Genomic DNA, 242500 nt, shown 5'->3' with positions numbered 1-242500 from the left:
GCACTCCAGCCTGGGCGACAGAGCGAGACTCCGTCCCCCTAAAAAAGAAAAATATCTACCTTTTGAATCAGAATCTCACATTTAGGAATTTTTTCGGAAATAAATGATTTTTGAATAAACGATTCGCTGTCAGGAACTGAAATACAACACTGGTGGAGGAGAACGGTTTGATTATTTGACAGATCTTGCGGAACATTACAAGAAGAATCCTATGGTGGAAACATTGGGTACAGTACTACAACTCAAGCAGCCCCTTAACATGACTTGTATAAATGCTGCTGAAATAGAAAGCAGAGTTCGAGAACTAAGCAAATTAGCTGAGACCACAGATAAAGTCAAACAAGGCTTTTGGAAAGAATTTCAGACACTGCAACAACAGGAGTGCAAACTTCTTTACAGCTGAAAAGAGGGTTAAAGGTAAGAAAACAAAAACAAAAATAGATATTAAAAACATCCTGCCCTTTGATCATACCCAGGTTGTTGTTCTTGACGGTGATCCCAATGAGCCTGTTTCAGATTACATCAATGCAAATATCATCATGCCTGAATTTGAAACCAAGTGCAACAATTCGAAGCCCAAAAAGAGTTACACTGCCACACAAGGCTGCCTGCAAAACACAGTGACTGACTTTTGGTGGATGGTGTTCCAAGAAAACTCCAGAGTGATTGTCATGACAATGAAAGAAGTGGAGAGAGGAAAGAGTAAACGTGTCAAATACTGGCCTGATGAGTATGCTCTAAAAGAATATGGCGTCATTCCTGTTAGGAACATCAAAGAAAGCACCACTCATGACTATATGCTAAGAGAACTTAAACTTTCAAAAGTTGGACAAGGGAATATGGAGAGAACAGTCTGGCAATACCACTTTCGGACCTGGCCGGATCACGGAGTGCTCAGCAACCCCGGGGGCATGCTGGACCTCCTGGAGAAGGTGCACCATAAGCAGGAGAGCATCATGGATGCAGGGCCGGTCGTGGTGCACTGCAGTGCTGGAATTGGCCGGACAGGGACTTTCATTGTGATCGATAGTCTTATCGACATCATCAGAGATGAAGGTGTTGACTGCAACATTGATGTTCCCCAAACCATCCAGATGGTGTGGTCCAAGAGGTCAGGGATGGTCCAGACAGAAGCACGGTACCGATTTATCTATATGGCAGTCCAGCGTTATATTGAAACACTACAGCGCAGGATTGAACAAAAGCAGAAAAGCAAGAGGAAAGGGAACGAATATACAAATATTAAGTATTCTCTAGCAGACCAGACGAGTGGAGACCAGAACCCCCTCCTGCCTTGTACTCCAATGCCACCCTGTGCAGAAATGAGAAAAGACAGGGCTAGAATCTATGAAAACGTGGGCCTGATGCAACAGCAGAAAAGTTTCAGATGAGAAAACCTACCAAAACTTCAGCACAGAAATAGATGTGGACTTTCACCCTCTCCCTAGAAAGATCAAGAACAGACAGAAAAAAGTTGATGTGAAGACAGAATTTGGATTTGGAAGGCTTGCATTGTGGTTGACTACTTTTTGATAAGCAAAATTTGAAACCATTTAAAGACCACTGTATTTTAACTCAACAATACCTGCTTCCCAATTACTCATTTCCTCAGATAAGAAGAAATCATCTCCACAATGTAGACAACATTGTATTTTATAGAATTTCATTTTAAAGTGAGGAAGCAGTTAAATTGTGCACTATATTTTGCAGGTTATGGGGATTCAAATTCTAGTTATAGGCTTTTTTTTCTTTTTATAACCTTAACCAGTTTAATTTTTTTTCCTCATTGTGGGGGATGATAAGAAGAAGAAAAGATTTGGGAAAATTAAGTATCAACATCCTAGAAAAGTGAGAACAATCTCATTTACCATCATGTATCCAGTAGTTGATAATTCATTTTGATGGCTTCTCTTTTTGGCCAAATGAGAATTAGGCCAGTGCCTGAGATTGTCAGAAGCTGACTGTTCTACCTTTGCATTGGCATTAAATAGTCATAGAAAAAGAATCACAGATATTTATGAATTAAGAGGTGTAGCTTTTTTTTTCCCCAGCCGATAGTTTAGCTGTTGACTGAGAAGGTTGTGGTAGGAAAACGTTTGCCATATTTTCTTTGCATTTGAGTAATTGTCTTGTACTTAGAAAAAAGGCATCTATGAATGACCAGTGTTTTTGGTTGTCAAATGTTGCCAACAAGCTTACCCCAAAACTTTATTGGCTTAAAAAATGCCCCACCCCCAACTGTTCTTCAGGCTGAGCTGGGCTCAGTGGGCTGTTCTTCTACCAACCGGCAGGTGGCCACTCATGTGGTCAGCAGGTCGGTGGAGAGACTGGGGTGGCTGGGCTTCTCTCTCTGCCTGCACTCCTGCATCTGTCCTTCTCTGTGTAATCTCTCTAAGTGGCCTTGCTGGCAGGGTAGCTAGACCTCTCACATGCAGCTCAGAGTTCCCAAGAGCTTGAAAGAAGTGGCCAGGCCTTCTGAAGGCTTAAGTCCAGAATTGTCGCAGCATCCTTTCTACTGCCCTCTATTGATGATGATGATGATGATGATGATGATGATGATGATGATTTTTTCTAATCAGAAGAGAGCTGGAGTATTACCTCTACTTACTAAACAAGTTATAAGCCCAGCCCAGATTCAAGAAAAGGGTGTGAAGTGGAGGTGCAGTTAATGGGGGGGCCACTAGTCTAACAGACGGTCACAACCCCTGCCATGGAAAACCAAGGATATTAGCAAAAGTAGAAGTTGCTAGTGACCTTGGGAAGCTGAAGCTGTTTACAGTAGCTGGGACAAGTTGAAAGTCAGACTAAGAAATAAAGAGAGGGCCTTCAAGAAGCTTCCTGAATGATTTCTGCCAGCCCTGAGCCTATTTTTAGAACCAGCATTTGGGGAAACTGATCTTGTGAGGATGGATATGTTTAGGGACACAGGGCTTTTGAAAGCAGCACCACCTGACTGGGGCACCCCCAGACTTGGGAAATGTGACTCTTTTAATGCCACTGGCTTTTAGTCAGGCCACGGTGAGAAGGAACAGCCCTAACAGGCCTCCAGTTGGGTTGAATGAACTCATTTTTGTTTTAGCCAACCGGTAAGATTTGCTAATGTTCTACCTTAAGAGCCTTCTCCAAAGACATCCCTCTTTGTCTCATGTGTTGAAACATCATTCAGTGTGGATATTTCAATGAAAATATCATTGGTTGACTTTTGTAATGGTAACAGTAATAAAATCTTTGCCGTGAAGTTAGGGTCTCTTTGGATTCTTCTGACTTTGGCTGCTGAAAGGAAGGCCGAGATCCAACCCTGACAGTATTTCCTTTCTGAGGTCTCTCAGTCCCTTGAGACCCTGAGGTAGTTTGGCTGCCATTCTCACAGAAAAAATGTATATTAGACCCCACCCCCACCCCCAATATTCATTGAACATTGAATTGCTTCAGAACACAGGTTGACCTGAAGGTATTGCCTTATTAGGGAAGTGTCATGACTGCTGTCTTCTAGTCAAATTTGTAAAGAAAAAGATTCCAGTTCAGTATTTGTAGCAAGAAGCTTGAATCCTGTTCTTTTTATTGCATTGTGACATTGACTCATTCTCCATTTTGCTTTGGTTTTGTCTTGACTTGACTTTGCGGGTAAAGTCTTTCACCAGCACACAAGAGTTTGATTGTACAAATATATCTCCTGCATTAACATCTCTGCCTGTTGCTTAAGATCAATTGTTTTTATACTCAGAATGGAAATACCTGATCTTGGCTAGCTTTGTTTGTTACATTGATTTCATTTAGATTTCCCTCCACAAGGTCAGCAAACTATCACGTTCTTGTGTAAACTCAGGCCAAGGCCAGAGTTATCATAGTCCCTAGGCTGCTAAGGCTTATCGTGTGTTTGGTAAAAGGTGATTGCAGGTTCTCAGATGAGGTTACTTTAAATGGGATAGAATCAGGCAGAGTGACTGGGATGATGGAGAAAGCTCAAGCTGCAGGTTTTAAAAAAAGTTGTAGAAATGAATAGTTCCAAAGACGTGGTTTCTGAGGAAGTCAGAGAACCGAGGGCCAGAGCAGTCCTTAATGGGTGAATCAGGTTATTTGGAAAGTCGGTGTGACAGACACATGGATGCCATCTACTTCTAGGTTGCTAGTAGGTATTAAATACGCACAATATTCCACAGCTCACTGAGAATTTTAAAATTATAAGCAAAGGATTTTATATTTTGGGGTGAAAGAGTTATCTGGCACGTGGTATTGGGGTTTTTAAAAAAAGCTACATTTCACAGTGTTAATAACTTTTTTAAAAAAATAACTAAAAGGCACTTCATGTCTAGTGTGTGGCCTTTCTGAAACTTATGGTCATCTCTCCCACTGAAATCAAGGTCTTTTCAAATGTGGCTAAATGGGGATAAGAAAACATGGGTAGGACTTTCTTGGTGTGTGTGCATTCTTTAAAGAGCCCAGTTGCTTCAGGGAAACAGCTAAGAAAATGGTCAAGATTATTTTTAGAGGTTATTTTATTGGGGATTTTAAGAACTAATGACATCTTGAGTTATTTTTAGTTCAGGGGGATGTGGAAAGGCTTGCAATTATGAAGTGTTTTGTTGTAACCTAGTATCCATAAGGGAAACTTAAGACTGTAGACATAAAAAGACTGCAGCTTTTGGTTTCTGTATGTGGTTGGGGGAATCAAGTTTTACATTTGGCAAGCACATGGCCTCCCTGATGTCACGATGCCTTGGTTAGGATCTGTATTTACTCTCAATTTTGTTGAAATCTTTTTTCCTTCTTCCTCTTGAAAAGTTCCAAAATACAGTTTATTGGATCATTCATCACTAAAAATGTGTTCCTTTTTCACTACAGGCAGTTCACACAAGGCAAAAACTATTAAACAGTTGGTTTTAGTGTGTCGTATAACTTTGCTGTATATTAAACTAATTTTGACAGGTTTTCATCCTAAGCCTCAAATCGTGTAATTAATAATTTGCCTGTTTATTTATGACCTAATTGTGATTCTTTTATTAATAAAAGCTAATGGGAAAAGGATCCCTGATTAATAAATAAATAAATAATAAATAAATAAACCACACATACGTAAGAGAGTGTGTGTGTGTGTGTGTGTATATATGTATATACTATACATCGTTACATTGTTAATAGTGGCAAAAAACGGAAACAGGTATTTACCAGTAGGGCTATGGCTAAATAAATTGTGACACAACCAAATTATGGAATATTATTCAGCTGGTAGAAATGACTGCTCAGCTCATTTTTTGAGGCCCCGATACCAAAACCAGACAGAAACATCAGAAGAAAAGAAAACTACAGACTGGTATTTCTTAGGAATATAGATAAAAAAATCTTCAACAACATGTTAGCAATCCAAGTCCAGCAGTGTATTGAAAAGATTATACATCATGACCAACCAGAATTTATTCCAGGAATGCAAAATTGATTTAACGTCTGAAAATCAATCCATGTAACACATGAAATTAACCCATTTATGCCTGAAGTTGCAATTTTTTTAATTTTTGCAATCAGACCTTGGCAATGACCTTAAGCAGTAGGATATAAATAACTCCCACATGCTTAGGGTTCCAATAATGGAACACCAGGCATCAGTAGGCTAATAGAATTAAGGACAAAAGTATGATCATCTCAATAAACACAGAAGAAAGAATTGACAAAATCCAACACTGCTTCATGACAAAAGCACTCAACAACTAGACTAGAAGAGTATTTGTGAAACTTGATAAAGGCCACCTACAAAAATCCCCACGGCTAACATAGTATTCAATGATGAAAGGCTGAATGCTTTCCCCCAAGATCAGGAACAAAATAAAGATGTCCATTCTTGTCACTTCTATTCAACATTGTGCTGGAGGTTCTAGCCAGGGCAGTTAGGCAAGAAAAAGAAGTATCAGCATCCAAATTGAAAAAGGAAGGTGTAAAACTATCTCTATTTGCAGATGACATAATCCTGAATATAGGAAATCTTAGGGAATGCACGCGCACACACACAATACCAGAACTAACGAATAAGTTTAGCAAAATTGCAGGTTGCAAGATCAACATACAAAATCAATTGTGTTTCTGGCCAGGCACAGTGCCTCACGCCTGCAATCCCAGCACTTTGGGAGGCTGAGGTGGGCGGATCACTTGAGGTCAGGAGTTCGAGACCAGCCTGGCCAACATGGCAGAACCCTGTCTCTACTAAAAATACAAAAATTAGCCAGGCGTGGTGGTACACACCTGTAGTCCCAACTACTGAGGCAGGAGAATCTCTTGAACCTGAGAGGTGGAGGTTGCAGTGAGCCGAGATTGTGCCACTGCACTCTACCTTGGGCGACAGAGTGAATAAGACTCTGTCTCAAAGAAAAAAAAAAAATTCAATTGTGTTTCTATACACTAGCAACAAACAATCTGAAAACAAAATTATAAAAAACGATGTATTTATAATAGCATCAAAAATAATAAAATACTTAGGAATAAATTTAACAAAACAAATGCAAAACTTATATCTGAAAACTTCAAAACATTGTTGAAAGAAATTAAAGAAGACTTAGATAAACGGAAAAAAATTTCATGTTCATGAATTGGAAGACAAATATTGTTAAGATGGCAATATTCAATACAATCCCTAGCAAAACAACAGCTAGCTCCTTTGCCAAAACTGACAAGTTGATTTAATAATTCATATGTAAATGGGAGGGACACAGAATAATCAAAATAATTTTGAAAGAGAATAAAGTCAGAGAATGTCTTAGTCTGTTTTGTGCTGCTATAACAGGGTAGCACATGCTGGGTATTCTGTGAACAGAAATTTATTGGTTCACTGTTCTGGAGGCTAGGAAGCCCAAGATCAAGGAGCCAGCATCTGACAAGGGCCTTCTTGCTGCATCATCCCATGGCAGAAGGGCAAAGAGAGGGCAAGAGGGGCAAAAAGATGGGACAGAAAAAGAGTGCAAAAGCGAGCAAGAGAGAAAGAGTGCATGTGAGCAGGAGAGCAAGAGGGGCAGAGCCCTCTTAGCCTAATCACCTACCATTAGGCCCTACCTCCCAACAATGCTGGGTTGGGGATTAAGTTTCTAATACATGCTCTTTCAGGGACACATTCAAACCATAGTGGAGGACACAGACCTCCTAATTTTAAAACTTACCACATTTATCAAGGCAGTGTGGTGCTGGCATAAGGTAAACAGATAAATCACAGAATAGAATTGAGAGTCCAGACACAAACCCTCACATTTATGGTCAATTGATTGTCAACAAGGGTGCCAAGACAGTCCAATGGGGAAAGGAAAATCTTTTCAACAAATGGTGCTGAGCCAACTGGATAACTTCATGCAAAAGAATAAAGTTGGACCCTTTCCTCATGTCCTACACAAAAAATAACTCAAAATGGATCAAAGGCCTAAACGTAAGAGTTAAAACTATAAAACTCTTGGAAGAAAGTATAGGAGTAAATCTGGTGGCCTTAGGTTAGGCAAAGTCTTCTTAGATATGACACCAAAGACATTAGCAACAAAAGAAAAAATGTAGCTAATTTGGACTTCATCAAAATAAAAAACTTCTGTACTTTAAAGGATATCATTACAAAAGTGAAAAGACAACCAGAATAATAGGCTGTCATACATACATACATACATACTTACTTATTTATTTATTTATTTATTTATTTATTTATTTATTTATTTTGAGTCAGCGTCTCACTCTGTCACCCAGGCTGGAGTGCAGTGACCCAATCTCAGCTCACTGCAACCTCCGCCTCCTGGGTTCAAGTGATTCTCCTGCCTCAGCCTCCTGAGTAGCTGGGACTACAGGCGCCCGCCACCATGCCCGGCTAATTTTTTTGTATTTTTAGTAGAGACGGGGTTTCACCGTGTGAGCCAGGATGGTCTCGATCTCCTGACCTCGTGATCCGCCTACCTCGGCCTCCTAAAGTGCTGGGATTACAGGCGTGAGCCACCTCGCCTGGCCAGGTTGTCATGTATTTAATAAGAGACTTGTATGAAGAACCATCACAACTCAATAGTCAAAAGATAACTCAATTAAAAATGGGCAAAAAATCTGAGTAAACTTTTCTTCAAAGAAGATATATGAATGGCCAGTAAGCACATGAAAAGGTGTTCAGTATCATAGCCCTCAGGAAAATGCAAATCAAAACCACAATGAGATACCACTTCACTCATTAGTATGGCTATAATTTAAAAAAGACTTAATGGACAATCACAATTGTTGGCAACTATATGGAGAAATAGAAATTCTCATACACTGCTGATGTTAATTTAAAATGGAGCCTCCAGGACAGTGAGCCAATAAATTTCTATTCACAGAATACCCAGTCTGTGCTATTCTGTTATAGCAGCACAAAACGGACTAAGACATTCTCTGACTTTGGCAATTCTTCAAAAGGTTAAATATAGGGTTCTTGAATGACCCAAAAATTTCACTACTATATATATAACCAAAAGAAATGAAAATGTATATCCACATGAAAACATGTACATGAATGTTCACAGCAGCATTATTTCTAATAGTCAAATGACGGAAACAACTCACGTGTCTACCAACAGATGAATGGATAAACAAAACGTGGTACATTCTTTCAATAGACTCTACTATTTGGCAAGAAAGCAATTAAGTACTGATGCATGCTACAATGTGCATGAATAAGTTAAAGAATCCAGAAACAAAAGATCATATATCATACAATTCTATTTATATGAAATATTAAGAATGGGAAAATCCATGGATACAAAAATTAGTTTAGTGGTTGTCCCTTGCAACCTTAATCTACTTTGGGGGGAAGCGGGAAATAATGGGTATAGCATAACAGGACTGATAATAGGTATAGAATTTCTTTTTGAGGCAATGAAAATGTTCTAAAATTGATAGGGGTCATAATTGCCCAGTTGTGTACATATACTAAATATCATTGAATATACCATTAAATGGTATATTGTATGGTATATGAATTATATCTTAATAAAGCTGTGATTTTTAAAAAATAAATGAGTTAAATTTCTATGTATTGACTTGGAGGGATGTCCATGGTATACTTTTAAGTCAGAAAAGAGAGTTCTATAGTAATATACATACCGTAATCCCACTTTTTGTTTTAAAATGTGAATATATATATGTACATGAACAAATTTTCAAAGGATGCATACCAGACTGTTTGTTCACACTGGAAGTAGGAAGGAAGGGGGTGGCAGCAAGGGGAGATTATTAACTTTTTATTAGACATATTTGGATTTTTTTCACTTTTTTTTTTGAGACAGAGTCTTACTCTGTCACCCGAGTCATCTTGGCTTGCTGCAAACTCCGCTTCCTGGGTTCAAGTGAATCTCATGCCTCAGCCTCCTGGGTAGCTGGGATTACAGGCACGTGCCACCACGCCCAGCTTATTTTTGTAGTTTTTGGTAAAGAAGGGGTTTCACCATATTGGTCAGGCTGGTCTCGAACTCCTGACCTCAAGTGATCCACCTGCCTCGGCCTTCCAAAGTGCTGAGATTACAGGTGTAAGCCACCGCACCTGGCCTTTTCACTATTTTTTTTAGAAAAAAACTTTAGGAAGTTGATTAATTTATAAAAGTTTTGGTATACTTGTTGAAAATAAATGCCTTTGGCCGGGCGCGGTGGCTCAAGCCTGTAATCCCAGCACTTTGGGAGGCCAAGATGGGTGGATCACGAGGTCAGGAGATTGAGACCATCCTGGCTAACACGGTGAAACCCCGTCTCTACTAAAAAAAAATACAAAAAACTAGCCGGGCGAGGTGGTGGCGGGCGCCTGTAGTCCCAGCTATTCGGGAGGCTGAGGCAGGAGAATGGCGTAAACCCGGGAGGCGGAGCTTGCAGTGAGCTGAGATCCGGCCACTGCACTCCAGCCCGGGCGACAGAGCAAGACTCCGTCTCAAAAAAAAAAAAAAAAGAAAAGAAATGCCTTTGACCAAAGATATTTAAAACCCAAGAAAGGATCCACCAGCATTCATGTAAGATTGTAACAACCGGATTTCTCCCTGTGAGTGACATTCATACAAGGTAACTCTGTTGCTTCCTACAGTTGCAAACACTAATGGATCTCCTTTTTTACCGTGCCAGTTAAACTGAACTCCAAACAATGGTTGGTTATGATGTTCCTCGAGATTGTTTATACATTTGAAAGAATATTTGCATTTCTTTGACTTCCATTTTCCCTTTCCCCAGCTTTTCCTTTCAGTTGCCTTTGGTGTGTTTGTAGGTGGATCAGGGCATTCAGTGTTTGTTAACACTTTCTATACTGACGGCGTCATCATTCTCATCTCCAAAGAGGTCCAGGTTGCTGTTCCGTCACTGCTTAGCTTCTCAGTTTCACTTTTTAATTGGGCATGTAGGATATGTATTTTTTAAAAGTGAAATAAAGAAAGAAAATCAAATCATTGAAAAAGAGAGTGGGGACAGAAAGAAAGGGAGATTGGAGCAGGGGAGAGAGTGGAGGCTGAGGGAAGGAAGTAGGGCAATTAAGCATACTAAAGGTGACCAGGACTTGCCCTAAAAGAGTAGAAATAAAAAGCAGACAGACTCCCAGGATGCTGTAAAAGTACGATTAAGAAATAGGACTTAATTCCTGAGTGAAGATGAGATGGTTTGAAGAGAAAAGGAGTTGTTGCTAACTTCCAGATTTCAGGCTGGTCTATGAATAAGGAGGCTTCCTAGAGTGTGGTTTTGAATTGGAGGTACTGGCTGGCTGATCACATAAAGACACAGGATGGATGAGTGGTTTGCAAAGAGATACCATTAGACAGAGGGAGAGACCAGTGGTAGAAGAGACAGGACCACACGTAGGATGCTGAGGACCACGTCTGCACAAGAGGAGCTTCTTGTGAAGGAATATGTGAGAAGCAGAGAGGAAGAAGGATATCCAGGAGATTGCAATGACATCCCAGGAACAAAAGGATGGGTGAGTTTTGAGGAGGACAACAAGGAGTCTGCAGCAGTTAGCTGAACTTGTGACCAAAGGGTCATTCACTGTAAAGCTACAAGGAGCATTTTTGACAGAGGAGGTGTGGAATTGAAAGACTAGTGGGGGCTGAAAGTAAAGCAAGGACTGAAAGTAAAGGGGAGGTAGCAAGTGAAAACTATACTTTTGAGAATGTTCTCATCGAAGGGAATGGAAGTGATGAAATTGGAGCTTGATTAAAAAGGCAGAATCTACGGAAGGTGTTTTTAGGATGGAGGAAATACCCATATGTTTGTAGGCTAAGTGGAATGACCACTTGAGAGGGAGGGATCAGGTACCAAAAGAGAGAGTATTAGGAGAGGACAGAATGAAGAATAACAGCTGATAGAGTTTGGCTTGGGAATAAACGCTTCTTCTTCATTCTTCTAAGAGGGTGGAGAGAGAAAAAGAGATGAAAAAAAGACACTTTTTGGTGGAGAGAAGTTGAGAATATTTTCCAAGAGCCCCCAATCAGGGATGATATTTAAAATATGTAACAACCAGTGCAGAAAAGACACCAGCCTGTCAGACACTGGCTGCCCACCTCAGCAGATCCAGGAGGCCTCCTTCTCCATTTGCTGTTAACTCTTTAGTTGCCGGATCATAGCAAGGTCTCAGGGTAAAGACTGGGCAGTTGAGCGGCAGACAGCAGAGTGGGACAATAAAACAATCAGGCTGAAGCAAGAGCACTTGCTTAGAACTTTAAAAAACTGAATAAGAATTACTAAAAGTCCTCAAAAAAGGATATCATACTGCAAAATAATTAGTAATCAGCTCTCTAATTTAGGAGGTTTTTTTAAATCAATAGAGAATGGATGACTTCCATAAGCTTAATGCATGTTGGCAAAAAGTCCAAAGAGGGGACTGATTAAAATCAAAATTGCTTGCTCTTTTGGCTTATTCTCTTGTAGCAGACAAGAATCTCCTAGCTAAAATAGGGAAAATGGAGTAAGATAGGGAAAATTTCAGAACACAGGATCTGGTTTTCATTTGCAGCTCTCCCTCTGAACACCAGTCGCAGATGGCTTTGCAACTCTGTTTCTCACCGAAGGAGGATGGCAGGAGTGATACAGGAATTCAGAGAATAAAGGAAAATGCTCCGGAATTCCCAGATCACAATTGCCAAGCGCATAATATGGAAACTGCCACCAAGGTAACATGTCACCTCCAAAGGAAGGCATCACTGTGCTTGTCAGTACCTCATTTTGGAAATACTTCTTCCTTATCATTCCAAACCACTGCAGCGATCTCACGCCAGATATGCTGGTCTGACGGCTGCTCACCTGTGGAACAGTCTGAAAACTTTGTCCTTGATCTGTGGTGTGCTGTAGCCTTTCCAAATAGAATTTTCTTACGGAAAGAGGCCTTGACAATCATCTTATCCAGGCCCTTTAGAGATGAGGAAACTACAGCAGATGCTTATTTAATAGAAGGTTAAGTAACATTTAGATTCCTGACTCTTTTAATCCAGTATCCTTATTTCTAACTTAGTTGTTGGAAAGCTTAAACTATAATTTATATACATACAAAGGGAATTTCTTGACACATATGACATGCTAATAATTCAGGTAAGATGCCAGAATGAGACATCCTCAGAGGTTTTAAGATATAATATGGAGTGCATTGTATTTGAATGAATAGCTGATATGCTGACCCAGCTGGGCTCATGGGTACAGTCAGAATGCAGCTGTATTCTCTTCCATTACATCTGCTCTATGGGGCCTGTTTTCCTGTCCTTCAGATGACTGAATACACAGGCCCTGTGACATTTTAGGCTACTCCCAAATAATTAAAAGACCTCTGATTACTTTTAGCCAAAAATATACTCTCATTTCAGTAATTAATATGCATAGTACAGGTCGAGCCTGGTGGCTCATGCCTGTAATCCCAACACTTTGGGAGGTCAAAGTGTGCGGATCACTTGAAGTCAGGAGTTTGAGACCAGCCTGGCCAACATGGTGAAACCTCATCTCTACCAAAAATATTAAAAATTAACTGGGCATGATGGCACACACCTGTGATCCCAGCGATTTGGGAGGCTGAGGTGGGAGGATCACTTGAACCGGGAGGCAGAGGTTGTGGTCAACAGAGATTGTGCCACTGCACTCCAGCCTGGGTGATAGAGTGAGACTCCGTCTCAAAACAAGGGAAAAAAAGGTTGTTAGAAGAGATAAGATACAGGCATACCTTGGAGATATTATAGGTTCGATTCCAAACTACTGTAATAAGGAGAATATTTCAATAAAGCAAGTGTCTCCCTCTCTCTCACACACGCACAAATATATATGCACAGTACAATTTTAGCCAGAAATTCATTTTTAGGTATGTACCCAAAGGAATATAAATCATTCTACCATAAAAACACATGGACCTGTATGTTCATTGCAGCACTATTCACAATAGCAAAGTCAGGGAATCAACCTAAATGCCCATCAACAGTAGACTGGGATGGGCATGGCGGCTCAAGCCTATAATCCCAGCATTTTGGGAGGCCGAGGCAAGCGGATCACTTGAGCTCAGGAGTTTGAGACCAGCCTGGCCAACGTGGCGAAACCCTGTCTCTACTAACAGCATAAAAAATTAGCTGGGCATGGTGGTGCACGCCTATAATCCCAGCAACACAACAGGCTGAGGCAGTGCTTGAACCCAGGAGGCGGAGGTAGTGGTGAGCCAAGATTGTGCCACTGCACTCCAGCCTGGGTGACAGAGTGAAACTGTCTCAAAAAAAAAAAAAAAAAAAAAAAAAAAAAAAAAGAAAAGAAAAGAAAAAGAAAAAAAATAGACTGGATAAAGAAAATACGGTACATATACACCATGGAATATTATGCAGCCATAAAAAAGAATAAGATCATGTCCTTTGCAGCAACATAGGTGGAGCTGGAGGCCATAATCCTAAACAAATTAACGCAAGAACAGAAAACCAGACACTGCATATTCTCACTTAGAAGTGTAAGCTAAACAATGAATACACATAGACAGAAAGAAGTGAACAACAGACATGGAGCCTACTTGAGTGTGGCAGGTGCGAGGAGGGACAGGATTGAAAAACTCCCTATTGATACTATGCTTTTACCTGGGTGACAAAATAATCTGTACATCAAACCCCTGTGACACACCGTTTACCTATATAACAAACCTGCATGTGTACCCCTGAACCTAGAAGTGTTTTTAAAAATGTGTGGTACAGTAAAATAATCTTAAAAATTCCACACTTCAGTGGGAAAAGGTGAGTAATGGTAGGCTTCCTGTGTTCTCCTTCCAGCCTAGTGCTTCCACCTCTTTCTACTCTCACTGGCTACCCGGTTCCTCCAGAATGGAAGAGGGGAAGAAAGAGCTGAGGAGTCGGAAAGGTGTTGGATGGCTCTGGCTACCATGGCTACCTCTGGCCATGGCAGATGTTTCCAGCTGACGCTTTCTCTTATGAGCCCTGTGGTGGGTTTGTTGGACATCACTTACCACAGCCACCCTGCTGGGGAGCTTCTTACCACCCATTCATCCCCTTGGCATGAGCAGGTTCATTTTGCCTTTGCTTCGTTGCTTTAGAGTTTTACCCTGGACCCTGAACATTTGGAGGCAAACCTCTGGCCTCTTGCTGCAGAGACCCCTGCCTTTCCAAGCAATCCTCTTGGGTACAATCAAGGCCAATCCTGCCCTGTGTCACTCTCTTAGACTTGTCTTCTGTGAGAGTAAATTACTTCCCTGACCACAGTCTCTACCTGATATTCAGGCCACTTTTGCTAACTGTGGTCCTTTAGGTTTCTCAGGCATGAGCCAGGCACCAGTCCGTGGTACTCCCCAAACTGCAGGGGACATCCACGGAGCTCTCCAAGAGGTCTTCCTGAAGTCTTTCTCACCAGACTTAAGGTGAGAGAAAAACCCCGTTCCCCTCCCTGTGGTAAGTGCAGAGAAAGGACCTCTTAGAATGCCTATGACAGGGTAAACGAGGAATTCAGGAACACTCCTTTGGAAATCCTACATAGTAGTCCAGAACTTTGTTTGGAATGTGAGTGTGGTTGACAACTATTATCTGAGCCCTCTCTCAAAATGGGACTAAAATAAAGGCTTCCATTTAACATCCTGTGACCAGATGTATTCTCACGATCATTCCAATTGCTCTTACAAGGTTTTGTGTAATAGACAGTTTTGATAACAATAAAATGCCATTCCAATGATGGAGTCTCACTCTGTCCCCAGGTTGGAGTACAGTGGTGTGATCTCGGCCCACTGCAACCTCCCACTCCCTGGTTCAAGCGATTCTCCTGCCTCAGCCTCCTGAGTAGCTGGGATTACAGTCATGCACCATCACACCCAGCTAATTTTTTGTATTTTTAGTGGAGACAGGGTTTCACCATGTTGGCTAGGATGGTCTCGATCTTCTGACCTCGTGATCCGCCTGCCTCAGCCTCCCAAAGTGCTGGGATTACAGGCGTGAGCCACCGCGCCCTGCTGACTTTATTGTTTATCAGAGACTACTTGGATTACCAGTTGTTGGATAAGGTTTGACAATAACTTTGTTATACAGAGATTTTTATTATAATGAGAGTCATTGCAATTGGACCAGCAGCAGGGATTTACAGAATCCCTGGGAGCGTTATTTATGAGCTGTGCTTCTCAATTCTGTTTTTTCAAATGAATTAGGGAAGTGATTTGAATCATAAAACAACAAAAACAAATTGACTGCCCAAGAGAAAGAAAATGAGCAAGAATATAAAATTTCTTTGTAATTCTAAATGTTGTGTAGTGGTTTCAATTAGATGATAAATTCATTTATATCAGGAAAAACTACTCCCCTCCCCCCAACTCAGATAGATGGATGTTTGTGTTGTTCACCACAGTTAGGACATCAACCTTGTAGAACAACACGGTGTCGAAATCAGGATGCCTCATTGTGGTTCTGTAGAATGTTGATGTCTCTGAGTGTGAATCTCCATTTGACACAAAATTTTACAAAGTTTGTGGATGGCAACTCTTTCTGGGGCTTACACTCTATTTCTTTAATGCCCCAGTCTCTAACTCTGTGCTTGGCTCTTTCCTCACAGCCTGAATCATTTTGGAACATATCAACAGATTATTTAAAGGTACAAAATGAACATTTGTATGTATTTTTTAAAAAGACAGCCAGTTGTGATCAAACTCCTTACCATCGGTAGGACACACACGAGAGTTCTGAGATCAGAGGAAGAGAGTTCACATATGAGAAGGCAGAACCAAGCTCAGTGGTGTAGGGGTTCTTGGGAACAGGGGGAGTGCTGCAGGTGTTAGACAGAGAAACTAAATCCTTCACCACCAATAGCTATTCCAGAGACGGTCTTTGAATTGGAGGCGGAAGTGGACAGAACCTTTATTCAATGTCACATTTTACAATGGATCAATGTGACAACCTCCCAAGTGATGCCAAGGAACAGCACATCCTCCGAGAGCTAGCTTCCTATAAAAAGGAGTAAGAAGAGGATGTAGGAAGATCCTCACAAATATGTGCTTACCTCATCAACACAACAATTCCTAACTCTCACTCCCCAAATACTCAGGACCAAGCTGCCTTGGGGCCTTTACTGGTCTTTGTGAGGTAGAAGCAAGTGCTGGCTGGAAGCCTTCAGAGATTCATTTAAAATTCATCCCCCCAAAAAAATACTCAAAAGAAAAAAGAGACAACCAGTTCTGGAAAAGTATTTCAGTCTTACACCCATATGTGATTTAAAATATCCAAGGTCATATTGAGTACATGGTGGACAACAAATTTTAACAGATGGAATACCAAGAAAAAGGCACAGAGAAACCCGTGTTTTGCTTGTACTCTCGAAGCTTCACTTGAACTCTCATGACATTCACAGAATCTGCTTATAGCAACCAACTCTCCTTCATGGCCAGCATTTTAACATACAATTTCAGCTGGTAATATCACTGTCAGGAATGTAATTCATTCCTGACTTTTTGGGTTTATTTGGAGATGAAGGCGGCGGTGATTTAGTGGTGCTGAGGAATGGCACTGAGCCTGCAATCCTCACAAACTCAAGTTGGTTTTTTTTTTAGGAAACACAGGCCTGGCTCTAAATGAAAATGAAAATGTTGAAATAAATTAAACCTGGTGCAAAGGCTCTCAATCCTTCCACAAAAAAATGGGGGAGCGGAAAGTAAGGGCATTTTACAAATTGGGAGCCCTATTCCCAAGAAAGGCAGTGACATGGCATGGCCATGTCAGAATCACCTACAGTTCTTTGTCAGAATACCTATGTTCTGGTTTCCCCCACCATCACCTCCAATCAGGTTTTGACTCTGGGTCTGAGGTGAACCCAGGCATCTCTATTTTTTCTAAAGCCTCCACTGGTGATTCTGATGTAAAAACAGAATACCGCTTCTGTGTTTGAGGGACAGCTAATAATATTTGGCTGGATCTAGTTCCAAAAGAATGAATTGGAAGGTCTAGCTAGAGGACTCTTTCCATTATTGCAGAGAGAAATGAATGGCATGGGGACAGGGAGTAGACGTATTATCAGAGGTGGGGTTCATGGATGGGCCTCAAGCAATTCTTAACTTTGGGGGAGTCAGACCACTTTGAGGGTCTGATTCATGTGTAGTTACTCTCCTCAGAAAAATACTCATAAGCTAATCCCCAAAAAATAATAAATTCATTTATATCAGGAAAAACCATCCCCCACCCTCCAACTCAAATAGATGGATGTTTGTGCTGTTCACACAAACTGTTCCCACAAAATTGAGCATATACTTTCAAGAGAGTCTAGACTCTCTTGAAGTTTTTGCTTTTGCTGTTTTAATTGAATGGGTAACTGTCTCACTCATTAAAATAAGGAAAACAAGAGAAGGCAAGATCCCTGGTCTCAGGAAGCTTACAGTCTAGTAGCCAGGAGAAAACAAGAAATCAATATACAGAAAAAACAACAACAACAAAAATCAATATACACATAGTAGACGATAATCACAAGAATTGTGGGAAAGGGAGAGTTCTGGAACCGAACATTAATTGCAGAATTTGAACATGCCGAATTGGAGAAGATTCTTAGAAACACCTGGTTGGGCCTGGCGCGGTGGCTCACTCCTGTAATCCCAGCACTTTGGGAGGCTGAGGCGGGCGGAGCACTTGAGGCCAGGAGTTTTGAGACCAGCCTGGCCAACGTGGCGAAACCCCGCCTCTACTGAAAATACAAAAATTAATTGGGCATGGTGGCGGTCGCCTGTAATCCCAACTACTCAGGAGGCTGAGGCGACAGAATCGCTTGAACCCGAGAGGCAGAGGTTACAGTGAGCCGACATTGCGCCTCTACTCCAGCCTGGGCGACAGAGCAAGACTCCGTCAAAAAAAAAAAAAAAAAAAAAAAAGGAAAAAGAAAAAAGGGAATGCCTACTTGGAGAGACAGCAGTTTAAACGACACAAGTGTGGTACGGAAGCCCCCAGAAGAACGGAGGGCAGACTGACAAAGGCGGGTTGATAAAGGAGAGCCCCCTGTGGGAGGGGCCTGTGTTTGGAACCTAGGCTCATGATGAGCCTGAGATAAAAGTGGCATTGATCCATGCTGCTGCAAGAGGTCACTGACATGGTGCCATGGGGTCCCATGGTAGGTTGGGGGTCTGGGGTGGGGGAAGCTGTCAAAACGCTGATGAACATAGTTTATGACGGACTCAGACGAGACCCGGGGAGGAAAGCTGCAAGCTGGCGCTGGGAGGGCGGCCTTGGTGTCTGCTGTTCATTGCCAGGGTCAGAAGTTGGCTCTGTGTTTGTTCAACAGGATGGTAAAACAAAAACAAAACAAACAAACAAAAAAACGCGGGACAGCGCTGAGTGGAGGAGAACTACATTCAGCCAATGGGCATGAAAACGAATTTTAGCTGCTTTGTGCAAAAACCCTAGGTGTGCGGACGAAAGGGAGCCAGGCAGAAGGTTACAACAGGTCAGGAATAAATAACCACCAGGCGGAGGATCCCAGATTCCGTCCTTCCTTTTGTTGGATGAGGAGTGCCAGGCAAACGCGTCCACAAAGGCTTCGGAAGGAAGCGGCTCGCCTGTCCACACCCGGCTCCTGCCCCGGGTGACTATTAGGGGCCCCGGGGGGTGGCATAAGCCCGAGACCCAGGGGATCAACTCTCCCCGAAGGCCTAGCAGCGGGGACCCCAGAATAAGTCGGGGGCGGGCCCCGGCGCGGCAGGAGGGGGCCGGGCGGGCGGGCGAGCAGATCCCACCCCTTCCTGAAGGAAGCGCCCTCCCCGCCGCGACTGCTGCCGCCGCCGCCACCGCCACCGCCACCGCCGCAGGTCACAGCCCCTCGAGGCGATAGCGGCCCCGCCGCACCAGAGCAGGTAGGCGCGGCGCCCCCTCCCCTGCCCGGGCCCGTCGCGCAGCCGGGGGCGTCCGGCCCGGCCCCGCGCGCAGCCCGCAGGCGGAGACCGGGGACGGCGGGGGCTGCAGCGCGGCTGGGGCGGCTGGGTCCGCCCGGCTGCGGGGCCCTGCTCGGCTGCGGCCCCCTCCCATAGCGTCCTGGGCGCGGGGCCTCGCGCTCGAGCCCTCCGCGGGCGCACGCTTCCCGGCGAGTCCCGGAGTCTGTGTCGGCTCTGCCCCGCGCGCTGCGAACGCCCGAGCCGGCGCGCCTTGGTCCCAGCAGCCGCAGTGCCGCCAGCCCGCTCGCCCGCTCGCCAGCTGCGTCCCCGGCCCCGGCCCCGGCCCCGTCCTTTGACAGGTGTCCCCACCCCATCATCTCGTTATTGGGTGGACTCGGGTGAGAAGCGACCCCAAGTTTGACCTCCCGGTCCCTGCACTTTGCCGTTAGCCAGGTCAGGCTGGCTCGGAAAGCAGGGGATCCGGGAAGGAGGCACTAACTTGCTTTGCCCTGTGTACCGCCCTCCACTCTAAATGCACAGTCTTCTTTCCTTTCCTGGGTGCACACTTGGGAAGAAATGGGAGTTTTGATTTTTCGGCGGGAGGCCGTGGTAGGTGGGTTACCTAGGCTCTTTGGTAATCCGCTGCAATGAAAAGTGATTAGCTTTGGGTTCTGGAGAGAGTCCTTGAGTGGTTTTCCCCTCCTTAAATGAATCAAATGGAGAATGAGAGGGTTTTCCCATTTTAAATTCATACTCCTTTTCTCTCTACTAATTCCTTTCCTCCACCCCTACCCCTGCAGCACTTTATGATGTCCCAAACATTTCACTGATCCTTTTGGTCAGATTTAATCCGGCCACACCGCCTTTCACGGTCGGGCCAGGATTGTGACTGCATGTGGGAACATAGCTCAGGTAGAATGGAAGTGCATCTTCCCGAGTGAACCCATTCCGATGTCCTACATGCGAGGTCCTATTGGGGAACCAGATATACTAATGCCATGTTGAAAAATAAAACCAAACAGTTATTGGATCTAAAACAATAACAAAGCCTAAATGGCAAGATCAGTTTCTGCTTCTTTCTCTGCTTGAACCAAAGACATTTTAATAGTGCAGGGCTTTAACTCCATTCTGGGCAGCAGTTCATCGAAAGGATAGTTGAGTGTGGATGTATAAACTCCATCGTAGCAGTCATTAAACTGGCCTGCTTAAAGTTTTCTATCAAGGAAGAATTGTTGTAGGCTCATATATGTGACCTATCAAAGAATTTTAGTCTCAGCTCTCATGTATCAAATCCCAAACTTTTTCTTGTATGTGTTCTAGAGACTCCATATTTCCAGGATTAACTATAGTTGTCATCTATTAATGAGCTAGAAATGTGAGTTTAGTCTTCAAGGCATAAGCATAGGAATTTTAATGGTGCGTTCTTTATACATTATTTAATAAATGTTGCAAGTCCCCCAAGTTGGAAGCTTACAAACTGGACATGGTAAATAAAAGGGTAAAGAAGTTTTGCTAACAATAATGACTAGTTGATAGATGTTATGACATTCGCAAATATATTAACGTATTTGAAAAACACTTTAATGCATGTTTATTATAATCTGCCATTAGCTGAATGCAATCTGTTTGGATTATTTAAATCGGCATTTAAGTCTTCAGAGCAATTGCTTAATTCATGCATTTCTCACAAATGCCTTTTCCCTGTTGCTTTGTGGGGGGATAATTTGCTCTATGGAGTAATTTTTTTTTTTTTTTTTGCATGAACACAATAATGCGTTATATTTAGCCTTTGTTGTAGATCTACCACAATCATGTTCACAATGACCTTGCAGGGGTTTTTGTGCTCACCTTACCTGCTTTGCAGTTGTCAAGAGGGAAGGCCCTTTGCTTTACACTCTTGTCTATCTTCCTGCGTTGTCTCCCTTGTGACCCACACCTCTTTAGTACAGTGGGTCAGATTAGCAAGGCAGCCTGGAGTCATGAGAGAGGAAAAACTAGCTGGCCCCTGCAATCTCAGCCATTTGGTTTCACTGTAATCTGGCCATTTGGGATCAGTTCAGTAACCAATTAAGCAAAACAAACACTGACAAGATAATGTATTACTTCTCAGTCATCCGCTTTCACAGAAGAATCGGTAGCACTCAGAATCAGCAATACAGTGTGATTAGGTTCTGGTTAGGGTCAAATGATACGTATGCTGAAGTTCCCAAAACATTGTACAAAGTCCAAGTGTTATTGAATCTGGATCTAAGTTCATGAAAAGAGTAGGACTAGACACAGGTGTGTAATAAGTGTGTCCCTACTTTTTTGTTTGTTTTTGAGACAGAGTCTCACTCTCTCACCCAGGCTGGAGTGCGGTGGCACAATCTCAGCTCACTGCAACTTCTGCCTCCCGGGTTCAAGCGATTCTCCTGCCTCAGTCTCCCAAGTAGCTGGGATTACAGGCGTCCACCACCATGCCTGACTTTTTTTGTTTGTTTGTTTTTCTTTTTTTTTTTGTATTTTTAGTAGAGATGGAGTTTCACCATGTTGGTCAGGCTGGTCTTGAATTCCCGACCTCAATGGAACCACCCACCCTGGCCCCCCAAAGTGCTGGGAATACAGCCATGAGCCACCGTGCCCAGCCCCTGTCACACACGTCCCTGTGAAGAGAGTCCACCAACAGGCTTTGTGTGAGCAACAAGGCTGTTTATTTCACCTGGGTGCAGACGGGCTGAGTCCGAAAAAGGAGTCAGCAAAGGGTGGTGGGATTGTCATTAGTTCTTACAGGTTTTGGGATAGGTGGTGGAGTTAGGAGCAATGTTTTGTGGGCAGGGGGTGTATCTCACAAAGTACATTCTCAAGGGTGGGGAGAATTACAAAGAACCTTCTTAAGAGTGGGGGAGTGCAAAGAACCTTCTTAAGGGTGGGGGAGATTGCAAAGTACATTGATCAGTTAGGGTGGGGCAAAAATAAATCACAATGGTGGAATGTCATCAGTTAAGGCTATTTTCACTTCTTTTGTGGATCTTCAGTTGCTTCAGGCCATCTGGATGTATACGTGCAGGTCACAGGGGATAAGATGGCTTAGCTTGGACTCAGAGGCCTGACAGCCCTTACTTATTTTAACTATAAATTTTTACTCCTGGAGCTGATGGTGCCATGTATCCTTATATTTTTTCATAGTTGTTTAACTATTTTCGAACTTATTCATAAATTATTGGAACTTTAAGTTATTGTTATCACCAAATATCATTTCCTGGTATGTTTAAAAAAATTTTTTTTCCCGGTGTGTTTAGATTTTGAAAGACAACTTGTGGCAATGGAAAATCAATCATCATGCAAAGAGATTTTAGATCAGCTATTTGGAATATTTTGAGATAATTGTGAAATCTTTGGCAGTAGCCTTCAAATTCAGCCCCAAACTGTTCTGAGTCAAACCAGCTCTGGTAGGTAGGCTTGAAGCTCTTTCACCAAGTGAGAAATGAATATTTTCCTTTTTGGCATCTATAAACAGCCTGTTCCAGATCAGTGCTGTCCAAAAGAACTTTCTGCACTGATGGATGTGTTCTATAATCTGTCCAGTATGATAGCCATGAGCCACATGTGGCTATTGAACACCTGAAACGTGGGCTAGTGTAATTGAGGAACTGAATTTTAAATTTTATTTAGCCTTAATTAATTTAAATAGCCACATGGGGCTAGTGGCTACCATATTGGACAGTATAGTTCTAAATTTTCTCCCCACATTTCCTAGAGAGATAGCACTTAAGGGCAATTATCTTTTAATTAGAAAAAAAAAGTGGCAGTTAGCATTGATAATACTAGAATTGAGATTTGACTGCATAATCCTATTGCTATGAAAAACCACTTGTGAGGCCACGTGCAGTGTCTCATGCTTGTAATCCCAGCACTTCGGGAGGCTGAGGCGGGTGGATCATGAGGTCAGGAGTTCGAGACCAGCCTGTCCAATACAGTGAAACCCGTCTCTACCAAAGATACAAAAAAAATTAGCTGGGCATGATGGCAGGCACCTGTAATCCAAGCTACTTGGGAGGGTGAGACAGGAGAATGCTTGGACCCGGGAGGCGGAGGTTGCAGTGAGCCAAGATCATGCCACTGCACTCCAGCCTGGGTGACAGAGCTAGACTCCATATCAAAAAAAAAAAAAGAAGAGGAGGAAGAAGAAAAGAAAAACCACTTGCACTTGCTCTGAAGAAGATATTTTGTGGTGAAGTTCAACTCTACTCTAAAAACAGTTTCTCTTTTTAATTTCTATATGTCTGCTAGCCCCAATAATAAGCATCACCCAGAGTTGTTTAGATGCTTGGCCCCTCATGTTAATGTTCATGAACTGGAGCTTATTTGCTCTTTTGCACATTATAGATCATGTATTCTTAGAGTCAGTTTTTTTACGTTTCAATTTTTCAAGGGAGAGGAGGTTCAGGGAAAGGTAGGAAGTAGGTAGTGATGCACATCTCTCGCGTTCTTCCCTTGATTACAATCACAGAGACCCTGTGAAAAGTCTGACAAATGGGTACTCCTGGCTCCAGGAGCAGCTGAAGTCTCTGCCTCTGTTGGGCCCTTCTTGTCTGGTTTCTTTCTCTTGGGTTTCAAACCCAGATCCTCTTGCTCAAGTCCAGCCTGTGGAGATTACCAAATCCACTTAAGGTATAACCTACCATTATTTTTAGTAAAACCATAAAAATGGGATTTGATTTAGCATCAACCATGTTGTTGCCATTTTTAAACTAATTTGCTCTGATTAAAGCCATTATTTTGATCATGGAGAGGGACATGTTGTTAATTAGACTGTTTTACAAGACGCTGCCTCTCATGTTTCTTGGGTGAGTGATGCCCCTCACCCAGCATAGGTATCTAGGGTACTTCTCTCCAGGCCAGAGCTCAGGGTCCTGGGGGTTCCCCTCCTCTGGAAGGGACTCTCCCTCAATCAACTATTTAAACATTTATTGACTGTGTTTGTGTCAACTAAAGTATAGATTGAAATAACCCCCAAATTTTCCCTGTCTTGAAGGTATTAACACCCCGTGATAACATTTCCCAGATTAGTGTCCATCCCATAGGGTGATGGGGATGCTTGAATAAATGCTCCATGTATTCTTATTTATTTATTTTTTTTGGAGATTTACAATGCACAATAGCATGGTAAAGCCTCTGAGATGAGATACATATACTTATTTAACTTTTTATTGTTAGTGTTTTCTGTTCTTTTCTTTTCTCTTTTAGTAGAGACAGAGTCAGGCCAGGTGCGGTGGCTCACGCCTATAATCCCAGCACTTTGGGAGGCCGAGGCGGGTGGATCACAAGGTCAGGAGATCGAGACCATCCTGGTGAACATGGTGAAACCCCGTCTCTACTAAAAATACAAAAAAATTAGCCATGCGTGGCGGTGGGCACCTGTAGTCCCAGCTACTCGGGAGACTGAGGCAGGAGAATGGTATGAACCCAGGGGGTGGAGCTTGCAGTGAGCAGAGATTGCGCCACTGCACTCCAGCCTGGGTGACAGAGTGAGACTCTGTCTCAAAAAAAAACAAATAGAGACAGAGTCTCACTCTGTCACCCAGGCTACAGTGCTGTGATATGATCATATCTCACTGCATTCTTGAACTCCTGGCCTCAAGGGATCCTCCCACCTCAGTCCCCCAACAGCCCCCCAAGTAGCTGGGACTACAGGCGTGTGCCACCATGCCTGGCTGTTAGTGTTTTCAAAACAATTTTTCTTACAACACTTACTGTAGTATTTTTCAAATTACGTTTCTTGGGTCATAAAATCAATTGAACAGGTTAGGATCAGCATTTTTCTTGATGAAATAAAATGTGTAATAGAAGTGGTCACTGTGCATCCTTCTTAGTGAGGGTTACTAGTGTTTGATGAAACTTTGGCTCCTCCATGTATAACAAGTACCAGTCCACAAGGCAGTGGAGAGTAAGTGGTTAAGAGCACTAGAGAGGCCAGGCACGTTGGCTCACGCCTTAATCCCAACACATTGGGAGGCTGAGGCAGGTGGATCACTTGAGGTCAGGAGTTCAAGACCAGCCTGGCCAACATGGCAAAATCCCATCTCTACTAAAAATACAATATTTGCCAGGCGTGGTGATGTGTGCCTGTTATCCCTCCTCCAAGGAAAAAAAAAAACAAAAAACACTAGAAAAACAGGGCCCTGAACCCTTAGGTTCAAATCCTAACTCTGCGTCACTCAGTCCATATGTAATAAGCAGCATATATGCATATTTATTATTTGTATTATTATTACATAAGTGTATATGTGTATACTGGTTCATGATGTAAAATATTGCCTATGAAACTAGGCTTGGGATCCACTTCAGGAAACACTGACCTAAGACAAAAATAATAGCTAACAGTGAGTAACATTATTGCGTGCTTACCAAGTCCTCCATGCTGAATGCTTTGCGTCTGTTATCTTGTCTCTCACAACAGTCCTTTGATGTAGGTATTGCCATTATCCTGCAGTACCTACATCCCAGTAAGTAGTGAAGGCAAAATAGGAACCCCGGCAGTCTGGTGACGGCCCAAGCGTTCAACCACCTCACCTCCCATCTTACCATGTGATAGTGATACATAGATGGACATCTACAAAACTGTGAGGTTCAAAAATTGTAGAGCATTGTACAAGTACAGAAACAAGCTGATGCCAGTTATTTTCTGTATAAGAGGAGGCCTGATGGGTGACAGGGGAGTCACTTGCACATTTAGGCAGGAAGAGACCTCACTGCTGCCTGCCTGTGGTCTCTGAAGGTTAATATCCTTGAAAAAGCAGCCGTATGCCCAAAGAAATGTGCTTGTCCCAGAGACCGACTACAGATTGTGTCTCCAGAGCTGTCTTCCTTCCCTCCTAACCACTTCCTAACTTCTGCACACATTTGTTTGTACAAATAGGACAAATGGTCTAAATAGATACGTCCATCTTATAAATCTACTACTATTTACTATATCCTAAGTTGTCTTTTCAAAATCACCTCCTGCCCACAAGTGCCTCGTGACATAGTTTTCATAAAATAAATAGAAAACAATGTTGTTTTAAGAATTTCACATGACAAGAGAAGTCTTGAAAGTGAGGCTGGAAATATTTTTTCTCCAGTGCAATCTAGAAAGTAAAACTGATTTCATTTTGGAAGTAGATTTCGGTTTTCCTTAAAGGTCAAACTTAATGTAATTGGATCACTTGAAGTCCATAAACTTTGTCAGGTAGACTAGAAGAGGCAACAGCTTGCCATCATGCTTACTTTCCTTTAAAAAGCACAGAAGCTGTGTCTAACATGTGAAAAATTCTAAAGCTATTCAGATTTTGTTCAAGGCTGTAGAATCGTCCATCTCTGAGGACAGTGATCCAGACTCTATCTGTGGAATACAAAGGAGCAAGATGAACTGCCTTTGAGAAAACATTGAGAGTTGGGGAATACTTTTAGACAAGTGTAGACAAAGCTTAAGAAGTAACTGTGCTTAACTATGGCAGTATAGGAAATTAGCCCATTGTTTAAATGATGTTGTTTAACTCTGAAGCAATTATAATGAATTATAATGACAATCAACTGAATATAAACATAAAAATCTCCAAAAATAGCATAGCTTTACTATTCATCAAACATTTCATTTATTAACAAAGTAGATTTCTTACTCTTTTTTTACACTTATGATGACTTGACTGCCAAAGAAATATTTAAATGGCAATAAGTGGAAGTTTTAAAGCATAAATTAAAACTGTATGTAGCTAAAATTAACATTATGTATTTTTTACACTGTGCTGGTTGATAAAATAGTCTTTCAAGTTATTTTCATTCTGTTGATTCATGAGTGAATAGTGTTAATTAAGAAATGTTGATACCATTGTAATGCAATCCAAATAGAAATAGTATTTTTTTTTACTGAACTTGGAGTATTTGCAAGTTAAAATTAGAATTCTGTAATATAATCATCCTGGAATTTCTAATGGAAATATATCTCCTGGAATTTCTCCTGGAATTTCTAAACTCTAGTTTGCACTAAAACTTAAAGTATATTTATATAGAAACACTGATAACTAAAATATACCTATATGTAATAGCAGGAATATTAACTTGTGGGTGACATTTTTTTCTGCCTTTGTGGTAGTATGTTCCCACATACCATAGACTTCAAATGTATGGCATTTTGAAACATTTTCCAGTCTTGTCATTGACAGCACAGTGTTCACAGAAACCATATTTATCTCCTGTATTTTTAGCAGCTAATAGAATTGTTCTTGAGAAAGCTGATTATCTTTTCTATGACATTTTGATTGGTGTTTCCCCATTTTAATTTCAGCTTACATGTGGCATAAAATTGATTTATATGAAAAGGAGTGGCTTGCCATTTTATAACAAAATTTTCATTGTATATGTGTATGCACATAAAAATAAAGACGAAAATTCTCCATTAACTGATTCGCAGAACGATATAGTTATGATCAAATAGTGGCACATCGTGATCTTTTAAGATCAAGCCACTGACCCAAATCACTTACAGAGCCATAAATGTAGCAATTCAGAAATGTTACTTTTTATTAGCTATCGGACAATATTTGTGAATTCCCTAGCCACAGACTCTGGCTCAAAGTAACTTTTTTTTTTCACTCTTCTTTCTTGTTGATAACACAGGTTCTAACTTATTTTATCACATGGGAAATTAAAGAGGATTGTTCTGGATGATAACTTCTCCCCTGTTCAGTGTCTCAGAGTTAGAAAATGCCTTTGGAAGGCACGCAATTTATTTCTTAGAGTCTTGGCTTGACCACAGCCATCACGGAAGGATGAGACTCCATTCCACTTTGGCCTATGAATGTTTTATATTAGTTCTCGACATAATGTTTGCCCAGGCCAACTTAACATGACTGATGTTTTACCTTAAGGCTTACTTTAGTTTCATCTGGCTTCTATTTTGCTTGCTTGTTGCATATTTACCTTGCCTTTCCAAATAAATCATTATCTCTTTGTGTTTAGAAATTTTATTAAGTAAATGTTTTTGTCTTAGGGCATTTGATGGTTTTTCGATAGGAGTCAGCTATTTTGTAAATAAAGTCCAATTGGAACACAGCCATACCCATTGTTTACATGTTACCTGTGATTGCCACTACATGGACACTGAAGAGTTGAGTAACTGGAACAGAGATCATGTGACCCATAAAGGTGACAATACACTGGCTAGCCTGTTATTGACTGAATTTTTAATTTTGATTTATTCAAATTTTAATAGCCTCTGTGGCTACTGGACAGCAGTTTCAGATGGAACACAAAGGTGTGCTTTCCTCCAGGCCAGTTAACTATGTGATTTGGCTTCTTGTGCTGCCCTAAGATGCAGCACGCTTCCACTGGGTTCTTCAGACAGACCATTGACCTTTGCCCATGGCCGGCTTGAGCAGACCCTGGAGTGAAGAAGTTCTTGATGAGGTGCTACCTTGGACAGCACCACAAACCCGGAAGAGATGGCAAGCGAGGCAGGGGGCAGAGGTTCTCAACCATGGCTGCACAGTAAAATCATCTGAAGAACTCTACAATTCCAGCTGCGCCCCAAATCTATTAAATCAGAATCTCTGGGTGGGTCAGGGAGCTCAGACACCAAACTTTTTTTTTTTAAAGCTTCCCAAGTGGTTTCATTGTGCTCTACTGGCTGGGCAACATCACAGGTGAGCAAGGTAGCCCGTGTACGTCAGAATTCCACCATGTTATCACAGGCATGCGTATGGGCAGATGGGCAGGGAAATGGACACATGAAGGCCAGTGGACCCCTAGCTTAGCTTAACAGGAAGGCTGTGGTGGGGACTGAGCTGTTTTCCCACCTGGTTTCTCTAGCACCAGGGCCTATTTGCTCAGTAGGGCCAAAGTGTAGATTTGTGTGTGACAGGGGTGAGCTTCAAAGAAGGAAAAATGTAGGATCTTCCAACTCACACATCCAGTGCTTTCCACTTACATATTCAAAAACATTTATAGAACATGTTTTAATCCATTTTTGTGTTGCTATAAAGGAATACCCGAGGCTGGGTAATTTATAAAGAAAAGAGGTTTATTTGGCTCCTAGTTCTGCAGGCTGTACGAGAAGCATGGCGCCGGTATCTGGTTCTGGTGCGGGCTTCAGGCTGTTTCCACTCATGGTGGAAGGTGTGGGGGAGCCAGTGTGTGCAGAAATCACATACCGAGAAAGGAGGCAACCAGAGAGAAGGGAAGGAGGGGCCAGGCTCTTTTTAACAGCCAGCTTTCTTGGGAACTCATAGAATGAAAACTTACTACTGTGAGGATGCTACCAAGACATTTATGAAGGATCAGCCCCCATTACCTAAACCCCTCCCATTAGTCCCCACCACTAACATTGGGTATCAAATTTCAACATGAGGTTTGGAGGGATCAAATATCCAAACTATACCAGAGTGCCTACTGCAAGTTTAAGATATGCCACACTTATTCAGTCTAGTGGGGTGACCGCCATGTAAACATTTACCATACAGTGGAGTAAGCATGCTAATTGAGAGGCATCCTAGGGTACCATGAGAACACGAGGGGCAGCCGCCCTGGATAGATAAAGGGAGAGACATCATGTCGTGCTTTCCAGAGGTGGTGACACCCAAGCTGAGTCTTTTAGGATCAAAAAGAGTAGTCACGTGAAAAGGGGAAAATAAAAAGCAGATGCACACTGGGATGAGGCCATGACTGACTTTTCTGTCCCTCTAAGTCTGAACACTATAAGATAGCTCCTTCCTAAGGAAGACTCTCCCTGCTATTTTAGCAAACCTCATGAGTGTCCTTATTTTAACTGGCCTTTACGATTTACTCATTCATTCATTCATTCAAATATGATTTACTGAAGCATTGATATGTGTAGACATAATCTAGGTATTGGTGGTAGAGCGCTGAACAAAATGGACATTTCTGTCCTCGGGGAGCTTCATATTATAGTGGAGAAGACAGACCGTAGAAAAATAAATAGTATAGTGTATGCTGTATGTGCTATGGAGAAAATAAATCATGGTAAAGAATTTAGGGTTGCTGGAGAATGTACTCTAAGTCTCATTGCTGAATGAGGCAACCCCCTTCCATCCTTTCTCATCCCAACTCTTCATTCAACTCCCAGTCACTCCTGTTTATTTCTTAAAGAACTGACGATCTGGCTCCATGTCTTCCTGTACCTCCCTTTCTCCCCCAACTCTTGCAGTAACCTATGGCAATGACATCATCCTAGAGGGTCTGACCAATGAATTCAGCCTCAAACTCCATTGGACCTTCTTAACGTCTTCACCCCCACTAAACCATACCTACTCACTCTCAACCCTCCACCCAAACTCTTGTCTGGCTGCTATTTTTTTCACCTCAGAAATCTTAACCCCACTATCCCATTCTCTGAACATAACTGTGCATCCTTCCAGCTCTTTCATACCCTACTTCCTCAATCTCTTTTTTCATTGAGACGTCTAGTCTCTTGACTTCCCTCAGCTGCCCAAACTCTTTCTTATATATTCATCTGTATCTCTGTTTTCACAGGCTATAAAGAACTGCCAACAGTGGGTAATTTATCAAGGAAAGAGATTTCTTTGACTCATAGTTCTGCATGGCTGGGGCCTCAGTAAACTTAAAATCATGGCAGAAGGGGAAGCAGGCACGTCCACATGGCGGCAGGTGAGAGAGCGAGAGAGTTTATGAGAGAGAGCATGTGAAGGTGGAACTGTTAAACACATATAAAACCATCAGATATTGTAAGAACTCACTCACTACCATGAGAACAGCATGGGGGAACTGCGCTCTTGATCTAATCACCTCCCACCAGGCCCCTCCCCCAACACATGGGGATTATGGGGATTACAATTCTAGATGAGATTTGGGTGGGGACACAGAGCTAAACCATATCAGCCTCCTTTCCTCAGAGGATATGATATCCATTTTTCTTTGTGTTGAAGAGCAGTGCATCACCTGAACCTCTAATACCATCTCCTCTCACCTCCTTTGGGTCCGGGGCTTTTGCTCTATTATTATATTCCTCTCTTCTGTGGTCCTGTACCTCTCTCTGCTCTTTGCTAGCTCCTTCCCATCAGACAAGCATTTGCAAGTTTCTTCCATTCTAAAAAATAATTCTCCTGGGTTAAATAAATTAAGGTAGATCTCTACAATAGAATACTATACAGTCATCTGAAATATTGACGGAGTTGTATGTATCTCCAATAAAGAGACGATTACAAAAAGAAGTGAAAAAGTTTAAAGAGCTTTGTTAAGTGATTTCCTTTTTAAATTTTATTTACTTACATGTTTAATCCTTACTTGTAGTAAAATCCACATAACAGAATTGACCACCTTCACTATTTTTAAGTGTACAGTTCAGTAGTCCTAAGTATATTAACATTGCTATACATCCAATCTCCAAAACTTCTTTCGTCTTATAGAACTGAAACTCTATACCCATTAAACAACTCCCCATATCCTTCTACCCCTAGCCTCTGGCAACCATTGTTCTACTTTTCTCTATGAATTTAATTTCTCTAGATACCTCATGTAAGTGGAATCATAAGGTATAGTATTTGTCTTTTTGTGGCTGGCTTATTTCACCTAGCATAATGTCCTCATGATTCATCCATGTTGTAGTATGTGTCATAATTTCTTTCATTTTTTTAAGGCTGAATAATATTCCATAGTATATATACCACATTTTAAATCATTTTATTTTTGAAGAAAAATATTTTTGTTAGTATATGTAAATGTATATATTCATATGAATATATTACATGCAAACATGCACACATATATATTTGTGCAAAGGATTGCACATCAAATGTAACAGTGGTTATCTCTAAATTGGGGATTTTTTTTTAGTACTTCCCATCTTCTTCTTTATCACCATCTCTACCTTGTGAAGTATTTCCAATGAACACATTTTCCTGTAGTGAAAGCCAAATGAGACTACCCCTCCATGGGTCTTCATTGGCTGCAACGCCATTACCCCCGGGATGGGTCACTTGCCCACCTCTCTAGCTCACCTGTCACCACTCTCTGCCTTACTCATGATTCCCTGAGCGTGACAAACTCTGTTTCCTGCACACACAAGTGGTTGGGTGCCTTGTAGCCCTGCCCATGCCCTGGTATCTGCATGCAGTACTTCCTTACCAGCTTAAAGCCTTCACATCCCTGAAGATCCAGCCCAGGGCCATTGCCTCCTCGCTTGCCCACCACCTGCCCCAGTGCTGGGTTAGTTTCCTCTCTTTGGAGCTCCCTGGTTTCCTGTACCAATTTCCAGCTGCTGCACTTGTTTCCTAATTAATTATCTATGAGTTGCATGGGAGTGGGACTGTGTCTTCGTATTCACACCATCTAGCGCAGAGCCCAGCCAACAAGCTCAGCAATTTGGGGAGCCACTTTTGGTTGAGAGGGACTGAATTGCAGCATGCTCAGAAAGGCAGCTGGGAAAGGAGACGGAAGACTTGCTCTGGGGCCCTTCATTCCACAACACCCTGCTGCCCCTTGCATGAACAATGTAAATATTTTAAAATGTATTACATTTTATTAAAAATAAATGAGATGTTATTGAAAATAAATTTGATATTTAAATGATTGAAAAACTACGTTTTAATTTTTTAAGTAATTTCAGCTGTTTAGGAGGTACATGTCCAAGTTTGTTACCTAAATATATTGCATGATACTGAAGTTTGGGATACAATTGTTCTCATCATCCAGTTAGTAAGCATAGTACCCAATAGTTAGTTTTTCAGTCCTTGCTATCCTCCCTCCCCTCTCTGGCAGTCCTCATGTTTATGTCCATGAGTACCCATTGTTTAGCTCCCACTTATGAGAATATACGGTATTTGTTTTTCTGTTTCTTCATTAATTCACTGAGGATAATGGCCTCCAGCTGCATCCATGTTGTTGCAAAGGACATGATTTCATTCTTTTTTATGACTGTATAGTATTCCATGGGGTATATGTACCACATTTTCTTTAACCAGTTCCCCACTGATGGGTACCTAGGTTGATTCCATGTCTTTGCTATTGTGAATAGTCCTGTGATGAACATGAGTGCATGTGTCTTTTTGGTAGAAAGATGTATTTTCTTTTGGCTATATATCCAATAAGAGGACTGCTGGGTTGAATGGCAGTTCTGTTTCAAGTTCTTTGAGAAATCTCCAAACTGCTTTCCACTGTGACTGGACTAATTTATATTCCCACCAACAGTTCCTAAGCATTCCCTTTTTTCTGCAGCCTTGCCAACATTTGTTGTTTTTGGACATTTTGGTAATAGCCATTCTGACTGGTGGGAGATGGTATCACATCGTGGTTTTGATTTGCATTTCTCTGATAATTAAACCTTTTTTTTTTAATTTATTTTTTGAGACAGAGTCTCGCTGCAACGCCCAGGCTGGAGTGAAATGGCACAATCTCAGCTCCCTGTAACCTCTGCCTCCCTGGTTCAAGCTATTCTCTTGCCCCAGTCTCCCAAGTAGCTGGGACTACAGGCACGTGCCACCATGTCCAGCTGATTTTAGTATTTTTAGTAGAGATGGGGTTTCACCATATTGGCCAGACTGGTCTTGAACTCCTGACCTCAAGTGATCCACCCACCTTGGCCTCCCAAAGTGCTGGTATTACAGGCATGAGCCACTGCACACAACTGATTAAACCTTTTTTCTTTTTTTCATGTTTGTTGGCTGCTTGTATGTCTTTTCTTGAGAAGTGTCTGTTCCTGTCGTTTGCTCATTTTTTATTTGGGTTATTGTTTTTTGCTTGCTTGTTTCTTATAAATTCTGGATATTAGACCTTAGTTGCATGCATAGTTTACCAACATTTTCTTCTTCCATTCTGTAGGTTGTCTGTTTACTTTGTTGATAGTTCCTTTGCTGTGCAGAAACTCTTTAGCTTAATTAGGTCCCACTTGTCAATTTTTGTTTTTGTTGCAATTGCTTTTGAGAACTAAGTCATAAATTCTTTTCCAAGGTGTTCCTGAATGGTGTTTCCTAGGTTTTCTTCTAGGATTCTTATAGTTCGAAATCTTACATTTAAATATTTAATCCATCTTGGTTAATTTTTGTATATGGTAAAAGGTAGAAGTCCATTTTTATTTTATTTTATTTATTTATTTATTTTTGAGATGGAGTCTCACTCTGTTGCCCAGGCTGGAGCGCAGTGATGCAATCTTGGCTCACTGCAACCTCCACCTCCCGGGTTCACACTTGGGAGGCTTCCAAGTAGCTGGGACAACAGGCACCCACCAGCACGCCTGGCTAATTTTTTGTATTTTTAGTATAGACGAGATTTCATTGTGTTAGCCAGGATGATCTCGATCTCCTGACCTCATAATCTGCCCGCCTCAGCCTCCCAAAGTGCTGCGATTACAGACTTGAGCCACTGCACCCGGCCCCAGTTTTATAGTTTTATTTTTCTGCATATGGCTAGCCAGCTATCCCAACACCATTTACTGAGTAGGGAGTCCTTTCCCCATTGCTTATTTTTTGTCAATTTTGTCAAAGATCAGATAGCTGCTGGTGTGTGGCATTAATTCTGGGTTTATTCTGTTCCACTAGTCTGTCTGTTTTTTTACCAGTATTATGCTGTTTTGGTTACTGTAATCTTATAGTATAGTCCGAAGTTGGGTAATGTGATACCTCTGGTTTTGTTCTTTATGCTTAGGATTGCTTTGACTATTCCAGCTCTTGTTTGGCTCCATGTGAATTTTAGAATAGGTTTTTTCTAGTTCTGTGGGAAATGACATTGGTAGTTTAATAGGAATAGTGTTGAATTTGTAGATTGTTTTAGGAAGAACGGCCATTTTAATAATATTGATTCTTCCAATCTGTGAGCATAGAATGTTTCCATTCGGTTGTGTCATTTGTAATTTCTTTCAGCATTATTTTGTAGTTCTCCTTGCAGAGATCTTTCACCTCCTTGGTTAGATATATTCCTAGATTTTTTTGTTTTGTTTTGTTTTTTTGCAGCTGTTGCAAATGGGATTGTGTTCTTGATTTGGCTCTTACCTTTTTTTTTCTTTTTTTCTTTTTTTGAGACAGAGTCTTGCTCTGTCATCCAGGCTGGAGTGCAATGGCACAATCTCAGCTCACTGCAACCTCCGCCTCGTGGGTTCAAGCAATTCCCATGCCTCAACCCCCCAAGTAGCTGGGAGGTGTGTACCACCATGCCCAGCTAATTTTTGTACTTTTAGTAGAGATAGGGTTTTGCCATGTTGGCCAGGCCATTCTCAAACTCCTGGCCTCAAGTGATCTGCCAGCCTCAGCCTCCCAATGTACTGGGATTACAGGCATTAGCCACGGTACCTGGCCAAGTTTATAGGATTTTCTAAGTATAGATTCATACCATCCACAAAGAGAGATAGTTTGACTTTTTCTTTTCCTATTTATTATTTTCTTTCCCTTGCCTGATTACTGTGGCAAAGATTTCCGGTACTGTGTCAAATGGGAGTGGTGAGAGTGGGCATCCTTGTCTTGCTCCAGTTCTCAAGGGGAACGCTTCCAGGTTTTGCCCATTCAGTATAATGTTGGCTGTAGGTTTATCCTAGATGGCTCTTATTATTTTGAGGTATGTTCCTTCAATGCCTAGCTTCTTGATTTTTATCATGAAAGAATGTTGGATTGTATTGAAAGCTTTTTCCACATCTGTTGAGATGATCATATGGTTTTTGTTTTTAATTCTGTTTATGTTGTGAATCACATTTACTGATTTGCATATGTTGAACCAGCCTTGCATTCCAAAAGTGAAGCCTACGCGATCATGGGGAGTTAACTTTTTGATGTGCTGCTGGATTCGATTTGCTGGTATTTTGTTGAGGACTTTTGTGTCTATGGTCATCAGGGATATTGGCCTGTAGTTTTCTTTTTTTGTTGCATCTTTACCAGATTTTGTTATCAAGGTGATGCTGGCTTCATAGAATGAGTGAGGGAGGAGTCCCTCCTCCTTGATTTTTTGACTAGTTCCAATAGAATTGGTACCAGCTCTTTCTTGTACATCTGGTAGAATTTGGCTGTGAATACATCTGGTCTGGGGCTTTTTTGATCGGTAGATTTTTTTTTTAATTACTGCTTCAATTTCAGAACTTGATATTGGTCTCTCCAGAGCTTCACTTCCTGATTCAATCTTGGAAGCCTGAAAAAAAACACTACATTTCAATCTTTTTTTTTTTTTTTTGAGGCATAGTCTTACTCTGTCACCCAGACTGGAATACAGTGGTACAAACATGGCTCACTGCAGCCTCGACCTGCCTTGCTCAAGCCATCATCCCACCTCAGTCTCCCAAGTAGCTGGGACCACAAGTGTTCACCTCCACACTTGGCTAATTTTTGTATATTTTTGTAGAGTTGAGGTTTTGCCATGTTGCCCAGGCTGGTCTCAAACCCTTGGGCTCAAGGAATCCACCTGCCTGGGCCTCCCAAAGTGCTGGGATTACAGGCATAAGCCACTGTGCTCGGCCCTACATTTCAATCTTAATGATACTGGTCAATTCTGGTGCTTATGCTGGGTCGGGTGGGCAGGGCCTTCTATTGTGTTGGGCCCATCAGGTGTGTTCAATAAATATCTGTTAACTTCCTTAATAACCCTGCTAGTTCCCTATGATCAAACTTCTCTTCCTTAAATTCATCCACTTTGACAGGCTGGGACAAGAAGTATTTAAGGGCAAAGGAGGCCTCTATTATCATCCTCCAAGTCATGCGATAGTGACTAGCTGCTCACACTTACATGTATGTTTGACCTCGAACAGGACCTTTATGGGAAATAAAAAGAAATCAAAAGATCTGCTACTGACATGGCACCTACGGTGTTTAAGCACCTTAGTAAGTGAAAACTTAATGAATATTTGCTGCCCTTGATGTTGCCAGCTACGTCTGGTGAGGGGCAATTAATATCCAATCGTTCATAATAGTGGTTCACACTGACAAACTCAGAAAGGCCATCAAAATTTGATAAAACAAATCTTGCAAGATGGTGTAGTTAGGTAGTTTGAGAACATTTTCTGATGTATCAAAGGAAGATCTGTAGGCCTCCCTTAAGGGGCATTGAAGGGATAGAAGGAAAAATAGAAAACAGTTTTAATTACTGTAGAAGTGAACTGACTGGAGTGGTCTTCAGCTTCTCAGCCCATAAGGGTTTCTCTTGATTTTCCTTGAAAGAAGTGGCCCTATGTGAATGATTTACCTAGAGCATCTGAAATAATTTTAGGAAAAATATTGATTGATGACAGGACATTTCATGTTTGAAATGATACATTTTTTAGCTCTTGAATGAGTATGTGGTATATTGGCATAGGTAACCTGTACTCTTTGCACCAGAGTCACAGCCTCTTCATTCAACGTTGTCTTCATCCAAGATCAGGCCCTTTTTGTAGAAATCTGGCTAGTTAGTTCTGTTTTTTATATTGTTGTTTTCTTTCATTTTTGTCTAGTAGGCCAGAAAAAGAAGTAACAACGTTACTTGGAATAAGCATTAGACTTGCAGATGTAATATCAGCATTCAAGGCCTGGCCTAATCACCTGCTATATTGGCTGTGTGTTTGGACAAGTTATTTATTTAAGCTTAGATTTCCATTTTTCAGCAGTAAAATGTGGATATACTTGTCTTTCTGGCTCTCTAAACTGTATGTGGTTGAAAGTAGGGATCATGGCTCATCCACCATTGGAAACTCAATATATGGGATAGATCCTTGCAAGTAAGAACTCTGTAAATATTTGTTGAACAAGTAAGATTGATCTTAACTACTTTACAGGTTGTTTTGAAGAGGAAGTAGAATGAGAAGCAGCAGAGTGTAGTGTTAAGAGCACAGGTCCTGGAGTTAGACCCCCTGGGCCCAATTCTGGTTCCAGCATTGCCAGCATTGTGATGTTGGACAGGTTATTACTTTTGTGCATCTGTAAAAGTGGATCCTAGTACCTACCTCCTAGGGTTGTTGTATTAGTTGTGCCTGGCACATGGTAAGTGATATATATATATATCAGTCATTAATATAGTGCATGAAACGTTTTGCAAAGTGCTATTCACATAAAGGTAATATTTATTCCATGTGGTCTTGCCACTATTGGACACACCGTGAAGTACTTTCAGTACTGTGTCTTTCCCAGTCTTAACTAGTGGTAATTCCTTTCAGTTTCCCATTTTCTTCAGTCCAGCTAGTGTGTCTTTCACCTGGATCCATTTAATGACACTGATGATCACCTCGATGCAAAGTATGAGGTTCCAAGAAGGACTGAGCTTGAACTGACCTGCCTGGAACTTCTACCTACTCTCTTCTCCCACCACTTGCTATTTAGAAATAAGTCTGATAACGCCATGCATTACAAATTTTTAAGACAATGTTAAATAACCATGGTTTGATGTGTGAAAACCCTGCAGTAGTTTCCACATTGGTTTCCCTACCTCCTGTCTTTTGGCCACTGGAGCCTCGTGCGTAGGTCCTGCTTACCTTATCTTCCCTAAACTTCACTTTCACAAGGTTTCCCTGCATCCGGGAGCCCTCTTGAGTGACTACTTGTTTACAGGACCAAATCCAAGCTACAGGGATTGGCATTCAGGGCCACGTATAATCTGAACCCATTTTATTTGACCACATTTTTCTTCCAGTTCCTCGCTTATGTAGACTTTTACTGCCCACTGATGTGAACCATGTCCTGTCTTCTTCTGTTTTCATGGTTCCCACATTGAAATGCCCTCCCTGGCCCATTCTATTTATTTACATTTGTCCACAGCTTTAAGGCCCACTTATTCCATAAACCTTACCTTTTCCTAAACATTGACTGGCTTCCTCCTATATTTTTGCATTTGGTTATATTTAAGAGCTTTATTAGATGCCATTTTGTATTAATATCTTCTTGTTAAAGACTCAGACCAGGTTGATAATATTAAAATTATTATAAGCTTTCCAGTTAGGCATTTAGGAAAACTGTCCTTGTTTTGTATGTGTAAGTAAAAAAATAAATGAATAACATTTTTCTCTTGGCAGCTGTATTTCCACCTCACTGCGTGTTAAGTATAGCCCTAGAGTCCAGACCATATGCAGTAAAACAAAATAATATTATAGAGCAAGGCAGGGCTGTTACTATTATAGGAACCATAAGTATATATTTCTTGACTTTTTATGGGACCCATAAGTATATATTTCTTGACTTTTTAGAATACATGAGACTTGGGCTGTTTTAATATATCAACATTTCATCACTATTAAACCATGGATAGACTATTGAATTAAGAGCCAGAACCCCACCGTCATTTAAGTACATAGTGGGAATTCAGTATTTAAATACATAGTGGGAATTCAGTAAATGTGTACAGATTGAGTTGTGGCTTGTTTTGGACTCCTCCCTGATTTAGTCCGATTTGTACATTTCAAGTCATTTCTTTGTACTAATTTAGAATATCATCTAATACTGAGGTTTTATTAAATTTAAGAAATAATGAAATAAAATGTTGTTGCTAGAGTACAAACATATACATCCATCATTATAATCAACATCCTTTTCCTTTTCTTTCCCCCTCTCTGTTCCTTCTTTTTCTTCAGTTTTTTCACATCGATGGTTATTTGAAATGAAGACAGCAATGAGCTAGGAGCTGTATAGATGTGTAGATGAATGAAACATTGCCTCCTCTCTCTAAGAAATTACAGCTGAGCATAGCAGACATACATGTAAACAACTATGATCTACCCATATTATAAGACTGAATCAAATCAGGGTTAAATATTTACATAAGAAAACTTTGGGGAAATACAGAGAAAGGAATAGAAAGTTAGAAAGTATATAACTTATAATAAATCATCCTTACTAAGCTTCTAGTATGTGCCAAACCCTGCACTAGATAATAATTATGTGACTGCATTCCCATAGCAAATATTTGAGGTAGGTACATTAATCTGCTTTTCAAAAATAAATAAATTGGAATGCACTGTGATTAAATAAATTGCTTAAATTCAAACAGCTAGTAGAGACAGAGCTGGGATTCAAATCAACCTGTCTTAGAAGAATAAGTTCACAAGATCTATTGTACATCATGGTGACTAGAGCTAATGACAATATATCGTATACTTGAGCATTGCTAAGAGAGTAGATTTTAAGTGTTCTCACCACAGAAAAATAAGTATGTGAGATAATGCATATATTAATTAGTTTGATTTATCCATTCCACAGTGCATACATATATCAAAACATCATGTTGTACACCATAAATATACGTAACTTTTATTTGTCAATTAAAAAACAGCACACAACAATAAATCAACCTGTCTTTATGTCAGGATAAAAATATAGTAATTATGTAAATAAAAATGTTTCAATGGGTGCTTCTTTTAAATAACCACAGAGCTTTGCCTTTCCCTAGAAGGCAAAGCTTCTAGGTTTGCATTTCCCTAGAAGGACTTAGCCAGGATAAAAAGGAATAAGATGCAAAATATTAATATAAATAATAATAATGCTTAGAGGGAAAAAAGCAAAACCTTTTTAAGAAAACACCCTTCAGTTCTGAAGCTTCCCAGGTAGTGAAACACTAATTAAAAGAATAGGTAATAGCCAGGCGTGGTTGTTCACACTGTATTCCTAGCACGTTAGGAGGCCGAGGTGTGGGGAGGATTGCTTGAACTCAGGAGTTTGAGACCAATCTGGGCCACATAGTGAGACCCCATCTCAACAAAAACATCAATAAATTAGCCAGGCATGGTGGCATGCACCTCTAGTTCCAGCTACTCAGGAGACTGAAATGGGAGGATTACTTGAGCCCAGAAGGTTAAGGCTGCAGTGAGCCATGATCACACCACCACACTTCAGCCTGGGCAACAGAGCAAGACCTTGTCTCACAAAAAAAAAAAAAAAAAAGTAGAAACATTGAATGACTATGACTTATTTGGGCTTAGAGACCAATTTTATGTGCAGGTGTTTGCCTCAACAATTCCTTCTTCCAGATGAACATTAGAAACATTGTCAAATTCCAAATTAATCTCCTTAAGTTTTTCTATTGGATTCTCTGATATCTCTAAATTTGGCAAGAGAGTTTTCTTCACAGTATTCTATTAATAATTTACCATCCGGCCGGGCGCGGTGGCTTAAGCCTGTAATCCCAGCACTTTGGGAGGCCGAGACGGGCGGATCACAAGGTCAGGAGATCGAGACCATCCTGGCTAACCCGGTGAAACCCCGTCTCTACTAAAAAATACAAAAAATTAGCCGGGCGAGGTGGCCGGCGCCTGTAGTCCCAGCTACTCGGGAGGCTGAGGCAGGAGAATGGCGTGAACCCGGGAGGCGGAGCTTGCAGTGAGCTGAGATCCGGCCGCTGTACTCCAGCCTGGGCGACAGAGCGAGACTCCGTCTCAAAAAAAAAAAAAAAAAAAAAAACAAAACAAAAAAAATAATAATAATAATAATTACCTTCCAGGAACATTTATTCAAGTTTTTGTGTCTCTTAGTAGTTTTGTGGGGTTTGTTCATGTACATTTCTTATAGGTAGTCCTCAATATTTTATGGGTTTTGTTGATACTGTAAATCTGTTTCCATTTTTTTCTGTATATTTAAAAGTTGTTTGAATTTTTATCCTTTATCCAATTCATTATATGAACAGTCATTAATTCCAATAATATTTTAATCAATTCTCTGGTCTTGCTCTTGCAGATAATAATTCTATGTTATTGTAATTAGACCCCTTATTTTTGTTTCTCATCTTACTGAATTGGTAAAAATTGCCAGAATAGTGTTAATGATCACAGTAATAGTATTCATTCATCCTAATTTTGTTTAATAGGAAAGCTCCCCTTTCACCCCAAAGAATGATACTGGATGATAGTTTGAAAAAGAGAGATACTCGGCCGGCTGCAGTGGCTCACGCCTGTAATCCCAGCACTTTGGGAGGCTGAGGCGGGTGGATCACGAGGTCAGGAGATTGAGACCAGCCTGGCTAACACGGTGAAACCCCATCTCTACTAAAAATACAAAAAAAAAATTAGCCGGGCATGGTGGCAGGCGCCTATAGTCCCAGCTACCCAGGAGGCTGAGGCAGGAGAATGGCGTGAACCCAGGAGGCAGAGCTTGCAGTGAGCCGAGATCGCGCCACTGCACTCCAGCCTGGGCGACAGATCGAGACTCCGTCTCAAAAAAGGAAAAAAAAGAAAAAGAGAGATACTCATTATAGAATCTTTCTATTTCTCGTTTTCTTAGCTATTTTGTAAGGAATGATCACTGAATTTTATCAAATGTCTTTTGTGTTTGTTTGTTTGAGACAGGGTCTAGCTCTGTTCCCCAGGCTGGAGTGCAGTGGCGTGATCTCAGCCCACTGCAGCTTTGACCTCCCAGGCTCAAGTGATCCTCCCACCTTAGCCTTCTGAATAGCTAGGACTACAGGTGTGCAACACCACACCTGGCTAATTTTTGTATAATATTTTTTGTAAGGTTGAGGTTTCACCATGTTGCCCAGGGTGGTCTCAAATTCCTGAGCTCAAGTAATCTGCCCATCTCAGCCTCCCAAAGTGCTGGGATTGCAGGCGTGAGCCACTGCACCTGGCCCCTCAAATGTCTTTTTAACATCCTTTGAGTTGATTCTAAGGCTTTGACTCATTAATATATTATATGTTGATAATAACAACTATAAATTTTCTGGGATAAACTCTCCTGGGTCATGGTTTGTTTTTCTTCTAGTATATTGTTGACATATGCTATTTTCTATTTCAGATTTTTTTTTTTACCCATCTTATTTATCAGGGCAATAAGAATATATCATATGTAATTACATTTGAGGATCATATTGTACATCCACTTTTATATCCTGAATTTTCTGCACATATAAGCATTTTCCTATGGCATTAGAAATTCTTCAAAAACATATTTGAATGGCTGCGAATTAATTATAGGTACATTATAACTTACTCCTTCCTCTGCTTTTCATTGCTTCAAGTTTTTTTCTAACTTTCTGCTGTTATAAAATAATGCATAGGCCAGGTGCGGTGGCTCATGCCTGTAATCCCAGTGCTTTGGGAGGCTGAGGTGGGTGGATCATTTGACGTCAGGAGTTTGAGATCAGCCTGGCCAACATGGTGAAACCCTGCCTCTATTAAAAACACAAAAATTAGCCAGGTGTGGTGGTGGGTGCCTGTAGTGCCAGCTACTCAGGAGGCTGAAGCAGGAGAATCGCTTGAACATGGGAGGCAGAGGTTTCAGTGAGCCAAGATTATGCTACTGCACACCAACCTGGGTGACAGAGTGAGACTCTGTCTCAAATAAAATAAAATAAAATAAAAATAATGCAGAGATGAACATCTTTATATATAAACCTTTGTTCACATCTTGGATTGTTTCCTTAGTGTATTAGTTTCCAAGGGCTGCCACAACAAATTACCACAGACTTTGTGGCTTAAAACAACAGAAATTTACTCTCTCACAGTCCTGGAGGCCAGAAATCCAAAACCAAGTTGTCAGCAGCGCCTTGCTCCTATTGAAGGTTCTAGGGGAGGATCCTTCCTTGCCTCTTCCAGCTTCTGATGGCTCCTGGCTTTCCCTGGCAGCATTATTCCAATCTCTGCCTCTGTCTTCATGTGTGCTCCTTCCCTGTGTGTGTCTGTTTCCTCTCCTCTTTTGTATAAGGACATCAGTCATTGGACTTAGGTCCCACCCTAAATCCAGGAAGCTCGCTTCTGAAGATCCTTAACTAATTGCACCTGCAAAGCCTCTATTTCCAAAGAAGGTGACGCTTGGGGATTAGGCTTGGACACATCTTGTGGAGGGACATGATTCAGTCCAGTACACTTACTGTGAATTTGTGTGAGCAGAAATATGAAGTCAAGGATGGGAGCATTTTTAAGCTGCCTGATACTTATTACCCAGTTGTTTTCCAAAGTGTGTAAAAGCACCTGCTCATTTATCATCAATGGTATGGAGAATACCCATTTGTCTACCTCTTTACCTGCATTAAGTATTACCATTTAAAAAAAATATCTTTTCTTCTTGGTTAGAGTTAAAAATGGAAATTCATTATTTTAAAATGTCTTTAATAATTGGTGAAGTTGAACAAAATTTTTGTGTACTATGAACATTTGTAGTTCTTCTGTAAAATCTTTGTTTACATCTCTTGCCCATTTTTCTTTTGATGCATTAGTGCTCTTCTTATGGATACTACCATTATATATGAAGAATATTAGCCAGTTGTTTGTCATATTGCTTATAAGTATTTTTCTGGTTTGTCATTTACCTTTTAATTTTGCAGAATTTTAGCCTTCTGTGGTCAAACATATCAATATTTCATTGTTTTTTTAATGGGGTCTTGCTATGTTGCTCAGGCTGGTCTCCAGCTCCTGGGCTTAAGCGATCCTCCCACCTCTGCCTCCTGAGGAGCTGGGACTACAGGCATGCATCATCATGCTTAGCTATTCTTTCTTTATTTTTTAACCTAGAAAATGCTTCCCTATCCAGACATTAGCTAAATATTTGCCTAAGTTTTCTAGCCATGTTATAGTTTTACACTTTGACTCTTTATTTCACCTATAATGTGAAATAATAATTTCACATAAGGTGAAATAATTTCACCTGTAATGTGTGTGATATGAGTATCTAAATAGGTGGGTCATTTTTTCCCCCGTTTAAAAATTGATTTTCCCAGTACATTTATTAAATAATTCTTTTTTTTTTTTTTTTTTAAGACGGAGTCTCGCTCTGTTGCCAGGCTGGAGTGCGGTGGCGCTATTTCAGCTCACTGCAACCTCTGCCTACCAGGTTCAAGCGATTCTCCTGCCTCAGCCTCCTGAGTAGCTGGGATTATAGACGCATGCCACCACACCCAGCTAATTTTTGTATTTTTAGTAGAGATGGGGTTTCACCATGTTGGCCAGATGGTCTCGATCTCTTGACCTCGTGATCTGCCTGCCTCGGCCTCCCAAAATGCTGGGATTACAGGCGTGAGCCACCACGCCCAGCCTAAATAATTCCTACATTCCTCACTGATTCCTTTAAAGCAGTTGTTTTCAACCAGAGGTGATTTTTGCCCCTCCCCACAACACTCCCAACCCTGCCTGGAACATTTGACAATGTCAGGAGATATTTTTGGTTGTTGCAGCAGGGATGGGGGTGCTACAAACATCTAATGCGTAGGGGCAGGTATGGTGCTAAACACCTTAGGGTAAACAAGTCAGCCCCCACAACGAGGGATTACTCAGCTAAAAATGTTAATAGCTCCTCTTCTGAGAAACCCTATTTTAAAGATTAACTTACACTAGCAACCTTCCCCATATTAGATATTCTTTAATACTCAAACCACTGCTGCTACCCAGTCTAGAACCTACTACAAAGAGTTGCTCATGTGAGAAACAACTCAATCGCAAGTCAATGCCTACCTTTCCTTGAGTGTTCCCTTTTTTCTTCCAACTTAAAGCCCCTTTTAGATGTTTTATTACATATTTATACATATGGGCCACATATCCTGACTGCGAATTGCACAGTTTCTCCTTGTCACTGTACCTCTGAGGTGTACCTGTGGCCTCCCCACCTGAATTGCTTCTATACCATTGCTACAGTTTGAATCTCCCCTCCAAATCTCATGCCAAAACTTAATTGCCATTGTGATTGTTTTGAAAGGTAGGACCTTTAAGAATGATTAGGTCATGAGAGCTTCACCCTAATAAATGGATTAATGCTGTTATTGAGAGAGTGGGTTAGTTGTCATGGGAGTTCAGCCCTGTTTTTTTCCGTCTTGTGCTTGCCCTTCCCCATTTGACGCCTTCTGCTGTATTCCGTCCCAGCAAGAAAGCCCTCACAAGATGCAGCCCCTTGATCATGGACTTCTCAGCCTCCAGGACTATGAGCCAAATCAACTCCTATTCTTTATAAATTACCCAGTTTGTGGTATGCTGTTATAGCAACAGAAAATGGACTAAAACAACCATGTAGCATCAGATTCAAACTGAGTGAAAAAGATGCAGCAGTTCTCTGGTGAATGCAAGAATTGACACAGAAACAATTTTACTTCTGTAACTTAATGTAGGAGTCTGTCTTGGTGCTGTTTATTCAGTTCTGTTGATTTGTTTGCTGGTTTTTTTACAAAACCACATTATCTTTATTACTAAAGTTTATGATATACTTTCTTTAAATGCTTTGTGTTTAAGTGTATTATACACTTTAACATATGTTAGGCCAGCCCCCTTCATGGCTCTCATTCTAGATGAAGTTGGAATGTTCGTGGAATTTTATGAAACCTACATAAAGCTGTGGTTTCTAAATTTTAATGTGTATTACAATCACTTGGGGAGCATGTTACGAAGACAAGTTTCTTGAAAGCTTACCCTCCCTCTGCTCCGATTCTGTAAGCTGGGCATCTGTAAACCAGAAATCTGCATTCTAATCAGCATCTGAGGTGATTTTTGAGGCAGTAATCCTTGGACCCCATTTAGAGATACACTGCTGTAAAGTAATCTGCACCAGAATTGGTAACTTTTTACTATCTCTCCATTTATTTGGGATGTCTTTTTATCTTTTAGCAAAGTTTTCCCTTTATAGGTTACATCTTGCACATTGTACAGGCTTTTTTCTATTATATCTTGTAATTATTTTTGCAAGTACACAGAAAAACTGTTGATTTTTAGATGTTTATGTTGTATTCAGCCACTTTGCTAAGCTCTATTGTTAAATGTAATAGTTTTTCAGTTAAATCTTTTGCAGGGGTGAGGTGAGGGGCTTGGTTGGTAAATAAGCCTATCACGTGGAAACAAATTATTTTTGCCTCCTCCTTTACAGAATTATACCTAGTATTTCTAGCTGTTCACATTCTCCAAGCTTCCAGAACATTGCAAGATAAACGCTAATAGAATCCACCCATAATTTGTTCCCAATTTTAAAGGGAATGCCTCTATTATGGTTTCATAGTTAAGAATGGTGCTATTTTAGATAGGACTTTAAAAAAATTACATCAAGGAAGTAGCCTTCTAGACCCAATCTTCTTAAAGCTGCTTTTAAAAAAAGAGTATGTATATACTCTTACTCAATGCCTTTTTAGTATATGTGACATTTTCCGTTTTTTTTTTTTGTTTTGTTTTGTTTTTTTTGAGATGGAGTCTCGCCCTGTCGCTCAGGCTGGAGTGCAGTGGCACAATCTCAGCTCACTGCAACCTCTGCCTCCTGGGTTCAAGTGATTCTCCTGCCTCAGCCTCCTGAGTAGCTGGGACTATAGGCACGCGCCACCACGCCCAGTCAATTTTTGTATTTTTAGTAGAAATGAGATTTCACTATGTTGGCCAGGATGGTCTCCATCTCCTGACCTCGTGATCTGCCTGCCTTGGCCTCCCAAAGTGCTGGGATTACAGGTGTGAGCCACCGTACCCGGCCTGACATTTTTCTTTCTTTAAAAAATGCATGTATTAATAAAATTCCTAACCCATCCTCATCCTTATGAAATAACTTATAGTAAGTTGTGGCGGCTTACTCTTGTTGTATATTCTTTTTTTTTTTTTTTTTTTTGAGACGGAGTCTCGCTCTGCCGCCCAGGCTGGAGGGCAGTGGCGCTATCTCGGCTCACTGCAAGCTCCGCCTCCCAGGTTCACGCCATTCTCCTGCCTCAGCCTCCCGAGTAGCTGGGAGTACAGGCGCCCGCCACCTCGCCTGGCTAATTTTTTGTATTTTTTTGTGAGACGGGGTTTCACCGTGTCAACCAGAATGGTCTCGATCCCCTGACCTCGTGATCCACCCGCCTCAGCCTCCCAAAGTGCTGGGATTACGTGCGTGAGCCACCGCGCCTGGCCTACTCTTTTTATATATTCTAAGTTTTATTTTCTAGAATAGCAATTTCTCACCAACTGTGAGAGGTTTTGTTCTAAAATGTAGCTTGCCTGGCAGAACTCCAGTTACCAAAACCAAGATTTCAAAGGGGATTAGGGATAAAGCACCAACTTTGGTTTTGAATATGCAGCTAAATTCAGTAATGTGAAAGTTCTAGATGGTAACCTCTTCTAAAACAAACCAAATTTGTTAGTATTGAAACCTGGGCTGATAGGTAACTTTTTTCCTGATTTACACTCTTTCATTGTGCAGAAAACATTTCTGTGGCTTTATATTTTATTGAGAGGCTGATGCTTTGGACTTAGTCTTCCTTATTTGTTTCTACAAATCTAACTAACTACTCTTTGAACTATGGTCATTTAAAAAATTATCAAAGTACTTACTGGCATGTTTGGGAAAGCTGCCTGACAATCCATATATTGGAAAGATGGAGTTAAAAGAGATCTTTCTGAAGTACCAATTGATAAAACTGCTTACAAGATCTAAGGACAGTCATAATTGATGTCTTTTTTGTCTGTTTAAGACATAAACGGTGGATATGTAAAAAAATTGATAAGTAATTGTAAAACTGCATCAGCTCAAAACTGTGAGAGTTGATATATTTTACTCAGAAATAAAATTGGCCTGTAGTTTTCTTTTGTTGGAGATATGCTTATCAGTTTTTTGGCATTGGAAATAGTCTATAAAAAAGTTTGAGTAGCTTTCCATAATTTTCCATATTCGAGCATAATTGATTTAGCATTAAAATTAGCTTTTCCCTAAAAGTTTGCAACTGTTAAAGGATAGCTGTCAGAAAAAGATAAATTCATGGCTCTCATACAAATATATAAATGAACGCATTACTTTATGGTGTACGTTAATCAGTGAGGGAATCAGGCAGATGTTATAACCAGTTCAAAAGAGAATTCAGAAAGTGGACACATCTATGGACCACCAACATTGATTCATAAACAAATATTGAAATAAATTGCAAATGGAAGCAAAAGTGGTTGTTTTGTGGGAAGGTGGGAGAAAGAAGAGTCAATTAAATGTTTACTTGACAGAACAGAATTTGCATGTCTATAGACAAGAATTATTTTGCATTGCTGTTACCTGTAACTTAAAGTTCTATGTATATACAATTATAGATGTATGTATATACAGACATATATACACACACATACCCCTATCAGTAGATATATATATTATAGATACTTTATAACACTACTTTGCATATCTTCCTTTTTAAGACACTTGATGTGTCAATTTTCTGTGGTGGAGATAGTGGTTTTAGAAGCAGCTCTAGGATTTCTTCATGTTAATTTTGCTGTCTTAAAAAGCTCATTGATTATTGCTTTTACTTTGTTATTGTCACCCTTGTGGTTTCCTTATGTGTTTCTTTCTAAATTCATAAAGAGGGTGCATCTTTTTCTTTCCTTTCCCTCCTTTCTTTCTCTACTATAATGAAAATATCTAAGACCACGAATTTATCCCTGAATATAACCTGGGCTGCATCTTCCTACATATTTGACAAATCTAGAAATATTTGCATATCAATTTTTATTCTCACCAGCATTGTCCTTTTAATTAAAAGTTTGCTAACTTGATAAGCAAACATGTTATCTTGTCTTCTTCCTACTGTCTTTTCAGTTCTCCACTGGCTTCCTTTTATCAGCCTGTACAAATGCTCAGTACTAATGTGCTGTTTTACTGTAGCTCCCTCAAAAAAAAAAAAAAAAAAAAATTCTTTCTTTGATCCTGACTGATCTTTGAACTATTGCTCCATCTGTTTGTTTACAGCCAAAGTTCCTCCCATCCCTTTCTCAACTTAATTATAACCTGGTTTCTGACCCAGTGCCCTACTAAAACCTTTCATGCCAATGTCACCAGTGACCTCTGAATCCAGCAGACTCCTCTCAGTGCTAGTCCCGATTGAACTCTAAGGACATTTGACATTGTTGACCACCTCTTTGTCTTGCACCTTTCTTTCCTTGGCTTTCATGACAACATTCTTTCCTCATTTTCTTCTATTTCCATGACTTTTTTTTTTTTTTTTTTTTTTTTTTGAGACAGAGTCTCGGCTCACTGCAACCTCCACCTCCCGGGTTTAAGCAATTCTCCTGCCTCAGCCTCCCACATAGCTGGGATTGCAGATGCACGTCACCACACCCAGCTAATTTTTTGTATTTTAATAGAGATGGGGTTTCACCATATTGGCCAGGCTGGTCTCGAACTCCTGACCTCAGGTGATCCACCATGCCTGCCCCTTCCATGACCATTTTTTCAGCCTCCAGTCCTCCATTGCCCCCTAAACATGAGTGTTCTTGGCTCCATCATTTCTTCTCATTCTACATAGTTCACCTGGGTTATTGCAACAGTGACCTTTACTTGAATCAGCACCTCTGTGCAGCTGACTTCAAAACCTCTGTCTTTAACCTCTTCTGAACTACAGGTTCTATTTCTATCCTTGTACTTCTCTCCTAAATGTCTCGAAGGCATCTCAGTGCAGCTCAACCAGACTCGGGTTTCCTCGGGCATCTTATTTTTCTTCTTGTTATTCCCATCTTAGTTACTAGAGCTTTACTCTTTACTAAGTCTCCATCTCTGCTTCTTTTTATTTTGCTTTATCTGCCCTGCCTTGGCTCCATTAGCCATTGATATGGTTTGGATCTGTGTCCCCACCCAAATCTCATGTCAAAATGTATCCCCAGTGTTGGAGGTGAGGCCTGGTGGGAGGTGATTGGATGATGGGCGTTGTTTCTAATGGTTTAGCACCATCTCCCTAGTGCTGTCTCATGATAGAGTTATCATGAGATCTGGTTATTTAAAAGTGTGCGTTACCTCCCCCTTCACTCTCTCTTGCTCCGGCCGTGTAAGATGTGCTTGCTTCCCCTTCGCCTTCCACCATGATGGTAAGTTTCCCGAGGCCTCCCCAGAAGCTACTATGCTTCCTGTACAGCCTGCAGAACTGTGAGCCAATAAAACCTCTTTTCTGTATAAATTACCCAGCCTCTGGTATTTCTTTATAGCAGTGTGAGAATGGATTCGTACAGCCATCTACCTTTTATGCCATTGTGTATTGGCTGCCGAGCACTGCTGGAGAAAAATTCTGTGGAGACAAACTTAGAAACTCCAGGCAAATTTAGGCCTTCAGTGTGGAATAGGATTTTTTTTTTTTTTTTTTTTTTTTTTTTGAGATGGAGTCTCACTCTGTCGCCCAGGCTGGAGTGCAGTGGTGTGATCTCGGCTCACTGCAAGCTCTGCCTCCCAGGTTCATGCCATTCTCCTGCCTCAGCCTCCCGAGTAGCTAGGACTACAGGTGCCCGCCACCACATCTGGCTATTTTTTTTGTATTTTTAGTAGAGACGGGTTTCACCATGTTAGCCAGGCTAGTCTCAATCTCCTGACTCCGTGATCTGCCCACCTCGGTCTCCCAAAGTGCTGGGATTACAGACGTGAGCCACCGCTCCTGACCCCTGTACAGGATGTTTTTTATAAGTCTGTTCACCCTCCTCACACCTCAGTGATTACTCCAAACTCGTATCTCTTCACTCCCCTGTATCTCTCACTACCTGCTGTCTCCCTTGCTTCCTCCATCCCTCCTTTGCCCTCCCTCTGACTCCTCCTCTCTCTCAAGAGAGAGAGTTATCTTTGCGTTTTACTTTCATGGAGGAAATGGAGATTATCAGGCATGATCCAAGCCTTTCACTTTCCTGTGTCTCAGCCCTCCCCTCCTGGGCTGAGAGCCACTCTTCTGAATTCTCCTGCAGCACATGGAGCCCTGCGCATTCCCTCCCTCTCTCCATACTTTCAACCTCTACTTCTTTCCTATTGACCATAAAATATGCTCAAATCTCTATTTTTTGAAAAGCAGATTTCTCTCTTAATTTTTAGGTAGGTCTCCCTTTACTCATGCCTGCACATCTTTCCTTTCTTTCACAGCCAAGCTTCTCTTGAAAGTAACCCACTTTCACTTTCTCTACTTCCCCACCTCCCTTTCATGTTAAATCATTGCAGTGGGACGTCTGTCTCCACAGTCCTGCTGAAACTGCTCTGATAAAGGCCATCAGTGATCTACTCACTAGCCAATCCCTTGGCCTCCCTTCAGCCCTCACCTGTGGCATTTGAGACATTTGACCTCCATAACAAAACTCTCATAGGTGGGCATGGTGGCTCATACCTATAATCCCAGCACTTGGGGAGGGCAAGGCAGGAAAATTGCTAGAGCCCAGGAATTTGAGACAGCCTGGGCAACATAGTGAGACCCCATCTCTAGAAAATGTCAAAAAAATTAGCCAAGCATAGTGGCATGTGCCTGTGGTCCCAGCTACGTGGGAGGCTGAGATTGTAGGATCTCTTGAGCCCAGGAAGTTGAGGCTGGAGTGAGCTGTGATTGTGCCACTGCACTCCAGCCTGGCCAACTGAGCAAGACTCTGTGTCAAAAAAAAAAAAGAAGGAAGGAAGGAAGGGTGGGAGAGAGGTGGGGAGGGAGACAAAAAACAACTCTCTCTTGTGCTTCTGCTGTCTCTCTGATCGTTCCCACTCCCCTTCCTTGGCAGCATCGCCTTTGTCCTCCCACTGCTGGTGCTTCTCTGTCTTTGGCTCTCCTGTGCTCTGTGCTCCTCTCCCCTGCCCTCCTCCTGGCTCCTCTCTCCCTTCACACACTCTCTGCGTGTGCTGACTGCCCTCTGCTTTCATGCTTCCTCTATTACCACTCTGTGTAGACTCCCAAATCAACACGTCCAGCCTGACCACTTACCTGAACTCGAGACCCCGGTTATCGCCTGCCTTCTGTACATTTCCACTTTTGTGCCCCAAAGACACCATAAAACTTGATCCATCCAAGATGGTAGGTAAAGAGGACAAGGACACTTTGGGAGGCCAAGACGGGCAGGTCACGAGATCAGGAGTTCGAGACCAGCCTGGCTAATATGGTGAAACCTCGTCTCTACTAAAAATACAAAAATTAACCAGGCTTGGTGGCACATGCCTGTGGTCCCAGCTACTCAGGAGGCTGAGGTAGGAGAATCACCTGAACCCAGGAGGCAGAGGTTGCGGTGAGCTAAGATCACACCACTGCACTCCAGCCTGGGTGATAGAGTGAGACAATGTCTTAAAAAAAAAAAAAAAAGGACAAGGAAAAGTAACTAGAAATAGTAAGAGAGAAAGAAGAATGAGAGAGGGGGCTGTGGGCAGGGGAAATACATTTCCAATGAATTTGTATGGCTGTCTCCATTTGCCCCTGCTCTGTTTGGAACACGTGCCATCTTCATCCCCACGTTTCTTTACTAGAGCTGTGGTTCTCAAAGTGTGGTCCCCAGGCCAGGAGCACATCAGCATCATCTGGGAGCTTTGTAGTATTACAAATTCTCAGGTCCCACCTGGGGCCTACTGAGCCAGAACTTCAGAGGTGGGGCCCAGCAATTTCTGTTGAAACAGCCCATGCAGGTGATTTTGATGCCTGCTAAAGTTTGAGAGCCGCTGCACTGGTGAATGGCTCATTCTTCATGGCCCAGCATCAGTGCTGCTTCACCTGCAGAGCCTTCCCTGGTCCTGTCAGTTAGAACTGACGTTCTCCTCCATGTTCCTGTAGTACTTTATTCATACCAATTATATAGCACTTATTCTATTATAGTTAGCTCTTTAAGAGTCCTCCTCCCCTATAGATTATGAGGTCTAAGGTTAATATTAATCTTTGTATTTCTAGCACCAGGCCTGGTGCCTGTGAAAAGTGAACATATATTACATTATCACAAATTACTTTTGTTTTTCCTGCTCCTATGGCCTCTTTTCACTCTCTCCTTGCCTTTTCTTCCTTTCTTCTTTCCTTGAACCTGACTTCTGGATACAAATAAATTAGCAGAATGAGACCTTACCATGCAAAGGCAATGTTTTCATTGGATTCAAGCTTTCAACCCCTTTATATCTATCTGTGTCAGGGTTCAAAGAGAAGCCAAACCATGATGGATACACACATAGTTTACAGAGATTTGAGCTTACTTAATTGTAGAGCTGGTTAAACTGTGTGAAGCTGTTTTCTTCACTTCTGCTGCTGGAGCTAGAAGTCCACTGGGCAGAGTTGGGAAGGGAAAGATGGATGGGAAGGAGGCATGGCGGGAGAGCACAGGGAAGCCACCTGCCACAAGCTCAGCTAGAACTCATGAGCATCAACCCAGACCCACAAGGACACTGGAACCCGGTCAGCCCTCATCAACCTTGATGGTGTGAGTGTCCTGCAGAAAGAGGGTACCTTTCGTCATGGAGCTAAACACAGTCCTGACCCAGCAGAGAAGCCCAAGAAGCATCTAGAGGAAGGGGGAGCAGTGGCAGGCCCAGCAGATGCCCCATACCAAGTGGGGGAGCCGCAGAAAACAAGTTCGTGTTTGAGCCGCAAAGGCACCTGGCCTGATCCTCAGAGCATAAGAACAGAATGGCACTGAACATCTAAAATTATTCCACAATAAAATGGGAGCATTTTTTAAAAATGGCTGCTGCTTCACTTTCACCTCCAAATTACGTGTGAAAATGTCTCTTGTGCTCATTCTAACCAGAAACACACAGGTCAGGTGAGCCAAGGTGACACAGTACAAAGCCACCACAATATCTCATGACTGAAGCTGAAATACCTGAGGTTTACTCTCTGAAGTAAAATAGGAGATATGGGCAATTATTTGCAAAAAAAAAAAAAAGACCCAGTATGGTCTAGGTGATGAGGGAAACCTTTCCTAGATTGGCTGACAGTGGAATCAGTTCTGGAAAGATGGGTAAGAATTACATGGGGAAGACATCCCGGGAGACAAAATCATGATTCTTAACCAAAGACCCTCGGTCATCAGTGAAAGGCATAATTATGCTCAGTATGTAGTCTTTACTGAGGTAGGATAGACTTTAGAAAGACTATCAGTAAGGATCGAAAGCAAGACTGTCGAGTCTTAATTAATTAGAAGACCATCTAAGCATCATAATTAATTGAGAAGTTTTTGTAAGTGGTGAGTGTCATAAGGGATAATAAAGTTTAGTTGTAGTGATAGTAGCTGAGGAGCTTGGATTCAACTGCTTACTAGCCGTGTCGCCCTGAGCAAGATATTAAACCTCTGTAGGCCTTTATACATTTGCATACAATTATACATTTGTAAGTTGGCAGTAAAAATAGTCTCTACCTTACAGAGTTGCTGTAAGGGATTAATAAGAGAGTCCATGTAAAGCACTTGGCAGAATGTTAGGCACAGGGCATATGAACTGCTGCCAATATCCTGTCATCATCATTGTCATCATCATTATTATTGTCATTATTATTATTTCCCAAGGAAATACTTGTTTAGGCAGGGTGATTCCAAAGACCAAATGATATGTTTGACCATTCAAAGTACCTGGCCAATTGAGCAGATAGGATCTAGCGCTGATTGCCAGAAGAAATGTGTTCTACTTGTTCTTATTGCTTACTTGGATTCAAATATAGTTGTCCTCATCTCCTCATCCACAACCCCAAAATGTTTTTCTGTACTTTCCTATCAAAATTTTTTATCTTGGGCAGGCACAGTGGCTCACACCTGTGATCCCAGCACTTTGGGAGGCCACGGTGAGAGAATTGCTTGAGCCCAGGAGTTCGAGACCAGCCTGGGCTAAATGGTAAAACCCCATCTCTACTAAAAATACAAAAATTGGCCAGGTGTGGTGGAGTACACCTGTAGTCCCAGCTACTATGGAGGCTGAGGTGGGAGGATTACATGAGCCCAGGAGGTGGAGGCTGCTGTGAGCCATGATCATGCCACCGCAGTCCAGCCTGCATGACAGAGCAAAACACTGCCTGAAAAGCAAAAAACAAAACAAAAGAAAAGGTTCTTTTTCTTTTGCCTAAGAAATGGGCTTTGCAGCCTTTTTCCACTACCTGCTTTTATCAGGCCTTGGGCAAGGACAGTTTTACAACCCAGGGAGCAAACCACAGCCACCCTGCCGATCCAGGAGGCTGTGTGCATGTGATCATATGGTCTCCCTGTGGCAGAATTTAGGGACTTGTCTTGTGGGGGCTTGGAAAAACGGACTAATGTCCATCCACAGTCGTGGGTGTCATTTTGTAACCATATTCAGAAGCTGTGAAGCATTTTTCTGTCAGAGAGAAAGGGCTGGATATCTTTTCATCTTTGTTAAACAATGAAAAACAAAGAATGGAATGTTATCTTTTAATTAAAGAGCTATTCTACCCCCCTTTCTTTATCCTGATTATCAAGTTTTCATAAATCTTTATCTCCTGTAAATCTTCAGTCTCATCCCTCCCACCTCCCATCGTTAATTAGACTTTCTGGTTTGTAGCCACTTGAAGTGGAGAAAAATCACTGAACTAGACTTTGGAAAGAATACAGTTCTGGTTTTATTACTCGATTTCAGCATTGATCGGATCCTCAGAATGTACTTTCATTTACATGTCTACCTTTTAAAACAAAATCTACAGATCCTATCAATGCAACAATTTCTTTTCTCCTTTACCAAGCCCCAACTGACTTTATTCCAAACACAGAAATTCACTAGCAGAGTACATTTTAAAGTTTCTATTCATTGAAAGGTGCGTACTGCCGGTCCTGTCTCAGCTGGGTTTGCAAGAATGAAATGCCTCAAGCATTCTTTCTGTTGTTGCCTCCTACTTGAATTCATTGATTTCGCAACGTGTGATTCAGTATACAATGTTCTCTCTCTGAGAACATTGCGATAGGTTCCTCCTCCCCCAGTACTACAGCCATGCTGTAATCCTCCTCATCAGTAAAAATCCTTCTCATTTGGTTTGTAATCACACCACGTTTCTGTGGCTTTGTTTGAGCGGTCCCTCACCCAGAATGTCTATCTAGCTTTATCTACTTGGTGAATTCCTTCCAGACCATCTCAATGTCACCTCCTCTAATTCATCTGTCCCAGTTTCCTCTGGTGGGATTATGCTTGCCTTACTCTGGGCTTTGTAGAACTGGTTTGCATTATCAAAGTTGCTACATTTGCATTCATGATTATGTAATTGTGTCTGTCTTCTCCTCTAGATGCTTTCAGGTCAGAGTCTGCCTTTTTCATAATTGTACCTTCCCACTGTAGCAGGACGAGCCACAGACAAAACTCCTCAGACAACGAGTTAACGAAGGACGGGGTTTATTCAGCTGGGGGCATAGACAAGACTCCTGTCTCAAGAGCCGAGCTCCCGGAGTGGGCAATTCCTGTCCCTTTTAAGAGCTCACAACTCTAAGGGGGTGCGCGTGAGAGGGTTGTGATCGATTGAGCAAGCAGGGGGTATGTGACTGAGGGCTTCATGCACCGGTAATTAGGTTGGAACAAAACAGGACAGGGATTTTCACAGTGCTTTTCTATACAATGTCTGTAATCTATAGATAACATAACCAATTAGGTCAGGGCTCGATCTTTAACTACCAGGCCCAGGGTGTGGCACCAGGCTGTCTGCCTGTGGATTTCATTTCTCCCTTTTAGTTTTTACTTTTTCTTTCTTTGGAGGCAGAAATTGGGCATAAGACAATGTGAGGGGTGGTCTCCTCCCTTACCACTACCCAACACAATACCTGACCCAGGGAAGGCAATGGGTAAATACTTGTCAAGTGAATGAAAATCTCCTTCTTCAGTGGTTATATAAATAAGAAGGAAAGACATAATAAAGACAATTACTTGAGTAATTTTCTGCCGAGACTAAAGAAAGCTGCAAGTAATTTGTTTGTGATTTAAAAGAATTGGGTTGTCATTCACAGCTAAATAATGAAGCGTGGGGGTCCCAAGACACATGTCTCTCTTTTTAGAAACGTCTACCTAAATGTACAATGAATGTTTTTGGAAAAAGAAAAAACAGATTTTGTTTTCAACACAAAAATCAAAAACTAAAATACTTCTGAAATAAACTTAGATTCTGTAACCTAATTTTGAATTACGGTCATGTTTTAGTTGTTGTGTTTTTTTGTTTTGTTTTGTTTTTTGCGTGATCTCGGCTCACAGAAAGCGCCACCTCCTGGGTTCACGCCATTCTCCTACCTTAGCCTCCTGAGTAGCTGGAACCACAGGCATTCACCACCACGCCCAGCTAACCTTTTTTTTTTTTTTTTTTTTTTTTTTTTTTTTTTGTATTTTTAGTAGAGACAGGGTTTCACCGTGTTTGCCAGGATGGTCTCAATCTCCTGACCTCGTGATCTGCCCGCCTCAGCCTCCCGAAGTTGTTGTGTTTTAATAAAATAAGTTATTTGAGGCCGGGTGTGGTGGCTCACGCCTGTAATCCCAACACTTTGGGAGACCGGGGTGGGCAGAGCAGCCTGGCTAACATAATGAAACCCCCATCTCCACTAAAAGTACAAAAATTAGCCAGGTGTGGTAGCAGGAGCCTGTAATCCCAACTACTCAGTAGACTCTGGCAGGAGAATCGCTAGAACCCAGGAGGTGAAGGTTGCAGTGAGCTGAGATCATGCCACTGTGTTCCAGCCTGAGTTATTTTTTAAAAAAAAAAGGTTATTTGTGTTGTAGGAGTTATTAAGAAATTATTTTAGGCAAATAGAGAGGAAAAGGGGTCTCTGGGAAGTTTTCATTTTTTAAAGCATTTCCGTAGAAGTTTCTTGTAAGGCCCCGGCTCTTAGAGCCAGGCTGGCAACCTTCGATATACAAATTCTGGCCATTAGAAACTGGATCCACCCAAAATGGCGATTCCTGCAGCCTTCTGGCCCTTGCCTTACATGTTCCTGGCAACATGGCCGCTCCCACATATCCCCACGTGTGTAGAGCATCATGGCCAATGTGTTTGCATATTAAAAGGCTAGGGTGAGAGGGCCAGCTTTTTTGCAGGGCTATGTAAATGACATGCCTAGTCAAACCAATCCCCTGAGCCCTATGCAAATCAAACACAGCCTCCTCCAGCCTCTGTATATATACCTGACTGGTATCCGTGACAGGTGTGGACCTTCTTTTTTGGTTTTGGAGCACCGACCCCCATCCTTCTGGCTCTGTACTGGGGAGCCTCTTCCTTCTGCCTTTCTCTTTTCGTTCTTGCCTATTAAACTCCTTAAAACCACTCCAAGTGTGTCCGTGTCGTTTTATCTAAACTGGCATGAGGACCAAGAACCCTGGTGTTCCTCCACTCATCAAAGCCGTATCATTTGGACCCTACCCTCTGACAAAGATTCTTCGTGTGACTAAACTTTAGTCAGGGTTCCTGAACCTTCTACTGGGCCACCTGTGAATGCCTTGTAAAATCCAGTTTTAGCAAAAAAATCCCAGCCTTCAATACCTGATCATTCTCCATGTCAGGTTTCTATTCTCCACCATCCCCTAGGTGCCATCTGATCACCCTGGTGTCTTCGGCAAGAATCCCGTTAGGTTGGTTTAGCCAGAATCCCCTCTTACCCCTGATATTTCCTCTTAGTAATTTTCTGTCCACTGTCCCCCGCCCCCCCACCCAGCTTCTTGGCTATAGATTCCCACTTGCCCGTGCTGTATTTGGAGTTGAGCTCAGTCTCTCTTCCTAACTGCAAATCTCATTGCAGATGTCCCTGTACCTGTCTCCATGGTCCTGAAGAAAGTCAGCCTTACTGTGCTTTAACAAGTCTTATTAAATGTTTTTTTCTGTAATATCTGTCTTTCCTTTCATTCTTTTATCATTATGCAGAACCTAAAGACCATACACCATGCTATCTGATGCCTCGCAGGGAAGTATACATTTTTATTTCATGCATTAAGCTGCTGAACTTCCTTTGTACCCAAATAAACCTACAAGCATCTCTTTTCCTTTGTAATTTTAGCATTTAACTCAGCAGGAAATAAAATTGCCAGGGCTACTGCTGGCTAACTGATTGCCAGAATGTGTTCTGCGGCGTCTTATTGGAGCTTACTCCCATCTTGTCAAAGCCATTTCAAAAGTGTCCAGTGTTTTCGTCTCTCCACATTGTTTCACTTTCGTTGCTTGTGGATTTTGGTGAGATAACCAGGATTGGCCACACTCAGTCTTACCATTTCAGACCAGAGGACTCCCAAGGCAGAGAGCTGTGGTTAGAATATGGGGGTGGTAGTTCTTCCTGTAGCCTCCTAACCTGTTTCTACTTCCCATGTTTTTATGGTTTTAGAGAATACCATAAACAAAGAGCAAACAAAGAGCAATTTTTTTTTTTTTTTAAATAAAGGTCTCGCTCTGTTGTCCAGGCCTGGAGTACAGTGGTGCAATCATGGCTCACTGCAGCCTCGACCTTCCAGGCTCAAGCAATCCTCCCACCTCAGCCTCCCAAAATGCTGGTATTACAGGCGTGAGCCACTGCACCCAGCCCAAAGAGCAAATTTAATCCTCCAAGCATCACCTTCACCTTATCACCAACAAGTCAGTGCTGCCCATTGCCCAAGCATGGCCCCCTTCAGTCCCCCTCCTGAGCATTCTGTCCTGGCCCCACACAGTCTGACTGGAGATGCCTCACTAACCTCACCTCCCATGTACATCTCCTCAACCAGTTACCTGTGTGTCATCCCCTCTGCATCACCGAGTCTTCTCCACAAACATTTTGCATTTCCCGTTCACCAAGATACTCTTGCTGATAGCCTTCCATTCCCTTTCAGTATCTTACAATTCTGTTTATCACGCAAGGCCCAGCTTGAATGCTACCCTCTCCGTGGACCCTGTTCTAATCCCATGGGCAGAATTAATCACTCGTACTGTGTAGACGTAAGAATTCATCTTCTATGTGTGTATGGCAATTTTCAGGCTGTCCCACATGCTATAGTTACTTGTTTACATTTCTGTTCCCTTAGCCAAGGCTTCTGCTTTTGTTTTGCTTTTTTCAATCTTGTATTTCCCATTTTGTAGCACAGTGCCTTTCATTTATTCTTCACCAGATACTTATTGAGCACTGCTATGGGTGAGATCTTGTTTTAGAGACTGGGGAAAAACAAAGAGCAAAAGGTAAAAATCCCTACCCTCGTGGAGCTTGCAATTAGTGAAAGAAGAAAGTCTAGGATTAAAATAGATAAAATGTAATATTAGGTGCTATGGAGAAAAATATAGCAGGGTGACACAGGGAATTCTAGGGGTGAGGGGATTTTCAATGGGATGCTCAGGGAAGGCCTCGCCAAGAAGGTACCATTTTGGCCAAGACTTGTGGTGAGGGAGCAGCCATGTGCCTTTCTGGCGAGACAAGGGACAGTACACCATATGTGTGGCCTGTACAGGGAGGTGTCTGATGTGTTCGAGTAATGCAAGGAGACCGGAATGGCTGGAGCCAGGAGTGAGTAGTGGGTAAAGTCAGAGAGGAAGGGACAGGTGCTCTGATGTAGGGGCTTAGCCAGTTTTTGTGTGTGTTTTGTTTGTTTATTTTTAGAGACAGGGCCTCACTTTGTCACCCAGGCTGGAGTGCAGTGGTATGATCATAGTGCTTATTGTATCCTCAGTTTCCTGGACTCAAGGCTCTGCCTTCTGAGTAGCTAGGACTACAGGCACCTGCCACTACACCTGGGTAATTTTTAAATTTTTTCATACAAACGGAGTCTCGCTATGTTGCCTAGGCTGGTGTTGAACTCTTACCTCAAACAATCCACCCACCTCTGTGCTGGTATGACAGGTGTGAACCACTGCGCCCAGCCTTAGCAGGGTATTGAGCTAAAGGATGACATGATCTGATCAGTGCTGTCATAGTATCTCCCTGGCTGCTGTAGCAAGGAGTGGTTCAGTTTAAACTCTTATTTTGGCTCAGGATTTTGGACGCATTGAATGTGGGTTGTGGGAGAAATTGAGGTGTCTAAGATTATCTCAAGGCTTTTGGCCTGAGAAAGAGGAAGGATGGAGCCACCATTCATGGAGCAAGGCAGACTGCGGACAAAGCAGGTTTGGGGAGCAAGATCGGGAGGACACCTGTGGGTGCTGACATAGAAAGGTATCCACATTGAGGTGTCCACATTGCATGGTTAAGTAAAAAATTTCACACTTGCACATATGTGGGGGAGAACCTGGGAGGATGTATATTGAACCATTAACAGTTAACTGTTTCGGGCATGGCACTACTGGGTGTTTTTACTTTCCAATTATGAATTGCATGTCTATATAATTCACCAGTCCAGATAATATAAAGGTAACAAAAATGCCTAAGACCAGTCTGCCCAGGTCCACTGGCCAAGCCCTCAGAGTGACAGGTTTCTTTCATCATTCACTAGAAGGCACACAAACTGCAGACCACCTCACAATGACAAATTTATAAGACTTTTCTAAACCAGAATAGAAATTTACAGTAGACCCCTTTATCAGCAGTTTCACTTTCCACAGTTTCAGTTACTCATAGTCAACTGAGGTCCAAAAATATGAAGATATTTTGAAATAGATGGGGAGGAGTACATTCACATAGCTTTTATTACAGCATATTATTATAGTTGTTCTATTTTATTATTGTTGTTACTCTCTTACTCTGCCTAATTTATAAATTAAACTTTATCATATGCATGTATGTATAGAAAAAACATCGTGGCCAGACTCGGTGGCTCATGCCTGTAATCCCAGCACTTTGGGAGGCTGAGGCGGGTGGATCACTTGAGGTCAGGAGTTCAAGACCAGCCTGGCCAACATGGTAAAACCCCATCTCTACTAAAATTACAAAAATTAGCTGGGCATAGTGGTGCGTGCCTGTAATCCCAGCTACTTGGGGAGGCTGAGGCAGGAGAATAGCTTGATCCTGGGAAGCAGGGGTTGCAGTGAGCCAATTTTTGGCCACTGCACTGTATCCAGGGCAACAGAGTGAGACCCCATCTCGAAAGGAAAAGAAAAGAAAAGAAAAGAAAGAAAAAACATCGTATATGTAGAGTTTGTTACTATCCAAGATTTCAGGCATTTCTTGGGGGTCATGGCATGTGTGTGTCCCTTGTGGATAAGGGGCTACTACAGCATTCACTATGGGGCTAAAGCAACAGTAGTCATTTGCTTAGGAAAATCCTTTCTGGTGAGTAACTCTGTTCAGAAAACCATATTGTAGGCCAAAAGGTGATGTGATAAATATAGATTTACAACAAAAGAAGTGAGGCCATTTCTGTCGAGCAGGTTTGGCAGATTGCTGTTCTTTACCGTCAGGTTGTTTCTTTCCAGAAGACTAACACTCGTCCTCTGAATCAAAGCAGCTTTCTCCCCCATACGGCACTGTTCAGACACACTGAGAATGCTAATGGTTCAACTTCTTCAGTCAATGAATCTGCCCTTAATTCATCCCAGGCGACAAACAATTCAAGATATTGGGGGGAGTATAACTGATTTGAGAATCCAAGTAATATGCTTTAAATAGTTTTCTAAGGAAGAGAACAGATTATCTAATAACTGATGAGCTACTTCTAAAAGAAGAATATTCTCTCAGTCCATTCTTTGTACTCTACCAAGTACTGTAGAGCTGCTTTAAAGGTAAATTAGTCAGGTTCCATTGCTGGGAAGGAAGTGGTGCAGGCAGGTGGCAAGTCCGGAAAGGTACAGCAGTGCCCATTGTCTAGAAACTGGGCAGCCAAACCCCAGTAGGGAGGAGCCTGCTGGTCTAGGAATGGTAAAGGGAACAAAAGGAGAAACCCCTTGTATGTCACAAAGGATGATTCCCGCAACCTCCGCCCTGCCCTACCCTCCCACCTAGGAGAGGAAAATGGTGTCAACATATGATCCGCTTCATAGGGAAGTAGAGGCGGCTGAAGAAGGCAGCTGGCATAAAAAGCTGTAAAGGGACAGCCAGGAGAGGACTGCCCTGTAGAGGTAACCCAGGACCAAAGCCCAGTGCATCCTGGGTCTGGTAAGCAACACTGGAGCCTTTGGAGAGCCGCTGAGGGGCACGGTGGCCAGGGGCCAGGGCATGGAGCAGCTCATGCCGGTCACTACTTTCTTTTTGTTTTTTGAGATGGAGTCTCACTCTGTCATCCAGGCAGGAATGCAGTTGCGTGATCTCGGTCCACTGCAAGCTCCACCTCTTGGGTTCAAGCAATTCTCCTGCCTCAGTCTCCCCAGGAGCTGGGATTACAGGTGCCCACCAATACACCTGCCTAAGTTTTGTAGTTTTAGTAGAGACGGAGTTTCACCATGTTGGCCAGGTTGGTCTCCAACTCCTGACCTCAGATGATTCACCCGCCTCGGCCTCCCAAAGTGCTGGGATTATGGACATGAGCTACCACGCCCAGCCCGGTCACTACTTTCTGAGAATATTTGCTAGTCTCTGTAAGGAGAGTTGGGAAACATGTCAGTCCTCTTAGCAGTGCACTTGCAAGTTGTTGTTAGAATATGTTATTGCTCTACGTGCTTCATTTTCTTGGTTGCTTCATTTTCTTGGTTAACTATGGAGCCACTTTTGCTGATGACTGTATAGTCAGAGTTTTCCAGAGAAACAGAACCAATAGGATATATGGAGATATTTAAGAGGAGATTTATTATGAGAATTGGCTTAGGCAATTATGGAGGCCAGAAGTCCTATGATGTGCCATCTGCAAGCTGGAGACCCCATAAAGCTGGTGTTACAATCCAGTCCAAGTCTGAAGGCCTGAGAGCAAGGGGAGCTGATGATGTAACTCTCAGTCCAATGCTGAAGGCCTCAGAGCCTAGGAGATGTGCAGGTATGTGTCTGGTGTCCCAAGGCAGAGACTGGAGTTCTGATGTCCAAGGGCAGTAGAAGATGGGTGTTCTGGCGCAAGAAAAGAGAGAATTCATCCCTCCTCTGCCTGTTTGTTCTATTGGGGCCCTCAATGGATTGGGTGATGCCTTCCCACATTGATAAGGGTGAGTTTTCTTTACTCAGTCTACTGATTCAAATGCTGATTTTTTCCAGAAACGTCCTGACAAGCACACTCAGAAATAATGTTTTACCAGATACCTGGGCATTCTTTAGCCCAATCAAGCTGACACCTAAAATTAACCATCACAATGATCTTCCTGATTTTGCTCCTGTTTCTGAGGACACACTCTTATTCATATCCTGTAACCTTTTAAGTGCTCAAAATAAACATGAAATGTTATCATTGGTGGGAAATGAGAGAGGATTTGAGGAAGATAGGGAAGGTTGATCATTTACAAGGTCTGTTCCAGGTTGGTTTTTGTACAGGGTACTGTATGAAGTGAGAAACTGCATTGAGTCACCTTTCACGAGGTGTGTGGAGCACCAACAGGCTTTGGAAGGACAGGCATCAGGCAGTTAACTGCATTTTACAAGTCCCTGGTCTCACTGTTTTTCATTCTGGTGATGTAGTGGTCCTAAACATTCTGGGGAGTTCGGGTTCTGAGTTGTTGATTAGTTCTTCTGGCCATAGGAAGAATGCAGGATGATGTACAACCTTCCCCATCATCGGTGTGAACTCCAACAAGAAACCTATGATCTGGTATATTTCACGTGTGTTTTGTCCTTCCAAAGAAGTCATCGGCGTAAAGTAATTTCTAAGAGACTATTTGAAGGATTTGTTCCTTCTACTTCACCAAGAGGACATTAAAAGCATATTCTACATGCTCTGTCAGGTTTCTCACTGAGTTCCTAAGCAGTCATCTTTCAGCTGGACTAGATCTGCAGTTTTACCTTCTTTTCCTGGACCACAAGTGGGAAGGGCATCAGTGGTACTGAGACAACCATTTATAACAATAATAGCTTCCAATTATTGAATGCTTGCCATGTGCTTATCAAATAGTCTCATGTATGTTCACTCCCTTAATCTTCACTGCGGCCCTAGGAAATAGGTACTTTTATGATCCCCATTTTATAGATGCAAAAATTGAGGCTTAAAGAAGTTTAAGCAGTTTGTGCAGCATCACCCAGCTACTAAGTGGCAGAGCCTGGATTTGAAACCAGAGATTCTGGATCCAGACTGTGTGCTCATGGTTCCTGCTCTGTTCTGAATTCCCATTAGAATGGAGCATGGAAGAATTATCATTTTGACTATCACCCTGGTATAACACATCCACTGAGCAGCTGCCAGTTTGTTTGAGGAGGAGGTCCGAGTTTAGTGTTTGGGGCTTGATGGTCAGATGCATTCACCTGGCATTTCTCAGCTTTGTGTTCTACCATTAGCCACATAAGATTCAACCTGAATTTGCCTCTCAGGTTCCCATCTCTTGAGCTTTCTGGGCCTGTCTGTCCTCTGGGGATCTGGGTGGTGCATTTCTTGTTGTGCTCTGGTTTGCTTCGTGTTTGGTTGTTTCTCTTCACTGAACCAGGCCTGAGGTGTTGATGTCAGAGCCTAGCAAGGAGAGCCAGCATTGTGAAGGCTCACTGTTTGTTTTGGCACTTGGAGCTGTGACTGTGGGCCAGAAAGAGGGTTGCTGTGATGCTATTTCAAAGCTGTAGACCAGGGGCTTCCAGGCACAAGGATCTCATTTTCAGTTAGCTTGTGGTCAGGCTGCCCTACAGATTTGGTTTTTTGGTTTGTTTGTTTTTGCCTTAGGGATAGGAAGGCACATGAAATCACTGCATATGGCTGAAGGACTAGAAGAGATTTTTTTTTTTTTTTTTTTTTTTTTTGAGACAGAGTCTCGCTCTGTTTCCCAGGCTGGAGTGCAGTGGCACGATCTCAGCTCACTGCATCCTCCGCCTCCTGGGTTCAAGCGATTCTCCTGCCTCAGCCTCCCAAGTAGCTGGGATTACAGGTGCCTGCCACCACACCCAGCTACTTTTTTGTATTTTTAATAGAGACAGGGTTTCACCATGTTAGCCAGGCTGGTCTCCATCTCCTGACCTCGTGATCTGCCCACCTCGGCCTCCCAAAGTACTGGGATTACACGCGTGAGCCACTGCACCCGGCCAAGAGATTTCTTTAGAACTGCTGAGTCAGTCATATTGGGAGTAATCACCTCACTGTCATCTATAAAATGAAATTAGTCATGTTACCTATACATTCCTATACTTCTCAGGGGACTGTGCTGAGTAAAATACAGTGAAATATTTAAGGAAAATGTATGTGTGCATATTTATAAAACCTTTCTAAAAATTGTATATGTCAAAGATGGGCTACTGCTAAGTGAGGAACCCATTCCCTGGCCTTACTTCCTCCCTGTGCTGAGGGGAACCACCCAGTCACTTGGAACTCTTGGGAATCAGTGGATTCACCAGAGTAGGGTTCTGTTAAGTTAGTGTCACCTCAGAATCAATGTAACTCTCAAGTAGCTGATGAACAGAGTGACTTTGTCCTTTTTATAGAGAATAGGATGAAACATCAGGTAAGGTGTTTGGGCTTCAATTAACAGAGTATCTGAATATATTAGCTAGAGTGAAAGATTCAGCTGCTATAACAACAATAAGGCAACAATAATGTGGCTTAAAAATGAATTTTTTTTTTCACATAACAGTCCATGGTGGCTATTTCATATCACTGAGGGGAGAAGGGGCTCATGATAGCCAGGCTATCTGCAGCATAGCTCCTGTCTTTTGGTCATCATGTCCCAGTTCATAGGAAATGAGTACGTGCCAGGCAGGCTGACATTCCATTGGCAAGAATTAATTCAGTGGCTACTTCACAGTGCAGAGGAAAATGGGGAGAGTCATGTAGCCAGGCAGCCATGTGCCTAGCTATTCTTCTGACACAGTGGAAGAAGAGAAGAATGGGTGTTCATAGTCAGCTGGCCCTCTTTGCTGGAATCAGTGCCTCTGACCACCAAGAATCAGTGAACGCCCCAATTTCTACACATAGAACACACTTGCTTCATCCCAAGGGAGACAAACCAAAGCCCCATCCAGTGAATGCACTGCCTGAAAGTCCATGGTCACTGGGTAACATATGAATCATTTCCATTACATTCCAGCATGGTTCCTGATGGTCTTGCAACCTGGGAACTAAAAAGCAAGTTATCGGCCAGGCACGGTGGCTCAAGCCTGTAATCCCAGCACTTTGGGAGGCCGAGACAGGCGGATCACGAGGTCAGGAGATCGAGACCATCCTGGCTAACACAGTGAAACCCCGTCTCTACTAAAAAATACAAAAAACTACCCGGGCACGGTGGCTCACGCCTGTAGTCCCAGCACTTTGGGAGGCCGAGACGGGCGGATCACGAGGTCAGGAGATCGAGACCATCCTGGCTAACACAGTGAAACCCCGTCTCTACTAAAAAATACAAAAAACTACCCAGGTGAGGAGGCGGGCGCCTGTAGTCCCAGCTACTCCGGAGGCTGAGGCAGGAGAATGGCGTAAACCGGGGAGGCGGAGCTTGCAGTGAGCCGAGATCTGGCCACTGCACTCCAGCCTGGGCGACAGAGCAAGACTCCGTCTCAAAATAAATAAATAAATAAATAAATAAATAAAATAAAAAGCAAGTTATCTCCCCACTTCTGAACTCATACTCACACTCAATAAACCACGGTAGAACAGGGAGCAGAGAAAACACAATTAAAACTCCCACGGGAAAAAGAGGAGGAGGAAATGCACACAGCAGCCCCTGGTCCATAGCAGGGCTGGGATCCTGCGGCAGGCAATGGGAAGGCCCCTGCCCCGGCGGAAGAGGAGCTGCCCTGACTAGATTCTGGTACTGCTCTTCAGGAGAGCCCTTGCTCATGCTCTTGGTGTCCCTTGGCCTTGCCCTTGGGGAAGGGGCTTCTCTGTGTTCAGTTTCCTCCTTCACCAAATCTAAAGTGGGTGCTGGGGTTATCCCCTCCTTGGTGGCTGTTCAGCTTTTGCAGCCCACTGTCTGCTGGTGCCAATTTGGAAGTTTGAGAGTGCAACAGTCGTTTTACTGGCTTGGCTATGGTCCCTTTGCTAATGCAGTTCAGGTACTCAGAACTTACAGCCAGTTCACATGCCAGCCTTCTCTCCCAACCTTCTTTCCAAGACTTGGGCTATCTGCCTGCTTTCTTTCTTTGCTTCCTTGCCCTCCATGTTTTCCTCTTACAATGTAGCGGCAGCTATATGGAGCGCTCTGAGATAGCAGACTTGGGAGGGAAGGCAGAACCCTTATTTTCATCTCCAATCTCTTGCTGTTTGAGGTATAGAAGTTATTGGCTTTTCCAACCCTTCAAGACACCAAATTTCTAAACTCTTCCTCTTCTTTTGTATCTCTCTTTGCAAATCAGTCTGGGTAGAGGCTCAATAGAATTGTACCCTGCTTTCCAAGTTAGGTCAGGTGACAGGTTTTTTTTTTTTTTAAGGTCAACAGATTTTGTTGGTACACACCAGATTTTAGTCACACATTTTCCTTATGACTGTCTTTTTTTTAAACTGTGGTAAATTATCATGACATTAAATTTATGATGTTTAAGCGTGCAGTTCAGTGCAAAACTGAAACTCCATACCCATTAAACAATAACTCCTCATTCCCACTTTTCCCCCATCCCCTGACAGCCAACATTCCACTTTTGCTTCTGTGAATTTCACTGCTAATTCTGTGAATTTCACTACTTTTGTGTCTGGCTTATTTCACTTGGCACAATGACTTCAAAGTTAATCCATAATTCAGCATGTATCGGAATTTCCTTCCTTTGTAAGTCTGAATAATATTCCATTGTATGTCTAGACCACATTTTATTCACCCCTTCATCAGTTGATGAACACTTGTTTTCCACCTTTTAGCTATTGTGAATAATGGTGCTATAAACATGGGTATGCAAATATCTGTTCAAGTCCCTGCTTCCAATTTGTATGGTTATATACACAGAAGTAAAATTTATGGATCACATGGTCATTCCATTTTTAATTTTTTGAGGAACTGCCATACCATTTTCCAGCAGCTGTAACATTTTGCATTCCCAGCCACAATGCACAAGGGTTCTAATCTCTCCACATCCTTGCCAACACTTGTTACTTTTTTTTCCTTTCTTTTTTTTAATTATTCTTTAAGTTCTGGGGTACATGTGCAGAACGTTCAGGTTTGTTACATAGGTATACACGTGTCATGGTGGTTTGCTGCACCCATCAACCCGTCATCTACATTAGGTATTTCTCCTAATGCTTCCTCCTAGCCCCCCCACCCCCTGAAAGGCCCCAGTGTGTGATGTTCCCCTCGAGGTGTCCATGTGTTCTCATTGTTCAAATCCCACTTATAAGTGAGAACATGTGGTGTTTGGTTTTCTGTTCCTGTGTTAGTTTGCAGAGAATGACGGTTTCCAGCTTCATCCATGTCCCTGCAAAGGACATGAACTCATCCTTTTTTATAGCTGCATAGTATTCCATGGTGTATATGTGCCACATTTTCATTATCCAGTCTATCATTGATGGGCATTTGGGTTGGTTCCAAGATTTTGCTATTGTGTATAGAGCTACAACAAACATATGTGTGCATTTGTCTTTCTAGTAGAATGATTTATAATCCTTTGGGTATATACCCAGTAATAGGATTGCTGGGTCAAATGTTATTTCTGGTTCTAGATCCTTGAGGAATCATCACACTGTCTTCCGCAATGGTTGAACTAATTTACACTCCCACCAGCAGTGTAAAAGCATTCCTATTTCTCCACATCTTCTCCAGCATCTGTTGTTTCCTGACTTTTTAATAATTGCCGTTGTAACTGGCATGAGATGGTATCTCATTGTGGCTTTGATTTGCATGTCTTTAATGACCAGTGATACTGAGCTTTTTTCATGTTTGTTGGCTCCATAAATGTCTTCTTTTGAAAAGTGTCTGTTCATGTCCTTCGCCCACTTTTTGATGGGGTTGTTTGCTTTTTTCTTGTAGATTTGTTTAAGTTCCTTGTAGATTCTGGATATTAGCCCTTTGTCAGGTGGAAAGATTGCAAAACTTTTCTCCCATTGTATAGGTTGCTTATTCACTCTGATGATAGTTTCTTTTGCTGTGCAGAAACTCTTTAGTTTAATTAGATTCTATTTGTCAGTTTTGGCTTTGGCTGCCATTGCTTTTGGTGTTTTAGTCATGGAGTCTTTGCCCATGCCTATGTCCTGAATGGTATTGCCTAGGTTTTCTTCTAGGGTTTTTATGGTTTTAGGTCTTACATTTAAGTCTTTAATCCATCTTGAGTTAATTTTTGTATAAGGTGTAAGGAAGGGGTACAGTTTCAGTTTTTTGCATATTGCTAGCCAGTTTTTCTAACACAGCTAATTAAATAATAATTTAATTTTTTAATAATAAAATTAAATAGGGAATCCTTTCCCCATTTCTTGCTTTTGTCAGGTTTGTCAAAGATCAGATGCTTGTAGATATGTGGCATTATTTCTGAGACCTCTGTTCTGTTCCATTGGTCTGTATATCTGTTTTGGTACTAGTACCATGCTGTTTTGGTTACTGTAGCCTTGTAGCATAGTTTGAAGTCACATCCGTGTGATACCTCCTGCTTTGTTCTTTTTGCTTAGGATTGTCTTGGCTATACGGGCTCTTTTTGGGTTCCATATGAAATTTAAACTAGTTTTTTCTAATTCTGTGAAGAAAGTCAATGGTAGCTTGATGGGGATAGCATTGAATCTGTAAATTACTTTGGGCAGTATGGCCATTTTCATGATATTGATTCTTCCTATCCATGAGCATGGAATGGTTTTCCATTTGTTTGTGTCCTCTCTTATTTCCTTGAGCAGTGGGTTGTAGTTCTCCTTGAAGAGGTCCTTCACATCCCTTGTAAGTTGTATTCCTAGGTATTTTATTCTCTTTGTAGTAATTGTGAATGGGAGTTCACTCATTATTTGGCTCTCTGTTTGTCTATTATTGGTGTATAGGAAAGCTTGTGATTTTTGCACATTTATTTTGTGTCCTGAGACTTTGCTGAAGTTGCTTATCAGCTTAAGGAGATTTTGGGCTAAGACGATTGTATATTTTCTAAATGTACAATCATGTCATCTGCAAACAGAGACAATTTGACTTCCTCTCTTCCTATTTGAATACCCTTTATTTCTTTCTCTTGCCTGATTGCCCTGGCAAGAACTTCTAATACTATGTTAAATAGGAGTGGTGAGAGCGGGCATCCTTGTCTTGTGCAGGTTTTCAAAGGGAATGCTTCCAGCTTTTGCCCATTCAGTATGATATTGACTGTGGGTCTGTCATAAAAAACTCTTATTATTTTGAGATACGTTTCATCAATACCTAGTTTATTGAGAGTTTTTTGCATGGGCCGGGCGCGGTGGCTCACGCCTGTAATCTCAGCACTTTGGGAGGCCGAGGCGGGCGAATCACAAGGTCAGGAGATTGAGACTATCCTGGCTAACACGGTGAAACCCCATCTCTACTAAAAACACAAAAAATTAGCCAGGTGTGGTGGCGGGCACCTGTAGTCCCAGCTACTCGGGAGGCTGAGGCAGGAGAATGGTGTGAACCCAGGAGGCGGAGCTTGCAGTGAGCCGAGATTGCGCCACTGCACTCCAGCCTGGGTAACAGAGCGAGATTCCGTCTCAAAAAAAAAAAAGAAAAGAAAAGAAATAAAGAAAAGAGTTTTTTGCATGAAGAGGTGTTGAATTTTACTGAAGCCTTTTTCTGCATCTATTGAGAAAATCATGTGGTTTTTGCCATTGGTCCTGTTTATGTGATGGATTAATGCTTGTTGATTTGTGTAAGTTGAACCAGCCTTGCATCCTAGGGATGAAGCTCACTTGATCATGGTGGATAAGCTTTTTGATGTGCTGCTGGATTTGGTTTCCCAGTATTTTATTGAGGATTTTTGCATCAATGTTCATCAGGGATATTGGCCTGAAATTTTCTTTTTTTTGTTGTGTCTCTGCCAGGTTTTGGTATCAGGATGATGCTGGCCTCATCAAATGAGTTAGGAAGGAGTCCATCTTTTTATATTGTTTGGAATAGTTTCAGAAGGAAGGGTACCAGCTCCTCTTTGTACCTCTGGTAGAATTCGGCTGTGAATCTCTCTGGTCCTGGGCTTTTTTTAGTTGGTAGGCTATTAATTACTCCCTCAATTTTAGAACTTGTTATCGGTCTATTTAGGGATTTGACTTCTTCCTGATGTAGTCTTGGGAGGGTGCATGTGTTCAGGAATTTATCCGTTTCTTCTAGGTTTTCTAGTTTGTGTAGAGGTATTTATAGTATTCTCTGATGGTAGTTTCCATTTCTGTGGGATCAGTGGTGATATCCCCTTTATCATTTTTTATTGTGTCTATTTGATTCTTCTCTCTTTTCTTCTTTATTAGTCTGGCTAGCGGTCTATCTATTTTGTTAATTTTTTCAAAATGCCAGCTCTTGGATTCATTGATTTTTTTGAAGGGTTTTTCGTATCTCTGTCTCCTTCAGTTCTGCTCTGATCTTAGTTATTTCTTGTCTTCTGCTAACTTTTGAATTTGTTTGCTCTTGCTTCTCTAGTTCTTTTAACTGTGAGGTTACGGTGTTGATTTTAGATCTCTCCTGCTTTCTCCTGTGGGAATTTAGTGCTATAAATTTCCCTCTAAACACTGCTTTAGCTGTGTCCCAAAGATTCTGGTACGTTGTGTCTTTGTTCTCATTGGTTTCAAAGAACTTACTGATTTCTGCCTTAATTTCGTTATTTGCCCAGTTGTCATTCAGGAGCAGGTTGTTCAGTTTCTGTGTAGTTGTGCAGTTTTTAGTGAGTTTCTTTTTTTTTTTTTTTTGAGACGGAGTCTCTGTCGCCCAAGCTGGAGTGCAGTGGTGTGATCTTGGCTCACTGCAAGCTCCGCCTCCCAGGTTCATGCCATTCTCCTGCCTCAGCCTCCTGAGCAGCTGGGACCACAGGTGCACGCCACCACGCCCGGCTAATTTTTTGTATTTTTAGGAGAGATGGGGTTTCACCGTGTCAGCCAGGATGGTCTCGATCTCCTGACCTCGTGATCTGCCCACCTCGACCTCCCAAAGTGCTGGGATTACAGGCATGAACCACCACGCCCAGCCTTTAGTGAGTTTCTTAATCCTGAATTCTAATGTGATTGCACTGTGGTCTGAGAGACTGTTTGTTATGATTTCTATTCTTTACATTTGCTGAGGAGTGTTTTTTATGTGGTCAATTTTAGAATAAATTTGATGTGGTGCTGAGAAGAATGTATATTCTGTTGATTTGGGATGGTGAGTTCTGTAGATGTCTATTAGGTCTGCTTGGTCCAGAGCTGAGTTCAAGTCTTGAATATCCTTGTTAATTTTCTGTCTTGTTGAACTGTCTAATATTGACAGTGGGGTGTTAAAGTCTCCCACTGTTATTGTGTGGGAGTCTCTCTTTGTAGGTCTCTAAGAACTTGCTTTATGAATATGGGTGCTCCTGTATTGGGTGCATATATATTTAGGATAGTTAGCTCTTCTTGTTGCATTGATCCCTTTACCATTATGTAATGCCCTTCTTTGTCTTTTTTGATCTTTGTAGGTTTAAAGTCTGTTTATCTGAGACTGGGATTGCAACCCCTGCTTTTTTTTTGCTGTCTGTTTGCTTGGTAGATCTTCGTCCATCCCTTTATTTTGAGCCTATGTGTGTCTTTGCATGTGAGATCAGTCGCCTGAATACAGCACACTGATGGGTCTTGGCTCTTTATCCAGTTTGCCAGTCTGTGTCTTTTAATTGGGGCATTTGGACCATTTACACTTACGGTTAATATTGCTATGTGTGAATTTGATACTGTCATGATGCGAGCTGGTTATTTTGACCATTAGTTGATGCAGTTTCTTCATAGTGTTGATGGTGTTCACAATTTGATATGTTTTTGCAGTGGCTGGTACTGGTTGTTCCTTCCCGTGTTTAGTGCTTCCTTCAGGAGCACTTGTAAGGCAGGCCTGATGGTGACAAAATCTCTCAGCATTTGCTTGTCTGTAAAGGATTTTATTTCTACTTCACTTATGAAGCTTAGTTTGGCTGGATATGAAATTCTGGGTTGTAAATTCTTTTCTTTAAGAATGTTGAATGTTGGCCCCCACTCTCTTCTGGCTTGTAGGGTTTCTGCAGAGAGATCTGCTGTTAGTCTGATGGGCTTCCCTTTGTGGATAACCCAACCTTTCTCTATGGCTGCCCTTAATATTTTTTCCTTCATTTCAACCTTGGTGAATCTGACAATTATGTATCTTGGGGTTGCTCCTCTTGAGGAGTATCTTTGTGGTGTTCTCTGTATTTCTTGAGTTTGAATGTCGGCCTGTCTTGCTAGGTTGGGGAAGTTCTCCTGGATAATATCCTGAAGAGTGTTTTCCAACTTGGTTCCATTCTCCCTGTCACTTTTAGTTACACCAATCAAGGTTTGATCTTTTCACATAGTCCCATATTTCTTGGAGGCTTTGTTTGTTCGTTTTCATTCTTTTTTCTCTAATCTTGTCTTCATACTTTATTTCATTAAGTTGATCTTCAGTCTCTGATATCCTTTCTTCCACATGATTGATTCAGCTATTGATACTTGTGTATGCTTCATGAAGTTCTCGTACTGTGTTTTTCAGCTCCATCAGGTCATTTATGTTCTTCTCTAAACTGGTTATTCTAGTTAGCAGTTCCTCTAACCTTTTTTCAAGGTCCTTAGCTTCCTTGTGTTGGGTTAGAACATGTTCCTTTAGCTCAGAGGAGTTTATTTTTACCCACCTTCTGAAGCCTACTTATGTCAATTCATCAGACTTATTCTCCATCCAGTTTTGTTCCCTTGCTAGCGAGGAGTTGTGATCCCTTGGAGGAAAAGAGACGTTCTGATTTTTGGAATTTTCAGCCTTTTTGCACTGGTTTTTCCTCATCTTTGTGGATTTATCTATCTTTGGCCTTTGGTGTTGGTGACCTCCAGATAGGGTTTTTGTGTGGACGTCCTTTTTGTTGATGTTGTTGCTATTCCTTTTTGTTTGTTAGTTTTCCTTCTAACAGTCGGGGCCCTCTGCTGTAGGTCTGTTGGAGTTTGCTGGAGGTTCACTCCAGACCCTGTTTGCCTGGGTATTACCAGTGGAGGCTGCAGAACAGCAAAGATTGCTGCCTGTTCCTTCCTCTGGAAGCTTTGTCCCAGAGGGGCACCCACCAGATGTCAACCAGAGCTCTCCTGTATGAGGTGTCTGTCGACCCCTGCCGGGAAGTGTCTCCCCATCAGGAGGCACGGGGGTCAAGGACCCACTTAAGGAGGCAGTTGATCCCTTAGCAGAGCTTGAGCACTGTGCCGGGAGATCTGCTTCTCTCTTCAGAGCTGGCAGGCAGGAACATTTAAGTCTGCTGAAGCTGCACCCACAGCTGCCCTTTCCTCAAGGTGCCCTTCCCAGGGAGATGGGAGTTTTATCCATAAGCCCCTGACTGGGGCTGCTGCCTTTCTTTCAGAGATGCCCTGCCCAGAGAGCACTTTTTGTTTTTTGATAATAGCTATCCTAATGGGTGAGGTGGTACTTCATCTTTTTTGAAATGGCTTTTTAAACTTCTAAAAATTTTGGTGAAATATATATAACAAAAACTGCCATTGTGACCATTGCTAAGTGTATAATTCAGTGGCATTAATTATATTCACAGTGTTGTACAACCATCACCACTGTGTCTCTAAAACTTTTTAATTACCCCATTGATGAAAATATTAAGTGAATTTTAGACATTATGACATTTGGCTGCTAAATACTTCAGTATACTCCTCTAGAAAATGGACATTTTCCTGTATAATACAATCCTGTTATCATATGAGGCTTCAGTTATTTTCCATTGGAGAGAACTTACAGGGCCACACTTGTTGCAAAGGAGGCTGCGAAGTATAATGTAGGTGAGCAGCCGCTTACCAAATTATAATGGAAGGAGAGAGAGTGGATTTTGGTGCTCTACCACCCTAAAGTAATAAAGCAATAATGACTTTTTTTTACTAGTTTGGAGGTAGGTGATATTGAGCATTTGGTAGTGTCTTAATGATGTTATCAAGGACTCAGTTCTTCCTACCGTCTAATCTGCCATTCTTCATGTGTTGACTTTGGGTCTTCATGTTTTTTTGTCTCGTGGTTTCATTATGGCTGCCATAGCACTAGGTGCCATGTTTTCACTATAGCATCCCAAGTGGGAGAGAAGTAGGGTGGACAGAAAAGAAACAATCCACTATCAGGGATGCAAACCCTTCCCATTTGCTACTCAGTAGACTTTCTCTTGCATCTCATGGGCCAGGTTAAAAGGAGTCTGGAAAGGTACTTGTTAAAGGAAAATGAGATCACTGTGACTGGCTTAACAACTCATGACCTTGGGCTGAGCACATTTCTGTCCCTAATAAAATTAGACTTCTATTAGCTAAGAAAAAGAGGAGAAATGACTGTTGGGTTGGCAGTTACATCTGCCACATGTGGGCAATATTTTTATTATTATTAAAGATATAAACGGACTCTGAAGAGGATCTTGGCATAGAAACTCTAAGACAGTATTATTGAATTAAAGTGCTGGTAGAAGGGAATTCCTTCTGGGATTATTCTGTCAATAGTGTAGGGACAGGCCAGGTTCAGTGGCTCATGCCTGTAATCCTAACACTTTGGGAGTCCGAGGCAGGTGGATCGCTTGAGCCCAGAAATTCAAGACCAGCCTGGCCAATATGACGAGACCCTGTCTCTACAAAAATTAACTGGGCATAGTGGCACATGCCTGTTGTCCCAGCTACTTAGGAAGCTGAAGTGGGAGGATCACCTGAGCCTGGGGAGATTGAGGCTGCAGGGAGCCATGATCATGCCACTGCACTCCAGCCTGAGTGACAGAGAGAGACCCTATCTCAAAAAAAAAAAAAAAAAAATAGTGTTGGGACAATGTGCTCCATTGATTTCTGAGAAAAAGAATCCTTAGGTCACTGGCATGAAAGGATCCCTATAGTCATCTGTCAGTTGAATGAAGGTGATTGCTTTTAGAAATCAAGACAGCATTGGAGAAAAACTAGTTGCCATTGGTTCTACTTAGGAATCATCATATTCTTTTGGGAATGATAATGTTTAATAGAAATCCTTTACTATGTGTTGTTTCTTGCCAGCACTTATGAAAAATGTTGTGGGAACAGGGGGATTGACCTCATTAATTGAATAATATTGTTTATATCTGTGGATGGAGGGAAGTCATATACTCTTAAGGTGACACCAGGTCACCTGACTATTATGCCTTCCCAAACTTAGGATTCAGTGAAAACAAAATTTTAATTGTTAGCAGAACAAGTGTGACATTCGTTGGTTGTATTGCATATCTCCCCAGGCTGATTTATATCCGAGAGCCTGCAAACATTTTAGGGGAAAAACAAAAGAAACAGTCCTCATCATTACCCCTTATAATTACAAATGAATGATAAGATAATACAAGCCCTTCACACTTGCCCATGACACAAAAGAGAAATAAGATTTACAGGATGCTCTTGGTTCATGGACACTGTGACAGTCGTGGTCATGATGGGCAACTCATTCATCATTTCTGCTTCATTCCAGTTGGCCCTGAGAGCAGAATGAAAAATTACTGTAGCAGGGAGCTCATTTCCTGATAAATTACAAGACAAAAAAAGAGAACCAAAGACCCCCAACAGCACTTTCAGCATCATACAGTTAACATTTATTGAAATGCTGGCTAACATTTATTGTATGCCAGCCACAGTTCTGAGTGCTTTAAACATATTTTAGATCCTCATAAAAACCCTATAAGGTAGATACCATTATTATTTCCACTTTGCTGGTGAAGAAACTGAGGCACAGAGAAGACTTAACCAAGGACACAAAACTAGTAAGAGGCAGAGCTGGATTCCAAGCCCTGGTAGCCTGGCTCCAGAGTCTGTGAACTATAGCTGCCTCTCTCCATTTCCCCAGGCAGGACAAAGTCCTTCTGTTTATAATAAGCAAGTCCTTTCCAGCCCTTGGAAATATAAACTACAATGACACTTCACAGTCATTGTTGTAACTGGTTCTCACTAATCAAGTTGTTTTTTTGTTTTTTGGTTTTTGTTGTTGAGAAAGAGTCTTGCTTTGTCCCCCAGACTGGAGTGCAGTGGTGCGATCTCGGCTCACTGCAACCTCCGCCTCCCGGGTTCAAGTGATTCTTCTGCCTCAGCCTCCCAAGTAGCTGGGACTACAGGCGTGCGCCACCACGCCGGGCTAATTTTTTTGTATTGTTAGTAGAGATGGGGTTTCACCATGTTAGCTAGGATGGTCTTGGCCTCCTGACCCCATGATCCGCTGGCCTTGGCCTCCCAAAGTGTTGGGTTTACAAGCATGAGCCACTGCGCCCGGCCCTAATAAAGTTTTTAAAGCTGTAAATGAAGATTGGGCTTTACTTTTCCATTTGTAGCTTCCATTTCCATTTGCGGCTTGAAAAAATAGAAAGTTTGTCTTCAAGGATTAGCATGGGTGACAGTATGCTATGTTCTTTCACTCCGTAGCTTCAGTAGCTAATAATGTACAAACTATCTGTTTTGAATTTGATGATAAAAGTATGAATAATCATGTGACTTTGACTTTTTATTTATTTATTTGTTTATTTTTTTAGAAAGAGTCTCACTCTGTCACCCAGGCTGGAGTGCAGTAGAGCAGTCTCAGCTCACTGCAACCTCTGCCTCCTAGGCTCAAGCGATTCTCTTGCCTTAGCCTCCTGCATAGTTGGGACTACAGGTACATGCCACCACACCCCGCTAATTTTTGTATTTTTACTAGAGATGGGTTTCACCATGTTGGCCAGGCTGGTCTCAAATTCCTGACCTCAGATGATTTGCCCACCTCAGCCTCCCAAAGCACTGGGATTTCAGGCATGAGCCACCCCACCTGGCCATGACTTTGACTTTATAAACACCCCCTTTTCAAACCAACGAAAGGAGTTAGAGTCTTAAATAATAAATTAATATGGGCTTATAGTAACACTCTGTTCAATTCCACAAAATCGTACACTTTCAAGTGGCCAGGTGTTCTCTCGGATATTTGCAGCTTGAAGACTTCCAGAGCAACAAAAATGTCAACAGTGGGAGCCTCTGAAAATGACCTCATGCTACAGGTCATTTTCTCTCAGAGGAACAAAGAGAACTGCAGGGATGTCAGGTCACAAAGCGAGCATAGAAGGTGGGGATTTTCATCATCTGACTCATAGTGTTCAGGAGCCCCACTGTGCAGTCTCACTCACACCACAGACTGAGTAAAAGAGAGTGAAGATAACTCAGACTTAGGGAATGACATTTATTGTAAGAAAAGAACATGCGACAGAAATATACAGAGTTTGCAGTATTGGCTCTCTAGGAAGATTTGGCCATCTGGATGACAGCTTTGCAAATCATTTGGATAAATGATACCATTCGGAGGAGAGTCTTCCAAAGCAAATCTAAATGCCAGAACCCTTTCAAGAAAGTTTATGCAATTCTGGCTTTTTTCCTCCGCTTTTTAGAAGCTCATGAGGTGACGTTATCCTAGATATAATTAACCATTTAGGACATAGGAAGAATTATCTTTAATTTTTTTACTGTGAAGTATTATTGAAAGATTAATATAAATAGAGTAAATATTATGTAGAATATAAAAGAAGTATGGGCCAGGCGCGTTGACTTACGCCTGTAATCCCAGCACTTTGGGAGGCCGAGGCAGGCAGATCACGAGGTCAAGAGATCGAGACCATCTGGCCAACATGGTGAAACCCCATCTCTACTAAAAATACAAAAATTAGCCGGGTGTGGTGGCGGGTGCCTGTAATCCCAGCTACTCAGGGGGCTGAGGTGGGAGAACCACTTGAACCCAGGAGACAGAGGTTGCAGTGAGCCGAGATTGAACCCCTGCATTCCAGCCTGGGCAACAGAGTGAGACCCCATCTCAAAAAAAAAAAAAAGTATAATTCAGAATGTAAAGATACAACAAACCAGGTGTGGTAGTGCATGCCTGTAGTCCCAGCTACTAGGGAGGCTGAAGTGGGAGGATCTCTTGAGCCCAAGAGTTTGAGTTCAGCCTGGACAACATAGTGAGATGCCATCTCTTTAAAAAAGAAAAAAAAAATGCTGGCCAGGTGCGGTGGCTCACACCTGTAATCCCAGCACTTTGGGAGGCTGAGGTGGGCAGATCACGAAGTCAGGAGTTCAAGACCAGCTTGATCAATATGGTGAAGCCCTTGTCTCTACTAAAAATACAAAAATTAGCAGGGGCGTGGTGACGGGGTGCCTGTGGTCCCAGCTACTCAGGAGGCTGAAGCAGGAGAAGCGCTTGAACCTGGGAGGTGGAGGTTGCAGTGAGCCAAGATTGTGCCACCACGCTCCAGCTTGGGCAACAGAGTGAGACTCCTTCTCAAAAAAATAAAATAAAATAAAGAAAATTTTAAAAAATAAAAATAAAAAGGAATGCAAAGATAAAACTATTTTAGGAGTATGGAATATTCCATTCTTCTCCCCCTCTGTCCTTTAAGAGGCGAGGGGAAAATGTACTCTTCTAGATGGAAGGAAACTGGTTGATTTAGCTCAGGGAAAGAGTGGAACTTATTCTTGCTAGGAAATATAAGTAAAGTTTGGGTGACACTTTCTAATGTGACTAGAAGCAATGGATCCGTTTATTTTCATGGTGTCTGGAAGGATGCAAGAAAGAGATCCATCTCCTACTTTTAACTTTAATTCTCAGGCAGCAGTAAGGCAAAGTTAACAGAGTTAAGTTGGCCATGGGCAGTGGCTCACATGGGTGGATCACTTGAGTTCAGGAGTTCCAGACTAGCTTGGGCAACATAGTGAAACCTTGTCTCTACAAAAAATACAAAAAATTAGCCAGGTGTGGTGGCGTGCAACTGTAGTCCCAGCTACTTGGGGGCTGAGGTGGGAGGATCGCTTGAGCCCAGGAGGTTGAGGCAGCAGTGAGCTGTGATCGCGTCACTGCACCCCATCCAACCTGGGTGACAAAGCGAGATCGTGTCTCAAAAAAAATAAAAAGAGAGAGAGAGAGAGTTAATTTAATAGATTGTTTATCCTTTGCATAAAGGTACTTTCAGTCAAGTATCTGAACTTGTCAAGCCAAGGCAGCTCAGAGAGCTGTGAAACTAAACCAAATTAAACATTCATCTCCAGGAACCTCCTGGAATCCTTCCCCAGTACCTGGAGCAGAGCGCACATCAGAGTCATTTCTCTATTGCAAATTCTTTAGTCACAACATTAGCTGACAAGTGCAGGTAAATGAGAATCAGTGGCTAAATGGGACATCCCAGTACCTCGGGCCAGGAAATTAGTATATAAAGGTATTGTAGCTTGATGCCATGGTCTTAGAATTATCTTGTTAACCCTCTTCACTCTACCTCCCTGCTTGAAAGTTTCAATTTCCCACACAGACATTCCTAAAAGGGGAGCCAGCATGCGTATTTGTCCATTTGACAGTTGTGCCTCTCATTGTACATTAATAAGTTGTCATTCTGATTTATTCACCAATCTGTTGTAACGATAGTTAACATTTTCTCTGGGGCTGATAATTTTGAGTACATTGGATCATTCTGTTTTTGCAAAGGTGTAAAATACCAGACTTGGCTTAACCTCCAAGGTACTGCCACTCTGTCCTTGTTGTCCTTCTCCCTCTCTTTGCATTCAATAGTGTTCATTTAGTTGAATCTCACAATCTAGGAGCTGAAAGACATTTCAGCTCCTAGATTCTGTAAAACCATAAGAAAATGGTGTTACAGATTTAAGTAACGACCCAGACCCGATTAGTCAGTTATTGGGAAAGCCGAGGTTGGGAACCAGATCTCCTAAGCATCTTGGCTATACTTATCCTATTAGAGGGCCCTATTTCAGTGGCAGACCTAGAATAATTGGTTTACATACTCAACCATCACTCTTATTTTCTGTGCTCCCTCTACATTTGACTACTTATGGAATTATTTTTGTTAGCATAATGGAGAGCTTTATTATGAGCCCACAACTTTTTGGACATAAATAAATGAATAGAGACTGACTAGCAATGTTGTGTATGCTTAAAATGTTCACTCTTCTTCCATATTATATAAACTAGACAGCCATGGACCACTAATTCATACAATAGTTTTTATATATTGCATAGAATGTTACGTATAAATAGTCATATTCATTAGACCTCGCCTCAGTATTTCCACCACCTGGTATAGTACCTGGCACAGGTAGGGTGTCAATAATTTTGAGTTGGATTGTATTGGATTAGATTCATTGCAAATTAAATTATTGAAAGTGGCTCTAATGTCTTTCAACTCCTAGATTCTGTAATTTATTTAACACCACTGCCCAGGTATGTGTTTAGACTAAGGCACAACTGTTGAAAGACACTTTATTAGGCCCAGTGTCTATCTCCTAGTCCGAAAGATCTACGTAATCAGGTAGACCAGTTCAGGGAACTAAGACCTCCTGAGATGTTGCAGAAGGGATTGTTTTGCCATCCTGAAGTGACCATCATGTTCCCTCTCTTGTCTCAACACTTGGAGGGTCCAGGGAGTCCCAGCATATGAAAGCAGTTGTCTCGGAGGTATTCACAAATCGGGCAGTGCTGGTTCAAACCCAGTAAACAAACTTGCTTTAACTGCAAAAACTTGTAAAAAAATATTTTAAAAAATTGTAAAAAACTTGTTTTAATTGTAAAACTCAAAATAAAGAGCATTGATATCTCCCTAGAGGTGCCATTTAATCACATTATTCTTCTGATTGTCAGGTCCCCAGTGTAAGTTACTAGGGCACTTAATTTTCTTAGAACAGGTGTTTTTGCCATAAGGATTATGTTGGCATCCAGTGTCTCAGATAGATTTTGTCTGGCAGTTAAGACATAAAGTGATAGTTATTTCTTTATGTTTAATACTGATAATTTTTCATAGACACTTCTGGAGCTTCTAGCTTTCACTTCATTTGTGTGGGGGGGATTTTTTATTTATATATTTTTGTTACATCCAAAATGCCAGACATATGTATTTTTTCATTGTGTTTATTAGCACTAAAGTTATACACAATGCATTGTTTTACAGAGCATTCATCTTTAGTCTCCTGAGATTGCTGCTCAATAACATGTCATGAGAAAAGTTCAGATTTCAAAGCATTTGTCATTTCCTCCTGATAAGTGCTGATTTATTTAGTAACCATTTGTTTTTAACACCTTCGTCTGACAGCCTATAGATTTATGTACATGTCAGATCCATAAATACATAAATGTTAATATTAGCACTAAAAGTAGGTTGAAGTCTACCTTTGGTACTTAGCTCTTCTAGCGAAAGTCCTAACCTAACCCAAACTCTTTTGTCTTTTCTTAAATGTGTCAATACTTATACAAGGATAAATGTTTTTATGAAAAATTTTCTGGCCAGGCACTGAGGCTCATGCCTGTGAGGCTTTGGAAGGCCGAGGTAGGAGGATCACTTGGGGCCAGGAGTTCAAGCCCAGCTTGGGCAACATAGCTAGACCCCATCTATACAAAAAAAAATTTTTTTTTAAATAAATTTTCTATTAGTTCTCAACTAAAACTCTGGAATATTTAAGCTAGATAACAATCATCCATGGTAACTGTTTCAGGGATTTCCCACGTGAGTAGGTGGGAATGATGATACCAATTTGAATCATGGTTTCATAAAATACACTTTTTTTTCAGTTAGACTAAACTTTCTATCTTGAAAGAGTGAAGTAAATGTTTTGCCTTAATTATTAATACATGTCTATTTTATTTCAGTGGTACAGGCATGGATGGGAAGAAATGCAGCGTATGGATGTTCCTACCTCTTGTATTTACTTTGTTTACTTCAGCTGGATTATGGATAGTGTGAGTATTCGCTCATTTAATTATTTAAGGATTCAGGTGCAATGTAGATAAAAATGTGAACCTTAATAGTATATGGCGGCCAGGCACAATGGCTCATGCCTGTAATCCCAGCACTTTGGGAGGCCAAGGCGGGCAGATCACTTGAGGTCAGGAGTTTGAGACCAGCTTGGCCAACATGGCGAAACCCTGTGTCTACTGAAAATACAGAAATTAGCCAGGCGTGCTGGTGCATGCCTGTAATCCCAGCTACTCAGGAGACTGAGGCATGAGAATCACTTGAACCCTGGAGGCAGAGGTTGCAGTGAGCTGAGATCGTGCCACTGCACTCCAGACTGGGCAACAGAGCAAGACTCTATCCCTGCCCTGAAAAAATAGTAGATGGCATATCTATATGACTGTATTTATAAATACTTCAAAATAATATATTTTACAAATTCAACCTTGCTGAAGTCCTCATTTCTTTCCCATTTTCTGTTAACCAAAGTAACAAGAGTGAGTAATAATTATGCAAAGCAGGTGGTGAAGAATACGAGTTTATTTTGTGTTCATGTGTTCTTGTTGTGATGAACATTTTGTAAACTGGTTATTTGAATTAATTATTTACAAGATTTTCGAATTTGATGCTAATATGCCGTGGATTCCATCTGCAGTCCAGTTCATAGTCAAGTTATTCACGACTGGGTCTGATATGTTTATAAAATGAATATCATTACATCAGAAGTCCTGGCTTACCACAAAATGTTCCCACGCTTGCTTATTTTAGGTAATATTCACCTTAAGAAAATTATTTTAGTTCCTTAAAGTTTGTTAGGAAAGGTAGGACACATATTCCTGAGAAGTTAGAAACTGAACCCTAATTTTAGTTTGCTCAAAGTTATAAGGTCTATTTCCTTGTTTTCTAGTTTCCAGTTTATAAGCATGGCCATCAATTTGGGGGATGTTTTGAAAATTAAGGAAATATTACTAATAATGACATTTGAGCTTCAAAGAACTAGATGAGCTATGGGTAAAGAATTGTAAAAGAGCATTTCTCAGTTAGAAAAAGTGAATATGAATTAGTGCAATTAGTTTAATAAAACTGGGAAACAAATGATTCTTTTTTCAATTTATTTGTTCTATAAACTTATTCTTTTTTGATAGATACTTCATAGCTGTGGAAGATGACAAAATTTTACCATTGAATTCAGCTGAAAGGTAAAGTTTATCTGTGGGTATTTCATTGTTCATCAATAGATTTAGCAAAAACTTTCCCACTGGGAAGGTTAAACTGCACAAATGACAGTGCTTTAACCTGAGCTTCTGTGTTTTTTTTTTTTGTTATCCAGGAAACCTGGTGTGAAGCATGCACCATATATAAGGTAACCCAGCAATTCTCTTCTGTTCTGTGGGACCATAGGAAAAGTTAGGAGGATCATAGATTTTGATATAGTAACTATAAAACATTTCATCTTTTTCAAGCATTGCAGGTGATGATCCTCCTGCAAGCTGTGTGTTTAGTCAAGTTATGAACATGGCAGCCTTCCTAGGTAAGAAGAGTATAAAGAATGCTTTATGTGCTTTGGTACATTTCTTTTTTATTTTAAATTCTCCCAAACCCTTATCGAAACAATAGGGGGCTTAGTTGATCATTTAGTATCACATCACATCAGTATGCTGAAGCCAGCTCTTTGTCTTAAAGGTCTTTTTCTCTCATACATCCATTTATATTCACCCTGCTGTCCTTACATTTTCTCTTCCCTTTACCATCTTTATCATTCAGATACTCTTGACTTGATTTATTTTGCTGCATAAAATAATATATTTCATGGTATAAAATCCTGCATGAGAATGTAATATTGTATAATACGTTTGCTTTGAAAAGAATGCTTTATTTATTCCGTCGCTAGCAAAGATGAAAAAAATGCATGGGCTTTGTGATATTTGTTGATGTGTGTAGATACTGTCTTTAAACCTAAAGGTCAACATTAGCATTAAGATTACACTCTCTCCTGTGCCTGTAGACATAGTAAGCTGGCAAATGGAGAAGTAGGCTTAAAAAGAAGAAGAAGAAACCTTTGGTACTCATATCTAGCCCCAGTTCCTCACTTTTACTTTGGGGTCCAAGACCCTCATGTAATATTCTGTCCCTCTGTGAGTGCATCCACGACCCTGCATAGTCCTCCGGAGATGATGGGAACCAGCCATGCACTCTATCCCTTTTCAGATCTACCTTGTATACCATCTCCTCAATGCCAGGCTTTCCCAGTGTCTCTCCAAGAGTCAACTGGCTGTCACTGTCAGCATGCTGTTAGAAAGGACCAGAGACAGCCCACCCTTCCCACAATGGTGTTCTGGAAGTAGTTCTTTTGATGGTGAGACTTTCACTCCAAGTAAAAGGTAGTAGTGTTACTGAGGGAATATTCAACCTTTGTGGGACATGTCCCCCAAAGAAGTAACCTGTTATTTCACCTCCCCCCCAAAATTCCTACTCATTCTTAATGTGTTCTTTTTTAATGTTTGCTATAAGAATGGGAAGACCTTTAGAAGTCAGTGGAAAATCAAGGGAGATGGGTGGTCCCACATGCAACACAGGCAGAAACTAGTTGGTTCAGAAAGCCCAGAACATGAGAAACATGGAGAATGTTTCCCATCAGGCCCATCAGGCCTCTCTTGAATCTGTAAGCTTCAAAAAGAAGTACACAGGGGAGCTTCTGTACAGTTAACACGATTCTTCCCTAGAGCTAACCACCTTTCCGTCAAAGCCCTCCCCAGCCTTCCCCAAAGCATATCCCATTTGCCAAAGCAGGAAGCATCTGGAAGGCATGGGCTGCTATACTACCACTAAGGAGAAAGTTAAATATACCCTGATGCTGGAGTTGCTGAGTCTTTAAAAAAGCTCTCCTCTTTATGCCCCTGGCAGTCAGGATTTTCACATCCTAGATATTTACAAGTATCAAGATGGATGGCACCTGCAGCATCTAGTGCACCCGTGGGCACCAGGGGCAGTCCTGGGCAGTCAGGTTTGGTTGTCACTGCTTTCAGCCTCAGAGCTGCCAGGACCTTTATATGTGCTCCTTTTTTCTACTCTTGACACCATTCTTCTGAAAAGACCTAATAAACTTATTCATCCCAAGACATAAATAGCTGCTAAAGAACATTCACATTTAACAGAGCACAAAGCCCCAAGAGTGAACCTTGAATGGCAGGGTCAGGGACCTTTCCTGGCCCCTCTGCCATCATAGCACTTAGGCTTGCAGGCTGCCATCTATTCCTATGATCATCCCACAGGAGGCAGCAACAATAATTAATAGCCATCATTTCTATTCCAGGAACAATGCAAAGCGCTTTGCAAATACTACCTCATTTAAGCGTGATACTCAAGTCTGGAATATAAAAAAGCTATCACCAGCTGTCTGTCCTCCACTGGGCTTTAAACAAACCAGTGAGCACATTGGAAACCACATATTGTTTCCTTTGTATGCTTAAGACAAATTGATATTTCCCAGTAGTCTTTACATGTATAATTTTTAAAAACCCAGTTTGTATCACTCACAAGTTTATCCAGTTATAAGGCTTATAATTGACGAATTACAAAAGCATTTCCAAAAACAAAGCAATGAAAGCAAGATCCCCTCTTCCAGATGACATTTGTCATCATCTTATTCTCCAGTCCTTCCTGCTCCACCAAGAAGCAATTAAGCTTTTGCTAGCTCTTGCTCTAAGGTATTACAACATCCAGTGTTTATTCTGTATTATCGTTCATCATTTTTAGTACCATCTGGTAGACATAAAATTGATTAAGATTAGTGTTCAATGGGAGCAAACCAACAAGTATTTATTTATCAACTCTGAGAGTGAAAAAGAATCAGTTTACTAATGATTCCTTCTCTAAACTGTGGATACCTTCATCTCCCCACGCCTGCCCTTGTTAGACTTCAGACTATTATTTTAGTCTACATAACTGACTTTAAGAAATAACCCACACCGCCTATCAGTCACTGCTTTTTAGCAGCCGTATAGATTACAATTTACAATCTAAAACTGAGTCAATGTAGCATGTATTAAAATTAGCAAAGATATTTTATCTTTTTTGGCAGACTAATCAAAGATTGAATGCTCAATTATTTTCTTTAGAGAATTAGTTATGCTCTTTGTCTTGAAACTGCATTTCTTTCCATGGGGTGGGAGAGAAAAAGACCTAAGACAAATGTCTTCAAAGGAATATAATTTCCTGCCCTGGGGAGGTTGTGAGGATAAAGCTAATAACTGAATGATTTCAGTCACCTAATAGCAGCCACTCTCCCTTCAGGCAAAACATATTGATGGTTGTGTTCTACTGCAGTCATAAATAGGAATTATTGATGCATAAAGAGTAAAACTAAACAAAACAAAACAAAACAAAAATTTGGCTAGGTACCAGTTTAGAACTGCAAGGAAGAGACGTTATTTTGAGTTTTGAACTTTAAAAACCCAGTCAGACTCAAAATTTAAAATGTAGTTAGAAAATTCAGCCATTATTTGATTTGCACTCTTTTAAAAATAGACAGGAAAATTAAGTAGGGGACACCTCTGTATAGCAAAGGACCGTTCTAAATGCCAAAAACCACAGAAGGATGAGTTTTTAAAATCTTTTCTGAAACTTAGTGAAATCTAAAACTTTTAATGAAACAAAAAAATACATTTATTGATCAGAACGTGAATGTGGTAAAAGCTAGCATATATAAAGATGGCTTTGAAATGGCCCGTAAGTCTTTTTCAAGAAGGTATAATTAAATCACTACTTGGTTGAAAATGGACTTCGTAACAGTCCAAATCTGCCTCCATTCATACCTAAGTGTTAGTAAAACTGTTACGGGGCAAAATCTTTATTAGATCCATCGTTCTAAAAATTCAGCCAGACTCTATTTTAAAAGGAAAGCTTGCCTCCCCTGATCTGATTAATAATGGAGTTAAGAGGTAAAAAAGGGCAAAGTGTGGTGTTTAGAATGCAATTCTGGAAGTTAGGAGTGTTGGGTTAAATCCCTGTCTTCAAATTGGTTTCTGTTTCCTGCTGAATTTCATCATTTGTTCATGATAAGATGACTTACCATTCATATTACAAATAGGACAGCTAGCAACGCAGGGACCAGGAGATGTTGCATGTCCTGTGTTTACTGGACAGAAATAGATAATGAAGAGAGCGGCCATCAACTCTGTTCCCCTGGGCATAAAGGAACAAACTGTTTGGCTGGGTGGGTCAACATGAAGAGCCATTTCAGGAACTGGGTTTAGGACTTAGGTCAAGTTCCAGCACGATCCTATCCCACAAAATGACCAGAGAGAGTTTTCAGTGGTCATTAAAAAAAAAAAAAATTAGGCCGGGCGTGGTGGCTCACACCTATAATCCCAGCATTTTGGGAGGCCGAAGCAGGCGGATCCCAAGGTCAGTAGATAGAGACCATCCTGGCCAACATGGTGAAACCCCATCTCTACTAAAAATACAAAAACGTTATCTGGGCATGGTGGCGTGCACCTGTAGTCCCAGCTGCTCAGGAGGCTGAGGCAGGAGAATCGCTTGAACCCAGGAGGAGGAGGTTGCAGTGAGCCAAGATTGCGCCACTGCACTCCAGCCTGGTGACAGAGAGAGACTTCGTCTATATTATAGGCTCATGCCTGTAATCCCAGCAACTTGGGAGGCCGAGGCGGTCAGATCACCTGAGGTCAGGAGTTCAAGACCAACCTGACCAATATGGTGAAACCCTGTCTCTACTAAAAATACAAAAATTAGCTGGGTGTGGTGGCATGGGCCTGTAGTCCCAGCTACTTGGAAGGCTGAGGCAGGAGAATTGCTTGAACCCAGGAGGCAGAGGTTGCAGTGAGCTGAGATCATGCCACTACATTCCAGCCTGGGGACAGAGTGAGACTCTGTCTCAAAAAAAAGAAAACAAAAATTAAGTGTGCTGTCTTAGTGTCTTGTTATTATGTCCTAACAGCCATACACAACTCATTAGAAGGATATCCTATGGCGCCTGTGTTGAGCTCTCTAGGCTTAATCTAATGACTTCTTTAGCTGATGACCACTTTGTGATGGAGTGCTGTGTACTGAATTACTCCTCTCCCCTGCTTCCTCCTCCTATTCTTATCCTAAAATTAATAAGACATTGTGCCTATTTTTCATCCTCTGGGATAGTTATTGTCATTGTTAAAGACTTCAGATATAATTCCTACCTAGGTCCCTCAAACCAATAGTTTGAGAAACTGTTGTCAACCCAGGTATAATGTATTAATTTTCCGATCAACAGTGGATACTAGCTGAAGCATATACTAAAATATATATCAGGGCTGAACAATTTGAGATTTTTATAAATCATGATTTATCTCTATTTTGTTTCTAAAATCCAAATATTAATCAAGTTTTATACCACTCTTTGATCAGAAGTACTTAGAACTAAAAGTCAACTTATCGAGCTTAAAGCCATAGGGTTATACTATGAAATTTAACATACTTGGGAAATGCAAATTTGTGGATAGATTTTCTTTATTAATGACTACTAATAATGGCCTGTAATCAAAGAAAAACCTTTAGCAAATAATTACCAACTTAATTGCTGTATAAATAAGGTAATTCTTGAATTTCTAATTGTCTTTCCTGCTGAACCTTAATGTCAAAATAAATTATCTTAGTAGTAAGTTTGTTTCCTTACATGTTGATATAATTTACATTAATTGAAGGTGATTTTTCATCATTTATTGACTAACCTCTGCCAACTGTTTGTATAAATATGAAAATATCTCTGCACTAGGCAAAAAACAAAAGGTCATCCTTAGATTAGGGCCTTGAGTATGGACTATCCCAAGGTTACTATTAGAAGTCAGATTTGAAATCTAAGTAACTTCCCTCATTCTCTCTTCAAATTCTCTGATACCAATTTGCTTCAAAAGATAGAGTGGACTTTTAAAATGAGTAATTAATATTATTTTCAGGAATTGAGTTTTCTTGATATACTAGGTACCATTTTCAGCATATACCAAATCTCCCAATCTGCTGTGTTCAAATACAGGTTTCATATGTGTGAATATTGTAACTTCTCTAATTTAGATTAACTATCTTTGTTGTTTGACAGTGAACACCTCTAAGTAGAATCAAAGGGAAGTGAGAGTAAAACCAGTAATAAAGGAACTTGTACACTTTCCATTATCTTTCTTCCTCTCCCCAGGAATGGTTTATGGCACTAGCACCAGTAGTTTTGTCTAGATGTGGTAACCTTGTCTTCTTCCCATTATGTTCCTACCCTATCATTATTTTCCACACTGTTCTAAGCTAAAGAATGACTGAGTTTCACGAGGTCAGGAGATCGAGACCATCCTGGCTAACACGGTGAAACCCCGTCTCTACTAAAAAAAAAATACAAAAAACTAGCCGGGCGAGGTGGCGGGCGCCTGTAGTCCCAGCTATTCGGGAGGCTGAGGCAGGAGAATGGCGTAAACCCGGGAGGCGGAGCTAGCAGTGAGCTGAGATCCGGCCACTGCACTCCAGCCCGGGCGACAGAGCGAGACTCCGTCTCTCAAAAAAAAAAAAAAAAAAAAAAAAAAAAAGAATGACTGAGTTGGCCGGGCGCGGTGGCTCAAACCTGTAATCCCAGCACTTTGGGAGGCAGAGACAGGCGGATCACGAGGTCAGGAGATCGAGACCATCCTGGCTAACACGGTGAAACCCCGTCTCTACTAAAAAATGCAAAAAACTAGCCGGGCGAGGTGGCAGGCGCCTGTAGTCCCAGCTACTCGGGAGGCTGAGGCAGGAGAATGGCATAAATCCGGAAGTGGAGCTTGCAGTGAGCTGAGATCCGGCCACTGCACTCCAGCCTGGGCGACAGAGTGAGACTCTGTCTCAAAAAAAAAAAAAAGAATGACTGAGTCGGTCTGTCTTCATCCCATCTTATATGTTGTGTGCCAAGCCTCTGCAGTGCTCTCCTAAGCCAGTCTGTCCTGTGCTGACCTTGTTTTGAAAACTCTGAGAACAACACCATTCATAGTCCTATCATCCTTGCCTCACCTAAGTAACGTACAGCCCTGCTGCCTCGAGTCCTCTCTGCCTCTCTGCCTCTCTGCTTTCCCCAGATTGGGTGTAATAAAACATCTAAATAATCATAAGCATTGCATGGAAAGTTTCTCTGAAAAATTGTGGATCATTCCAGAGATGTAAAATGTACTGTGGTGAAAAGTTTAATTTTGCACATTGTGGCTTTAGATTTCTCCCTCTTACCTAAGAAAGTAGTGCAGCAGCAAAATAATAATAATAATAATAATAGAATTCTGCCTCACAGCCTAGGTGCGTGATTTAATTTCTTTCATTTTAAGACTTTGCTTTATTCCTAGCCCTTGTGGTAGCTGTTCTGCGCTTCATACAACTGAAACCGAAGGTTTTAAACCCGTGGCTGAATATTAGTGGATTGGTGGCGCTGTGTCTGGCTTCCTTCGGAATGACCTTACTTGGTAATTTTCAGGTACTTGATTTGGCCTTTTTCACCTCCCTCTGACACTGGTAAGACCTTCACTTGTGAGATTATCAAAGCTATTGAGGTATAATCACCATATGGCCCATATAATTCTGCACAAACCTTTTTTTTTTTTTTTAAATTAGGACTCTTTTCCATGGCGCCTCGGAGGCGTTCAGCTATTTCAAGATGAAGCTGAACATCTCCTTCCCAGCCATTGGCTGCCAGAAACTCATTAAAGTGGAAGATGAACGCAAACTTCGTACTTTTTTTTTTTTTTTTTTTTTTTGAGACGGAGTCTCACTCTGTCGCCCAAGCTTTAGTGCAGTGGCGTGATCTCGGCTCACTGCAAGCTCCGCCCCCCGGGTTCACGCCATTCTCCTGCCTCAGCCTCCCGAGTAGCTGAGACCATAGGCACCCGCCACCACGACTGGCTAATTTTTTTTTTTTTTTGGTATTTTTAGTAGATACGGGGTTTCACCGTGTTAGCCAGGATGGTCTCGATCTCCTGACCTCGTGATCCACCCGTCTCGGCCTCCCAAAGTGCTGGGATTACAGGCGTGAGCCACCGCACCCGGCCAAACTTTGTACTTTTTATGAGAAGCCTGTGGCCACACAAGTTGCTGCTTAAGCTCTGGGTGAAGAATGGAAGGGTTATGTGGTCCGAATCAGTGGTGGGAATGACAAACAAGGTTTCCCTGAAGCAGGGTCATCATCTTGACCCAGAGCCGTGCCCACCTGCTACTAAGGGACATTCCTGTTACAGACCAAGGAAAGCTGGAGAAAGAGAAAATCAGTTTGTGGTTGCATCGTGGATGCCAATCTGAGCGTTCTCAACTTTGTTATTGTAAAAAAAAAGACAGAAGGCTATTCCTGGACTGATACTAGGGTACCTCGTTGCCTGGGGCCTAAAAGAGCTAGCAGAATCTGCAAACTTTTCTTTTTTTTTTTTTTTTTTTTTTTTTTTTTTTTTTGAGACAGAGTCTCGCTCTGTCGCCCAAGCTGGAGTGCAGTGGCGCGATCTCGGTTCACTGCAACCTCCACCTCCCAGGTTCCAGTAATTCTCCTGCCTCTGCCTCCCGAGTAGCTGGGACCACAGGTGTCTGCCATCTCGCCCAGCTAATTTTTTGTATTTTTAGTAGAGACGGGGTTTCACCGTGTTAGCCAGGATGGTCTTGATCTCCTGACCTCGCGATCTGCCCGCCTTGGCCTCCCAAGTTGCTGGGATTATAGGCGTGAGCCACCGCGCCCGGTCAAACTTTTCAATCTCTCTAAAGAAGATGATGTCTGCCAGTATGTTGTAAGAAAGCCCTTAAACAAAGAAGGTAAGAAACCTAGGACCAAAGCACCCAAGATTCAGCGTCTTGTTACTCCATGTGTCCTGCAGCACAAACGGCAGCGTATTGCTCTGAAGAAGCAGTGTACTAAGAAAAATAGGGAACAGGCTGCAGAATATGCTAAACTTTTGGCCAAGAGAATGAAGGAGGCTAAAGAGAAGCGCAAGGAACAAATTGTGAAGAGACGCCGACTTTCCTCTCTGCGAGCTTCTACTTCTAAGTCTGAATCCAGTCAGGAAAAAGATTTTTTGAGTGACAAAGATCAGACTCAAAAAAAAAAAAAAATTAGGAACATTGGTTCCTAATATGCGCAGGTTCTCCAGAGTTCAGCCCTTCTAGTCTCTCAGGCTGGTCTTCCTGAGTTCTCTTAAACGTGCGAGGGTGTTAAATACGCCATGAAATACAGTGTGGCCACTGAGAAAAGCAGCTACTAGAACAGCTGTATATTTTCTACAGAGGATTTCCAAGTGGTTTATACTTTTTTCGTAACAAATTGGATCCTAATGTACCCTTCTAGAAAACCAATAGGATCATTGCCTTTCTATAACTAAACACCAAACATCCTTTTTGGATAAAAGCATGCTTTCAGATTAGCAAGTTTATGCGGAAGTCAAGTTTGAAAGCCCAGAATTTCTCTAGGACACTTATGGCTTGTATAAAGATATACTACTCCTAACTCTTCTTCCTAGAAATTCAGAAGCCCAAGGTCACAACCTTTAAGCATAATTTTCCTTGCCAATACCATTACCCAACTCTTGACAAGAATGATTTTATTTGTGAAATAGACAAGGAAACCTCTGTACTATGATAGTGGTTGACTGATTTCCCTCCCTCCCCACCAACCTCCAACCTATGCTATTTATACTACTGCTAGAAACTTCCTCCTTGTGGGCAAACACTGATCCTGACACTCTTCCCCCTGTCTGTTGAATGAAACCCCAAAAGGCATAGGCATTAAAGACCCTCAGCATTCTAGTGTTAATTTAGTAATGTTCCTAATGAAAATAGTAGTGGATTTTCTAAGGCCATTTCTTGTCCTACCCTCAGCACTGGCTGATTCATTCCCAAATGAATGGATCACTCATTCCCAAAGACTTCCCCTGGCACATAGTAGCAACCCAATAAGTATTTTTTGCTTGGCGAGTTGTAAATGGGCAATCCCACCAATTTCTCTAACTATTCTATCTCCCATCTATATCCAGCTAAGCAACCAGAAAACTGCATTCTTAGAATATATGGGCTGAGGCAGTGATTACCAGGAGAATATTTGAGAGTTTATCCTGTTACAATCCAAAATGTAAGGCAAGGCATGGGGCATTTTAACTGAAATTTTGGTGGGAGTCTTTCCCCCACTTGCCGACCTGTGCTGAGGGTACACGCATGTTGTAAAGTGCTCAATCACTATTGTTTCTCTCAGCCAGGGCTTTGATGAGTTACTAAGAACACATTTTGTTCTTTACGAAAGTCCTAGAAAAATCCCCAAGATTGGGTGGCTTTGGTGAACCACAAATACTCAAGACTATGAATGTTGACACTACTTATGAAGAACGTTTGCTGAAATATAACAGAATACATGAGAAATGACAAATTAGTTTCCCATGGAGAAACCAGGTGGCTAGTATATGGGATGGGAGACAGACTTTTCAATCGATCCCTCATTATAATTTTTTTAAGTTTGAACTATGTAACTATATCATCTTGTTTTAAAGATTAAAAATAATAAATGAATAGATTTATATAGCTTGGAAAACCAATTTTCTAGAAGCAAAATTTGATTTCAGGTATCATTATTTTAAATAATTTTGAAAATGTATCTTTTGAACCGTGAGAGAAAACATGGCTTCTTCCAAAAAAGAGGTAAAAATCCTACAGCCAAAAACAATAGAAAAAAGTGTAAAAGGACAACAATGTCAAACAACAAAACATCTGAAGGCAATGGCAATTCAAAAAAATAATACTTTCACAATGGGTTTAAAAGCCATATCTTCAACAATAGATTTTACTTTCCTATATGTGCAATTAAAAAATATATGTTGAAGAAAAGGAAAAGGAAGAAAATTTTTTTAAAAATATGTAAATATATAATAGTGAACTTTTATCATACCACCGTGCTCTAGCCTGGGCAACAGAGCAAGACCCCATCTCAAATACATATATATGTATTCAAACGTGTATGCTAGGTTTGATGAAGACGTGGATAGACTTTTTCTTTTTTTGAAGAAGTGGATAGTCTTGGTGAAGTATTATTCACTGAAAAAAATTATGATCTAATGGTGATAATCTGAAAAATATGTATATTTACATATTTATATATGTATATATACACATGAAAATACAAAAAGAGTTTTAAGTGATGGATATATTTTTTAAATATCAGTGGGTAATGATTTGGGGAGTTTACATCTATAACCCCCAACAGCAATAACCTAAATGGGAGTCCTCTATAAAAGCCTTGAGTATGAATCTTGAAATACTGTTGTCCTACTGTGGATCTCTATATGTGGCAAAAGCTCATAGGTGACAGTTTTTCTTATTACTATGGGAAAATAAAACTAAAAAAAAATTCTCATTAACAATGAGTCAGGGCCGGGTGTGGTGACTCACGCCTGTAATCCCAGCACTTTGGGGGGCCGAGGCAGGTGGATCATCTGAGGTTGGGAGTTTGAGATCAACCTGGTCAACATGGTAAAACCCCATTTCTACTAAAATACAAAAATTAGCTGGGCATGGTGGCATATGCCTGTAATCCCAGCTACTTGGGAGGCTGAGACATGAGAATCACTTGAACCCAGGAGTCTGAGGTTGCAGTGAGTGGAGATCGCACTACTGCACTCCAGCCTGGGTGACAGAGTGAGACTCTGTGTCAAACAAACAAACAAACAATAACAACAACAAAAACAATTACTTAGGCCAGGCATCATGGTGGTTCATGCCTGTAATCCCAGCACTTTGGGAGGCTGAGGCAGGAGAATCACTTGAATCCGGGACGCAGAGATTGCAGTGAACCAAAATCATGCTGCTGCACTCCAGTCTGGGCGACAGAACACTCCATCTCAAAAAAAAACAAAAAACAAAAAACAATGAATTAGTCACATTACATAGACGGGCCAGTTTTGTAAGAGTGAAGAACAGAGCTTAAAGGGTTTTAGTTGTCTGTGCCAATTAAATATTGACTTGCCTAGAATTGGCTGTCCTCCATCAGTAAATATATATTGGCCAGGATCGATGGCTCACGCTTGTAATCTCAGCACTTTGGGAGGCCAAGGCGGGATTACTTGAGCTCAGAAGTTCATGACCAGTCTGGGCAACGCAGGGAGACACCATCTCTATAAAAAAAATAAGATAAAAAATTAGCTCTCTCCTCCCGCTGCCAAAGGTGCTGAAAGGAAAGAAGGCCAAAGTGAAGAAGGTGGCTCCGGCCCCTGCTGTTGTGAAGAAGCAGGAGGCCAAGAAAGTGGTGAATCCCTGGTTTGAGAAAAGGCCTAAAAATTTTGGCATTGGATGGGACATCCAGCCCAAAAGTGACCTCACTCGCTTTGTGAAATTGCCCCGCTATATCAGGCTGCAACGGCAGACAGCCATCCTCTATAAGCGGCTGTGATTAACCTCTGTAAGTGTTTCCTGCAATTAACCAGTTCACCCAGGCCCTGGACCGCCAACCAGCTACTCAGCTGCGCTCGCTAGCCCACAGGTACAGACCAGAGACAAAGCAAGAGAAGAAGCAGATGGCCGGGCGCGGTGGCTCAAGCCTGTAATCCCAGCACTTTGGGAGGCCGAGGCGGGTGGATCACGAGGTCAGGAGATGGAGACTATCCTGGCTAACATGGTGAAACCCCGTCTCTACTAAAAATACAAAAAAAAACTAGATGGGCGTGGTGACGGGCGCCTGTAGTCCCAGCTACTTGGGAGCCTGAGGCGGGAGAATGGCGTGAACCCGGGAGGCGGAGCTTGCAGTGAGCCCAGATCACGCCACTGCACTCCAGCCTGGGAGACACAGCGAGACTCCATCTCAAAAAAAAAAAAAAAAAAAAAAAAAAAAAAAAAGAGAAGAAGCAGAGGCTGTTGGCCTGGGCTGAGAAGAAAGCTGCTGGCAAAGAAGACGTCCCCACTAAGAGACCACCTGCCCTTCAAGCAGGAGTTAACACTGTCACCACCTTGGAGGAGAACAAAAAGGCTCAGCTGGTGGTGATTGCACACGATGTGGATCCCATTGAGCTAGCTGTCTTCCTGCCTGCCCTGTGTCGTAAAATGGGGGTCTTTTACTGCATTATCAAGGGGAAGGCAAGACTGGGACGTCTAGTCCACAGGAAGACCTGCTCCACTGTCACCTTCACACAGGTTAACTTGGAAGACAAAGGAGCTTTGGCTAAGCTGGTGGAAGCTATCAGGACCATTTACAACAACAGATCCGATGAGATCCTCCGTCGCTGGGGAGGCAATTTCCTGGGTCCCAAGTTTGTAGCTCACATTGCCAAGCTCAAAAAGGCAAAGGCTAAAGAACTTACCACCAAGCTGGGTTAAATGTACACTGTTGAGTTTTCTGTACATAAAAAACAAAGTAATACAAATTTTCCTTCAAAACAAAAAAATTAGCCAGGCATGGTGGCGTGCACCTGTGGTCCCAGCTACTCCAGAGGCTAAGGTGGGAGGATCGCTTTGAGCCAGGGAGCCGTGATCACGCCACTGTATTTCAGCCTGGGAGACAGAGTAAAGACCCTGTCTCAAAAAAAAAACAAAAACAAAAACAAAAAAAACACGAAACACACACACACACACACACACAAAGCAAAAACCATGTCCAAATCCCTGGTCGCATTTTCTTAGCCTGGAAAAGTTTGGGGTGTATGCTTGTAGAAACATTTCTTTTTCTGTAACTCTCCTGTTGTTTTACTTTTTCTAAACAAATGTTTTTAAGGGTTGGGGCTGTTGTTTATTTCCTTCATCCCCTCAGAGTTCAAACCATTTGAGAATAGAACAAAGAACTAATCTTTCTACAATCTATTATCCCATTGTTGGGATATTTGTTTTCCTATCTTTTCCCCTCATATATTCATTCAACTTGCCTGTCTTCTTTGCTGAATGGGCTTTCATGTGTCATTATCCATTCATCCCTAAGCTCACGAATGATGAAGAAATCCATAATGTTGGAACTTCCTTGACTTTTGGATTTGGCACGTTGACCTGCTGGATCCAGGCTGCACTGACACTCAAGGTCAACATCAAGAATGAAGGACGGAAAGTTGGAATTCCACGAGTTATTCTGTCGGCGTCTATCACTCTCTGTGTGGTCCTCTGTATCCTTTGAATGTGAAAAGGTTCTTTTGCCAGTAAGATGAAAACAAGGAAGTTGTCTCTGTAGCAGAACCCAGTGGGTTAGGATATTCCGCCAGATTATCTCAGAATCTTAAGGAAAAACAGAGGTAAATGGGTATAAAAACAAAAACCCTCAGACCGATTTTTCATGCCAAAGGGGAGATGGAGAAATGAAAATGAAACAAGGTCTGCCCTCTCCAGATTGTTTCAGTCTTCAGGAATGGTGTCATACACTCTCCTTTCACTAATGATGTAAAAGTTCTTATTTGTGAAAATCAGAGAATGCATAGCCAAAAAAAGAATTGTCATTTTTCTTTCCAGCTTAAAAAAATTCATCTGTGATTTTATTAATGGCCCTGTTATTTCATTTCATTTGTAGCTCTGAAATGAATTTCAGAGGACCAATACATTTATATCTTTCCGGAAAACAATGAAGCTTTTCTGGAAGACAAATTCAAGCTCTAGATTAGCGCTGCGTGTGTAGTTTTCCTCAAATATTTGAGGCTTTGGGGTGCTATCCGTTTCCCTTCCTCCCCTCAGAGTTTGAACTAATTGAGAGTAGATGCTAGGAGCCAGATGGGGATGAAGAAATCAGCCTTTATCCTAGTAAACCTGGAAAGGAAAATGCTGCAGGTCTCCTCTCTCACACCTTGGAATTCAACTTAACCACCCAGTAACAAGCAGAGAAGCCAGGGAAAGGCAGAGGAGAGCACCTCACTCCGCTTAGCCCCACACAGATCCCAGAGAGAGTCTAGCTTAGGATGGAGTGCAGTGACCTCACCTACTGGTAGTGTGGTCCAATAGAAGCCTGCCAATTCCCATCCCACCAATCAAATCAGTCACTCATTCCATGGCGTGGAGCAATCAGAAGCGTTCAACACTTTGGGAGGTGGAGGCAGGAGGATCACTTGAAGCCAGGAGTTCAAGATCCACCTGGACAACAAAGGGAGACCCTGTCTCTACAAAAAATATATATATATATATAAAATTCAGCTGGGTGTTGTGGCAAGCACCTGTAATCCCAGCTACTGGGGAGGCTGAGGTGGGCTTGCTGGAACCCAGGAGTTTGAGGCTGCAGTGAGCTAAGATCGACTCTGTCTTTAACAATCACTCAATAAAAAAGGCCTGGTGCTGTGACTCATGCTGTAATCCTAGCACTTTGGGAGGCTGAGGCAGGAGGGTTGTTTAAGTCCAGGAGTTCAAGACCAGCCTGGGCAAGATAGCAAAACCTGGTCTCTATAAAACTTTATTTTAGAAAAATTAGCAGGGAGTGGTGGTGTGCACCTGTAGTCCAAGCTACTTGGGAGGCTGGGTGGGGAGGATCGCTTGATCCCAGGAATTTGAGGCTGCAGTGAGCTGTGATCATGCCACTGCAATCCAGCCTGGGTGACAGAGTGAGACCCTGGCTCAAAAAATAAAAGGCAAAAATAAATGTTCCCTCCAATAAGGCCCTCCTCAGGAAACCAGAGAAAGGAGTCAAGGTTCCTAAAGGGTATATTGTACAGAAAACACAATTACACATCTTTAGTCATCATAATCACCAATATTTAGACACTGTGCTAGGCATTATTCTAAGTACTTTAAATGTATCAACTCTTTTTATCCTCACTTAACATGTAAGAACAGTGAATCATAGAGAAGTTTAATTTGCCTAAGATCACACAGATGATGTGTGGTGGATCAAGATTTAAACTCAGGCTCAGCTCTTGCACTCTTAACCACTACAGGACCCCAAGTTAGAGAAAGTAGCTTCAGAATGAAACAATGGCATTTGCAGCAACCTGGTTGGAATTGGAGACCATTATTCTAAGTGAAGTAACTCAAGAATGAAAAAGCAAACGTCCTATGTTTTTACTCATAAGTGGGAGCTAGGCTGTGAGGACATAAAGGCATAAGAATGACACAGTGGACTTTGGGGACTCAGGGGAAAGGATGGGAGGGGGATGAAGGATAAAAGACTACAAATTGGGTACACTATACACTGCTTGGGTGGGGGGTGCACCAAAATCCCAGAAATCATCACTAAATAACTTATTCATGCAACCAAACACCACATGTTCCCCAAAATCCTATTGAAATATAAATAAATATAAATAAGTTCAAAAATAGCTAGAAAAAAACAAAGTATATCAATTCAAAAAAAAAAAAAAAAAAAAAGAGAAAGTAGCTTTAAAATATGAATAGAAGCAGACCCTAAGATGAGGGGGGAAAAGAATAAAATATGAAAACATACATAGTTCAGAGCCCAGTCTCTAGTTAGTGGAGTATTTGGACTATTTATTTCTTCTTCATTCGCAAATTCCCATTTCACCATTTTGCTGATTTTTCAATGCTCTACAGTCACGTTAGATAGAGAACATTTAAGGACTTAAGTTCAAGCCAAAAAACGTGGTTCTTGCTAGCAACCTAATAAATACTCTATGAACAAAAAGATCAAAACTCTGCCAATATAAGATATAAGGAGATATGCTTTCTCCATTAATTTAAGTAATAAGTTAATATTGCTTTGGCAATATTTTGCACCCTTGTTCAGAAGAATGTGCAGGCTTTAAATTATTCTGAGGTGTTTTTTGTGATTTCAGACAGGGTCTCATTGTGTCGCCTAGGCTGGAGTGCAGGGGCATGATATTGGCTCACTGCAACCTCTGCCTCCCGAGTTCAAGCCATCCTCCCATCTCAGCCTCGAGAGTAGCTGGGATTACAGGCACACACCACAACACCCGGCTAATTTTTGCAGTTTTAGTAGAGACGTGGTTTCTCCATGTTGTCCAGGCTGGTCTCGAACTACTGGGCTCAAGTGATACACACCGCTCAGCCTTCCAAAGTGTTGGGATTACAGGCATGAGCCACCTTGCCCGGCCTATCCCATGTTTTGAGCTTTCACCAAATGCTTCTGTTTCATGCTCTTTCTGAACACGTGGAATCTTTTTTTTTTCCCCTTCGGTTCTCAGGTGAATGGATTAAGGTCCAGTCAGAGCAAAGTTTGGCTGAAGTAATTTCACACTCTTGCTCTCTGAAAATTTCCCGATTTCAGGTCTTGAAGATAAAACTAATTCTAAGGAGACATTTCTGATCTTTCTAAGTAAATGTATTTAGTTCCTCAGACACTTGGCCTTTCACTAAAGCATGCTATGAACTTTTTACCCTTCTTCCCAGCTCCTCCCTCCATTTATTCGGTTGTGTATATACAGATACAGATACACACACACACACACACATTCCATATGTATCCAGGCATAAAAGTCTCATCTGTTTTTCTTTTTTTAAAGATGGGGTCTTTGCCGTCACCCTAGCTAGAGAGCAGTGGTGCAGTCATAGTTCACTGCAGCCTCAAACTCCTGGGCTCAAGTGATCTTTCCACCTCAGCATTCCAAAGCACTGGGATTACAGGCGTGAGTTACCCCACCTGGCCTCATCTGTTTATCATACAAGTTTAAACATGATATGAGGAATGAAACTAGTCTATACAGTATTGTCTGAAAGACAATAGTAAAAATTAGAAGAGACAGACGGGCCAGCCACTCAGACACTGTTAGTAGCACTGCAGAGCCACACACAGCTTACATGTCAGTAGTTAGTAATTTCATATGTTCGAAATTATTTCTGCAGATATAATGATAGCTATGAATTCATAGTCATTTGCAATTTGCCGTGCTTTCTTCTTTTTTTTTTTTTTTTTTTTTTTTTTTTTTTTTGAGATGGAGTCTCGCTCTGTCACCCAGCCTGAAGTGCAGTGGCTGGTCTCGGCTCACCATTTGCAGTGATATTTTTAAAATTAGCTTTATTTTGGCTGGGTGCGGTGGCTCACGCCTGTAATCTCAGCACTTTGGGAGGCCGAGGTGGGTGGATCACCTGAGGTTGGGAGATCAAGACCAGCCTGACCAACATGGAGAAACTCCATCTCTACTAAAAATGCAAAATTAGCCAGGCGTGGTGGTGCATGTCTGTAATCCCAGCTACTCGGAAGGCTGAGACAGGAGAATCGCTTGAACCCGGGAGGCAGAGGTTGCGGTGACCCGAGATCGCGCCATTGCACTCCAGCCTGGGCAACAAGAGTGAAACTCTGCCTCAAAAAAAAAAAAAAAATTGCTTTATTTTTCTGGCCAATTAATTACTTTGGAATTGTAATCCTTTATTTCTAATCTCCCAGTTTTGTAAGCAGCTACAGAGTAGAGCTGTTGAATATATGGCTCAGGAGTTAGAGTGCTTGTTTGAGTCCAGCTCAGCCGATTAATACCTGTGTGACCTCAGGTAAGTTACTTACCCATTTGGTCTCAGTTTCCCTGTTTTTAAACAAACTGACAATTATTTGGATAAGAGAGTATTTAAGGGCAAATAGAACATGTGAAAAAGAGAAACAAAAACAATGATAATAGGATTGTTGTGAGGATTAAGTGATACTATCCATGAAAGCACCTAAAAGCATGTCTACCACCAAATAGAAGCTCAATAATGTTAACTGTTATTATTCATATAGATTTTCCTGTTCAACAAACTCTAGCAGGCCACCAGTTTTGCTAGTGAGGAGGAGAGCCAGACTTTTCCTATAATCTGTCTCTGCCCTGAAAAGATTCCAGTTTTAATGTGGCTGATGAGGGCATTTTCCTTGACTGCTTCTCCCCAGACTTCATCCTCATGGCCCAAAGCATCCACATGTACGCAGCCAGGGTCCAGTGGGGCCTGGTCATGTGCTTCCTGTCTTATTTTGGCACCTTTGCCGTGGAGTTCCGGCATTACCGCTATGAGATTGTTTGCTCTGAGTACCAGGAGAATTTCCTAAGCTTCTCAGAAAGCCTGTCAGAAGCTTCTGAGTATCAGACTGACCAGGTGTAACCCATCAGTTTTTCCTTGCTGGTGAGGTGGGTGTGATGGTGGGGGAGGGGCCAGTAGGACACACTCACGGGACTTGACACAGAACCTCATTTCACACACACACACACACACACACACACACACACACACACGTTCATGGCCACATTTGCCAAATGAGCTTTTCAGGGCGAGTTATTTCTTTAATGAAAAAGCACAAGCCCTTATGTGTCGAAATACACGCTGTTACACTGAAAATATATGCACGACAGAGCAAGAAGCTTGTGCATGATCACGTCTTATCCTTCCCCTTCCCAGCACTCCCTCCTCTTCCCATTCTCTCCACATGTCTCAAGCACCCTACCGAGTAGGGCAGGCCAAATGTTCCTTGGGAGTAATGCCAACTCCCGAAGTTGCCTTCAGGTCCAAAGGGCTTGGAACCAGCTCGTGAGGAAGTTCTCAATCTGGCACTAATATTCTTGAATGGATAATAGTGTATCATCGAATAGGACAGAAATTGTATTGAGATGTGACCCTGTGTCGCCTATGGAAAGGCATGGTGAGTAGAACTTTCCCACGAAAGCCCCCTTCTTCGCTGTTCAGTGGTCGGCTGCGTGGATCCCAGGAGAGACATATGCCACAGACTGTGAGAGCAAAGCCTGCCACCGTGATCTGGACTTGATGCACTGTAACTGAGAATGATTTCCAAATGTGAATATGTGTAGGGACGTGGTCTGCCAGGCCTGGAACAAGAAGGGGGCAGTGAAGGTATGGTTTAGTGTTTGCTTTCATAGTATGCCATGTACAATGTTTTATATTTCATAGTTTATTTTTCTTTTAAGTAACTACCATGAGTCTCTCTAAGCCTCATGGACAAAGATGTAGACCAAATGCAAGAGCTGAGCTTGCTTTGGGTTCAACCATGATCAAAGAAAAACATAGGTCACCGGCAGGCTTACATTGGAAGCTATGAAAATATCACAGAAAAATGGAAAGAAAGATGGATGTGCAGAGGTAATAAAAAGAGCTGCTGCTGGACATTTATCAAAGATAGGCACCTTAGAGTATCTTGTTGCAAGTCCAAATCAGGGGAGACTTTGTTAATACATATCTTTTGCTCAAATTTAGTAGGTTTTTTTTTTTTTGATTAAGGGCTTTTCAAATATGGAATTTATAGAATCCGATTAAAAGAATACCCTTCCTAAAAACCAAATGGACACAGCTGGCTCCCCTGCTAGCCAACCCGCGGTTCCCAGTTCCCACCTGCTGAGAGTTCAGAACTCAGACTGTAGGTGTGGGCTTTTGAGACTGTGCTTCATGAAGAAGAACAGAATTCCAAATTCAAACTATGTTGGAGTGAGCCAAGTGGACAGACCCTCCATGAGTGCACTTTCTTTCAAGAAATCCCCAGATTGACCCCATAGAGGTCTGGGATTACATGGAATATAATATGAAAAACATTTTTCAGGCTGGGTGTGGGGCTTATGCCTGTAATCCCAGCACTTTGGGAGGCTGAGGCGGGCGAATCGCCTGAGTCGGGAGCTCAAGACCAGCCTGACCAACGTGAAGAAACCCTGTCTCTACTAAAAAAAAATACAAAATTAGCCGGGTGTCATGGCGCATGCCTGTAATCCCAGCTACTCAGGAGGCTGAGGCAGGAGAATCACTTGAACCTGGGAGGCAGAGGTTGCGGTGAGCCGAGATCAAGCCATTGCACTCCAGCCTGGGCAACAAGAGCGAAACTCCATCTCAAAAAAAAAAAAAGAAAAACATTTTTTAATTCAACCCAAGATCTGAACTTCTTGAGGAAAAGGTCAATGTCTTTTCATCTCTGTATTTTTCCCCACCTCTTAGCACAGTGCCTGGCACGTATTAGGTGCTCAATAAATGTCTGTTGAATAGAATTATTGATAATTTAAGAGTAGGAAAAAGGAGTGTCAGAGAGAGACTCAAAGATGCGTGAGGGAGCATGGAAGATGGCTGTTTCATGTGAGACAAGAATGGAAGAAGTCATGAATAGGGATAAGATGGGGGAGTGAGAATCCCTGTAAGTAAAATGTGAGGAAAGGAACAAGCTGAGAACAAGATTGTCCTGTCAAAAAGGCGTCTTACTGTAAATAGTCCAAGGTGACATTTGTTAGTTTTGAATACTGCTTTTGGGTTTCTTTTTTTCCTTTTTATATTTTAAAATTTTTATCAAAGAACAAAGACTTATGTAGTTTTCTTTTATTCTACACAATCCAAATTAAACAGCTTTTGGTGATGCAACTGTACACTTTCTTAAGAATATATCTAATACATTTTAGCAGAACCAAGCAATGACTGACATTATTCATTGGGATCTGGCCACTAAATAAAATTCTTTTATGCATAATTGTGATTTCTTTGTCTCTTACACCACTATTTCTTCTCTAATATTAAAACATGTGAAAACCCTGTCAGATATTATGTTAAAAATTAACTTACGTGTTATATTGGTAGGGTGTTTTCCAACACCATCAACCAATTCTGTGATTTTCCCGGACACCAATTGAGTATCTCCAATTCAATTCTGACACTAACTACCCGGGGTTTGTGTCAGATTCCACAGGTTTAAGGGCTGAGTCCCACAAGACTGCCTCACTTCCACTGCCAGTCACAAATACTGGGCCCACAAGTGACCCTCACTTCTGTCCAGATTGGCTACAAAGTCGAAGGGGCTCCCACACACCACCCGCTTAAGGTTCAAATAATTTGCTAGAACAGCTCACAGAACTCAGGAAAATCCTTACACTTGAGGGTTTATGATGAAGGCTACAACTTAGGACGAGCCAAACTGAAAAGAAGCAGAGAGGGCAAGGCATGGGGAGGTGCCTGGAGCTCCACGCCCGCTCAGAGCGCATCATCCTCCCAGCACCTCGCTGTGTTCATCTACCTGGGAGCTCTCCAAATGTTACCATTCAAGAGTTTATTTTATGGAGCTGGATCTCCAGATGCCCTCTCTCCCCAAAGCTCAAAGATCAGGAGGTGTTCCTGCTGACCAGCCTGAGCCTGAGGTTATCCAGGGGCCCCACCCTAAGTGACCTCATTAGCATAAACTCAAGTGTGATCAAAAGGGACTCATTATGTAGAACAAAAGATACCTCTCTCAGTAAACTTCAAAGGTTTTAGAAGTTCTGTGCAGGAACTGGGGACAAAGACCAAATATAGCCATGCTCCCATAGCAATGTTTCAGTCAAAAACGCACTGAATATAAGACAGTGGTCCCATAAGATTATAATACCGGCTAGACGTGGTGGCTCACGCCTGTAATACCAGCACTTTGAGAAGCCGAGGCAAGCGGATCACCTGAGGTCACAAGTTCGAGACCAGCCTGGTCAACATGGTGAAACCCTGTCTACTAAAACATACAAAATCAGCCAGGCGTGATAGTGCGTGCCTGGCATCCCAGCTACTTGGGAGGCTGAGGCAGGAGAATTGCTTGAACCCAGGAGGTGGAGGTTGCAGTGAACCGGGATCACACTATTGGCAGCACTCCAGCCTGGGAGAGAGAGCAAGACTCTATCTCAAAAAAAAAAAAAAAAGCAAACTTACAATGAGGCCACGTTTTATCATCTATGTTATTTGCTGGATTTTCTCTACCCCTGGTGTGGAAAAGTAAAATTTTTGTATCCTGAAATGTATAATCTACTGGTTATCAATGGACACTGGATACCACTGTTTATATTATTTTTGTATTCAGGCATTGCTTCCTCGGGATAGGTTAAGTTTTGCTGTCCCAACATAAAACTAATAAAACTAAAGTTTATTTCTCATACTGGATGTCTATCCAAGTTCAGCAGGGGGTTCTGCTCATTGTAACAACTCCGACCTTGGCTGATAGACGTTTCCTCTTGGCACATGTTCCCACAGTTGCTCACAGCCAAGGAAATGTGGCAGACTACTCCCTGGCTCTCAGAGCTCCTGCCAGGAATGGCAAACATTACTTAGCTTACATTTCACTGGCTAAGGAAACCGAGTGGCCTTCTCTATGCATGGCACTCCTACCATGTGCCCACAATGGGAGATGCATTTGTGAACAGCCCAGTGACCACAGGATCCTCAACTTCTTTAGTCATTGTCATTCCTTTGAGGTGCAAATTCCAAAGAATCATTAGAGAAGCCATCATAATTCAGAAATAGAGGAAAGGGACCATCTGTGGGGTTGGCACTATTCAATTCTCAGTGCTTTTCTTACGGTACCTAGATCCGTAAGCAACACTTCACAATTTGATCACCCCCTCGCCACCTCTCTGCTTAAAACTTTTTTACTTGGCTCTCAGAATATTGTGCCTTTTTAATTTGCCTCCTGCTTCCCTCTCCACCCAGCGTCCTCTGCTGGGCCACATTCTCCCTGCCATCCCAACACTGGAGTACCCCATGGCTCCGTCCTGGCAACTCGTCTTTCCTACCCACACTCAGTCTCTGAGTGACCTCACCCAGTATTCCAGTTTTAAATATTGCCATGGGCTGACGTTTCCCAAGTTCTCCAGGCCAGACCTCTATCCTCAGTACCATAGGCCTGTGTCTTCAACTACCCTTACAGCATCCTCACTTGAAAGGCATCCCAAGTTTAACACATTCTGATCTAATCTCTTTAAAAGCATTCCTCCCACCCAAGTTAGAGACAACCCATCTTTCAGTTGCTTACACTGAAACTTTGGAACAATCCTCATGTCTTCTCTCTTGCACACCCCAAATCCTCTCTGCTCTGCCTTCAAAGTATACTAGAATTCATCCACTGCCACTATCTAGTCCAAACCACTGCTATCTCTCCTGGATTTTTATAATAACGTATAAAAATTAGTCTCTCTTCTTCTATCATTTGCTAAGGTGTGTCCTCAATACAGAAGTCAAAATGATCTCTCTCAAAGCTAAATTAGGCCTGACGTGGCTCATGCCTGTAATCCCAGCACTTTGGGAGGCTTAGGAGGGAGGATCGCTTGAGCCCAGAAGTTCAAGACCAGCCTGGGCAACATGGTGATACCCTGTCTCTACCAAAAAATTAGCCAGGCATGGTGGCACACACCTGTAGTCCCAGCTACCCAGGAGGCTGAGGAGGTAAGATCACCTGAGCCTGGAAGGTCAAGGCTGCAGGGAGCCAAGATTGTGCCACTGCACTGTAGCCTGGGCAACAGAGTGAGACCCTGTCTCAAAAAAAAAAAAAAAGCTTAGATCATCATCTCTCCTCTGCTTAAAACCCTCCAGCACTCATCACTCGGCACTCAGAACTCATTGTACTCAGAGTAAAAACCCCAATCATTAAAATGCTCTACAAGGCCTAACAAGGTCTGCCTTTACACCTTTCCTTCTCTCTGTTTCAGTCCCTCTGCCTCCTTGTGTTCTTCCAACAGTCAGGCATGCTGTGGCCACAGGGCCTGATGTGGTCTGGCTGTGTTCCCACCCAAATCTCATCTTGAACTGTAGTTCCCATAACCCCCATGTGTCATGGGAGGGACCCAGTGGGAGGTAATTGAATCATGGTGTTACTGAGGGTCCTCGTTCTTAAAGTTCCAAAGATGGTGGCGGGCAGCTTCCAAAATGACAGCAAGCCTCTTGTTCTCTGACCTGGGGTTCTTGGCTTCACGGATTCCAAGGAATGGAATCTTGGACCTTACGGTGAGTGTTACAGCTCTATTCAGCTCGATTAGGACGAACCCCAGGCACTTAGCCCACGCAGGAACAATGGCGAGCCTCCAGCCCAATTGGGAGCAGCAATGGGCACCGCCTCACAGGATCAGAAGTGCAGGGGACACCCTGCGGGATCCGGAGGGGTGGAATTTAGTGGTGGTGTCTGCAACGACAGCAATCAGCAGTGGCGGACGGCGAGCAAAAGCTCAGTTCAAATGGGAACAAACACGGACCAGAGAGTGTGCAGTTGCAAGATGTAATACAGTGAAAACAGAGCTCCCATACGACGGGAGGGGACCCACAGCGGGTAGCCGTTGAGGGCTCAAATGCTTGGGTTTATATCCCGATCATTGTCCCTCCCCCTGTGCTCTCAGGCGATAGATGATTGGCTATTTCTTTACCTCCTGTTTTTGTCTAATTAGTATTTTAGTGAGCTCTCTTTACTACCTGATTTGTTGGGTGTGAGCTAAGTTGCAATCCCTGTGTTTAAAGGTGGATGCTGTCACCTTCCCAGCTAGGCTTAGGGATTCTTAGTTGGCCTAGGAAATCCAACTAGTCCCGTCTCTCAGTCCCTCCTTTCAACAGGAAAACCCAAGTGCTGTTGGGGAGGTTGGCTGACCACCACTGTAACTGCTTCCTGCTGAATTGGGGCATAGTAGGGGTCGTGCACTTGAGATTTCCTCAGGAGGGGTGCCTTCGATGTCATCAACATTGGAGCATGGGCTAGCAGGCTGGTCCAAGGGTCTGCAGTAGATTTTAGTCATGGACTGCATCTGGGGCTCCATTTGAAGAAACATTTGTAGCTTTACAGCTTCGATTCTGGAAGAGACAAACTTAACAAGGAGGTTAAAGATGCAGGGTCCAAACAGAAGTAACAATATTATAGCTGCTAGTGGTCCGAAGAAGGTGAAAATCCAGGACATCCATTGACTGAGGAGGTCCCAGGGTCCGGTGTTTTGAAGCTCCTCTGCTCTACGTTGTGTTCAATCTCGAATTTCTTTAACTTTCTCCCTGAGGATTCCGGATTGATTAACATAATAACACCATTCTTCCCCTAAAAATAAACAGGCTCCAACCCCTCTTTTGGCGGTTAGCAAGTCTAAAGCGCTTCGAGATTTTGAAGGACTACTGCTGCTGGGAAGTTAGGTTGTTCTTGCAAGGTGACAAGTGAGTCGGCAACCTGTTCCATGTCACCATTTAGTTCTTGAGATGGTTTATAGTAGAACTGAGTAGAGGCTGTGATACCGCCAATGCCAGTACCTACTCTGCCTAGCACTCCCGCTCCGGTAACAAAAGGAAGAATGGGTACTCTTTTGTTGTGGGGCTTAGGTAGGACATGATGGTATAAATCTTGTTCAGTGTAGATGGTCATGGGGGCACTAAGAATGAGAGGAAGCACATAGATTCTGAAGAGTCATTTAAACGATAGGCTGAGGTACCACAGACAAAAAATATTCCTGAGGGTAGGCAGACTATTCGTGTGGGAGGAGTTGCCCACCTGATGCATTGGGAGTTGTGTCTGTAGTATTGCTAACATTTACACAGGTGAGGTTTGAGGTATGGGTTATCTCCAGATTGGAAACAAGAGGTCCTTAACAATCTTTTGGAGTCCTTGTTGGGCCTCGGGTCTAAGGGGGTACTGCCTTTGGTAGGGAAAGGAGGCGGAATCCTTTAGTTTAACTTGAACAGGACAGGCATTCTTTGCTCGTCCATATTGCCCTTCTGTTGCCCAGACTTCAGGATTAATTCCTTCCTCAAGCAGGGGACATCAAACGGATGTTCCTTCTCCTACGTTCAGGTATATAATGGTCCCTGCTTTTGCTTGAATGTCTCTCCCTAACAAGGGAGTGGGGCTTTCAGGCATAATTAGAAAAGCATGTGAAAAGAGGCGGGTGCGGTGGCTCAAGCCTCTAATCCCAGCACTTTGAGAGGCTGAGGTGGGTGGATCACGAGGTCAGGAGATTGAGACCTTCCTGGCCAACATGGTGAAACCCCGTCTCTACTAGAAATACAAAAAATTAGCCTGGCGTGGTGGCGGGCATCTGTAGTCCCAGCTACTCGGAGGCTGAGGCAGGAGAATGGCGTGAACCCGGGAGGCGGAGGTTGCAGTGAGCTGAGATCGCAGCACTGCACTCCAGCCTGGGCGACAGAACAAGACTCTGTCTCAAAAAAAAAAGAGAAAAAGCATGTGAAAAGAGTAAAGTTCCTCAGTCACAACTTAGTGGCTGGGAGAAGTATCTAGTGACTGGCGGTCCTAGGACCCCTCGGATAGTTACAGATCTGGAGGACAGTTGTCCAGGACAGGAGAGTAAGACTGAGAAGGCCACACCAGTGTCCAGGAGACAGGTAACTTCTTGGCCCTCAATGGTCAGGCATACCCGGGGCTCTGTGAGGGTGATGGCATGGGCTGGCACTTGTCCCGGGCAACCTCAGTCCTGCTGCTGTATCATCTGGTTAGTAGTTTCTGATCCAGAGGACCTTCATCCCCTTGGGCAGTGGGCCTTCCAGTGATTCCCCTGACATAAGGGGCATGGACGAGGGGGCGGCTTATTTCTATCTGGACAGTCTTTTTTAAAGTGTCCTTGTAGACCGCACTGGAAGCAAGCCTTCTTAGGCATTCGATTTGCCCAACTTTTCCTTTTTCCGAGCCTCCAAAGTCTATTTTTTTTTTTTTAATCTGGTTTGTCCCGTTCCACCTGCTCCTCCTCATTCTATTATAAAAACCCAAGGTTGCCAAGTTCAATAGGGTTTCTAAGTTTTGCTCTGGGCCTAAGGTGCACTTTTGAAGTTTTTTTCTAATGTCTGCAGCTGACTGAGTGATAAACTTATCCTTTAAGATTAGTTGGTCTTCAGTAGAGTCAGGTGACAGAGAGGTATACTTTCTTTTCTTTTCTTTTTCTTTGACAGAATCGCGCTGGTCGCCCAGGCTGGAGTGCAGTGGCGCGATCTTGGCTCACTGCAAGCTCCGCCTCCCGGGTACACGCCATTCTCCTGCCTCAGCCTCCGAGTAGCTGGGACTGCAGGCGCCCACCAGCACGCCTGGCTAATTTTTTGTATTTTTAGTAGAGACAGGGTTTCACCGTGTTAGCCAGGATGATCTCAATCTTCTGACCTCGTGATCCGCCTGCCTCAGCCTCCCAAAGTGCTGGGATTACAGGCGTGAGCCACCGCGCCCGGCCCAGAGAGGTATACTTTTTCAATGCCTCCCTTAGTCTCTCCAGAAAGGCAGTAGGATTTTCTTCCTTTCCCTGTGCTATAGTGGACATCATTGAATAATTCATAGGCTTCTTCCTAGTTTTCCTTAATCCTTCTAGCATGCAAGTTAACAAATGTCTGCAGCACCAATCTCCGTGTTCTGAGTCTGTGTCCCAGCAAACTGCCTGCTGGCCTGTGGGCAATCAGTCTCTTTCCTCTGTTGTCATCCTATCATTGACCTGACTGAGATACCAGAGATCACCAAACTCTCAGGCTGCAGTTATGATGCACTTCTCTCATTTGGGGTTAGTGTCTGATCTAGCAGTAACATTATATCTCTCCACGTCAGATCAAAGGATAGTCCTAACCCTTGTAAAACATCAATAAAGCCATCAGGGTTATCTGAGAATTTACCTAGGTCTGTTTTAATTTGCTTCAAGTCAGAGAAATAAAAAGGTACATGCATTCTGGCTGGGCCAAATTCTCCTCCTCCCACCGCTTGGAGGGGACATAATCAGGGAATATTGGCATTCTTTGGTTCATTGTTTACCCCTTTGTCTATCTCCTTTGGGACCGTTTGCGTTGAAGGGGGGTTCTTATTAGTTGGGGAAGGAGTGGGCGGGCGGAGGGGGACACTGGGGTAGGGAGGTAGACTCTGAGGGCTTCCTGTAGGGCATAAATCACACTTTTTACATAATTGCCAGTTGTCTCTTAATGAAAAGAAAGTTTCTTTTTTTTTTTTTTTTTTTTTTTTTTTTTTTTTTTTTTTTTTTGAGACAGAGTCTCGCTTAGTCGCCCAGGCTGGAGTGCAGTGGCGCGATCTGGGCTCACTGCAAGCTCCGCCTCCCGGGTTCACGCCATTCTCCTGCCTCAGCCTCCCGAGTAGCTGGGACTACAGGCGCCCGCCGCCTCGCCCGGCTAATTTTTTGCATTTTTAGTAGAGACGGGGTTTCACAGTGTTAGCCAGGATGGTCTCGATCTCCTGACCTTGTGATCCGCCCGTCTCGGCCTCCCAAAGTGCTGGGATTACAGGCGTGAGCCACCGCGCCCGGCCAGAAAGTTTCTACATATGGCACTTCACTCCATTTGCCTTCTTTTCTACAAAGGAGGTCTAGCTGTAAGATGGTGTTATAATTTATACTTCCCTCAGGAGGCCAGGTTTCTCCCCCTTGAAGAGGATATCGTGGCCAGGCAGTACTGCAGAAAAATTTAAGTTGCTTCTTTCTTAGCATCTGAGGGTCAAATTGGTCCCAATTCTCCAGAATACATCTTAGGGGCATTTTTGCCTTGGGGGGAATGTTTCCCATCTGAAAAAAGAACATAGGGATGCCAGCACCCCTAGCCATTTTCCGATGGGCATTAGTCCTAGAGTGTCCTCTATGGTCCTAATGCTTATTCCTTTCCAGGGTGCGTCACCACCCATGGACTTCTGCTTATTGGATTAGTTATGCTCACTGATGTAGCAGTCCTGCACCCCTTTTCCCATCTTTCTTGACCACAAAGAAAGGGGTCCAGACTGCGTGATTCTAGTGGTCCTTCATGAGTAAGCCCAACATTGCCTTTGCGCTCAGGGGTGAGTTCTAGAGCTGGGCTGGGTTCCTGAGTATTTCCTAACAACCCAGTTGCCCCATCAAGATGCATTCCCACAAACAACAGTTCTTACGCAAATTCATTTCAGAGTGGGTGTGGGTAACCTTTTGAGTCAGGATTGAGAGTTTTTTGATTCTGTAAGTACTTTAAGGCTTGGCTGAGTGCAAACAGCTCCCACGTTTGAGCAGACCAATTATTAGGCAATTTTCCTAACTCTGCTTCTACAAGAGTTTCCCTCAATTACTGAATTCCCACTGTTTTTTTTTTTCTCAATCACCTGGGAGGAACCATCTATCACCCCGTCCTGAAGCGGGTTCCTCCTAGGTCTGGTCGGACCTTTGTACGGTAATTAAGATTTAAATCCACTGTTAGGAAATCTGCTGGGTTAAGAGAATTTTCAGTGGTTAATGTTAAATTATCTTTTTTTTTTTAACAGAATAGTCCTAAACTTTAAGATTTTTGAGTTAGTAAGCTACCCTTTTTGCTTTTTTTTTTTTTTTTTTGACTTAGTATAGTTTTGAATTGTGAGGTGTGCTCACAATGAGGTTTCCTCTAAAGGCTAATTTTCTACTTTCTTTTGTTAGCAAAGAAGTTGCTACTACTGGGATCTCTTTCTTTCTCTCTTTGACTTTCCGTCTCTCTCTCCCTCTTTGACTTTCTGTCTCTCTCTCCCTCTTTGAATCCCTCTTTTTTTCTCTCTCTCTCCTTCCCTTTTCTTTGTAGATAGATTTTGGGAACACAGCGGAAGGACGTTCACTCGTTGCCCCCATTTGCCACTATAAGAATATGCACCTCCCTTTTAATTTACTCTATTCACTTTCATCCTGATCTATTATGTTGTTGTAGACCTAGTTCCAGTTGTTAAAGTACTGGGCCATCAGTTCTAAGGCCCTGGCCAAGGAGCCAAGGCTTGGAGATTGTATTGCAGAGGGGTAAGCTGGGTAGAAATTGGGGGAGGAGAGCATCCTACACAATGGGAGAGCAATCCTCCTAGCCATTTACAAACTTGAGGACCTGTCAAGGGTGGTGGGGGAAGGGGTCTCACATAACTGCCCATGTCGAGAGCTGTATACCTAAATTGGGAGGGGCACCAGGGACAAGATTCCCTGGGTTCATAGCCTAGATGCCTAAGGACACAGGGTAGAGCTTCACTAGAACCTTTTGGAGACACAACTTGCTCTAATGCTTGGGAGAGGAAGTGAAAGTCTGAAGTATTAGTACCTAGGAGGCAGGGATTGGAGGAAGTAGATTCAGAGGTAAGCAGAATTTTGGGGCTACACTTTCAAGAAAGTCGTGGTCGGGACCCTGGAGGTATGGGTCAGAAGGAAAGGTAGGGGCGCATGCATGGGCGACTGTTGAGTAGAGACTTCTGGCGCAGCCAGGAGATTTGGGGATGACAGCTTTCTGCCTCTAGTCAGCCCTCAGCTTCCCCAGGAAAATTGAAAGCAGAAGCTGGTTCCAGGCAGACCAATGCTCTCAACCCCAAAGGGTTGGGGGTTGTTAGAAAGCCCTTTCCCAGACAGCCTCACACCTGCGTCTTAAGTCCGGCAGCCACGCTAATCGTTTTTTTAACTGGCCGACAGGTGCCTGGTATTTTCCTCCGATTCTAAGGAAGGATAGAACAGAATAGCAAGTGAAAGTGGCCCAATATTATTCACCACTTTGGAGAGTACCATCTGGGTCGCCAAAATGTTATGGGGCACGTCCTTGGTCCTTGTTCTTAGAGCTCCCAAGATGGTGGTGGGCTGCTTACAAGATGGCGGCAAGCCTCTTGTTCTCTGACCTGGGGTTCTTGGCCTCACAGATCCCAAGGAATGGAATCTCAGGCCATGCGGTGAGTGTTATAGCTCTATTCAGCTCGATTAGGATAAACCCCGGGCACTTAGCCCATGCAGGAACAATGGTGAGCCTCTAGCCCGATTGGGAGCAGCAATGGGCACCACCTCGCTGGATCAGAAGTGCAGCAGACACCCTGCCGGATCCGGAGGGGTGGAAGTCAGCAACAGCATCTGCGAAGACAGCAATCCGCAGCTGTGGATGGCAAGCAAACGCTCAGTTCGAACCGAAACAAACACGGACCAGAGAGAGTGCAGTTGCAAGATTTAATAGAGTGAAAACAGAACTCCCATACAACAGGAGGGGACCCAAAGCAGGTAGCCCTTGCTGGCTCAAATGCCTGGGTTTATATCCCAATCATGGTCCCGCCCCCTGTGCTCTCAGGCGATAGATGATTGGCTATTTCTTTACCTCCTGTTTTTGACCAATTAGCATTTCAGTGAGCTCTCTTTACTACCTGATTGGTCAGGTGTGAGCTAAGTTGCAAGCTCTATGTTTAAAGGTGGATGCTGTCACCTTTCCCAGCTAGGCTTAGGGATTCTTTGTCAGCCTAGGAAATCCAGCTAGTCCTGTCTCTCAATGGGGGTGGTTCTCTCATGCCATTCTCATGACAGTGAGTTCTCACGAGATCTGATGGATTTATAAAGGGCTTTTCCCCACCTTCGCTCTGCATTTCTCCTTGCTGCCACCATGTGAAGAAGGACGTGTTTGCTTCCCCTTCTGCCATGACTGAAAGTTTCCTGAGGCCACCCCTGCCATGTGGAACTGTGAGTCAATTAAACCTCTTTCCTTTATAAATTAGCCAGTCTCAGGCAATTCTTTATAGCAGTGTGAGAAGGAACTAATACAGTGCCTTTGCTGTGACCTCTGCCCTGGGCAATCTTCTCCTAGATATTTAAATCTCTCACCTTGTTCACCTACTCAAATGTTACATTCTCACTGAGGCCCCTGACCTCTCTAAAATTCAACCCCTGTACAATCTATTCCTCTTTCCAGTTTTATTTTGCTCTATAGCACTTTTTTTTTTTTTTTTTAACAGGGTCTTGCTCACCCAGGCTGCAGTGCAGTGGCACCATCTTAGCTTACTATTGCCTTGATCTCCTGGGTATAGCATTTTTTAAACATGGTCCTGTAATCAGTTAAAATTCTAACATCCACAATACTGAGACATTTTATTATTTTTGTTATTATCTGACTCTCTCTACTCCTAAAATATAAACTCCAGGAGGACAGAGATTTGTGTCTGCCATATACCCAGCCAGTACTTAGAACCAGTGGTTGGCACATAGGTAAGTACTTACTATTTCTAAAATAAATGACTGTTAGCTGCCAACCCCCAACCCCAGAGTTTTTAAAATATTTGGTCTATTGGATATGAGCTGCTCAGTCATTCAAGGCATTTAAGAAACAGTGCTCACGCCTGTAATCCCAGCACTTTGGGAGGCTGAGGCGGGCAGATCACGAGATCCGGAGATTGAGACCATCCTGGCTAACACGGTGAAACCCCGTCTCTACTAAAAATACAAAAACATTAGCCAGGCGTGGTGGCAGGCACCTGTAGTCCCAGCTGCCCAGGAGGCTGAGGCAGGAGAATGGCGTGAACCCAGGAGGTGGAGCTTGCAGTGAGCCAAGATCGCACCACTGCACTCCAGCCTGGGCGACAGAGCGAGACTCTGTCTCAAAAAAAAAAAAAAAAAGAGAAACAGTACTATTGTAATCAATTTTGGAGGATACAATTGTCCTTGTGCTAGTCCCATCAAACAGCTTTCTAGGTCTCGAGGAAGTTCTAGATTATAGTTTGTTTTTGTTTTTTTTGAGACAGGGTCTCGCTCTGTTAGCCAGGATGGTATCGATCTCCTGACCTCGTGGTCTGCCCGCCTTGGCCTCCCAAAGTGCTGGGATTACAGGCATGAGCCACTGCACCCACTTAATTATAGTTATTTTTTATGATGTCTGCAGCAAATAGTACATGTTAAATACCCAAATTCTAAATAAGACTTGAAATATCCTTATGCAAACTCTGTGTTAGTACCTGATTGCCTCTCATGTAGCTTCAAAATAAAATATTAAGGATAACTAAGTCCTTACTCGAGAAAATTAAATGTGTTTCATGTTTTTAAGACAAGAAACTACTGGGCACAGTAGCTCATGCCTGTAATACCAGCACTTTGGGAGGCCGAGGCAGGAGGATCATTCAAGCCCAAGAATTTGAGACCAGCCTGGGCAACATGGCAAGGCCCCCTCTCTATCAAAATACAAAAAAAAATTAGCTGGGTATGGTGGTGTGCACCTGTAGTCCCAGCTACTTGGGAAGCTGAGGCAGGAGGATTGCTTGAGCGTGGGAGGTCAAGGTTGCAGTGAGTCAAGATTGTGCCACTGCACTCCAGCCTGGGTGAAAAAGTGAGACCCTGTCTCAAAAAAAAAAAAAAAAAAAAAAAAAAAAAAAAAAAACGGCTGAGCTGACTCTGTAGGTCATACTCAGATTTTAAAATTTAACTCATCAAAAACTCTCCCCACAGGTCAGGCGCGGTGGCTCATGCCTGTAATCCCAACACTTTGAAAGGCTGAAGTGGGTGGATCACTTGAGATCAGCAATTCAAGAGCAGCCTGGCCAACGTGGTGAAACCTCATCTCTACTAAAAATACAAAAATTAGCTGGGTGTGGTGGTGCATGCCTGTAATCCCAGCTACTCAGGAGGCTGAGGCAGGAGAATGGCTTGAGCTCAGGAGGTGGAGGTTGTGGTGAGCCGAGATCGTGCCACTGTGCTCCAGCCTGGGTGACAGAGGGAGACTCCATCTCAACAACAACAACTACTCTACCCACAAATGCTATCTGGGCCAGAATAAAGAAAAGATGTAAGGTATTCAATGAATATTTCTGTATAAAGCAGAACTAAGGGATTTATTTACCAGTCAATATTAGAATAACATCTAAGATGAGTAGATTTTTGTAAACCATATTTAGATTTGTAGCCAGGAATAATTAAGAGCACTGGGGGGAAAGGGCTTTGACCAGACACAGGAACAAGTGGGTTCAGTGACTAGAAGTACTCCAGATAGAGACTAGCTGGTGATTTGCTTTTTGCATTGTCCTAGGAGACAGCTTTCTCAAAGTACATTTGATTTCCTTATCATATCCATAAACATTATCATTACTTGCCCTTGGAAGGTTTTAAGCAGTACCCTTTTCTAGTATAAAGCTGAAAGCACTATGTCTATTATTGGCAGTCTTTTTCTATTGTGGCATTTTATTGTGTAGGAATAACCACTGGAGCTTCAAGCACAGGCTGCTGGGAATGGGAAGAAAACGCATTTGAGAGACACTGTGCAAAAGACAGCAGGTGTGACTTGCTGCCTGTGGAGGAGGGTGAAGGGGAAGAAAGCGTCAGAGACATTCTGAAGGTTCAAGCCTGCATGACTGGGAAGATGGGGACACTTGCAAAATGTAGGAAGATAAGAGATGCCACCATTTGGAAGGAGAGAGGGAGAGAATGATGAGACAATCTTGATGTTCCTAACTGCATACCCCAGCACAGGCATTTTAAAAGCCTCGCTGTGCTGAAAGGGATGAAAAAGCCTGTCCACTGCTTAGTACTATTCGATTTATGTTGGCTGCCAAACAGATTATCACAAAATGTAGTGGCATAAAGCCACCATTTATTACACTCATAGATTCTGTGGGTCAGGAATTCAGAGAGGGCACAGCAGGGACAGCTTTTCTCTGAAGTCTGGGGTCTTTACCCCAGAGCCTGAAGGCTGGAAGCTGGAAGCATCTGAAGGTCAGCCTATTCTTGTGTCTGCAGGTCAAGGCTGGCTGTCAGGTAGAGGCCTTAGTTCTTCTCCATATGGGTGAATCTGGGCTTCTCACAGCATAGTAGCTGACTTCCCCAGAGCAATTGTCTAACCCAGCTCTTGAAAAAAGTGAGTCAGCTAGAAGCTGTATCATAACCTAGCTTAGAAAGTTACAAAGCATGGCCTCTGTTGTCCTTTTTTGGTTGGAGCCGTCAAAAGTCCTACCCAGACTCATGGAATGGAACATAGGCCCCACTTCTTGGTTAGAGGAGTGTCAAAGTCACATTGTAAGAAGAGCATGTGGTGTGACATCTGTGAAAATGGAAGAATAAGGAACATCAAAAGTCATTCCAAAAAAGCAACAAATAAACTGATAAAAACTGCCAGAATCAACTTTTTCAGAATTCTAGAACCTAAGCAAAAGCTTACAGCAACCAGGAGGACTTAATCAAGAAAGTCTGAAACTACTTTTGCAAAAATTATGACAGTGAGGGAAATCTAACATAACTGACCCCATCTTCCTTCTAACCTCACAAGCTGTCTTTGGTCATTCCAGGCTAACGATAGGAGGAATTTAGTATTTACTTCTATTTTTATTTTTTGAGACAGGGTTTCACTCCGTCACCCAGGCTGGAGTGCAGTGACACACTCATGGCTCACTGCAGCTTTGACCTCCCAACCTCAAACAATCCTGCTGTCTCAGCCTCCTGCATAGCTGGGACTACAGGCACATAACCACCATGCCCGGCTAATTTTTGTTTTGTTTTGGTAGACAGGGTTTCATCATGTTGCTCAGGCTGGTCTTGAACTCCTGGTCTTGAGTGATCCTCCCACCTCCGCCTCCCAAAGTGCTGGGATTACAGGTGCGAGCCACCGTGCCTGGCCTACAAATTTATAGTTTAATTTTAAAACAAAGATGAAAATAGTTCCATCTCATAACTAACCCTCTCCTTGCTGAGGACCAAAACTGCCTTTGTAAAACTAATCAAAGGCCACAAGCTTAGAAGTGTGATAGGGCCCTGAATTCTGCTAAGACGTAGGCACAAACTCTAATCAGCCATTGTGTCTTCTGCTAAGATGTAGGCATAAACTCTAACCAGTTGTTTTATAACTTGCCTTTTAAAAACTCTTTACTACTCAGAAGTCACATAGCCACTGGTCACAAGATTTGTAACTTCCCCAAATGCCCCTGTGGATAACATCACTGTTGTAAAACCTAAGACTGATGTTTGAGATATTTTTCAGATTTGAATTCTGTATGGACCAACTGGCACCACCCAATCAAAAAAGTTGCACCCAGGGCCGGGCGCGGTGGCTCAAGCCTGTAATCCCAGCACTTTGGGAGGCCGAGACGGGTGGATCACAAGGTCAGGAGATCGAGACCATCCTGGCTAACCCGGTGAAACCCCGTCTCTACTAAAAAATACAAAAAACTAGCCGGGCGAGGTGGCGGGCGCCTGTAGTCCCAGCTACTCGGGAGGCTGAGGCAGGAGAATGGCGTGAACCCGGGAGGCGGAGCTTGCAGTGAGCTGAGATCTGGCCACTGCACTCCAGCCTGGGTGGCAGAGCGAGACCCCGTCTCAAAAAAAAAAAAAACAAACAAAAAACAAACAAACAAAAAAAACAGTTGCACCCAGATATCAGCTCAGCAAAAGACAATATCGACCCCCTATGATTTCATCCTTGACCCAACCCATCAGCGTTACTCATTCCCTAGCCTCCTGCCCACCAAACTGTCCTTGAAAAACCTTAGTCCCCAAATTCTCAGGGAGGTGGATTTGAGAATTATTTCCTGTCCATCGGCTTGGTGGGTCCTGTCATAATGAAATTATTTGCTGCAACACTCCTGCTGCTCTTAGTGCATTAGCTTTTCTGGGCAGTGGGCAAGAAGAACTCAACTGGGTAATTACAAAACTACCTGAATCTCAGCAAAAGCTCAGGAAGCTCTGTGGTGTTTTAAGTTACCCTCCTTCTACCTCCCCACTGATGTGCTCAGTGATGATGGCCTTGAAGGTAAAAGCCCAGGTTTCTAGTACAGGTAAGAATGCCAGAAGGAGCTGAATAATGGATTTCATTCACAAAGAACTGTGGTCATTCGTTTTGAGCTGTGCGTTTGTCTGCTTGGGCTGCTATAACAAAGTGCTACAGACTGGGTGGCTTAAACGACAGAAGTGTTATTTTCTCACAGTTCTGGAAGCTAAAAGTCCATGATCAAGGTTCTGGCAGATTTGGCTTTTAGTGAAGGCTCTTTCTGGCTTGTAGATGTCACCTTCTCAGTGTGTCCTCACATGGTGGAGAGTTCTCTGGTGTCTCCTCCTTTTATAAGGCCACCAATCCATTGGATTAGGGCCCATCCTTATGACCTCATTTAATCTTAATTGCCTCCCAAAGGCCTTATCTCCGAATATAGTCACATTGGGGCTTAGCTAGGGCCTCAATATATGAATTTGTGGGAACACAATTAAGTCCACAGCAACTTATCTGGTGGCTCCCTAGCTGAATGGGCTTACCATTATCTTGCCTAACTTGGAACTCTGCCAGTTCTGAGGCAGCTACCAGGGTCCTTTGATAAAAACAGTTAAAGGCAAATGTATTAATCACAACCCTGGAACAATGGATAACAGGTGGAGCAAACAGCAGTCTCACCAAAACACTTAACAGAAAAGGCTAGTGATGCTTTGGTGAACAAGGGCTTTGAAAAGCTCTGACATTCTTGGTGTTATGGGTTGAAATATGTCCCCTCCACCACAAAGATATGCTGCATCCTAATTCCCAGTATATCAGAATGCAACCTTATTTGGAAATAGAATCATTGCAGATTTAGTTAGTTGAGATCACACTGGATTAGGGTAGGCCCTTCCTCTAATATGATTGGTGTGCTCATAAGATAGCTTTGTGAAGACATAGACACACAGGAAAAAATGCCATGTGAAGACAGAAGTAGAAATTGGAGTCATGCATTTATGACCCAAGCAATGGCATGGATTGTCAGCTGTCACCAGAAGCTAGGTGGAATGCAACAGATTCTCGCTTAGTCCCTCCATAGGACACTAACTCTGCCAACACCTTGATTTCAGACTTCTAGCATCTAGAACTTAGGGAGGGTAAGTTTCTGTTGCTTTAAGCCACTCAATTTGTAGTACTTTGCAGCCCTAGGAAACTAATACAATAGTTAAATATTAAAAGACAGTATAAATGTATTTGTTGTTTGCTACTCCTTTTTCTCCTATCTGATTTAAAATACAACTGTATAAAGCAATAGTAATAAATCTATGTTATGGGTACACAATATATACATGTGTAATTTGTGACAATAACAACATAAATTGTTGGGAATGGAGTTATGTGGCAGCAAAGTTTTGTATACTGTTCAAACTAAAGTGGTACTGGCCAGGCACGGTGGCTCTTGCCTGTAATCCCAGCTACTAGGGAGATTGAGGCGCAAGAATCGCCCGAACCCGGGAGGCAGAGGCTGCAGTGAGCTGAGATCATGCCACTGTGCTCCAGCCTGGGGGACAGAGTGAGATTCCGTCTCAAAACAAACAAACAAACAAACACAAAAACTAGGGTGGTATTAATCAGAACTAGAATGTTATAAATATATGTTAATTGTACCCTCAGGGGAAATCACTTAAGAAATAACTCAAAAATATATATTAAAAAAGATGACAGTGCTGCACATGGTAGCTCACGCCTGTAATCCCAGCACTCCGAGGCCGAGGCAGGCAGACCACCTGAGGTCAGGAGTTCAAGACCAGCCTGGCCAAGATGGCAAAACCCTGTCTCTACTAAAATTATACAAAAATTAGTCAGGTGTGGTGGTGCACACCTGTAGCCCCAGCTACTTGGGAGGCTGAAGCACGAGACTTGCCTGAACCTGGGAGGTGGAGGTTGCGGTGAGCCGAGATTGTGCCACTCTCCTCCAGCCTGGGTGACAGAGCGAGACTCCGTCTCAAAAAAGAAATGACAAGGAAATTAAAGTAGTATGCTAGAAAATATCTAGTTAACACAGAAAATGGCAGCAATGGAAGAAGTGAGGAACCAAAAAGATACACAAAATATAGAAATCAAATAGCAAAATGGCAGAATTTTTTTTTTTTTTTTTTTTTTTTTTTTTGAGACGGAGTCTCGCTCTGTCACCCAGGCTGGAGTGCAGTGGCCGGATCTCAGCTCACTGCAAGCTCCGCCTCCCGGGTTTACGCCATTCTCCGGCCTCAGCCTCCCGAGTAGCTGGGACTACAGGCGCCCGCCACCTCGCCCGGCTAGTTTTTTGTATTTCTTAATAGAGACGGGGTTTCACCGGGTTAGCCAGGATGGTCTCGATCTCCTGACCTCGTGATCCACCCGTCTCGGCCTCCCAAAGTGCTGGGATTACAGGCTTGAGCCACCGCGCCCGGCCAAAATGGCAGAATTAAGTGCTTGTCAGTAATTATATGTCAATGCTTTAACCTCTTCAATTCAAAGGCGGAAGCTGGCATCATGAATTAAAACATAATCCACTACATACTATCTACAAAAGACACATTTTGGATTCAGGACAGAAATAAATAGAGGATGGTAAAAGAAATTCGGCTGGGCTGTAATCCCAACACTTTGGGAGACCAAGGCAGGCAGATAGCTTGAACCCAGGAGTTCGAGACCAGCCGGGGCAATAGAGTGAGACCTCATCTCTACAAAAATACAAAAATTGGCTAGGTGCGAGGTCACACACCTGTGGTCCCAGCTACTCAGGAGGCTAAGGTGGGAGGCTCGCTTGAGCCTGGGAGATTAAAGCAGTAAGCTATGATCTTGCCACCACACTCCAGCCTGGGGCCACGGAGTGAGACCCTGTCTCCAAAAAAAAAAGATATTCCATGTAAACAGAGGGTGAAGTGGCTACAGTTATACCAGACAAAATAGACTTTAAGACAAAAACCATTACAAGAGACAAAGGACATTATAATATTAAAGAAGCTAGCAAGAAGCTATAACAATTATAAACATATATACACCTTACAATAGGGCAGCAAAATAGATGAAGCTAAAGAGAATTGAAGAAAAGAATAGACAATTTAACAATAAGAGAGGGCGCGTTCAATACTTCACATTCAATAATAGAGTAACTGGACAGAATATAAACAAGGAAACAGAAGATTCAAACACTATAAACCAACTAGACCTAATAGATACACACACAGAACACTCCACCCAACAACAGCAGAATTCAAATTCTTCTCCAGTGCACAAAGAATATTCTCCAGAATAAACTATGTGTTAGGCCACGAAAAGTCTTGTTAAATTTTAAAAGATCAAAATCATACAAAGTATGGTCTCCAAGTATAGGGGAATGATATTAGAAATCAGTAACAGAAGGAAATTTGGAAAATTCACAAATATGTGGAAATTAAACACTTAAACCACCAACGGGTGAAGGAAGAAATCACAAGGGAAATTAGAAAATATACTGAGACACATGAAAACAAAAACACAACATACCTCAACCTATGGGATACAGTGAAAATAATGCTCAGAGGGAAATGTAGAGCTGTAAATGCCTACATTAAAAAAAAAAAAGAAAATGGCTGGGCACAGTGGCTCACGCCTGTAATCCCAGCACTTTGGGAGGCCGAGGCAAGCTGATCACTTGAGATCGGGAGTTCAAGACCAGCCTGGCCAACATGGCAAAACCCTGTCTCTACTAAAAATACAAAAATTAGCCAGGCCTGGTGACAGGTGCCTGTAGTTCCAGCTACTTGGGAGGCTGAGGCAGGAGAATCGCTTGAACCTAGGAGGCGGAGGTTGCAGTGAGCTGAGATTGAGCTACTGCAATCCAGCCTGGGCAACAGAGCGAGATTCCGTCTCAAAAAAAGAAAAAAAAAAAAAACTCGCAAAACAATTACGTCAGTTTCCACATTAAGGAACTAGAAAAAGAAATGCAAACTAAACCCAAAGCAAGCAGAAGGAAATACAATTCCAGTGGAAATAAACAAAACAGAGAATCAACAAAACCAAATGTTCTTCTTTAAAAAGATCAACAAAATGGATAAATTTTTAGCTAGAACTCATAGGCCCTCCTCACCTCCTCAACTTAATCTTACTTCTGTTCCCACCACTCCACTTAGACTGCACTTGAATAACTCAAGGGCCACTGCTATTCTCAACTGAATTCTTAGCAGCAATTGATAAATTTGAGGAGTTCCCCCTTCAATGGACTCCCCTGCCACTCTCCTGGTTCTCCTTCCTCAATGCTCAGTACTTTCCCATCTCCTTTGCTGGCTTCTTTGCTTGGCTTGACCTCTAGAGTTGGAGCCTATGGACTGTTTAGGCTCTCTTCTCTATCAACAGACGCTTCCTAAGCGACCCCATCCCATGGCTTTTAATAGCATCTCTATGCCAGTGAACTCTCAAATCTGATCTCCAGCCAGGCCAGCATTCTGAACTCTAGATTATATCCAACTGCTCTTCGGTCATGTTGACATCAGTATCTACATCGGCTTTACGTTATATCAGCAGCACCGCTATTTTTCCTGTAGTATCATCTAACCAGTTGCTTAAGCTAAAAATGTAAGAGTTACACTTTTAAATCCAATCAATCAATAAGTGGTCACTGTCATGTCTAAACCCTATTTTGAATGTTTCCACTTCTATTTCTGCTATTACCACCCTAAGGCAAGCCACCACCATCCCTTACCTTCATTACAACAGCCTTCTTAGACCCAGCAGATTGACTCTCTCAAGTGCCAACTTTACCCCCTAATTGGAAAAGTTGGAAAATTATTATTATTATTATTTTTGAGGCAGGGTCTCACTCTGTCACCCAGGCTGGAGTGCAGTGGCACAATCTCAGCTCAGCTCATTGCAGCCTATACCTCCTGTGTACAAGCAATTCTCCCACCTCAGTCTCCTGAGTAGCTAGGATTGCAGGCGCCCACCACCATGCCCAGCTAATTTTTTGTGTTTTTGGTAGAGATGGGGTTTTGCCATGTTGGCCAGGCTGGTCTTGAACTCCTGATCTCAAGTGATCTGCCCACCTCAGCCTCTCAAAGTGCTGGGATTACAGGCATGAGCCACCGCACTCACCCAGAAGTTGGAAAATTAAAAGCACTTCCCAGACACCCTTACATGTAGTTTGGGGTCAGAATTAGACATTGTCAATTAAATGCCCTAGCATAAAGTTTGTCAAGAGAAGCAAGAAAGAGGCAATCTTCCTATTGCTATTGCTGCTGGTAAGCAAGGTCAGAGATGGAACTGTTCTGTGTGGAGAGGTTGCAACAATGGGACCTGGCATTCCAGAGTCTGGCCAGCGTCGTGGGCATGAGCTGCAGTGGCAATGGTAGCAGGCTTCCTGAGCTAACCACTTGAGGTGTCCTCTAACTCCACAGACCAGTGGTAGTTGCCCTGACTCTTCTGCCAGTTCTTCCACTGATGTTGTATACACCTAACTCCTTGTGATTTTTGCCTGCAACACTCAACTCTGATATACCTAACTCATTCTTCCTGCATCCACTCATGCTCACCTATAAACCACTCTCCATTCCATACAGAATTCCTTAAATATGTAAATCACTCAGGTTATCTTCTGCTCAAAATCCTCCAGTAGCTTCTTACCACACTTAGAATACAATTCAAACTTCTTACTGGAGTACAAAGCCCTATCATCGGGCTTCAGCCCACTTCTCTGATGATATCCAGCCAGTGGGCTCTCAATTCCTGAAGCAGACCAAGCTTTGCCCTAGATCTGTGCTGTGGTGTTCCATCTGCACGGGACATCAGTTCTCCCAGTTTCTTACATGTCTTCTATGTCATTTAGATTAGATGTCACCTTCTCATCATCCCCCACAAGTTATTCTACCCTATATTCTCTGCAGAGCACTTACTAGTATCTAATCTTTTCTTGTCATTAGTCACCATTGTCTCTCTTTTCCAAGAATCTATGCACAATGGGAGAAGGGAGGAACTCTGTTCCCTCACAGCAGATCTGGGATGCAAGGTAAATGCTTAATAAATATTTAAGGATTAAATTTGGGTTAAATTTGTAAGGTAGAAATTTTACTTCTGTTAGTTACTCCAAGTGTCTTAGTAAAAACTCCACATTCTTAAATATTAGGTTGAGGATAATATCACTTTGCCATCTGTGCACAGGTGGTAGGATAACAAACTTTTTGAATATATTATACTCAACTTTGTACTCAGGGGAATAAAAAAAACCCTGAAAACGATCCCTTTTTAACACTGCCGCTGGAAAAAGGGACTATCTAAAAATCACTAATTTTTTATTGAGGAAGAGGAATATTAGATAGTTGGATTTCATTCAGGAATACTGCCATTTTTCCCAAATTACTCCAACTCTTGCAACATCATACTTTTGGCTTGTAAGGATAAACAAAATATAGTTTTCTCTCTCAGCTCCATCTGCTGTACTTGGCGAGCAGCTGGGAGGGGGTGGGTGGAGCCTCATACTTGATATCAAGTCTGGAGAAACAGCACCACCTGCTGGGGAAAGGCTGCCGTGCATCTGCCCTGGCAAGAAGCCTTGTGCAACTACACCTTTCCTTGTGCAACTATACATTTGATGTTCTGCGTAGCAACGAAAACCAGCTTTCCAGAAGACCAAAAGGAAGTCCTGCTACTCCAGAATATGTTGATAAGATTAGAGAATCTTCGGTCAAAGGCTTCTCTTCTAAAAAACCAACCTGGGCTTTGATCCAAGATTGGAAATCAGTGCCACTGTAGGAAAGAGAACAACAGAAGCACATCTGGATTAATAAACAGGAATAAAAAGAGTCACAACTTTAAGAGGCCTTTGTCCCCCGTATTCTCTGCAAATAAGAGGCTGAGAAAATTTAGTGCCCTTGTCCTCTTTTTAGAAATTCCAGAGGTTTTTTTCCTTCCTTTCCCTCATAAGGACTATGAATTCATCTGAATTCACCTTCTAGCTTACTATCCACATTTAAAAAAAAAAGTTTTTTAATGACACATAACAACTGTGCATATTTATGGGGTACACGGTGGTGTTTCAGTACATGTGTACATTGTGTATCACTACTTACATTCTTAAATAGCTATTTTTCCTCTCTTGCCAATCTACTTTATCTTTCAAATTCTTCCTAAGACCTTTCTCCATCATTTGTGAATGGGTTTCTCAGGATCTAAAAACGATTCCACTCAACTAGTTTTCCATTACTTTGCAAAATAAATCTGGTATTTCAACTTTCTCTTCATTCCTGAAATCTATTTATTTTCTGTCCTCCTTACTCAGTGTACATAGGTGGTAAAATGCCTCTCCACCTCAATCCTCTGCTGGCTAGATGCTGTGTGCCTTCCGTGTTATTCAATTCCTTTCTAATCTAGATCCCAGTGCCTAATCTTCTCTCATTTCTTCCTTTTCCAATTACTCCTTAAGTATCAAGATATACCCCTTTCTGCCATCTGCCTATGAGCTTTCCAAAAAAGGTATCAAGTTCATCCTTTTATTACCATTTGTGGTTTCATCATCATTTACAAATTATTCCCATTTCTAAGATTTACCTAAACTCATTTCCTTTCTTTTTTACTCATATATTTTCATAATCCCTAGATTTCTTAATTGGCTACTAGATCAAAATTATTAACATAAAATATTTTATATCCCCTGTCCTCTCATAGTTCTAAGACTTCTTTTTCCTTATTCAAAGCATTTTTAAAATTACTCCTCCAGGATTCATGAGTTTTTCTTGATTAGTTAGGAAAGTTAACTCCCTCCTTCAAGCATTACCTTATAGACCTCAAAGTTAAGATTCTCAAAAATGTAAGGAACTCCACTCATATCCTGAATGCTTACTATCCAAATGGAATAGTAACCTTATATGTATACATAACTCAAATAATAACCAATGAATTGCCACTGGCACTCCATTAAAACACACACATCATACACAATTAAGGTAAGAGCTAAATATTCTTGTTTTTCAGTTTCTCTTTTGCTATGGCAGCATGTGGATAGAGTTCAGGAACCTATATAAAACTGAGTGAAGAAGAAAATGCTTTTATTAATCACAACATGAAATTAACAGACATCCTATTAGAATTAAACCAGGATAAATACTGCTGTTAGAAAATTTACATTTCTCACATCCATTCCAGAGGAAAATCTTACGTATTAGAGCTCATCTTAATCTTATGGACTGATTTCAGTAAAACTTTTTAAATAGTAAATAGCAATTAACATATTCTCAAACGGTGCTAAGTAGTTAGAAAGGTAACTATAAAATATATAATGATAACACCCGGCAGGATTAGAACTGTTCTATTAAGAACACAACTCTGTTTTAGCTGTTACATCAGTGCACCTTTTTCACTGGTAAGGCAACAGCTTGCTGTGGGTGCCACAATGATTACCAAGTTTCTTCTTAAAAGACACTTGTTTGATCAAGACTCAAGTGAGTTTTCTTTCCCAATTTTCATCTTTTGGAGCAGAAGGAAATACCTTGGTCTTTGATATATATAAGGATGCAAATATGAAATACAGCTGTTATAATCTTCTAAATCACAAACAGGGGCAATGAATTATTATTAGAAATAAGTCTTTGAAATATTTCATTTTTAAAATAACAAGGCTTCTGAATAATCTCTCAAAACTAGCTTTCCATTTTAGTACATGACTTGATAAACATAGCACGTTAGATTGGTTTTCAGCAATTTCTTCTATCAACTACACTTTGCCCTCACTAAGGGTTAGAGTATGATTTCAAACAATTTCTACATATAAAACATCCTTAAATAAGTTTTGTGTTCACTGAACTGAGACTTCTTTCACTTATGTACCTGTGGAAGTTAATTTGAGCATACACATATATACATACTTGCATATTATGTGTACATGTATGTTTTTTAAGTAAGTTACTTTGACCATTAGAATAAACCTAGACACTACAGGGACAACTCTGGGAACAGTGCGGTCTGCCTTAGCAACCCTTCTCTAGGTTGAGGAAGGCAGGTATAGTTCGCTGAAGGATGTGATGAGGCTGTAGTAAGTCTTCTCGTCATCTGTTAATCCTGCGTTGCCTGGTCTCACCACCACAGCTACGTGCACATCTGCTTCCTCAGCAGCACTGGCCTCTGTGAAAATCAAAGGATGTGTGTGTGTGTCAGAAACACCAAAAAATGATGTCTGAGATTTGCATCAAAGCCAGCAGGGGGATGTGGGGATGGAAGAAATGAATTTGGCCCTGATTTGATAACTGTTGAAGTTAAAAGGTGGGAATCCTGGGGTTGACTATATTATTATCTCTTTTATATATGTTTTAATTTTTCCATAATAAAAATTTTAAAAATACGTAACTGTACTTGACAGAAGAGAATGGCAGTGTATCCTACACTTCTGAGCTTTATTAAGTACTTATGAATGCAGAAGGATGGAGCCATGTTCTGTCCTACACCTTTCCTCCACTTCCTCCCATCAGCCCATACCGAGAACTGAGCTATTTCCCAAAGGACAGGCTGTTGGTAATACCAATTAAAATGATATGGGGCTGGGCACAGTGGCTCACACCTATAATCCCAGTACTTTGGGAGGCCTAGGCAGGTGGACCCAGGAGTTCACTTGAACGCCAGACTTGAGTCCAGGAGTTCAAGACCAGCTTGGGCAACATGGCGAAACTCTCTCTCTACAAAAACAGAAAAATAGAAAAATTAGCTGGGCGTGGTGGTGTGTGCCTGTAGTTCCAGCTACTCAGGAGTGCTGAGGTGGGAGGATTGCTTGAGACCAGGAGGTCAAGGCTGCAGCGAGCCGAGATCGCAATACTGTACTCCAGCCCGGGTGTCAGAGACCCTGTATCAAAAAAATAAAAACACAAAGAAGATAATGGGACAAATGGAATCCTATGGTCTAATCAGCCCAAGATATCTGCTCTTACCTCCAGACCCTAAATATATCATGCTCCCAGCCTAGAACGGAGCAAGTTAGAGTGGGAAACAGGATACTGGACTGTGATAAGAGAGATGGCGCTTACTAGGACAGATAGAACAAAACTGGTGAGAAATCTGGAATACATCCTGTGGAGTTTAGATTTGGTATAAGAGTAATCCCCAATAGTTTCTCAGCCTTTGGAGAAGAGTCACAGCACCTGAATAGATTAACTGCAGGGCAGTCATGCTGAGAGAGTTAAGAAGTTCCCAGGAGACACACTGGGGCTGAGCTGTCTCTTCCACCCACCCACCCACCTCAAGTGCCTATTTTCTGTTCTGCCTATGAAAGGGCCTGTCACCTTCCCAGAGCCAACAGTATTCAAGACTCCCCTCTCTGAGTGGGAATGCCTTCTTCAGCCCACCTCTGCAGATGCCACTGGAGAAAGGCAGCTAGCTTCCACTCACCCCTACTTCCTAGCCTGACTGCCCTGAGCAAAGTTTTCATCGTGACTGGCAACCCGGGAATTTGACCAAGTTGAGCCATCACAATCCACGTGGGACTTGACACTACGAGTGGCTGTTCCATATTCAGGCTTCTTATCTAATTCACCACAGGGCAAGTTTTATCCCTAAGCATCTATTTGCTCTACTATTATAATACTGAGATACATTTTCATACTTGGGTATTATTTGGGATTTTATTTTTATTTTATTTTTTCAGACAGGGTCTCTCTCTGTCGCCCAGGCTAGAGTGCAGTGGCATGGTCTCCGCTCATCCCAACCTCTGCCTCCCAGGCTCAAGTGAGTCTCCTGCCTCAGCCCCCAACCGAGTAGCTTGGATTACAGGCGTGTATCACTACCCCCTGGCTAATTTTTGTATTTTAGTAGACACAAGGTTTCACCATGTTGGCCAGGCTGTTCTTGAACTCATGACCTCAAATGATCCATTTGCCTTGGCCTCCCAAAGTACCAGGATTACAGGCGTGAGCCACCGCGCCCAGCCATTATTTGGGATATTAACTTAGTTTTTCATTCTGCCTGAGCAGTGGAAGGCATGTGGTACCAAAACAGGACCAGAGAGAGAGAAAAGAGCGAGCAGGCAGACAGCTCCCTGCCTCATCCCATCTGCCAATGACCCAAGTTCTGGCCCCACTGCCTAAGCATGTATGGGGCCAGCAGAAGACAAAGGGCAGGAATAAAACTGCCTTACAGAGAATCAAAGGGAGCCAATTTCATTTTGAAGCCAATTTAGGGATTATTTCTATTCTCCAAAATTAGGAATAATTTCTACAACTACAACTGAGGAAAAGGCTTAAGTGAGAAGATCTGAAATTATAGACTTACTATGTGATCCCAAATACAAAAACTAAGTGGCTACAAGAATATGAAGAAACTGTAAGTGGTCTAAGGACAGGGGTTGTAATTCTTAATATGGAGATAGCAAAGGTCCGGGGATCACAAATTGAACTGTGCATTTAATCCCAGAATTGGCTGGCTCTGAGCAGAGCACTCGCCACAAAGCAGACCCTTAATTCTAAGCCTGCAGAAATTTACTATCCAAAGTGCTAGGGAAATTAAATATAAACAAAACTACAGACTTTTATCTCCAACAGCCTGAATGGTTAAAGAAAAACAATTCACAGATTAAATCAGCTAAACTCACCAGAACAAGGCCTATTTCCTTTTCATAAGAAGCAAAACGTAGTAAAAGGTTTTCAAATTCTCATTCTTCACAGGAATTGATAACACATACCTACCCTTCATTGATAGTAATGACCCCCGACCCTACCACTCTAAGTCCCTCAAAATCACAAGGGTATAGTGAAGTTTCAAATCAGGAAAAGGTTTCTATACAGAAAAATGATAGGCAAACATTTACAGAGAGTTCAAAGTAGAGGCCAGGTGAAATGGTTGTTGCTAAGGCTAATGCTCATTGACAGTACATTTCACATGGCCTGGCTACCTAGTCATTATACAGTGACCCTTGAAGCATTGTGTCTGTGCATCTGTCAGTCTCTCCTCCAGTGCAATCAGATATGTAAATATAAAGCTTTCCAGAAAGTAGAAAAAAATGAGCTGAGAGTTTGTAGAAATGCTTGGACACACAGGACATGGGCTGATCCCTGCCAAATCTTTTGAGTTTTCAAATCTTGTCAATTAACATCCAGATTTAAAATTCCAGGCCAAGTGTGATGGCTCACGCCTGTAATCCCAGCACTTTGGGAGACTGAGGTGGGTAGATCACCTGAGGTCAGGAGTTTGAGACCAGCCTGGCCAACATGGCAAAACCTCGTCTCTACTAAAAATACAAAAATTAGCAGGGCGTGGTGGTATGTGCCTGTAATCCCAGCTACTCGGGAGGCTGAGGCAGGAGAATCGCTTGAACCTGGGAAGCAGAGGTTGCAGTGAGCCGAGATTGTGCCACTGCACGCCAGCCTGGGTAACAGAGCAAGACTCTGTCTCAAAAAATAAATAAAAATAAAAATAAATAAGGCCGGGCGCGGTGGCTCAAGCCTGTAATCCCAGCACTTTGGGTGGCCGAGACGGGCGAATCACAAGGTCAGGAGATCGAGACCATCCTGGCTAACATGGTGAAACCCCGTCTCCACTAAAAAATACAAAAAACTAGCCAGGCGAGGTGGCGGGCGCCTGTAGTCCCAGCTACTCGGGAGGCTGAGGCAGGAGAATGGCGTAAACCCGGGAGGCGGAGCTTGCAGTGAGCTGAGATTTGGCCACTGCACTCCAGCCTGGATGACAGAGCCAGACTCCATCTCAAAATAAATAAATAAATAAATAAATAAATAAATAAATAAATAAAAATAAAATAAAATTCCAGTCTAGATTAACCAAGGACTGAAATTTAACAAAGACATTAATAATGACTGAATGTCTATTGTATGTCAGGTAAAATTAAGCCTGCTCTGCCTCTATTTCTCTAGAAAAAGTTATTAAAACTTTTTTAGATATTAGATGACCTATGCTGATTAATTTTTTTTAAAACCGCTTAGCAAATTAGTATCTGCATATATACCTACAACTCTTGCCTATCTCAATAAACCAAAAGCTCAAGGGTCAGCAGAAGAGAAAGAACAGTTCAAACACACTACCTCAGGTAAGGCACCTTTACCAGAGCCTGGATTTTCCTTTGGGTCCTAGCTCTGAAAACCTCAGGAGTGACATTAGTTCTATAGTAACAGATAGGGAGGGCTGGAGAGAGGACTCTTGCTTACAGACTGCTGAAGCTGCTACCAGGAGGCCCCAGGAGTCATGTGGAGTTGACTAAGCAAAAGAGCATCCTCCTCCTCTCCTCTCCTCTGTTCCTTTTCCCTAATCCCCTTCCCCAGCCTCCTGTCACAGACACAGTTTGCCAAGAGCAGCTGCACAGTACACAAAGCCCTGCTTTGGGGGTAAACAGAAGGTATGATTTCAGGCCCGGAGAAACTTGCAACCCATCGCAGAATGGAAGAAACACAAGTATGTGGAGCTGCCCTCAAATGCAAGGGAAATTATAAACCCACCAAAAGTAGGCTCAGTAGGTAATGCACTAACACTCTAAGGAGAATAAATGCGCAATCACAAGTTGGAGCCAGGGGAAAGCCTCACCAACCAGGGGCTTTTCAGTAAAAATTGCAGAGGCCACCTTCCTCCAGCACTCTTTACCTTTCACCTGCTTGTTTCCTCATTCACTACTTTCTCCTTCTGTAATTCTCTAGAGGACTCACATTCTTAGGTAGATGCTCGAGTATGTTTTCCATTTGATCAAAACTACTCTTGAAGGCCAGGCGTGGTGGCTCACACCTGTGATCCTAGCACTTTGGGAGGCGGAGGCAGGAGGATCACTTGAGGTTAGGAGTTCGAGACCAGCCTGGCCAATATGGCAAAACCCCATCTCTACTAAAAATATTAAAAAAATTAGCTGGGGTGGTGGTGTGCACCTATAATCTCAGCTACTCAGGTGACTGAGTCATAAGAATTGCCCGAACCCAGGAGGCAGTGAGCTGAGATTGCACCACTGCACTCCAGCCTGGGCAACAGAGCAAAACCCTGTCTAAAAAAAAAACTACTCTTGAAATAATGTATATTACCAACAAAGTATGGTATACACTGTTTTGTGCATTCAACCCATAATGTAATAATATACATGCTACTGTTACTATAAACAACAAAGACAGCCATGCTGAGTAAAAAATATATACATCTCTGAAGTGAATCATGTATAACAAAGCCTGAGATTCACAACCTCAGAGATTCCTGGGGAACGAAGACCATCTGGCAGGGGTGACTCACCTACTCACAATGGGGAAGTGCACCAATTGGAACGATGGGCAAAATTGCTTAAGCTAATTACAGTTCTCTTTCTCTCTCTCTTTATTTTGGCTGGGTGCATATAGCTGATCTTACTACTGTTAACCGCATTTGATGCAGGTCTACAGTGACTTTATTGTCAACTAACCACCCCTTATACTCACACCTCCGCCTGCGTGCTCCTTCCCATGACAATTCCTGTAAGTCTTCCTTTGTTAATTTCCTGTGTCATAATGTGTATGTGTGTGTGCATAGCAATAGGTGGGAGATCATGGACAAGGAGTTAAACGAGAAGAGTTAGTCTTTTCAATGCCACTTCCCCACGTGCAACCCCCAGAGTTGGTTCATTCTTTTTTGAGACAGTCTTGCCCTGTCACCCAGGCTGGAGTGCAGTGGTGCAAACACGGCTCACTGCAGCCTCGACCTCCTGGGCTCAGTTGATCCCGCTGCCTCAGCCTCCCATGCAGCTGGGACCACAGGAGTGAGCCACCACACCCAGCTAACTTTCTGAATTTTTTTGTAGAGACAGGGGTCTTACATTGTTTCCCAGGCTAGGGTCGAACTCCTGGGTTCAAGCAATCCTCCTGCCTAAGACCACAAAAGTGCTGGGATTACAGGCATGAGCCACCATGCCTACCTTCACTGCTGTTTTTTTTTGTTTGTCTGTTTTTTAAATTCAAACATGAACCAGACACTGTTTCTTTATATAAAACTGTAAAACTGATTTTTCAACGATCCCCATATAGACTTTCTTTAAAGAGCAATGTATTTGTAGTGCCAGGCTCAGTTCATATCCTGGAGTATAAGAAGTCTATTACTCACCTCGAGTAACATCTGTCAGAAACAAAATGTTGTTGGTTGAGCACCCAATGCTGTCTGCAATCTTTCGGTAACTTTCACTCTCCACTTTGCGTCCAATCTTGGTATCAAAGTGACCATCGACAAGCTGAACAAATAGAAGGCAAAAGACTGACAATACAAATACACTTGCAGTGCCCCTCATGCCTTTCTCTGAAACACATGATAATCACAGTTACTTCATTCGTTCAGTATTTACTGAAAATCTACTTAATAGGGAACTTTATGGAGGCTACACAAAGTAAAAAAGATTTTATGGCAACAGACATTTGGAAGAAGAAAAGTAGCAGCTTAATATACATAAGGTCATTTTATAATCTACCTGGTTTTCACTAGCATTCATTTTACATCTGAAATAGCTTAAAATAAATATGCCCTACATCCTACCCTTAAAGATGATTTGCACTCCAACTACTTACTGGATTGAATTTTACTCCTGATGAAAGATTCTGAACACTGTCCTTTAATCTTATGATGAAAAAATTTCTCTAACCTGCCTTATGAATAAGCTATTATTTTACTTACAAGAAATTCTCATTTTCTAATTAAAACATTTTGAAATTCTACCCAAGGGCTCATCTATGTCTCTGCCCTCTTGGAAACAATTGGAGTCAAATCTGTAACTTGCTAATTTTAGCAACAGTCATTAAAATAAGTCCATATTTAGGGTCAGTTACTAAGATGTGATTTTTTGAATGTTTTCAGAACTTTTCACAAACTAAAAACAAGCATAGTAAGCACTCAAAGACAAACTGGGTTTGGCCTATGGGAAGCTAAAAATAAATAAATAAATAAATAAATAAATAAATAAATAAATAAAAAGTAATTTTAAGGTTTTTTTTAAAAGTCAAGATTGATTTTGCATATTTTCTTTTTCTCGCAGTTTGCCTCACTTAGTAACTAGAGAATAAAATTCTTATTAGTGAACTTAGTAGGTACTTTTGTCCTGTCATGATTGTCAGAGAGAGCAGAAAAGAAGTTGTATCTGTATTAAGAGAACAGTCACCAAGGATTAAAGGGTTTCATTATTGATTTAATATTTGATTTAAAAATAAGAAAGTAGGGCCGGGCGCAGTGGCTCACGCCTGTAATCCCAGCACTTTGGGAGGCCGAGACGGGCGGATCACGAGGTCAGGAGATCGAGACCATCCTGGCTAACACGGTGAAGCCCCGTCTCTACTAAAAAATACAAAAAACTAGCCGGGCGAGGTGGCGGGCGCCTATAGTCCCAGCTACTCGGGAGGCTGAGGCAGGAGAATGGCGTGAACCTGGGAGGCGGAGCTTGCAGTGAGCCGAGATCCGGCCACTGCACTCCAGCCTGGGTGACAGAGCGAGACTCCGTCTCAAAAAAAAAAAATAAATAAAATAAAATAAAATAAATAAATAAATAAATAAATAAGAAAGTAGGAAAATCCTAAAATTACAATATGACAACCTCCAAAGCCAAAGTGTTCTTTGCACATGATAGGTACTCAATAAATACTTATTTTAAAAACTTTTCTAGCCAAGTTACCTACTGTAAGTAACCTATTGTACGTGTGGTCTACATTCAAGTTACCTATTATAAGTTAAAATTGCAAGTTCAGTCTATATTCCAGTTACCTATTGTAGGTTAAAATAAGTAAAATTTTTTTTGTTGTTGAGACGGGAGTCTCACTCTATCGCCCAGGCTGGAGTGCAGTGGCGCGATCTCTGCTCACTGCAAGCCTCGCCTCCCGGGTCACGCCATTCTCCTGCATCAGCCTCCCGAGTAGCTGGGACTACAGGCGCCTGCCATCACGCCAGGCTAATTTTTTTTTTTTTTGTATTTTTAGTAGAGACGTGGTTTCACCATGTTAGCCAGGATGGTTTCAATCTCCTGAGCTCATGATCCACCCACCTTGGCGTCCCAAAGTGCTGGGATTACAGGCGTGAGCCACCGCGCCTGGCTGGTAAATATTTATTTTTAAAAAGTATCTGGCCAAGTTACCTATTGTAAGTAACCTATTTTAAGTTGTCTATATTTCAAGTTACCTACTGTAAGTTTGGTCTACATTCAGCTAATCAGCACTTCTTTTTAAAACCCTACATGTAGTCACTTCTTTCATTGATCACCCCATCCTCCAGGGGGCGCAGGGATGATGACACAGAGGGGCTAGCAAGAATTTTCTCATGTACACGAAATGCAACAGGTGACAACCTTATCACTACATTTAAAAATGTGCCTGGTTCTCCTATAATATGCTGTTTCTTCTTAAACAAAATCTATACTTCTTCAAAGAGCCAGAAACAAATGAGTGTACCTTGTCCTCTGCTGTATTCAAAAAGTCTTTATGTATTTCTCAGCACTGCACAATCCTGTTTTGCATCCTAACTGATTTTATTTTTGAAGACACAGAATAAACTTTATGTAACAACCTTATATAGAAGAAACTGTAAATACAATATAATTAAAAGTGATTATTTTCTTCTTACCTAACTTTAAACAATCAAAAAAAAAAGCATTCTATTAGTTCCAATTAGTTTTTCTTTAACATTCATTATTTCATGCTTTGATAGCATCAAAAAACAAAGTAAACTAGGTAACCTACCTCAAGAATATCTCCCTCCGTAGAGTGCCCAAATAACAGTTTCTGTGCCTCCACACTCCCTGAGGAATAGATGTACACCTTCATTCCGGCCTCTCTCCATTTCCTGACTGCTGGAACTACATCTGCAAAGAACCTAGAGGGAAGACCACTAAGTTAAAATACAGGAACACCTCATCTAGCCAGACGAAAACCTGTCGAAACAGATGCCATATGTTTCTCTATTTGTGCCCAAATGGTAACCTGAGAAGCAGCTCCCTGAGACTACAAACTCCTGCAGTTCTAATAAACGTATTGTCCGAGTTCCAGGCTCACAGCAGGTTAGAAGCAACAATCTATGTGGAAAGGAGGATAGTTTTGAACAGACAGCCACTAGTGACAGTAAAAAGGGACTACAGATAAAAGGATGAAATGGGAAAGTGTTTTTTAAATTCCCAAAAAACTCAAAAAAGCAAACAACAGCAATAATATAATTTCGGATGTTCTTCATGACAAAGAAAGGTTAAAGTATGGAAATGCTTTTTTAAAAAGATCTGCACCCAAAATAATCAAAACAAAGTTTGAAGGCTCAAAGCTATAAACTTATGATTAGCTAGAAAATGGAATTACTTTTTTTATTTTGAGACAGGGTCTTGCTCTGTCACCTAGGCTGGAGTGCAGTGGTGTGATCTCAGTTCATTGCAACCTCCACCTCCTGGGCTCAAGTGATCCTCCCACCTCAGCCTCCCAGGTAGCTGGGACTACAAGCAGGTGCTACCACCCCCAACTATATATATATATTTTTTTTTTTTTGAGACGGAGTCTCGCTCTGTCGCCCGGGCTGGAGTGCAGTGGCCGGATCTCAGCTCACTGCAAGCTCTGCCTCCCGGGTTTACGCCATTCTTCTGCCTCAGCCTCCCAAGTAACTGGGACTACAGGCGCCCGCCACCTCGCCCGGCTAGTTTTTTGTATTTTTTAGTAGAGACGGGGTTTCACCAGGTTAGCCAGGATGGTCTCGATCTCCTGACCTTGTGATCCGCCCGTCTCGGCCTCCCAAAGTGCTGGGATTACAGGCTTGAGCCACCACGCCCGGCCTATTTTTTTTAATTTGTTGTAGAGATGGTGCTTCGCCACGTCACCCAGGCTGGTCTCAAACTCGTCGACTCAAGTGATCCACCCACTTCAGCTTCCCGAAGTGCTGGGATTACAGGCGTGAGCTACTGCACCTGGCCTGCATTTCTTGAGAACTAAGAAAACAACGTTTTATTATATGGGGAAAAAAATTACGTAACAAATTAGTTGAGACTAGTACCATCTCACACCAGTCAGCCAAAGGTGTCTTTTTCTGACTTCTGACACTGTCTCTTTTACCAATTCCACAGTGTCTTCCATATTCATGGAGGAAATTAACATCACAGGAGAAAGGTGAAAAGAGAAGCACAAAGAACCTGGGTTGTAGAACCAGTCATCTTTAAAAAATTACCTGGAAAATGTCAGTGGAGTCTTCCGCTTTGTATGTATTAACATGCTTAATATGTTGCACTAATTGAAGGAAAGAGATCAACATATTCAAAACCAGTAGACATATAAGTATGTTATTCTGAGTACTAGTTTGCACTCATGGAGACAGGATTTCTCCTGTCTTCAGCAGTTAGTTGTATAATTAAGGAACCAAGATGAAGAGAAGTAAGGGCTAACTACCGGGTGCACAGTCTCCTGTCTCCACTTTTTTGAGTGCTTTACAAAGTGAACCTGGCTGATATTCCCAGATCACTGGCATATCCTGAAATTCCAGTCTATCCTTTAAAAGGTAGAAGCTCCTTGTAAAGTACATAAAGAAACAACATCTCATTTGATAGAAACACAAAAGAAATATACGCAGCTGGAAACAATCTTGGATCTTAGGGTTTACAGCAGGCAGTGGCCCAAAATCCTTAGAGGCAAAGTCTTATTAAGAATTTCACGGCTGGGCATGGTGGCTCACGCCTGTAATCCCAGCACTTTGGGAGGCCGAGGTGGGCGGATCACGAGGTCAGGAGATAGAGACCATACTGGCTAACACGGTGAAACCCTGTCTCTACTATACAAAAAATTAGCTGGGCGTGGTGGCGGGTGCCTGTAGTCCCAGCTACTCGGGAGACTCAGGCAGGAGAATGGTGTGAACCCGGGAGGCAGAGCTTGCAGCGAGCGGAGATCACTGGGCAACAGAACGAGACTCCGTCTCAAAAAAAATAAAAAAATTTCTTAGCAGGCCGGGCACAGTGGCTCATGCCTGTAATCCTAGCACTTTATAGGAGGCCAAAGTGGGTAGGCTGCCCTGAGCTCAGGAGCTTAAGACTAGCCTGGACAACATGGTAATACCCTGTCTCTACTAAAATACAAAAAATTAGCCAGGTGTGGTGGCCTGTAATCCCTGCTGTTTGGGAGGCTGAGATACAAATAATTGCTTGAACCCGGGAGGCGGAGGTTGCAGTGAGCTGAGATTATGTCAATGCACTCCATCCTGAACAACAGAGCAAGACTCTGTCTCCAAAAACAAAAATAGGCTGGGAGAGGTGGCTCATACCTATAATCCTAGCAGTTTTGGAGGCTGAGGCGGGGTGGACCACTTGAGGTCAGGAGTTCAAGACCAGCCTGCCAATATGGTGAAACCCCATCTCTACTAAAAATACAAAAATTAGTATGGTAGCAGGCGCCTGTAATCCCAGCTACTCCAGAGGCTGAGGCAGGAGAATCGCTTGAACCCAGTAGGTGGAAGTTGCAGTGAGCTGAGATTGCACCACTGCACTACAGCCTGGGTGAAGAGCAAGAATCGGTCTCAAAGCAAAAACAAAAACAAACAAATGAAAAGACTTTCTCAGCAATATGGTATGGACAACATAGCAAGACCACACCTCTACAAAAATGTGGCGGTGCATGCCTGCAGTCCCAGCTAATCAGGAGGCTGAGGCGGGAGGATCACTTGAAGGCTACAATGAGCTATGAAGGCACCACTGCACTCCAGTGTGGATCACAGAGCAAGACCCCAGCTCTAAAAAAAAAAATAGGCCAGGTATGGTTGCTCATGTCTGTAACCCCAGCATTTTGGGAGGCCAAGGCAGGCAGATCGCTCAAGCCCAGAAGTTTGAGAACAGCCTGAGCAACATGGTAAAACCCCATCTGTACTAAAAATACAAAAACTAGCCGGGCATAGTGATATATGCCTAGTCCCAGCTCCTTGTGAGGCTGAGGTGGGAGGATCACCTGAACTGGGGGAGGTCAAGGCTGCAGTGAGCCATGATCATGCCACTGCACTCCAGCCAACAGAGTGGGATCCTATCTGAATCAATCAAGAATTTCTCAGTAGTATAATACTCCAAAGTCTCCTCAGGCTGGAGTGCTTTTAGGAACTCCATAACCAAGACTCAAAGAATCTGTTAAGTTGCTCAAAAGAGCAAAGAAGAATGTGGTAGTGAGGACATCCTCTGAGTAACCTCAACATGATGGGGAAACAATTTCCTATGTCTCATAGAGCAAAAAGCAGGTAATTCACAGTCCAGGGAAGCAGCCCAACAGAGCTGTCACTCATGTGCTAAGAATCAAATATGACTTAGTTCAAGGAAATCACCATTTTCTAGGAAGCTATTTTAAACGGAGACTTTGACAAGTCTTTCAACCAACCCACAAGACCAGACAGGCAGGTCCGGGTAATCTAGTCAGCTGAAATATTTTAGCCCAGTTTTGAAAAAATGAAACAAAGCTCACTTGTTAGACTTAAGAAGAATGTGGATTTTTATCTATTTTACCAATCATGTGACTTACGCTGGAAAGGGAGGACTAGTGAAAAAACATATTTGGATTTGGGACTGGTGAAATGTTTAGGCTGACTCGAGCACATACTCTGCTTTCATGCGCCCAGCTGTGAATGCCGCCCTCCACATGTGGCCCTGAAGCTGTTTGAGTGCAGTGGTCTTTCGATCCAGGGACATCTGCCAGCACACATTATCTACCACGGCCTGGATCATCTGCTGCAGATCATCCACTCCATTCCCAGATGCTGCAGGGATAGGAACAGCCCCATCCAGGTGGGCGTCCTCTTCAGCCTTTAAGTCAGAAACAACATGATGTTTGTTTTTTGCTTATTCAAAAAAGAGTCATTTAAAACGAGACCCAAAACCCCAGCAGAACAACTTTCTCCATCATTAGCCCTAGTATGGCTGCAAATTGAAATAGCATATACTTTGGAGCTGATACAAATGATTCCTAAAAGAATGTGGATTAATAAATTTGCATTACCTTTCCTTTTGCTAAAAGCTGAAATTTAAACTGACAGGCATGTTGTTTATGAGAAGAGAGAGCACATAAAGATAGAATTAAGACTTGATTTGTTGATTCACTACTGGGATCAACAAACCAGGATTTTAACTCAATCTGATCATTTTCTCTGCACTATAACTAATTGAGAAAGAAACAAAGAAAATCTCATAAATTAGTTTATGCCTGGAATTCAGTGAAAAGAAGCTAGTGAAGTAATGAGGTTGGTTCACATTCAGTCTCCTATGATCTCCCACATCTTGCAAAAATCCTAATAGCCACTTAGAACAATGACCTTGTGACAAAGCAGTCCAATTTCTAAAGATACATATATACATATTTATATACAATAATGGGGGACTATGTATGTATGTTTCAACGAGGTTTTGACAACAAAAAAAGGTAAGGGAGGAAAGTAAAGTAAGTCCTCATTTAACATCATCAAAAGCATCCTCAAAAGGTGCTTGGAAACTGTGACTTCAAGTGACATGACCTTCTCAAATAATGTCATTTCCTTCAACATCATTTTGTTATAACATTTATGTGGGGAAAAAAATTGGTTTTGTTATAGTTGGTTTAAAATTGAAAATTGAAATTTAAGTGCCATTTCACTTAAAGTCAGTTTCCAAGAACCTAAAAACAACATTAAGTAAGGACTCATTGTATTTCAGATTAACCTGAGTTATCCAGAAAATTAAACAAACCCAAATATTCCATGCCCAAAGGACATAACTACATTTCGAATCCTAATTCCTAACAGTAAAACACCTACAGAGAGCATTCCACAGTATCCAATATAGAACTAACTAGAAAATAACTGCCAGTGAGTTAGCTCTGCAGACCTTTTAAGATCTTTGCCATTGAAGCAATTTTAACAAGAAAAACAACAGAGCAGGAGTTCCGTAGCACACAATGCGGAAGGAAAAGACAGACTGATGACTGGTGGGAAGAGAGCAGAACAAAGCACAGGAGACCAAAGGAGGTATGAGGGCTGGGTCAGAGTGAGCTGGGGTGAGGAGTCTGGAAAAGGAGTGTGGGTGTGAGGACCCAGGAGCACTGGAGAGGGGGCAGCAGGGGCCTGCAGTGAGGAAGGAGGGAGTGCAAAATGATGAAGTACTGTCACGGAGAATGACGTAGCTTGGATGTGTGTCCCTGCCCAAATTGCACATTGAAATGTAATCCTCAATGTTGGAGGTGAGGCCTAGTGGGAGGTGACTAGATCACGGAGATAGACTTCTCATGAATGGTTTATTTAGCACCATCCCCCTTGATGCTGTCCTCGCAATAATGAGTTCAGGCTGTTTTAAAGTATGTAGCACCTCCCCTCCCCACTCTCTTGCTCCTAACTTTCACCATGTGAGACGCCTGCTCCTGCTTTGCCTTTCATCATGACTAGAAGCTTCCTGAGGTCTCCCCAGAAGCAGATGCCACTATGTTTCCTGTATAGCCTGTAGACCTGTGAGCCAATTAAACCTCTTTTCTTAAAAATTACCCACTCTCAGGTATTTCTTTACAGCAATGTAAGAACAGACTAATATAGAGATGTTAATAAAAAATGTAGAGACTGCTCAAAACCTTTTGCATTCTACCCAGGAAGGACTTTTTTTTTTTTTTTTTTTTTTTTTTTTTTTGAGACAGAGTCTTGCTCTGTAGCCCAGGCTAGAGTACAGTGGCGCCATCTCGGCTCACTACAACCTTCGCCTCCCACGTTCAAGCAATTCTCCTGCCTCAGCCTCCCAAGGAGCCAGGACTACAGGTGCCTGCCACCACATCCAGCTAATTTTTTTATTTTTAGTAGAGGCAGGGTTTCACCATTTTGGCCAGGCTGGTCTCAATCTCCTGACCTCAAGTGATCCACCCACCTCAGTCTCCCAAAGTGCTGAGATTACAGGTGTGAGCCACCATGCCCAGCCTAGAGTTGCCTATTTCTAGAGCTATTTAAATTGCCTAAAAATGCCATATATTTGTAAACTTAAGCCCTTTCTGGGTGGGCTGGGGGTGGTAAGCTCATGCCTGTAATCCCAGCACTTTGGGAGGCCGAGGAGGGTGGATCACTTGAAATCAGGAGTTCTAGACCAGCCTGTCCAATGAGGTGAAACCCAATCCCCACTAAAAATACAAAAAATTAGCTGGGCATGGTGGCAGGCGCCTGTAGTCCCAGCTACTCGGGAGGCTGAGGGAGGAGAATCGCTTGAACCCAGGAAGCAGAGGTTGCAGTGAGCTAAGATCGCACCACCACACTCCGGCCTGTTCGACAAAGCGAGACATCATCTCAAAAAAAAAAAAAAAAAAAAAGAAAGAAAAAGAAAGAAAAAAAACAAAGAGCAACTCCAGAAACAACAAACTGACATGATCCAGCCTTTAATTATGTACTGTGAATTCCTAAGCAGGCAACTCACTAAGTCACTGCAACTTCCATCCCTTATCAAACCAGGGCACTTATTTTACAAAATGCTCATAGCATGTTCTAAATCTCCAGGTACTCTCATTTCTAAGACACTTGGGAATGTAAGCCAGAAATGTTCCAACCTGTTTCCTCAAAAGACTGACATCCTGCTGGCACTCCTCTTCTTCCCAATGTGTCTGCAGATACTCTTTAACATTTTCTTCGATGTAAGGAAATAAAATGTCCTGGATAAAAGAGTAAAAGAAAATACAAGAGTTAGCTTGTATCAGTTGTGCAAGATCCAGTTCTTCCACAATCTTACCTTACATAACTGTAACAAATAAATCAATGGAACTCTTTATAAAAATTGCTGCTGTGAATATAAGAGCAAGAAAGAGAGACAGAGGCCAAGAAACAAATAAACTAGACCAAGAGTTGGCAAACTACAACCTGCAGACCAAATCAAGTCCACTGCCTATTTTTGTAAATGAAGTTTTATTGGAACACAGCCACACTCATTTATTTAAATAATGTCTGTGGCTACTTTTACATCACAATGGCAGAATTCAGTATTTGCAACCAAGACCATAGGGCCTGCAAAGCGTAAAATCTTCACTGTCTTGTCCTTTACAGAAAAAGTCTCCCAACTATGGAACTAGATGGCTAGACCAAAGGTCCTTGAGTACATGGATCAAGTGTGTCTTGCTCACAGCTATATCCCCAATGCATACCACGTTATTGTACATATCACTCAAATAATCTGCTGAAAAGAATGGTACCCATGCATGACAAGTATTTAAAAACAAACAAACAAACAAACTTGATCACCATGACTCTTTCTTGGTAACCAGACTACCTTTGGAGTATCCTATAAGAAAGTGACATGCAGCCGGACGTGGTGCCTCACGTCTGTAATCCTAGCACTTTGGGAGGCCGAGGTGGGCGGATCACCTGAGGTCAGGAGTTCAAGACCAGTCTGGCCAACATGGTGAAACCCTGTCTCTACTAAAAATACAAAAATTAGCCAGATGTGGTGGCGGGCACCTGTAATCTCAGGTACTCGGGAGGCTGAGGCAGGAGAATTACTTGAACCTGGGAGGCGAAGGTTGCAGTGAGCCGAGATCCCACCATTATACTCCAGCCTGGGGGACAGAACGAGACTCCGTCTCAAAAAAAAAAAAAAAAAAAAAAAGATACACAAAACAATTCAGTAATAAATAACCTGTCAGTAATCCATGCATTAGGAATTTCTTTCCCAGTCAGGCTTCTACCTCTTCTTTTTACTAGCTGTGTTCAAATAACTTATGCTCCTGAGCCAGTTTTCTCATTTGCTACACAGGAATAATATGAGGCAAAGTCACTGGAGGACTGGACTGTCTAATGGAAGGCACCTGATATCTTACCACTTAATACATTCTTTTTTTTTTTCTTTTTTTTTGAGATGGAGACTTGCTTTGTTGCCCAGGCTGGAGCGCAGTGGTGAGATCTCGGCTCACTGCAGATCTTGGCTCACTGCAACCTCCTTCCGCCTCCCGGGTTCAAGAGATCCTCCTGCCTCAGCCTCCCAAGTAGCTGAGATTACGGCAACTGCCACCACACCTGGCTAATTTTTGTATTTTTAGTAGACATAGGGATTCACCATGTTGGCCAGGCTGGTCTTGAACTCCTGACCTCAAATGATCCACTGGCCTCAGCCTCCTAAAGTGCTGGGATTATAGGCGTGAGTCACTGTGCCTGGCAATATATTCTTAACATATTCTCCAGCACACACAGTTAAACTGAGCAAGGATCACCCAAATTTCATGATAAATAATAGCAGAGAAGTTCCCAGAAGATAAATCACAAGCAGAACCAACTTATTAATTCAACTTTCCTGAGAACCTACAGAGAGCAGGACACTGGAGTTACGAACCATAGCCAATCTTCTCAGAGAACTCAAGGAAATAAAAGGTGCAAGGTTTCAAACAATACTGAACATTTGGGAACAGCTTTAGAAGTTGGAGATTACTTTAGAGTTCCTTCCTGATCATCCAATATGCCCCTCCCCTCATCTATAAAATGCGCCACTGTACTGAGTCATCACACAAAGCTAGAATTTAGTATAACATCTGGACTATAAATATTATTTGCTGCCAGGCATGGTGGCTCATGCCTGTAATCCCAGCACTTTGGGAGGCCAAGGCAGGAAGACCACTTGAATCCAGGAGTTCAAAACCAGCCTGACCCTGTCTCCACAAAAATTAAAGAGCTAGCTGGGCTGGCGATGCACATCTGTAGTCCCAGCTACTTGGAGGGGCTGAGACAGGAGAATTACTTGACCCAGGAGGTTGAGGCTACAGTGAGCTGTGATTGCACCACTGCACTCCAGCCTGGGTGACAGAGCGAGACTCCTACTCAAAAAAAAAAAAAAATTATTTGCAGTCAACATGTTAGCAGACTGTACTATTTTAGTGCAAAAGGGTTACTGCATAAATGTATGTACATGGAATAATCAACTAAATTATGAAAATTTTATCCAATCTTTAAACATACTTATTGAGAATATCTGTAAGACAAATACAATGCCTTCAAGTTACTTATAAAATAGCCTGGCATGTGCTATCATAGATTATAAGAATTTTTGTTTTTTGAGACAGAGTCTTGATCTGTCACCCAGGCTGGAATGCAGTGGTGACAATCACAGCTCACTGCTGTCTAGAACTCCTGGACTCAAGAGATCCTCCCACCTCAGCCTCCTGAGTAGCCAGGATTACAGGTGTGCATCACCATGCCTTGCCAATTTTTAAAAAATTTTTTTGTAAAGACAAGATCTCGCTATGTTGCTCAGGCTGGTCTTGACTCCTGAGCTTAAGCAATCATCCCGCCTCAGCCTCCCAAAGTGCTAGGATTACAGGCATAAACCACCGTACCCATTGATGATAAATGTTTTATCTTCATTATAATCCACTTACAGATAATTTCAGAACACTATAGTATGACAAATATGCTACAATAAACTCAGGATTCTACAAATAAACGTGGGAATATTTTCAGTACACCAGGCACTTAAGGAGTTACCGTGATTTAGCAGTACATACAACAAAAGCCTATAGAACTAGAGTTATTTGCCTTGTAGGGGAATATGATTAAATTCCACTAGATGTTACAGGGGACACTGTGCAAGCAGCAATTTATATTACTCTACACAGCTCAGTGATAGCTTACTGAAAGAGCCAAGAAATTTTGAAGATCTAATTACATTAGTTGCCTTGGCCGGGCGCAGTGGCTCACGCCTGTAATCCCAGCACTTTGGGAGGCCGAGGAGGGAGGATCACAAGGTCAGGAGATCGAGACCACCCTGGCTAACACGGTGAAACCCCGTCTCTACTAAAAATACAAAAAATTAGCCGGGTGTGGTGGTGGGCGCCTGTAGTCCCAGCTACTCGGGAGGCTGAGGCAGGAGAATGGCGTGAACCCAGGAGGCGGAGCTTGCAGTGAGCCGAGATTGCGCCTCAGCACTCCAGCCTAGGCGACAGAGCAAGACTCCGTCCCCACTCCCCCCCCCCAAAAAAAATACATTAGTTGCCTTGTAAATGTTTAGAAGTTCAAATATGGATATGTTTTTTTTTTTTTTTTTTTTTTTTTGAGACGGAGTCTCCCTCCGTAGCCCTGGCTGGAGTGCAGTGGCGCCATCTCGGCTCACTGCAAGCTCCGTCTCCCGGGTTCACGCCATTCTCCTGCCTCAGCCTCCCAAGTAGCTGGGACTACAGGCGCCCACCACCACGCCCGGCTAATTTTTTGTATTTTTAGTAGAGACGGGGTTTCAGAGTGTTAGCCAGGATGGTCTCGATCTCCTGACCTCGTGATCCGTCTGCCTCCGCCTCCCAAAGTGCTGGGATTACAGGCGTGAGCCACCGCGCCCGGCCTACGGATATGCTTTATGGTCACGTGGTTGTTTTAATGAAAAGGTCATAGAATTAGTAAAAATCAAACTGTTAGTGGCCGGGCGCGGTGGCTCAAGCCTGTAATCCTAGCACTTTGGGAGGCCGAGACGGGCGGATCACGAGGTCAGGAGATCGAGACCATCCTGGCTAACACAGTGAAACACAGTGAAACCCTGTCTCTACTAAAAAATACAAAAAAAACTAGTAGGGCGAGGTGGCGTGCGCCTGTAGTCCCAGCTACTCGGGAGGCTGAGGCAGGAGAATGGCGGGAACCCGGGAGGCGGAGCTTGCAGTGAGCTGAGATCCGGCCACTGCCCTCCAGCCTGGGCGACAGAGCGAGACTCCGTCTCAAAAAAAAATCAAACTGTTGTTACAATATTTACTTATCTCCTTTGAATAAAACAGGTAATAAAAGGTACCTCCTAAAAATTGTGCTGAGAGGCCAGGCCAACATAGTGAAATCCCGTCTCTACTAAAAATACAAAAATTAGTCGGGGCGTGGTGGTGCGCGCCTATAGTCACAGCTCCTCAGGAGGCTGAGGCAAGAGAAACGCTTGAACCCCGGAGGCGGAGGTTGTAGTGAGCTGAGATGCCACTGCACTGCAGCCTGGGTGACAGAGTGAGACTCCCTCTCAAAAAAAAAAAAAAAAAAGAAAGAAAGAAAGAAAGAAAAGAATAGTGCTGAGAATACAGCTACATAAACAAACTACTTTAAAAGCTTTCCAACAGGGCGCGGTGGCTCACGCCTGTAATCCCAACACTTTGGGAGGGATCACGAGGTCACGAGATTGAGACCATCCTGGCTAACACTGTGAAACCCCGTCTCTACTAAAAATACAACAAATTAGCCGGGTGTGGTGGCGGGCGCGGTGGCGGGCGCCTGTAGTCCGAGCTACTCGGGAGGCTGAGGCAGGAGAATGGTGTGAACCCGGGAGATGGACCTTGCAGTGAGCTGAGATCGCAACACTGCACTCCAGTCTGGGCGACACAGAGAGACTCCGTCTCCCACAAAAAAAAAAAAAAAAAAAAAAAAAAAAAAAGCTTTCCAAGGCTGGACGCGGTGGCACCAGCCTGTAATCCCAGCTACTTGGGAGACTGAGGCAGGAGAATCACTTGAACCCGGAAGCAGAAGTTGTAGTGGGCCCAGATCACACCACTGTACTCCAGTCTGTGACACGGGCAGACTGTCTCAAAAAATAATAAATATTAAAAGCCCTCCAAGGGAACTATACAACGCAAATGATTTATAGTACTTGAGAACTTAATATTCTTTAGAAAACAAATTAAACAACACAAAGGCAATATTGGTGGGCTATTTTTTTTTGTTTGTTTTTTTGAGACGGAGTCTGGCTGTGTCGCCCAGACTGGAGTGCAGTGGGGCGATCTCGGCTCACTGCAAGCTCTGCCTCCCGGGTTCACACCATTCTCCTGCCTCAGCCTCCCGAGTAGCTGGGACTACAGACACCTGCCACCACACCCGGCTAATTTTGTATATTTTTAGTGGAGATGGGGTTTTACTGTGTTGACCAGGATGGTCTCCATCTCCTGACCTCGTGATCCGTCTGCCTCCGCCTCCCAAAGTGCTGGGATTACAGGCGTGAGCCACCGCACCCGGCCCCCATTGGTGGGCTATTATTTCTTTTTTTTTTTTTGGAGTGCAGTGGCATGATCTTGGCTCACTGCAACTTCCGCCTCCTGGGCTCAGGTGATCCGCCCACCTCAGCCTCCTGAGTAGTCAGGACTACAGGTATGAGCCACCACACCCAGCTAATTTTTTAAATTTTTACTAGAGATGGGGTTTCGCCACGTTGGCCAGGCTCATCTCAAGCTCCTGGACTCAGGCAATCATCCTACCGCAGCCTCCCAAAGTGCTGGCATTACAGGCATGAGCCACCATGCCCAGCCCCACATAAATTTATTTTGCTTTTTATTCTCTAACATTAATAGAGACATAGGCCCGGGCTCGGTGGCTCCACCTGTAATCCCAGCACTGTGGGAGGCCAAGGCCAGCGATCACTCGAGGTCACGAGTTTGAGATCAGCCTGGCCAACATGGTGAAACCCCGTCTCTACTAAAAACAAAAACTTAGCCAGGTGTGGTGGCTGGCGCCTGTAATCCCAGACACGAGAATTGCTTGAACCCAGGAGGCAGAGGTCGCAGTAAGCCAAGATCACGCCACTGCATGCCAGCCTGGGCGATAGAGCAGGACTCTGTCTCAACAACAACAAACAAAATTAAGTGGCTTGATGGTTCCTAAATATAAATCACATCATACAAACAATTAATAAAACAGGTTACAAACAGTATGTAAAGCATAATCTTATTTAGGGGGATATTTAACACACTGAACAAAATATAAGAGAACATGAAAAATGTTTACAAAGGTTCTCTCTGGGTTATGACATTAAAAGAAACTTTTTTGCGTATCTCTTTTCTACAATAAAAATGTACAACCTTAATAGTGCAAAAAGTTAGCAAAATTAAATGTTAAAAAAAAAAATCAGAGATTGCCGACAGTGCTTTTCTTTTTTCTCTTTTTTTTCTGAGACAGTCTTGCTCTGTCAGCCAGGGTGGAATACAGTGGTGCGATCTCAGCTCACTGCAACCTCCACCTCCTGGGTTCAAACAATTCTGCCTTGGCCTCCTGAGTAGCTGGAATTACAGGTGTGCGCCACCACGCCCAGCTGATTTTTGTATTTTTAGTAGAGACGGGGTTTCTCCATGTTGGCCAGCTGGTCTTGAATTCCTGACCTCTGAGATCCCCCCATTTTGGCCTCCCAAAGTGCTGGGATTACAGGAGCCACCACCAAGCTGGCCTGCTGACAGTGTTTTAAACAAAATCACCCCCTACAAAGAAAAATAATTAAAGGCTGTATCCAGAGAATAAAATTACGGGAAATTACATGCAACGGACAAGAAGAGCCAGTTATCTGAGGCAGTATGACTGAGGAATTTAGCAAAATCCAAATTCCAATCAGAGTGACTAGACTGTGACTTCAACAGAACAGAGCTTATCAGCACAGGTAGTGAATCAGCTATACTATGATCAATCTGAAGAACCACATTTGTGCTGAGCCACTTTTCTTCCCTGGCTCAAATACACTTACTTTGATGATCTTGCCACCTAGCATCTTTCTCTATTAAAGTTAGCCTTCCCATGCAGTCTTCCCACAGATGTTTACTGTCAGATGTCTGTGATAATATTAGGAGAATGTAATATATTAGGTTTTTTTAATTTACTGTTTTTTTTCTTCTTCTTCTTTTTGTAGAGACAGAGTCTCACTACATTGCCCAGGCGGGTCTTGAACTCCTGGGCTTAAGTGATCCTCCCATCTCAACCTCTCAAAGTGCTGGGAGTAAATAACTGTCACAAGATCTGATGGTTTTATTTTATTTTATTTATTTTTTGAGATGGGAGTCTCGCTCTGTTACCCAGGCTGGAGTGCAGTAGCGCAATCTCGCCTCACTGCAAGCTCCGCCTCCCAGGTTCACGCCATTCTCCTGCCTCAGCCTCCGGAGTAGCTGGGACTACAGGTGCCCGCCACCACATCCAGCTAATTGTTTGTATTTTTAGTAGAGACAGGGTTTCACCATGTTAGCCAGGATGGTCTTGATCTCCTGACCTCATGATCCACCCGCCTCGGCCTCCCAAAGTGCTGGGATTACAGGCGTGAGCCACCGCGCTCGGCAATCTGATGGTTTTATAAAGGAGAGCTCCCCTGAACATGCCCTCTTGCCTGCCACCATGTAAAACGTCCCTTTGCTCTTTGTCTTCCACCGTGATCATGAGGCCTCCCCAGCCATGTGGAACTGTGAGTTCATTATACCTCTTTCCTTTATCAACTACCCAGTCTCAGGTATGTATTTATTAGCAGCATGAGAACAGACTAATACACCAAGCTTAGTTTAAATACTTTTAACAATGAAAATTGCTACTTCTTGGAGTGGTCCATGCTATCTGCCAGATAGTTTCAGCAGTTGTGGTGTTAGAATTGCTCCTCAAATAGGCTTCCTGAAGACCATAGTAGGAGCTATCAAGAAGTTTCTGTGTTCTGGCTGCCACATGGTCTCAGGAATTAAAATCCTACTGTCCTCATCTTCATGGGGGTAAACAGGGCTGGACCCACACAAGGGATGTAAGTTGAAAACTGAAACCTTAGGAATGAACATCAGATTTCACATGTGCATTCAAAATGAATCAATCAATGTTGTGCTGATAAGACAAAAGATAATCCCATTAAGGAGATTAAATTATAATTAACAAAAGATATGCTGTTATCTAATTAAGTGCAATGAATCACACTGAACAAAGGATGGTTATCAGTACAGAAGGGCTAGTAATTGGAGTAAGGTTTTAAGCAGCAGCACAAAAGAGACAGAATATCTCCATTATCTCCAATGAGTTCCAGAGAGGGAAACTGACTGGCCCAGAGTCCTAGTCCTTAACAGTGGAGGGGAAAAGAAGGCATTCACATTCATCTCCTTGAATCTGCCTAACATCCTTGCAAGGTAAGCCCTTTTTCATAGATGAAGAAACTGAGGTTCAAAGACGTTTCACTGCGGGTGCAGAGTAAAGCCAGGACTCAAACCCAGGCCTATCAAACCCCAACACCTGAAGCCATCCAGCTCTCACGGATGAATGACTTCAAGGAACACTACTCACTAGGATCATCTAACTCCCTGGATCTTGACAGCATATTCTTTATGGAAATTTCTAATATAGCTTTGATTCCCCAAAGAGGTTTCATACTAAGAAAATGAGAGATTATGGTTCACCCAGCAGTTCTGTAACATTTCCTATAAAGTATCAGCAATAATAATTCAAGAAGTTATAGTAATGGGAGTAATTGCCAACATTTACTGAGCACTTAGTATGACAAGCACTTCTCTTTTCTACCTAATAATCACTCCTGGCCGGGCGCGGTGGCTCAAGCCTGTAATCCCAGCACTTTGGGAGGCCGAGACGGGCGGATCACGAGGTCAGGAGATCGAGACCATCCTGGTTAACATGGTGAAACCCCGTCTCTACTAAAAAAAAAATACAAAAAACTAGCCGGGCGAGGTGGCGGACGCCTGTAGTCCCAGCTACTCGGGAGGCTGAGGCAGGAGAATGGCGTGAACCCGGGAGGCGGAGCTTGCAGTGAGCTGAGATCCGGCCACTGCACTCCAGCCTGGGTGACAGCGCGAGACTCCGTCTCAAAAAAAAAAAAAAAAAAAAAAAAATAATCACTCCTTTGTGATCTTATCTAATTCCATGACTTTAAATACCATTTATACTAATGATCCCCAAATTCTTACCTTTGGCTTGGACCTTTTCCAAATGCCTACCCAATATCCCCACTTGGATGTCTATTAAGTATCTCAAACTAAACACGTCTGAAACCACACTCTTGATTCCATCCCTTAATCCTCCTTCTCCCCCTACATATCCACATCACAGTAAATGACAGAGCCATCCTTCTAGATGCTCAGGCCAAAAACCTTAGAGTCATCTTTGACTCCTCTTTCTCTCAAACTCCACATCCAACCAATCCATCAGCAAATTCCATCAGTTCTACCTTCAAAATGTATTCAGATCCAATCACTTCTCACCACTGCCACCAGGAAGCATTCAAAATTTACTCAACTTACTGATAATGCATGGCCTGAATAATGTCATTTTAATCTTCATAATAACCCTATGAAATAGGAGCTCCTACTTCCTCCATTTTTCAAAGGCACATAAAGTTTAAGTACAAATTAACAAACTGGGATTACAGTTTATCAATCAGGTCTTTCTTTTTGAGTTTGTAGAGTCAGATCCCTGGAATCTACCCCCTATCAGATCAGGGGATGAACATCTTTACCCCCATCAAAGGGATCTAATTAGCTTCCTGAACTTACAACGACTTGGACCCATACGAGACCAGCCCAGGGAGTTATCGAGTCTCTTGGAGTCCAAGTATACACAAGCTTAACTGTCAAACACTGTTCTGATAGTGAGCTCCAAAGTCCCACCCAAGGTCTCAATGCTGAAATTACCATTAGTTTCCAAACCGCACGCCTTAGTTTCTCTTTACTCAGTAAAGGGGTATCAGGTCCACACTTTTTAGACTTAAGAAAATGAACTTGTTAGAAGGTCACATTATGAATCACTGGAAAGAAAATCAAGCTAAGAAATGAACCCCTCATGCACATACGTAGAAGGCAAACAACCCCCTTCTGTCCTAAACATGTTCTGTCTTCGAAAAGAAACCCATTTTCCTGAAATGGTGTCACCTAGGAAAGGTCCAGAGAGGAGCCAGGAAGGCCTCTGAGGATAAAGCTACCAAGTTTCCACACAACTCTTTAGTGAGCTGATGGGAAAATGGTGCAATAGGATTAGGGCGGGTTGGTTTCCATTCCTCTTCTGACCTGCACCTCCACCAAAACCAATTTTGAAAATAAAATGAGTTGATAAATGTGAAATTCAAAGTTTCATATAGAAATAACCTTTTATTGTAAAAAAGAATACTCTTTTTTCTTTAGTGGAGTGGTAACACAGGGTAAGCTGTAAGGATAGAAAATGTTAAGACCCATCAGACAAAGAAGCAAGCACTTTTCAGGGCTAAACACAGGGTATCATTTTAAGTCTGTATGAGCAAGATAAAATCCAGCCTATGTATTTAAAATATAGGGGTTATAGCTTAAAATTGGTGCCCCGTTTAAAAATTGTTATTTATTTTTTTGATCATGCCACTGCATTCCAGCTCTGTCACCTAGGCTGGAATGCAGTAGCACAATCATGGCTCACCACAGTCTACCTCCTGGGCTCAAGTGATCCTCCCACCTCAGCCTCCTGAGTAGCTGGGATTATAGGTGCACACCACCATGTCCAGCCAATTTTTTATTCTTTGTAGAGATGGGGTCTCCCTATGTTGCCCAGGCTGGTCTTGAACTGCTGGACTCAAGTAATCTCCTTGCCTCGGCCTTTCAAAATGCTGGGATTACAGGTGTGAGCCACCATGTCCAACCCCTTTTACTCAATCAGTCTGACTATATATCTTTCAAAGATCTCTATGACTTTACTATGTACCTAGGGAAAAAAACAGAAGGAATATTCACCAAACTCTTAATGGTCACCTCTGGGTGGTAGGAGCATATCAGGGCTTTCACTACTCTTCTTTATCTCTATATCATACTCTTCTTTATCTGCAATTTTATAATCAAGGTGAACTAATTTTCTAGGAAGAATATTTGGGGAGGGTAGGAAAACCTTTCCTCTAGTCTTACATTAACAGATGCAAGTTTCTATAGAATAACATATTTCACTTTTTATCTTAATTTTGTTAATAAAATTTTCTCTTTTATGACATTTAATTTCCATTATCAGCTGGTTTCATCCTCTAAAACTTGTAGGTTTTGGAAATGTTGAGTCAATGAATTCCAATGCCACTCTAGAAACACTTTCAGTTAAATCGTCCAAATACAATAAAGTACCACCTTGAGGAAATCTGAAATAGCAAGGATTGTAGAGTGTGGAAGAAACTGAATCCCAGTCCCTCCCACACCCATTCCAGAATGCATATCACCATCACCCAGCATGTACGGCATGCCTGATATGTAAGCACTGTGTGAGGCTCTGGTCCTTGCCCTTGAGGAGCGTTCCATATAGCCTGGAAAAGAGGACACACATGCAACATCACAAGTCAGCTACTGGCTCCAGTAGCAAACACTATACATGGTACTGACAATGAGTACAGAGGACGTGCTTAAATAGGTCCTTTACAAGCAGAGGTAGCTCTTACTTCCATATTCCCACAGCTTAGCACAATAAGTAATTTTTTTTAAGTTAATGAGTGCATGAGCCCCACACTTGGGGAGGAAAAGGTATGACATTCCAAGTTGGAAGAATGGTGGCAGCAAGAAAGGGCATGATTGGAATGTGCATGTTCAGCTATGTAAAGTGTAAAGGAAGAGAGGGATAGAAAGTTGGAAAACCCAATTTGTTGAGCTCTCATCTCACAGCCAATGGGAGACTACAGAGGACTGTGATTGTGCAAAGGTAACCTATTTATGTAACTGTCTTCCTTTCTAGGTTCCCTGAGGGTGACGGTTGGGTCTTAAGGACTCTGGATCCCTACCATATCCTGGAACATGACAGGTATTCAATTAAATGTGAGGGAAAGGAAAGAAGGATTGATTAGGCTGGAAAGATTATGCTAATGCTACAATACTGAAGGTTCTAGAAAAATAAGGAACCAGAAATCAAAGCCAGAGGTGCTTTCTATTTTTATAATTTTTTTTTTAAGACGTGGTCTTGCTATGTTGCCCAGGCTGGTCTCAAACTCCTAGCCTCAAGTGATCCTCCAACCTTTGCCTCCCAAAGTGTTTGGATTACAGGGGTGAGCCACCGTGCCCAGCCTGAATTATTTACTTAATGCAGATTCTTTCAGTTCCAACGATGATGATGATGATGATAATCATTACAATATATTCTGTGTGAGAGTAGGATGAACATGACAGTCCCAGCTTTAGGGAACTAACAGGTGGCTGGGTGAGCAGATTGTCTAAGGCTCGTGTGGTAGGCAGCCCAGGTCTCCTGAATCCTAGGTGAGGCCCCTCCCAGCTAGGTGGGACAGTTTCCTTCCAGAGGAGGCTAGAGGTGCTTTCTATCCACCATTTTTTTTTTTTTTTTTTTTTGAGACAGGGTCTTGCTTTGTCATCCAGGCTGGACTGCAGTGGCACAATGATGGCTTACTGCAGCCTTGACCTCCCAGACTCAAATGATCCTTCTACCTCAGCCTCCGGAGTAGCTGTGATCACAGACACATGCCACTACACCTGGCTAACTTTTTTTATTTTTAGTAGAGACAAGGTCATGCTACGTTGCCCAGGCTGGTCTTCAACTCCTAGACTCAAGCAATCCTCTCACCTCGGCCTTCCAAAGTCCTAGGATTACAGGTGTGAACTACCAAGGCTAAGGCTCTATCCACCTCTTGATATACGCAAGACAGTGATTCTCCAAAGACTCCTCACCTTGTTTCAAGCCAAGTCAACAAAAATCCTCTCACATACTACCATGAATGTAGTTGGGAAACACTGCCCTAAGCAGTAGAAAAGGTTGGGGAGAAGGGGGCAGTGGTTTATCAACCCATCAATAACTACTTATCTGCCATTCCAGTGCTTCCACAAATTCTTAGAGATCAACAATATCCTGCATCTTATTTTTAATGTATCTCTGGGTAGGGCAATAAGGAGCAGACTAACTGGGAGTAAACATGGTGGAAGTAATTAGAAGCATGGTGGGTTTCAGGAAATGTAAGTTCCCTCTTTTCCTTACTAATCCTTCCTTCATAAGTACTTTCTATTTCCTCCAGTCTGATACTTCCTGCGTTATAATCAGTGTTTCTATAGGACTTCATAATTTTCAAAGGCTTTTGCATTTAACCTTCATCACCACCTTTATAAACAAAACATATCCTAGTAACCCATCCTTGCAGATGAAAAAGCCTAAATCTGTAGACTGAATGAAGATAGGGAAAGAGATCCTATTACAGTTACTGGTGTCAGTAATAAATAGTACAGGTAGAAGAATGCTTCCAATTTGCCATCCTTTGTAGGCTTTATTCTAGCTGTTTCATCGTGTGAGCAGAGTGCACATCATACACTTCTCAATGCTGGCAATAACACAAGTAATAATACTTATCAAATGGATGTTTAACCAAAGTTGGGAGATAACTATCAGACTTCAAGCTGCCTTCCTAGAAAGACCATAATTTAATATAGCAGTTTTCATAAGAAAGATGTCAACTGCAACACTCCCCCCAATTATCTTCTAAAATACATTATTAGAATATATTTAAGAGGACATAAATTATAAGCACAGTTAAATAATCAAGAATGAATTCACTATTTCTGAAAATGCTTTACCAGCCTGAACAACCCAGTGAGACCTCATCTCTGCAAAAAATTTTAAAAATTAGCTGAACATGGTGGCACATGCCTATAATCCCAGCACTCTGGGAGGCCGTGAAGGGAAGATTGTTTGAGTTCAGGAGATTGAGACTAGTCTGGGCAACACTGTGAAACCCCATCTCTATAAAAAAAAAAAATAAGTTAGCTGGGCGTGGTGGTGCACACTTGTGGTCCCAGCTACTCAGGAGACTGAGGTAGGAGGATTGTTTAAGCCTGGGAGGCCAAGGCTGCGGTGAGTTGTGATCGTGCCACTGTATTCCAGCCTGGGGGACAGAGGCAGACCTGGTCTCAGAAAACAAAAACAAAAAAGAACAAACACCAGAGGTATGTGTCCTGTGGTAAAGGGCAAGAATGGTAGTGGTGGACTTAGATGCAGCGGGAACATCTAAGGAAAACTGGGCTCTGCTGCAGCTCTACTCCCTACAAGTTGCAATGATCCTCAGGCAAGACACAAAGACGTGGTATAAACTGAAAATTTGTTACCATATACTTTTTTAAGACAGAGTCTCGCTCTTTCACCCAGGTTGGAGTGCAGTGGCACTATCTCAGCTCACTGCAACTGCTGCCTCCCAGGTTCAAGCAATTCTCCCACCTCAGCCTCCCCAGTAGCTGAGATTACAGGCGCGCGCTACCATGCCCAGCTAATTTTTGAATTATTTATTAATTTTTTTCTTTCTTTTTTTTTTTTTTTTTGAGACAGAGTCTTGCTCTGTTGCCTAGGCTGGAAGGGAGTGGCACAATCTCGGCTCACTGCAACCTCTGCCTCCCGAGTTCAAGTGATTCTCCTGCCTCAGCTTCCCAAGTAGCTGGGATTACAGGTGCTCACCACCATGCCTGGCTAATTTTTGTATTTTTAGTAGAGATGGGGATTTCCCCATGTTGACCAGCCTGGTCTTGAACTCCTGACCTCAGTGATCCACCCATCCCATCTCGGCCTCCCAAAGGGCTGGGATTATGAGCTACCACACCTGGCCTAATTTTTGTATTTTTAGTAGAGACTGGCTTTCACTATGTTGGCCAGGCTGGCCTTGAACTCCTGACCTCAAGAGATCCACCTGCTTTGTCCTCCCAAAGTGCTGGGATTACATGCCCGAGCCACCGCATCCAGCTTGTTACCATATACTTTTATAGTACAGTACTTCACGTTGATTAAAGGACTCTCATACTAACTGTGTCATTTAACATACACAGCAGCCAAGCAAAGGAGACAGGACAAACAGGAGGGTCCCGTTTCCAAGGCTGAGTGCAGTAATGGAAAAAATAAGAGTTTTTATGAATAAGACAATCTGAGTTCAAATCCCAGGCATCTTCTTCAACTTTTCAGAGCCTCAGTTCCATCCTAAGTAAAGTGTAGACACAGTGCGTACACAGTCTTTTAGAATGAGTCAAGGATCGAGTACTGCATGTATACAGTACTCAATGTTTCCTTCCATCATTCCACAGGAGGAAGGGCTACAAGTTCACACACCTACTCTGACTTTAAAGCTCCAAGTAGATTATCTTTCAACTCCCATGCTCAACCTCTCCGTCCGTGCTCAGATTCAAGAATGTAACTCAGCATCTCTTTAAAAGGTATTTAAAAGATTAGTCACTGAGATACTCTACTAAGTTTTTTGTTCAGGTAGATTTGTGAAATGTCACTCTCTTGAAATCTCACAAAGTGTGTATGTGTGTATATATGTATGATACTGAAGGTTCTGAGAAGTCATGCAATAAAGAAATCTATTTGCATTCATTCTGACTAGCATTTCCCAAAAGTGCATTTAATGGAATCCTTTATTACATAATTACCATAATTACCAAACATCCACATAGACCTTTCTTTTAAACATACTTTTAGGAACAATGGTTTTGATAAATGCATGTCTAACAAATCATAATAATAGATTAGATTATAATAGATCAACAATATTAATAACTAACAATAGATAGTATTATAGGACAGGGCATAAGAAATTATCCTTTAAATGAGATCCCTGAATCATTCTTTTGCAGCCTGCATTGAATTTGCACATTGCCTAGCGTCAAACTCAGAAAAATTTATTCAGGCAACTAAGACATTTTTATTTTCGGATTTCAGAATAAGTCTGCCACAGACACAAAGATTCCAAGAAGTGGCTCATAATGTCATCTAGCAGAAGACACACTTGGGGGAAAAGGTGGGGGAGGGGTATTATGTTTTGATGCAAAATTGATTTTGTATGAGGTTTCTTATTCCCTAAATCTTTGGTCTCCTGATGACAGTAGAAAGCAAGAGAGAGTCAGAATGGAACGAGTGAGCTGTTAACTATAAATAACAAAAATGAGGACTCCTTTTTTCTCTGAAAACCAAGAAAGCAGTTACTCTGTCACAATCCAAAAAAAGGAAATTAATCAATCATCAGTATTTGTCCTGGAATTTTCCGCAAAGGTCTCTGGTGTGATTAAAAACGTGGAGAAGGTCAGGCGCGGTGGCTCCCGCCTGTAATCCCAGCACTCTTGGGAGGCCGATGAGGCCGGATCACCTGAAGTCAGACCAGCCTGGCCAACATAGCAAAACTGTGTCTCTACTAAAAATACAAAAATTAGCCGGGCGTGGTGGTGCACATCTGTAATCTCAGCTACTCAGAAGGCTGAGGCACCAGAATCGCTTGAGGCAGGAGGCGGAGGAACAACACTGTACTCGCTTGAACCCGGGAGGCGGAGGTGCACCATTGTACTCCAGCCTGGGAGACAGAACAAGACTCTGTCTCAAACAAAACAAAACAAAAAAACAAAACAAAATGTGGGGAAGAGGCCGGGCGCCATGGTTCATGCCTGTAATCCCAGCACTTTGGGAGACTCAGGTGGGTGGATCGCTTGAGGTCAGGAGTTCGAGACCAGCCTGGTGAAACCATCTTTCTACTAAAAATACAAAAATTAGCTGGATGTGGTGGCACATGTCTGTAATCCCAGCTACTGGAGAGGCTGGGACAGAAGAATCGCTTGAAGCTGGGAGGCAGAGGTTGCAGGGAGCTGAGCTCATGCCACTGCACTCCAGTCTGGGTGACAGAGCGAGACTCCGCCTCAAAACAAAAATGAAAACCGTGGAGAAAATGCTAAACTCGATTTCTTCTGAACCTATGCTAAGATGTCAAGGTACTGTGATTCTTCTAAAAGAATTTTAAGTGGTTGTTATGTTTGGTGTCCTAAAAGCATACATGGATTTTATATTATAACCTACATCAAGAAACTCATTCAGGCCAGGCGCCTTAGCTCATGCCTGTAATCCTGGCACTTTGGGAGGCCAAGAATTCCAGACTAGCCTGGGCAACATGGCAAAACCCCGTCTCTACAAAAAATACAAAATTAGCCAGGCATGGTGGCTCTCCCTTCCGTCCCAACTACTTCAGCGGCTGGGGCAGGAGGATGCCCTAAGCCCAGCGAGGTCCAGGCTGCAGTTAGCTGTGACTGCACCACTGCACTCCACTCCACTCCAGCCTGGGCAACAGAGTGAGACTGTCTCAAAGAAAAAAAAAAAAGCCTCATTCACAGGTAATTTTTTTTAAATGGAAACTAAAATAGAATTTAAAACCCAAGCTGCTCGGTTTCTTGGAAAATGGATTTTTCCTACTTTGTAATATACTTTGTATATCTCGACTATGATTGTGTATGCAAGCACCTCTAAGAAGAAGTACTTGTATCTACAATGAATTCTTTTTTTTTTTTTTTTCTTTTTTTTGACACGTAGTCTCGCTCTGTCGCCCACGCTGGAGTGCAGTGGCTCTAACTCGGCTCACTGCAAGCTCTGCCTCCCGGGTTCACCCATTCTCCTGCCTCAGCCTCCCGAGTAGCTGGGACTACAGGCGTCCACCACCACGCCCGGCTAATTTTTTGTATTTTTAGTAGAGACTGAGTTTCACCGTGTTAGCCAGGATGGTCTCGATATCCTGACCTCGTGATCCGCTCGCCTCAGTCTTCCAAAGTGCTGGGATTACAGCACTTTGAGCCACCGCACCCGGCCTGCAATGAATTCTTAAACCTCAGGGAGCCAAATAAAAAGACAAGGCCTGAGGAATTCTTTCAAAAATTAAAGTAACATTTCATATTTACTTATTCTAACAGACAAAGAATAAAGAAGGAATCCGCTAAGTTGTAAGCTGAGGTGCAGACAAGTGCTGGTTCACAATGACATCCTAGAAGGAACGCTCTGGATAAGAGCTTCAAGCTTCTACGGTTTTCTGAGGAAAGTGAACGGAATCTAAACGTGTCCTATCGCTCAAAAAAATCTGTGGACCACAGAGCCTAACAGAGTAAAATAATACAGCGTGCAGTTTGGCCACTAACAGCAAGAGTGGGAAGAGGCAAAGAAGAACCTTGATTGCCCGACACCAGGGCCACCTGAAGACTCCTCTTGACACTTCAGTCTTTCCATTTTGAGATTAGAAGCTTCAAGGACCATTAAATCGCTGCCGCTGCCACACCAGGCCCGACGGAGCAGAAAGGCTGCGCTCACCGGCGGAAGCGACCGGGTGCACACCTGCCGGGTCGGGAGGCCCGCACGGTCACACCCCGCCCCGGCTTACCTGCCCTTCGGCGATTTTTAGCTTCAACTTCCATCCCTTCCCACCCATCTGGATCCAACCAAGCCCAAGAGCGGGGGAGGGAGAAGCTAGTGCCGCGAGGAAAAGCATCCCCGCCACCCGCCGCAGGCTTTCTCTCCTCCCTCCCCATTCCACAGAAGAGGCAAAGCCACACCGCCTCTCCTAACCCTCGTCTCTAATGCAAGGCCTGCAATACTTAGAAAAAAATAATAACTGTTTTTAAGGAGAAGTAACATCCCCGCTCCCTTCCGCCCCTCACCTTCACGAAAGCAATCGGGGTTGTGGTACCTTCGATATCTAACAGGATCACGGTGACTTCGGCGGGGACCGAAAGCACGACCATTTCCCTACCGGATGCTACGGGACTCGGCCTGCAGTCGGGGAGGGTGGAGGGCGGCGCCGGCTGCGGCTGCTGCCCCCGGTACCGTGCTGGGCTTCCGACGGCCCCGCGCGATCTTGGAGCCAGCGACCAAGTGCAGCCCGCCGCGCGTAGGGAAGAGAACACCTCTGCACACCTGGCACTGGAAAAGGCGGCCGCCCAGGAGCCCCTGAACTCGTGAGCAGGACGGGGCAGGAGCCCGAGACCACGTGGGCAGGAAAAGGGGCGGGCCGTGCTGGGTTCGGCGGGGCGGGGTGCGAAAGCCCAGCGCCAATTGGTCGCCGTCGGGCCTCGAACGCGATCCGTCAAAATGGGCCTCGCGTGGGCGGGAACAAAGAAGCGAACGCGGGAGCAGGATGCGCGAGAGTGCGCCCTCCGCAGACAGGTTGAGCGAGCGGGAGAGGCCCGGGGCACGTGCAGAAGGGAGCCCCGCGAGTGGCGCGCCGGGGATGTGAGTGCCCCTTGCCCTCTACTGCATCCAGCCCCCTCCCCGCCCACCGCCTCCGTCTTTGCACAGATACAGTCATCTGGCCAGCCTCCGCCCCTCCTCCCGGCCTGAGCCTGCCAGAGAGGCCGCGCGGGGCTCGGGCTTCGGCCGATCAGCCAGGAGGCCTCGCTGCGCCCCCTCGGCCCGCGCGCCCGTGGCCACAGCGGAAGGGACGCCCGCGCTGCGCTGTCCGGAGGGGCCGTCGCGCGCCCGCTTCCTGTTCGGCTGGTTCCTGTCAGCTCGAGGACAAAACACGCGTGCGCGCGGCGGGCAAGCGCGCTCGCCGCCTCAGTCGCCAGCGCCGGGCGCAGTCCGCCTTTTTCCGGAGTAGCCCGGCCGCGGTGCTAGTCGGTAGCAGCGGCCGCCGCAGCGGCTCCGCACTGGCGAACCGAGGGCAGAAAAAGGCGGGGTTCACGGCTCTTTGGTAGGAGTGGGCTGGACCGGACGCCAGAGACAAAGGCTCCCAAGGCAAGAGGGACTGTGGCCTTGCGTCGGCTCTGTTCGGGACTGCTGACCCCAGGACTTTACGCCCCTTCGTTTTTCTCTTCTGATTCTTCTCTTCTCCCAAGCCCGCGTCCCCTCACGCGTGGCCTCTCTCCTTGCCGGGAGGGCCGCGATGGAGGTCCCGCCCCGGCTTTCCCATGTGCCGCCGCCATTGTTCCCCTCCGCTCCCGCTACTTTAGCCTCCCGCAGCCTCTCCCATTGGCGGCCGCGGGCGCCGCGGCAGCTAGCCCCGCTCCTCCCTTCACTCGCTCCCAGCTCCGCCCGGCAGGGGGCGCGCCGGGCCCAGCGCCACGTCACCGCCCAGCAGCCCTCCCGATTGGCGGGCGGGGCGACTATAAAGGGAGGGCGCAGGCGGCGCCCGGATCTCTTCCGCCGCCATTTTAAATCCAGCTCCATACAACGCTCCGCCGCCGCTGCTGCCGCGACCCGGACTGCGCGCCAGCACCCCCCTGCCAACAGCTCCGCCACTATGGAGGATATGAACGAGTACAGCAACATAGAAGAATTCGCAGAGGGATCCAAGATAAACGCGAGCAAGAATCAGCAGGATGACGGGTACCGCACGCTTCTTCCCCCGCTCCCCCTCCCCCAGCGCGCCGCACGCGCCCTTCGTCCCTCGTGAGACGCGCGCTGCCCCCATTCTTTCTCAGAGTCGATTCCCCGCGTGCCCTCTGGGCCCCACTAGCTTGGAGGGAAGAGGAAAGTAAGAGATCGAGGGGGTGACTGGAGAGACCCGGGAAGAGTGGGGGAAGGGCGGAGGGGTTGGAGGAGGAGGGCGGCGGCGTCTCTGTCCCGAGCGCGCAGGCGCCGCGTGGGACCCGGGGGGGAGGGGCCGGCCTCCCAGCGCCGCTCGCTGCAGCTGCCGACGCCTCTTCATTGTGTCTCTGTTACCACTCGGCGCGGTTTTCCTGGGAAGAGTTTTAGAGGACTCTGAGTTCGGGCACAAGCAGGCGACTGGTACCCAGATTCACAAAACGTATTATGATTGATGAGTTCTCTGGGTGGAACGTTGGCTTGACAGCTGAGGACGAGGATGGACCTAAGATAAGATGTGAGGGATTCATCTAGGAAGTTGGGCCTTGTAGCTGAAGCAATCTGGGCAGAACCTTTACTATATTTTATTGGTCTCCTTTGAGTTTTGCTTTATGTAGTGCGGAGAGCGAGCTGTCCGCTGGTTTGAGTAACTTTGTTGGGATATTGGGATTTTTGTGTGACATAGATTAAATGTAAACATGGATTAAATTGCTTACACTTAGGGGATAAATGTTCCTGTTTTTATTCTACGATTTAATTCCAGAACTGAAGGATCATTTGAGTTACTGTTAATTTTTTAAAAAACCTTTTATTTCTAGTAAAATGTTTATTGGAGGCTTGAGCTGGGATACAAGCAAAAAAGATCTGACAGAGTATTTGTCTCGATTTGGGGAAGTTGTAGACTGCACAATTAAAACAGATCCAGTCACTGGGAGATCAAGAGGATTTGGATTTGTGCTTTTCAAAGATGCTGCTAGTGTTGATAAGGTAGGAACTGTGTTTTGCATTGTGCTGCTTTTGTAGTGTTTTGCACATTTTTCTGGGGGTTATATGCTGCTGTCAGATTAAATAAATCTGTCTTGTAGGTTTTGGAACTGAAAGAACACAAACTGGATGGCAAATTGATAGATCCCAAAAGGGCCAAAGCTTTAAAAGGGAAAGAACCCCCCAAAAAGGTTTTTGTGGGTGGATTGAGCCCGGATACTTCTGAAGAACAAATTAAAGAATATTTTGGAGCCTTTGGAGAGGTGTGTGATTATGTTTACACATGTTAAGCTTGATGTGTTTATAAAATGTTTAATCCTGGTCCGATTTATACAGGGCAGATTCATGTTTCGTATGAGGGTAGGATTAAATGACTGCTCAAGTCGCTTCCAGGGACTGTACCTTGATTTGATTGCTGCTCTGATGGAAACCCAACTATCTTAATTTAGCCAAAACATGGGCACTTAAATGTGGTCGGTGTTTGGACTTGTTAGTTAGTGGCATCTTTGGGGTACAAAATAATATTAAAGGATGTTTTACTTTTCTCTCAATGCTTCAAATATACAACAAATCACTGAAGGCTGATGTTGATCATAAAGCAGTGATGTCTGTATAGAAGTCACCTGATAAGAATAACATGTTTAAGTTGAAGCCTGAAAAGTACCTGTGGCATTCTGACACTCTGGTAGCATTTTACAATTATGGGATGACCTTGAGTGTGCATCTCGATTTCAGATTGAAAATATTGAACTTCCCATGGATACAAAAACAAATGAGAGAAGAGGATTTTGTTTTATCACATACACCGATGAAGAGCCAGTAAAAAAATTGTTAGAAAGCAGATACCATCAAATTGGTTCTGGGAAGGTAAAGCCATTTACGTACTTTAAATGAAAATTTTAAGGATTTCTTTTTTCTTTTTTATTTTTTTATCTTTTAGTTTTTGAAATTTCTCAATGTGTTTGAGAAAAATAAAATGATTAAATTTTAGAACTTGAGTAAAAATTCTGTTTTCGTGTTTTTTAATTTGTTTATAGTGTGAAATCAAAGTTGCACAACCCAAAGAGGTATATAGGCAGCAGCAGCAACAACAAAAAGGTGGAAGAGGTGCTGCGGCTGGTGGCCGAGGTGGTACGAGGGGTCGTGGCCGAGGTGAGACTTAATTCTTGGAATATGACTCCATGGTTTAAGCTGTATACTGCTAAATATGAGTAGTCCTGTACGAAACTAAAACTTTAAACTTAAAACAATTCCAGCGGGAGGAAAATGTTCAGCTTAGTGGGGGTTGTGTGTGGTGGTTTTTGTTGTGAGCTCACTGGTTTCAAAAAACTGTTAAAAGTATGGCCACTTTGACAATTAGTGTCATCACTGACAGGAAAAGTGTACCATTACATGATGCGCCATGGCGTGATAGGTTTTCTTGGGCAGGAGTCCTTGTTTTAAACAGAACAGTATACCTGTCTTCAGCTTTAATGGAAAATTGAATGATTTTCCATTAAATTTAGGAAGTTTGATACTGGCACAATTGGACTTTCTGCCCCCCTTTTTTAATAACAGCTGGAAGAATAGTTTTTCAAGCAGATAGCGCTATATATGTCCATTCTGCCCTTTAAGATTTGCAGAGTGAGAGACAAGAACGCATCATTTTATGTTAGAATTGGGGGTCAGAAGTTGTTTCCTAACAATCATTGTGCATTGTTTCAGGTCAGGGCCAAAACTGGAACCAAGGATTTAATAACTATTATGATCAAGGATATGGAAATTACAATAGTGCCTATGGTGGTGATCAAAACTATAGTGGCTATGGCGGATATGATTATACTGGGTATAACTATGGGAACTATGGATATGGACAGGGATATGCAGACTACAGTGGTAAGAATATTTAACTTAATTTTATAAACCAGTGGTATTAAAATTCATTGTTAACATACAATCCTGTTCTGAAATTGTGTGTACGGGCTTTCTGTTTGGAGTTAAGTGTTTGAGGCATGTTACAATCATAGGGTGATTATACTAACATAGTCTGGTGGTTATAAATGAACTAGGATGTATGATTTACGACTAGCTTATAATGGGTATTAAAATATCTTAATATTTTAATACTTTTTATTTAGCATGCAAAGATTTGTAGATTTAATCATTTCTCAGTGTGTTTGTAAAGAAACAGTTTTGTAGAAAACTATCTTAATGAAATTTCTGTGTTTTCAAAATAGGTCAACAGAGCACTTATGGCAAGGCATCTCGAGGGGGTGGCAATCACCAAAACAATTACCAGCCATACTAAAGGAGAACATTGGAGAAAACAGGTGTGTATAAGAGTACAGGAAAACAGTAGAAATGTCTAATTTAATTTAAAGATCAATAGACAAACGTAAAAACAAAATACTATGTAGCTTGTTCTTACTAAATTGTTGATTTTTTTTAATTGCTTTATGAGCCTGTTTTGCCTAAAGTGTCTATAGATCTTTAACTTTAAAGTCTTATCTCACTTTCTTTAGTATTGCAGAAAAACTTAAGAGTTTTTCTGTTTGCTTTTGTGTACCAGGTGGTCTAGAGGAATAATTAAACATTTTAGAACTATTAACAGGTAAAGTACTGAAATGGGTACAACTTAAGGAAAACAAGAATGTTGTCTTCTAACTCTGACATTATACCTTGTTTGTACCCGCCAGCGGGAACTTCATTGCAGGCCGTGTGTCACCCTGACCACGTCTATCTCTGGGGGTCGCACGTTGCGGGCAGAGCGCAAGGCATACACCAGAAAACGCTGTCCTGTGGTATGGTCTCTTCCAACTTCATGTACCAGCGTAAAGATTAAAGTGGAAAACTTCAGACTTTGGCTTCTTTTTTAATCTTTTTGGAGATTAAGTGTCTAAACTTAACTTAAATGGTTTTTTACAGGAGTTAAAATACATAAATGCCTTTTTACAGCTTAATCATTTTGGTCTTCTGTTTAGTGTTGTATTTCAATTGTGGAGCCTCATTTTAAGTGTTCATTCTTTTAAGATTTAATGCTTGCTTTTTCTTTTTATAGCTAATAGTGAAATCTACAAACCAAAACAAGAACTTTTAAATCTGGGATATAAATTAAAGATCATATGCACAATTCAATTTATGTTCTTGTAATAAGCTTATTAGAAATTGGTGTTTGTGATAGCATTTTACTTGGGTTACTAGAGATGCTTCTAGTAGACCTTAATCTAGCATAGTTGAACCTGTGAATATGGGAAGATTGTATTCCCAGATTCTTTCCTGAATAGATTTGAATTTATTATTATTTGGGAACTCCAGGGTGAGTTTATTGACTACCCAAACTGTATTTTGCCAATAAATATGCATATGATCTTTAATTATTGAAGAAAAGAATAAAGTGAGGACTTAAAACAGTTCATGAAAGTGGACCTTTAAAAGCTTGTCAGAGTTGCACAAATCTAATTGGTATTTTGTTTTTGTTTTTAGGAGGAGATGTTAAAGTAACCCATCTTGCAGGACGACATTGAAGATTGGTCTTCTGTTGATCTAAGATGATTATTTTGTAAAAGACTTTCTAGTGTACAAGACACGATTGTGTCCAACTGTATATAGCTGCCAATTAGTTTTCTTTGTTTTTACTTTGTCCTTTGCTATCTGTGTTATGACTCAATGTGGATTTGTTTATACACATTTTATTTGTATCATTTCATGTTAAACTTCAAATAAATGCTTCCTTATGTGATTGCTTTTTTGCGTCAGGTACTACATAGCTCTGTAAAAATGTAATTTAAAATAAGCAATAATTAAGGCACAGTTGATTTTGTAGAGAGTATTGGTTCATACGGAGAAACTGTGGTCCTTTATAAATAGCCAGCCAGCATCACCCTCTTCCCCAATTTGTAGGTGTATTCTATGCTCTTAAGGCTTCATCTTCTCCCTGTTAAGTGAGGTTTCTACCACACCTTTGAACAATGTTCTTTCCCCTCTGGTTATCTGAAGACTGTCCTGAGAGGAAGACATAAGTGTTGTGATTAGTAGAAGCTTTCTAGTAGACCATGTTTCTTCTGGATTGTAATAAAATTGTTAGCTCCTTTTACTTTGTGCCTGTCTCTGGAAAGCCATTTTTGAATCGCTAATTACTTTGGCTTTAATCAGTGGTCACCTGGTAAAAGCTTTGTAATCATAACACAATCACTTAATTCTTGATAAAAATTCAGATGCACACAGGAGCACTGTAAAACTGGTAGGATCTATGGTTTAAGAGCATTTAAAGTAGTTATAACTCAAGGATTTTGGTAGAAAGGTATGAGTGTGGTCAAAAGTTAGATTAAAATTTGAAATAGTGGCAGAAGATTTAGTTGTGGTGTTTTCTCGCAGTCACCACAAGATTGAACAAAATGTTTTCTGTTTGGGCATTCTGAGGAAATTGTATTACAGTTAGCTATTAATGCTGTGTGAGTTTAGAAAAAGTCTTGATAGTAAATCTAGTTTTTAACAGTGCATGAACTGAGTAGTTAAACATTTCCATATTCAGACATAGGAATAGTGGAAAAGGTATCTTAGGTGTGTCAATCCAAATGTGACTTGAGTCATTACAGTGGACCCTCTGGGTGCACTGAAAAGCCGTTTTAGATCCAGGTTTGAGAAGACCTGGAATAAATAAAAGCTTTTTATTTTGCATTCAGTGTAGTTGGATTTTGGGACCTTTGCGTCAGTGTTAGCTACTGGGATTGGCAGATGTGTTCACAGGCAGAGTAGTTGATCTCAAACGGGTGATCTCACAAAATGTGTTTCTTATGCTGATGAGCCCCTTCCTTTTTTTTTTTTTTAATTTGGTGCTTACAACTTGGTTACAATGATTATACTTCTTGGGCTATCACGTTATAATGCTCTTGGCCTTTTTTTGCTGCTGTTTTGCTATTTGTTCTCACACACACCTAGGCCAAGTACCAGTGTTGGTTGTTAGAAGGGATTCTGTTCATTCAACATGCAACTTTAGGGAATGGAAGGAAGTTCATTTTTAAGTTGTGTTGTCAGGTGCAGTGTCTAGGGTAGTGAATCCTGTAAGTTCAAATTTATGATTAGGTGACAAGTTGACATTGAGATTGTCCTTTTCCCTGATCAAAAAATGAATAAAGGCTTTTTAAACAAAATCCAAACTTTTAATCAAGTCTTGATATGTATGACTGAGAAAAAATATATTACATCTAGAGATGATTGAGATGTTTTACAAACAATTGAAGGGGGAGTAAGAATTCACTTGATTTTTCTTGCAGGGGCTTTGAACTCTAGATTTAATTAAGATTTCAGGGCCCATCAGTTCACCAACTGATGCAAATTTGAATAGATACTCTTAGGCTAAGTGTCCTAGGTTGGATGAACTGTGAAGCTAGTATCAAGATCTCATTCCCAAACATTAATTTAGAACAAAGTAATTGGACAAGTTTATTGGGGAGGGGATAGAAATGAATTCTTCTGAAGTACCTATAACAAACAAATACTCGGTTTGTATATGTTTTCATACATTGTATTTGCCTTTTGCATTGTTTAGACCAAATTCAGTGTGATGTTATCCTAACAAAAGACGTTAGTAATTTCATTGGTTAACATGTTAATGTGTAATCTCGCTCATTTTTATAGTATGAGGACTATTAAAATGAGATGTCTGTTGGGATGCTAGCATGGATAAGCATAGCTTATTCCATTACTCTTCAGTGCATCTTTATTTTCATAATGGCAGAGAGCCTCACTAATCTTCACAAAATTTAATATAAGGGCATATCTGAACAATTAAGCCACTTTCCATTACCAAGATTTGATTTAATGTCAATCAGGATGCTAGGCTGCGTGCTGTAGATCATGCCTGTAATCCCAAGCACTTTGGGAGACCAAGGCAAGTGCATTGAGTCCAGCCTAGGCAACATGGCAAAACCCTAGTCTCTACAAAAATTAGTCCAATGTGGTGGTGCACACCTGTAGTCCCAGCTACTTGTGCTGAGGCAGGATGATTGCTTGAGCCAGGGAGATGAAGGGTGCAGTGAGTCATGTTTGTGCCACTGCACTCCACCCTGGGCGACAAAGTGAGACCCTGTCTCAAAAAATCGCAGGATGCTAAGCTTCACCAATTAAAGAGCTGACTAAGCTGGCTGGGCGCAGTGGGTTCATGCCTGTAATCCTAGCACTTTGGAAGGCCAAGGTAGGTGGATGGCTTGATTCCAGGAGTTCAAGACCAGCCTGGCCAGTATGTCAAAACCCCAACTCTACTAAAAACACAAAAATTAGCTAGCTAGGCATGGTGCTGTACTCGGGAGGATCGCTGGAGTCCAGGAGGTGGAGGTTGCAGTGAGATCTGTGCTCCAGCCTGGGCAACAAAGTGAGAACCTCTCAAAAATAAAGTAGACTAAGACCAGGTATGTTGAGCTGCAGTTGAGCTATGGTCGCTCCATTGCACTCTACCTAGCCTAGGCAACAGAATGAGACCCAGTCTCAATTTTTTTAAAAGGTGATTCAAAAATATGTAAGTGTATGAATAATTTTAGTTATAGATGTGTGTGTATACCATTTCAATTGATTCTAGTGTTGAGTAGTTACAAAGGGTCATTCATAGAAAACCCCCTCTCCTTAAACTTTCAGCCAAATAGAGTTGGCATCTAATCTGTGGTCTCAACTTTTAAGCAAACACAATGCAAATTCTATGTATTTTTTATAGTCAGTAGAAAATACTGGGGTTTTTTTGAAAATATTGTTTATAAAAATATAGGCTGTTCTTTTAGGATTGGTTGGGGTCTTACATTTGTCTTGAAATAGATATGGAATTTCAGCAAGATTTAGTTAATAGCAAAAAATAAAAAATACACCTTTGACTTTACTAGTTTTTATAAACTGTAGGAAAGGATATAGTGATGTTCTGGGTATTACAGAGTAAGGCTGAACATTTTTTTTTTTTTTTTTTTTTTGAAGACCTTCACCCAGGCTTCTGCTGCAATCTCGGCTCACTGCAAGCTCCCCTCCCGGGTTACGCCATTCTCCTGCCTCAGCCTCCCCAACCGTGCCCCTAATTTTTTGTATTTTTAGTAGAGAATGATCTCCTGCTTGTGAATTGTGCTGGGATTTTGAGCCACCGTGCCCGGCCAAGGCTGAACATTTTTTTAACTTTTTTTTCCTCCCCTACCACCCTCCATCCCCAACCAGAATGAGCTTGGAATTGTGCTGTTTTTTATTTTTTATTTTTTTCCTTCCCTGAGTCGGAGTTTCACTCTTGTTGCCCAGGCTGGAGTGCAGTGATCTGATCAGGGCTCACTGCAACCCCCCCTTCCCAGGTTCAAGCGGTTCTCCTGACTCAGCCTCCCAAGTAGCTGGTATTACAGGCATCTGCCACCATGCCTGGCTAGAATTTTTGTATTTTTAGTAGAGACAGGGCTTCGCCATGTCAGTCAGGCTGGTCTCAAACTCCTGACCTCAGGTGATCCACCCGCTTCCACCTCCCAAAGTCCTGGGATTACAAGCATGAGCCACCGTGCCCTGCCAGAATTGTGCTATTCTTAAGTGTCAGTTTAATCTCTGGTTTTACCCTTTAAAGAGATTTACCACTTCAAAGAGACTTACCACTCAAAGAGATGTACCAATTCGGGGAACTGTATCATAATCTTAGAGGGTAGTGAGACTAAAGTGTAGTTTGAAAAAGTATATTCAGCCGGACGCAGTGGCTCACGCCCGTAATCCCAACATATTGGGAGGCCAAGGCGGGCAGATCACGAGGTCAGGAGTTTGAGACCAGCCTGGTCAGTATGGTGAAACCCCATCTCTAGCAAAAATTAGCAGGGCGTAGTGGTGGGCAACTCTAATCCCAGCTACTCAGGAGGCTGAAGCAGGAGAATCACTTGAATGAGGCAGAGGTTGCAGTGAGCTAAGATAGCACCACTGCACTCCAGCCTGGGAGACAGAGCAAGACTCCATCTCGAAAAAGTATATTCAACATAATCTTGTCACTTAAAATCCAAATAACCAAAAAGGCTAATTTTGGTTTCTTAAAGACCAGCACAAGCTAGAAAATGTGAGAAACTTTACTTGCAAGTTTTTCTCATACTGTTCCAATGGTAATCTCCTTTTGGGAGTCTGACCAAAAGTGAATTCTCTTCAAACCCAAAAAATGAATGTCTATAAATATTTTCAATGTAGTTTCAGGAAAATTAGAGACTTAGAAAACTGTTCTAAAATGCTCTTGAAGCTGTTGGCTTTTATGGTAACAAACTGACTAAAATTGATTGAATTTGTTGTAGTTGATGAGGTTGCACAAAGGGTTTCTTCATATGCTCTCCACCTTCCACCTGGGTATTTGTATTGGCTGGTGAACACAGGGGATTGTTTTATTGATGACAGAGTCTCACTCTTGCCCAGGCTGGAGTGCAGTGATGCCATCACGTCTCACTACAGTCTCAACCTCCTGGGCTCAACCAATCCTCCCACTTCAGCCTTGCATGTAGCTGGGGCCACAGGCACATGCCATCATACCTAGCTAATTTTTTTGATTTTTAGTAGAGATGAGGTCTTGCTATATTGCCCAAGTTAAAGCTTTTTTATTTTTCTTGTCTTAGATATAGAGACTCACTATGTTGCCCAGGCTGGTCTCAAACTCCTTGGCTCCAGTGATCCTCCCACTTAGGCCTCCCAAAGTGGGGAGATTACCAGCATGTGTCACCACGTCCAGCTTTAGCTTTAATCCCCTGATTTTAAAATGGGGAAGTCAGCTAATTGAATGTACCAATGCTGATTACATTCTGCAGTCTATTAAACTATAAAACTCCTATCAGGCATACTTTAAGCATTAAGATTGGTCAGTAATCTTTATTATTTTTTTATTTTTGTTTATTTTTATTTTTTTTATTTATTTACTTATTTTTTTGAGATGGAGTCTCGCTCTGTCACCCAGGCTGGAATGCAGTGGCGAGATCTCGGCTCACTGCAAGTTCTGCCTCCCGGGCTCACGCCATTCTCCTGCCTCAGCCTCTCGAGTAGCTGGGACTACAGGCGCCCGCCACCACGCCCGGCTAATTTTTTGTATTTTTTAGTAGAGACGGGGTTTCACCGTGTTAGCCAGGACGGTCTCGATCTCCTGACCTCGTGATCCGCCCGCCTCGGCCTCCCAAAGTGCTGGGATTACAGGCGTGAGCCACCGCGCCTGGCAGTCAGTAATCTTTAATACACTTGGTTTCTGAGTGTTGAGATCTATCGTAGCAAAGTTGGATTATATTACAATTGATCCATTCTTGTTCCTCTAATGGAATTTGAGCCTGGATAATCTGGAGCAACTACTCTTCCCATGAAAGACATGGCCTATGAAATTGACTCACTATTTAGATTGCCCTTGGACCATGAAACATCTGGGGCATATATTTTTTCATAGATACTGCAAGCAGAGGAATGAAAGGAGGGTGTGAGTAGTGGGGGTTAAATGATATTATAGAATAGTTTCAATATTTCATCACCAGGAAACCCTTTAAATTTCTTCTCCCTATAGACAATGTGTTTTGAATGGCTTTACTTGTCAAATATATTGCTCTCATTATGTAATAACATTTCTATTAATCAAAGATATATAGCTGTCAGAACTTACAATCTGATAATCTGCATCATACCAAGTTAATTTAATGGCAGCCAAATCAAGAATATTTCTGTTAACTTGTGTCCATTTTTTAATGAATGTAACATCTAACAGGCTTTTAAAATACCAAAAATGCTGGCTGGGCATGGTGACTCACACCTGTAATCCCAGCACTTTGGAAGGCAAAGGCGGGCAGATCATTTGAGGCCAGGAGTTTGAGACAAGCCTGGCCAATATGGTGAAACCCTGCCTCTACTAAAAATACAAAAATTAGGTGTGATGGTGCATGCCTGTAATCCCAGCTACACGGGAGGCTGAGGCAGGAGAATCGCATGAACCTGGGAGGCAGAGGTTGCAGTGAGCCAAGATTGTGCCACTGCACTCCAGCCCCTAGGCAACACAGCAACACTCCGTCTCAAAAAAAAAAAAAAAAAAAAAAATTAGAAGTGAGAATAAGAGGCAACATTTCAAGAGGTAATGGCTTAAAATTTTCCAGAAGTGACAATAGAATCTACAAATTCAATATACCCTACAATTGCAATTAGGAAAAATAAAAATCTCCATGAAGATGCACTATGGCAAAACCAAAAAAAAAAAAAAAAAAATCAACAACAAAACCTTAAAAGCAGCCACATCTAGAACCAACTGCCGGTAATCAGGAAAAGAAATAAAGGCACATGTTAAACTACCATGAAGATGCAACCATCCAAATCTAAAATGTGGAAAATTCGTAAGAATGTCCCATTTCTTCAACAAGTAAATGACATGAAAAGAAGTGGGAAATGTAGGTGGATCTAAGATTAAAAGAGACGTGGTAAGCAACCTTTATTATAGTAAGCAAGAATATAAAGTGCAAATTAATGATCAAAAAGACAAAGGATCCAACCTGGGCAATAGGGCCAGACTTTGTCTCAAAAAAAAAAAAGGGGGTAAGTGTGGGCAAGGAATGTGGAGAAAAGAGAACCCTTTCACACTGTTTGTGATAATATAAATTAGTACAGCCATTATGGAAAACAGTATAGAGGCTCCTCAAAATATTAAAAACAGAGCTACCATATGATCCAGCAATCCCATTATTAAGCATATATCCAAAGAAAATGAAATCAATATGTCGAACAGATATCTGCACTCTCGTGTTTATTGCAACATTATTCCCAATACTCAAGATATAGAATCAACCTAAGTGTCCATCATCAGAAGAATGGATAAAGAAAATATGGTAGGGCTAGGCACGGTGGTTCACACCTGTAATCCCAGCACCTTGGGAGGCCAAGGGGAGTGGATTACCTGAGGTTGGGAGTTTGAGAGTAGCCTGACCAACATGGTGAAACCCCAAATTAGCCGGGTGTGGTGGTGTGCACCTGTAGTCCCAGCAACTCGGGAGGCTGAGGCAGGAGAATCACTTGAAACCAGGAGGTGGAGGTTGCAGTGAACCGAGATCGTGCCAGTGCACTCCAGCCTGGATGACAAGAGTGAAACTCCATCTCAAAAAAAAAAAAAGAAAAGAAAAGAAAAAAAAGATAAAAAGAAGAAACTTCCCAAATCTGTGACACCATGTATGAACCTAGAAGACATTATGTTAAGTGAAATACACCAGACACAGAAAGATGAACACGTTCTCATTTACATGTAGAATCTAAAAAAGTTGATTTCACAGAAGTAGTTAATGGAACAGCAGTTACCAGAGACTGGGGAAGGTAGGGAGAAGGAGGGGATGAGGAGAGGATGGTCAATGGGTACAAAGCTGCGATTAGGAAGAGTAAGTGTTGCCGGGCGCGGTGGCTCAAGCCTGTAATCCCAGCACTTTGGGAGGCCGAGACGGGCGGATCACGAGGTCAGGAGATCGAGACCATCCTGGCTAACACGGTGAAACCCCGTCTCTACTAAAAAAATACAAAAAAACTAGCCGGGCGAGGTGGCGGGCGCCTGTAGTCCCAGCTACTCGAGAGGCTGAGGCAGGAGAATGGCGTAAACCCGGGAGGCGGAGCTTGCAGTGAGCTGAGATCCGGCCACTGCACTCCAGCCTGGGTGACAGAGCTAGACTCCGTCTCAAAAAAAAAAAAAAAAAAGGAAGAGTAAGTGTTGGTATCCTATTTTACAGTAGGGTGACCACAGTCAAAAATAAGGTATATCTCAAAATAGCTAGAAGAAAGGATTTTGTATGTTCCACCACGAAGAAATGATAAATGTTTGAGGTGATGGGTATGTTAATTACCTTGATTTGATCACAATGTATACAGGTATTGAAACATATTGTATCCAATAAATATGTATAATTATTGTGTCAATTAAAACTTTTAAAAAATTAAGTACAAATCACTTTTATTATGACATTGTACAGGTTTTATGGAAAATAGAGAGTTACTTCCCCATGTTTGACGAATTCCCATCCTATGAGTCATGGTGTACCAAGAGTACCACCCAATATAGAAATTTAAAAATCACTTTCCCCGGCTCCCTGATACCCAGAGCATAGACATGTTAACTCAGCTCTATCGATTAGAATTCTCTTGCATTGGACTTTGAGCCTGAAGCTGGTGAATCAAAAGAAGTAGGAATTTCGTGGAATCAGTGCTGAGATAGGGAGCAGCCATGGTGGCAATGAGTTTTCAGAAGAAGCAGTGGTTCTAGCAACAACATCCAGTATCTACATTGATAATGTTGAAAGGAGCAGTATCTGTGTGTAGCAAGACAGTAGCAGCAGCAGCAGCAGAAACAGGTGTCTTTATGAATCCAGTTCTGGTGTGATTTTGAAAATATTTCCTGGATGACAGTTTCCAAGTGTGGCTTTCCAACCCCCCTGCAGAGCCTGAGATACCAAAATAGTCATTATTAAAATCACTCTTAGCTAAAACAAAGACAAACAAAAAACCCATGGGAATTAAGAATGGATATTTAACAAACATATTAATCAGAAGCACTTCCACAATAGCAGAGTAAGGACATCCAAAAATCTGCTCTGTCAAAGGGTGTCTGGAATTGGTTCCTTCCAGTGGGTTCCTGGTCTTCCTCACTTCAAGAATGAAGCCGCGGCCCCTCGCCGGGAGTGTTACAGTTCTTAAAGACGGTGTGTCCAGAGTTTGTTCCTTCAGATGTTCAGATGTGTCCAGTGGGTTCATGGTCTCCCTAACTTCAGGACTGAAGCCACAGACCTTCGCAGTGAGTGTTAGAGCTCTTAAAGGTGACGCACATCCAGAGTTGTTTGTTCCTCCCGGTGGGTTCATGGTCTCGCTGACTTCAGAAGTGCAGCCACAGACCTTCACGGTGAGTGTTACAGCTCATAAAAGTAGTGAGGACCCAAAGAGTGAGCAGCAGCAAGATTTACTGTGAAGAATGAAAGAACAAAACTTACATGGTATAGAAGATGACCCCCGGGATTGCCACTGCTGGCTCCGGTGGCCAGCGTTTATTCCCTTATTTGGCCCCGCCCACTTCCTGCTGATTGGTCCATTGTATAGAGTGCTGATTGGTCCATTTTTACAGAGTGCTGATTGGTGCGTTTACAAACCTTCTGCTAGACGCAGAGCGCTTATTGATGTGTTTACAATCCTTTAGCTAGACAGAAAAATTCTCCAAGTCCCCAGCCCACCTGGAAGCCCAGCTGGCTTCACCTCTCAAAAGCAATGAGGACAAGTGGCAAAAATGGTCAAAATCAGCATTTTCAGAACTCTGGATAATAGTCTTGCAACAATCCAAGGAGTACCTTTTTTCAAAGGCTTTATTTCAAGGCCAGGTGTGGTAGCTCATGCCTATAATCTCAGCATTTGGGGAGGCTGAGGCAGGAGGATCACTTGAAGCCAGAAGTTCGAGAGTATCCTGGGCAACATAGAAAGATCCTATCTCGGCCGGGCGCGGTGGCTCACGCCTGTAATCCCAGCACTTTGGGAGGCCGAGGCGGGCGGATCACGAGGTCAGGAGATCGAGACCATCCTGGCTAACACGGTGAAACCCCGTCTCTACTAAAAATGCAAAAAATTAGCCGGGCGAGGCGGCGGGCGCCTGTAGTCCCAGCTACTCGGGAGGCTGAGGCAGGAGAATGGCGTGAACCCGGGAGGCGGAGCTTGCAGTGAGCCGAGATCACGCCATTGCACTCCAGCCTGGGCGACTAAGCGAGACTCTGTCTCAAAAAAAAAAAAAGAAAGATCCTATCTCTACAACAAATTAAAAAAAGAAAATTGGCTGGGCGTGGTGGCTCACTCCTGTAATCCCAGCACTTCGGATGCGAGGATCACAAGGTAAGGAGATCAAGACCATCCTGGCTAACACGGTGAAACCCCGTCTCTACCAAAAATACAAAAAATTAGCCAGGCGTGGTGGCACATGCCTGTAGTCCCAGCTACTCAGGAGGATGAGGCAGGAGAATCGCTTGAACCCGGGAGGCGGAGGTTGCAGTGAGCCAAGATCATGCCACTGCACTCCAGCCCAGGTGACAGAGCGAATCTCCGTCTAAAAAAAGAAAATTAGCTGGGCATGGTGGCACATGCCTGTAGTCCCAGCTACTCAAGAGGCTGAGGCAGGATTGCTTAAGACCGAAGTTAGAGGCTGCAATGAGCAATGTCCATGCCACTGCCCTGCAGCCTGCCAGGACCACAGAGTGAGACTATCTGCACCCCCGCACCCCCAAAAAAGGGTTTTATTTCAGTAAGAATAGGGCGCTTTGTGTATTCTCATCCTTCTCTCTCCAGCTCCATGGTAGCCTTGAAAACCAACATCTCTGCAACTACAGTGAGTACAAAAACCAGATGCTTAGGAACCACTGGGACACAATAGATTTAGAGCACCCCACAAACACCAATTCCTACAGAATTGCAGCTATTTGACCTACCTGGTTATTCACTGAAACAAGCTCTATACTCAAATTTGTCCTTATCTCACCTGACTCAGAGCTCACTCTATGCAAAAAGCCATAGCCCTAGATTGAGTCTCAAAAACATTCGATGGCAGTTGTTTAACATCACACCCATCTGAGATGGGAATATGAGTTAGGGCTAATTAGAGACTACCAAAAAAAAAAAAAGAAAGAAAAACTGGGGAATAAATTATCCATTGAGGGCTTTAAAAATCTCCAACACATTCTTGGGACTCTAGAAGGCCATACTTATGGCCAGAGCCGTACACATGCCCAGGAAACAGCTGAGAAGGGGCTAATCTCTCACTGCTGCTTGACCGTGAGGGTCTACACAAGCAGGAAGCGAAAGCTAAGGCAGAGTTGTTACCAGCCTGCTAGAGCATCAAAGTCATACTACCCCAGTACACTCAGAGAGCCCCTCAGCAAAGGGTTGGAGTCTTACTGCTTCAGAGCATTTAAGGAAAACACATTAAGTGAAATTGACAGAGTTGAAGAACAACAGTTGTAAACAATGAAACTTCATTTTCAATAATGGATAGAACAACCAGGCAGAAAATCAACAAGGAAACAGAAGACTCAGAACAACAGACTAAACACTAAAACAACCAGACCTAATAGACATCTATAGAACACATCTCCCAACAATAGCAGAACACATATTCTTTTCAAATGGACATGGAATATTCTCCAGCATAAGCTGTATGCTACATTATTTTTTTTAAAAGCCTGAATTTAGAAAGATTGAAGTCATACAGAGTATTTTCTGTGACCACATGAAATCAAATAAGGACTTAACTAACATAAGGAAATTTGAGAAATTCACAAGTATGTGGAAATTAAACAATAAACTCCAAAATAGCCAGTAAGTCAAAGAAGAAATACAGGAGAAAGTGAGAAGTAATTTGAGATGGATAAAAACTAAAACAGCTCTGGCGCGGTGGCTCTTGCCTGTAATCCCAGCACTTTGGGAGGCCCAGGTGAGCGGATCACAAGGTCAGGAGGTTGAGACCATCCTGGCTAACACAGTGAAATCCCATCTCTACTAAAAATAAAAAAAAAAAAAAAAAAAAAAAAATTAGCCAGGTGTTGTGGCAGGCGCCTGTAGTCCCAGCTACTCGGGAGGCTGAGGCAGGAGAATCACTTGAACCCAGGAGGCGGAGCTTGCAGTGAGCCAAGGATCGTGCCACTGCACTCCAACCTGGGCAGCAGAGGAAGACTCCATCTCAAAACAAAAACAAAAGTAAAACAGCATATGAAACTATGCGATCCAGCTAAGTTAGTTCATGGAGGAAAATATATAGGTGTAAATTCCTATATTTTATTTATTTATTTATTTATTTATTTATTTATTTATTTATTTGAAACAGAGTCTCGCTCTGTTGCCCAGGCTGGAGTGCAGTGGTGCAATCTTGGCTCACTGCAACCTTCTCCTCCCAGGTTAAAGTGATTCTCCTGCCTCAGCCTCCCAAGTAGCTGAGATTACAGGTATGTGCCACCATGTGAGCTTATTTTTGGTATTTTTTGTAGAGACTGGGTTTTGCCATGTTGCCCAGGCTGGTCTCAAACTCCTGGCCTCAAGCTATCCACCCACCTCGGCCGCCCACAGTGCTGGGATTACAGGTGTGAACCACTGTGCCCGGCCTGACATCTTGCTTTTTAAATAATATTAGGACTGGGCACAGTGGCTCACACCTGTAATCCCAGCACTTTGGGAGGCCAAGGCGGGTGGATCGCTTGAGGCCAGGAGTTTGAGACCAGCCTGGGTGACATGGCGAAATCTGGTCTCTACAAAAAATACCAATAATTAGCAGGGCCTTGGTGGCTTGTGCCTATAGTCCCAGCTATTCAGGAGGCTCAGGTGGGAGGACCACTTTACCCTGGGAAGCAGAGGTTGCAGTGAGCTGAGATGGCACCACTGCACTCCAGCCTGGGCAACAGAGGGAGACCCTGTCTCAAAAAAATAATAATAACAAAATAAAATAAAAAGTAAGATGTCAAATCAATAACTAATTTTCCACTTTAAGAAACTAGGAAAAGAAGAACAAATCAAACTCAAAGCCAGCAGGAGAAATGAACTAATAAGGATTAAAGTGAAAATTAATGATATAGAGAATATAAAAACAATAGAGAAAATCAACAAAACCAAAAGTTGGTTTTTGAAAATCAACAAAATTGACAAACCAGTAGTTATATTGGCCAATAACAAAAGAGAGAAGACTTAAATAACTAAAATCAGGAATAAGAGAGGAGACATCAAGACAGACCTTACGGAAATAAAAAGGAATATAAGAAAATACAATGAACAATTGTATATCAACAAATTAGATAACCCAAATGAAATGGGTAAACTCCTAGAAAGCAAAAACTACTAAAATTAACTCAAGAAGACATAGAAAATCTAAAGAACTCCAGTCTGGGTGATAGAGCAAGACCCTGTCTCAAAAAAATAAAGTAAAATAAAAACTAAAACAAAAAGAAAATCTGAATGGATATACAACGAGTAATGAGATTGAATTAATAATTAAAAAAAAAAAAAAACTTTCCATGAAGAAAAGCCCAGGACTAGATGCTTCTGAGGTGAATTTTACCAAAATGTTTAAAGAAGAATTAACACTAGTTCTTACAAATTCTTCCAAAAAACAAGAGGGAACTCTTTGCAATTCATTCTGTGAGGCTAGTATTACTCTGATATTAAAGAATGACATAGACATAACAAGAAAACTGCAGACCAATATTTCTTATGAATATGTACACAAAAATTATCAAAACAAACCCCAAGCCTGGGCATGGCGGCTTATGCCTATAATCCTAGCACTTTGGGAGGCTGAGGTGGGTGGATTGCTTGAGGTCAGGAGTTCGAGACCAGCCTGGCCAACATGATGAAACCCCCATCTCTACTAAATATACAAAAATTAGCCAGGCACATTGGCGCATGCCTGTAATCCCTGCTACTCAGGAGGCTGAGACACGAGAATTGCTCAAACCCGGGAGGTGGAGGTTGCAGTGAGCCAAAATCACGCCACTGCACTCCAGCCTGGTGACAGAGTAAGGCTCTGTCTCAACAAAAACAAAAGCAAAAAACCCTAAAACTTAGGAAACTGAATCCAGCAACGTATAAAAAGGATTATACACGATGACCAGATGGGATTTATCCCAGGAATGCAAAGTTTGTTTAACATCTGAAAATCAATATACCATACCATATTAATATAAAGAAAAACCACATGCTAACCTTAACAGATACAGAAAAAGCACTTGACAAAATATAATACCCTTCCATGATAAAAACAAATACACACAACAAACTAGAAATAGAAGGTGTTATCAAGTGAATTGTGTTCCCCCTTCAAATTCATATGTTGGAACCCTAACCTCCAATGTGGTTGTATTTGGAAACAGGACCCTTATGGAGGTAATGAAGGTTAAATGAGGCCGGGCACAGTGGCTCACACCTGTAATTTCAGCAGTTTGGGAGGCTGAGGTGGGCAGATCTCTTGAGGTCGGAGTTCGAGACCGGCCCGGCCAACATGGTGAAACGTCGTCTCTACTAAAAATACAAAAATTATCCAGGCATAGTGGCGCACACCTGTAATCCCAGCTACTCGTGAGGCTGAGGCAGGAGAATCGCTTGAACCCAGGACATGGAGGTTGCAGTGAGCCGAGATCGCGCCACTGAACTCCAGCCTGGGTGACAGAGCGAGACACCGTCTTAAAAGAAATAAAGGTTAAATGAGGTCATATGGGTGGGGCCCTAATCTGAGGGGACTACTCTCATTATAAGAAAAGGAAGAGACATCAGATCTCCCCCACTTCACCAACACAAATGCAGAGAAAAGGCCATGGGAGGACACAGTGGGAATGCAGCCATCTACAAGCCAGGAAAAGAGGTATCAACAGAACCCAATCCTGCAGGCACCTTGATCTTGGGATTTTAGTCTCCAGAACTATGAGAAACAAATGTATGTTGTTTAGACTACCCAATTTGTGGTATTTTCTTATGGTAGCCTGAGCAGACTAATGCAGAAGGAACTTCCACCACCCGATAAAGATTATCTAAAAAACACCCCACAACTGGCTGGGTGCAATGGCTCCTGCCTGTAATCTTAGCACTTTGGGAGGCCAGAGTGGGAGGATTGGTTGAGCCCAGGAGTTTAATACCAGCCTGGGCAACATAGGGAGACCTCATCTCTAATAAAAAATAAAAATAAAAATAAAAATTGCAGGGCAAGGTGGCCACAAACCTGTAGTCCCAGCTACTTTGGAGGCTGAGATGGGAGGATCACTTGAGCCCAGGAGGTCGAGGCTGTAGTGAGCCGTGATCATGGCACTGCACTTCAGCCTGAGTGACAGAGCAAGATCCTGTCTCAAAAAAAAAAGAAAGAAAGAAAACAAAGAACAAAAGAAAGAAAAGAAAAAGGAGCAACAGTAAAGCTGATTTTTTACTTTTTTGACCTCTGAATAGAAACTGTGAAAAACAGTTAACAGTGGAATGATGTGCTGAATGTGTTGAGAATAACTACAGCTGAGAATTGCCAATCAGTCAAAATTATTTTAAGATTGGAGGTGACTCCAGGTGCAATGGCTCATGCCTGTAATTCCAGCACTTTGGAAGGCTGAGAGGGAAGGATCACTTGAGCTCAGGAGTTCGAGAGCAGCCTGGGGAACATAGCAAGATCCTGTTTTAACAAAACATTAAAAGATTAGCTGAGTGTAGTGCGTGCCTATGGTCCCAGCTACTCAGGAGGCTGATGTGGGAGGATCACTTGAGCCCAGGAGGTCAAGGCTGCAGTAAGCTATGATGGTGCCACTCCACTCCAACATAGGAGACAGAGTAAGACCCTGTCTCTTAAAAAAAAAAAAAAAAAAAAAAAGATTTGGGGTGATAAAAGACATCTGATAATCTTCTGCAAGAAAAAAATTAACACATAATCACCAGAAAGCTGTCACCAACGGAAATTCTAAAGCTAATACTAACTGTAGAAGACAAGTGATCCCACATAGAATCCCCTGGGATACGTAAATGAATGAAAGGGAAAGAACGTGGTATAAATGTGGGAAAATGTAAATGACATCAACTACTGTAAAAAACTAAATGTTTGGCTAGGTGTGGTGGCTCAAGCCTGTAATCCCAGCACTTTGGGAGGCTGAGGCGGGCTGATCACGAGGTCAGGAGATCGAGACCATCCTGGCTAACACGGTGAAACCCCGTCTCTACTAAAAATACAAAAAGTTAGCCGGGCGTGGCGGCGGGCACCTATAGTCCCAGCTACTCAGGAGGCTGAGGCAGGAGAATGGCGTGAACCCGGGAGGCGGAACTTGTAGTGAGCCGAGATCACACCACTGCACTCCAGCCTGGGTGACAGAGCGAGACTCCATCTCAAAAAAAAAAAAAAAAAAAAAAACTAAATGTTCATAGATAAGTATATATTTTGTATACATTCCACCGCTTTTATAACATCATGGATAAAATTTAGTTTTCAGAGTTTTGTTATGAAGACTATACTATAAACCTCATTGTACAATATCCCTATTCCTTTGGATTGCAATAATTGTTTGTTGTACATTTCCCAAAGTAGTATAATTTATCACTGTTGCCATATTGCTCTCCAAAAAGACTGAATAATCTACAGAGCCACTTATAAAATTTTTGTATTAATTAATTTGATTTTGTTATATTTGCCAACATTGGTCTTAACTTTTTTTTTTTTTAGCTTAAGACAGATGTAATGGTAACTTAAAGTTCCTTTAGTTTTCTTTCTCTCTCTCTCTCTCTCTCTTCTTTTTTTGAGAGGGAGTCTTGCTCTGTCACCCAGGCTGGAGTGCAATGGCTCACCACAACCTCTGCCTCCCGGGTTCAAGCAATTCTCCTGCCTCAGCCTCCCAAGTAGCTGGGACTACAGGCCTCCGCCACCATGCCCGGCTAATTTTTGTATTTTTAGTAGAGGCGGGGTTTCACCATGTTGGCCAGGATGGTCTCGATCTCCTGACCTCATGATCCACCCGCCTAGGCCTCCCAAAGAGCTGGGATTACAGATGTGAGCCAGTGTGCCTGGCCTAGTTTTCTTTCTTTACATTTTAATATGACTGAACTAATTAGTAGTTCCCAAAACGCAAAAAAAAAATTGGATTATTTGCCTTATAAGTTTGACAGTGAAGCAGGGTATTTTGACTGTCAATTTGACCATTGAGAATATTTAATATACCATGATTTATTATTTGTATTCGTCACAGTGTGGACAGTTACTACTTTATACAGAAGCTTAATAAGTATGTGGGAAAATTAGATTAGTAATGTATTAGAGCATCTAGCACAATGGATAAAGCCCGAATGACGAAAAAGGAATTACTCATTATTTCTCATGGATTTTCTAAGAAAAAGTGCAAATTATCAGCCGGGCACGCAGTGGCTCATGCCTGTAATCCTAGCACTTTGGGAGGCCGAGGCGGGCGGATTGCCTGAGCTCAGGGGTTGGAGACCAGCCTGGACAACAAGGTGAAACCCCGTCTCTACTAAAATACAAAAAATTAGTCCGGCGTGATGGCGGGCACCTGTAGTCCCAGCTACTCGGGAGGCTGAGGCAGGAGAATTGCTTGAACCTGAGAGGCAGAAGTTGCAGTGAGCAGAGATCACGCCACTGCACTCCAGCCTGGGCAACAAAGTGAGCCTCAGTCTTTTGTCAAATTTAAAATGAATACTACTGTTAGTAATGACATCAAATAAAAATGATTTTACCTAAAACTGCACATGGTAAAATTGATGATACATATATTTTATTTTAAAAATAACATCTCTTTTTAAAATTTTTATTTATTTATTTTCTTTTCTGGTTCATGTTCTCTCATGAACATCTTTTCTCTCTCACTGCAGCCTGAACCTCCTGGCTCAAGTGATCCTTCCGCCTTGGCCTCCCAAAGTGCTGGGATTATAGGCGTGAGCCACCTCACCCGGCCATAAATGTTCTTTTTATTTCTCTGAAATTATTTAATCAGAATCAGGCCTTTTTTTTTTTTTTTTGTAACTTATCTATTTATTTTATTTTATTTTGAGATGGAGTTTCACAGTTTTGCCCAGGATAGAGTGCACTGGCACATTCTCGGCTCACTGCAACCTCCGCCTCCCAGGTTCAAGTGATTCTCCTGCCTCAGCCTCTGAAGTAGCTGGGAATACAGGCGCCCGCCACCATGCCCGGCTAATTTTTTTGTATGTTTAGTAGAGACGAGTTTTCACCATGTTTGGCCAGGCTGGTCTTGAACTCCTGACTTCAGGTGATCCACCGGCCTCAGCCTCCCAAAGTGATGGGATTATAGGCATGAGCCACAGTGTCTGGCCCTATGTATTTTTTTTTAACAGGCTCTCTTGCTCTGTTTCTCAGGCTGCAGTGCAGTGGTACATTCACTACTCATTGCAGCTGCAAACTCCTGGGCTCAAGCAACCGTTCTGCCTCAGCCTCTGCCCGCCTCAGTGTGTGGTGTGTGCCTGTAGTCTCAGCTACTCCAGAGGCTAAGGCGGGAGGATAGCTTCAGCCCAGGAGGTCGAGGCTGCAGTGAGCCAGGATCACATCACTGCACTCCAGCCTGGGCAACAAAGCAATACCTTGTCTCAAAAAAGAAATTTTAGGCCAGGCGCGGTGGCTCATGCCTGTAATCCCAGCACTTTGGGAGGCCGAGGCGGGCTGATCATGAGGTCAGGAGATCGAGACCATCCTGGCTAACACGGTGAAACCCCGTCTCTACTAAAAATACAAAAAAGTAGCAGGGAGTGGTAGCGGGCGCCTATAGTCCCAGCTACTCAGGAGGCTGAGGCAGGAGAGTGGCGTGAACCCAGGAGGCGGAGCTTGCAGTGAAGGGAGATCCCTCCACTGCACTCCAGCTTGGGCCAGAGAGCGAGACTCAGTCTCAAAAAAATAAATAAATAAAAACAAACAAATAAATAAATAAATAAATAAAATAATACTCTGAGGTACAATATAAGTTTCTTTTTTAAACCTAACACTATTCTGATCCACTTTAAGCCAGCAAAAAGAGTCTCTAGAGGGAGTCTGATAGCAAGACAGAATCTCAAGTAGGGTAAGATCATTACAAATGACATCCTATTGCCGGGCGCGGTGGCTCAAGCCTGTAATCCCAGCACTTTGGGAGGCCGAGGCGGGTGGATCACGAGGTCAGGAGATCGAGACCATCCTGGCTAACATGGTGAAACCCCGTCTCTACTAAAAATACAAAAAACTAGCCGGACGAGGTGGCGGGCGCCTGTAGTCCCAGCTACTTGGGAGGCTGAGGCGGGAGAATGGCGTGAACCCGGGAGGCGGAGCTTGCAGTGAGCCGAGATCACGCCACTGCACTCCAGCCTGGGAGACACAGTGAGACTCCGTCTCAAAAACAAAACAAAACAAAACAAACAAACAAACAAAAAAACAAATGACATCCTATCACCTTTGCCATATTCTGTTGGTTGGAAACAAGTAACAAGTGCTGCCTGCACTCAAGGCAGGGGACTACACAAATGCATGAATATTAGAAGTGGGGATAACGGGACACCACCTTACAGTATGTCCACCATAGCTGGAAAGAAAGAAATGATAATACTCCAAGAAGAAAGCATGATGAATTGAAGGTACAAAATAAGATGACCAGAATATGCCCAAACATAACAGTTATCACAGTGTCAATGAATTAAATTCACCTAAAAAATACACAAGGAAAAATAAACAGAAGACTTGGATGTACTGTTTCTAGGAGACACACCCGAAAGAAAATGATACAAGAAGACTGAAAATATTGGCATTAGAAAACATACAGAACTGCAGTACTAACAATATTTGGTAACAGAGAAAACTGCATTCAGGGTAAAAAGCTGTAACAGAGATAATGTGCGATATTTCATATTAATAAAAGTCTAAAACACCTGGCAGATATCATAGTTTTGAATCTTATTTATTTATTTTGAGACGGAGTCTCGCTCTGTCACCCAGGCTGGAGTGCAGTTGCCGGATCTCAGCTCACTGCAAGCTCCGCCTCGCGGGTTTAGCCATTCTCCTGCCTCAGCCTCCCGAGTAGCTGGGACTACAGGCGCCCGCCACCTCGTCCGGCTAGTTTTTTGTATTTTTTAGTAGAGACGGGGTTTCACCGTGTTAGCCAGGATGGTCTCGATTTCCTGACCTCGTGATCCACCCGTCTCGGCCTCCCAAAGTGCTGGGATTACAGGCTTGAGCCACCGCGCCCGGCCGATAGTTTTGAATCTTTATGAACCAAACAATATGCCAACACTTTTAGTAATCAAGGAAAATTGAACAAATTCTGAATCATAATGGGAGATTTTAACACACATCTCTCACAAAATCAACATATCAAATAAATAAAAATAAGGCTATTTAAGATTTAAGTAATGTAATGAGCAAGTTTGATTTAAAGGCATAGATATAGGCCAGGTATAGTGGCTCATACCTGTAATCCTAGCACTCTGGGAGGCCAAGGCAGGTGGGATCACCTGAGATCAAGAGTTTGAGACCAGCCTGGCCAACATGATGAAACCCTGTCTCTACTGAAAAAAATACACAAATTAGCTGGGTATGGTGGCACATGCCTGTAATCCCAGCTACTAGGGAGGCTGAGACAGGAGAATCGCTTGAACTTGGGAGGCAGAGGTTGCAGTGAGCCAAGATCTTGCCACTGGACTACAGCCTGGGTAACAAAGCAAGACTCTGTCTCAAAGAAAAAAAAAAAGGAAATATAAAAAACTGATTATGCTTTAAGACACAAAGAAAATTACAACACATTTCAAAAGACAGAAATCAGGCCATTTCACTATTTGCAATGCAGTAAAATTAGAAATTAAAAGAAAATAACAACCATTGAGAGATCTATCCATGTTAGACTGGGTGTGGTGGTTGACGCCTATAATCCCAGCACTCTGGGAGGCTAATACGGGAGGACTGCTTGAGCACAGGAGCTCGAGACCAGCCTGGACAATGTAGTGAAACCCCATCTCTGCAAAAAGAAAGAATATATATATATTTTTAAAAGTGATCTATTCTAGTCGAAATTAAGAAATACCCTATTAAATATACATAATAGATTTTATATTATATCCTGATTTCAGAAATATTAATATATGAAAAAGGTCATTTTAGGAAAAATACCATATGTCTCTGGTTCTTAAAGATTATCCTTAGACTCCTGCTCCCCTCATGCAAGCTGCAATCATTTCTGCCCCTATTTGTTAGGATCCTGAATGCCAATAAGTCAACAGTCTCCTCCTCCAGACTTTTCTTTACATTTCAAGACTCAGGGTAGCATATTTTGGGGGACAGGAACAGTGCTAAATATATTTGCCTGTTAACATATTTAATTCTCACAATAACCCTGATGAGAGAAATCCAGTTTAGAGTGTGTAGAGTAACTAGCTCCATGAACATCTGTTAATGAAAACCTCAGCAGGGACAAATAATTTGCCCATGTCTTGTCCCATTAGAGACAGAATTCAAACCTGGCTGGCTAGACAGCCTGTGCCCTTTTCTGTACATCAACCTGCATGCCAGTATTGTGTTCAAAGGTGTTTTCCCTAGCTTGGATTCCTGTGGAAAAGTTTAGCAAGACCATCTACATACCAGTCCATATCCCTTAACTATGTTAGACTAGTAAGAGTTGATCTGTAAAATCTCAATGCTTATTCATTTTCTTTTTCTTTTTTTCTTTCTGTCCTGAATGGTGTTAGAGAGAACACTATCTCACCATTTCTGCAGGCTATTTTATTTTATTTTTTTGAGACAGTCTCACTCTGTCACCCAGGCTGGAGGGCAATGGCATGATCTCGGCTCACTGCAACCTCTGCCTCCCAGGTCCAAGCGGTTCTCCTGTCTCAGCCTCCTGAGTAACTGGGACTACAGGCACCTGCCACCACGCCCAGCTAATTGTGTATTTTTAGTAGAGACAGGGTTTCACCATGTTGGCCAGGCTGGTCTCGAACTCCTAACCTCAAGTGATCCACCCACCTCAGCCTCCCAAAGTGCTGGCATTACAGGAGTGAGCCACGGTGCCTGGCCCATTTCTTCAGACTTTAAAACCGAGAAAATAAATTAACTGGGACTGAGAAAATAAAACTATGCCCTGCTATGCATGAATCTGGGAGGACACATACAAATAAAGTTAGCTGCAAAGTTAAAGAGAAATAATCTTTCCCTCAAGGACATGCTGTAGCTGTAAAGCATCAAAACACCCGCTTCCTGGAGTGACTACTGTTTTCTCTCTGACTGAGAAGCTTGGTTCCCTGAAATGATAGACTAGAAACCAGTTTGAAATTATGTCAGAAAGAATGAAATATGCCACCCTTACTTGGAACATCTAAGGCACAAAGAAGCAACTTCAATTTCCAATCCAGGTGCAAAGCTTCAGAGGACTTTCTGAAAACAACATTCCACCTTAACTTTCTAGTACCCAAAGAAATGGGAACCATGGCCAGGCATGGTGGCTCACCCCTGTAATCCCAGGACTTTGAGGGGCCAGGGCAGGCAGATCACCTGAGGTCAGGAGTTCAAGACCAACCTGGCCAACATGGCAAAACCTTGTCTCTACTAACAATACCAAAATTAGCTGGGTGTGGTGGCGGGCGCCTGTGGTCCCAGCTACTCAGGAGGCTGAGGCAGGAGGATCGCTTGAGCCCAGGAGGCAGAGGCTGCAGTGAGCCGAGATTGTGCCACTGCACTCCAGCCTGGGTGACAGAGTGAGACTCTGTCTCAAAAAAAAAAAAAAAAAAAAAAAAAAAAGAAAGAAAGAAAGAAAGAAAAAGAAAAGAAAAAATAAATAAAAGAAATAGGAACCTGTTCTCATTTGCAGTCCAGATCTGATGTTGTCCCACTTTACATACAACCCTATTTTGCTTTGATCCTATCTTTATTTAATTTTCACCTAAATGTCTCTCTTCCCCAAATCCTATCTTTTTTTTTTTTTTTTTTTTTTTTTTTTGAGACAGAGTCTCGCTCTTGTTACCAGGTTGAAGTGCAGTGGCGTGATCTGGGCTCACTGCAGCCGCCACCTCCCGGATTCAAGTGATTCTCCTGCCTCAGCCTCCCCAGTAGCTGGGACTCCAGGCATGCGCCACCATACCCTGCTAATTATTGTATTTTTAGTAGAGACGGGGTTTCACCGTGTTGACCAGGATAGTGTCAATCTCTTGACCTCATGATCCGCCTGCCTTGGCCTCCCAAAGTGCTGAGATTACAGGTGTGAGCCACTATGCCCGGCCCCTATCTTTTTTTTTTTTTTTTTGATGCAGGTTCTCACTGTAGCCCAGGCTGGAGTGCAGTGGTGCAATCACAGCTCACTGCAGCCTCCACCTCCTGGGCTCAAGTGATCCTCCCATCTCAGTCTCCTGAGTAGCTGGGACCACAGGCATATGCCAGCTTGCCAGACTAAATATTTTTGTATTTTCTGTAGAGACAGGGTTTCACCACGTTGCCTAGACTGGTCTCAAACTCCTGGGCTCAAGTGATCAGACCTCCTTGGCCTCCCAAAGTGCTGGGATTATAGGCTTGGGCCACCGCGCCCAGCCCCCTATCTTATCTTTTCTTTTGTTTGGTGACATATCTCATAGTTTCTCTGATGTGCAGCCTCTCTTGTTGTAGCAAGTCAGTAAACCGTACTTCTTTCAACTACAGGTTTGTCCCTGATGGTCTGAGGCTGATTGGGCTGGAACAATATCATGGAGGTATGGCCAAGATCCTTGCTGCCATGAACCAGAACCCTTGGTAATAATATGCACATCTGAGACTTCTTGAGTCTCCGCTGCCTTAGGCCTCTCTGTCCTTGATTACATGGGTCTCGCATTGAATCTGGACTTTTATTATCTCTTTGGCCCTTTAGAGTCATGCTGATTTCTTGAGTCAGCAGGCAGAGCAATTTATCCTTGGGGTTAGGGCCCAAATTCATGAGTTTTTCTTTTATATTTTGTATTTCAAAAAGAGAGAGACAATGTATTTAAAAACAGTTGCTTTTTATATTAGTTATAAAAGTAATATTTTTATTTTTGACCACAAGCCAGCTTCTTGTGGTTTGCCTCCAAGATACTTACACTAGTTCCTGGCATAACTTCACAGAGGACAGTGAATTGTAGAGGCTACTCTGGAGAACTCTGGCTCAAATAAGATTGTTCGTTTTAGACATGTCTTAGAATGAAAAAGGAAAAAAAAAAAAAACCCAAGTCTCATGAGGAGACTGTCTTCTCTATTCTTTTTCTTTTTTATTAATTTTTTTCTCTTTTTTTAAATGTTTTTCCTTTTTGTCTTATCTTTCTAAAAGAGAGATCATTTAGTTTAATGAAAGACTCCCTCCCTCCCAAAACATCCTTCATTTCCATTCATAGGGGTTTAATAAATATTGGCTGCTTTATTCTATGAGTTGGCAAAATTGTGAAGGGCCCAAGTTACTGTTTCAACCAACCAGGTGTGAAACTCGTGTGTGTGCATGTGTATCCTGAAATGGGTTTTTCTATATCTAAACTTTTTCCCTCTCCTTAGAGCAGAAAGATTATTGGCTTTTCTCCAATAATTGTATATGTATCTATAGCTGGCTCCTGCTTTTTCTTCTCTTTTCTTTCTTTTTTTTAAAGAGACAGAGTCACACTATGTTACCCAGGCTGGAGTGCAGTGGCTATCCACGGGTGTGATTATAGTACACTACAGCCGGGAACCCCTGGCCTTAAGCGATCCTTCTGCCTCAGCCTTCTAAGTAGCTGGGACTATAGGTGCATACCACTGTGCCTGGATTCTTTTCACTTTCTTTTCCTGTTTTCTCCCTCCTATCCTCCCTCAAGAAATTTTAAAGGTGAATTGACTAAAAAAAAAAAATCATTTTGTTGTCATGTGTGCACTCTAGAAAATCTAGTCCACATAAATAATAAAAAATTTCTGAACAGAAAAAGTTAAAAATGGTATTTTGTTATGTAAAAATGCTAACACTGTATTTTGATTTTCATAATACTAAAGTTAAATTTCTAATGCTTTAAACTTTCTAAATTTTTATATTGGGCTTCAGAGTCAAATAACTTATTATTTCCAAAAATTGTGTAAGATTGAAAATATAATATGGTGCTTAATTAAATAAAAATGTAATTAATTACAGATGTCTTTTAAAAGATTTTGATTACGTGAAATTCCTGTAATACTATAAAATGTGTTAATTAAAATTTTAATTTCCAAGTTTTAAAAATCTTAAGAACTTATACAACAATTAATTGATATGTGATCTTTGGATACTTGAACAATATTAAGTTAAAAAATGATATAAAACTCTGGTCATAGCATATGATGGAAAAATCTTAATCTTCTGAGACTTGTGATGTTCTCAAAGGAACCACTGATGCATGTGTGGAAATTTTATAATATAAAGAAAAAGAAAGGTAAAAAAAAAAAGCCCTCCCTAAGATGGCTGCTGACGACGAACTACTGCTCCCGCTGCCCCCCAGGCTGTTGGAAACCGGCAAACAGATTCTGGACGAAGTAGAAGTAGGGACTGAACCCGCCGGTTCCCGGATAGTCCAGGAGAAGGTGTTCAAGGGCCTGGACCTGCTTGATAAGGCTGCCGAAACGTTACCGCCGCTCGAGTTGTTCAGCCGAAATGAAGATTTGGAAGAGATTGCTTCCACCGACCTGAAGTGCCTGTTGGTGCCAGCGTTTCAAGGAGCCCTCACCGTGAAACAAGTCAACCCCAGCAAGCGTCTAGATCATTTGCAGCGGGCTCGAGAACACTTTATAAACTACTTAACTCAGTGTCATTGCTATCATGTGGCAGAGTTTGAGGTGACCAAAGCCAAGAGCAACTCAGCCGAAAATCACACTGCTAATTCCTCCATGGCTTATCCTAGCCTCGTTGCTATGGCATCTCAAAGACAGAGTAAAGAAGAGAGATACAAGCAGAAGAAGGAGTTGGAGCATAGGTTGTCTGAAGTGAAATCTGCTGTGGAAAGTGGTCAAGCAGATGATGAGCGTGTTTGTGAATATTATCTTCTTTACCTTCAGAGGTGGATTGGTATCATCTTAGAAGAGATTAAGAGCATTGACCAGGAAATTAAGATCCTGAGAGAAAGAGACTCTTCAAGAGGTATCAACTTTTTTTAATTTTTTTATTTTTTTTTTGAGACGGAGTTTTGCTCTTGTTGCCCAGGCTGGAGTGCAATGGCACGATTTCGGCTCATGGCAACCTCCGCCTCCTGGGTTCAAGCGATTCTCCTGCCTCAGACTCCCTAGTAACTGGGATTATAGGCATGTGCCACCACACCCGGCTAATTTTGTATTTTTAGTAGAGATGGGGTTTCTCTGTATTGGTCAGGCTGGTCTCGAACTCCTGACCTCAGGTGATCCTCCTGGCTTGGCCTCCCAAAGTGCTGGGATTACAGGCATGAGCCACCATACCGGGCCCAAGAGGCATCAACTTCTAACTCATCTCACCAGGAGAAGCCTCCAGTGAAACCCTTCATTCTCACTCAGAATACCTCCCAAGTCAAAGCGTTTGGAGCAGGTTATCCAAGTCTGGCAACTATGACGGTGAGTGACTGGTATGAGCAACATCGGAAATATGGAGAATTACCAGATCAGGGAATAGCCAAGGCAACACCAGAGAAATTCAGAAAAGCAGCTCAGCAACAGGAACATCAAGAAGAAAAGGAGAAAAAGCATGATGAATAAACACTCTACAGAGCTCGGGAGTGGGATGACTGGAAGGACACCCATCCTTGGGGCTACAGCAACCACCAGAATATGGGCTGCAGGGTGCACACCTCCCCCACCAAGGAAAGCCAGGCAGTCCTCAACTCTCTGGGCTCACGCTTCAGCTGTGTACAACGAAGGCAAAGATGCTAAATCTTGCTTTGCATTCAAGAAAGTGTCAAGTGATTAAAAACAAAAACAAACAAAAAAACCTCTGGTCACTAAATACAGATTTTATGTATTCTTATTTTTATAACGTTATAAAATGACTATACAAAGGATGTGCAAATGTGCTTTTCAGAACAGGGGATCTGATAAAACATAAAATAAGCAAACAAACAAGCAAAAATAAACTGCAAATGCTTTGGATGATATCATATATGGGTTTGTTTTGCCAGCTTAACATTTAGGAAGATAGTCTAAAATGTGTACCAAAAAAATTAGGTAGATATTTCTTGGTTTCCTGTCTTCTAGACTTGCCTGCAAAAAACAGAAGTTGGTTGCTTTGGTTAAAGGTGATAATTAGTAAAACAATAAAGACTGTACTCATAATAATTACAGAGAAATATGAATATGTATGCAAGATAATTTAGTTTATTAAATAAATTCTTGATATATTTACATTATAATTTCAAGTATAAATACATTGATTTATTTAATATACTGATTGGATTAATTTTATCTTAAAGTTAAAAGCTTTAATTTTATAACTTATTTACATAGCCATGTAATTATATATGTCTAATCACACACATATAAATGTATATTAAGATCAATTGAAAAATCATCTATAAATGGTTAAAAAAAATTTAAGGTGAAATCAATGTTAGTAGATTTATTAAAAAGAGTAAAATTAGAATTTGGGTTTTCTTTTTGGAAAATGACCAAGATAGTCTGTGACCAGATAACAGCTATTCTTTCTAAACACCAAATATTCTATTAATTCTCTAGACTTCCTGGCATACTCTGGAATAATTTTGACCAAAAATTCCTCACTTTTCAGTTAAGTTGCTAGTAATAACTGTTACCTACTGATGTGGTTTTAAAATACGTATAATAACTTTAACTATCTTTTGGAGTTTTTGTTTGTTTTGTTAGGGTCTCGCTCTGTCACCCAGGCTAGAATGCAGTGGTGCAGTCTCCACTCACTGCAGCCTTGACCTCCCAGGTTCAAGCCATCCTCCCACATCAGCCTCTCCAGTAGCTGGAGCTACAGGCATGTGCCGCCATGTGCAGATAATTTTTTTTTTTTTTTAATTTGAGACAGAGTCTTCTTTGTTGACCAGGCTGGAGTGCAGTGGTGCAATTTAGGTTCACAGCAGCCTCCACCTCCCGGGTTCAAGTGATTCTCCTGCCTTGGCCTCCTGAGTAGCTGGGATTACACCACCAGGTGCACAACCATGCCTGGCTAATTTTTGTATTTTTAGTAGAGTCAGGGTTTTACCATGTTGGCAGGCTGGTCTCCAGCTCCTGACCTCAAGTGACCAGCCCGCCTCGGCCTCCCAAAGTGCTGGGAATACAGGTATTAGTCACCGCACCCAGAGGTCTTGGGTTTTAAAAATTATAATTTCTGTTCATACCTTATATCTTCTGACAATTCTTCTTCACTCTGCCTTTATTTTAGGCCCTAAATTCAGAATAATAAAAATGTTAAGATGTCTTTTATCCTTAAAATATCTTTAGGCTTCCTGAAATGACTGTTAGGTATCACAAATATTTGCTCCTTCACTTTCTATGCAGGAAGAATAATTGAAATAATTGTTTGGACTGGAGAGGTGGCTCCCACCTGTAATCCCAGCACTTTGGGAGGCCGAGGCAGGCAGATGACTTGAGGCCAGGAGTTCGAGGTCAACCTGGGCAACACAGTGAAACCCATCTCTGCGAAAAATACATAATACAAAAAATTAGCTGGGTGTGGCGGTGCATGCCTGTGGTCCCAGCTACTTGGGAGGCTGAAGTTGGCAAATTGCTTGAGCCTGGGAGGCAGAGGTTGCAGTGAGCAGAGATCGTGGCACTGCACTCTAGCCTGGGTGACCCCAACTCAAAAAAACAAAAAGAAAGAAATAATTAAGTGTGGGCGTTTTTCAAACTTAAACAATGGTGAGGACTATTTTTTAACAGCAAATATTTTTTTAAAAACAGGAAAAAGAGAAGGAAAAAAACCCGTATTTTGTGAATTTTCTATAATGTGACATTTTTATTTTAAAAATAAGTAACTTAAAAATAGGTATTACTCAGCCCAGCGCGGTGGCTCACGCCTATAATCCCAGCACTTTGGGAGGCCGAGGCAGGCGGATCATGAGGTCAGGAAATCAAGACCATCCTGGCTGACCCGATGAAACCCCGTCTCTACTAAAAAAATACAAAAAAATTAGCCAGGCCTGGTGGCGGGCGCCTGTAGTCCCAGCTACTCAGGAGGCTGAGGCAGGAGAATGGTGTGAACCCGGGAGACGGAGCTTTCAGTGAGTAGAGATCGTGCCACTGCACTCCAGTCTTGGGGACAGAGCGAGACTCCGTCTCCAAAAAAAAAAAAAAAGATATTACTTAGAACATAGAAATTTACTTAAAAATATTACTTAAAAATAGAAAGTCAAAGAGCATATCAATCATACGCATATTTAATGTATTTTAGTTTGTCTAAATCTCTCTTGGTAAGCCAACAGCTAGCTGGAAGACATGCACTAAGAAAATGGGAAGCTGTTGGTAGAAATAATTTTCGGATATGTAGAGAAATAGCTGGGATTAAAAAAAAAGGACTGTGGGAATCTGGAGTCATAAAGAGACTGCTGTAGAAGGGGGATGTTAGAAAGAACAAAAAATGGGGAATTTAATTTTTTTCACAGGAAAATGAAACAGAAAAAACTGCTTTGGATACAGCACAGAGCCAGTGAAGGATATACAATAATACTTCTGAAACAAAAGGGAAGAAAAGAATGTCCAGAAGTTTGTGTATAGGAGAACCCACCCAGTAGTTCTGCTGTGAATATCAAGAGGCAAGGCTAGGTCTTTCTTCATCAAATGAAAAGCCTGGAGAATGCTGGGCTGGTAATGTCAGCAGATCCATTTACCTACTCAGAACTCATGTTTCCATTTTCCTTTTGAGTTCACAAGGGTGATCTGCTAAGATGGCTAAAGTCTCTGGGGACTTTTTTTTTTCTGAGAGAGTCTTGCTCTGTTGCCCAGGCTGGAGTGCAGTGGCGTGATCTCAGCTCACTACAACCTCTGCTTCCCTGGTTCAAGCGATTCTCCCACCTCAGCCTCCCAAGTAGCTGGGATTACATGTGTCTGCCACCATGCCTAGCTAATTTTTTTTTTTTTTTGAGATAGAGTCTAGCTCTGTTAACCTCCGCCTCCCAGGTACAAGCGATTCTCCTGCCTCAGCCTCCCGAGTAGCTGGGATTACAGGTGCCTGCCACCACGCCCAGCTAATTTTTGTATTTTTAGTAGAGACAGGGTTTTACTGTGTTGGTCAGGCTGGTCTCAAACTCCTGACCTTGTGATCCACCCGCCTCGGCCTCCCAAAGTGCTGGGATTACAAGTGTGAGCCACTGCGCCCAGCCTAATTTTTATTTTTAGTAGGGACAGGGTTTCGCCATGTTGGCTGGGCTGGTCTTGAACTCCTGAGCTCAAGTGATCTGCCTGCCTGGGCCTCCCAAAGTGTTGGGATTACAGATGTAAGCTACCACGCCCAGCCTCTGGCGATTTCTTAATGTACTGTATTTGGTTCTAAAGGAGGACCTTTGATGTTAGCCAGTAGTACAGTATATTGTATAGAAAAAAGGATAGAGGCATGCATAACAACTATTAGCACAAATATATTATATATGTGCATTTTTCTCTTCTAGCACTGATGTTACTCCTGTCAATTAGCAGTTGTGACACACATTGCTTAAAATCAACAGCTGATTCAATAATTGGAAATATAAACTTTATGAATAAAAATTATATAATAAATTGAAGATTTCTATAAGTTCACCCAAAAAGTATAAAACCTCAGCTAATTACATTCTCCTTTGGGATTTTATTCTTGCTTTTTGCTTACAAATATTTTTGAATTTATATTCCTAAAGGCAAAAAAAAAAAAAAAGGCACTTATACTAAAATGAGCAACTTCTTTTTCTTTATTGTTTATTTTTTGGGGGGGTGGGGGGACAGTGTCTCGCCCTGTTGCCCAGGCTGGAGTGCAGTGGCACGATCTCAGCTCACTGCAACCTCTGTCTCGTGGGTTCAAGCAATTCTCTTGCCTCAGCCTCCCGAGTAGCTGGGACCACAGGCACATGACATCGCGCCCCGCTAATTTTTGTATTTTCTGATAGAGACAGGGTTTTGTCATGTTGGCCAGGCTAGTCTCGAACTCCTGTCATCAGGTAATCTGCCTGCCTTGGGCTCCCGAAGTGCTGGGATTACAGGCATGAACCACTGCGTGTGGCCTATTTATTTATTTATTTATTTATAGACAGAGTCTCGCTCTGTTGCCAGGCTGGAGTGCAGTGGCGCGATCTTGGCTCACTGCAACCTCTGCCTCCCAGGTTCAAGCGATTCTCCTGCCTCAGCCTCCTGAGTAGCTGGGACTACAGGCACGCGTCACCACGCTCAGCTAATTTTGTTTGTTTGTTTGCTTGTTTTTTTGTATTTTTAGTAGAGGCAGGGTTTCACCATGTTGGCCAGGGTGGTCTCAATCTCTTGACCTCGTGATCCACCCGCCTCGGCCTCCCAAAGTGCTGGGATTACAAGCGTGAGTCACGGCGCCCGGCCACATTCTTTCTTTCTTTCTTTCTTTCTTTATTTTTTTATTTTATTTTATTTTTTTGAGACGGAGTCTCGCTCTGTCGCCCAGGCTGGAGTGCAGTGGCCGGATCTCAGCTCACTGCAAGCTCCGCCTCCCAGGTTTACGCCATTCTCCCGCCTCAGCCTCCGAGTAGCTGGGACTACAGGCGCCCGCCACCTCGCCCGGCTAGTTTTTTGTATTTTTAGTAGAGACGGGGTTTCACCGTGTTAGCCAGGATGGTCTCAATCTCCTGACCTCGTGATCCACCCGCCTCGGCCTCCCAAAGTGCTGGGATTACAAGCGTGAGTCACGGCGCCCGGCCACATTCTTTATTTTTAACAGCTTTTTTGAGCTATAATTCACATTTCGTGCAATTAATTTATTCAAAGAGTACAATTCTACGGTTTTTAGTGTATTGACAAAGCTGTGTACCCATCACTGCAATCAATTTCCGAACATTTGTATGCCCCAAAAAGAAATTATTTACCTATCAGCAATTGCTCCTTATTTCCCTCTGGCCTCCCAGCCCTAGGCAACCACTACTGTCTGTTCTGTCTTTATAGATTTGCTGCTGGGCATTTCATATACATGGAATCATACGATATGTGGCCTTGTGTTACTGGCTTTTTCACTTAGCGTGATGTTCCCAGCTTCATCCATGTTGGAGCACTTATCAGTACTTTATTCCTTTTTATCACTGAATAATAGTATATCCTGTGGTGTGGGAAAAAAAAAAAAAGCATTAACACAGCAAGCTGGAGACTGCTATCCTTAGAAAAGCCTGCTTACGGCCGGGCGCGGTGGCTCACGCCTGTAATCCCAGCACTTTGGGAGGCCAAGGTGAGCGGATCATGAGGTCAGGAGATCGAGACCATCCTGGCTAGCACGGTGAAACCCCGTCTCTACTAATAATACAAAAAATTAGCCCGGAGTGGTAGCGGGCACCTGTAGTCCCAGCTACTCGGGAGGCTGAGGTAGGAGAATGGCGTGAACCCAGGAGGCGGAGCTTGCAGTGAGCCAAGATCGCGCCACTGCATTCCAGCCTGGGCGACAGAACGAGACTCCGTCTCAAAATGAATAAATAAATAAAATAAATAAATAAATAAGTAGAAAAGCCTACTTACCAGATTGGCCCTTGACTGGTGTCTGGGACCTTGAATTTGGGGAGATTCCCGCCCACCATTCCCTACATGATATGAATGGTTTACTCTGCCTTAACTATTCGTATGAACTCTGTGGTTTGTGCTATCCATCTGTTTTCCTCCTGGAGTCTGCAGTCTTGGTACATGCTAGGCACAGGGTGCCTACATGATCAGCTCCCAGTAAAAACCTTAGGCACTGAGTCACTAATGAGTTTCCCTGGCAGATACCATTTCACACGTTATTACAATTCATTGCTGGGGGATTTAATCTCATCCTGTGTGACTCCACCGGGAGAGGACTCTTGGAAGCCTGTCCCTGGCTTCCTCTTGACTTTGCCCTTAGTTGATTTTGCTTTGTATCCTTTTGCTATAATAAATCTTAACCATGAGTATGACTACATCCTGTGGGTCCTCTCATCAAATATAGGGGTGAGCTTGGAGGCCTCCAAGATGTATGAATATAGCTTATTTTACTTACCCATTCATTAGCTGATGAACATGTGGATTATTTCCACTTCTTGGCTATTATGAATAATGCTACTATGAATATTCATGCACAGGTTTTTGTGTAGACTTTCATTTTTCTTGGTTATTGTTGTATAATAGAGAATTTGGCCTCATCCCTGGTTCCTGGGGAGAAACTCTAAATCTTTGTACTTTCTGAAGTAATAGGAATATCTTTGTTTTTCATGAGGCTCTTAGATCACACCTGAGTTTCCACTAATGAGGTGACTCATGCTGGGCACCTTAGAAAACTTCAGGATGGGGACTGATCATGTGATTAGAGTTGGGGCTTTGAGGCATGTGATATCATCCAGTGTCCTGGGAGGGGAAGAGTGGGGAGGGAAGCTAGAGTCTGAGTCCATTCCTGTGGTGGTTGATTCAATTAATCGTGCCTACTTCATGGAACCCCAATACTGAATACTGAACCTCAGTGGAGCTTCCTGGTTTGTGAACACGTCAGTGTGTCAAGAAGGTGACACACCCAGAGACAGCACAGCAGCTCTGTGTTTGGGACCCTCCCAGACCTCTCCCCATGTGTCTCTTCATTTGGCTGGTTCTGATATATGTCCTTTATAATAAAATCATAATCACAAATATAGAACTTTCCTGAGTTCTGTGTCATTCTGGTGAATTATCAGACCTTAAGGGGATGTGGGAACCTCCAAATATAGCCATAGATTAGAAGTGTAGGTGGTCAGAAATGTAGGCTACAGTGAACCATCACTGCGCTACTACACTCCAACTGAGGCTATGGAGTGAGACTCTGTCTCTTAAAGAGAGAGAGAGGAGAGAGAAGGAGGGGGAGGGGGAAGAGGGGGGGGGGGGAGAGAGAGAGAGAGAGAGAGAGAGAGAGAGAGAGAGAAACAGAGAAAGCTGACCAGAAGATCTTGGTGGCAGAATTCAGGAATGGTGGTAACACTCTAAACTTTATGTGCCTATTTTCAGAGTGAAAGTGGTTGGAGGTGGAGTGTAGAGGACTCTCTTTTGTCACTCTATATATTTCTATGTGTCTGGATTTTTAGAATTAAATTGTATTCATATAGTACTTGTGTGTTTTAAAATTATTTTAGGTCTGGTGTGGTGGCTGACACCTACAATCCCAACACTTTGGGAGGCCAAGGTGGGAAGATTGCTTGAGCCTAGGAATTCAAGACCAACTTGGGCCACAGAGTGGGACTCTGCTTCTACAAAAATTATCCTGGCATGGTGGTGCACACCTGTAGCCCCAGCTACTCAGGAGGCTGAGGTGGGAGAGTTACCTGAACCTGGGAAGTTGAGGCTGCAGTAAAACGTGATTAAGCCACTGCACTCCAGCCTGGACAATAGGAGTGGCCCTGTTTCAAAAATAAAATAAAATACATAAAATACTTTTAAGGTAAAAATGAGAATACATAAACTGGGTATGGTCCTCTTATCTCAGCTACTTGGGTCCTAAAGCAGGAGGACCCCTTCAGCCCAAGAGTTCAAGACGAGCCTGGGCAACATAGCAAGATTCTGTCTCAAAAAAATATATGTATAGTACAAAATAAAATAACACAGTGGTAGACAGTAGAAGGAGACTGGAAGAAGAGATGGGCTATGCTATGTGCTGGGCCATTCGTGCTATTTGCAACACGCAAGAGGCCACAATGAACTGTTTGTGAACTGAATGATGTAGTGATGTTGGCAACTTCCTGAGGAAGAGTGCGGAGGCAGCCTTGGTCTCTGCTGTGGAGCACAGGGAGGTATGCTATCTTCCTGAGCCTCTAGCTGGAAAGTGATCCATGGTCTACAGCAGCGATCCCCAACCTTTTTGGCACCAGGGACAGTAACACCCAAAGTGTGTTGCTTATGTCCAGTCTACTCCGTAATCTCGTTCTGGTTGCTGTCACTGCAGAAAACTCTGCTTCACAAAGATAGGATGTTGGAAATGGAAGCAGGCTTTCCAGTACTTTTGTGGCAATCTCAGGATATTCCACCTTGACTTTAATCCAGAACATACGGAGATTTGAAGTTGACTCCAACATACTGTTTTTTTTTCCTGTTTGTTTGTTTTTGAGACGGAATCTTGCTCCATCACCTCACTAGTGTAAACTCAGGCGTGATCTGAGAGTCTCATGAAAAACAAAGATACTCCTATTACTTCGGAAATTACCAGGATTTAGAGTTTCCCCCCAGGAACCAGGGACGAGGCCAAATTCTCTATTATACATGGATGCTCTGTGTCCATCTCCTCGCAGAGCTCTTGCTCCTCATAGAGCAAGAAAAATGAAAGTCTACACAAAAACCTGTACATGAATGTTCATAGTAGCATTATTCATAATAGCCAAGAAGTGGAAATCGCCCAGGCTGGAGTACCATGGTGCCATTTCAGCTCATTGCAATCTCTGCCTCCTAGGTTCAAGCGATTCTCCTGCCTCAGCCTCCTGAATAGCTGGGCCTACAGGCACGCACGAACACACCCAGCTAATTTTTGTATTTTTAGTAGAGATAGGATTTCACCATGTTGGCCAGGCTGGTCTCGAACTCCTGACCTCAGGTGATCTGCCTGCCTCAGCCTCTGAAAGTGCTGGGATTACAGGTGTGAGCCACCGCACCTGGCCTCAAACTCTTTTGAAAGCTGAGAGAGGTGATCATGCACCAGCTGGGAGAAAGAAGGCCCTGGCTCAGTCTCTTTCAAAATCTCTGCTAATGTTTGAAACACGTCAGAAATCCCAATGTTCACTCATCAGCCCCATAATTCCAGTTTGGTTTTGAATGCAGCCACCTTATCTGCTGACTTGAACAAAGTTGTTGTTTTCCCCTGAAGTGACAGATTGAGTTTCTTGAACAGGTTGATAAGTTACACAAGTAAACAAGTTTTGTGACCCATTCTGTGTCACTGAAATGTGCTGCCAGTGGTGACCATTTTTCTAAAAGAAATCTCTGGAGCAACTCTTGTAACCCAAAAACTCTGGCCAGTGACCTGCCTTTAGAAAGCCATCTCACCTCTGTGTATGAGAGAAGATGTGTGTGCTCTGCATCCATCTCCTCGCAGAGCTGCATGAACAGATGAGTTAAGGGCATGTACTTTAATGTGGTTGATAATTTTAATCACATCCTGCAAAACGTTGTTAAGTTCAGGTGACATTTTTTGGCTAGCCAGCATTTCTCTATGGATGACACAGTGTATAGACTCATATTCAGAACTGACCTCATGGCTAGGGATGGTGGCTAACGCCTGTAATCCCAGCACTTTAGGAGGCCAAGGCTGGCGGATCACCTGAGGTTGGGAGTTCGAGACCAGCCTGACCAACGTGGAGAAACCCTGTCTCTACTAGAAATATGAAATTCGCAGGGCATGGTGGTGCATGCTTGCAATCCCAGCTACTCGGGAGGCTAAGGCAGGAGAATTGCTTGAATCCAGGAGGCAGAGGTTGCAGTGAGCCGAAGTTATACCATTGCACTCCAGCTTGGGCAACAAGAGCGGAGCAAAACTCCATCTCAAAAAAATAAAAGTGATCTCTTTCACCCAAGTAGTGAAACCAGAAAGCTGTCCAGTCAGGGCAGTCACTCAGTCCATGCATATACCAACACAAGATGACCAATTCAGTTCTCCCGATATGTAATTATTCAAAGACTTGAATAGTTCTGCAGCTGTGGTGTTGGCTGGCAACAAAAGTGCATGTAACATATCCTCATGCACATCCTCCTGAAAAAATATCACACAAAAATCAAGCATTGTTGCCTTGTTGTCAACATCAGTAGACTCATCAACCTGGATGGCGAACAATGGTGACTCATTAATCCTGACAATCATGCCTCAATATCCTCTGCTATTTCATCAATTCGTCTAGTGCCACCTTTTGAACTGCAGCCTCTCCTAAAAGCTCATGGCAAATGTCCTTAGCAGGAGGCAGGATCAACTCTTCACCAATAGTAAAGGGCTTCTTAGCTTTAGCAATGTGGTTAGCCACTAAGAATGATGCTCTCAGTGCAGACACATTTGACGAAGCGGTGGCCTTCAATACTTGCTTTTGTTCTTCGTGTTCACTTTTCTTTTTTTCTTTTTTTTTGGTTTTTTCTTTTTTTTGAGATGGAGTCTTGCTCTGTTGCCCAGGCTGGAGTGCAGTGGTGCAATCTCAGCTCATGCAACCTCCACCTTCTGGGTTCGGGCAATTCTCCCTGCCTCAGCCTCCTGAGAAGCTGGGAATACAGGCGCCCACCACCACACCTGGCTAATATTTGTATTTTTTAGTAGAGACAGGTTTTCGCCATGTTGGCCAGGCTGGTCTTGAACTCCCAACCTCAGGTGATCCACCTGCCTCAGTCTCCCAAAGTGCTGGGATTACAGGTGTGAGCCACCGCGCCAGGCCTGTTATTGTTCTTTTGAAAAAATTCCAAAGGCAGTGGCTCATACCTGTAATCCCAGCACTTTGGGAAGCCAAGGTGGGTGGATCACTTGCGGTCAGGAGTTCGAGACCAGCCTGGCCAACATGGTGAAACCCCATCTCTACTAAAAATACAAAAATTAGCCGGGCATGGTGGTGCACAACTGTAATCCCAGCTACTTGGGAGGCTGAGGCAGGAGAATCGCTTGAACACAGGAGGCGGAGGTTACAGTGAGCTGAGATCATGCCAGTGTACTCCAGCCTGAGTGAGAGAGGGAGACTCCATCTTGAAAAAAATTTTTTTTTTTTTTAATCCAAAGGCTTGTCTTTTAGTGCAGGGTGCTTCGTCTCCATGTGGCAAAGAAGTTTTGAAAGTTTCATGGCTTTGTTGGAGAGCTGGTTGCCACATATTATACAAGGCAGGCTTGGAGAATGTAAATCACCTGTTGCAATGAACCCATAATTTAAGTAAGACTCTTGGCATTTTCTTTGAAATGCACCTTTCTTTTTGTTGACAGTTTTAGAGTCTTCTGCTATCTCATTATTGGGTCTTTCCCCCTTTTTAAAGAAACTCTTGGCTGGGCGTGGTGGGTCATGCCTGTAATCCCAGCACTTTGGGAGGCCCAGGAGGGTAGATCACAAGGTCAGGAGTTTGAGACCCGTCTGACCAACATGGTGAAACCCCGTCTCTACTAAAAATACAAAAATTAGCCAGGTGTGGTGGCGCATGCCCGTAATCCCAGCTACTCAGGAGGCTGAGGCACGAGAATCCCTTGTAGTGAGCCGATATGGTGCCACTGCGCTCCAGCCTAGGTGACACAGCAAGACTCCATCTCAAAAAATAAAAATACAAAATACAAAATAAATAAAAATAAAAGAAGCTCTCCAGTGACATTTGCTTTTTCTCATTTTGGCTAGGGTTAGTTTGCGGACTTACCAAAACTGTGACTGAGACAAGTGCACAGTGATGGAAAGAGGCAAAGACAGAAGTGGTATATCAAATAACAGGCAGGCCACATATGGACTAAAATAAATGTCGGATTCTGACTAAAAGCCTGCCACCAGATGCAGCTGTACAACTGAAGTACATCGACTCACTTGCCACTTTAAAGCTTGCCACTTGATGAAGCTTAATTATCACTTGCTGATAGGTTTTGATATGAGTCTGCAAACAACTAATTTATGATGGTCTCTGTGCAGTCAAACCTCTCTGCTAATATTAACCTGTATTTGCAGCCACTCTCCAGCGCTAGTGTCACTGCCTCAGCTCCACCTCAGATCATCAGGCATTCGATTCCTATAAGCAGTGCACAACCTAGATCCTTCACATGAGTAGCTCAGAGTAGGGTTTGCACCTCTATGAGCATCTAATGCCACAGCTGATCTGACAGGAGGCGGAGGTCAGACTGCAATGCTCATTCACCTGCCGCTCACCTCTTGCTGTGCAGCCTGGTTCCTAACAGGCATAGACCAGTACCAGTTTGTGGCCCAGGGGTTGGGGACCCCGGGTCTACAGTCTTATCAAATGTGATGGTCACTATTCGCTTTCACTGATTTTGAGGGAAGAAACCTAGAATGTATATTAAAGACTTTGAGGTGCTGGGCCAGAACATGAAGTACTTGGAAATACAAACAGCATTCTCAACAGTGTTTTCAGTAGAAGATTGGCAATGGGAGGGAAGAAGAGGGGTATGGTATGTAGATGCACAGCTGCATAGAGTTTGGTTTCCTGAATCACATCTTTGGATAATCTTGGCTAGGGGCAGAGCACATCCCTAAAGGACTATGGGAAAACCCATTTTCCCAGAAACCTGCCAAACTGATCAAGAGGGCTTTAAGTAAAATGTTGAAGGAAGGAGAGGAGGAAAATCAGGATAATGCCCAGTCTGTATGTGATAGAAGACACCTGAAATGACAGAGAATAACAATGAGCAGTAATCCGACACCTTAAAAGTTATCAATATGAGACAGTATTTGAGGCTCTGAGTACAGATGAGGTTACTCTTCCCTCTTCTCTACTACATTCTGCAAATTAATCTGCAATTGTTTGGCTCTCTTCTGTCAGTTTCAGTTTTGAGGTCTTCCATAGTCAGCAAGGACAAAGCTCAGAAGACAGAGATGGGAATGAAGGGGGCTGGCCAGCCTCCCCAGAAGGGCCACAGGGTGGCATCTTAGTATGCCTACCACAGACCAAAGTCTAGTTCTCAGATTGTGCTACCGCACAATCAAACTCACAAGGCACCACTGCAAAATCCAAAACACCAGTTCATTTATTTAGTAATGTGCAATTGTAAGGACAAGAGAAGGCTTTCTTTCCAGTGGCCTGACCTTTATAGCTGCCATAAAAGGTGATGCTTTCCTTGTATGAGTAACTAGGAGGATAACTAGGAGGCTGAATTGTTTATCAAAGAGTGATTAACCTACAAAAAAAGAGAAAGATGATGAACATTAATCTTGAGGGAAGCATGAGATGGTAGTCTGATTAACTTTTTTTTTTTTTTTTTTTTTGAGACTGAGTCTTGCTCTGTCGCCCAGGCTGGAGTGCAGTGGCGAGATCTCGGCTCACTGCAAGCTCTGCCTCCTGGGTTGAGGCCATTCTCCTGCCTCAGCCTCCCGAGTAGCTGGGACTGCAGGCGCCCACCACCATGCCCGGCTAATTTTTTGTATTTTTAGTAGAGATGGGGTTTCACCATGTTAGCCAGGAAGGTCTCGATCTCCTGACCTCGTGATCCACCCACCTCAGCCTCCCAAAGTGCTGGGATTACAGGCTTCAGCCACCGCGCCCGGCCTGATTAACTATTTCTAACCCTACCAAGGAGGACTTCTCTAGTGACGAAAATAGCCATATTCACTAAGTTTGGAATTTCAAGCTGGTGAGTGCTAGATAATCACCACAGTGTTATTTTTATACTATATTTGATAGAATTTTAGGCATCCATTATAATTTTTGCTATGAAGACTATGCAGCAAGGTATATAGGAAATATATATGGCATAATATCTAACAAGAAAAGCAGGATATGCAATTGTATTTTGTACTCTAATTTCATTGTTTAAACCAAACACATAAGGAAAAAACTGGTGTGAAATACATAAAACTGCTCAGAGTAGTTATGTGATCTTACAAGTGATTTGTTTTTCCTCCTTCCTTCCTTCCTTACCTCCCTTCCTCCCTCCCTCCCTCCCTCCCTCCTTCCCCTTCCTTCCTTCCTTCCTTCCTTCCTTCCTTCCTTCCTTCCTTCCTTCCTTCCTTCCTTCCACTTTCTTTTTTTTTTCTTTCTGGAGACAAGTCTCATTGTGTTGCCTCCCGGGTTCAAGCGGTTCTCGTGCCTCAGCCTCCCGAGTAGCTGGGACTACAGGCGTGTGCCATCAAACCACACGGTAATTTTTTGTATTTTTTAGTAGAGACAGGGTTTCACCATGTTGGCCAGACTGGTTTGAAACTCCTGAGCTCGGGCAATCCGCCCACTTCGGCCTCCCAAAGTGCTGGGATTACAGCGTGAGCCACCGTGCCTAGCCATATTTTCATGTTTTTCAAATTGAAAAGATTTTTAATGATTAAAAATAAGCTGTAGCAAGCCTGTAATCCCAGCACTTTGGGAGGCCGAGACGGGTGGATCACGAGGTCAGGAGATCGAGACCATCCTGGCTAACACGGTGAAACCCCGTCTCTACTAAAAAATACAAAAATCTAGTCGGGCGAGGTGGCGGACGCCTGTAGTCCCAGCTACTCGGGAGGCTGAGGCAGGAGAATGGCGTGAACCTGGGAGGCAGAGCTTGCAGTGAGCTGAGATCTGGCCACTGCACTCCAGCCTGGGCGACAGAGCGAGCTACGTCTCAAAAAAAAAAAAAAAAAAAAAAAAGCTGTATTGTAAGAATGTAGTGGCTACTGTTTTTTTCTTTTCTTTTCAAGTCTTCCAGGAGTATTCACTGAGTCACTAAATAATCATCCAGCCTCGTGTTACTTCCTTTTTTTTTTTCTGACAGAATTGGTTATTAGACTAGTAGATTAACAAAGTGCTATAGACAGAGTATATCCTGATTTTAGCACAGCATTTGATAAATCTCTTCATCAAGTTTCTTTGGGTTACAAGTTACAGAAATGTACTCAGATTTGCTCATGTAAAAATGTGGATACAGGAGAACTAAGAGCACTGCATATAATCCAAGGGAGGAAGTTCAGTTGAGGACAGAAATCAATGACTGAAATGTCATTGAGAATCAAGGCAGATACCATCTGCATCTTGTAAGGACCACATGGCCTCTTGTCCCTGGTTCTTTCTACACATCTGCTTCATTCTTTCTCTCTCTGCCCTTCATCCTCAAATCTATGTTCTCAGCCTTTTTTTTTTTTTTTGAGATGGAGTCTCATTATGTTGCCAGGCTGGAGTGCAGTGGCATGATCCCGGCTCACTGCAACCTCTGCCTCCCAGGTTCAACCGATTCTTCTGCCTCACCCTCCTGAGTAGCTGGGATTACAGGCATGCCAACACGCCCAGCTAATTTTTGTATTTTTAGTAGAGACGGGGTTTCACCATGTTGGCCAGGATGGTCTTGATCTCCTGACCTCGTGATCCGCCTGCCTCAGCCTCCCAAAGTGCTGGGATTATAGGTGTAAGCCACTGCGCCCGGCCTGTTCTCAGCTTCTTTAATTCACATGGTGGAAAAATGCTGCTCAGTCCTATAATAAAATTTCTTCCCATCTCCAGCACCTTTGGCCAACTGCTTAGAGACCCAGTATCCCAATTTCCATTCCAGGACATAAAATCCAGTTGATTGGCAGGGCGCAGTGGCTCACGCCTGTAATCCCAGCACTTTGGGAGGCCGAGGTTGGGGGATCATGAGGTCAGGAGATCGAGACCTTCCTGGCCAACATGGTGAAACTCCATCTCTACTTAAAATACAAAAATTAGCTGGTCGTAGTGGCGTTTGCCTGTAATCCAGCCTGGCGACAGAGTGAGACTCCGTCTCAAAAAAAAAAAAAAAAAAAAAAAAAAAATCCAATTGACAAAGTTGGGTCAGGTGTCCACCACTGGACTTGGCAATGGCAAGAGAGATGGGGGTGGGGTCATGTAAAATTGGCTGCGAGGGACCACATCTGGTTAGGGGAAGAGTTCAGAGAAGGGAGTCACGCTTCGGTACACAACTCAAAAGATATTTTACTTTCTGGGTTTCTCAGGAGCCCTCAGGATCAAGGTGGAGAAATGAGAGTGGGTTGGAAGAGACCAGAAGATAGATTGTAACTGCTTAAATGACCAGAACCTAAAAAGATAAATCAATGATATCCTGCCAGAGGTTTCTGGAGGCAGTGGTTCTCAGATCTGAGAGGCAGATTTCTAATAGTACTCAGCAAGGCTCTGTGTGGGTCCTGTCTTTTTTCTGTCATCTTTATTAGCCTTGAACTCACTGGAGCTAGTGAATTTGCTCTTCCTCTTTCTCTAATATCCTTAAATCTCCTCCCCTGTCCACACTCTCAGCTAATGACAGATTTCTTAACTGACTGAGAAAAATGAAAGGAATCAGAACTGATTATGTTTAACACCAAACCTACTAATTGAGTTACATCAGTTCACATAAGCTTCCTTCCTTCCTATAGAACACATGAACTGTCTCTGTTTCACCTTGTGTGCTGGATTCCATCTCCTCTCAGCTACTTAAGAACTTGGCTTCTGCAAGTATCCCCCCACTTCTACCCCTACATCACCAGTTTTTCTCTTTCTACTGGATCATTATCATCATCTTACAACCATGGTGTAATATGAAGGGAAAAAAATCAGCCCCCAGAAATAAAGCTGTATGTTACCTAGGCTGCCAGCTAGCTATGAAGTTAAGCTATCAGCTGACCCAAAAGCTACTTCTCATGTTCTAGTCCCTGTGAACAAATACTGTGTCCCCGCTGAAAAAATATATTTTAGCAATATTTACAAATCACTTTCTGAATGTGTTTAACTACGGTCAACATTATAGAATATTATGCAATGTACTTGTTCTTTTGGGGTCACCAAGGATTTGAGTTTGGTTTCGAGTCTAGTTATTTATCTAGAAGCAATGACATGAGAGGTGATAGGCGTGGGTCTGAAGGCACATCAGTGTTGCTCTGCAAAGCAGCTACTTCAGGAATGGTCATCACAGGTTCTTTAGGCAAGGAAAGACTAATCTCTATAGCAGTAGATGGACCAGATTTCTATTGCTGCTGTAACAAGTTACCACAAATTTAGTAACTTAAAATAACCCATTTATTATTTTGCAGTTCTGGAGATCTCATGGGACTAAATTAAGGTGTCAGCAGGGCTGCGTTATTCTGGAGATTTTCAGGGAGAATTTCTTTCCTTGCCTTTTCCAGCTTCCAGAGGCCACCAGCATTCCTTGGCACGTGGCCTTCTCCCTTCATCTTCAAAGCCAGTAGTGCAGCACCTTCAATCTCTCCTACTGTAATCTGACCCTGACCCTCCTGTCCCCCTCTTACATGGACCCTTATGATTACCTTGGGCCCACCTGGATAATCTAGGATAATCTTTCCATCTCAGGAATCTGCAATGTCCCTCTTGCCATGTAAAGAAATATATTCACAGACTTTATGGATTTGGACGTGGACATCTTCGGGGGCCATTATTCTGTCTACCATAGTAGAGGAAGAATGTTTGTTCACAATGAAGGCTTGGCAGAATTTTGAGGTTCAGGGTCCTCTGGTTCATTGGAATTTGTTCAAACTCTAATTTCCAAAGTTTCACTGCTTCCTGATCAATACCTTAACTTCAGCCTAAGAGATCGTGTAAGTTAATTCCATTTGCTTTATAATTCAGCCATCTGTATGGTCAGAATTGGGGTTCAATTTTTAAAAATCTTGACCATGTAACTATATAAGGCAAGATTCTATTTTCTTTTTTTTTTAAATTTCTTTTTTTAAAATTTCTTTTTATTTCTTTTTTTTTTTTGAGACCCAGAGTCTCACTCTGTCGCCCAGGCTGGAGTGCAGTGGTGAGATCTCGGCTCACTGCAACCTCCTCCTCCTGGGTTCAAGCGGTTCTCCCACCTCAGCCTCCCGAGTAGCTGGGACTACAGATGCGTGTCACCACGCCCAGCTAATTTTTGTATTTTTGGTAGAGACAGGGTTTCACCATGTTGGTCAGGATGGTCTCAATCTCTTGACCTTATGATCTGCCCGCCTTGGCCTCCCAAAGTGCTGGGATTACAGGCATAAGCCACCGCTCCCGGCCAAGATTTTTTTTTCCAGGCAGATAAGAAACATTCTGGTTTCTTGTCCAGGCCTTGAAGTAGTAATTTAAAGCCTTAAGCTTATCTTTTTCTTTCTCTAAGTTCTCTGGTGTACTTTGAAATAGTCAACCCACTCCACAACCCTTGTACCCTTTATTTCCATTATATAATCGTATTGCAGCAACTTCTTGGTCATCCAAGGTAGTAACTATTTTGCCACTGTATGCCATGGACCACCAATGCCATTATCACTGGCAATGAAGTCATTAATACCTTTAAATCCAATGGGATCAGAAAATTTTTATCCTTAAAGTGTAGCTTCCTGGAAACCACTTCTCTTACTAATAACTGGGTATAGTGAGAAAACAGTCACTGCAAGTATTCTGGAACAAAGACATTTAATGCAGGGATTGAGGGTTAGATGGATGTAGGAGAAGCTGGAGGAGTGAAGGTCTGGAGTTGCCACTGAAAGACTGTAGAATATTCACTAATGACTTTGGCTTGAAGCATTGGAGTCAATCAAAAAGCTGAGCTCATGGAGAAACGTAAGAAACCAGAGACTATGGAGGAGCTTGAGGAGCTGCCATTTATGGCCACCTTGGACTCAAAGCAGAAGCTTGCATGGAAGTCTGGGAAGCTGTTGTGATTGGCTGACACAACCGCAAAGTGGGAGCTGGAGGAGAAACTGAGAAACTGAAAATGGCCACAACTTACTGGGAGAAGTAGGTGATGCTTCCACATCCCGAGAATAAAAGCTTCCTTGCTTTGCCTTCGTATTCTGTTGTGAGTACCTGCTATGGGCTGAATGTGTCTCCCCAGAGGTCATGTGGAAATCCTAACTCCTGCGATAAAGGTAGTAGGAAACGGGGCCTTTGATTGGTGATTAGATTATGAACCCTCATGAATGGGATTAGTGCCCTTACAAAAGAGACCCAGAGATCTGCGTTATCAATTCCACATGTGAGGACTCCTGAGAAGGTGCCATCTATGAATCAGAAAATGAGCCCTCACCAGACACAGAATCTACCAGTACCTTGATCTTGGGCTTCCCAGCCTCCAGAAGTGTGGGAAATAAATTTGTTGTTTATAAGCTACCCAGTCTGTGTCATGTTGTCATAGCAGGCAAAAGGGACTAAAACAGCACCACTCACTGGCATGATCCTAACTTGGAATCATAACATGAAGGGGACTCTAGGAAATGTTCCCGGTTTCTCCTTTTCAAGGCAGAGATGTTACAAGTGGGCAGTATAATGCAAAGTTGACAACCAACAAATCAGTTAGGATACCTCTGATTTAGAGAAATAAACTGGCCAAACTAGCTTAAATGATAAAGGGAATGTATTGAATCATGCGACTAAGCCTAGAGGCAGAGATAGCTGTAGGGAGAAGTTGATCCGGTAGTTCAAAGAATGTGACCATGACCTGGTATCCTGTCTACCACATCTCAGTAACTCTTCCTTGCTCTTTGATTCCTGTCTTCCTATTTTTCTGTTGTGAAATGGCTGCTAGTAGCTGGTTCCCTTAGCTACATGCTCTGTTTATGACCAATAGGAGAGTATTTCTTCACTCAAATATCAAAAGGGGGCCGGGTGTGGTGGCTCACGCCTGTAATCCCAGCACTTTGGGAGGCCAAGACCAGCAGATCACTAGGTCAGGAGTTTGAGACCAGCCTGGTCAACATGGTGGAACCCTGTCTCTACTAAAAATACAAAAATTAGCCAGGCATAGTGGTGGGCGCCTGTAATCCCAGCTATTCAGGAGGCTGAGGAAGGAGAATTGCTTGAACCCGGGAGGCGGAGGTTGCAGTGAGCTGAGATTGGGCCACTGTACTCCAGTCTGGGCAACAGAGCGACACTCCATCTAAAATAAATAAATAAATAAATAAATATATAAAATCAAAGGGCGCTGGGCACAGTGGTTCAGATCTGTAATCCCAGCACTTTGGGAGGCTGAGGTGGGTGGATCACTTGAGGCCAGGTGTTAGAGATCAGCCTGACCAACATGGCAAAACCCTGCCTCTACTAAAAATACAAAAATTAGCCAGGTGTGGTGGTCCACATCTGTAATTCCAGCTACTCAGGACACTGAGGCATGAGAATCGCTTGAACCCAGGAGGTGGAGGTTGCAGTGAGCTGAAATTGCACCACTGCACTCCACCCTGGGTGACAAAGCAAGACTCTTTCTCAAAAAAAACAAAAACAAACAAACAAACAAACAAAAAAACAAAAAATCAAAGGGAAGTTCTTCAAATGTGACTGGCTGACTTAGGGGCTGTGCATGCTCCCAGTGGTGATGAGTTCATTCTGATGAGCTGGCTTGCTGTTCTTTATTCCCTCCTCTTGCTCCACTTGTTTCTCCTATGCTATTTATTATTAAGACAAGGAAAAATTGATGCTGGGGAGCCCCAAGTAGCAAATGTCTACTACAGTAGCCAAAACATCAAGGATAGAAATTAAACAGAAAAACCCCTCCTACAGAGGTACTATCTAATTATATGTTACTATATTTGAAGTGTGACTTTTAAGCAATTGTACTGAGTCTGAGAGCCTGAGAACTCTCAGCCCTGGCATGAGAAAGCGATTATTTGGAGGCAGCTCTTATGGAGTAAGGAATATCAAATAACTGAGAGCCACTGCAACAAAGGAAAAGGCCCCAAAGAGCCACAGGGCAGAGACACTTTCCCAAACATGTTCTTAGGTTTTCAATATTTCTAAATTGAACCTTAATCTGAAAACCCTGACTCTTCTGTATTCTCTTTCAATAATTATTCTCTTGAACTGCAACTCCTGCAAACGAAGTGGGACAATTATAAACTTAGCAGCTAAAAGAACCTTAAAAGTGGCTGGATAGGCCAGGCACCTTTTTCCAGGCCTGCCCATGGACCAGTCAGCATGCACTTCCTCCTGCCCATGGACCAATCAGCATGCATTTACTCCATTCTGAGCCCATAAAAACCCTGGACTCAGTTATACTCAGACCCTGGTCAGGACTGCCTGCCTGCGGATAGGAGATACCCACTTCAGGTCTCCTCTCCACTGAGAGCTGTTTGATCTCCCAATAAAGCTCTTCTCCGCCTTGCTTACCCTCCAGTTGCCCGCATAACCTCATTCTTCCTGCATGTAGGACAAGAACTTGGGACCTGCCAAATGGTGGGAGTGGAAGGAGCTGTGGCTGCGGGTGGGAGCTAAAGGGGCTATAACACTTTTCTGGTTGGCTCACCGAGCTGCGGGCAGTGACACTCTCCCAGACTGTGGTAGTGAAGAGTGACAACCCTTCTGGGGGCCCAGACCTCATGATTCCCCAAGTCAGAGCTGTAACTCTATAGCCTTCCTGCCTTCTGCTGGCACTGGGCAGCTGCCCCACACAATGGTAAGCAGTGGTGGGGCTGGGCCAGTCCAGGAGCTGCAGGCTGGAGCGGGGTGGCAGGACTGAAAGAGCTGTAACACAAATGGGCTGAAATATGTCCCCCCACTCTCCGCACTGGGGGTGACAAGAGAGAAGAGCTGTGACCCTTCTGGGAGCCCAGACCTCAGGGTTCTAGGCTAGGGCTGTGACATGCTGTAACACCCCCTTTGGGGTTCTGTGGTTCCTGGTGTCTTTGAGCTTTCAGGTGCCACTGTATTGCCCTTGTCCAGACGCTGATGCCTGCAGTGGAAACCACCTGCAGTACGTCTTGTCCAGCTGCAGCCTCGCATGCAGCCAGTGCCTGTGCTGGTGCCTGGAGCTGCCGACCTTGCTGTAGCAGCCGGTGTGCCTGACTGTACGCAGTGGCCGGACTGCATCACTCACTCACACACCCCTCGCTGCTCCGTGCCTGGCTCACCCTTGGCAGGCATGAGATCTGGGCTGGTAGTGCAAGTGGAGTGCAGCCTGCTGGGCCAAGCTCATGCCCAGAGGGCGTGAGCAAAACTGTAGCAGAGGCTAAACCACCAACTGCAGAGGTTTCCAGCTGGCAAAGCAACACCCAAAGGATCCTGTGACATTATGAACAAACCCTACCTGCGGTAGCGAATCAAAATCTCATTCCAGAACTTCAGAAAGGGGTAGAAAATGAAGCAAAAAATATTGCACTGGATGAAAACACTAGTCTGAGTTTTTACTGGAAATATGATCAATATATATTAATTCAAGTCTTATTTAATTTTGAATGATCCCTTATTGTCATTAGAGCATGATTTTTCTTTGTAGAAAAATACCCTTCTAGGAAAAACAGTCACATGACCACGTGTAAATAACACCCTCTTTGTAGATTTGTCTTCTCAGAAGAAATTAACCAAGAAAGGCTAAAAAAATAGTCAATTCATGGCCTGGCACGGTGGCTCACGCTTGTAATCCCAGCACTTTGGGAGGCCGAGGCAGGCAGATTACCTGAGCTCAGGAGTTCAAGACCAGGTTGGGCAACATGGCGAAACCCCACCTCTACAAAAAATACAAAAATTAGCCAGGTGTGGTGGTGCACACCTGTGGTCCCAACTACTTGTGAGGCTGAGGGTGGGAGGATCACTTGAGCCCAGGAGGTTAAGGCTGCAGTTAGTCATGACTGTGCCACTGTACTCTAGCCTGGGCAACAGAGTGAGATCCTATCTCAAAAAAAAAAAAAAAAAAAAAAAAAAAAAAGTCCATTCATGACAGTGCCCTTTTAACTCATCTCCCTGATGTCCTCCCACAGTCCACTGTCCACACAGCATCCATAATCTTCCACTTAAAGTCAGGTCATGTTCTTCATCTGCTCAAAACCCTTCCATTGTTTCTCATGACTTTGATAATAAAAGTAGAGTGCTAACCAGTTTTCAAGACCCTGAGTAACCTCATTACTGGATACCTCTCAGGTATGATCTATTATACTTGTTTTCCTTCACTTTAGCCACACTGGACTCCATTTTTCATTGCAAGCACAAATCACACTCCTGCCTCAGGTGTACCCTTTGCCTTGTAAAGTCTTCCCTAAGTTAAGTATATGGCTTTCTCTCTTACTTTCTTCAGGGTGCTACTTGAAAAGTTATTTCTTTGAAGAGTTTCCTCTGACTGCCCTATAGCACATACCCTGTGTCTCGCCTTTTTTTTCTTATCACTTCCTAAAATTACATTACATATCTATTTTGTCTGTCCTTTGTCTCTGCCACTAGAATGTCAGCTCCATGAGGCCAGAGACCTTGCCTATTTTGATCATTTATATTTCCCAGCACTAGAAATGTACATGATATTAATGTGTTGCATGGTTGAATGTGAATAGCTATCTAGAAATTACCCCAGTATTTATGTTCTAGGAAGCATTTAGATGAATCAAGATATATTTTGGAGGTGGGAGGAGTTGGTGATTGATTGGATGTGGGGGGTGAAGGAGGGGTGATATCAAAGATGATTCCCTGGATTTTGGCAGGAACATATGGGTGGGTGGAGACGTCATTTACTGAGAAGAGGTAAGCAGGTTTGTAGGGAAAGCAGAGTTCAGTTTTCGACATCTAAAGTTTGAGATGCCTGTGAACATTCAAGTGGGGATGTCAACTAGGCAGTTGGATATGTAGGTCTGGAGTGAGAGCAGTGTATTTCCTTATTATTTGATTCTTTTTTTTTAAAGAGATGGGGGTCTCACTCTATTGCCCAGGCTCGGCTTGAACTACTGGGTTCAAGGCAATCTCCTCCCTCAGCCTTCTGAGTAGCTGGGACTACAGGCATGTGATCAGCTTTGTCTGAATTCTTTTAGCTAGGTTTTAAAAAACCATATCTAAAAGCAAACTATTGACATCCTCATGAGTAAGCAGAACTGACTCTACAGTATTACACTTTACTGCTGAAGTAAAACCTGACTTCTCAGAGTTGATAGGGCTTTTATTTATTGAATAAAGTGAAGCTTCCTGATAACCAAGGGAGATGACAGAGAATGTTCACTGCATGGGCAATTGGTCACTTCACGTAAAATCACAAACTAACTCTCCAACAAAACGCTTAAATCCCACTGAAGGTGTTCTGCAAATAGGTCCAGATAGGTTATAGGCTGTTTAACATAGTTGTAGAAGCAGCTCAAGTATGTGTACCTTGTATTAAAAAATGGGTTCTTTGGCTGTTTCTTCCACATTGTTTATTCCAGGTTGCCAACTGGCATACATATCCTACTAATACTTTAAAAATTTGAACATAGGGAAACCTCCTGCTGCGTTTGTAGAGTACATCTAGCAGATGAAAACTGCGATTTCCTTGGCTTAGGTGTACGCATCTTGTTCTAGGTAAAAGTGATTCCAGTTTAATTCTCAAATGGACTTCATTTTTGGCCTTTTAGAAGAACTATAGTTTTTGCTGCAGAGAATAATTGCTTTATGAAGGCTAAATTCAATGATGATCTCGCATTTTAGTGTGTTATCTGAAACACACTGGGAACCTCCTGAAGTAGTGGAACAGTTCATGCCCTGTACATTGACAGGGGATATTGCTCCCTTCTAGCGTTTGGGGCAAGTCCAATACAGCATCTCCAGCCACTTAAACAATTAATTGTTACCTATGAATGTGTTAATCAAAAGTTTTATTTAATTCTCAAGAAATTTCGTACATCAATCAGCAGGTCATTTGAAGAAACATTTTTTTTTTTGTTTTTTGTTTTTGACACAGGCTCTTGCTCTGTCGTCCTGGCTGGTGTGAAGTGGCATGATCACACTGCTCACTGCAGCCTTGAATTTTGGACTCAAGCAATCTTCCCACCTCAGCCTCCTGAGCAGCTGGAACCACAGGCTCAGGCCACCACACCTAGGTAATTTTTTTTTTTTGAGACGAAGTTTCACTCTGTTGCATAGCTGGAGTGCAGTGGTGCAATCTCGGTTCACTGCAACCTCTGCCTCCTGGGTTCGTGCAATTTTCCTGCCTCAGCCTCCCCAGTAGCCGGGATTACAGGTGTGCGCCACCATGCCCAGCTAATTTTTGTATCTTCAGTAGAGATGGGGTTTCACCACGTTGCCCAGGCTGATCTTGAACTCCTGGCCTCAAGTGATCCACCCACCTCGGATTCTCAAAGTGTTGGGATTACAGGCATGAGCCACCACACCCGGCAACAGAAACGGGTTAAACACAACCCAATGCACCCCTGGGTGGGCAGGAACTGACTTTTAAAATTTTTTGTAGAGACAGGTTTTGCTATGTTGCCCAGGCTGGTCTCAAATTCCTGGGCTCAAGCAATCCTCCCTCCTTGACCTACCAAAGTGTTGGGATTGTAGGCATAAGCCACAGCACCTGGCCAAAAGCGTTTTTTTTTTTTTTTTTTTTTTTTTTTAATGCCAGAGATGAAATGAGATGGTGTGGAGACTTTCAAGTCCCTGGAAGAACACCTAGTGTGCTTGAAAGCCCCTTAGCCTAGCAAGTTGGACATACCTAGTATTTTGTCATTCAATAATTCAACTGGCAATTATATAGTGTGGATATATTGCTGCTGTGTGTGTGTGTGTGTGTGTATGTGTGTGTGTGTGAGAGAGACAGTGTGTTAGGGAGGGAGGGATACATAGAAGACACTCTGTTTTTTAAGAACTCATGGTCTAGTAGAAAACAAGAATAACAGAGGTAAAGATAAAGGGCTGTGAAAAGGGATGATTAATTCTGCCTCAGGAAGCCTAGGAAGACTTCACATAAATAGTAACAATTGTTTTTGAGACAGGGTCTCACTCTGCCTTTTTCTCACTGCAGCCTCCACCTTCCAGGTTCAAGTGATCCTCCCACTTCGGCCTCCGGAGTAGCTGGAACAACAGGAACCACCACGCCAGGCTAAATTTCTGACTTTTTGTAGAGGCAAAGTCTCACCGTGTTGCCCAGGCTGATCTCCAACTCCTGGAGGCAAGCAATCCTTCCGACTTGGCCTCTCAAAGTGCTGGATTACCGGCGTGAGTCACTACATCTGCCAGAAGTTAAGTGAGTTCCAAGAGGAATATAGCGTAGATGCAGGGGCACATCCTGGATGTAGAGATCTTGGCCATAATACGAAGAGCTATCGGTGATACAGACATCATACATCCTCATTAAAGCATATAGTAAAGTTGTTAGCTTTAAAATCATTCCTAGGTTGTCTGGAATTTTTGACATAAATTCTAAGAATTCCAGAAGCTCCTAAGCTACATGGGAAATGAAGATGAACCTTTTTGGAAAAGTCACTATTACCAAAAGGTGGGTATGTCTAATGATATCTTAAGATCAAAATAAATGATAATTACCCTCGCCTGAAGCCAGAAAGATTAAACAGACTTCCCTTCAGTCAATCATCTTAGTTGTTTCTAACCAGGAATATACGTTTCAGCACCATACCCACTTTATCCTTTGCTAATATTCTGGCAGGTGGAGACAAATGTGGAGTCACTACCACTTTAAGATAAACATTCTTGGTATTATCTTTACATGACTTGACTATTACAGGAGTTTGGTAAGATTATATTTTTAGGACGTTTTCAGAATTTGACCTGTATTCTTAAGTTTTAATTATTCTTTAATGTAAATTCTACTAATTTGATTAAGAAAACTTATTTATAATCTTCCTTTGAGATTTTTGGATAGTGCCCAATTAATACAAATTCGTTTAACTACAGTGGAAAAACAAATATTTAATTTTTTTTTTTTTTTTGAGAGGGAGTCTCGCTCTGTTGCCCAGGCTGGAGTGCAATGGTGCGATCTCCACTCACGGCAAGCTCCGTCTCCCGGCTTCCAGTCATTCTCCTGCCTCAGCCTCCTGAGTACCTGGGATTACAGGCACCCGCCACCACGCCCGGCTAATTTTTGTAATTTTAGTAGAGACGTGGGTTTCACCATGTTGGTCAGGCTTGTCTCGAACTCCTGACCTCATGATCCGCCCGCCTCGGCCTCCCAAAGTGCTGCGATTATGGGCGTGAACCATCGCGCCCGGCCCAAATACTTAAACTCTTAAGGTTTTTGCTGGATTCTGCAAACTCGTCTTTGTCTCCCCCGTGCCCGAACACTTACTAAACAGGCAAATAATTATTTGTTGACTACCGAAGTACCTAAAAGCTTCATTTTCTTCTAAGGATACCGCTGGAAGCAGCAAATCCCAAAGCCCGAATAATCCAGTCTCCAGCCGAGGCATCGGGAATTTTTAATAGGTGTATAAAATTACTTTTTATACACCTTAGTGAAACGCCTAACGGTGTTACAAGAAAACAAAACAAAACAACCACACACAACAAAAAAACCCAAACCCGAACACAAACTCATAAAGCTCGTAAAGATGACTCACGACATTTATATATCCTATGTAGGACTAAAGAACATTAAGCGAACCCTTGATTTAACACACTTTCCAATTGACGTAAAGGAATCACGGTACCTTTTAGGATCTTTAAACAACAAAAGCAAAGCAAAAACGATGTTTTCCTTAAGATATGCAAGTTACCTGCTTCTTCGACCAAAAAAAAAAATTCAGGAGAAAAGCAGGCAAACAAAAATCTTACTTGGAAAGTCAAATCTTAAAAAGAAGCCCTATCGGCCCAGCGGCGATAGACGAAAACCTCAATGTCACCCGGTCCCGGGCGGCGACGGCAGGAAGGAGTTGCGGCAATCAGTGCGCGCGCGGTCCGCTGCGGCGCCTGGCGCTCCGCAGGCGTCCGGGTGGACAGAGTCAGGGGCACAGGGCTGACATCTCAGGGCTAATTCCCTCCTCGAGTGCGTACATCCAGGCTTAAGCCGCCGCAGGGTGTGAGCCTCCCCTCCCCCACCTGAACGCCGCAGCTGCACGGGGAACTGCCGCCTTCGGGGAGGTGCAGCCACACCACGGCCTGATGCTGCTGCTCCAGCCAGCTACTGGAGTGTTGGGGAGGGGTGAGTGGACTCCAGGAATCCTCGGAAGGGCGGGGGCGGAGGCAGGGGGCCCCTCTAGCCGCTACTTCGAAACAGCACTCCTTGTTCTCGATGGTCCCCGCGCGACCGTCTTAGCTCACGACACTTCCGGTTCCTTTTAAAGGCCCCCACAGGCTGTGCGACGCCGAGCATGAGAGGAAGGTATAAAGGGGAGCGAGAGGGCGGGACCAAAGAGGAAAGGGAAAAAAAAAACCTAGGGGGAGAGGGGTGGGGGGGACGCGCGAAGGGCGCGCTCTCGCATCACGTGACCGGGACGCGCCGTTCTTCCGTCGGCCATTTTAGGTGGTCCGCGGCGGCGCCATTAAAGCGAGGAGGAGGCAAGAGCGGCCGCCGCTGGTGCTTATTCTTTTTTAGTGCAGCGGGAGAGAGCGGGAGTGTGCGCCGCGCGAGAGTGGGAGGCGAAGGGGGCAGGCCAGGGAGAGGCGCAGGAGCCTTTGCAGCCACGCGCGCGCCTTCCCTGTCTTGTGTGCTTCGCGAGGTAGAGCGGGCGCGCGGCAGCGGCGGGGATTACTTTGCTGCTAGTTTCGGTTCGCGGCAGCGGCGGGTGTAGTCTCGGCGGCAGCGGCGGAGACACTAGCACTATGTCGGAGGAGCAGTTCGGCGGGGACGGGGCGGCGGCAGCGGCAACGGCGGCGGTAGGCGGCTCGGCGGGCGAGCAGGAGGGAGCCATGGTGGCGGCGACACAGGGGGCAGCGGCGGCGGCGGGAAGCGGAGCCGGGACCGGGGGCGGAACCGCGTCTGGAGGCACCGAAGGGGGCAGCGCCGAGTCGGAGGGGGCGAAGATTGACGCCAGTAAGAACGAGGAGGATGAAGGGTGAGTAAGGGGCAGCCCAGGATAGTCAGGCCCAACTAGTCCCCCTCCCCCTCATTCCCCCGCCATTAGGCCTGGTTCCCGCTCTCAGCCCGTTCTCCGGGCCCCCATGTAGCCTTCTTGTTCTGGTGTCCCCTTTTCTATATTGGGTTCCCCGGACCTTCATTTCCTCCTTCCTTTGCCTGCTTATCGCCCCCCTCCCCCATCACACACGTTTCCACCTTTAGCCGTCACCATGCTGCTCCTCGGCCCGCCCTCCTTTCCTCCCTCGCCATGGGTCTCCTCCCACCGACTTAGCCGCCAGGATTTTTTCCCGCCTGTCGAGGGGTACCTTTTTTTCTTTCCATGCTGTCCCCTCTTTTTCCCAAATTCTAAAGTCTTGGGCATAAAAACACAGACAGACACAAAAAGCTTCCCTGTTTGTATTGCTAAGGTTTATTTGGTGCTTCTCCACCATCCTGAAACGATGCGATTGTTTATAAGCGCATGTTTTGGGGAACGCGTAGGCTGTCCACTTCTGCCTCTCCCTTGTCGGTCTCAGGCCGAATGTTTTCTTGGGATTTTGAATAAGTTTGCCTAAGGACTTACTCATTTTCTTTACCATACGCTATCGCACAATGGCATGTTCATATAGGCCCTATATTTTGACGTGCAGACCAAATGAGCTCCGGTGAAATGCTGCGACTTTCTTGTTGGTACGTTGGTTTTGCTCCGCGGGCTCAGGTTAAGTTCCTAGTCAGTGGGGCCTGCACTTGACTGGAGCTGTTCCTATCTCCGGCCTAGTGTCTACCCTTCCCCCACCCCCCTGAGTTATTCTAACCGCGCACCCTTTTCGCGCCCTCAGCTATTGGGTTCCCCAACTATTAGTACAGATTGTAACTTACTTTTTATGTGCAACCTAATTTTTTACAACCTCCAGTCCCCTTTTTTTCCCGGTGCCCAGGATCCTATTTTGGTGTCTTGATTTCTCTTTCCCGCCCACTAAGGGAGGCCTATAGTCCTCTTAAGAGAAACAAATCCTGTATTGTGCTATGGGATACTTTTTTTTTTTTGGTGCAAATTTCTTAGTATTAACTTGCTTCCTCTGATTGAAATAACAGTTGTATATACTACCTAAATCTGCATTTAGTGTATTAAAATGCAGCATTTGGGATTGGGAACATAATACGGGAGTTAGCAGGAGGGACTAAATCGGGGTTCTTGGTTGAGTTTTCTTAGCTCCGATTACTGAGTGATGATCGTGGGTTCACGCTTCCATTCCTTTTTGTAATGGGAAGGGGTGTGTGTGTGTCTGAATTTTTTTTTAAACTGTAAAGAGAAAGATGTTGATGGATATAACAGTAAGATGTCGCTTTAACTCAGTGTTAGAAAACACGATTCCCTTTACTGAGAAAGAGCCCAGGATTTGGAGGGAGAGTGGGGAGGGGAGAAGGACTTTGGAATATAGGGTTAAACCCAGCCTAGGCAGATTCTTGTCAGGCTGTTTGATGATAGTGCTGGTTTTGGGGGAGTGGTGGTGGGAAGGGAAACAAACTTTTAAAAATTAAACAGATCTAACTCGAATTGTATATAGCTTATTTGAGAAAGGAAGATGTTAGATATTTGGAAACTTAAAATCTTTAACATTTTGGTTTTCGTTTGCTGAATTCTGTTCTTTGGACAGAGGCACCAAAATGATTAATTGTATAACTTCCTGTTTGGGGCAGGCTTTCTGTTAGCCCTGATAATTCAAATCGCAAAGCAGCTGACTTTATAGTTACCTACTGTTGAACTGAAGTGTAAATGAATTAAAGTTTTTAACCCTAACAGTGTCAAAAACTAAAACTAGAATTTTGATTGGTTGCTGTACCGGTTGTTAATTCCCTAGCCATTCAAACTCCTCCCCACGACACTCTGAAGCAGCGACGGCACAGCGGGAAGAATGGTAAAACTTTTAAATTTTATTTCTGTATTATAAAGGTTTCAGTAGTCATAATATGCAGAGGCTGTGTATTGGTTAGTTGCCCATTGATCCCCAGGAAATTCTAGACCATAGTACATACAGTAGGCTTATACCTGGGATATATACTTTTTTAGGCATCATGTGTAATCTTTGGGCAAAACTGATGCCGTTACATGGTATTTGGTCTGTGGTAATGCATGTAGTTGCAGTTTGGTAATTCAAGCTAAACAATTAGTAACGATATTTTTATATCGAGCAAGAAAAAATATTACTGTAATCTTCGCATTTGATTTAAGATGAAAAATATTTTTGTTGGAATTCTAAGTTTAATGGCTAAATATGAAGACTACTTGAAATAAAATGTTGTGTTTAAAATGTCATGCATGTTATACTGAAATATTCTGGAGATGTCTGAAGCAGTTCTTTAAGCAGCACTGTGTATTATGGAAAAATGTTTGTCTTTTGCCTACCATATTTGTAAATAGACTTTTCATAAGAATTGTGTGTGTGTGTGTGTGTATATATATATATATATATACCATTCAAAGGTGGGCTAATGTGGCTTTCCACTACAGCTCTTACCAGATTTTTTGTTTTCAGTGTGATTTGGCTGGAATATTAATAACAGTTGGTTGACATGTATTCACAATTGCATGACTTCTCTTTGGAGGCTGGTAGGTTGAGTATTGTTCTTTTTATCCATCCTTTCCCTTCCCCTAAATGTCAGTCTTTCTGCCTTTAGGATTATATTTGAATTTTCAGGGGTTTATACACCACCACTGGAGAGTAGAAGGCCACTAACTTGCAGGCAGTTACCTTATATCTTTACAAGCTACATTCTATTTTAAGAGCCCATTTAGGGTAACATTTAAAGATTTGCTTATTACTGTAGTCTCATCCACTGAAATCAGTCCAGCTTTACGTTGGAGAAAAAGCAGACGGGAAACAGGCAAGGGGAAAAGCAAAAAAGAGAAAACAAAAGACTGGGGTCACAGTTTCGATGAATGTTATTCCCTATATTTGGTGAGTGGTGGGCACTAACAGCCCGATTTCACTGCTAGCTAAGAGTAGCAAATTAAGATTAAACTATAACTGTGTTTGACATTACTCCATTATATATATTGAATCTCATGTAATTGTTTCCAGTAATTTGAAATGATCATAAACTTAAATTTGAAGGTCAGTGTTCTGACTCTTTCAAGTAATTTACACTTGTCCTGCTACCTAAAATGATGTAATATTACAACTTTTTTGAATAATCTCAGGAAAAATGGAGAAATGTTTATATTCATAGTTAATAAACATTTTAGATAGTGACCAGCTGTCGTTTACTGAAGATAAAATTGGTGTAGAATTTTATTACCCAGGTTGATTTTATTTTTGAGCCGGAGTTTCGCTCTTGTTGCCCAGGCTGGAGTGCAATGGTGTGATCTCTGCTCACCGCAACCTCTGCCTCCCAGGTTCAAGCAATTCTCCTGCCTCAGCGTCCCAAGTAGTTGGGATTACAGGCATATTCCACCACGCCTGGCTAATTTTGTATTTTTAGTAGAGACAGGGTTTCTTCATGTTGGTCAGGCTGGTCTTGAACTCCTGACCTCAGGTGATCCGCCCGCCTCGGCCTCCCAAGTGCTGTAATCACAGGCCTGAGCCACTGCACCCGGCCTACCCAGGTTGATTTTAGAATTACACTTAAAAATAATGTAGTTCTCATTTTTAAGGGATCTAATACTTGATTTTTCTTAACTGCGCAATTATGCAGCTCCATCATGTTCCAGATATTAAGGCTTTCTTTTTTAATGAAAAACTTTCAGACTCTTTTTTTTTTTTGGGTGTCTGCGCTTGCCACCATATCTGTCCCTTTCTCTTTCTCCCATTTTGAGGGATATTAAAAGGGCAACAGTTTTATAGCCTTAATATTGAGGATAAGACTGGTTAATACAGTATCCAAATTGAATTTCTTAAACACGGTTCTGTGTGCATTTCCTTCTATAAGTCTGAGAATAAAGTGATTACAGTTTCATCCTAAAATACTTTAAAAATCAGTTGGTTTTAGAAATAGGTTTTTTTCCTTTTGCATGTAAGAATGGACAGCTATTTTTAGGAAGGCATGCCTGTTACACCTTTAGTGGATGTTTCTACAGTTTACTATGGGACTTTAGAATCAGTAATTATTTCCATAGTATGCCCTCCTGAGTTCACTTTGATTTACTCTTTCCAACATTAACGTCAGTAGTTTTTACTTATAAGCATTGAAATTTCTCATTTTACTTTGTGGTGTGGACCCATTCTGTTCTCTGCAGTGCTGCAGTTCATTTGGGGTAGGTACTTTAAAATTACTTAGTGTCTGGCAAAATATACATGCCATGTAGCAAGCTATCTGAGGGCAGAGTTTTTAAAATTTAAAAATCAATGGAAACTACAATGTTGCGTTAACTTTGAGATAGTTTTACAAGGTAGGTACATAGACTTTCCTGCGTTGGATTGGGTAGGAAGCAAAAAAGTCCCCCCATTCACTTATCAGCTAAAGTCCAGCAATACTTCTTTAATAACAGGACAGTAGATCTGGTCCTATTAACGGTTAGTGTATAATGAGCCCAAGTGTGATTCTTCCCATTTGGGAATTTTGTGAATCCTGTGGTAGATTGTCGCCTGTCTAATTATAAAAGACTAGGCTCTTGTTTTTGCTTTAAATGTTTGAAATTATGGTCTAGGCTTCTGGGGCAATCTGAACATTGTTTGGTTTGTAAAATAATCGCTTTTAGAGTAGTCTCATGCCAAATTTACTGGTCTTTGATTCAGTAGAGTTGGGTTTACTGTATGTAGTAAAGTTGAGACCCTGAGTAGATTGGTCTCAGTGTTAGCATTCTTGGGAGCCTTTGACAAATTTCCTGAGTTAAAAATTCCAGAAATTGATGCCCCCAGATCTTTAGATGAACGTTTAGGGGAGGAGTATTAAGTACTTTTCATTGTAAATTTTCATCTATTATGAAAGATACTAAATCATCTGCTTTTTTAAGTTTGGGATTAGAGAATGTCATTGAAGTTTTTCAGTGGTAGTTTTTGAGATCACATACTTTGCCTTAAATCTGGGTTTTTTTCCCCTTAAGCCATGCGACCCCTTCAAGCCATGCGACCCCTTCTACAAACTCAGTGTATGTTTTTAATATTTCCTGGGTACTCTGCCATCGTCCTAACACATAATATTAGGGTAAGGCTGCCCTAATAGGAGAACATTTTGAGTATACTATTTCGGTGTGTCATTTATGGCCAACATGAAGGATGTGATTAGTTTTAGCCTTCAAGTGATAATACATGCCATGCTTGAAAAGCATTTAAAAAGGAATAGAGTAATAACTTTTTTTTCCATTCCACTTGAAGCTGTGTACCTCAAGTGTGTGCACATTTACAAATGGAGTGAAACATAACTTGTGTTAGTCCAAGCTTGATTTGACTTCAGTTCTGCTTCAACGTTTTAGTAGATAGGGCACTGAACTGGATGCTGAAAGCGTGGGATCTCTTTCTTTTGCTTCACTTCCAACAGTATGGTTTCAGGTAATACAACATGTTTGTTACTTGGTTTGCTGATCTATGTGTTGGAAATAATGCTCACCACAGGAAGATTGACTCCATAGCCTGCTTTCATAGCTTGTGTGTATTTATCCAGTGCCCTAATAGTTGATACTGCCAGTGATTTACTCCTGTGGAGTAAAGGTAAGCATGTTTTAGTTTCTGGAGTATTATATTGTACGTTGGAGCTAGGTATTTAAGAATATTTGGGGGTGGGGAGGGAAGACTCCTATTTACTGATGGTGTTTGTCCAGTAATCAAGGTGACAGTTTAAGTATTGGGTCTTGGACTGTAAACTCCTGCTTATCTAGACTTCAGACTAGCACAGAGCCCACACAGCCAGGAAGTCTGTCTCCCCATTTAGTCTTATGAGTAAGATAGATGAAGCCATGAGAAAATATACTCAAAAAGCAACCAACAGACAATGTCATGGAATGAATCTCCTACAGATTTTTCCTTACGTTTTTGAAAAGTAACATGATTTTAAAACATAAGAAAATTCTAAAAATTCACCAAGGTACAAATCATTTTCTGACTTCAGCATTGATACCTAAATTGACTTCCAATACACAATTTTATAGAATTGTGAATATGTAGTAATCTCAGTTAACCAGAACCTTAACCTTCAGGTTAAGGAAAATACTTATTCCTTAACCTCTAGGTAAATGGGAGTTTACCTTACAAAGCTGATTGAGAGCTTATTTAAAATGTAAACATACAAGATGTCATTGCTTCCTTGTAGTGAAGTGAAAAAAGGGAGATGTCGGATTAAGCATTTAAAGTTAATTAGTGACTCGTGCCTGTAATCACTGGCTACTCAGAAGTCTTGAGATGTGAGGATCATTTCATGCCAGGATTTCTAGACCAGCTAGGTAACATAGTATGATCCGTTTCTTTAAAAAAAAAAAAATATTAATGTGTTGGGGGTGTGCTTTGTAGTTCCAGCTACCTAGGAGGCAGAGGCAGGAGAATCTTTTGAGCCCAGGAAGGAGCTCAGGGCTGCAGGAAGCTATAGGGGAGCCACTGCATTCTGATAGTGAGACCTGGTCTCTTAAAAAAAAAAAAAGTGTTTATTTAGGCCAGGCGTGGTGGCTCACACCTGTAATCTCAGCACTTTGGGAGGCCAAAATGGGTGGATCACCTGAGGTCAGGAGTTGGAGAACAGCCTAGCCAACATGGCGAAACCCCTCTCTACTAAAAATACAAAAAATCAGCCAGGCGTGTGGTTACACGTGCCTGTAGTCACTCAGGAGGCGAAGGTGGGAGAATCACTTGAACCCTGGAGGCAGAGGTTGCAGTGAGACAAGGTTGTACCACTGCATTCCAGCCTGGGCGACAGAGCAAGACTCTGTCTCAAAAAAAGAAAAATAAGTTTATTTAAAAAACTGTCTTGTTGGCCGGGCGCGGTGGCTTATGCCTGTCATTCCAGCACTTCGGGAGACTGAGGCAAGCAGATCACCTGAGGTCAGGAGCTCGAGACCAACCTGGCCAACATGGTGAAACACCGTCTCTACTAAAAATACAAAAATTAGCTGGGCTTGATGGTGGGCACCTGTAGTTCCATCTACTTGGGAGACTGAGGCAGAAGAGCTTGAACCGGGAAGCAGAGGTTGCAGTGAGCCAAGATTGCGCCACTGCGCTTCAGCCTGGGCAACAGAGCGAGACTCCGTCCCCCTCCCCCAAAAAATGTTGTGTTTCATTTATTAGATGTTTATTTTTTCAACTTCGCTTTTTAGTAATTTAGTTAGGTTCATTCTAAAGTGTGAGGTAATGAGATTTAATACAGGGAAATCTTTTTGAAAATGTTTGGTCCATTTTATATTAGTCTTGAATTAAAAATAGAATTTTTCACACTTACCTTGAAAACGTCATATAGAAAGCTGGGGGAGAGGAATACCTATTCTTTAATAATGGGGAAATAATACCAAAATTTATATTTTTATTGACTAAAGTGTTTTTTGGGAAAGATTTGTTACTGGCTAACCTTAATGTCTGATTAGTTTTAAATAGTTTAAAAAAAGTGGGCTGGGTGCGGTGCTTCCCGGTTGTAATATAGCACTTTGGGAGGCTGAGGTGGGCAGATTACTTGAGCACAGGAGTTCCAGACCAGCCTGGGCAACATGATGAGACCCTGTCTCTCCCCCACCTCACCCCCCAAAAAAAAGGTGGACCTTGTGGTGTGCGCCCGTAGTCTCAGCTACCCAGGAGCCTAAGGCGGGAAGATTGCTTGAACCTGGGAGGCAGAGGTTGAAGTGAGCCAGAATTGCACCATTGCACCACAGCCTGGCAATAGAACGAGACTCTGTCTCAAAAAAGTAGTTTTCATGAATTATATACCAGATCAGATCTAAAAAGGCTGGTTAGTATTTGAACTCGATGAAAGCTTGTCTAGCTCTCTCCCAAGGTAGTTTTTATACAACTTCTAAAATATCCTAATGTGTGATATTATCTAGTGGTATTGTAACTTCCTCCCTTCCCCTTGGGTAACTAGTGACTTAGCTTTAGTTTGTCATTTTAGGATTTCAGAAGAATAATTATGATGGATAAAATAGTGGAAAAATTCAGTAAGGATTAGTGGTGTGCCTGAGTAACATTACTTTAAAAGATGACAGTGATTGGTCATTTAAGTTATACACCTGAAACGTGTGTCAGGTTGACATTCTGTTATATTTTTTAAACTGTCAGAACTTGTTATAAAGCCACGTATGTAAGATCATAAGTTGTTAGGAAGTGTTTAAAAGTTAAAGGATTGGCTGGGTGTGGTGGCTCATGCCTGTAATCCTAGCACTTTGGGAGGCTGATCGCTTATGTCCAGGAATTCGAGGCTAGCCTGAGTAACACAGCAAGACCTCATCTCTAAAAAAATAAAAATGAAGTTATAGAACACAAAAAGAATACTATTCCAAAATTGGGAGTATGATGGCTAACTTTTTACCTTGAATAAGGTGTCTGACGATAAAGACTTGTTAGGGGAGGTATCTTGGAATGAAATACTTAGTATTGACTGGGAATGTTAAAAACCTAGTGACCTAATAGTCCAGAGAATAAGTTTATTGATGGGGAAAGGCCAGGATTATTAAATCGGAACATTTTCCAGCAGCCAGGATTGCTCCATATATATTGCCTTTTATGTTTTAAATTATTCTTTACTAAATTACTGGCATAAATGTAGGGTAGACCAAGTCATCAAGGTGATTTTAGAAGCTACATTTAAAGGGTCTTAGTTGAAATACCACCTACTTTTTAGTTTTTAATATAAATTTTTACACGACTATTTAAAAATTTCTGCGTTATTTCAGGTTGGCAGCATTGAAAATATTAGAGTATGTTTATATAAAACTCATTGTGGCCTTTTCCTTTTAATATTGGAAAGTTTATAAAGCCTATGCAGTTTTAAAAAATTAAGCCATTGAGTAAATAAAAATTTTGCTTCATTAAATTATGTTTAGAGAGTGCTTATAGTGCTTTACCCCTTCAAAATAGTAACTTTTGTCAATCATTTAGGATGTGTGTCAGACTATTCGGTGTCCTTTAAGTGTGTTAACTAGTTTAACCCTCTGCGAATATCTGAGGTATGCTCTTTTTACAAATGGGCAGACAATCTTGGACTTTCATATTTTTTTCTTAATGTTACACAATTAGTAAGAGGCAGGGGGCCAGGTGGAGTGGTTCATGCCTGGAATTCGGCACTTTGGGAGGCTGAGGTGGGCAGCTTGAGCCCAGGAGTTCAAGACCAGCCTGGGCAACATAGTGAAACCTGATCTCTATGAAAAAATGCAAAAATATTAGCCAGGTGTGGTGGTGGGCACCTGTAGTCTGAGCTACTGGTGAGGCTGAGGTGGGAGGACCAACTGAGCCCAGGAGGTCAAGGCTGCAGTGAGCTGTCACGGAGCCACTGCATTCCAGCCTGGAGACATAGCGAGACCCTGTCTTTAAAAAAGTCAGGGGTAGGGTTTAAACTCCAACATTTTGTCTTTATTGCTTCTAAACTTGCATTAAAAGATGATAAAATGTCCCACAAAACAGTCTAAATTCCTGAATGATACTACATAACACTTGGATAGTCATCTATGCTGAGTTGTATAACTTTATGCTTGTCATTTAATTTTACAATTTGGTGTAAGCCAATGTGAAAGCAAGGAGACTTATATTGTTGAGTAGATGTTTTAAACTGAATACCACATTCAGCCTTGGGGTGCTGAGTATTTAGTTCACAGCTAGGATTAAGAAATTCAGCTATGTTAATAAAATACTGTAGATGAAGTCCTACATTTTAATTGGAATTGATTCACTTAGAACTAAGGATCGAAGTTTAAACTTTATTGCAGCATCAGGGGCCATCTTTGTTGTTAATTGAACAAGTCTTGGTTGTTTTTAATGTGGCTGCTTAGGGTATTTTCTGAAGTTCTGTCTACTTCATTGGAAAGTGTTTGCACTTACGTAGGAGTGACAGCAATATGAAATGCTTTGTATTCAAGGCAGCAGAGGTAATCTGGAGAGACAGTAGATGTGCTTTAAAAGCACGATAAGTCATACAAAATATGTATATAATTTAGCTGGGCATAGTGGCTCACGCCTGTAATCCCAGCACTTTGGGAGCCCGAGGCGGGTGGATCTCGAAGTCAGGAGTTCGAGACCAGCCTGACCAATATGGTGAAACTCTGTCTCTACTAAAAGTACAAAAAAAATTAGCTGGGCATGGTGATGCGTGCCTGTAATCCCAGCTACTTAGGAGGCTGAGGCAGGAGAATTGCTTGAACCCGGGAGGCGGAGGTTGCAGTGAGCCTAGATCATGCCATTGTACTCCAGCCTGGGTGACAGAGTGAGACTCCGTTTATAAAAGAAAAAATATATATATATATATAATTATTACCTTATGCTATCAGTTTGAGGGAGAGCATGTATGCCAACATTGTAGAGACTAAGTGCCCATTTATCCATAATTAAGATTAGCAGATCTTTCCTCACTGTACTATAGAGCTTGGGGCCGGGCATGGTAGTTTCCGCCTGTAATCCCAGCACTTTGGGAGGCTGGGGCGGGCGGATCACTTGAGGCCAGAAGTTGAAGACCAGCCTGGCTAACGAGGGGAAACCCTGTCTCTACTAAAAATATAAAAACTAAATCAGACGTGGTGGTGCAGCCTGTAATCCCTCCCACGGAGGCTGAGAAATCAGAATCACTTGAACCTGGGAGGCGGAGGTTGCAGTGAGCTGAGATTGTGCCACTGCACTCCAGCCTGGGCAACAGAGTGAGACTGTCTCAAAAAAAAAAAAAAAAAACAAAAAAAAACAAAAAACCAAAAACAGAAAGAGATGGAATGGAATTAATATGTTCCATTTAGTAAAGATGGAATGGAATTGGTACAGTTTGTGTTCATTGTAGCATATTCAACTATTTATTCAGCATCCGTTTTTTTTAAGCCTAAGCATAGCCTGAGAACAGCATCCTTTTTAAATTAGAGCAGAAAGAAAAGCCAGAGTGTTCTTGGTGTGCCACAATATTAATACATTTGTCTCAAAGAAGAGCCACTTAGGTGCTTGCTTAGAGACTTCTACTTTACACAGAATTTGAAAAGTTTGAGAGCTGGCTATTTACTCTGCAAAATGGAAGGGAGACATTTTAGAACAGCAACTGGTGATTGATCTGGCAAAAATGAAAAGTAGAACTTGTGAAGAAATGAGGTAGAGTTGGTGTATAAATAGCTAAGTTTAGAAGACCCTGTGCGTATTCTAAATTAGCAAAATAGTGATGACTGAGCCATAGTGTTAAATTATGATTACTGTATTTGAAGTATAAGAAGGCAGAAAAGTGTGATGCTGTTAGAAAAAAAATCTCATTTCAAATGTTTGAAGGTTAAAAACAATTGGGGAAAGAGAAGGCAGGCGGTGCTTTAAGGGAGATGGAATAATACCTGGCTCCTTATTCTCCAAAAGTGCTGTATAGCTGAAGTTTTTAATATTCTGGATAAGTGATATTTGATTATTAGTTGAGGAGTGAGGGCATCTTTAATGAACCCTTGTAGCTCTAAGGTAGGCATATTAAACAACTACCATACGAAAGGTGGGGCGTACATTTGGAGAGCACTTTGCTGGGCCAGCTGATGATGCTTAGGTAATATTTAAGAAAATCTGCTGCTTGTCTGAAAAACATTTGGGGCTTCAGAATAATAATACCACATACCTTATTCTTGGTGTTTTATTTCTTTGTAATTGTTTCTTAATAATTTTAAATTAAGGATATTTTCCCAATATAAACACTGCTTTTTGGTTAAATAAAATCAAAACTAGTTCTGTTCATATCTGAATAGACCAGACAGAGAATTTTCTTGCCTTTCAACAGCTTAAAAAATGTTTTTGTTAGAACTGTTGTGTTCAGGCTGAAATACTTGCAAAGTTTGTTAGTTATTATTGAGAAATTTCTGTAATCACGGAAAGGGTAATTTAATAGTTAAATCTCAATTGAAGTTGTTTCTGTTGGTGGAACTTGTCATGGGCATCTTAGCAAGAGGTCATTGCTTTATAGTCAGTTCTCTTTCTCGTTAAAAATATAGTGTCCTCACCTTTACAGGGTGAATGTTGGTAAATAACTTCTGTCTGTGAAGGAAGTATTCTGGACCTGTAAGTTAAAAATAAGGCGTTTATAGCAAATTATGTAAATAAAGATTGTATATTAAAAGGTACACACTATTCAAATTAAAGAAAATGTATATTGAGAAAATAACTCCAATTTCTTCCATGGAATTGGCAAGAAATAAACATTTCAAACACACAAAACATGATGGGTGTTTTTGTTCATTTGCTTATAAAATGCCAGAGTTGTTTAATAAATGCTACTTCAAGCCTGGAAACTTTGAGGAAGTCCTGAATATTAAGCATATAAATGGCCCAGCTCTAGAATACATGTGAGTTGAAAAGCTAACCTGAAGTGGGAAGTGCAGTATATACCTAAGACTTACTCTGCACTAAAAGTTTGCTTTGTCATTAGAAGTGAAACAGGACTGTGGTAGGATAGTAAGATCAGTAACACCTCAGTTAATCAGGTGTCTTTGAGGAAGTGAAGAAAGACCCTAATTCAAGGGACAATTGCCTTTTATTCCAAGAATGGGCCTTAGTGACAATATCTTAAAAGCCCACAAGATGGAGATGTTTCCTAATGAAAGGCCTTTAATTTCTTTATGGAGCTGAGTTGGTGTCACATCCCAGTCCCCACCCAGAACCCCTCCCCAGTTAAAAAGATGAGAAAATGCTGAGCAAGTCTGATTTGATTCCCATGGTGACATTTTTAGCCATTACATAACAAATTCTGACAGTTTACCCTTAAAATTAAAAACTTCCAGTCCTGTCTTTTTAAAGGGTTGAAAGGTTAGGTGTAGGGTAGCCTTTTATTTATTTATTTACTCATTTTTGCACAAAGGGAGCATGTGTAAAGCTGCAAGATCTGAACTTTCTGGTGTTTTGCTGTAATGTTAGTAAGATTTCACCTTAAAATCTTCTGTTTTATTTTGAGTATATACCTTTGGTCTTAAAGTGTCTTGGTGGTTTTCTGCTTACCACCCATCACTTTTTGCATTTTAAAGGCTTAAATACTTTATTGCTGGTTAACTGAGGTTCTACTGTAAATGAATCATCTAAGTTAATTAGTGGATTGTGCTTCAATGGATAATTGTCACTAAATTGTTTATATTGCACATTACTTTTGTCTTAAGGACTCTTAGCACATCAAAAAAATTGGTTCACAACTTAATTGTGAGATGTAGAATTTTCCATTTTATGTGCTAAGAGTTTTGTTCATGAGAGAACTGTTAACATAGAAAAGGAGCTTCAGCATAGACACCAATGCTGGTTGCTGAGATCAGTGGGGAACTGCATAGCATTTTAACAAGTTTAATGAACTTTGGAAGAAAAATTTGAAGCTAAGATTCTGTTTTTTTGTTCTTAACTTTTTAATTTGTAATCTAAGGAAAACCTTTATATACAGTATTTCTACTTTGGGTATACGCTTATCTTTTAGCAAGTTGAAAGACTTAGTTTGCTGCTTGCTCACTATTTTGTAATTATCCGGGAGCAGCAGTAATAAGCCAGCTTTTTGGAATATGATGTTCCTGATGTGTGGTTATGTAGGAAGAATGATGTTTTAATATACTGCCCAGTAAACTGGTGCAGTTTGGAAAAGGTGTGTTATTGATGTGGATAATATTTAAGGCAATTTTTTTTTTAAGCATGTTAATACTGCTTTTTGTCTTTACAGGAAAATGTTTATAGGAGGCCTTAGCTGGGACACTACAAAGAAAGATCTGAAGGACTACTTTTCCAAATTTGGTGAAGTTGTAGACTGCACTCTGAAGTTAGATCCTATCACAGGGCGATCAAGGGGTTTTGGCTTTGTGCTATTTAAAGAATCGGAGAGTGTAGATAAGGTAGTGTGTTACGTGTTCTGATCAGTTAATAATATAAAATATTAACATATGGATAGTTTGATACAATGAGTTTGCCTATTTGTGGTTCCCCCTTTTGATAGTATAGGAAGGAAGAAAATAGTTCTTGCCCCAATACATTTTATGAAGATAGAGGTAGGTTCAGGAATTGTTTCCTGAATAATTTGGGTTCCAGGCTCTGCTAAATTTTGAAATTAACTTTAAAGATACTATAGATTTAAAGATGCCTAGTTAAAAGGATGTGTTTTAACAGTTCACTGAAGTACATATTTTGAAATTTTGTTAGGCAAGCAACTTTTAGCTGAATCATTATTTTGATCCTGGGCTAAAGGGAAGTAGCAGTCATGTTTGTATATATTGCAGTTAAAAGGTAATGGTTATCTAGTAATTGGCTAAATTTGTGTATGTCCTACCATTCTTACCTTTAGATTTAAACACTAGTATATGTTAGTTGATACTACATCACCACCATGACTTGACAGTTTAATCTTGAGCAAGTCAACACATGCTTGGCATTATCTGTATTTATAGTTACTTTTAAGTAAATTAATATTCTCTGAACTTTAGTTAAGATATATATTTTTTAAATGAAAACTTCAATTTTCTTAGGTCATGGATCAAAAAGAACATAAATTGAATGGGAAGGTGATTGATCCTAAAAGGGCCAAAGCCATGAAAACAAAAGAGCCGGTTAAAAAAATTTTTGTTGGTGGCCTTTCTCCAGATACACCTGAAGAGAAAATAAGAGAGTACTTTGGTGGTTTTGGTGAGGTATGTTATAAATGTTTTGACCCAGTTTATGTCAAAATTAGTGTGAATGTGATTGTCCCATTATGGACTCAGAGTCACTTGGCTTTTCAGAGCTGTTAGGGCAGATTGTGTGATTTGTTTTGGAATAAGGATATTGTAAATACTTTATTAGCAGGTCTTGAAGTTTGGATGATGTGTTTTTTTCATTGAGCACCTACTCTATGCAAAGTATTGCTGGGGTAGAGTATACAAAGATGAAATAGACAAGCATTCTTAAATACAGACAATAAGAGGAAGAAATCCAAATTAAAAGGAGACTTTTGTTCAAAATAGGAAAGGAATTAAGAATAAGGTGTAGTGCCTTATCAATTGAAATGCATGTATACGTGCAAATTTAATGAGACTAATAATTACAGACTCATTAGGCTGGACGCGATGGGTCATGCCTGTAGTAATCCCAGCACTTTGGAGGCTGAGGTGGGTGGATTACTGGAGACCAGGAGTTGAAGACCATCCTGGGCCAACATAGTGAGACCCCGTCTCAATTAAAAGTAAAGCAAACTCAGACTCATTAGTGAAATAGTTAGATAATAGAGGTCTGTCTTAAGAATTAATGAAAGTTGAGAAATTTGTGGCATTGGGCTCCAGATACATCCTGCAGACATTTATTGCTTGATTCAAACAATACATCTTTTTTAGTATTGAGGATTTGAGATACTGCCCACAAAACTCAGTATCTAGCTTTTCTTAAATATTTGCAAGAGCACGCAACATGGGAACTGATACTGCCCTCCCGTACGGCAGCATCTCTCAAACTGAGTAGTAGCTTCCATCTTTGGGCATACACTCTCCAGTTTTTAGTAGTCTTCACCACCCTACTTCCTATTTTCTCTCAAATACATTTTTATTCTGTTTTTCTTAAATTTGAGTGTTTTCTTCTTGTTTTTTGTGGGCATTTGAATATGTGACCCTTGAGTTAGGTAGTAAATGTCAGTGCCTTGTGAAGCTTATTTTTGTAAATAGTTGGGAAGACCTTAGATGGAAAGGATATTCTAATTGGAAGAATTTCTAGGGGGAAACAGGAGAATAGAACT

The 242500-nt window shown here is 42.5% G+C and overlaps 6 protein-coding genes, 1 non-coding gene and 1 pseudogene across 19 annotated transcripts in view; 6 read left to right on the top strand and 2 right to left on the bottom strand.

The window, feature by feature from the left end:
• Window positions 1-128: 128 nt before the first annotated feature.
• Window positions 129-1500, top strand: LOC126954568 (tyrosine-protein phosphatase non-receptor type 11-like). Its single transcript, XM_050790178.1, has one exon. It carries the CDS (start codon window positions 540-542, stop codon window positions 1389-1391), a length of 852 nt encoding a protein of 283 aa, XP_050646135.1. The 5' UTR covers window positions 129-539; the 3' UTR covers window positions 1392-1500.
• Window positions 1501-18799: 17299 nt separating this feature from the next.
• TMEM150C (transmembrane protein 150C) lies at window positions 18800-106713 on the top strand. 2 transcript variants are annotated; one of them, XM_050790180.1, is made up of 8 exons: window positions 18800-19002; window positions 84338-84427; window positions 85568-85621; window positions 85753-85785; window positions 85886-85953; window positions 92762-92889; window positions 99334-99511; window positions 104155-106713. In XM_050790180.1, the coding sequence occupies exons 1-8, from the start codon at window positions 18923-18925 to the stop codon at window positions 104361-104363; spliced, it is 840 nt and encodes a 279-aa protein (XP_050646137.1). In that variant the 5' UTR covers window positions 18800-18922; the 3' UTR covers window positions 104364-106713. The 2 variants fall into 2 exon arrangements, with proteins under 2 accessions (XP_050646137.1, XP_050646136.1); XM_050790179.1 differs by lacking the exon at window positions 18800-19002 and adding an exon at window positions 19145-19270.
• Window positions 106714-109749: 3036 nt separating this feature from the next.
• On the bottom strand, window positions 109750-128291 carry LOC126954447 (syncytin-1-like; annotated as a pseudogene). Its single transcript, XR_007725607.1, has 2 exons — window positions 128258-128291; window positions 109750-111579 (listed from the first exon to the last, which is right to left on the bottom strand). The product of XR_007725607.1 is annotated as a syncytin-1-like (transcript).
• A 2093-nt stretch (window positions 128292-130384) lies between these two features.
• On the bottom strand, window positions 130385-166284 carry ENOPH1 (enolase-phosphatase 1). 2 transcript variants are annotated; one of them, XM_050790168.1, is made up of 6 exons: window positions 165335-166284; window positions 146798-146899; window positions 143855-144057; window positions 140000-140132; window positions 137394-137517; window positions 130385-131477 (listed from the first exon to the last, which is right to left on the bottom strand). In XM_050790168.1, the coding sequence occupies exons 1-6, from the start codon at window positions 165416-165418 to the stop codon at window positions 131338-131340; spliced, it is 786 nt and encodes a 261-aa protein (XP_050646125.1). In that variant the 5' UTR covers window positions 165419-166284; the 3' UTR covers window positions 130385-131337. The 2 variants fall into 2 exon arrangements, with proteins under 2 accessions (XP_050646125.1, XP_050646124.1); XM_050790167.1 differs by lacking the exon at window positions 130385-131477 and adding an exon at window positions 131484-132189.
• Window positions 166013-171681, top strand: HNRNPDL (heterogeneous nuclear ribonucleoprotein D like). 5 transcript variants are annotated; one of them, XR_007725638.1, is made up of 9 exons: window positions 166013-167000; window positions 167798-167966; window positions 168065-168226; window positions 168699-168830; window positions 169001-169115; window positions 169668-169838; window positions 170180-170272; window positions 170639-170743; window positions 171426-171681. XR_007725638.1 is itself a non-coding variant. In XM_050790160.1 (8 exons), the coding sequence occupies exons 1-7, from the start codon at window positions 166558-166560 to the stop codon at window positions 170248-170250; spliced, it is 1263 nt and encodes a 420-aa protein (XP_050646117.1). In that variant the 5' UTR covers window positions 166013-166557; the 3' UTR covers window positions 170251-170272; window positions 171426-171681. The 5 variants fall into 5 exon arrangements, 3 of the variants coding, with proteins under 3 accessions (XP_050646117.1, XP_050646118.1, XP_050646119.1); XR_007725639.1 differs by lacking the exon at window positions 169668-169838; XM_050790160.1 differs by lacking the exon at window positions 170639-170743.
• Window positions 171682-196680: 24999 nt separating this feature from the next.
• On the top strand, window positions 196681-196747 carry LOC126955850 (small nucleolar RNA SNORD42). Its single transcript, XR_007726137.1, has one exon. It is a non-coding gene; the product is annotated as a small nucleolar RNA SNORD42 (small nucleolar RNA).
• A 59-nt stretch (window positions 196748-196806) lies between these two features.
• On the top strand, window positions 196807-198257 carry LOC126954564 (immunoglobulin-binding protein 1-like). Of its 2 annotated transcripts, none has more exons than XM_050790177.1 (2): window positions 196807-197288; window positions 197886-198257. In XM_050790177.1, the coding sequence occupies exons 1-2, from the start codon at window positions 196807-196809 to the stop codon at window positions 198064-198066; spliced, it is 663 nt and encodes a 220-aa protein (XP_050646134.1). In that variant the 3' UTR covers window positions 198067-198257. The 2 variants fall into 2 exon arrangements, with proteins under 2 accessions (XP_050646134.1, XP_050646133.1); XM_050790176.1 differs by having other exon boundaries at window positions 196807-197482; window positions 197804-198257.
• Window positions 198258-226254: 27997 nt separating this feature from the next.
• Window positions 226255-242500, top strand: part of HNRNPD (heterogeneous nuclear ribonucleoprotein D) — a 19986-nt gene continuing 3740 nt past the window's right edge. For 3 of the 5 annotated variants that reach the window (XM_050790173.1, XM_050790169.1, XM_050790171.1), the window contains exons 1-4: window positions 226448-226715; window positions 228580-228636; window positions 240470-240638; window positions 241266-241427. In XM_050790173.1, coding sequence (XP_050646130.1) covers window positions 226483-226715; window positions 228580-228636; window positions 240470-240638; window positions 241266-241427 — 621 coding nt within the window. In that variant the 5' untranslated portion in view covers window positions 226448-226482. Of the gene's footprint in view, window positions 226716-228579; window positions 228637-240469; window positions 240639-241265; window positions 241428-242500 lie in introns of all 5 variants that reach the window. The other 2 variants (XM_050790174.1, XM_050790172.1) reach the window with 1 other exon arrangement.

This window comes from Macaca thibetana, chromosome 5 (genome assembly GCF_024542745.1).
Source record: "Macaca thibetana thibetana isolate TM-01 chromosome 5, ASM2454274v1, whole genome shotgun sequence".
Classification (NCBI taxonomy): Eukaryota; Metazoa; Chordata; class Mammalia; order Primates; family Cercopithecidae; genus Macaca; species Macaca thibetana.
Note: the sequence above shows the minus strand (reverse complement) of the source record. Positions and strands in the feature narration are given on the sequence as shown.

Bases quoted from the DNA above. Each gene is read 5' to 3' on its own strand.
- ENOPH1 (XM_050790167.1), bottom strand. From the start codon at position 165,418: ATGGTCGTGCTTTCGGTCCCCGCCGAAGTCACCGTGATCCTGTTAGAT. The intron at 144,058-146,797 runs GTTGGAACATTT...TCTGACTTAAAG, and splicing joins TCAGTCTTTTGAGGAAACAG to GCTGAAGAGGACGCCCACCT. The intron at 132,190-137,393 runs GTGAGTAATAGA...TTTTTGATACAG, and splicing joins TCTGACAGATGTTACTCGAG to GGTCTCTGACACCCGGGCTG.
- LOC126954564 (XM_050790176.1), top strand. From the start codon at position 196,807: ATGGCTGCTGACGACGAACTACTGCTCCCGCTGCCCCCCAGGCTGTTG. The intron at 197,483-197,803 runs GTATCAACTTTT...ACCGGGCCCAAG, and splicing joins AGAAAGAGACTCTTCAAGAG to AGGCATCAACTTCTAACTCA.
- TMEM150C (XM_050790180.1), top strand. From the start codon at position 18,923: ATGAGGAGTGCCAGGCAAACGCGTCCACAAAGGCTTCGGAAGGAAGCG. The intron at 85,786-85,885 runs GTAACCCAGCAA...ATCTTTTTCAAG, and splicing joins AAGCATGCACCATATATAAG to CATTGCAGGTGATGATCCTC. The intron at 99,512-104,154 runs GTATCCTTTGAA...GCTTCTCCCCAG, and splicing joins CACTCTCTGTGTGGTCCTCT to ACTTCATCCTCATGGCCCAA.
- HNRNPDL (XM_050790160.1), top strand. From the start codon at position 166,558: ATGGAGGTCCCGCCCCGGCTTTCCCATGTGCCGCCGCCATTGTTCCCC. The intron at 167,967-168,064 runs GTAGGAACTGTG...TCTGTCTTGTAG, and splicing joins ATGCTGCTAGTGTTGATAAG to GTTTTGGAACTGAAAGAACA. The intron at 168,831-169,000 runs GTAAAGCCATTT...ATTTGTTTATAG, and splicing joins ATCAAATTGGTTCTGGGAAG to TGTGAAATCAAAGTTGCACA.
- LOC126954568 (XM_050790178.1), top strand. From the start codon at position 540: ATGCCTGAATTTGAAACCAAGTGCAACAATTCGAAGCCCAAAAAGAGT.